This window comes from Eptesicus fuscus, chromosome 20 (genome assembly GCF_027574615.1).
Source record: "Eptesicus fuscus isolate TK198812 chromosome 20, DD_ASM_mEF_20220401, whole genome shotgun sequence".
Classification (NCBI taxonomy): Eukaryota; Metazoa; Chordata; class Mammalia; order Chiroptera; family Vespertilionidae; genus Eptesicus; species Eptesicus fuscus.
In genome coordinates, this window is record NC_072492.1 from 50,701,595 (window position 1) to 50,970,587 (window position 268,993).

General features: G+C 67.6%; 9 protein-coding genes, 1 long non-coding RNA gene and 1 other non-coding gene across 21 annotated transcripts; 5 read left to right on the forward strand and 6 right to left on the reverse strand.

Annotated features, from left to right (window-relative positions):
- Positions 1–2,440: 2,440 nt before the first annotated feature.
- On the forward strand, positions 2,441–81,943 carry RPTOR (regulatory associated protein of MTOR complex 1). 2 transcript variants are annotated; one of them, XM_054708839.1, is made up of 35 exons: positions 2,441–2,731; positions 26,718–26,820; positions 29,835–29,917; positions 38,891–39,049; positions 40,282–40,428; positions 40,806–40,981; positions 43,716–43,775; positions 53,472–53,572; positions 53,929–54,073; positions 55,229–55,304; positions 56,993–57,094; positions 59,069–59,152; positions 61,262–61,372; positions 61,693–61,767; positions 64,261–64,326; positions 64,509–64,700; positions 64,938–65,078; positions 65,249–65,366; positions 66,082–66,222; positions 66,435–66,593; positions 66,805–66,923; positions 67,403–67,506; positions 67,946–68,129; positions 68,621–68,728; positions 71,253–71,358; positions 71,545–71,659; positions 71,780–71,904; positions 72,642–72,746; positions 74,877–74,924; positions 77,497–77,603; positions 78,304–78,431; positions 78,843–78,929; positions 79,492–79,608; positions 79,694–79,823; positions 80,331–81,943. In XM_054708839.1, the coding sequence occupies exons 1-35, from the start codon at positions 2,570–2,572 to the stop codon at positions 80,397–80,399; spliced, it is 4,053 nt and encodes a 1,350-aa protein (XP_054564814.1). In that variant the 5' UTR covers positions 2,441–2,569; the 3' UTR covers positions 80,400–81,943. The 2 variants fall into 2 exon arrangements, with proteins under 2 accessions (XP_054564814.1, XP_054564815.1); XM_054708840.1 differs by lacking the exon at positions 74,877–74,924.
- Positions 81,944–83,574: 1,631 nt separating this feature from the next.
- CHMP6 (charged multivesicular body protein 6) lies at positions 83,575–88,693 on the forward strand. The gene is made up of 8 exons (XM_008154994.3): positions 83,575–83,691; positions 85,299–85,408; positions 85,488–85,575; positions 86,032–86,118; positions 86,941–87,006; positions 87,218–87,298; positions 87,393–87,444; positions 87,967–88,693. Exons 1-8 carry the CDS (start codon positions 83,629–83,631, stop codon positions 88,020–88,022), a joined length of 603 nt encoding a protein of 200 aa, XP_008153216.1. The 5' UTR covers positions 83,575–83,628; the 3' UTR covers positions 88,023–88,693.
- A 9,859-nt stretch (positions 88,694–98,552) lies between these two features.
- Positions 98,553–137,873, forward strand: BAIAP2 (BAR/IMD domain containing adaptor protein 2). Of its 7 annotated transcripts, XM_054708855.1 has the most exons (15): positions 98,553–98,683; positions 107,679–107,754; positions 108,745–108,831; positions 117,581–117,642; positions 117,919–117,990; positions 118,313–118,450; positions 127,800–127,952; positions 129,095–129,319; positions 129,417–129,618; positions 130,025–130,226; positions 130,544–130,612; positions 131,245–131,407; positions 132,108–132,142; positions 134,185–134,229; positions 137,704–137,771. In XM_054708855.1, exons 1-14 carry the CDS (start codon positions 98,630–98,632, stop codon positions 134,210–134,212), a joined length of 1,566 nt encoding a protein of 521 aa, XP_054564830.1. In that variant the 5' UTR covers positions 98,553–98,629; the 3' UTR covers positions 134,213–134,229; positions 137,704–137,771. The 7 variants fall into 7 exon arrangements, with proteins under 7 accessions (XP_054564830.1, XP_054564827.1, XP_054564829.1 ...); XM_054708852.1 differs by lacking the exon at positions 134,185–134,229 and having other exon boundaries at positions 137,704–137,873; XM_054708854.1 differs by lacking the exons at positions 134,185–134,229; positions 137,704–137,771 and adding an exon at positions 132,641–134,032.
- A 2,464-nt stretch (positions 137,874–140,337) lies between these two features.
- Positions 140,338–161,062, reverse strand: AATK (apoptosis associated tyrosine kinase). The gene is made up of 14 exons (XM_054708841.1): positions 161,008–161,062; positions 152,795–152,928; positions 150,528–150,675; positions 148,685–148,764; positions 148,201–148,319; positions 147,934–148,021; positions 147,197–147,330; positions 146,021–146,105; positions 145,722–145,843; positions 144,999–145,148; positions 142,114–144,628; positions 141,866–142,013; positions 141,272–141,475; positions 140,338–140,380 (listed from the first exon to the last, which is right to left on the reverse strand). Exons 1-14 carry the CDS (start codon positions 161,060–161,062, stop codon positions 140,340–140,342), a joined length of 4,023 nt encoding a protein of 1,340 aa, XP_054564816.1. The 3' UTR covers positions 140,338–140,339.
- MIR338 (microRNA mir-338) lies at positions 146,763–146,843 on the reverse strand. Its single transcript, NR_129171.2, has one exon. It is a non-coding gene; the product is annotated as a microRNA mir-338 (primary transcript).
- A 4,385-nt stretch (positions 161,063–165,447) lies between the features above and the next one.
- PVALEF (parvalbumin like EF-hand containing) lies at positions 165,448–168,387 on the forward strand. The gene is made up of 5 exons (XM_008155143.3): positions 165,448–165,456; positions 166,707–166,819; positions 166,902–167,037; positions 167,294–167,409; positions 168,272–168,387. Exons 2-5 carry the CDS (start codon positions 166,714–166,716, stop codon positions 168,316–168,318), a joined length of 405 nt encoding a protein of 134 aa, XP_008153365.2. The 5' UTR covers positions 165,448–165,456; positions 166,707–166,713; the 3' UTR covers positions 168,319–168,387.
- A 1,487-nt stretch (positions 168,388–169,874) lies between these two features.
- On the reverse strand, positions 169,875–183,833 carry CEP131 (centrosomal protein 131). 2 transcript variants are annotated; one of them, XM_054708842.1, is made up of 26 exons: positions 183,764–183,833; positions 182,374–182,575; positions 181,775–181,884; positions 181,281–181,395; positions 180,927–181,054; positions 180,420–180,527; positions 179,893–180,027; positions 178,072–178,189; positions 177,593–177,709; positions 177,318–177,447; positions 176,903–176,997; positions 176,258–176,437; positions 175,797–175,970; positions 175,349–175,474; positions 174,716–174,841; positions 173,676–173,792; positions 173,364–173,466; positions 172,824–173,025; positions 172,441–172,548; positions 172,260–172,356; positions 172,079–172,153; positions 171,320–171,462; positions 171,007–171,184; positions 170,703–170,899; positions 170,175–170,235; positions 169,875–170,085 (listed from the first exon to the last, which is right to left on the reverse strand). In XM_054708842.1, exons 2-26 carry the CDS (start codon positions 182,557–182,559, stop codon positions 170,011–170,013), a joined length of 3,204 nt encoding a protein of 1,067 aa, XP_054564817.1. In that variant the 5' UTR covers positions 182,560–182,575; positions 183,764–183,833; the 3' UTR covers positions 169,875–170,010. The 2 variants fall into 2 exon arrangements, with proteins under 2 accessions (XP_054564817.1, XP_054564818.1); XM_054708843.1 differs by lacking the exon at positions 173,676–173,792.
- A 1,938-nt stretch (positions 183,834–185,771) lies between these two features.
- On the reverse strand, positions 185,772–193,219 carry TEPSIN (TEPSIN adaptor related protein complex 4 accessory protein). Its single transcript, XM_008154993.3, has 13 exons — positions 193,138–193,219; positions 192,244–192,316; positions 191,921–192,012; positions 191,689–191,782; positions 190,214–190,281; positions 190,018–190,096; positions 189,851–189,922; positions 189,417–189,605; positions 188,618–188,792; positions 188,400–188,513; positions 188,206–188,284; positions 187,912–188,046; positions 185,772–187,079 (listed from the first exon to the last, which is right to left on the reverse strand). Exons 1-13 carry the CDS (start codon positions 193,183–193,185, stop codon positions 186,531–186,533), a joined length of 1,767 nt encoding a protein of 588 aa, XP_008153215.2. The 5' UTR covers positions 193,186–193,219; the 3' UTR covers positions 185,772–186,530.
- Positions 193,220–193,484: 265 nt separating this feature from the next.
- On the forward strand, positions 193,485–194,577 carry NDUFAF8 (NADH:ubiquinone oxidoreductase complex assembly factor 8). The gene is made up of 3 exons (XM_028130438.2): positions 193,485–193,617; positions 193,759–193,869; positions 194,267–194,577. Exons 1-3 carry the CDS (start codon positions 193,534–193,536, stop codon positions 194,294–194,296), a joined length of 225 nt encoding a protein of 74 aa, XP_027986239.1. The 5' UTR covers positions 193,485–193,533; the 3' UTR covers positions 194,297–194,577.
- A 1,736-nt stretch (positions 194,578–196,313) lies between these two features.
- SLC38A10 (solute carrier family 38 member 10) lies at positions 196,314–219,928 on the reverse strand. Of its 3 annotated transcripts, XM_028130431.2 has the most exons (17): positions 219,529–219,928; positions 216,489–216,606; positions 213,731–213,776; positions 213,049–213,142; positions 212,737–212,880; positions 211,564–211,688; positions 209,590–209,692; positions 208,684–208,866; positions 207,752–207,863; positions 207,172–207,278; positions 204,937–205,099; positions 201,359–201,526; positions 200,610–201,023; positions 200,009–200,131; positions 199,527–199,550; positions 197,988–198,149; positions 196,314–197,788 (listed from the first exon to the last, which is right to left on the reverse strand). In XM_028130431.2, exons 1-17 carry the CDS (start codon positions 219,625–219,627, stop codon positions 196,785–196,787), a joined length of 3,189 nt encoding a protein of 1,062 aa, XP_027986232.2. In that variant the 5' UTR covers positions 219,628–219,928; the 3' UTR covers positions 196,314–196,784. The 3 variants fall into 3 exon arrangements, with proteins under 3 accessions (XP_027986232.2, XP_008153363.2, XP_027986233.2); XM_008155141.3 differs by lacking the exon at positions 199,527–199,550; XM_028130432.2 differs by lacking the exons at positions 199,527–199,550; positions 200,009–200,131.
- Positions 219,929–230,272: 10,344 nt separating this feature from the next.
- On the reverse strand, positions 230,273–233,290 carry LOC129147309 (uncharacterized). The gene is made up of 3 exons (XR_008554671.1): positions 233,096–233,290; positions 230,774–230,959; positions 230,273–230,619 (listed from the first exon to the last, which is right to left on the reverse strand). It is a non-coding gene; the product is annotated as an uncharacterized LOC129147309 (long non-coding RNA).
- Positions 233,291–268,993: the final 35,703 nt, after the last annotated feature.

The window sequence follows — 268,993 nt, forward strand, 5'->3', positions numbered from 1 at the left end:
CTGATTTGTTGGAGGGACGGTCAGCGAATCGCCTCCGGGTTCTCACGTACTCGGTGCGGATCCTTCCTGAGGGCTAGGAGGGGAATACTGCCCGACATCCCCACGTCTGGCCGGCGCTGCTACATCAGGGTCTCCCCATTAAAGCACCAACCACCCCTGCTTCCCGCGCCCCGGATGTCCGGGGGGTCTGGGCACCTTTATTTCATAACAGCTTCCCCGGTGGTTCCGACAGCGGCCAGGGTGGGCCCTTTACTGTCTCCACTGAGACTGACAGACAGCGAGGCGCTCTGCAGGCGGGGGGGGCGGGGGGGGTGGCCGAGTGTCAGGCGGGGGGACACTCTGCAGGCACGGGACTGAGTGTTGGGGGGGGGGGCGCTCTGCAGGCACGGGGCGGGCCTCACCAGGTGAAGTGGGCTCTCCCAGGTCCCAGAGCTCGTGGGGACCGCACGGTCTGGCTGCCGCTCTCCTGTGGCGCTGCCTCCTGCGGTGCCCGGAGCAGAGCGACCTGCCCGGGGCCTGGCCTTCCCCGTCGCAGCAGGTGCGCAGCAGCGGGGGTTGTGCGGTTGCCCGAGGTGAGGATGAGGTCTGCCCGGGCCTGTCCCCACCAGAAGCCAGACCACGCGCCAACGCCCAGAGTGGGAGGACGGCCTCGCCTCCATCGGTGGCCCGGTGGCTCGGTGGCTCTGTCCTGGTGCTGCCGAGAGGACCAGGCTCACAGAGCCGTGGAACCCGAGTGCCTGGAATGACAGTGATTGAACCCAGGAACTTCTATCACGAGTGTTGCGTGCAAGGCGGGAGCGACGTGGGCTCGCACATCCCCTCGCTGCTGAGGGACACGGGGAGCTTGAGGCGGACCACGGCGGCCAGCGCCCGGAACCACGCTGAGAAGCGGGGTCTGCTCGGCGCCCAGCCTGAGGCTCCAGGTTAATGACACACCGGCTCTGCGCCAGTCCCGGGGCGCCGTGGGGGTTCAGTCTACCCTTCAGGGTGGGTCTGCTACCCCAGCTTTACAGCCGAGGACGCTAAGGCCACGGGATGGACAGCCCGACGGCCGAGACGCAGGTCCAGGTGAGCCGGACACCAAGCCCGACGGCACCGAGGGAGACAGCGTCTGGGCGCCCTGCCGCTCTGTCCAAGGTTCCCGTGAGCCCCAGGGGCACCAAGCGCATAGGGAGGCGCCGCTGGCTGGGCCCTGCCCGCTCCGGACCCAGGGCCTGGGCACACTGACCGTGAGCCGCGCCCGAGTCCAGGCAGAGAAACGAAGCGGCGCCCGCCCTGCCTCCGGCACAGGCGCCTGCAGCATGGCTCCCACACACGAAGCTGCCTCAGAATAAAGTGCCCAGCGAGGAAGATGGGTGAAACAAAACAAAACACCGCAGCCGTTGAAATTGTTTTTCCGCCAACAAAAAGGAAATCTGATTGATGCTGTGAGAGATACGACAGGCGCGGAAAATAAATAAATAAAAAAGACGGCTGTCTTCTCTTGGCATCTTATCCACGGTTCTTTCTGGAGCTTTCGCTGCGTTTTCAGAATCTGGGAGAAAACAAGAAAAGGGGTCGATTCCTTTAATCTCAGAAGCATGAAGGTCCATGTGTAATCACAAAAAGATTTTTTTTCAAAATCAATTAACACAGTTTCATTTGCAGGCTTGACTTTGATCTCCTGCAGCCAAGAACAGCGGCGATAAACCCTGGAAAGCAGAATTGTGGTAACCATGGTGACGGGGTGGGGGCGGGGACCGCTCTCGCCGCCTCCTCGGAAGCGCGGCCGGAACGCTCAGAGGTCGTTTGGCCCGTCGGCCACACCGTAGAGCGCGGTGCATGCTGGGTCTCGGCAATATGGCGTCCTCCTTGACGTGCTGATGAGAGGAGTTTCACTGTAGCTTCCAACCCGAGGACAAAACTCCGCCAACCCAATAAGCCCACGATACCCGTTTTGTGCGCGGCTCCGCCCGGCGCGTTTCTCGGGACTCGCTCTCGGGCAAGAGAGGGGCGCGGGCGCGGAGGTCAGGACCGGCCAGGTCGCGCGGGCCCGGCGTGAGCAGCCGGCTGCGGGCGAGCACGATGGGCCGGTCCTGGCTGCGGCTGCAGCAGCTGCGGCGAGTGCGGGACCCGCAGGGCTGAGCGCGGCTGGCGGAGCCCCAGCGCCCCGGGCCCCTTCCCTCCGGCGGGACACCTCCGCCCAGTCGGGAACCGGCGGCCGGAGCGGGCGGCCGGCCTGCGCTCGGAGGCCGAGAGCCGGGTCATCGTGAGGCCTCGGGTGGCGCCCGCCCGTGACAGCTCGGCTGGCGGCCTCGGGAGCGGCCCGCGGCCTGGGACCCGGGGGCGTTGTGCGTCCGTGCGGCGCCCGCCGGGCTGCCCCGTCCCCACCGGCGCCCCCCGCCCCGAGTGAGACAGAAGGGCCTCCGCAGACTCGGGGCCCGAGTGAGGGTCCCCGCGCACCCCACGCATTGCCTCCTCTACCCCCCGATTCTCTGCGGCCTCACCGGCCGCGGTGCACACGACGCTTGTAAGGCTGGAGGTGCTCGAGCGCCTGCTGCCCCGGACCCCCCCGCCCCCGCCCGCCCCGATGGAGGCCGAGCTGCTGCAGTCGCCTCTGCTGGGGCTCGGGGAGGAGGACGAGGCCGACCTGACCGACTGGAACCTGCCTTTGGCCTTCATGAAGAAGAGGCACTGTGAGAAAATCGAGGGCTCCAAGTCCTTGGCCCAGAGCTGGCGGATGAAGGACCGGGTAAGTGGGCTCCCCCTGCGCCCCTTGGGTCTTGGTCGTTCCCCCCAAAGCGCGCGTCCTTGGGAAAGCCGCGTTGCTTTTTTGTTGTTCCTCGTTCCCAGCCTCATGGCGCAAGTTAACTAAAAGCACACGCCGTGTCAGACCCCAGCTCCTGGCTGGCCGTGGGAAGGCGGTGTGGTCTTAGTCCCGAGTGTCCACTCAAACCAAGCTCTGATGGGGACGATCAAAGTTAAGCGGTTTCCCAGCGTCGGCGCCCCGGGCATCTGCACCCGCTTTGATGTACTTGGTGCTGCGAGCACCGAGGGGGACCCCGTGGGCTGCTCTCTGCGGAGCTCCCGCTCCTGCCGGTCCGGGAAGTGAAGCGGGGCGTCTCAGCTGGTGTGCCAGGGAACAAAGTTACCGGCAGGCGTTCAGCTGGGAACACACGGATACAAAGTTATTTCAGAGTTACCGTGAACTTCAGCACAGCCTTCTCATCCGAACGAGGGGTCTGGACCCCGACTTTCCTCCTTTTTGGGGTGCTCCGTCGCTATAGCCTGGAGGCAGACTTTCTCCAGGAGCGGAGTTAGAGTACGGTGGGCTGGAACTCGGGTCCAGGTTTTTAGGAGGGTCGCCAGGATGTTGGGGTGTGCACAGCACTCACAAGCCGGTGGCAGGAAAGAAAACAGCCAGTTGGGTTGACTCTGGCCTTAATCAACCACCGTCTGCTCCCTGGTCCCCGGAGCTAAGGTGTCATGGTGCACACTTAGCACTTGTCTGTTGTGATTTACTTTCTCCTTCAAGACCGTCTCTCTTTATATGAACGTTTCGGTGGCTTAAGAGGGGTAGCTGTGGTTAGAATTCCCTGTGACCGCTCGGGGCTTATGAACATCTTATAGAGGTTACTGTTTTGGGTGTACAATGTCAAACATAAACATACGTAAGGCTACTGTTACGTGATTCTAGGAAACCGCGATGCTTCATTGTTGATTTGGCTTACTTTTAACCAGTTAACTGCCACGCGTCTAAAACGGAAACCATCCCCACACGCCACGATACTTTGAATTTAATTTAAAAAATCAATTTGCAATGAACATCATAAAAATAAATATATTACAGTTTGGGTGTTCTTGAAGATTTTCAGCTGAAAATTCTCACGAAAAATGATTTTAAAGTTGGTCAGGGCTGCCACTTAGGGAAAACATTTTTTTTTAATAGACGCGCGTGGGGTGTGGGGAAGGTCCGCCGCCTGCGTCTACAGACGCTTACTAGTATGGCGTACAGTGGGTTAAAAAGTTAGGAACAGCCCTGAGCAGTGTGGCTCAGTGGATAGAGCCTCGGACTGAAGGGTCCCAGGTGCGATTCCGGTCAAGGGCATGTACCTTGGTTGCGGGCACATCCCCAGTAGGAGGTGTGCAGGAGGCAGCTGATCGATGTTTCTCTCTCATCGACATTTCTAACTCTATCCCTCTCCCTTCCTCTCTGTAAAAAATCAATAAAATATATATTTTTTAAAAAGTTAGGAACATTTGTTTCATCCAGAAGTAGTTTGAGAAGTAGAAGAGGCGGTCATGGGAAGAGACTGTATGAAGCCGCTGTTTAGCGTGAATCACATGGTTCAGAGCTGTGTGGTTGCTCGGCATATATGCAAAGACGTTTGTTTTCAAGTTACTGTCTAATCATTTTCCTTCTTTCTACTTGGGCATTTTTTTCTCTGTTGAAATGTGGTTTCCTCTGCTCCCCTAAGCACAAGCTCAAACTGTGCAGAGTGCTCCAGGGGCACATTTTCTGCCCTTTAATTAAAGCGTCAATCTGTGAACCGTCCATGGACCTATGAGAAGGGCTTGCTGGGGTCCTAGGAGAGAGCAAGCTCTGAGCTCGCTTAGGAGAGGGCGCGAGGACTGGCCGTCTCTGACCCTGGCAAGTCGCTAAGAAGAAGACAGCAGCCAACAGTTCAGTTAAGTTTGCGAAAACTGGTCACCTCAACAGTCCAGGCGGTGTCTTCCCTCTGGTCACAGCCTGAGGGCACTCAGCGCCCTGGGGCTGGCTCGGAGGGAGGAGCGGCCGCCGCAGGGGCTTGGGCGGGGCAGCTGGGCCCGGCAGGTCCCCTTCCCATTCTCTCTCTTTTCTTTTTCTTTGAGAAACCAGAACGCCTTTTTTCTTTTTTAATGTGCAATCTCCGATTTCTAAAATGTTGGCACGAATTCAGCTGTTCCAGAGCACGAAGCAGCGTTGGTGGCTGTGTCTGGACAGCGGTCTCCTCCCGCCGCTCTCACTGTCCCTGCGCTCGGGCCGCCAGCAGCCGCCGGGCCAGCGTCCCCACAGCGCGCAGGTGTGGGTCTAGTTGTCCTGTGCGCGCACTGCCGCTGGTGGGTTAGGGGGTGCTGCCAGCGGGTTCGGGGTGCCGCCAGCGGGTTCAGGGTGCCGCCAGCGGGTTCGGGGTGCCGCCAGCGGGTTCAGGGTGCCGCCAGTGGGTTCGGGGTGCCGCCAGACGGGTTCGGGGTGCCGCCAGCGGGTTCAGGGGTGCCGCAAGAATTCTTAAAACATGCAGAACCTGACTGTTTACTGGTAGTCAGGGGCTCTAACCCTTCCTCCCTCCCTCCCGTTAATCCTCACCTGAGGATATTTTTCCATTGGTTTTTAGAGAGAGTGGGAGGGAGGCAGAGAGACAGAGAGAGAAACATCGATGTGAGAGAGACACATCAATTGGTTGCCTCCCGCATGCGCCCCAGCCGTGGCCAGCAGTCAAGCCTGCAACCAAGGATGTGCCCTTGACCAGAACTGAACCCATGACCCTTCGTCCGTGGGCCGACACTCGATGACCCCTGAGCAAAACTGGCGGGGGTGCACTGACCCCGTTTCCCTCAGATTGTCCAATTAAAAAATTTGGCAACAGCCAATACAACAATAGCTGTTCGTTGTACATGAATCAAAATTATACCTAATTTTTTGATCAGATCGGCAAAAAGTCTGTTTGTTGGTGTGGCGCGGAACTAGTCATCAGTTCAGGTGCCTGAGATGAAGAGGCTGAGCATCGCTGGCCTCCGCCCCTTCCGACCGGCCGTCTCTGCTTCGTCCTGCGGTCAGCGCGCAAGGCCGCGCACTTGTATTTTGTGCACATTTAGTGGCTGCTTCCTGGTGTCCTACCTCCTGGCGCGGCTAAGGATCCCCAACGCTGACATCTTTACCGAAGTCCACTGGCCCTCCGCATCGCGCACTCTTACAGAGCCCGCCCCCCCCCCCCCTGCGTGCGCCCCTCTCAGCCGCCGCCGCCGCGGTCTTTGTTTGCGTCAGTCCTGGTTCCCAAGGCCTCCGTTGTCGCGTCCGGTTCCGTGCTGTTTTGCCAGGTTACTTTGTTGTTTGGTTAATTCTGTTGTGAGGACACTTACGCATCAACAGCATTTGTGGGTTGTCATCTTCAAGTCACAGGACTTCAGGGATTACCGTTCACAGTGAACCCTTCGTAGGCCGATGGCTGAAACAGACGCGTCTGGACCCCGTGGCGGTTCACGGGGACGCTTCGCGGTGACCGGCGTCCATCTTCCCGCCGGAAAGTGGGCATGGGGGGCCCGCTGGTCTCAGGTGACCTCTGTCCCGTGTCTGTGTGGCTGCGATGAAGCCATTTCCCAAACCCGCCTCTAGGCGGGCGGGCGGGCGGGCGGGGTTCTTGTGAGCCTGGCTTTGACTCCGTGGTGGAAGCGAGTAGATACATAAACTACTGCATGGACATGGAGGGTGCGTGGTGACACTTGGGGTACACGGTAACGCTGTACCCTTACCTCGCTCCACGCCCTCCCTGTCCAGCCGCCCCACGTGGCCCTCTTTCCTGGGTAAATCTGAAGGTCGCCCTGAGTCCTCACCCGTCTGACCTCGAAGATTCCACTGGCTCTGTCTTTCCAAACCCGGGTCTTGCTCTGAGCTCTCCAACTGCTCCTGCTCCGTCTCCTTTGCCGGTGACCCCTTAAGCGAGGGAGCGCCCCCCGACCGGATCCTGGACCCCTTTCTTGCTTACGGCTTTAAATGCCATCGACATACCACCGCCCGCCCCCCCCTCCCCCCCCCCCGTCCCTGATGTCCAGCTCTGACCTGCGCCTGGAACCCCATCCCAGGTGCCCGTTAGCCCGCTCCGCCTCAGTTCCCCCTCCCGGCACACCGCCACCACGCACCTTCAGGCTGCGAGTCCAGAATTGGCCGCAGTTCCCTCCTCGTCGCCCTGTAAGTTCAGAGAACCCGGCACGTTTGTCTCCAAAGCATGACCGTCAGTCGGACTTCCTCGTTTTGTCCCCACCGCTGTGAGCCCCGCCCAGGCAGCGCATCTTCTGTGCCGGCGCCAGCTGTGCCACGCCAGCACAGCCAAGAGTTCGGCGAGCCTGAGGGAGGTGGTGAAGGATGGAGAGATGATAGACAAAGAGAAAAAGCTGGTCTAGGTGGATCTTCTGTGCCTGGCTGAGGCCACAGAACCGATCCAGACTGCAAAGCTGAGGCTTTATTTATAGTCAGGGACAAACAAGGTAATCGACAATGTTGTTGTAAGTTTCACTGGTTTTGGCCGCACTTGCTGCCCCTCCCACAGCCCACTAGCTACCCAGGAAGGATCTAGGGAGCAGTCACAAGATCAGGTTTAATTATGCTAAGAGGACTGTGCCCTCCAAGCTGGGACTTGTTTGCGGCTTTGCCAGCAGGTCAGTCCGAGGCTTAACCCTATAGCCGCTCCCTACACCAGCTGCCCTGCCGGCCGGCCTGCTCCCCGCTTGCTGTGCAGTCGATCCTGCACGGAGAGGCCAGAGGGCTCTCTTCAAAGTGTGAGTCGGAGTCCATGGCGGCCGCGGCTCCCCGCCGGCTCCTGGGTGTCTGGAGCTCCTGTTGAAGTTCTTGCATCTGCCATGTTTTCTTCCCGCCCCTCACCTTGCAGAACTGCAGTTACGTTTCCTCTGGGTGCTCGGTGCTGTTCCCCGAGGCCCCTCCTGCCGGTTTGTCCGTCCCCGTGGTTCTGCAGCCTCTTCGTGTCCCCTCGTTTGCTCTGCGGTGACTAATAGGTTGCTAAGCCCCCCCATTGTGTTTTTCACTTCAGAGACTATATTTCTATTCTCTAGAAATGGTCTTTTTTAAAAATGTGTTTAAAAAATTTTTTTAAACATTTTTATTGATTTCAGAGAGGAAGGGAGAGGGAGAGAGATAGAAACATCAATGATGAGAGAGAATCATTGATCGGCTGCCTTCTGCATGCCCCCCACTGGGGATTGAGCCCACAACCCAGGCGTGTGCCCTTGACCGAAATCGAACCTGGGACCCTTCAGTCCACAGGTCGACGCTTTATCCACTGACCCAAACCGGCCAGGTCTAGAAATGGTCTTTTTATAGTTTATATTTCTCTCTTTTTGTTCATGTTTTCTTTTAAATACTTGAATAAATTCATAATGTCTTTTTTTTTTAAATCTTCATTCAAGGATATTTTTTCCATTGATCCTTAGAGCAGAAGTGGGGGGAGGAGCAAGAGAGAGAGAAAAATATCAATGAGAGACACATTGGTTCTTCCCACATGCACCCCGACTGGGGCTGGGGATCGAACCTGCAGCCCAGGTACGTGCTCTTGACTGAGAATCGAACCCGAGACCCTTCAGTGCGCAGGGCAACGCTCTAACCACTGGGCCACCGGCCAGGGCTGTCATATTTTAAAGCTCTTGCCTGTTATTTCCGTCATCACTGCCGATTCCGGTCTGCTTCTGTTGGCTGATTTTCTCTGTTCGCGGATCACATTCTCCTGCTGTCACTCACCTGCTGGTCGTGGGCCGGACGCCGGACGCAGGAGTGTGACGTCCGGGGGCCGTCGTTCCAGCAGGAGGGGTGTCGGGGCAGGAAGGCGTTCCCAGCCGACCAGCTTCATTCTCTGGAGGCTCCTTTCCCAGCTGCGCGAGCCGCCAGGCCCCGCCCTGTTTCTCCTGTGGACTCACTTGGAGCCGCGTCAGCCGCACCGCGTGTATTTCCTTTTGTGACATGTCTTTATTGATCTCAGAGAGGAAGGGAGAGATAGAAGCATCAATGATGAGAGAGAATCGCTGATTGGCTGCCTCCTGCACGCCCCCCACTGGGGATCGACCCACAACCCAGGATGTGCCCTTGGCCAGAATAAAACCCGGGACCCGTCAGTCCACAGGCGGACACTCTATCCACTGAGCCACACCAGCTAGGGCTCACCACATGTATTTTCTGTGTTGCTGTCATGCTACATAGAATGCTACGTGACTGCAACATAGAAAGTAGCGGAGACGGGTGTGGCCAGAACGCCTGACATTGCTCCGGGCCTTGGCAGAAAAGGCGTGGCGGCCCTGCCCCAGAGAAGCCTTCGGGGTGGGGGTGAGGCCCCTTCACCTGGACTTGTTGGGCCGTGGGTGCTTCCCAGCCTCACCTGTGGTTGTGATCCCCGCCTCCTGGAGACTCACTCAGCGCCCCGCGCCCAGCACCCGGCCCAGGACGCGGGGACCCCGAGTCCCGAGCTCCCTCTGCAGCTCTCCTCTCCCCCCTCCGGTGCTCCGCCTCTCACTTCCAGCTGCGGCTCGCTGCCCTGGTCTCGCCTCCTGAGCTCGTGACCCCCTGTTGCTCTGCGTGGGGGCCCCTCTCCACACAGAAGGCTCGGCGGGCCCGGGGCTCCCCCACTTGCCGCTTCTCTCGGGACCACGCTCCACAGCGCCTGCTGTGTGATGGTGGCTCAGCTTTCTGGTTGTCTCGGTGGGAGGCGCAGTGGGTCATTGGGCGAGTGGGGGTCCCCCTGCGGGGGACGTGGAAGAGCCACGCGGGGAGACGGGACCGTGCGAAGCAGGTTGGAGGCGCTGAGGTCGCGTCTCGGCACTAAACTGCGCGTGTGGCCGCTCCCCCCGAGCGTCACGTTCCCGCTGGATGTGGCTTTGAGATGTGAGGTGGCAGCGTGTTGTGAATTAACAGACAGACGGGAGCCTGGAGACCTGGCTGCGCGGCCCCCCGGGCAGTCACGTGCCGTCCAGGGTCAGGCCTCTCTCCCCGACGGACACGTGTGCGTCTCACTGGGGTTCTACGAAGCCGGTGTGTCAGAGGTTGGTGCTGAGTGCTTGCTAAACGTGTCAGAGGACCTAAGCATAAACCCTGCCCGGCGGCGTTAGATCTAAACTGGCGCCTTGTCCCGCGGTCTCCGTGCCGGCCTTCGGGGTCAGGGTCACACAGAACCCTCGTGGGGTCAGTAGTCGTTAGAGCCGTGAAGAAGCGTCTGATTGCTCCGCTCACTCAGATACTTAGGAAGAAGTCTCGCTCCCGTCTTATTTGATGTTCTTTTGTTTTTAATCCTCACCCAAAGACAAGTTTTTTATTGGTTTTTTAGAGAGAGGGGAAGAGGGAGAGCGAGAGACATCGATGTGAGAGAGAAATATTGATCAATTGCCTCCCGTACACACACCGACTGGGAATTGAACCTGCAACCTAGGTATGTGTCCTGACCAGGAATCAAACCGGTGACCTTTTGGTGTACGGACGCTGCTCCAACCAACTGAGCCGCCGGCCAGGGCTGAATTTATTGGGGTGACACTGGTTAATACAATTATGCAGGTGGACGTCTTTAGATAACTCTCACACGACTGTGCGGGTCTAATCTCCTTGCAGCTCTGCCCTCATGCCGGGTCTACGTTTTGAGGCTGTGTGATTGTGTGGTGCACGTGTGACACCGTGTGTCCTCCTGGCGAATGGAGTCTGCACTGTGACGAGGTCACTGTCGTGTCCCTCGCGGCGTCTGTTGTCCACCAGCATCGCGCACCGTTCTCTCCCGGGCGGCACGTGCACTGTTTATGTTTCTGTCCCTTTACAGACCTCTCTGTGTCCGTCTGCTTCTCATATGTTTCTTGCAAACAGCTTGTAGATGGAGTGAAAAAAACTAGTCCGACAATTTTTGTCTCTTAACGAGCATTTAGTGTGTTGACATTTATTTGGGCTTAAATCTGCCATCTTATTTGTGTTTTCTGTGCCTGTGCTTTTTCTTTTCTTATGCCTTTTTGTGGGTCGGAAATACTTATTATTTAATGTCTTCCTTCCCTGTTCCTAACGTGACACGCTGTTCCGCTCTCCTGCAGTCATTTCCTAGAAACAGCAGGGAGACGGGGAAGCAGGGCCAAGTTCAGCGGGACCTGGCCCCTTCCTGGGCGGCTTAGCCCTGGGCCAGCCCTGCAGCCTGTGTTCCCGGGTGTCAGTGTCGCCGCGCGTTTTATTTATTTAAAATATATTTTTATTGATTCCAGAGAGGAAGGGAGAGGGAGAGAGAGAGAGAGAAAACATCAGTGATGAGAGAGAATCATGGATCGCCTGCCCACTGCACGTGCCCTACTGGGGATCGAGCCTGCAACCCGGGCCTGTGCCCTTGACCAGAATCGACCCAGGGACCCTTCGGTCCGCAGCCGACGCTCCATCCACCGAGCCACGCGGCCAGGGCGGCCGTGCACGTTGTCTCTGGGTCAGCATCACCGCGCTCCTGTCCCTGCCCCTCCAGTCGGTGCTCTCCGTTCACACGTGTTTCTCGCTCCGCCCTCCGTGGGGCACTCGGGCGTGACTGGGGGCTTTGCGGCTCCCTCTCCGGAGGCCCTGCTGATCCGGGTTCTGTGTGCTCCTCTGACAAGACCTGGGCTTCGTCCTGGTGTCCGAGAAGGTGCTTCCCCGCCCCGAGCTCCAGCCCGTCACGCCCGCAGCACCGTGAGGCCCTCGCCGCCTGCGGGCCGTGCGCTCTGCGGCCTCCGTCTCCATCGGCTGTTAGTCCAGCAGCCCACGTCCGCCCGATGGCTCCAGATTTCTGTGGGGCTCGGCAGGGGTGATGGCCGGCGCGGGGAGGGAGGCGGCCTGTCCGATTCTACACGTGTGCGTAGTTTTTATCAGGGTCCTTCTAGAGATGGAGTTGATTTGGGGCAGAGGGAGTGGGGAGGGGTTGAGTGAGCCGATCACGTTGAGGTTAGAATTTCCCAGTGAGGACGACAGCCATTGCAGTGTCGTGTTCGGGGAGCATGATCCCCTGCTTGTCTCCCTCGAGCTTTCGCTAAGGTTGGGTTAAGCCTTTCGTGTGAGCTGCCCGTGGCTGTTTGCTTTCCGTGGCCAGGCCAGGGCGGCTGCGCGCAGGGCGCCAGCTGTGAGCAGCGGCAGGGCGGAAGACCTCGCGTGGGCACTAACAGTAAAGCATAGGACTCGCACTTCTGCTAAATTAAAAATACAGCAAGGCCATATTGACCGAGTTAGGGAACTAAAACGCGGCCAGTAAAATAGGAGTTCAAAATTTATAGCGCATTAACCTGCATATAAACAGTCATGATTTTAAAGAATGGCATCCTCTCCTTGTGTTGCCGTCTTTCCTTATTTCAGGCTTCCCACTACCCCCAGATGGATATTCCCGTGTGGCACCAGGTAATGGGGTTGGGAGTTATGGGGCTGCTGACACCCACGCGCACCTTTTCAAACTGCACAGCAGGGAGCGGCCATGGGAGCCGGTGCCGTCCTCCCTGCCCTGGACCCCCCCCCCCCCCCCCCGGAACCAGGCAGCATCGGGAGCCTCGGTGCCTGGACATAAATCACCTTCGTCCTGTGGCTGCAGTTTTATTACTTTTACCTTTTAAAAATTTATACTCGTAAGAAAGCCATTCCATAGAAGATTTGAAAAATGGAAGGAAATGGTAATAATAGTGAAATAATGCTGCGGGCGGCTTGAAGGAATTCTGGAGGCTCCTTCCTGCCATTCTCAAGTGCACAGATGATTACATGGTTGCCACGTGAGATGGATACAGTTTGTGCTGGGTTTTTTGTATTTACCTTTTTATATGCAGTTTTTTGGATTGTTAAATATTCCTGACGAGTTCTATGGCTCCTTGTGAGTCCCAGGGGGCGGTGCTGGCCTCTGTGGGTAGCCAGGTTCCGCGGTCCGCTCCCTGTGGTGAGTGCCTTCGTCAGTGGGGATCCCCGGAAGGCCGGCGGCTGGGCGGGGGGCCACGAAGGCCCTGCCCCTCCTGGCCGAGGCTCTGCTCCCAGCCTGTCCGGTCGCACCCCTTTCTCCAGAGGTGGGGCCCTCACTTAGCCAGACCCCAGGTGCGGGACAAGGCGCCGTGGGAGTTCGCAGGGAAAGGGTTTGTTGTCGCATGGCCGGATGGCGGCGTGCGGCGGGAGTGGACGCGGTGATGGCTCAGGGCCGCCCCGACCACCGACGAAATGAAGAGGGCGGCTGATGCCCGCCCGGAAGTTTCTGGACTTGTGTGTGCTCGCGGCGTGGTTTTCCGTGGAGGGCTTCCTGCCGGCGGGCGTGGGGCTGCTCAGGACACGGCCTGGCATGTGGGTGGTTTTGTGCCCTCTCCCCCTCTCCTCGCTCCGTCCTCGGGGAGGGGTGGCCTGGGAGGGCCGGCTGCCCATGTCGTGTGTGCGTCAGGGCCTCAGCGTTCACGTGTGAGCCAGGCCTGGCGTCTGCCTCGCGGGAGTGCGCGCAGCGGTTTGTTCCCGCGCCGGCTGCCGCTGCCGCTGGCCCACGCTCCCGGGGTTGGCAGGTGAAGAAGGCGGCTCCGAGGACGTGTGTCCGTCAGGTGTGCACGTCTCTGCGGGGCTGGGCAGGAGGGGCCTGGTGCTCAGCAGGGGCGGGGTGCAGGCTGGGGGCGGGGAGGGGGCATGGTGCTCAGGCTGGGGGCGGGGGAGGGGGCATGGTGCTCAGGCCGGGGGCGGGGGAGGGGGCATGGTGCTCAGGCCGGGGGCGGGGAGGGGGCATGGTGCTCAGGCTGGGGGCGGGGAGGGGGCATGGTGCTCAGGATCGGGGGCGGGGAGGGGGCCTGGTGCTCAGGATCGGGGGCGGGGAGGGGGCATGGTGCTCAGGCCGGGGGCGGGGTGGACTGTGCGGGCGTGGCGCTCAGGCTGGCCTTTACACACCTCTATCATGTCAATTCTTTTTTTTTAAATATATTTTTAAAATTTATTTCAGGGAGGAAGGGAGAGGGGGAGAAGGATGGAAACTTCACTGATGAGAGAGAAACATCCATCTGGTCGATGCTCAACCACTGAGCCACACTGGCCGGGCTATCATGTCAGTTCTGTATCAAGCAGGCTTGAGCTGTTTTCCTTTTGAAGCACAGATGAGAACCACAGGTCTGATCACTAAAATAAACGCATTCTCCGTCATACACTTGATATTTACACGCCATTGATTTTGCTGTAACCAGCGCCTGGGAAGATGAATTGAGGGGGGAAAATAACTTTTCCTCCTTAGAAACCAGGTTTTGATTTACTGTTGAAGACGGGAAAATGCTCACAGTGCGACTCAGTGAGGACACGGCCGGCGCTGCCTGTGTGTGTCGAGCACGAGCGCGCGAAGGCGGGGGTTCTGCGTGTTCTCCCGCAGCCGCGTTTCCTGTGAGACCGCCGTGCAGGGGACACGCCAGAGTGAGTGCCGCCGGCGTCGGCTGTGGCTTGGTGGTGAGGAGCGGTGGTGAGGAGCGTGAGGAGAAGGCCGTCCCTGGTCCCCACCCATGGGGGAGGCGGGTCCCGCCTTCCTCTCTAAAGGGGTGGCGGCCAGAGCCTTAGGCCCCGCCCCTGTGAGCCAGTGGGCTTGCCCGCAGCGGCTCTTTTCAGCTCAGCGCGGAAGTGAAGCGATTTCAGACGCCTGCAGTCAGCATCCTCCAGGTTGTGCCCCCCCACCTCCCCCCACACACACATACTCACACACTTACACACACGCACACTCACACACACACGCACACTCACACACACGCACACACACACACACGCACACTCATACACACACGCGCGCACACTCACATACACACACACGCACACGCACACTCACACACACACGCACACTCACATACACACACACGCACACTCACACACACGCACACTCACACACACACACACACACACACACACATACACACACACGCGCACACTCACATACACACACACACACACGCACACACACACACACACGCACACTCACATACACACACACGCACACTCACACACACACACGCACACTCACACACACACGCACACACACACACACACTCACATACACACACATGCACACACACCCCCGTCTGTGACCGGCCGTGCTGCTGCTTCGCAGTGCAGGTGTCTGAGGTTCCCAGGGGGCTGGCTCTTTATTTCCTTTCGAGGTTTTCATCCCGAGACGGGAGCGGGGAGAGGCCCACAGACCCACCCGTGTAACGGCGGGCTGCTTCGGAGTTCAGAGGGAGCCGGCGTGTTGAAGCCGTTGACTTTCAGGTGTTCAGAAAAGTGTTCCTCAGTGGACCTGGCTCCCTGGGAGCAGGTGGTTCCTGATTTGATGTCCCTTTTCCAGGAGAATTCCTTGGGAATCACACACCTGTGCCGCCTCCCCTTCATGAAACAAGGGCGGCGGCCTTAAGTGGGGGGCCCTTTGCGAGGAAGGCAGTGGAGCAGCTGAGCCGCAGGCCGGTCCTGAGGCGCCGGCGCGGAGGCGGCCTGTCACCCAGCTCGCAGGTCCGCCCGGGACAGAGGTTGGCGGGTGTGCTAGCCGCACTGGGGGGACAGTGACAGTGCCGGCGACAGGTCCTGGAAGAGGTCTTGGAGGGATGCCATGCTGGTGGAGGGTGGTCAGCAGGACAGGGCACGCTGACCATCCTGCCCTGGCTCCCACCTCCCTCCCTGCCTCCCCCATGGTTCCCTGCCCCCACCCTTGCCATATTCCTGTTTTTCCCGCAATTGCAGGAGCTCAGGTAAGCGCTTAGCAGTTCTCGGGTGGAGCCCTGGACTCGGGAGAGCTGAGTGTTTGACGCCTCGTTTCCCCGAGGCCCAGGCGTGCCTGGGGCATCTTAGCTAATCCTGCCGTTCTGTTTGGAGAGGCCTTCACACACCAGACCCAACCCCGCGTGGCCAGGGGCAGAGGCTCCTTGGCGAGGTGGGAATGGAGGGCCTTCAGGGGCTTGGCGGCTCCCCTCCAGCCGCTGGGACAGGCAGCCCTGTCGTGTCATCCTGGTGGACCCTCCAGGAGCGAGGGCGTGGCCGTCGCCGGGAGGTGAGCGTGTTGGCGTGGCCAGGGGCGTGCTTCAGGGTGGGAGAGGGGCAGCAGGCGGCCGGGACCCCATGCTGTGTGGCTCAGAGTGATGGGGTCTGTGGTGACTGAACTGGTTCCCTGTGAAGAGGGGCGTTGCCACCTGCCTCCCAGGTGCGTCCCAGCAAGGCACTTCCTGTCCGTGGAGGGTGGACGGTGGACGCAGAGCCCGAAACTCACCTGCCCGCAGAGGACGGACCAGCAGGTGCTTCTGCGCGCAGGCGCGTGCAGTGACGGACGGGTCCCAGAGCTGCAGGGGCGCCCGCAGGCGGCTGGGCGGGACCAGGGTCCCCGGCTGAAGGCTGTCTGTCTGCTGCAGGGCCGGGCGGGACCAGGGTCCCCGGCCGAGGGCTGTCTGTCTGCTGCAGGGCCGGGCGGGACCAGGGTCCCCGGCCGAGGGCTGTCTGTCTGCTGCAGGGCCGGGCGGGACCAGGATCCCCGGCCCAGGGCTGTCTGCTGCAGGGCCGGGCGGACCAGGGTCCCTGGCCGAGGGCTGTCTGCTGCAGGGCCGGGCGGACCAGGGTCCCTGGCCGAGGGCTGTCTGCTGCAGGGCTCCGTGCGGCCTGAGGAAGACCCCCCGGTTTCCTGGATGCGCCCACCGTGTAGGCAGTCGGACCCATCCCCGCACCAGCCCCGCCCAGCAGACACCAGTCACCGTCACGGGGCCTCGGGGGCCGTGCGGTCTGTGCGGGTAGGGCGCCTCGGCCCCTCTGTCCGCATGTGGCGTCTGTCTGGGCTGTAAGGGGAGCCGGTCAGCAGCCTGCACGGCCCTTGGTGGCGTTTACTCTGTGGCGCAGGTTCTAGAACTGGAGAGAAACGACGCCCGGGGCTCGGAGGAGGCCGGAGGGCGGGGCGGTCTGAGCTGTGAAGGTCAGAGCTCCTGGGACGAACAGAACTGCGAAAACGTAAACATTTGAACTTGACGGTGACTCCTGAACCACACAGCCTTTCAAGAGGAGCGGGATTCGCGGGGGAAGCGCTGTGGGGTTTCCTGCCCCGCGAGGCCCCGCAGGCCTGGTGACCCCGCAGGAGGGAAGCCCCGTGGGAGAGGGACCTGTCACTGTGCTGCCCCGGCCAGGGCCGCGTGGTGGGTCTCTGGGCCTCGCCCTCCATGTCCTCTGGCTGCCCTCCCCGGGCGGTGCCGCCGAGCCCTCACTCCTCGCCCGCTGCGCACGGCCTGCGGGGGCTCCTTGCCCTCATCCTTTTTAGAAACACGTGTTCTCCTGAGGAAATGGGAACTGTGTTCTCAGCTCGTAATTAGATCAAGGCTTTGGTAGCTGGTGAGTCAGGAAACGATTAAAATAATGATCTCAGGTGTGTTGGGACATTACCGGCAAGATGCTGCCCGAGCCCCGGCCGGTGTGGCTCAGTGGACAGCGCCGGCTGCGGACCGGGTTCGATTCTGGCCAAGGGCATGTTCCTTGGTTGCAGGCTCCTCCCCAGCCCGGGCCCTGGTCAGGGCTCCTGCAGGAGGCTACCAATCGATGTGTTTCTCTCACATTGATGTCTCTCTGTCTTTCCCTCTCTCTTCAGCTCTCTCTAAAATCAATGGAAAAATATCCTCGGTGAGGATTAAAAAATAAAAACGAGGAAAAACGATGCTGCCCGAGTTCAGACCCTTAGAGCAAGGCAGGTATTGACACCCTTTCAGCTGGGCAGGAGCAGCTGCCTGCGCCTGCGGCTTAGGGGGGGGGGGGCTTTGCTGTGAGGAGCCACTGGAAGCGCAAGTGGGGGGCCGGCTGGAGCGGGGTGGACCCTGCGCTGGGTGTGGAAGGTCCCGTCCTGTTCCAGACTCAGGGTCTGTCTGTTCTAGGATTCGGAGCGCAGGAGCTGCTGCAGCCTGGCCGGCCCTGCCCACACGCCAGGGGGTGCCATCGACAGCACGTGTCCTCATGTTACACCGGGTTTGGGTGCCTTAAACACTCATGCAGCTTAAGGACAGGTGTTTGCAAAGAGAATACGTGTGTGTGTGTGTGTGTGTGTGTGTGTAAAGAATAGTTTATTTTTAGAGAGGGAGGAAGGGAGAGGGAGAGAGGAACATCGATGTGAGAGAGCATCACTGATTGGCTACCTCCTGCACACCTTCCACTGGGGATGGAGCCCGAAACCCAGGCATGTGCCCTTGACCGGGAATCGAGCCAGTGACCTCTGGCGTATGGGACAATGCCCAGCCACTGAGCCACGCGCCCAGGGCCGGAGGGAATCGCACTGAGGGTGTTCGCTTGCAGCTTAGGAATGAGATGCTTTATAGCCCGCAGCTGTGAAGAGGCCCCGGAGACGGGGGTTTATTTATTTATTCAGAAAGGGTGCTTCCGTTATTTTACGTATTTATTGCGATTGGGTTTGTTGGGGCGGCGTTGTTGTAAGATTGCAGGTTCCAGGAGCCCAGTTCCATAACGCACCCTCCGTCTGCTGTGTTGTGTTCAGCACCCCACGTCCAGAGGCGGTTTTCCGATTGGGCGTAAGTAATTGGGCGCCCGTTAAGCACACACGTCAGTGACGAGAGGCTAGCACGCTGCAGTCGGAATGAAAAACGCTCACTGCGAACCTGCCTGCTCTACGCGGCGCGCGTATGCGCAGTCTGCTGAGCCCGACGCGGCACTAAATACTGTCCTGACGCGCGTTCCCTGTCCTCGGCCCGCGAGCTGGCGTTCCCGCAGACATCACGGCCGTGTGCAGTGTGGCGAGGAGCCGCGGCAGACGGAGGGCGCGGGCGGCGCGGAGGGCCTGCGAGGACGTCCGTCCTGGGCTCTGGCACAGGTTTACTGTGCGGCTCAGCGGGGAGGCCATACGTCAACTCCTGCCCGGCCCCTGCTGGTCTGCGGCGCCAGCTTCGCGCGGGGTCATTTTTCTCCGAGATGGAGCCCGAGAGACAGGTCACAGGCGTGGCTGGACTGAGGGCCTCGGGCCTGGCCGGTGCCCCCTTCCCGCCCCGGTGCTCCCCGCTGGCAGCCACTTCAGGATCCAGGTGACGTGTGTGGCCAGGATCCTGCCCCGCAGCCCCCTTTCTGAGGAAGAACTAAAAAGAGAAAACAGCTCCAGGTTTGGGCACCAGGTGCCCCTTTAGGTGTCTGAGGCGTGTTCTGGCCGCCCGCTTGCCCGCCCCGCACAGCTCCCCTTGGCCGCGGAGGCCCTGGCCGAGCTCCTGAGTGGCACCGGCGGCAGGGAGAGTGCGTCCTCGTGCCCAGGGGCGGCCTGGCCCAGCGCCGAGTCCCGTGCTCCTGAGAGGCGCGGCGGTGCCGGGGTCGCCTGCCTCCCGCTGACGGCTGGCGCTGTGTTGGGCTGACGTTGAGGCCTTTGCCGCAGGCGAAGCACAGTTTGGTTCTCTCGAACCCACACCGGCACCGACCACTCGGCGGCGCAGCAGAAACCTAAGGCCGCTGCGGAGGGGGGCGGGCACCCCTGGGCCTGAAGAAGCTGAGCGAAGGGGGTTCCAGGTGCAGGGAACATCGACCCTGATGCCCAGAAGAGGTGGACAGGGCGTTGGCCGCGTCCCCAGGGCGGGGGGGGGGCGGCCTGGGTACCATGGAGGGGGAACTCCAGGCCGCGGGGGACCAGGTGGAGCCTCACCTCGGAAAGGCAGGGCAGCTGTGAGCAGGTGGCAGCTGTTTCCGAAGACGACGGAGGGGCAGGTGGAGGTGGAGCGGGTGGAAGGGTCGGCCGGGGCGCCTGTGACAGGTGGTGGGCGTGCTGTGCGGACTCTGAGGGCGTCTCTGCGGGAGAAGAAATCAGCGCTGCGGCCGCTCGTTCAATACAGGGATGGCGGGAGCGCAGCACGGCCGGCCTCTAATTGCTTCTGGGCGCAGCGAGGGAGGAGGAACGGGTTCCTGGGCTGAGCTGTTGGTGCTGTGTCCTCCGCGGCCCGCGCCTGCGCCTCCTCCCGGAGAGAACCGCCAGGAGTCTCTCACCCCGGGCCCGGGGTGTCGAGGGCGGCCTGCACCCTCCTTAGTGCTCAGGTCTGAGGTCCTGTCACATCCCGAGCTCAGCAAGCAAGCTCCCTGGCAGAGCAGGCTCCTCCCGCGTGTGGCATTTGTGTGTCCCCGCGTGGACCGGGGCTGGGAGGCCACGCCGGTGGTCACGGCAGAGGCCCGGAAGGCGGCCTCCCCGCTGGACATGGGCCCAGGAAGACCCGGTGCTGCGCACTGACCGTGCACGTGGGGCTGCCTTCCTTGGGGGTCAGTGAGGAGCAGCAGCCACCCAGCAGGTGCGCTGGGGAGGAGAGGAGGGTCCCCCCCGCCCTGCACCGGCCGGAGGAGAGGAGGGTCCCCCCCCCCCCCCCGCCCCCTCCGCGCCTCGGGAGCTGGCCGCGGTGCTGCCCGCACGGCCTGGTCCCTGGCGTGCTCCGAGCCTTCCCAGCTCTGCCGGCAGGCGAGCGCCGAGCCTTTCTTCCGGGCCTTTCTGGGAGCATCTCCTTCCCTGGAGGGGAACTTACTCCTTGGGGGTCCCCCAAACCCGGATGCCTCTGGCGCCCGCGGCGCTGGGGGAGGCGGGAAGTGAGTGTGCGAGTCTGTCCGGTGGCTGCTGCTTCCCCTGCAGGTGCACTTCGCACGCACCTTCAGGAGCAGCGGGCGCAGCTGGCTGGCTGCTCGGGGAAGCTGATCGGGACGGCCGCGCACGCACTCGGTGCCGGGGCCGGGTGAAGTGGTGCGAGGCCCCTCAGTCCTCCCTGCGCCGGCCGCGGGGCTTCCTGCCGCAGGGCCGAGGACAGCCACTTCCTCTGGTCTTTGCAGAGGCCCCGGACCTGCTGCTGGAGTCGGAGGGGAGGGGGGGGGGGCTTGACCCTGGTCTGGAGACATCCCCTCTTTCCCTCGTCCACCCAGGGCCTCCTTGGTACCCGCAGGGCCCAGGGCCCGGCCTCAGAGGTGACAAGGCCCAGGCCGGGAGGCCACCCCAGAGCAGGTTCTCGCCGGCCGGGCCTCGGTGGCTGCAGGGCAGAGCGGAGGCCTGAGGAGGGACCTGCTCCCCGGCAGCTCCTGCCTTGAGTCGTGATTGAAATGCTTCCTGAAGGATGTCAGTTTTGAAATTGGTTTTGTTTTTAAAGAGAAGAAAAAACCAATCTAAACGTGTTTATGAGGCCCAGATTGGATTTTTCTTTAAAATCACTGCATCAAGAGGGGATTTTTTTTTTTTTTTTTTTTGCCACAGCACTAACTCTAGTTTGCTTCCCTCCCTTTTCTTTTAAATAGTAAGTTTTTCTGGGCTTAGTGATTTCCATGGCCCCTCCGGGATGTGGGATGCTGTGCTTGGCTGCCTTGGCAGAAAAACCCATCACGCGTGCAGACCTGCGTTTTCAGATGAGGCCTTGCTCCGTCCCATCGCAGCGCCACTGGGGTGTTGGTGAAATGTGGGGCGGTCGGAGCAGACGGGGCGCTGAAGGGAAAACAGTGTCAGCACCAGTTGCCAGACTGTCGGGAGGAGAGGTGCACGGGGCAGGCAGGCTGCGGACACCACTTGCGGGTCTGAATGGCCCCACCCAGGAGGCTGGGGCTGCTGGTGGGCTGTGCGGGAGGCCGGGGGGGGGGGGGGGGGGATGGTGGGCTGTGCGGGAGGCCGGGGGCGGATGGTGGGCTGTGCGGGAGGCCGGGGGCGGATGGTGGGCTGTGTGGGAGGCCGGGGGCGGATGGTGGGCTGTGTGGGAGGCTGGGGGCGGATGGTGGGCTGTGTGGGAGGCCGGGGGCGGATGGTGGGCTGGAGGGAGGCCGGGGGCGGATGGTGGGCTGGAGGGAGGCTGGGGGCGGATGGTGGGCTGTGTGGGAGGCTGGGGGCGGATGGCGGGCTGTGTGGGAGGCTGGGGGCGGATGGTGGGCTGGTGGGAGGCTGGGGGCGGATGGTGGGCTGTGTGGGAGGCTGGGGGCAGATGGTGGGCTGTGTGGGAGGCTGGGGGCGGATGGTGGGCTGGAGGGAGGCTGGGGGCGGATGGTGGGCTGGAGGGAGGCTGGGGGCGGATGGTGGGCTGTGTGCTGTCCGCGTCCTGTGAGATGCTGGGCCGTGGGCGGTTCAGGCGGCGATAACGCTCGGAGGAGACTGGTGCCTGCAGACACCTTTAATGAATGGGATGTTGCCCTTTGTTACTTCCTGTCTGTAAGCTTGCCACCTTTGGCCCCGGCCGGCCTCGGCAGTCTCTCATTAGAATGGCTCTGAGTGATTGGGCCGTGGGGAGGCCGCTGGGCCTGCATTCTCCGTGGGTGGCTGAGAGGCCTGCTGGTCCCCAGCTGCTGCGTGCATCTGGGCCTGCTGCGGGCTCTCGAGGCCACACCTGGCCCTCCTGGGGGGACCCTGAGCCGCCTCCGCTCCAGACCTGCCGCCCAGGAGGAAAGGCAGCGCCAGCACCAGCTGTAAATCCACGGACCGCGGCCAAGACGCTGCTGTGGGTGCTTCGGACGGAGTGTGCTCGGGGCCAGGTGCTTCCTGAACGTGACGGTCAGCGCTGTGAGCTCTCGGCTCCTCCTCCCTCCCTTTGTGAGCCTGGAGGTAAAAGCCACTGGGCTCCCAGCGCCTTGAGGCCGTGGTGTCCTGAGTCCCTGGGGGGAGGCGGGGGGCTTCTGGAGTTGCTGAGCAGCGGGGCCTGGCGGGGAGCCGGAAGCCCTGCGCCGTCCAGGCCTCTGCCCCTCGGCTCCGGCCTGTGGAGCGGGGCCCACGGGGCTCAGAACCGGCTCCCGGGGGCACCCGCCGGGAGGAGCACAGGCCCGTGTGGCCCCGCCGCTGGAGGAGAGCCACGACACGTGGCCTCCGTCTCCCACGGGGAGGGCCACGTGTAGGAAGTCACCGAGTGGCGGGGGCAGTGCTGTGGACACAGACAGCGGGTGACTGCGGTCCCGTGGGCGCGTGGCAGGACCCGGGATGGGCTGTGCTGCCCGCTGAGCACCGCTGTCACCGTGGCTGGAGCAGCGGGTTCTTCCTTTCTCCGCCGCTCCTGTCCCTTCCCCGTGGCCACGCCCCGCGCAGGCCGCGGTTTCACTCTCAGCTTCCTGGCTCATTGCCCTCCCTCCACCTCACTGTCCACCTGGCATGGCCCCACCCAGAGGCCGGAGGGAGAGGAGGAAAACGCGCCCTCGGCGACCTCGGACCGCCACCTCGGACCGCCACGCCGTGCATGCCCATCCCCACACGGCCCAGCCAGCTCGGGCGCTTCCCCGCCGGGCGCTCTGCGTGCCGTCTGCCTGGGGACGGTGCTGGTGCAGCCGGCACGGCTGACATTGCTGCTCGTGAGGACGGAGAGGTCTTCCTGAGCACGGCTCAGCCCGCGGTGATGCTGGCACTCTGATTTGCACGGGGAGCCGGGACGCAGCCGCCCGTGGCCGAGCAAATGGAAGAACTCTGAGCGGCCTTGAGTCCTCCCGTTGGACGGCCTCGCGCAGGGCGGGTCCGGTGTCCTCCGGGCAGGAGCCGGGAGGGGTCCAGGTGGCTTCGCCTGCTTTGCCAGGACACGTGCTCGCGGGACCGAGGGGACTGGGTTGGGGGCAGCGCTGTCCGCAGGGACGCCATCTGCCTCCACGCCTGCGTGCGCTCCCCTGCATCCCTCTCCTCGCCATCCGCTCGCTGTTGCCTTGGATACTGGCCTGAGCTTCAGCGAACCGAGCAGGCCTTCTCTCTCTTCAGAGGTAATAAAATTACGTATACGTGCACGCACACACATAAAGCCTCCCTGACGGTGTGATAACACTTTTATCACTTTCCCCGTGCTCGTAGAAATCACACGTGTTTATTATAGAAATTTGAAAACACACAAGAGGCCAGTGCGGGGAGGAGGAGGCAGCCGCGTTCCCTCCTCGGGGCGGCCACGCGCGTGCCCGTGTGGTCAGCCGGGGCCTTCGCGTGTGCTCCACATCTGGAGCAATAGCCGCATAGCCTCGCACCCTCCTCTTCGCCCAGGCTCTGCGGGCGGCGTCCAGGCCCGGCACCCCGAGAAGGTGCCCCGTCTCAGGGCTGCTTGGAGGCCCAGGTCCCTGCCGCTCGGCTCACCTTCTACCAGCAGAGGCCCCCAGGCCGTGCGCGCAGACGCTGCTCCGCCCAGCTCCGCCTGGGCTCCAAGGAATAACGTTGGCCACGTTTAGGCTTTGTCTTGCCCAGTTACCTAGGTTGACGCGTCCGTGTGTGCTTGTCCGAGGCAGACACGTATTCTTCTGTTTTCTCTACCCCTTTGCGACAGTATGGGTTCTTTTTTTTTTTTTAAATATATTTTATTGATTTTTTACAGAGAGGAAGGGAGAGGGATAGAGAGCCAGAAACATTGATGAGAGAGAAACATCGATCAGCTGCCTCCTGCACACCACCTACTGGGGATGTGCCCGCAACCAAGGTACATGCCCTTGACCGGAATCGAACCCGGGACCCTTCAGTCCACAGGTCAACGCTCTATCCACTGAGCCACACTGGTTAGGGCGCGACAGTATGGGTTCTTTTCCCTTTCTAGGGAAGGGGCTGAGTGGTCAGTCGGGTGTGTGTGTGTGTGTGTGTGTGTGTGTGTGTGTGTGTGTGAGTGTGTGTGTGTGTGTGTGTGTGTGTGTGTGTGAGTGAGTGTGTGTGTGTGTGAGTGTGAGTGTGTGTGAGTGTGTGTGTGTGTGTGAGTGTGTGTGAGTGTGTGTGTGTGTGAGAGTGTGTGTGTATGAGTGTGTGTGTGTGAATTGCACCCGGAGGCCTCACAGGAAAAGGCAGACGCCATCGTGCTGCTCACCCAGCTTCCAGGTCACAGCTGGGCTGTGGGCGGCACCGGGACACCTTTAGTTTCCCGCGGGTCTCGGTCCCTGGGAACCCTGAGAGGTCCGCCGCTGAGAGCCATCTGGGGAGGGGATTGTCCCGGAGAGACGGCGACTACCGGCGTGCCCGAGGCCGCACCCGTCAGCCGCCACTTCACGTTCTGCCGTCTACAACGATGCTCTTGCAGATTTAAAATAAACTTCTGGGAACATAACTGTCATCGCCAATCACACTGCTCTGGAAAGGAAATGTGTTCGAGCCCAAATGGTTATTTTATGTATTATTATGCCATTTTTGGCAATTAAGTGGATAGCCCTTACATTTTCTTAATGCTTAACTGTATTATTAAAAAACATTAATCTAGAGTTTTTGCAATGAGGTTACCACAGGAATGAAAATAAAATACGGAAAAGACACTTCAGGGTACAGCGAAGGATTTAAAGCTCCCCACGCCTGGAAGCCGGCTGACGCCGCCAGCATTCGCAGGGGAGCGGCCGCGGGACACGCGTGGCTGCTCCAGGCTGCGTGCTGGTCATGTCTGTTGCCGATCGTGGCATCACATCGGTAGCTAAGTGTGTGGGACTTTTCCTAGTTTTCCTAGTTCATGTGTCGTCGTATTTCTGACGTTGTTTCTTGTTTCCTTAAAGGTGCAGTACAGGGTGTCGAGCGAGGTGTGTGTGTAAGCGCACCCTCTGTGGAGGTGGAGGGACTGTACTTTGTCTGGAGAGAGGCCGCGTGGGGGCCCTGAGCAGTGGCTGCGGGCAGGCCCAGGAGGGGGAGCGGGCAGGCCCAGGAAGGGGAGCGGGCAGGCCCAGGAAGGGGAGCGGGCAGGCCCAGGAGGGGGAGCGGGCAGGCCCAGGAAGGGGAGCGGGCAGGCCCAGGGGGGGGAGCGGGCAGGCCCAGGAGGGGGAGCGGGCAGGCCCAGGAGGGGGGAGCGGGCAGGCCCAGGAGGGGGAGCGGGCAGGCCCAGGAGGGGGAGCGGGCAGGCCCAGGAGGGGGAGCGGGCAGGCCCAGGAGGGGGGAGCGGGCAGGCCCAGGAGGGGGGAGCGGGCAGGCCCAGGAGGGGGGAGCGGGCAGGCCCAGGAAGGGGAGCGGGCAGGCCCAGGAGGGGGGAGCGGGCAGGCCCAGGAGGGGGGAGCGGGCAGGCCCAGGAGGGGGGAGCGGGCAGGCCCAGGAGGGGGGAGCGGGCAGGCCCAGGAGGGGGAGCGGGCAGGCCCAGGAGGGGGGAGCGGGCAGGCCCAGGAGGGGGGAGCGGGCAGGCCCAGGAGGGGGGAGCGGCTCATGCGGGCCGGGCAGGAGTGGGGGCTCACGGGCTGCAAGGCCCCTGCTTGAGATGCTGTCTCCCTCCCACGGGTGTTTTCCTCTTCGAGTGACGGATGTACCTAAGGGCGCGCCTGGTCTTCGCTCAGTGGACGTTCGTTCGCCGAGGGAGGGGTGGTGAGGGAGGAGGACCAGGTCTCTGCCTGCGCTCCGGCCTGGCCCCTGGTCCCCGCACGCTGGGGAGGGGGCAGGTGCGGGAGGTGTCGGCCGCCTCAGTGACGGACTCGACGTACGTCGTCTCGTGGTTACGTCGCCATCTCCCATTCATTTATTAAAAAGTTCCGTCATTTCGACGCCTGCACACGTGTGCTTTATGTTTTTATTATCTATTTACCACAAGTGAAGGTCGGGATGGTTATCTTTCTTTTAAATTCGTTCCTGTGTCACGTCATCACTGCTGTGTCTGTGTCTGTGCTCCATGTGAGGGACGGAGGTGGGTTCCGACTGACGGCGACAATCGCGTCACGTGGCGCCGTAGGCACGGGTAACCCGAGGACCTACTGTGCTTGCAACAGCCACGCGGGCGAGCCTCTAATGCGGAGGGAGGCGTGAGGACGGGCGGCAGCCCCGGGGCGGTGAGCGCACGCAGGAAACCCGCCGAGGGGCGAGAGGGCCCGCGCCCGTGCGCCTTCTCTCGCTGTGAGTCTGCGCGGGGCGGTGCGGAGGAGGTGGCAGGACGTTGGTTACACGTGCCCTGACGTGTCGATGCTTTTGGTCACGTAGTTCTTTCTGGAAACGTGTCCCGGGGAAGCCTCGCCTGCCATCTGCCCGCTTTCCTCCGAGCCTAACCCTCTCCCAGAGCTGCTCCAGAGAGCGCCTGGCGTGCAGGCGAGGGCGAGGGGCGAGGGCGAGGGGCCGGAGCTGGACGCCACGGCTTCCGGGAACATGTAAAACGGCCTCAGACTGAAACGTCGGCTCTTCCTGTTGTTGCAGATGAAGACGGTCAGCGTGGCCTTGGTGTTGTGCCTGAACGTTGGGGTGGACCCTCCGGATGTGGTGAAGACCACGCCCTGTGCGCGCCTGGAGTGCTGGATCGGTGAGTCCTGGAGGTCACGGGCGGGCTCCGGGCCGGCGGGCGTCCCTCCTGCCCTGGTCCCGAGGGGCTGGCGCCCATTTCTGTAAAGCGAGGACCCGGCTCTTCAGGAACCTGGACCTGCACGTGGGCCGCACGCACCTGTGGCCCGTGGGGGAGGGTGTCGGGGAAAGCCAGAGAATCACGGCCGCTGGGTCGTCCCTCCTCCTTTACGCGGCCCTGCGTCCGGCCCGGAGCAGGAATGGTCACCGGTCAGCAACGACTGGCTGACCCTGCACGCAGGGCCTCCCTCCCCAGGGAGCGGGAGCCTCGGCTCTCCGTTAGGGGATGTCAGCCGAGGTTTCGAGGGCAGGAGTGCCGTCCTCCGCGTCCTGCCGGGTGCAGCTGACTGATCCCGTTGCCGCTGACAGCCGCCCCGTCACCGGCCGGGCAGGTGCCCGCGGGCCCCGCGGCGAGGTCCCGCTCCCTCCGTCATCTGAGACCGCGCCGGCCCTGCCTCTTCCTCACGCCTCAGCTCCCTCCCCGCGAGCTCACGGTGTCCTCTCACCCAGTGGCTGACGATCGGGCGTTGGTCATCCCCGCGGCCGCTGAGGCCTCGGCCTCGCTCTGTCGTCCTTGGAGGACGTCCTCACCGCCGGCCCCTCGCGCTCTCCCGCGCGTTGCGGGCACCAGCCGTTTCCCCGCATTCGGGTCGCGGGAAAGGCAGGGACAAGGAAGCACCGAAGAGAGAGAAACATCAGAGACCGCGGCCGCCTGCCCGCCCTCCACCGCCCGGTCCTGCCCGGCTGCAGACACGCCTCCCCAGACATGTGTTCGTGTCTGTGGACCGCGTGCGCATGGCCCACACGTGGGGCGGCGGCTCCTGGTGAAGGGGCACTTCAGGCTTTCAGGGCGACAAGAGCCGCCCGCCAGGATACACAGCAGACAGTGCCGTGGCCCCCGGGGCGCCCGCGCCTCCCGCTCCGGCTGCCCTGCCCAGGGAGGCGCGGGCCGTGAATCGCAGCCACGGGCCCTGAGCAGCGGCTGGGCACTGAGCAGGAGGCGGCGGGCGAGGGCTGCACGGAAGTGGTGGTGGCCGGGGCGCGCTGGGCCTTACGGGGCACCGGCAAAGGCTTCCCACGGCGGACGTGGGGCTGGCAGCTCCCAGCGGGGGACAGTCATGTTTACGTGGAAACCCGGGGGGTGAGCTCAGCGGTGCCCAGGGACCCGGGAGCCGTTCTGCGCAGGCGCTCGGGCGTGGCCAGGAGGTGAGACTCGCACCAGGAACAGGCCCTCAAGTGGCGAGGAGCTCAGAGTGCAGGAAGCAGCGCCAGCACCGTGGCAGCCGGGGCGGGCTGGTGCCGGCCTCTGCGCCGAGCTGTGTGGCCCCTGGTGACCCCGAGCCAAGAGGAAGGTGCTGCCGGGCCCTGGCACACCCTCCGTGCCTGCAGCTGGAACCTTTGTTCTCGGGGCCTCGCCTGGTGTGTCCTCCCCACCTCCCTGCAGTGACGTCTGTGGACAGGACGAGGCTGAACTGTAACAGGGCGTCCCAGCCAGCCCCTCCGCCCTGCCCAGCAGTCACCTGCTCCTGGTGTCTGCACTGTCCTGCAGGTGGGGTTGCTCAGTGGTTAGCGCTGCTGGAGCGTGGAGAAAGCTCTGAGCCAGAGCTGCTGGCCCGGGCAGTGCAGCCGGAGCTCCCGGCTCTGCCTCGGGCCAGGAAGGCGCAGTGCCTCTCACTGTACCCGCTGCTAATGACCAGTGCGTGCAGGTGACGTGGTGATGAGACGGGGCCGTTAAAAGCCATTGCTGGTTTCAAAGTGGCCCTTTGCCATTGCGTGTTTCCTCAATTAAAGTCCTCCTCAAGGTGACTCAGCTAATTAGTGGCAGAGCCCTTCAAAGTCCTGCGGAGAAGCCCGCCCGCCTGTCTCGTCACTAAGGCAATTAGCACATGCTTGTGGGAGGGCCGCTCCGCGCAGAGCAGTGGCCGCGTGTGGCCTTTAGACGGCGGGGAAGACGGAGGTCAGGCCCAGGTCAAGAAGCGCGGCCCGTGGCCAGGGGCCCAGTCCAGCCAGGGCCCAGTCGTGTCTCTCGCCACCTTCCATCCCCCCGCCCCCCCCTCGGCAGCTCCTGTTTGATTATGTTTTGCTGATTTTCAGAAGGCCCCAGAGGCTTTGTTGTTGCTGTTAATCTTCACACGGGGATATTTTCCATTGATCTTCCTAGAGAGTGGAGGGAGGGAGGGGGGAGAGGGGAAAACACGGCTGGCTGCCTCCCGGCGGGGACGGCGGGGAGCACAGCGGAGCACAGGCGGGCTGCGGGCCCGCGGCACCTGTCGAAGCAGGTGTGGCAGAACGTAAAACGGTGCTGGTCTCATTTTTTCAGTCATTTTTCATAATAAATGTTTATGTTCAAACGTAATGGGTTCTTATTTTAAATGAATGAATAAATAAACTTTTTAAAAATTTCTCACCCGAATTTTGAACACACAAGGCTCATAGACACAACAGACTTCAAGTGTGCGGAGAGCCCCCGGGCCCAGGCCGGGCGGGATTGCTGGCTCGCAGCGTCTTGCTCTAGATCCGCCCCTGAGAGATGTGGGCAAACCCCGAGGCTCGCTGTGTGGGCGGTGTTCCCAGGAGGGCGCCCTTGCCCCCGTGTGCCCCCCAGCCCCGTTCCTGTGTGGGCGGGGGGAGGGGGGCTGTGGGCGGCTGCGGGCCCTCCCCGCACGGTGTCGGAGGACAGGCGCACACTGAGCCTTCGCACCGGGGCCGGACCGAGCACCAGAGGGGGCTGGGCAGGGGGCTGGCCACCGGCACCGAGAGGCTGGGAGGGTGAAGCAGGCCCGGTGCCGCTGATGAGCCAGTTTCCTCTGCAGGCGGGAACCCACGTGGGCGCTCCGCCACCTGCTCAGCACAGATGCGCCCCGGCCCTGCGTGTGGTCCCTGGTCGGGTGACCTGGAAGTGAGCTGTGTGCGGGGACTCTGAGGAGGTTTGCCGGGGACACGCGCCTGTAAAGACCTCTCTCCTTGCTTCCTCAGATCCTCTGTCGATGGGCCCCCAGAAGGCCCTGGAAACCATCGGGGCCAACCTGCAGAAGCAGTACGAGAACTGGCAGCCCCGGGTAAGGCTCTGCGCTTTCCTTCTCGGGGAGGGCGGCCCCTGATGTCGTGTGAGCCCAGGCGAGAGCTGTCGGCGCCATCACCGCGCGGCTCCAGCAGCATTCCCCTCCCGTGCGTCCCGAACTGGCCCGTCTGCTGTTTATTTCGCCCAAGTATGTCCCGTGTTGCATGAACGCATGGCGTGCCTTTCGCACAGGAAATGCGACCTCAGTCACTGCAGCTCCACTAGTGAGCGCCCGTCCTCCGAGACCCAGGCCCGGCCTCGAAGGTGACACCTCGGCCTCCTCTGGGATGGCTGCCTTCGGCTGCCTCCTTACGCGCCGTGTACGAGAGGAGGGGCATGGAGTGTGGGAACTGTGTCAAGTTGCCTTTAAGATCCTAAGTTATTTGTAACTCCCCCCCCCCCCGCCCCCGACCTATTTCCCTTCGGCTTTCTCGTCAGCTGTGTGAGGATTTTAACCGGCGATGAGAAATGGTGGGTGTCTAGAGGTGCCTTTCCCTCCGTCCTGGGGACGGGCTGGCTCTGGCGCCACCTGGGGGTGCGATGAGGAGGGCAGCGGCCCTGCCCGCGCCTCCCGAGGCTCTGCTCCCCGGGGTCAGCCTCCTAGCACCCGGGAGGGCTCCCTTTGTGAACATTTACCCCTGGCACCAGGATTCCTTGTCCATCCCTTACCTGGGAGGGAGGCGAGGACCGGAAGCGAGCGGGTTCCTGCCGGAGAGGCCCGCGGTCCCTGCTGCTCACAGCGCTGGTGACCTGTGGCGACGCATCCGCGTCCTCGAGGGCCACTGGTGCCTCACGTTTCTCACTCAGTCAGCCATCGGGGCTCTCGCTCCCCGGAAGGCCGCTCGCTGCACGGAGACCCACAGGCCGGGCCTGGACAGAAGGAGCTGCTGACCCTCGGAAGCCCTCGCAGGCCCCGTGGCGCCCTGGGTGGGGACGGGCGGGCGTCTGCCATCTCAGTCCCCTCCCAGAGGGAAGTCCGCCCTGGGACACGCCAGCATCGCCACAGCCCGCCCTTCCCTCCCCCCTCCTCTCCTTCCTTTCAGCCCTTCCTCCTCCCTCCTCTCCTTCCTTTCAGCCCTTCCCTCCTCCCTCCTCTCCTTCCTTTCAGCCCTTCCCTCCCCCCTCCTCTCCTTCCTTTCAGCCCTTCCCTCCTCCCTCCTCTCCTTCCTTTCAGCCCTTCCTCCTCCCTCTTCTCCTTCCTTTCAGCCCTTCCCTCCCCCCTCCTCTCCTTCCTTTCAGCCCTTCCCTCCTCCCTCTTCTCCTTCCTTTCAGCCCTTCCCTCCTCCCTCCTCTCCTTCCTTTCAGCCTTCCTCTTCCCTCTTCTCCTTCCTTTCAGCCCTTCCTTCCTCCCTCTTCTCCTTCCTTTCAGCCCTTCCTCCCCCCTCTTCTCCTTCCTTTCAGCCCTTCCCTCCTCCCTCCTCTCCTTCCTTTCAGCCTTCCCTCCTCCCTCCTCTCCTTCCTTTCAGCCCTTCCCTCCTCCCTCCTCTCCTTCCTTTCAGCCCTTCCCTCCTCCCTCTTCTCCTTCCTTTCAGCTCTTCCCTCCCCCCTCCTCTCCTTCCTTTCAGCCCTTCCCTCCTCCCTCCTCTCCTTCCTTTCAGCCCTTCCCTCCTCCCTCCTCTCCTTCCTTTCAGCCCTTCCCTCCTCCCTCCTCTCCTTCCTTTCAGCCCTTCCCTCCTCCCTCCTGTCCTTCCTTTCAGCCCTTCCTCCTCCCTCTTCTCCTTCCTTTCAGCCCTTCCTCCACCCCCCTCCTCTCCTTCCTTTCAGCCCTTCCCTCCTCCCTCCTCTCCTTCCTTTCAGCCCTTCCCTCCTCCCTCCTCTCCTTCCTTTCAGCCCTTCCCTCCCCCCTCCTCTCCTTCCTTTCAGTGACACAAAACCTCTGGTGACGGTGACTTGGGTCGGGAAGGAGTTGGAGAAACCGCGAGGCACCAAGCTGTCAGGCCCAGGTTTCCCTGCCAGGCGGCCGGGGCCCTTTCTACACAATTGACCCGCGTGCCGCTGGGGAAATAGTTCCTCTGGCTCAGTGGTCGGCAAACTCATTGGCCAACAGAGCCAAGTATCAACAGTACAACGATTGAAATTTCTTTTGAGAGCCTAATTTTTTAAACTTAAACTTCTTCTAACGCCACTTCTTCAAAATAGACTCACCCAGGCCGTGGTGTTTTGTGGAAGAGCCACACTCAAGGGGCCAAAGAGCCACATGTGGCTCGCGAGCCGCAGTTTGCCGACCACGGCTCTGGCTGACTGTCAGGCTTTGCACACATCAGTCTCCGTGGGAGATGGAGAGGGGGTGCCAGCCGCGTTTCCGCTGAGACTCGCAGGGAGGAGGCCGCCCTCAGCTCACGTGTCTTCCCTGTGGGAGCAGAGACCATGAAGCCGAGCATGTGGGGGAATCTCGCTGGACGTTTCCGACAAACTGGGGCTCGGGCAGGGCTGGGCAGGGCAGGGCTGGAGCCCCTGGGAGACGCAGCCTGCGGCTCCTCTGCTCTCCCCAGAGGGTGCTCCCACCAGAGGCGGGGCGGCAGGCCCTCGGGCGTTTGAAACTTGCTGGGAGGTGAGGGAATCGGTGACCCCTTCCCTGCGGCAGGTGTCTGCAGTGGCCGCAGTGGCCTGCCCGAGCCCGTTGCGTCGCCTGCGGCTGCACGGGGACCAGAAAGTGCCCACACGCGGGTCCTGCTCCCGTCTGCGCCTCCCACTGGCCTTTCCTGGGCTGCGGGCTCCACCCTCCTCGTTGTGTGTCTGTGACAAACTGCAAACGAGCTCACGGCACGGCTGCTGTGGTGCTGGTGACTCGCGTGGCGGTGCTGCGTGGCGGTGCTGCGTGGCGCTCGCCTGCTTTCTGCGGAGCGCTGACGTCCCGCGGCAGCGTTTTATTTACCTTCCTGCTCCGGCCTCAATCATGTTCCCACTCCATCTTCCCGCCTCGTCACCGCTCCCCTGACAGCCTCCGTGCAGACTCGGACGTGCCTGGCAGCCCGGCTCCTGCTCAGCCGCCCCCGCCTCCTGCCGCCCCGTCTCCAGAGGCCCTGGGCCCGCCCGCCCCCGGATGTGGAGTGCGGATTCTGCACCAGCTCCTGCCCGACTCCACGCGGGGGGGGGGGGTGCGGGGGCGGGGGGGTGGGGGGGCTGCCCCCCACTGTGCTCAGTCCTTCGCAAGAACAGCACTGTGGTCCCTCTGCCTCCCTCGGCGGAGACCTGACTGTAGGTGACAGGCAGGGGGTGTCAGCCCAGCGCCGTGAGTGGGGCTCGGCCGGGTCTGGTCTCGGACTGCCCACACCGATGTGCTCCAGGGGCTGGTCGCGTCTGCTCTCCACACGCCGCTCCCTCCCCTTGTGCCCCAGGGTCCTGGGCAGGCAGCCCCTGGCATCTGTGCAGATGCCCCCCGTCCCCCGCAGGGAGCGCTCCAGGGGGCCTGGTGCGGGGAGGGCGAGGCCAGGGCCTGGCGGCCACAGAGGGGCTGGACTTGTTGAGTTCTGGCTTTGCTCCCTAGAGAAGTAACGGAGGTGACCGCTAACCCTGGACGTGGGGTTTGAGCAGAGGAGAACGCGAGCAAGTGTTCGCACAGCCTGGGGCAGCCGCCCTCCGTCTCCCACGGGTGCCGGCGAAGGCCCTGGGTCCTGCCCGTCCTCCGCTCCCGGCTGGCTGCTCCCGGCTCCCCTGCACTGACCTACTTGCAGGGCGTATTTTTAGAGGAACAAGGCCTGGCTCCGTCCCTCACCAGCCTCAAGGATAGCGCCGCTCCCGTCCCTCTCCCGGGAGAGTCCGTTCTGTGTGCGACAGACTGCACAGGGGACCAGACGTCCGTGTGAGGCCTGAAGCGGCAGCGCCGCCGCCCGGCGGGCCCAGACTCCCCGTGCGGGGCGGTTTCCCCAGCCGCCCCGGAGCCGGCGCAGAGCTCTGGGGGGCGTGCGGGTGGCAGTGGTGTCGAGCAAGTGCTGTGCTGTCAGAAGCGGGATCTGGTGCACGGAGAGCGGCCGTGGAAGTGGAGGTGCCGGAGCCTGCCGTCTGCTCGCCATCTGTGACGGGAAGAGGTGTCAGATGACACCCAGCCGAGCGAGAAGGTGCCATCGAGGGGGCAGGTGCCGGGTTGGAGGGACGGCGCTTCTGCTTCCCTGCACCTCCTCTTCCAGGACGTCATGCGCCTCCGCGGCCAGCACCCCTCCTGAACGATAGGGTGACACACGGTGGAGATTTTTAAGAAATGGAGATAAAATTCTTGTGACAAAATTATAAATGGAATCTTACAGCACGGGGCCGCGTGTGTCTGACTTCCCCACTGAGCAGTGTTTTCCTAGTTCGTCCATGGGCAGGCATGTTGTTACGTGTTTCAGTAACTCAGTCCTTTTTGTTTTGGAGCCGAGGAGTATCCCCACGGGCGGTGCGCGCGCACCGCTCGCCCACCTGACCCCCTGATGGTGGGCGGCTGCCCCGCCTCCCGGCTGTGCACCGTGTGCGTGGGTTTCTCGTGGACGGTTCCGTCCTCTCGGGTCTGGGCCCCGGAGCGGAATTGCTGGGTCAGACGTAGCTCTGCGCTCCTTGGTGGGGCCTGCACGCCTTCCGTTCCTGCGTCTGTCCCCGTGTCTTTCTAGCCTCGCCAACGCTTGTTGTTTTGTGAGTTTTAAACGATTGTCATTATCACAGCCGTCCTGTGGGTGTTGCTATGGCTTTAAGTTGCGTTTCCTCAGTGACGAAGTATGTCGGACAGCTTTCCGTGCTCACTGCCATTTGTCCGCCTTCTTCGGGAAAATAGTCTATTCCTGCTTGTCAGGTCGTGTGCAGGTGTGCACGACCCGTAAGTGGAAGGGCGGGCGTAGAGGGTAGGCCGGTAGGTAGGTGGACAGACGACAGATCTGCCATCTCCCCACCCCTTCCAACCCGGCCTTGAGGCTGTGGCTTCCTCAGTCCTGGGCTCCTGCCCCTCCCCCCCTCCCCCGCCCCCTCCGCCCATCTCCCCTGCTCCCGCCCTCCCAGCTGGCCTCTGAAGAAGCACTTAGCTGTGCTGAGCCCTTGACCTTGCGGTTAGGGGAGAGCCGGCTAATGAGACATGCGAGGGGGAGCCGTGTCTCTGCAGGACCCGCCTGTGGGGAGTCTGACTACACGGTGGAGCGTGTATGTCCATGGGTTGCTCACGTGAAGTGCCCGCGGTCAATTCGTGGCGCCCACCTGCCTCCCCGGGACCTGCACCTGCCCGCAGGGGACGCGCTCTCCCGGGCGCTAGACCAGCGCGCAGTCGGGTGACGGCACCGCTCCGCGAAGGAGCAGAGCTTTGTTCCTCCTGCGCTTGGGAGGCCGCCCGGCTTCTGTCCTTTCCTCCTCTCCCCGCCCTCCCGCCCCCCGTTCTCTGTCAATTATCGTGTTTGAAAGGAAACTTCTGCTGTGGGCGGGAGCGCACACTCTTGGATGGGGCCGCCTTTCGGGGTGCCGGTCACCCGTTAAGTGGTTGGCCGGCTGCTCCCCATCAGGCTCCAGCTCCCAGGGAGAGCCGTGGGCAGGAGCTGCTGAGCGCGCCCTGACCCGGCTCCTCTCCCGAGTGAGGAGTCACCGTGAAGGTGACACGAGCGTTCACTGCAGGGACCTTCCCGGTGAGCGCGGGGGCGGCTGGTCGGCGCCCTCAGGCCCCGCGTCTGTCGTCTTAGCGTGGCCACCGCTCGTGGGCCGTGGAGTCCCAGTGGCTCCCTCCAGGAAGAGCTGTATTTGTTGCCTTTCAGTGTGAAATGTTAGAAGCAGAGCCACTTGCTGTTACCTAAAACTACCTTTCCCCAAACTTGTGAAAACAGTATTTTTACGGCTCCTTCTCCCCGGTCTAACCTTGAGAAGACCTTGTTCCCTCGCCCTCCATCCAGCCGGCTGGAGACATTAAAGATGGGGATCTGCCCGGCTGGCGTGGCTCCGTGGTTGAGCGACGACCTATGAACCAGGAGGTCACGGTTCGGTTCCCAGCCGGGCACGTGCCTGGGTTGTGGGCTCATCCCCGGCGGGCAGAGTGCGGGAGGAGCCGGTCCGTGACTCATCACTGACGTGCCTCTCGGAGATCGTAAGAAACACGTGTGTTTTAAAAGGCGGGAGCAGAACGCCCTCGTCCCCTCCGCTGCTGAGCCGCTGAAGGCGGATTAGGGGAGGGCCTCGGGCGAGTCACTGGTGTCCGGGTCCGGCGCAGGGCGTGCCGAGTGTGAGCGAGGCGGCCGCTCCAGTCCCCCGCTGGCCACGCTGTGCCGGAGGCGGGAGCGGGAAGCCACTTCTGCGAGGCTCAGTGCGGCAGGCGCGATGGAGCTTTCTGTTCAGGAAGCGCTTTGCTGGCTGCCGAGGATGAAAGCAGGTGCTTCCTGCCTGCGGAGCCCGGAGCCCTGCAGGGCGGGGTGTGGATGGAGCGTTGGCTCGGGCGCTCCTCGCAGTTTCCCGGAACTGTGCTGAGCCAGACGCCGAGGGAAGCCAAGCAGGTCCTGCCCTTGTGGAGGCAGGGCCCAGACCCGCCTCGGCCAGCACGGCCGGTCCCTGTCCCCGGCGGAGGCTAAGGCCCAGGTCACCTCCAGCCCTCCCAGCTCCCGTTCCGACCACCTGCTCGCCTTGTGAGCGGAGGGAGCCCCGCCTCGCTGTGAGCGGAGGAGAGTTCCAGCTCCCCTGGGGCTCGAGGGCGGCTGTGGCCTTCGGGTGGAGGTGGCTGTGGCTCCGCAGGCTCTGTCCCCAGGGACCTGGCGTCCCTGCAGCCATCACCCCTCATGTTGCTGGAACAGGACTCACAAGGGGGCAGCACCGAGGAGAACCAGGGCACAGCGCCAGCAAAGACGCACCCTCCCTCACCCCCTCTGCCGCACGCCGGGCAGCCGGGCCGTGCGCCTGCACTGAGCGCCCTGCACTGCTGGTGGCGGGGCGGTTGGAGGCTGAAGCTTCCTCGTGCACGTGAAGGTGAGACGGTGAGGGGCTCCGTGCTCCCCAGACGGTTCTGTTTCTCTCCTGTCCCACCCCCGGGCAGCCTCCCCCTGGCACCCATTTCCCTGGCCCTTTCTGTCGACGTTCCGTGTGCCGAGCGGCCGCCGGGGGACTGTGGGGAGCAGGTGCTGTGGTCCGAGGACCGCGGCTTCTCTGTATTTCGGCCAGAGCCTCGACGTGCTGAGCAGCTCAGACAGTGTTTGAAGCGTCAGATGTCACTTCCTGCCCCTGTTTGTGAAGGGCGGGCTGGTGTCGATGACGGGAAGAGGTTCTGCAGCCCGGAGTGTGCTGGCGGCTCTACTCAGCGTCTGTGTCTCTGCACACCCCACTGGGCGCTGGAGCCAGAGCCCCCTCCCAGACTCCCTTGCAGCTAGGCCCCGCTGACCAGCGCTTATGCAGACGGCGTCTGTAGCAGGTTCCTGCAGAGCGCGACCTGCCCAGGGCTCTGACTCCTGGTCCTGGGGCGGGAGGACGCCGGGCAGCAGGGCAGACGTCCTCGCTCCTTCTCTGCCGCCGGCTCCCTGCTCGTTCCTTTCTTGTCCTCTGCTGCCTCCCCTGAGACTCCGGGCGCAGATTTCATGACGTTTGGGCTCTGGACCCCGAGGAGCGATGCCCGGCACAACAGGCAGCATCTTAGCGACTCGCCGTGTCGTTTCCGCGCCCGCTCACATGGTCATAAATCCCCAGACAGGTCGCGGCTCCTGCCCACTCCGTCCCTCAGCCCTCAGCTGCGGGGCCATTACCCGGGCCTCCTCACTCCCACGCAGCCTCAGCGGTGTGCTGACGTTTAATTTACTGCTGCTCATTTCAGAGCCCTTAAAAATATTAATTAATTCCCATGAAGCCCCAGGAGGCACATTCCTGATATCCGCAGTGCCTCTCGCGCCAGCCCGTTACCGCGTCCTTGCGGGGCGGGGCACTCAGTGAGGAAACAAGGCTGTCATCTCAGCAGCCCCACAGCGGAGACCTTAATGGAGCCAAGGTCAGAAGCAGCGACCCCCAGGCTCACTGCCGTCTGAGTGATGTGGCCCGGGGCCCGGGGAGCCGCACTCCTGGTCAGGATGTGCCTCGGGAGGCCATGCCCGGCAGGGGGGCTGCACTTCCCCGCAGGGAGCCTGGCGCGAGCGGGCACTGTCATTCTCAGGCCGAGCGCCAGCGGCGTGTGGGCCGGGAAGTGGACTCAGATCCCAGGAGCTGCAGCCGGGGGAGCCAGCCGGCCCTCTGGGTTCTGTTTGGGCCCTTTTCCCTGCTGCCCCTTCTCGGGCTCTGGAAGCTTCTCCCGCAGCCCTCCCTGCTCCTGGTCGAGGCCGCAGGGGAGACTTCTTCGTGGGTGGCTTAGACTCGCGTCCGCACCGTCCGGCTGTTCTCACACCTGGGGCAGGGCCTTGGTTTGGGGCGGCTCTGCTCAGCGGCAGCAGTGTTTCCGAGGTCACAGCCGCGCTCCTAGCCCGGGCCAGGCCTGCCGCCGCCGCCGGCCCTCGGGGGTTGCTGAGAGCCACCGGGTCCACGGACTGGGCTCCCCTCCAGGGTGATCCCGGTTGCGTTCTTGGTAGTAATGAGAATGCTGGTGGCTCTCTTGTTCCCACCGGGAAGTTAATGGGAATTCAGATCCTTTCTGCCCCGTTAGCGTTACTCTGTGACTCGGTCTCCATCTCCCTGTCCCTCCAGGAGCCACCCGTTTGCTGGCCCTTCACGCGGGGCCAGCGCAGCCAGAGCCGCTCAGCGGGCGCCCTCCCCGGCCCACGGTGCGGCTGGCGGTGCTGGCGTGCTCCTCTGCCCCTCTGAGTCGGCGCTTTTAACAAGCGCTCCGTCCCCACGCACGGTGTTTACTTTCCAAGTGGCTGCCGCGCGGGAGGGGGGCTTGCCGCGTTGTCGGGGGGCTTGCCGCGTTGTCTGGCAACATCTAAATCCTGGGTGGGCGCCGGCCATGCGCAGTGGCTGGGGTTTGGCTGAAACTGACTCGGGCCACCTTCAGTGCAGGCTCGGAGTGGGGGAGGCTGGGTGTCCCGCAAACCCGAGGAAGTTTCTAAATGTTCTCCCGCGACAGGCGCGGTACAAGCAGAGCCTCGACCCCACCGTCGACGAGGTGAAGAAGCTGTGCACGTCGCTGCGCCGCAACGCCAAGGAGGAGCGGGTCCTCTTCCACTACAACGGCCACGGGGTGCCCCGGCCCACGGTGAACGGCGAGATCTGGGTCTTCAACAAGGTGAGCGCAGCAGGGCGCCGGGCGCCTGGGGAGCCCGCTGGGGGGACACTCCTGGGAACTGGCGTGTCCCCGACACAAGGCCCAGCCCCGCCCCGGGGCCGGCTCCTGGCTGGGCACTGATCTCCGTGAGGGCCCAGGGCTGCTCAGGCTCCTGTTTCTCTCCGCGTCACTTCCCAGAGTGAGGAAGGCATTTTCCCTCTAATTTGACTTGTTAAATTTATTGGCACAAAGGGTTGCTGTTTCCTTCTCTCTCCGGTGCCTGAAGGGCCGGTGGTGAGCGCTCCCTCCCTTCCTTCGTGTTGACGGAAACGTGTTTTATTCTCACTCTCTCTAGCTAGAGACTTGTCCGCCTTACCGATCTTTTAAAAACACAACGAATTTTAGCGACGTTAACTTTCTCTACCAGCTGTTCTCTCTCACCGCTCCGTCCTGTTTCTTCCCTTCGGTTTACTTTGGGCTTACCCGCTCGCTGTCGGGCTTCTTAAGGCAGGAATTCAGATCTTAGCTTCAGCCTCCTGCCTCCTCAGGAGGGCCCCGCTGGGCCTTCTCCTCCAGCACAGCCCATTGCGCTCTCACTTGGTGCTGGCGGAACTGGTTGGCTCTCCCTGGATATCTTTGTTGACACGCATGTTAGTTTCCAAACCTTGGGGGACGCCCCGCTATCCTGTAATTCACATCCCGCCATCAGAGACTGCTCCGAGGCTCTGGGACGCCTCCTGCCCCCGCGGATGAGGCTCTGCCCGGCCAGTGAGGGCATGTGTGTGGCTCAGCCCCAGCGATGGTGGGCCCAGTCTTGGTTGTTAGCATGACCTTTTTATTAGAAAACACGTCACTGCGTGTGGAGTTTGCTCTGTGGGGAGGTGCTTACCTCTGGGCACTGCCCAGAGGCTGTTCAGACCTGGGACCAGGACTGTGGGTGTGGCCCCGCGGTCTCGCTGCGAGCTGAGCGCCGGTGTCCAGCGCGTGCGCATTCAGGGTGCTCGGTGCCTCACACCGCTTGTCCGTTCTCCCCACACACTGGCTCCCAGGACAGGCGCGGCCGAGACTCGCACGTTTGAAGCACAACAGCCCCCGACACCGTTCCGGTCTGTGCCGCCCGGGGTCCTGTGACCCTACGAGGGCTCCCGCTCTGCTAGCGATGCCCTCCTGGGGTGCCCTGGGCCAGGACCGGCCGCGGCAGCCCGCGTGGCCGTCCGGCCGTGCGTCACACATGTGCTGTGTTTTGTTTCCAGAACTACACGCAGTACATCCCGCTGTCGATCTACGACTTGCAGACGTGGATGGGCAGCCCGTCGATATTCGTCTATGACTGCTCCAACGCCGGCCTCATCGTCAAGTCCTTCCGGCAGTTCGCCCTGCAGCGGGAGCAGGAGCTGGAAGTGAGGCCGCGTGCCGGGGCGGGGCTGTGTGCCTAAGACAGTCCTGCACGCTGGGGGCGGGGCTGCACGCTGGGGGCGGGGCTGTGTGCCATAGTCCTGCACGCTGGGGGCGGGGCTGCACGCCGGGGGCGGGGCTGTGTGCCATAGTCCTGCACGCTGGGGGCGGGGCTGCACGCTGGGGGCGGGGCTGCACGCCGGGGGCGGGGCTGAATACCGGGGGCGGGGCTGGACGATGGGCTGCATGCTGGAGGCGGGGTAAGGTGGACGGTCGGCAGGTGGCGTGGGGGGGGGGGGGCTTCTGTAATAGGGAACTACGTTAAGAGACTCCCCAGTGGGACACAACGTCACGTCACAGTCTTCCTTCATGTTCTCCTCAGGTCGCGGCGATCAACCCCAACCACCCTCTGGCCCAGGTGCCCCTGCCCCCGTCCATGAAGAACTGCATCCAGCTGGCGGCCTGCGAGGCCAGCGAGCTCCTGCCCATGATCCCTGACCTCCCGGCAGACCTGTTCACCTCCTGCCTCACCACCCCCATCAAAATCGCCCTGCGCTGGTAAGTGGGCTCCCGCTCTGCCTCTGCCAGGGCCTTCCCCGTCCAACCGAGGCTCACGAGGGCCAATGTTTTCTGATTTTTTTCATTTTTGCCTCCATCTTTCTAATGATCAGAAAGTGAAACCTTCAGTAATTCCGGAACGAGCACATGCTTGCTCTTCCCATAATGCCCCTCTCCCCACGAGTGTCTGTGGTGTGAGAAGCACAGTGCACCCCCCTGGGTTTCTCTTGGTCTCGGACGGAGGGGCAGGATTCCACTTGACGTGTACATGGTGCACTGTGCTTCCGGGAGTAACCCTGGTCCCCAGCAGGAGGGCAGCATGGCGGGCGACGCCTCTCGGCCCAGGCACACAGCGGCGTTGTCTGCCAGGCACACGATGGGTGAACCGAGTCACCCTGAGGAATTGAAAGCGTTTAAATATCGACGGCCCAGTGTTGCCGTATCCCGTCAGCGTGGAAAGTGGTCCTGGGTTCGCCCAGCAAGAGGTGGCAGCGTGAGACCCCGCAGGGCAGGGGTGCGGGCCCTGCCCGCGTGGTGTCTGTGCTCTCAGCTCAGACCCTCGCCCGACGTTTGCTTTGTGTGTTTTCTTGAAGACGCACCGAGAATCAGAATGACCTTGGGGAACGTAAACCCTGGCTGCTCTCAGTGTGGGGCTGATGGTCTGTTCCCCAGCGTTTTCTAAGATGCAGTGTCTCTGTGGGAGGGCACGCTCTGCGCACCCCCTCCCTCGCCCCCCACTCTGCGCTGTGACCCCTCCTGCCTCGGCCTTGCCGTGTCTGAGGAAGGAGAGGTCTGGGCCTCGGCGGGAGCAGTGCAGACGGTTGGAGAACAAAGTTGTCCTAGGTTTTCCCTGTGGTGACGTCATAGCTCGGGCTCCGGCCGCAGGGGCGGGGCGATGGGCTAACGGAAGCCAGTGAAATGGTTTTCGCTGGAGGTCTCCACTGGTGGCCCAGCCGTGGCCTGGCCCTTCTGCTGGACCCCAAGATGGCTCCCGGTGGCCAGAGTCTGTCGGGTTCTGTACCTGCCCACACCCACCTTGAGGAAAGTCGTTTTTCTCCCGAACCAGGCGGTGTGCGCTCGGTCCCGGCTCCCGGCGCGCACGCAGCTAAGATGAATGGGCGTGTCGCCGCGCTCGCTCCTTTGGAAAGCGGGCGTGCAGACCTGACGCACGGCGCTGCGGAAGGATGGCAGCGGCGGCCCGGCCTGGGGAGCCACAGGGAGCGCAGGGCTGATGGTCCTGCGGGGAGTCCCCCCACAACGTCAGAAACCCGGGGAACTTGGGAGGGCTGTAGCCACTCGGAGGGGGCAGCAAGGGAGGCGGGGGAGGGGGAGGCAGGCCTAGGGCACAGCGCAGGAGGGAGGGCGGAGGGAAGGAGAGAAAGAGGGTCCTTTATGGGACAGCAGAAGCACCGCCCACAGCCAGCCCTGTGCAAACACACACACACACAGTGGACAGATACACAGACACACAAATAGAGGTAGACACACCGGCACACACATTACACACACACACACACAGTGGACAGATACACAGACACACAAATAGAGGTAGACACACCGGCACACACATTACACACACACACACACAGTGGACAGATACACAGACACACAAATAGAGGTAGACACACCGGCACACACATTACACACACACACACACACACACACACACACACACACACACACACACTGCAGATGGGTTCAGAATGAAGCATCGGCAGGGAGCCTGCAGCACAGCGAGAACAATTCACTCCGCGCCGGAGCGTCATTCCAGAGGCGTGATGGCTTTCTATTAGGCTGCCGATTAACATAGTTCATCATCTTAATAGGAGAATGGAGGACAGTTATTTGATAAAATTGAAAATGAATTTTAATAAAAACCTACGAGAATAGAAGCAAACTCCCTTTGCGAGAGGGAGGATTTCTCTAGGCCGCCCCCCCTCCCCCGCGCCTGATGCGGTGGGAGCTTCACCAGCGTGCTGGCCAACTTGGCTCAGTCCCCCGCTCCTCGGAGTGTCGTCAGTCTAGCAGTTGGATGAGCAGCGGGATGGAAGGTGCGTTCATTCTGAAGAGAAGGCCAATTTGTAGTGTTTATGCGTGGTCTGGATTTCAGCTTCGGAAAAGCCAGTAAAATGCGCTGGAAAGCTGTTAGCAGAAACACGAGTGCTCCGCACGGTGGCCTTCAGGCCGTGGCCTTGTGTGCAGGCCCACATGGCAGTCAGAGGGCTGCCTCCGGAGGCGGGGCGTCCCCGGCGAGGAGCTGAGAAACTTCCAGAAGCTGTGTGTGAGAGCCGTTGCTTAGAAAAGGAAGGCATTACTCAACACTTAGGATGTGGGGCACCTGGCTAACGATTAGAAATGTAAAACCCTCCTGGTGCCTCATGAGATAAATTCCCAATAAGGAAGCTCACAGGGAGTGGGCCGGGGGAATGGCGCCTGAGAGCCAGGGTTGGGGGTGGCCAGGAGCCGCCCTGCGAGGCCTGCGGAGGGCCCTGCGACCCGCTACGCACCGAGAGCCGCCCGGTACCTCCTTTCCACGAGGCTTGCTCGGGCCACCAGGCAGGGGACCGCTGGGAGAGGGGCAGGGAGGGCCGCAAGCTTGGGCACAGACGCTTCTGGAAGACATGAGATGCCGGGGTTGGCCCAGGGCTGTGGCTCTCCCCGTGAGGACATTCGGGGCAGCGGCATTTTCCCGTCGAGCGTCCGTCCGCGTGTGACCGGCTGTTCTCTCCCGCAGGTTCTGCATGCAGAAGTGCGTCAGCCTGGTGCCCGGAGTCACGCTGGACCTGATCGAGAAGTGAGTGAGGCGTCAGGGCCTGCGCCTGGGTCGGGGTTCTCCCCTCCCTTCTCAGGGCACTTTCTGTGGGCGCGACCCGTTCTCTGGTTGAGGCTGCGTGTGGATGGCACATCAGCGCTAGCCTAGGACACGCTCAGGTGGGGCCACTTGAAAGAAAAAGAATAAAAAGCCAAATCCTTTTGATCGTTTAAAGTCCTCCAGCGCTGAGAAAGGCTCCGCCACGTGCAGCCCGTCTGCTCCCTGCGGCACCAGGTCCGAGCGGGGTCGCCCCCCCCCCCCCGTTCTGCCTCAGGCAGATGCCAGGTGCGGCAGGGGGTGAACTCGGGCGCGTTGGAGTTGCGTGGCCTCTGCCTGTCCTTCTGGTCAGTGGGCCGGCGCGTCCACTTCTGGTTGGGAACTGGTTTGGGTCTGACACGCCATCTCGTGACCCTGCACTTGACCTGGTTTCTGTGTGTGTGTTCGCTTCGTCTGTGGCGTCCCGAGTCGGGCAGGCGGTGGCTCTCAGCCCTGCTGCTCTGCCCGCTGCGTCTAGGTTAGCACGAGAGCTCACTTTCTAAGTCTGTAAATGCAAAATCGTGTGGTAAAACAGCCGAGGCTGAGGTTTTTTAATATTTTTTTTTATTGATTTCAGAGAGGAAGGGAGAGGGAGAGAGAGAAACATCCATGATGAGAGAGAATCATGGATCGGCTGCCTCCTGCACGACCTCTCCTGGGGATCGAACCCACAACCAGGGCCTGTGCCCTTGACCACAATCGAACCCAGGACCCTTCAGTCAGCAGGCCGACGCTCTATCCACTGAGCCACACCGGCCAGGGCCGAGGCTGAGTTTATTGAATGTGGTGGACCAGCACATCAGCCTCTGGGTCCCTCCCCTGGACAGCGCCTTGCCCGTGAGCCAGGGCCGCAGACCGGAACGCACGCCTAAGCGCCCTCCACGGGGACCCTCGCTCCATCGCGGTGCATTCCTCCGCGTGGCGTGCTGTGTGGCCCCCGCATGGGACATGGAATGGCCCGGCAGCCACGTGGCTGAGTGGGAAAATGAGACCAGTCCGCGCAGCAGGGTGCCGAGCAGCCTTCAGAGCAGGCGCTGCGAGGCCGCGGGGAGAGGCGGGAAGGGTGTGTCCTGGTCGGTGAGTGGGGAAGAGCCGTGTTAAGTGACTGATTTTTTCCACCTTCTTTAGTTTTTTACAAGAACGAGGGCGTGTAGAATGCATGTGCGAGTAAACGTAAAAGGGAGAACCAACAACATATAAGTGGAGACCTGCAAGCAGCGCGTTAAAGTAGAATTCTGTGCGTTCCAGGTGCATGCAGAGGCCGTGTGACAGCGTGTGACTCGCCCGCATCTGTGCTTCCGGCCTCTGTGCACACAGACGGGCCGTGGGGACGGGAAACAACCAGCCTGACACGGGCCGGGGCCAGCAGGCAGTGGGGACGGCAACCCTTGTGCTCGCATTGCCGTGGGCGGCGCAGAGCCGGCCGAGCTGACAGCGCCCCGCTCTGTGGGAAGGCGCCGTGGCCTCCGGGGTGCAGGGCCGCCTGTCGGCAGGGGCAGCTCCGCAGGCTGTGCCTGGACCGGCGGTAAAGCCGTGTCCGTCCTGCACCGACCCAGTCACTTGACAGGAGCGGGGCCTGCGGACCGTCCGCAGTGGTCGCGGGCGGCTCCCCCGGGCGTGCAGAGCCGCGCGCCCCGTCGCCCCGCTTCCTTCTCAGGAGCGTCTGCCGTGACGCGCGGCGCCTGCCAGCTCCGAGTCGTGAGCGGTGCGAGGCTGGTGACAGATGGCCCACGCAGCTTCCACACGCTCAGGTGCTGAGCACACAGCGTGTTCTCGGGAACTTCACGTGGAGGGAGTTTTGGGAAATGAGGAAACACCAGGTCTGCCTGCTCGGCCGTCTGGCTGCTGGTTTCTGAGATTTCTGGGTCCGGGAAGCCGCCGTTCCCCAGGCGTCGCTGGGCGCTGTCCTGGCTCTCCATCTCCCTCCATTTCTAAGTCCCGCCGCACCGATCCCAGCCCTGCATGTTCCTTACACGCGTGATTCCTCAACGAACCCGCGTCCAGGAGGTCCCGGCAGCACCTGGTCGTGCGAGGGTGCTCCTCACACGCAGCCTTCCTGGCCTCCCGACGACCTGGAGCGCGCAGAGCCGCGCGGCCCCTCCTCCGGTCTCCCGGCCGGGAGCCTGGCGGTCAGTGCCGTGGCCCTGGTGGCGTGTCCCCGGCCAGGCCCTGCCTTTGCCCAGCCCGTGGTCAGGACAGCCAGCTCCGTCCTGTCGCCTCCCGGGTTAAAATGGGAGCAGCTCCTTCCTCCCTGAACGTGCTCCACAAAAGGAAAAAGGGGTGAATTGCGCTTCATCAAAGCTTACAGTGTTCACATCTGAAGGACACATGAGCGCGTGGGCAGAGAGCCCCAGAGTTGGGGACGACGTGTCACCTCACACAGCTGACAACGGACCTGAATCCCGAACGCGTGACACTGAAGCCCCGAACGAGCCAAGCGCACCCGTCACCAAGCGGCAGAGGCCGGAGAGACGCCCCCAGAGGATGGGGCGGCCAGCACGCAGGTGAGAAGATGCTCCACGTCCTGCCGCGGAGGGCTCGGGGTGCGAGTTGAGGCCACAGCGACCCGCAGAGCAGACCCCAGCGTGCAGAGCGGGAGCCGACTCGGAGCCGCCACTGGCACTGCCCGTGGAGACGGGTGCGCGGCCCCCGGAGAGCGGCGTGGGGCTCGGGGCCCAGCGGTCCACGCCTGGGGGCTCCCAGCAGCCGGGCAGGGGTTAGCCTGAACGCCAGCGGGTGGGGCATGTATTTTTTACGCCGGGACCAATTCCAGACTCTAGAACTCTGTGGAAATCCCACATAACACGCCGCGGGCAGCCGGGCAGGCGCCGGCACGCGCTCCAGCTGCTCCAGGGAGTGTCGGTCTTCGTTCGGCGCTGCCAGCTTCTCCTGGGAAAGGAAATGCTGCTGCTCGTTTCTGTGACGTGGGTTTGTCCGGGGCCCTGCCGGCTCAGACCACGCCCGGAGCAGGTGTGACTGCAGGCCCAGCGCGGCCCGGCCGCCTAACGGGCCTCCGACAGTCCCGGGGAAACCTCGCATCATTTCACCACTTCACTCGCATTTTCCGGAGATTCTTCTCGAAATGTGCAGCTCTTAGCCCCGGCTTCGCCCCCTGGGAGGTCGGGCTGCACCCACTGCGTCAGGGCCGCCAGGGCCATCAGGCGCGTAACCGACTCCTGGCAACGGCATCCTGAGCCAGTCCCGAGCCGCTCTGCCCCGCCCCTCGGAGGGCCAGGGAGCATGAGTAGCTGGTGTTTGGAGAAGCCATGGGATATTTCAAAATATATAAATGTTAATAGTTTGAGCGACTAAATGAAGTGATTGCGCAGTACTGACAAAGCTGTCAGAGTGGTGCGGGTGAGCTCTCAGCCCGGGGTTAGCCCATGACGCTCCCACGTGTTCCCACTCACTGTGACGGTGCGTGTGCGTGCGTGCGTGTGAGGTAGTCACTTAGCAATCTTCAAAGCTGTTTTCTAATTAAGCTGCGGAGTCTGGAGTACGTTACAGCTCACCTCCTTGAGCACCGATTCTAATTATCTCCCCGAGCCTCACAGAGAGTGGCAGCAAGACCCACGCGTGGAAATTAAGGGGCGTTTTTCAGCTCTGAAACGAAGCAATGAAACACTTAGCCGCGCTGGAAATATGGGGGTGCTCAGACAGCTCCCGGGAACCCAAGCGCAGAGCGTTCTGGCTGCAGGCGCAGGGCCAGCAGGAATCATTCATAATCGCCATCTATTGTGTAAACAGCACCTCTGCAGTGGCTCAGGGCACACTTCACAGCCCAGGGCCTGGAGGCAGCGAGCGTGGCCCGCGCCCTCCGGAGCTCCGGGCCAGAGCGGCAGGGCCTGGGCCTGGTGGGGCTGCCTGTGGAGCTGGTGCTGCGAGGGGAGAGCAGTCACCGTGGTTCCTGTGGCGCAGACGCAGGGGGAATAGTCCCAGCTCAGGACGGGCACCTGCCTGGCACTGCCAGGCTTGGCCCTGGAGCTCTCCTCGTCCTGGTGGGGCCTTTGCAAGGAGGCTCCGCACGAAAACGGGGACCCGGGCCGGTCCCCTCGAGGGCGGTGAGCAGGGCTGGGCCCGGGCCTGTGCGCCCAGCCCAGCGTCGTCGTCCCCGGGAACGGCCCGTCCCGTCCTCGCAGGCACAGCGGAGGTGAGGGGCCGCGGGCGGGCGGCTCAGTCGCTGAGATTGGAATTCTCTCTGCTGTCAAGTCGGCGTCGTGCACGTGCGTTACGTTTGAAAGGAAAACTGAAAAGATACCTGTCTTCCCTCAACAAGAGCCTTTCTTTCCAACGTAAACATCAGTCGGCGGGGGAGGCGGGAAGTCAGGAGTTCGTTAGTGCCGCCCCGCACTGGGGGATGAGTGATGAGCAGGGAGCTGATTTAGTCGGAAGTGGGAAAGCACAGCCCAGAGGCGGCGGGGAGGGCGGGTGATGGCGCGAGTGCGCTGCAGGGATGGAACAGCCACGGCCCCTCCCTCAGCCACCTCCGTCTGCCAGCTTAGCGCCTGGCTGTCCCAGGACCAGGGTGCTGGGCGAGGGCTGGACCGGAGGGCGCACCGTCCCCATTGTGCTGGACACACCCCCCATTGCCAGTGTGAGGGCTCAGCTCAGAGCTGGCCTTGTGGCCGAGGGGCTGCCGAGGGAGGGAGAGCCCGGGTTCGGGGCCTGGCGCCTGCGCACTGGCGCATTCTCTGCACAGGCCCATCCCGCCTTTGTCATCGGAACAAAGGCCACAGAGGCTGTTCCCACAGCTGCGACACCGGATGCTTTCCACCTCCTGGCGGATCTCTCCGGATCCCCCGGGTGCCGTTCCTGAGCGCGGGGCTCTGCCAGCTTCTCGGGGGCTCTGCGGGGGAGCTCCCTGCTGGGCCCCGGGACCGTGCTCCGGGAATGGTCTGACGCCAGGAGACCCCAGAAAACCCACAGGGCGAGGCTCCAGCCCCTGGGCGCGGACTGGCTGCTGAGGGTCCTGGAGTCCGCCCTGTCTAACAGTCTGTCTTCCTGCGTCAGACGCGGTGAACTCCTGATCCTGGTCTCCCTGGGAATCCGCTGCGCAGCCTCTGGCTCCGTCCCGCCTGGGGGTGTCTGGCTCGGGGACGGGCGCAGTCCATCATTCTGTAGGAACAGCAATAGGAGGCCGATGAGCTCCGGTGGCGATTTAACTCCTGCTCGCCAGTGAGCCATGGAAATCATCACTCCCTTTCCTTCCGAACTTAAACACGTTTTCCTACGTGTGCTCCGCAAGCGGAGGTGAGCGGTTTGCTCTGTGGGAGCAGCTGCAGGCAGAGAGCGGCCCGGCCGCAGCCCTGCACAGCGGTGGGGCCTAGGGACACCCGGGCGTGTCCGTCAGCAGGCGATGCGCGGCCTGCGTGGGCTGTGAACACCCGCCGGCTTCTGAGTGGGGTCATGCGATCCTGCCACTCGCCTCGGGCTGTGCTCGCCCCACGTCCTGCTGGCGGTGTCCGAGGGGCGCCCGGGGCTGCGTTCACGCTGAGCCTTTCAGACTGGGGGTCTGTGTGCACAGCCTCAGAGGACAGAACACGCCATGTTTCCCAGGAACACGGCTGCTCTCGGGTTCCGTGTCTGAATGTGTGTGTTGACATGTGGTTGTGTGTGTCACCAGGTGAAATGCGTTTCTTGCTCGGACTTCTGTCCACAGGAGCCGGACACACGCCCTGCGTGCGCATCCGTCAGTTGTCGTCGGTGCCCTGAGCACCTGGGTCGTCCTCTCCTGCGTGTGGTCCCGCCCCTCACGTGACAGCACAGCCGAGGGGGGAGACAGCTCGGCGAGAAGGCAGCCGTCGGCACGCTGGGCAGAGAGCCCTCAGCAGACCCTGACCTTGCCGGCACCTGACCTTGGCCTCTGGTCTCCAGAACTCTGAGAAGTACATCTCAGTCTGGGCATTGCGGTATGGCAGCTCGAGCTGCCCAGGCCCCGGTGCCTGGAGGGTTTTCATCGGCCACTGCACCCTGGACCAGTGCCCCCCCCCGCCCCCCGCCTTCGGGTCCTTTGGGACCTGCACTGCCTGTCCATGTCCCGCCTTCTCTCTCCTCGTGTTGAACTGCTGCATCCCTGACCCTCCCCTTCCTCTCCAGCGCTCTGTGCTGGTTTCTTAACACGCGGTATCAGAGGCTCTGAACTCCTGGGTTTGCAGACCTCGGAGCGCCAGCTCTCTGCCAGCGTCCCAGCCTCTTCTGTAATTCCGCGAGCATCTCCCGTGCAATTGCTGCCACAGCCCTGACCTCGCCGCTCCCATCCTCTCCCGCCGCTGTGTCTCCTGGCGTCGGTGCCGGGAGGGAAGGCCCGTTTGGCGTGGACCGAATGCTGCGAACTGAACGTGGACATCGTGCCGAGCCTCGGGGTGATGGGAGGCGTGAGGTCTGAGTTGTTTCCAGCTCACGCCCAGTCCTGGCTCAGAGCCCGTCTCCTCGGCAACCCCTCCTTCCCTGCCCTCCTGCCGGGAGCCGCTGGCCGCTGCTCCGCCTCTCAGTCCTGCGTCAGGACCGCCAGGTTCAAGGCTGGGCTTCCCTCTCCGGCCTGGCCGGCCCTGCCCTGACATCAAAAAGGTTCCCCACAGCCTGTCTGGTTGTCTCCGTGGGAGGAGGGTGAGTCACCTCACTGCCACCGCCAGGAGGGAGCCCAGGACACACCGGGTGCTGCTTACTCAGGCCCGGCCAGCAGCCCTGCGGGCGTCACCGCGCTGCACGGAGCGTCTGAGTCAGGGATGAGAACCTGAGCCGCTTTCCTGCTCACGCAGACGCGGCTGCATTTCCTGCCAGGCCCCTCGCCGCCTTCCTCCTGCCTTCTCCCACGCAGGCAGGAGAGGCCCCCTCCGTGCTGACAGCAGCGCCCACACCGGGTCGCACGTCACGCACTGAATGGACTCGACTGTCCTCCCCTGAGACCCGAGAGGCGGGCAGCGACGGCTCAGAGGACACGGGAGCCGGTTCTGCACCGTCTTGAGCAAAGGCCAGAGAAGCAGATACACGTGTGGCCGGGTTGGTCCCGAGAAGCCAGCCAATGAAGAGACGTCTCAGGAATGTGCTGGCGGCGGCGGTCCCAGCCCCCCTCGGGCTGCCTCACTGGACGTGAGGGCTGGTGCCGGAGAGCGCAGGCACGGTGCAGACACCTCCCGGGGCCCCTCGAGAAGCTGGCTCCCCCCGGCCGCTGCCCGCAGGGAGGACACGTGCTCGCCGTGCTCTGTCTACGATGACATGCCCGTCAGGTTCCGCTGGGAGAGCAGAGGTCATTTTAAAGAGACGGCGCCAGGTCCGCCCCCGCTCCCCAGCGTGGAGGCTCCCGTGAGCCGTTGGCATTCGTCAGGGCCCCCCAGGCTGCGCAGCCGCGGCATAAAGGCCCTGAAGCCACGCAGCGGGCGCGCCTTGTGCTTCCTGCGACCTGGGGGGAGCTGATGTGGGATTATAAAGTGAGGTCGTTTAAAAGAGCTTCCCTTTTCGGGAAAACTTGCTGTAGCCTCCCTCTCATCAAACAACCCGTTCCAGGTACGTGACTGAGTACAGAGAAGCCGTGGAATTGGTCACCGCATCCTCGCACGGCAAGCATCACGGTTGGTGCTGGGTGCAGCCCTTCGAGGCTTTTCTCAGTGTATTTGTGAGCTTTTGTTTTGGGGTCTTTTGCAGCTTTTTTTTTTAAATATACTTTTTATTGATTTCAGAGAGGAAGGGAGATGGAGAAATAGAAACATCAATGATGAGAGAATCATTGATCTGCTGCCTCCTGCACGCCCCACAGTGGGGATGGAGCCCACAACCCGGGCGTGTGCCCTGACCAGGAATCGAACCCTGACCTCCTGGGTCATAGGTTGACGCTCAGCCCTGAGCCAGCCGGCCGGGCTGTGAAGGCTTTAACAGGGACGCAGCACCCCCTGCACAGTGTTACGTTGACACATTTAAAATGACCTGCTTTGTGGTCGGTCGCCACGGGTTTCCGCCGTTCTTAGATGATGGCATTTGGGACGTTTGTCTTACCTTCTTTTCACTGGAGTCGTTGTAGGGAGTGTGTATTGTTTGCTTGGAAAGCGGCAGGCAGAGGTGCCGGAGCAGCCAGGCCCGCACAGCTGGACGAGACCGGCCGCTGTACCGCCCTGGGCCCTGTGTCCGGCAGTCCGCGCGGCCTGTTCCTGCGGCCTCAGCCTCGGGCGCGGCGGCTCCGGGCCCGGACGTTCCTCAGGCTCTGGTGCAGACGGGGGACAGACGCCACTGCTGGAGGGAGTTAACGTGCCGTGGCTGCGCAGTGGGAGCGGCCAGGTCTGCGAGGCGGCGGTGGCGGGCTGCCCACGCTTCCCCGGGGCTCAGGGAGGCCAGTGGCCCTTCACGAGGGGGTGGGGGGCTCGGTGTGCATTGATCCGCCGATGGTCACAGGCCAGAGCTTACAGCTCGCCTGAACGCACAGCGACCCTGACGTGGCCGGGGCCCCGGGGACGCCGGCCCCTCCCCCGGGTCAGGCCTGGGAGCAGCTCGGGCCGTGCTCCTGCCGGTCTGGAGTCAGACCTTGGCCAGGCGTCCGTCCTCAGGAGCCGTCCTGCCACCCGCCCGCCCCCTCCGCGGCCTCGGGGCTCCGCAGCAGGAGGCGAGGCCGAGCCGGGCTCACCGTGCAGACGGACAAGCGTCCCCTGAGCGTGACACTGAAGTCTTTCCTTCGATCTGTGTGACAGCGACAGTGTCGTGTTTGTCCTGCTTCTTTCCTTGCGTCGGAGAGCAGGCATGCCGTGCCATGAAAACGGTCACCCACGGCCGCCTAGGAGCCAGGGTTATTTCCTCGTGACTGTTCCCTCGGGACCGCTTTTCCCGTGTGGGTGACAGGCCGCTCCTGACGCGTCCCTGTTACGGCGTGTGTCTTGCTTCCTGTCGGGTTCAGGACGGACCCTGGAGGTCGCTGGCGGGCAGGATCTTAGTCTGTGAAACCTTATAAACAGAGAGTTCCACTCTCGCTCCGAGCCACTTCCTGGGACTCTCCTGTGGAGGAGGAGGGTTTTCTGAGATTGCAGGGCCGCAACGAGCTTGCTGTGCGGCGGGCGGGTACCCACGCCGCGGGCGGCCCGGCTGCCTCTGCCCACGTGCCCGCCCAGTCCCCTCCTCACAGGGAGCCCCGCCGCGTCCATGCCTTTGCTGCTGGCCGCCCTTGCCAGCAGCACGCGAGCCCCCAGCAGCCCTGTTGGTGCCGGGATGGCGCCGGGCGAGCTGCGGGCGCTCAGAGTATTTGTCGAGCGAACGGCAGGTAAGCGGACCTTAGAGGACCAGCGTCCTTGCTCGGCTCTGGCGTTAGTGCGCGTGCGCAGGCCGGAGCCACGGGCGGGGCAGGGACGCGGAATCGAATGTGGCACAGCTGCCCGTGGGGCCCAGTGCACGGCTCATCCCGACGTGGAAGCCACAGGGGCGGCCGTGTGGCCACTGGGTGTGGTCCCCACGTCAGGGGCGCGAAGAAACGGCTTTTGTTTAGACGTGGACGGGGAGAAAGCGGGAGGCGGGCGAGTTCTCGCTGTGAAGTTCGAGTCTCGGCAAGGCCAGGGGCTCCTCCCCGTGGGCGGCGCCCTGCCTGGGGCTGAAGCTGCCGGTCTCTGTCACCTGTGTCCGCAGCCGTGACTGTCCGCCGTCACTAACGGAAACGCCCGTGTCTCCTAGGATCCCCGGCCGGCTGAACGACCGGAGGACACCGCTGGGCGAGCTGAACTGGATCTTCACGGCCATCACCGACACCATCGCGTGGAACGTGCTCCCTCGGGGTGAGGCTGCTGCGGTCAGCGGCTGGGGCTGCTGAGCCGGGCCACGGCCTGGGCCACGAGAGGGGTCCGAGGGAAGAAATGGGTTCTCGCAGGCAGGAGAGCTGGCGGGGGGACAGCAGGGCAGGCGGCGGGGGTTCGGGGGGGGGGGTCAGGGCTGCACTGGTGAGGGAGCTGCGTGTGCCCCTGCTCCGACCGTCGCCCGTGTCCTCCCCGTCACTGGCCGTGTCCACGCGGCCTGACGCAGCTGCCAGAAGCCTCGCAGCGGCCGGGGCTCGGTCATGGCTCTCGTGGTGGAGGCAGGGGCCCTGGCTGGAGCGCTGCGCGTGGTCCCTGACGGGCCGCGTGTCTCCCCTCAGACCTCTTCCAGAAGCTCTTCCGGCAGGACCTGCTGGTGGCCAGCCTGTTCCGCAACTTCCTGCTGGCGGAGAGGATCATGCGCTCCTACAACTGCACCCCGGTCAGCAGCCCGCGCCTGCCCCCCACCTACATGCACGCCATGTGGTGAGTCTCCCGCTCCGCCTGTCCGGGGCCCCGGGGCTAACGGCGCCCTGACTCGGGGAGTCCAGGCGCTCAGCTGCGTCCAAGAGGGCCGTGCCCGCCTGTGCCGTTTTACCAGCTGCTGCCCCCAGGCCCGGGCGACTGGTGGGCTCTGCAGAGCTCGTGCCGTGACGGAACCTTCCAGCGTGCGGCCCCGGGGCTGGTGTCGGCGGGTGTGGTGCGAGGTGGGGCTTTAGCCGGAGGAAGGGAACCACGCGCAGCAAGCACGAGGCGGGCACGGAGTAACGTGTACACGTGGCGGGCGGCGCTAAGGATGGCGGCTCGCGCGGCTCCTGCTTCATTTTTGATGCGCAGCCATCAGAGTCCTTCCCCTCACGTCCAAGTTCAGCCCGCCCCGTCCGGAGCCCGTGCAGTTCTCGGCGGTCATGACCTGCGCCCTCCGAGCCCGGCCAGGGCGCCTTTCGCCGACTGCTCATTGTGGGCGGCTGCCACGCTGGCCTGTGTCCTGAAAGCCCAGCCCTGGTCTGGGTGGCACGTCTTCCAGGGGGTGGTCCCTCGGAGCACCCAGCTGCCCTGGGGGGACGGGGAGGGACCGAGATGGAGGGGAGCCTGAGGGCAGGGCCGAGCCGCATGGGCCGGGCTGTGGGGGAAGGGAGGTGGCGGGAGCTTCCCTCTGTCCCTCCGCCGGCGAGCCCCCTGCCATCTCGGCTCCCACGGGAGCCCGCGGGGAGGTGGAGCCAGGCGGCGAGGCCCGGAGTGGTTGCCTGGGGCCCGGGAGATGGGCCTGACCGTGTGGGCACCACGGCGGGCATTTGGGGCGGTGGGGGGCACAGCCTCACACGGGCCTGTTCCTAAGGAGGCGCGTGGCCTGGCCCGCGTTTCACGGTGCTGGTGTGACGCTGCCACTGCCCGGCCGCAGCCGCCCCTCGGTGGGCAGGCCGCGCCAGGACACTCGAGCCGGGCGGACACTGCTTTAGACGGGGCGGTCGCTCTGTGGTTCCCAGGCCTCTTTCGTTTCAGCTGGAGGAGAAAAGAGCTCACGGGCAACATGGCTTTAGCTCCTCTGCCTTCCCCGGGGCCCGGCCGCTGCCCTGCTCCGCCCTGGGTCCTGGCGGGAGCCGGTCGGTGACGCTCTGGTGTCCTGTGCTCTCTCCCCAGGCAAGCCTGGGACCTCGCCGTGGACATCTGCCTCTCGCAGCTGCCCACCATCATCGAGGAGGGCACGGCGTTCCGGGTGAGCCGCGGGGCCGCTCCCCTGACCTGGCCTCAGAGTGCCCGTGGGTGGTGACGGGACTCGCCGTGCCCCGCACCCGCCTGCACTTAGAGCTTCAAAGACGCGTGTCCGTCCCTGGCCAGTGCGGTCAGAGGATAGAGCGTGGGCCCCGCCCACCAGAGTCGGGCGTGTGCGTGCAGGAGGCGGCGTCCTGTCTCACATGGACGTGTCTCTCTGTCCTCCTCCTCCCTCCACTCTGAAATCCGGCGGGAAAACACCCTGGGTGAGGATTAACCAAGACATAAAGCTGTGTGTCCGCCGGGGTCGGCGTTAGACTGGGAGCGGTCAGCTCTGGGAGGCACCGTCGGCTGAGGCGTGCTGTCGTGTCTGCCTCCTCGCCGGCACCCCCGCCGGTGACTGGGGTTCCTGTGGAAGGGAATTCCTGAGCTGCCGTCCTGTGCGGCCCTGACCGTGGACATGGTCCAGGGCGTGTTCTCTGGCCCGGTGGGCCCTCTTCGTGAACTGCCTGGTGAAGTGCGGGCTTCCTCCTGCCCCCGTGTCTCTCTGACCGGAGCTGGTTCGGGAGGCGGCCGGCACGCACCTCCCTGTCACGCTGCCGACTCCTCCGGGGGGCAGCACAGGGCCCGATAGGCGCCGGCGTTTTGAAGTGACCGCCACGAGGCTAATTGTTTAAACTGGACGTTCGTCCCCTTGACCTCCTTCACGGCCACCTGCCCGCCCGTCCCTCTGCCGACGGCCTCAGGGGCACTCCAGCCCATCGTGTGGCTGTAAATAGTATCTTTTTACATTTCACTTCCTGTTTTCTTCCTTTTTCTATATGTCGGTCACAAGTGACCGTGTAGCACCTCTATTGAAGTCACTTCCTTATTCCAGTAACTTCGCTATCAATTGCTGGCCTCATAGCACTTACGCCCGTCGTCCGATGCACGCGGCCGCTCTCGGGAGCCTGAGCCGGTGCTGGGCGCCCGGAGTGCCAGCTCCTGCCCAGACGCATGCACGGCAGCCCCACGCACGCTCCCCGCGGGGCCTGGCCGCGCTGCCTGGCGGGACGGTCAGGAATGTTCGTGTCCCCGCGCGGAGCCACTTCTCTCGCGATGACGTGGGCTCCCTCAGGGAGCAGGGCCCGGAGGGCAGGAGAGACCCCACATTCCCCCTGCAGACCCCCTCCAGAGCCGGGCTCCCTGGGCCTGCGCTCTCCGCTGGGGGAGGCCGCTCTTAGCAAGGTCATCTTTTCAGCCCGCTGCTGAGTAATTCACACAAACAGGAAAGCACTCGGGGCTCCGCTCCAGCCCGGCCGCCCTCAGCTTCGATCGCGTGACTGCGCTGACGCTGCGGGAGCGTGAACCCTGAGGTGGCGGATTCTCCGCGAGCCTCACGGGACACACCCGCCCCGGGCCCGGTGCTCTGGGCGCAGGCCCTCCGTGGAGGCGTGGGGTCAGACATGTGAATCCCCCGTGCTTCCCCGCAGCGTCCGCCTCAGTTCACGGCCCCTCCCGGGCTCAGCGCCTCCCTGCCCGCATCCAGTCTGCACTAGGCCCCGGCCCCACCGCAGCGCCCAGGGCGGCCCGTCTCCCGCTCTGCTCCGGCCGCACCCCAGCTCTCCCGCGGGGCTGGCGGCGGCCCTGTGGCGCGGGGACTGAATTGAAGGGGGTGCGGGGCCTCACTGCTGTCCCTCTGCCTGACCACAGCACAGTCCGTTCTTCGCGGAGCAGCTGACCGCCTTCCAGGTGTGGCTGACGATGGGCGTGGAGAACAGGAGCCCCCCCGAGCAGCTCCCCATTGTTCTGCAGGTGAGGCCTCGGGCTCGGGCAGCCTCGGGAGGAGCTGGAGAGCCGCAGTCTCCTGGGACGGGGCCTCTCGGCCCTCTCACGGGGGCTGCGCCCGGCCCAGCGGGGCTGGGAAATGGTCTCACGGGCGTGTCAGGTCACGGCGTGTCAGACGTCGTGGGAGCTCAGTGAGCATCTGTTCCTTCCGGCTTTTCCCGCCTCCAGGGAGCACTGATGTGGGTTGCAGTCATCACCCCGTTGCTCCTTGCCTTCTCGGGGGCTGAGGGGACGCCAGCCCACTGTGGCCTCCGTGAAACGGGAGCGCGAGTGTCCTCCACCGGCCTGGGGCGTGGCGCACTTGCTTCCGAGATGCGCTTGCACTTCCTTCCTCCGGTGCTGGCCGGTGGTGAGGGACACCCACCTCCCTGCGCCCCATGCTCACTGTCACCCTGTGGACACGCCGCCCCCGGGCACGGCCTCTGCCCGTGTCGCCCGCGGGCCCTGAAGGCACCTGCAGCAGAGCCTCGGCCCCGGGACTGGATGGGGCCGAGTCCGCCCAAGCGGCAGGGAAGGGACGCGGGGAACCTGTCAGACGCAGCCCAGCAGCCGGGCGTGATGTCACCGAGGCGCCTGCGCGGCTCTGGGGTGGACGGCCTCTGCGACCGAGGCGAGAATGGGAGGGGGCCGCCCTCTCCTGTGTCGGGTTCGCTCGGGCCGACCGCATTCGCAGGGTGAGCTGTGACCACAGCGAGCAGAGCAGCAGCAGCAGACCAAGCAGGCCCCCCCCGCCCCCCGCAGGCCGGGCTTCCTGCTGGCGAGCTGCACGCGGCCGTGTGAATGCGCGACAGGCGGGCTTGGGCATGCGGTGGCGGGGGGAGCGGTGGCCCTCGCACTGGCCTCCCTGGCATGTCGGCAGCAGGGCCGGCGCCGCGCGGGCGTGTACAGCCGGTTCGTGAGCCTGGCCGGCAGCCTGTTGTGAATGGCCTGCTGTCGACGGGTCTGATGCTCCGTTTCCGTCCACTCCCGGGGGACGGAGGCCCACAGCCCTCGCTGACGCTGGAGGAGAGAGGGACTGCGACAGGGAAGCGGGGGCATCTGCGTGACCTTCCACAGCAATGGCCGGTCCTGCTCGCCCCGGGCCCAGGGGCCATGCGGGAACCCGGGCTCAGGAGACCGAGGAGCGGCGCCGAGAGCCTGCGTGACCGTGGGGCGCACGTCGTGGGATCGTCCCCCGCCCCCGTTCAGCTCCCCAACGGCTGCCTCTGCTTCCCGCAGGCCCAGGGCAGTCGGAACGGGAATTTTTCTTTAACACGTTAAGCGCCACGTCAGTCACCGGTGACGGACACTGTACTTTCCGTCTGGACCGGTTAGTGGTGCCGCCAGCATATCAGCGACACCGGATGTCGCAGGCCAAACGGGAAGGAAGACCAGACAGGCCTGGCGCTTCACGTGCTAAGTATCAGCACGAACAGAAGCCAGTCCTTTCCGTGAAAGTACCTCGTCCTGAGCTTCCGTGTTCTAAAGCCGCGAGTCCTCGTGTGGAAGGCACGGGCGCCTCCCTCGAGAGCAGGTTTCCAAGTGCCTCACGGAGCATCCCGGAACGCAGCTCCCGTGTTTGTTCCCGTGCCTCCTGGGCACCGTGTGACCCATGGGTGTGACCTGCGGCTGCGACCTGTGGGTATACCTGTGCGATCTGCAGGTGTACCTGTGTGGCCTGCGGGTGTGACCTATGGCTGTGACCTGTGGGTGTGACCTGTGGGTGTACCTGGGGTGTGACCTCTGGGTGTACCTGTGGGTGCACCTGTGGCTGTGACCTGTGGCTGTGACCTGTGGCTGTGGCCTGCGGGTAAAGAGCAGTGTCTCCTGGCCTCTGAGCGGAGCAGCAGGGACAGCAGCCCCGGCCTGGGCCACGGTGCAGGACGCAGGGCTGACCCGAGAGACCGGCCTCGTGCCTGCACGGCCTTGCAGGTGCCGCCATGACCCCTTCTCTCCCCGCAGGTGCTGCTGAGCCAGGTGCACCGGCTGAGAGCCCTGGACCTGCTGGGGCGGTTCCTGGACCTGGGCCCCTGGGCGGTGAGCCTGGTGCGTGTCTGCTGCGGGCACAGTCAGAAGTGACCTCCCTGTGGTTGAGGGTGACGTGGGCGTGGCCAGTGGCCCGTGAGGCCCTGGGAGGGCGAGGTGGGCCTGTTGCCGCCGTGTCGGGTTTGGTCCCGCCCTCTTGTCCCACCTGCTGTCATTGGGTGTCACTTGCAGCACGGAGAGTGCGCCAGCGTGCGGCTCTCCAGGAGCGGCTCAGCCCGCCCGCCCCGCCCCAGCCACACGGCCGTTTCCCAGGAGCCCTCATCCCCGCATCCCCTCTCCGCTCTGAGCCTCTCCCCGCTGCCCTGCGGAGGAGGGGCACGGCCGGTTAGAACGGGAAAGACGGGCAAACACGGAACCAGGGAGCAGTCCGTGTTCCCAGCAGACCAGGAGGAGAGCTGCGGGGAGAGGAGCCGGGGCCTGCCTGTCAGGCCCAGTGCGGGGCCTCGTCTGCTTCTGTTTGCAAACGACAGGAGGGTGACAGTTTGCAACGTCACGGCTCCTGGAACCAGGGCAGCTGAGGGTTCTGGGCCACAGGCTGCTCGTGTCCGTAGGGCGGCGGGCCTGTGTCCGGGGGGCTGCCGGCCGAGGTAAACACCACGTTCACAGTGAAGTGGGGTGGCTGCACGCTCTCAGCCGGCTGAGGGGGCGGGGCGGCTGCCGCGTGGGCTCCGTGTTCTCTGATCTCCGTGTTGGCTATTTAAGTCTCCTCCTTACATAACGTCACCGCAGGAGGCTGAGCCATAGCCCCTCGAAGGCGAGGGGACGGGGAGGGACAGTCCGGCCCGCACAGGGTGGCCCCCAGGCGCCCGCTGCAGGGTCTGCGCACCTGTCAGCGCCGCGCGGTCACCGTGGGAAGCAGCGGGGAGACGGTGTGGTCGCATCTCAGAGTTCTCACTCCCGTGGCTCACTCCCCAGAACTAGCTCTGGCCTCGGGGACCGAGCGAGGCCAGGGGAGTGTGTGGGGCTGGAAAAGCGAGGCGCTGACCTGAGGCGAGGCCTGCGTGCCCGTCCTGTTAGACGTGGCCTTCAACGGGGGCACAGCCTGCTGCGGCCAATGCCAGTGTCCGCCCCAGGAGGGGGCACCTGTCCCGGGGGCACCTGTCCGGGAGGGGGCACCTGTCCGGGAGGGGGCGCCTGTCCGGGGGGCACCTGTCCGGGAGGGGACACCTGTCCGGGAGGGGGCGGGGGCACCTGTCCCGGGGGCACCTGTCCGGGAGGGGGCACCTGTCCCCGGGGGGCACCTGTCCGGGAGGGGGCACCTGTCCGGGAGGGGGCGCCTGTCCGGGAGGGGGCGCCTGTCCGGGAGGGGACACCTGTCCCGGGGGCACCTGTCCCGGGGGCACCTGTCCGGGAGGGGGCACCTGTCCCCGGGGGGCACCTGTCCGGGAGGGGGCGCCTGTCCGGGAGGGGACGCCTGTCCGGGAGGGGACGCCTGTCCGGGAGGGGGCGCCTGTCCCGGGGGGGGGACACCTGTCCGGGAGGGGGTGCCTGTCCCGGGGGGCGCCTGTCCCGGGGGGCACCTGTCCCGGGGGGGGGACACCTGTCCGGGAGGGGGTGCCTGTCCCGGGGGGCACCTGTCCCCGGGGGGGGGTGTCACCTGACTGGAGTCCCAGCACACTTGAGAAAAGTCAGCACAAAACTGATGGAACGGACACAGCCGGGCTCTGCCCCTTGTCCTGCTCACTAAGGGGCCGTCTTCTCCCTGACGTCCCCGCCTGAGAGCAGGAAGGACCCCTCCCCCAAAGGTACGGCCCGGAAGCCCCGACATTGCACCTTCGGGAGCCTTTGTCTGAAGGCCCCTCCGTGTCCGTGTGCCTGGGGCTGGCGGACGAGTCGTGGAGGGCCGGGCGCCGTCCACACCTGAGGGTCACGGGGCCTTGAGTCCTGTTGCGAGAGCAGGCAAGGCCCCGGGTGAGGACGGGGCCCCGGGACGGGCCGGCTGGCAGCTTCCAGACAGGAAGTCGGACCAGGAAATCGAGGGAGCCCCGTGCTGTGGGCGAGACACCGCCGTTCCCATCCCACGGCCCATCTGCCGAAGCCACGCCTCGGCTCTGCCCCAGCGGCGCCCCGCTCCCGGCCGCCGGCCCCCCTGACACGGACTCCCCGCAGGCCCTGTCCGTGGGCATCTTCCCCTACGTGCTCAAGCTGCTGCAGAGCTCGGCGCGCGAGCTGCGGCCCCTGCTCGTCTTCATCTGGGCCAAGATTCTGGCCGTGGACAGTGTGAGTCCCGTCCTCCCCGTGGGCGTGAGCCATCACGGAGTGTCTCTGGGTGCCAGCCCCGAGGGCGTGGCTGCTGAGAGTGGGCAGGGCCTCCGCGGGAGGACATGGGGGGGTGGCTGGGGCGGGGGGGACCTATAAAGGAGCTGGTCCTGCAGCCAGGCCCCCCCGACCCTCAGGTACCAGGAGGAGCTTCCTGAGAGCGTGTGAGGGTGGCCCTCTCCCCGCCGCCCCGGGAAGCTTGTGCGAGCAGCGTCTGCCCTTCCCACCTCGAGCGCGGAGAACCCTCCAGCGTCTCGCTCACCCTCGTCTTCTCTCCGCAGTCCTGCCAGGCCGACCTGGTGAAGGACAGTGGCCACAAGTACTTCCTCTCGGTCCTGGCCGACCCCTACATGCCGGTAAGGCCCCCGTGCTGCACGGGGAGATGTGCGGGTCGCTCTCGCCTGTTGTGCTGCGGGGCACCTGGTAGAGGGCTCAGGAGAAGGAGCCCCCCGCCCGCCATCGCCACCCCAGCTGTGGGCCACGCTCTGGGAGCCGCGCTTATGCGGCAGCCTCCGCTTTACTCCCAGCGCCCTGGACGTCGGCGCGTTCATTCGTAGCTGCCCAGCTCCTCCTGGGAGGGCGTGGTTGGCCTTGGCGTGCAGGGTGGTGTGGTTGGCCTCTGTTAGTGTCCTGGGCAGGCCTCTGCCATGTGGGACCCGCTCTCCCTCATGCCTGTGAGCTGTTAGCTCGGTGACAGCACACACCTGTGCTGACGGCTCACCTGTCAATCCGGGAGGGAGCGAAGCTGAAGTTCTAAGTGGGCTTTATTGCGTTGAATCGTTTCGCCCGGTAGCATGTGAGCAGCGTGTGTGACTCCTGTGAACACACGGGGTCTGTCCCCACGCAGCCCAGGGCTTCGCTGTGGGAGGGGTTGTGCGCAGTCTCACCCTCTGGCCGGTCTCCTAAAGGAAGGAGACGTGAGACGCCCGAGCACGGCAGGCGGGCCTGCGAGAGGCAGGCGGTGCGTGTTTTCAGCGGCGTTGAGGCGGCTCATGGGCCTTGGCAGCCTCTGAGTTCGGAGACGACTCCCTGTTGCTCAGGCCCCGTAAGGACAGCAGCGAGGGTCTGCAGAAGGGGCCCAGCGGGCAACGCGGAGTGTGGCGGCCCCGCAGAGAGGACGTCACGGGCCCGGCATCCCTGAGATGGCAGAGGGCGTGGGCCTGAGCTGGTGACGTCTCAGAAACGGACACCCCGTGGGGAGCCCCCGCCCCACTCCTCATCGCTCCCTGCTGGGCAGCGTTAGGCCCTGAGAGACCAGCAGGAGGAGCGCGGGTGGGGCTGCATTTCCGCTCCCAGGGGAGTGGGGCCACGGCCCAGGCCTGACCGGAAGCCCTTGGGCCATTGAAATCTCCGGGGCCTGGGACTCGCAGGCAGACCCGCCCGCGCCCTCCCGCCGGCCGGGGATCCGCCAGAAACGCCGCTGCGACCGCAGCCCACGGCCCAGGCAGGGGCGCATTCACCGGAACCGACAGCGCAGGCTGTCACCCGGGCAAGTGCGCTCTCGGCGGTCGGGACGCAGCGGTGCGTGTCCAAAAGCCACCGCGTGGCTCTGGGGAACTTGGTTCCTGTGTGAGGAGCCACGTGCTCCGTCCTTGCTCTCGCCCGCCGGCTGACGCGAGGCCCTCGTGATGAGCAGGCGGTCCGGGGCAGGACCTGTCGTTCAGGCTGCACAGCGGCGCGGGGAGTGGTCGCGCAGGGGAGGCGGTGCAGCGCGAGCAGACAGCTGGGCGGGAAGCACGGGGGTGCGAGCCGGGTGGGAAGCCGCCGGCGCGCCGGGGATGGCGCCGTTTCTGCTGAGGAAGCGAGTTTTCAGGCCGGAAAGGCCCTGACGCTGGAGGTTAACCCGACGAGTCTGCACGGCACGGCCACCGAGGAAAGTGCAGGCTGTCTGTCGGGGCGGAAGGACGGGCGGAGGGAAGAGGGTGCGCAGGAGCGAGCACGACGCCGCGGCGGCCCACGGTCCACGGCAGGCGGGGCCACGTGCTGAAGGAGGGGCGTCTCCCCAACCTCTGTCCCGCTAAGGCGTCACCAGAGTGAGGGTGAATCCGGCGCGTCTTCAAAGATGGGTGCGGCCCCCACCGAAGACCCTCTGGGCCTCGGGTCAGGAGGAAGTGGACCCAGGGGGGAGTCGGTGGCAGGAGGCGGCAGGAGGCGAGGACGCGTCAAACACGGTGGCTGTGAAAGTGACGGGCGGTCGCTGGCCACCCGAGGGCCGGGCAGGAGGCAGGGCTCGGAGCCAAGTGCCTGTGGCAGCCTCCGGCCCCGCTGCACATCGGTAGTCAGGCCGTCCTGCGTCAGCACCGAGGGAGGACGGGAGAGTTTTATTTTAAATATGTTTTTACTGACTTCAGAGAGGACGGGAGAGAGAGAGAAACATCCACGACGAGAGAGAACCATGGACCGGCTGCCTCCTGCAAGCCCCTCACTGGGGCTCGGGCCCACAACCCGGGCCTGTGCCCTGACCACGACCTCCTGGTTCATAAGTCAGCGCTCAACCCCTGAGCTCTGCGGCGGGGACAGAGTGTCAGGTTGATCTGTCCAGCAGACGCCCAGGGAGAGAGGGAGAGGCAGGAACGAAGCAGAGCCAGGCCGCCTTTACTCCTGGGCCTGACGCGGGCAGCGGGGCCGTGGGTGAGCAGAAAGCGCGGGCTGCGCCCGTCCTGTGGCTGCGCCGCGGGGAGCAGCTGTGCTCTGCGGGAGGCCCTGTGGCCGGCAGACCCTCCGGAGGGCTGTTCGGCGCCGCAGGCTCAGAGGCAGGAACGCCGGCCGCTCGTGGTCTGAGCGGCATCTGCGGGCGCGTGACGTGAGCTCCGGGAAGGTGCACGGCTGGGGTGGCCTCTGTTTTCCAGGCCGAGCACAGGACCATGACGGCCTTCATCCTCGCCGTGATCGTCAACAACTACAACACGGGCCAGGTGGGTGTCCGGGCCGCCGCGGGGGGTGGAGGTGGAGCCCCACAATCCGCCGGCCATCCGCGGGGGGCACTGAAACGGGTGGGACTTAGAAAGGGGGACGGACCGAGACTTCTGAGGAAGGTGAGGGCCGCACCCCTCCGGGCGCCCTGGGCGTGAGGCCCACGCTGTCCCTGCCGCCACAGGAAGCCTGCCTGCAGGGAAACCTGATCGCCATCTGCCTGGAGCAGCTCAACGACCCCCACCCCCTGCTGCGCCAGTGGGTGGCCATCTGCCTGGGCCGCATCTGGCAGAACTTCGACTCGGCCCGGTGGTGTGGGGTGCGGGACAGCGCCCAGGAGAAGCTCTGCAGCCTCCTCTCCGACCCCGTCCCCGAGGTGGGTCCGCGGGGCCCGTGGCGCTGGTGGTCCTGCCGGACGTGTGGGGGAAGGGGCGCCACGGGGACAGCACCTCCAACGGGGCTGCTCCCACCAGGGTGCGCCTGGCGTCCGGAAGCTGCGCCCCCACGGCCCGGCCCCCCACGGCTGTCTCCCCACAGCCCATCCCCTGAACCCCGGGCCACGAGGCCCCTCCCTTCCCCGCAGGGCGGGGGCGGTGACCTGTGCCTCCCGCAGGTGCGCTGCGCGGCCGTCTTCGCCCTCGGCACCTTCGTGGGCAACTCTGCCGAGAGGACCGACCACTCCACCACCATCGACCACAACGTGGCCATGATGCTGGCCCAGCTGATCAGCGACGGGAGCCCCGTGGTGCGGAAGGTGCGTGCCCGCAGCCGTGAGCGCCCAGCTCCGCGTCTGATCCTCCAGAGCCCGCTGCCCCCGCCCGGCCCGAGCGCAGGGCCCTGCCTTCGCCCCTTCTCCACGCGACGCGCCGCCAGCCCGCGGTCGGGGCCGCTGCCGCTCGGGCTGTGACGGTGCCTCCCTCCCAGGAGCTGGTGGTGGCGCTGACGCACCTGGTGGTTCAGTACGAGAGCAACTTCTGCTCCGTGGCCCTGCAGTTCATGGAGGAGGAGAAGAACTACCCGCTGCCCTCGCCCGCCACCGCAGGTACGCCCGCCCACGCCCGCTGCCGGCGGCCCTGTCCGAACCGTGAGCCCTCAGTTCTGCCAGGAGCTGGCGCAGGCGTCACGTCCTCGCCACCGGACGCCCGCTCTGCGTGGCCGGTTCCCCTTCCCGGCGCTGAGCAGGCAGAAAGGGCGAAGGGCTGCTCCGACCCTCCGCCTCGTCCTTCCCTCCCCTTTGGAACGAGATTCGTGGGAACGGCGGAGGCCGGGGGCTCGGCGCACGCGCCCCCGCGGTGACGCTGCCGTCACGGTGACGGGTCCCGGCTCTGAGGCACGTTAGGCAGCGCCTCCTCTCCTATCGGCCTTTTACCAAGTTTGTCTCATTGTCCGGCCGCCCCCCCCCCCGCCCCCCCCCCCGCCCCCCGCCCCTGGAGCTCCGCCGTCCCTGCCTGCCGGGAAGAGGGCTCGTGATCCGTAGCGAAGCGTCAGGGAGGGGCCCGAGGGGTGCACGTGCCCCGTGGGAACAGCCGTGCGCCACCAGAGGGCACGGGGGTCCTGCCAGCGCCACCTCGCAGGGCACCTGGTGCGGCCACAGGGCCCGCTCACCAAACCACACGCGTGGGTCCCCGCTCCTCCCCGCGTGACTTTGGGCAGCTGCCTGGCTGCCTGTGTCAGACCCTCACTGCACGCGTGGGCCCGGGGGGCTTTCGCACGGCTCCCCCGACGCCCGTGGTGAACGCGGTCTCCCCTTCCCCCAGAGAGCGGGAGCCTGACCCCCGTGCGCGACAGCCCCTGTGCCCCCCGGCTACGCTCGGTGAGCTCCTACGGCAACATCCGCGCCGTCACCACCGCCCGGAGCCTGAACAAGTCCTTGCAGAACCTGAGCCTCACGGAGGAATGTGAGAGGCGGAGCCGGGCACTGGGGGGGGGGGGGGGGGGGCGCCGAGGAATCAGGTGCCGCCCCTCCTCTGCCACAGACGTGTGGCCTGCAGTGGCGCCTTAGCACCGAGCCCCCTCCCCGGCCCGGGTCCCACAGCTGGGTCTCCTTGGGAGGGCAGTGGGACCGAAAGGGGGTCTGGGCGCCCGGACCGATGGCCTCCGTGTGCCGCAGCGGGTGGCGCCGTGGCCTTCTCCCCCGGGAACCTGAGCGCCAGCAGCAGCGCCAGCAGCACGCTGGGCAGCCCTGAGAACGAGGAGTCCATCCTGTCCTTCGAGACCATCGACAAGATGCGCAGGGTCAGCTCCTACTCGGCGCTCAACTCCCTCATAGGTGAGGCCCCGCAGCCCAGAGGGCCCGGCCGCCCGGCCGGACGTGAGAAAGTGCCGTCACCCAGCTTGGAGCTGGTGACACGAGTCGCTTCATCGCGAGGGAGGCTGCCGGAACCTTCCGTCGCTCCATCACAGCCCGGAGCAGCGGTCTCGCCGTGGCCCTGCCCCCAGGAGACAGCCCCTTGCTCCTGACCCGTCTCCCCTCCCCCCAGGCGTCTCCTTCAACAGCGTGTACACGCAGATATGGCGCGTGCTGCTGCACCTGGCAGCTGACCCCTACCCCGACGTGTCGGACCTGGCCATGAAGGTGCTCAACAGCATCGCCTACAAGGTGCGTGTGCCCCCGGCCCCCCCGCCCGGCCCCCGCTCCGCCCCGTGCCTGACCTCCTCCCGCCCTCCTGCTGGAGCGGAACCTAAAGCCCTTCTAGTTCCCTCTCCGCTCCCAGCTGGTTGGCACCTCCATCTTTGGTTTCTTCGGCTCCCTCTCCCGAGAGCCGGGACCAGGAGGGCACAGCCCTCTCGCTGGCGCAGTGCCAGACCCGCAGGTGCTGCGGCCCTCGGCCCCCAGCTCACGGCTTCCTCCCCCTCAGCCCTGCTGCCCACATGGCAAGGAGGCCAGCTCCGGGCCCCGCTGCCCTCCAGGGAATAGTTTCTGGAAAAGCAGGAGGGGTCATCTTACCCGCAAGGTGACGGCGGGCGTTCCCACTGGCACCTGCCATCGGTGCGGCGTCTCCTTGCTAAAGGCCCGCTCTGCCTGAGGCCCCAGCTCATCCCCGCTGACGGTGCACACCTGGTCCCTTTGCTCTCCAGGCCACCATGAACGCCCGGCCTCAGCGCATCCTCAGCGCGTCCTCCCTCACCCAGTCGGCGCCCGCCAGCCCCACCAACAAGGGCGTGCACATCCAGCACGCGGGGTGAGTGCCGGCTCCGCGCGTCCTCAGGGCTCCGCTCCGCCCACGGCTGCCTCCTGTCCTCCCTCCCTCCCCGCTCCTCTCCCGCCTGCACGGCTCCGATCCGGCCCTTCCTGGATCCTTCCCGCCTTCGCGCACAAACCGCAGCGGAGCTGGGCCTGGCCTCTGTGCCCCTCGCTCCGCGGCTTGTGGGAGCTTCTGCGTCCCCTCGTGGCCAGCAGGCGGCGGAGCTCACCTGAGGGAGGAGCGCCGGCCCGCCTCCCGCTGGCTCCAGTGGGTCCCCAGGACCTGCTGGTCCCCCCCCCTCCCAGCCCCCCGCGCAGCATCGCAGCTGATGGAGCCGCTGATGGGGGGGCAGGGGGAGGAGGGTCCGGCAGAAGCGGCTGGTGTTGGGCGTCCCTGGTGGGTCTAGGTGACGCCGGTTTCTTCTCCCCAACGGCAGGGGCTCCCCTCCAACATCCAGCGCCAGCAGCTCCAGCCCCACCAACGATGTGGCCAAGCAGCCAGGCAGCCGTGAGCTGCCTGCGGGCCGGCTGGGCACCGCCGGGCCCACGGGGGCACAGTACACGCCCCACTCCCACCAGTTCCCCCGCACACGGAAGATGTTCGACAAGGGCCCTGACCAGGTGCGCGCCTGCACGTGGCACGTGGCTTACGCACTCAGACTCCTGATGGGTTCACGCCCCGGGGACGCGGGGGCCGGTCTGAGCGCAGCCCCGCACCATGTGGCCGAGGCCTGTGGGCATCGGTGACCGGGTGACCAGGGGCCTATCCAACCACTCAGGACAGGGACAGCCAGGCCACCCCACCGGCCCCCGGGCGACACGGTTCCTGGAGCACAGACCCAGGTGGCCCCCCTGATGCTGGCTCCTACAGCTCGGCCCCATCCCCCACTCGGCCCCATCCCCCACTCGGCCCCATCCCCCACTCGGTCCCGGCCCCCACTCGGCCCCATCCCCCACTCGGTCCCGGCCCCCACTCGGCCCCATCCCCCACTCGGCCCCAGGCGTACGGGACGCAGCAGCCAGACCTGCCTCTGTCTGGTCTGAGCGGCTCCGAGGCGCAGAGAAACGGAGGGCACGGGCTCACTTGTCTCTCTTCCCCCCGCGCCTGGAAGCCCGCCGACGACCCGGACGACACCGGCCACAAGAGCTTCATCTCGGCCGCGATGCAGACGGGCTTCTGCGACTGGAGCGCCCGGTACTTCGCGCAGCCCGTCATGAAGGTGCGCGGGCCGTCGTCCTGTCTGTGCCGAGCGGGTCTGGTCCCCGCGGGCGGGGTGGGCCTGAGTCAGGCAGGAAGCGTCCTCAGTGCCGGCCCTCGGGGGCAGCGGGTGTCACGTGCACACAGACGGTCCCGTGGCTGCCACGCCCGTGGAAACAGCCCGCTGCCGGGGCTTCGGGGGCGCAGCGTTGGCATGAGAGGGCGAGGTACGACGCTACGTCTGCAGTTCCGGGGGCGGCGGACCTGGGAGCCTCAGGACTTGGCGGGCTTCCTGTTGCGTTCACTGGGATCTGTGCTAAGAGCGTGTTCTTCGTCTGTGTTCAGTCTCCTGCTTGCCCAGGTGTACGCACAGGCGTGTGTGCTTCCGTGGCTTCACTAGCTGTCTGATGGCACGTGTGTGCGGGGACATGCCCGGGGGACTTTTCCATTAGCCTGTGTCACGTGGGAACTGGAAATAGCTCAAGGCTGGGATTGCCCCTCAGAAATGAAGACCCCCCCCCCCCCACGGCCTCGGTCTAAGGACCTGCGCGCTCACCAGGCAGAGCTGTCTGCAGCTCCGTCACGGGACACTGGTTAGCGAGGCCGAGTCCCCAGGCACATGGCGGGAGCGACCGCGTTTGCTGGAGCTTCTTCACGTCTCAGGGCCTCCTCCCAGGTCCGAGTGCCGAGAAGAGCTGTGTCAGACAGGGCCCCCCTCGATGGATGAGACCAACACCCCCCCACGCGCCTCCCAGAGCTCACACCTCCCCCCACGCGCCTCCCAGAGCTCACACCTCCCCCCACGCGGCTCCAGAGCTCACACCTCCCCCCACGCCTCCCAGAGCTCACACCTCCCCCCACGCGGCTCCAGAGCTCACACCTCCCCCCCACGCACCTCCCAGAGCTCACACCTCCCCCCCCCACGCGCCTCCCAGAGCTCACACCTCCCCCCACGCGGCTCCAGAGCTCACACCTCCCCCCCCACGCGGCTCCAGAGCTCACACCTGCTTCAGAAAGAACAGGCACGGCCTGTCGTGTGCTTTAAAGCAGACGCATTGAACTTTGTTCCGATTGCGAAGGCACAGGGTTTGTGCTCAGCCCCCCGTGCTGCGGGCCTTGCCCCTGGGCAGTGCCGGCCTCACGCCCTGTCCCACGCTGGAGCCTCCCCTGGGACTCACCTGTCAAGGGCGTAGCGAGAGTACATCGCTGCGAGCCAGGGTCCCTCCTAGCGTGGGTCCCGAGTCCGCACGTAATTAGCAGAGCAGCCACAATCAGGACACGGTCCACGCCGGTGACAGGGCTCTGTCCGGGAAGGCAGGTGGGCCAGCGTTCAGTGCTCCTGTGCCACCAGCAGAGCAGAGGGAGCAGGGGCGCCTCCTAGCGGCAGAGCGGGGAGGGGCAGGACTCGGCGTCCGTTCCCAGTAACCGCGCTGGGCAGGCGGGTGGCGGGGCCCCTCGCAGGGCGCCTGGGGCCTGTCCCGGTTTCCTCGAGAAGAGCAGGTGGCCACGGCGGCGGCCACACCCTGCAACCAGGCGGGAGCCGCGGAGGGCTGGTGGCGGGGGAGGCAGGCCCGTGCAGGTGGCACTGTCGTGTGCCCGTACGGACCCCAGGTACCCGGCAACGTGCTGCTCAGGAAGGGAGTGTCCCAAGGGGCAGGCGCCGCGTCGTCACACAGAAGTCGTGCTTCTGTGTGAAATCACACCGTTCCCCGTGGCGCCCGCTGAAACACGAAATATTTAGATACAAACCCCAGAGAACAGCGCGTGCCAGATCCCAATGCTGAAAGCACGGAACACCGGTAAGAAGTCCGCCCTGAATCGATGGAGGCCCTGCTCGTGGTTGAGAGACTCAGCAATGTTTTCCCTGAGTTGATGTAAATCAATACGGTCTCAATCGAAGTCCCAGAGGCTTTTAGAAACCGACAGCCTAGTCTCAGGTGCGAGGGGGAAGCAGAGACCAGAATAACCCAGACAGGTGCCGCGGGTCGTGGTTGGGACTCACGGTCTCGTGGCGAGGCTCGCTGCGCAGCCCAGGCGATCAGGACACGTGGCGTGGTGGCAGGCGACACCGGCCAGGGGGACACGGAGCCGGGAGTCGGTCTGGAGCAGTGGGCTGTTCGGGGGCCGGGGGGCCGCAGCCCCTCACACCTGCGGGAACGAGCCAGAGCGCGTCAGCCCTGAATGGGGACCGTGAAACGTCGGGAAGGAAACCTCGGTGGCCCGGGCGAGGCGCCGGTTCCTTCACAAGAGGATAAAGTACAAGAAGCAGGAGCCACAGGCTAGAGACGCGGCTGCGGAGCGAGTTTGGGCTGGCTGCCGGCCCTCCTGACTCTGCCACGGCGGCGCTCCCTCGAAGGACCAGCGCCCCGGGGCCCGGCTGCCTCCCGAGGGGTGCCCGGGGCCCGGCTCCGGTCACGCTCCTCGGTCGCCTCTAACCAGAGAAGGAGCCTGGGCTGGGCCAAGGGCCGCAGGGGCCGGCCCAGCCTCTGCGTGAGAGCGGGCCGTGTTCGGCCATCGGTGTTGGACGGCGGGTGTTGCACTTGCAGATCCCGGAGGAGCACGACCTGGAGAGTCAGATCCGCAAGGAGCGCGAGTGGCGGTTTCTGCGCAACAGCCGCGTGCGGAGGCAGGCGCAGCAGCTTATCCAGAGGGGTGAGGCGGCCGACGCCGCAGGAGGGGTAGGGCAGGGGCCCAGCCCGAGCCCACGCAGCCTGGGGTTCCCGCCCCCACGAGCGCGGCTCCTGCATTTGAGGTTTCAGAGCGGGAGCGGCCTGCCCCGGGCCCGGGTGCAGCCCCGCGTCTGGCTGTGGCTGAGGCCGCCGTGCGTCCCTTGCGCAGGCATCACGCGGCTGGACGACCAGATCTTCCTGAACAGGAACCCCGGGGTCCCCTCCGTGGTCAAGTTCCACCCCTTCACGCCCTGCGTGGCCGTCGCGGACAAGGACAGCATCTGGTGAGTGTGTGCACACGGCACCAGTGCGGGGGCCGGGGGGCGCGGTGTGGCCGTGACGGCCGTCCTGGCGGGCGTGAGGCGGCGCCCGGCCTCATCGCTGTCCCTCTCTTGCCCCTGGAGCTTCTGGGACTGGGAGAAAGGGGAGAAGCTGGACTACTTCCACAACGGGAACCCTCGGTACACGCGGGTCACCGCCATGGAGTACCTTAACGGCCAGGACTGCTCGCTGCTGCTCACGGCCACAGGTGAGCGTGTGCCGGGCCGGGCCGGGCCGGGCATTGGCAGCTTCCTTGGACCGGCGTTCCCACGGGCAGAGGCACAGGAAGGCACTGCCGTCAGGAGGTGGGAGGGTCTGAGGGAGAGGGCTCCTCACAGGCAGCGGGGAGCCGTGACCAGGGCCGGCAGGGCCTCGGGACGGTGTCCGCCTCGGGGACCCGCTCGTCCCTGCCAGGAAAGGCGCCGGAGCCGCTGTCCACGCAGCCTCAGCGAAGCCTGTGAGGCGAGGTGGAGGGAGACGGGTCGCCGGGGGCCCTCTGCCTGGCGGTGACCCTCACGGTCCCTCCAGCCACAGCCCACACCTGCGGCGGGTCCCACTCTCCCGTTTGCTCTGAAGTGCCGGCACTTCGGCCTCACCCTGGCACCCTGGTTTGCCCACTGAGCCACCTGGCGAACCATCACCTCCCGCAGCACTTCAGACGCAGCTCTGCTTCTGGCTTAGAAGCCGCTGCCCGTCTCCCGGCACCTCCATCCCCGACGACAGAGGTCGTGGGGGAGCCGCGGAGGGCGCCGAGCCCTGAGACAGGGCTGGTCACTGACTGAGCGCTCTTTCCAAAGTCCCGGGCCCCTCGGGAGGGCGCGCCCACAGGGACAGCCTGCTGGTGGCCGCCGCCCCCACCAGGCCTCCGCGAGGCGAGGGGCATCTTCGTGGCTCCTCGGGCCAGGGAGCACCTGCGTGCTGACTGCCTTCTCTCCTGTCCCCAAGATGACGGCGCCATCAGAGTCTGGAAGAATTTTGCTGATTTGGAGAAGAATCCAGAAATGGTGACCGCGTGGCAGGGGCTCTCTGACATGCTGCCGACAAACCGAGGTCAGTGTCAAGGCCAATCCTGGAATCGTGAGCCGGCCGCTTCCCCCGTCTCCACAAAAGCGCTTCTACCTGGGAGAGGCGGCTGTGCAGAGGCCGTCGGGCATGACCTGGGGCATCCCTGGCCTGCACGCCCCTGTCCTCAGCCTCGTCCCTGGCTGGCAGGGGTGTTGCTGGGAAAAGAGATGCTGCTGACGGGGCTGGGGGACTGCGTTCTGTGCTCTTTGCACCCAAATTAAACCCCTTTGTGGGATGAGTGCGCAGGGAGCGCCAGCGTGTGCTTCTGTCTGGGCTGGAGCCATGCGCTCGCCTGACCCGCCTGCGCTGGCCTGGCCTGGCCCCGTGCTGAGGGCGCGCTGGCCTGGCCTGGCCCCCGTGCTGAGGGTGCGCTGGCCTGGCCCCCTGTGCTGAGGGCGCGCTGGCCTGGCCCCCTGTGCTGAGGGTGCGCTGGCCTGGCCTGGCCCCCTGTGCTGAGGGTGCGCTGGCCTGGCCTGGCCCCCTGTGCTGAGGGCGCGCTGGCCTGGCCCCCGTGCTGAGGGCGCGCTGGCCTGGCCCCCGTGCTGAGGGTGCGCTGGCCTGGCCCCCTGTGCTGAGGGTGCGCTGGCCTGGCCTGGCCCCTTGTGCTGAGGGCGCGCTGGCCTGGCCCCCGTGCTGAGGGCGCGCTGGCCTGGCCCCCGTGCTGAGGGTGCGCTGGCCTGGCCCCCTGTGCTGAGGGTGCGCTGGCCTGGCCCCCGTGCTGAGGGTGCGCTGGCCTGGCCTGGCCCCCTGTGCTGAGGGTGCGCTGGCCTGGCCCCCGTGCTGAGGGTGCGCTGGCCTGGCCTGGCCCCTTGTGCTGAGGGCGCGCTGGCCTGGCCCCCGTGCTGAGGGCGCGCTGGCCTGGCCCCCGTGCTGAGGGTGCGCTGGCCTGGCCCCCTGTGCTGAGGGTGCGCTGGCCTGGCCCCCCGTGCTGAGGGTGCGCTGGCCTGGCCCCCGTGCTGAGGGTGCGCTGGCCTGGCCCCCTGTGCTGAGGGTGCGCTGGCCTGGCCCCCGTGCTGAGGGCGCGCTGGCCTGGCCCCCGTGCTGAGGGCGCGCTGGCCTGGCCCCCTGTGCTGAGGGCGCGCTGGCCTGGCCCCCGTGCTGAGGGTGCGCTGGCCTGGCCCCCTGTGCTGAGGGTGCGCTGGCCTGGCCTGGCCCCCGTGCTGAGGGTGCGCTGGCCGTGACCCTGCAGGCACAGCTCTGCACGCTGCCTTCAGGTGGGGGAGCCGGCCGCGTGCGCAGTGGGTGACAGGCCCCTGCCTGCTGTCCTCCAGGAGCCAGGTCAGGGATCGCAGGGCCCCGAGGCCTCAGCTCACGGCTCGCTGTGCCCGCAGCAGTGACGGCTCAGGTTGGGGTCAGGCTGTCAGGGTCTGGGTTCCCGGGGCCCTAGTCTCCCTCCCTTGCCCGGTGCTGCTGCTGCCAGAGGCTTCTCTGCTCCCCCACCCGGTCTGAGCGCCTTAATCGGCTCAGGAGGGAGGGGCCTGGCTGCCAGGGGGCCAGCTCCAGGCGGGCGGGGCTGGCGTGTGTGTAAAACGAAGCCATGCTCTTCAGAAACAGACTGTCAGCCGGCACCCCACCACCACACAGCCGTTTCCCTGTCGCCGGGGCCCCTGCAGGCCTGGCGGGAGCTGGGGTGACGGGCAGCATCGCAGGCCCTGTCTCAGCCTCGCCTTGTTCCTAAGACCACCCAGCGCCGCCTCCAGGTGCCCGCCGCCCCCCTCTGCCTCCTGGCGCAGCCGCGGGGCAGCTCCTGCCGCTTTGGCCACTCACCTCCCCGAAACGTTCCCACGTCTCCCCACCTCTGGACCCCCCCGCCCCCGGCCACCCGCCCGCACGTAGGCATTTCCAAGCCCCGAGCACACGGGCGTGCGGTGCCGTGTTAGGTCCCGTCTCTCGGCCACAGCACCTCCGACCTCCCGTCCAGACAGGCCGTTTGGAGGCAAACCCTGCCGACCGCGTGGGCGTTTGTCAGGTGAATGCTCTCGCAGTCAGCAGGTGCCCGCCAGCACCTCCCCTCACCTCCCTGCTGCCCGGGTGTTCTGAGCCGTCGTCAGTCTGGTTGGGTCAGTGCACCCGGCCGCTCGCCTTCCATCAGACCACGTCCCTGTCTCCTCGCAGGTCTGGCCCGAAAGGTCTCCATCTATCTTGACCACAGTAAGCAGGGAGGTGAGTGCCCTCTGCCCCCGGGGCCGCCGCCCTCTCCTGCTGGCGCGGTCCCCACGCTGCGGTGCCCTCCAGGGCAGCAGAGGGTCAGGGCTGGTTCTCCCTCGCTCCGTCCGCACAGATCCGTCTAACAAGGACGCCAGCCAGAGAGCACCGCCCTGGGTGCAGAGCCCGGGCCCTGGCCGAACCCCCAGCCGCGGAGGGAGCCGCCCGAGGGCCGCCCTCCGGCGCCTCCTCCCTCCATGGGTGGGCGCTCCAGCCCGGCGGCTCCGAATCTCACCCCCCTTTGCGCTGCCCACTCTGGGCTCACCCTGCGCTCTGGAGGGTCCGCATTCTCCCCTCTCCAAGCCACGCCCACCGGCCCAGGACCGAGAAGGGCATCCGGCCGCCTCCCTGGTCCTCAGGCCGCAGGCCCAGGCGGGTTTCCCACCCAGGAGGCCTCTGGCAGCACCTGTTTCCGTCGGAGACGTGCGCACGGCCGCTTGCTGAGCGCCAGGTGCAGGCAGCAGCGGGGCTGAGGGCAGAGGATAGCCGGGGGCGGGGGGGGGGGGGGGGGGGGCGGCGCTGGCTCGGGCGGAAGCCACATCAAACGGTATCCCGCGGAGGAGACAGGCGAGGGGCGCTGTGGACCAGGGCGGGGACAGCGACTCCCACAGGCAGCGCTGCTGTCGGCAGGTCCCGTTGGGAAACTGGCTCTCGTGGTGGTGCCGTGCCGCCCTGTCGGTTACGGTTCACCAAACAGGCGCGCTCCTCTGGGGTCTCACCACGCAGGTGACTGAAGAGGCGGAGCCTCACCGAGCCAGGCGCCCAGTGGGTCCTTTTCCGGGTGCGTCTGTGTTGGTTCTTAGAGGGAACGGCCTGGTTGCCCACGTGCCCCGGCCAGGGATTGGGCGGCGACCTCTTGGTGCACAGGCGACGCTCCATCCAACGGAGCCCCCCGCCCCCCCCCCCCGGGTGACACGTGATCCCTGTCCAGGGCCAGAGCCTGACCAGCCTCCCAGCGACTGTTTGTCCTTGTCTGTTTAGTGGCTCATTCTCCACGGGCAGGCAGCACAGCGTGGGGCTGGCCGGTCCGCGTGGGGCTGGCCGGTCCGCGTGGGGCTGGCGGGTCCGCGTGGGGCCCCGCGTGTCCCTGGAAGAGAGAACAATCACCTGCAGACCCTAGGACTCACCGTGTTGGGTCTGTGAGAAGCTCTTACGGTGAAACAGCTGAGGGAGGGAGGAGACTGCAGGTGGCAGGGCCTCTGCTGCCAGCCCCGGAGGAAAGCGGGGCGCTGGGACCGCTCAGGGGAAGGACAGGGTCCCGTCAGGGGAGACTCTCCGCCCATCACGTCTGGAAGGCAGGACGCAGGACTGGGGGTCTCGGCGGGCAGGCCAGCGGCTGCGTCCCGTCTGGGCGGCAGGACCCGCCGACGGCAGCCTGGGAGGGGAGCGGCAGGACCGCCCTCGGCGGCTGTGTCTGAGGGGCTCTCCGCAGGCGGGGCCGGTCTCGGCGACATCGGGAGGTGACACCCGGGAGGTGCCCGCCTGAGGGAGGTTCGTCCCAGGACGGAGCAGCCACGGGAGGCTTCCCTGCGTCTAAAACGTCACTTCTCCAAAATAAAGCAAAAATGGCAAAACGTTAGCGACTGTGAGATCTGGGCGGCGGGTACAAGGATTTCTCCCATGTCCTTCTCTCTGCGCTTAAAACATTTGCAACTAAACATTTAAAGTAAATCTTATTCTGCCCCCAGTGTGGCCACGTGGTTAGAGTGTCAGCCCGGGCCACAGGGTCGAGGGGTCGATCCCCGTCAAGGGCACGTACCTCGGTCGCAAGTTCGATCCCGGCCCTCTCAGGGCGCTGCTGGAGACACCTGGTCAGAGTGTCTCTCTCCCTCTCCCTCTCTCCCTCTCTCTCTCTCCCTCTCTCTCCCTCTCTCTCCCTCTCTCTCCCTCTCTCTCCCTCTCCCTCTTCCTCTCTCTCCCTCTCTCTCTCTCTTTCCCTCTCCCTCTCTCTCCCTCCCTCTTCCTCTCCCTCTCCCTTTCCCTCTCCCTCTCTCTCCCTCTCTCCCTCTCTCTCCCTCCCTCTCTCTCTCTCTCCCTCTCTCTCCCTCTCCCTCTCTCTCTCTCCCTCTCCTCTCTCCCTCTCCCTCTCTCTCCCTGTCTCTCCCTCCCTCTCCCTCTCCCTCTCTCCCTCCCTCTCCCTCTCCCTCCCTCTCCCTCTCCCTCCCTCTCTCTGAGTCAATGGGGAAAATCCCCTTGGGTGAGGCTTGACGACAGCACGTTAGATCTTGTCCTAAGCCGCGTCCTCCCGGAGGTCCGGTGCTGCAGCCGCTGGTCCGCTGTCCCGTCGCGCGTGGGGAAGGGGGCTCCCGGCCTCGGGAAGCACTGCAGCCCCGAGCACCCACCGGCCGAGCCCAGGGTTCGGACAGAGTCCGCGGAGGCCCTGCCCCCCGCAGTGCCTGGGCCGCACTGTTGCCCCGCCCGGGACTCGTGCACCCGGAGCCCGGCTCCAGCTTGCGTGGGTCTGGGTCCTGGGTGCGGGGTGGCGTGTGCCCAGAGCAGGCTCCCAGGTGAGGCGTGCCGTCTCTCGCAGGCGCCGGGATGGTGGTGGACTGGGAGCAGGAGACCGGCCTCCTCATGAGCTCAGGGGACGTGCGGATCGTGCGCATCTGGGACACGGACCGCGAGATGAAGGTGCAGGTAACCGCTCGGGGTCGCTGAGCCGCTGTGACATGTCAGTGAGGGGGGGGCGCGGGGGGAGGGAGGGGGCCTGGGCCCTGGGAGCCTCAGACCCGCTGGCGTCTGGATCGGGTCACGTGGCGGCGCCCTGCCCGGCGTGACAGCCTGGGCTGACCCTGCTCGTCCCAGACGCCGATGACCGCGCAGGCCAGGGAGGTCAGCGCAGGGCGACGCTCCTAGCTGTGACTGGTTGCTGGGTCCTGTGCTTCCTGAAGTGCCTTTTGCTGTCCCTCTTCACACAGGGACAGGAGCCGTGGGATTGCCTGACCCCCGGGCTGAGGCCCCGCCCCTCCCCGGGCCACGCTTTCTCTCTGCTCTTCCGCCCTTACAGCCGCCAGGGGCCGTGTGGGCTGGGCGCTCCCCTAGACCCTCCCGGACAGCAGACAGCGGAGCAATGGCTCCTGCTGCCCCGAGGGCTCGTCTTCTTTCCAGGACAGAGGGGTTTAATTGGCTCAGAAAGCGGTCGATACCAGCCTATTTGCCCACTGCGGCCTGGGGACCAGGTCTCGGCGTGGCTCCCGGCTGGGCCCTGGTGCGCCCCGGCCTGTCATTCGGCCCCAGTGGCCTGACTCAATTCCCAGCGGCCTGCAGGTGCCCCGGGCTCCGCGGGCCTCCCTCTCGTCCCTGGCCGGGTGGCTCAGGTCTCTGTGCTCGGCCCTAGGACATCCCCACGGGCGCCGACAGCTGCGTGACCAGCCTGTCCTGCGACTCCCAGCGGTCCCTCATCGTGGCCGGCCTAGGGGACGGCTCCGTCCGCGTCTACGACCGGAGGATGGCCCTCAGCGAATGGTAATGCGGCTGCGCCCGCCCACCCAGTGCCCCTGGGCCCGTGGTCACATCTCTGCCAGGCTGCTGGGCCCTCCACAGAGGCCTCACGCCCCGTGAGCGTGGACGGGCCACGGGAAGGTGGGGCCGGGTCCAGGCCAGGCGCTGCCTCCCGAGCTCAGGTCCCCGGGGAGGCTGCTGCCCACCCCTCTGGGTTGCACGTGAGCAGCTGTGGCGTCGGGACCACGTGCATGGGTGCGGGTGAGGCAGGCGGGCAGGTGAGGGCACCTGTGTGGGTGCTGAGGAGCTGGTGTCCGCCGTCCGCCACCGTCCCGAGGCTGGGGCTGGTAGGTGACAGCACACGTTGCACCCCTGTCCCGCGTCCCCCGCTCTGCCTGCCTGGGGCTCTCACCGCGTCCCCCGCTCTGCCCGCAGCCGCGTCATGACATTCCGGGAGCACACGGCCTGGGTGGTGAAGGCCTGCCTGCAGAAGCGCCCCGAGGGCCACATCGTGAGCGTCAGGTAGGGCTGGGCAGCTGTGAGACAGTTCCCGCTGGGGAACGTCCTGGGCGTCCCCCCGCCGTGGGGCCCTCCGGGGCGGGCTGGCTCGGTCCTCCCACTGGAGCCTCGCCTCGGGCAGCGAGAGCCTGCGGGGAGGAGGCGTGCCCCTCAGTGGGCACAGGGCCGCCGGTGCCTCCTGCACTGAGCAGCGAACGCTCATTTGCCCTTAAAGGGGCAGCAGGTGTGACTTACTGTCACAGCCGCCGCTCTTTCCTTAGGGAGCCGCCGTCTCCCCTGTGATGGCAAACACAGAGCGTGGCTCTTGGAGTGACAGCGCGGGGCCGGGCGGGCGGGCGGGGAGCGGCCGCCCGTGTCCCTGCAGCACAGTCCCTTCTCGGGGCAGAAACGAAGCAAGTGTCCGCTCCCACACTCTGTCCTGCGGCGGCCTTGCTGCTCCCGTGGGGGTCCTGGCGGCCGGGGTCGTGGGTGGGCCTCACGGGGCCGAGGAGGCTCCAGATGGCCTCTGCGTGCCCGTCCCAGGGCCGGCGGGCCGGCCTCCCTCACCGCGACCCCCTCTCGGCAGCGTGAACGGGGACGTGCGCTTCTTCGACCCGCGGATGCCGGAGTCTGTGAGCGTGCTGCAGATCGTGAAGGGGCTCACGGCCCTCGACATCCACCCCCAGGCCAACCTCATCGCCTGGTAGGTGCCCGGCCCCACAGGCTGGACCCCCGCCCTCCCGGCCCCGCCCCCGGAGCAGGCGCTGACAGCCCCTCTGCCCCTGCAGCGGCTCTGTGAACCAGTTCACCGCCGTCTACAGCGGGACCGGGGAGCTCATCAACAGCATCAAGTACTACGACGGCTTCATGGGCCAGCGCGTCGGCGCCATCAGCTGCTTGGCCTTCCACCCACACTGGGTCTGTCCCCACGCCCGGCGGGGCGGGCACCGGGCACCTGAGGGCCAGCAGCGAGCGGGTGGCTGCAGCCACGCCCCCACCTTCCTGGGCCCCCCACCGCCCTCCCCGAGGCAGCACCCCGTCCTCGGGGAAGGCCCAGCTGCAATAACGTGAGCCACCCGCCTTCCTGTCACCTCTGACCTGCACTAATGTCACCCCTGGAGGAATTCCCCGAGGAGTCTTCTGGGCAGCACATGCATGCACACACACACACACGTGACCCAGTGCATGTCCTGTGCACAGGCATCCGCAGTCACAGGCTAGCACGCGGCTCTGCCGAAGGCACGCCATTGGATCCCCAGAGCATCCCTGAGGCAACCCCGAGAGGTTCGGGGACCAGGCCTTTTCGGGTTCCAGCGGGGGGCGGGGCATGGCTCTGCGGGAAGCCCCAGCCCGGCCCCATCAGCTCTCACCTGCTGCCCCTGGGCCCGCTCACCACTCACCACTCACCCGCCCCTCTCCCCGCAGCCTCACCTGGCCGTGGGCAGCAACGACTACTACATGTCCGTGTACTCCGTGGAGAAGCGTGTCAGATAGCGGCGCCCGCGGGCCAGGCCACATGTACCGAGGGGCCGCTGCCCGGGACTGGTCCTGACCCGGCTGCCGAGGCTCCAGCTGCGCTGCCTGCCCGTCTGCCCTCGCTGTCGCGTGTGGCCCGTGAAGTCCCTCCCGCGGCGTGACGGCATGATGTCATGGGCCCGGCGCTGCCCTCCCGCACCTCCGTTTCCTCCCGAGAGTTTTGAAGCGGAAACACTCGTGTTATTTCCCACGGGACCCGAGCCTGAGCTCCACGCTCCGGACGGACGGCTCCTCCGGCTCGGCCACCTGGCGGTCCCTGGGCCGGCACCGCCCGCCACGCGCCAGCAGGAGGTGCCCGCCAGCCGCGGCCTCCGCTGTGCACAGGGCCGGCTCCGAGCCGCGGGAGGGCTGGGGTTCGAGACGGCACCGAGGAGATGGAGGAGCTGGCACCGGGCCTCCCGCCAACCCCCCGGGCTCAATCCACCCCACCACGCAGCCACCCTCCAGCACAGGCGCGGCCTTGGGTTCGAGCTCGGCCCCTTACCAAGGTCCTGGAGAGAGAGGGCCTGCGGCCTCGGGCGGGAGGCAGGTCTTGGGTGACTCAGCCACTGCCTGAGGCCACGGGCTGTTTCCCCGAAGGCCAGGCCCAGGTCCATGATCTTCCTGCCTGTTCGCACGCGTGTCACACGTGCACACAGGGAGGCACAGCTGGAGGCCTGGGAGTGTCCGGTTAGACAACATCTTGTCTGCAGTCCCTGTCCCCACGCTGCAGCCACACGCACACGAGCTCCTCGCTGCTCACGTCATCGCGTCTGTGTGTGCGAGCACAGGCCTGTGTGGACACGTGTGGACAAGTGCACAGTCATGTGCAGACGTGCGAGTGCACAGGCGTGTGCAGACATGCGTGTGTGAGCGCATGGCAGGGAGTGGTGGCCGCGGCCGATGGCGGGCCCGGAGGGTGCGCTGAGGCAGCACCGGGAACTCAGAACCGCCTCAGTGATGATGTTTGAAACGCACTTGGGAATCAGGGTTATTCAGAGGAGTGAGGTGGCTTCATTTATTCTGCCAGCAAGAGGCCAATAATCGTGTGAATGTGCGTGAGCGCCCGGCTCGCGGAGGTCTCCTGGCTGCAGGCGTGGGCTCGGCCTCCGCCCAGGGCGTGCTGGCCGGGTCCGCACGGGCTGGAGGGGCTGGTGCAGGAGGGGCCTGCCGCGGCCCTGCGCGGCGTCCGTCCGCGGGGCGCTCCAGTGCGGACCCCCAACCTCCCGGAGGCCGAGCTCCACCCAGACGCGGAGGGAGTGTCTGATTCGTGGAGCGGGTCCCCTCCAGGTTCCGGCTCGTGTGCGGTTCTGTGTGTTTTGAGACAAAACCACGAGCTGCCCCACGCGAGGCTGTCTTCGCAGATCTGACGCGAGAACTCAATCATGAGGCCCACAGGCACGGGAGCCTGCCCTAAAGGCTGCTCACCTATTTATTTTATCGGAATAAATCGAAGACGGACGAGACAGGATTGCCATGTGGCCGGGAGCTCGGTGACGGACAATAAACGTGATGAAATCGTGCGGACGGCAGCTCGTCCTTGGGGAAGCAGCATGTGGGCCACGTGGGCGTGAGCAGTTCTGGGGGGCGGGGCGGGGGCCTGAAGACGGGGCGCCAGCCTGCAGGGCGGGTCCTGGGTCGCTGCCCACCTCAGGCAGTGGTTTCTTGAGGAGGCCTGGGGATAGGCTCTGTCACCCTGTGACAGGAAATGGGGGATCCTGGCCCAGGGGGCTGGGCAGCCCCCAGGAAATATCTATGCTACCTGTCGTGGGCGGGGATGTGAGAGGGCGTAGGGTTTGGATGCCCTGGCTGTGGTGCTGGGGCGCACCCATCACACAAGTGACCCCCAGGCAGGAGTCACCCATCACTCTGCTGTGCCAACTGGAAGGCCCCTCAGTCTCCTGGGGGAGCCCCCTCCCCCACCCCCCGTGCCTGGTTGGTGCTGCTGAGGCGAGGGGTCCTTGGGGTGGGCAGGAGCTGTCCCGGCTGAGGGACGAGGGGCCGCCAATGGCAGGGCAGTGGGGGCCAGAGGGGCCAGGCAGGCTGGGACCAGGGCTCTCGGGAGGAAGGGCGGGACTGGAGCCACATGCAGCCCTGGGCTCCCCAATCCCCGGCCTGCGCTGGCCCGCACCTCCAGGGTCAGGGTCGTCTGGAGGCCCCGGGGCTGACACCCAGGGCAGGGAGCTCCCTCCAGCAGCTCAGGGAGCGGGCTTTGCGCCCTCCGGCCTCCGGATCGCCCCACGCCTCCCGGCAGCAGTGACAGCCATCGCATCCCCACTCCCCGGCACTCGGCCCCGAGGCCGCTGTGGTGACCCCGAGCCCCAGGCCTCCAGGCCGCTCCACACGGCTGCCCGGGGGTGGCCATCCTGGGGCTTAGATGCCCTCCAGGCAGAACCCAGACGCCCCCGGGCCTCAGCCAGGAGGAGCTGGGGTGGCAAGGGGCCGCCTGTCCCATGGGGAGGGGCGTCCGTCAGGCCCTGCCCCGAGCTGCCTCTGGAGGGAGCGGCTGCGCCTCGGGGGCCTGGCCTCAGGGTCAGGATGGGCTGCGGAGAGTCCGGGTGCCCGTCCTGCTGGGGAGGGTCCCCGGCTGGTCAGCCTGGTGACCACTGGCCCTGCGTTTGGGGCGGGTCGTGGCCGCTCAGCCACAGACCGCCCCTCCGTGTCTGCCATCCGGCCCTGCAGCGCCACCGCGTGGCCACTTTGGGGGCCGCCACAGCCCGGCCTGGCGTCCAGCGGAGGGGAGGGGAGAAGGGGACCCGGTGGCTCTAGGTGTGAGGTCCCCCCAAGTGCCTCAACCGTGGCGGCGTCACCTGCTGAGGAAGGAGCCGCAGTGAGCAGAGTGGCCCCCGTGACGCGAGCTGGTGGCCCGGCCGCCGGGCGGGCAGGGGTGCTGGGCGGCGCGCCCTCCGGTGGGTGGCTGTGGCCTTCCGTGCGCCCGTTCACCGGAGGACCCCGCCTGCCGGGACCCGCCGGAGGAGCCGGGTCAGGCCCGTCCGCACAGCTGGGGACGCACCTGCAACCTCGCGGCCCGCGGCGGGTCAGCGCGCCGCTCCCCGTGCGGGCGGCAGGGGGCGCTGTCGCGCTCCGCTGCGCTGGCCCCGCGCGGCCGCCGTCGGGGGCGGGGCTGGGACGCGTCCGCGGGGCGAAGGGGCGACGGAGCGACGGGCTCGGTTGCGGGCGGGAGGGAGGCGGGGGCGCGGCCGGCGCGATGGGCAACCTGTTCGGCCGCAAGAAGCAGAGCCGCGTCACGGAGCAGGACAAGGCCATCCTGGTGAGCCGGGCGCGCGGGGCCGGGGCCGGCGGGGAGGGCCTCGGTGCGCGGTCGCGCCCTGTCCCAGAGTCCACGCTCGTGGGGCGGCTCCCCTCGCGGGCGCCAGGCGGGGGGAGCCGGCGGGGAGGCCTGGCCTGCGCCCGGGACCAGCGCGCGAGGCGCCCGAGGCCACCGGGTCGGGACGGGCTCGCCCCGCGGGGCCCTCGCTCCGGTGCGGAGGCCGGCGCCGTCCCCCAGGCACTGGGACGCGAGCGCGTCCTGGGGATCTGCTTCCGGGGCCTCCCGTTGCCATGGGGACGGCGATGCGCTCCGGCTTCCGGGGCGCTCGGGGTGGAAGGTGTGTCCGTGGGAAGAACCCTGCGATGCGGCCCGGGGACGTGGGCGCCGAACCGGGTCTCCGGGCCGAGCACGGGGGTCCGTCCTGGCGGGAGCAGCGCGGCTCGCGCTTTCCTGAGCTTCCTGCCCCGAAGAGGCGGTGTTTGTTCCAAGGGACAGTGGGCTCCAGGGACGCGGTTCTTCTTCCGGGGCTTCCGGAACCGCGAGGTACAAACGGTTCTTACCGGAAGCCCCGGCGGCCGCGGGTGTGGTTGTCGCGGAGAAACGGGCCGCCGAGCGGAGGTCGGGGCCTGGAGGACCGCGAGGCCGCCCGCCCCGCCCGCAGGTCGCCGCCTCCGCCTTGGCTTCCCGCGGGAGAAGGACCGGCTCTGGGCTGCTCGAGGCCTGTCACCGCCAGGCGTCACCTGGTGGGGGTCCCCCGGGCACCATGGGGTCTGCACAGTTTGCTCGTCGTTGCCTGGTGTTTTCCTAGGATGGAAAGGCAGTGAGTGAGGAACTTCCGCCGAGACCCCTTGTTTCACACAGCGCCCCGCTTTGGCGACCCTGCCAGCCCGGGTCACGGCCGGGTTCGGGGCGGGTCCCTGCGGCCTGGGCGGGGGGCGGCCGGAGCTGGGAAGAGCCAGCCCCTGTCCTGGTAGCCGGTCACCGCCCACAGGCCCTAAAGAGACGGGAGGGAGCCCCTTCGGACAGCGCTGAGGGCCCTGCGGGCGGGCGTTCCCCACCGTGTGAGCCTGGGAGACGGGCACCCCCGGCTCACCGGCCAGGGCGATGCCCCGACACGCAGGCTGCAGGTGCGACACCGTGTCTGCGGTGACCGCAGGCGCCCCCGGCGATGGCCTCGGGCGGGGAACGGCCGTCCGGGTGCACCAGTGACCGAGCCTCCTTCCCAGCTGCGCAGGGGCCCTCGCTCGGCAAGGTGACGTGTGGTCCACTCGGACGCCTCAGTGACCGGAGCAGGGAACCTCAGCCCGCGGTGGGGGGGGGGGGGGGCACCATCAGCCTTCGAGGCCCTGCAGCCCCCTGACCCGACCCAGAGCCCCGCTCTCCCCGCAGTTGGCATTCGGTGCCCGCGGTGGTGGCTCAGAGCAGCACGTGGGCACGGCCGGCAGGTGGGGGCCGCCTCCCCACTAGGCTCCCGGGCCACCCGTCCTGACGGCCAGGAGTGTCGCCGGACACTGCCCTGGGCCCCCGGGAGGCAGAGGGTGCGCCTTGGGGGCCGCGGGCAGGGAGCCTGGCGAGGGCCGGCGTTCACGCAGACCCGCCCTCGGCAGCAACTGAAGCAGCAGCGGGACAAGCTGAGGCAGTACCAGCGGAGGGTCACGCAGCAGCTGGAGCGCGAGCGCGAGGTGGCCCGGCAGCTCCTGCGGGAGGGCCGGAAGGAGTGAGTGCCCGGCCAGCGGGGGGCGGCGGGGCCCCGAGGGGGCCGAGGGGGCGCTGGGTCACCGCCGGCTCCTCTGCAGACGCGCCAAGCTGCTGCTCAGGAAGAAGCGGTACCGGGAGCAGCTGCTGGACAAGACGGAGAACCAGATCGCCAGCCTGGAGACCATGGTGGGCCGGGGCCGGCGGGGCCTGGGGGCTGGGAGGCAGCTGGGGGGCCGGCGGGCTGCGGGAGTACCCCTTTGGGGCCGACACGCGCCTTCCCTTTCTCCGAGGGCTCAGCCCCGGCTCAGGAGTCAGGCCGGGGCCTGGAAGGGACCTCTCACGGGAGCCTGATGGGCTTGAGGGCGGGGTGGGGGCTGGTGGCTCTCGCAGGGCAGTGGTTGGGGGCTGGGCCACTCTGGTGTCTAGGGGGGTCTCGGGGGCCGGTGTCCCTGGCAGTAGGCGCTGAGCATTGTGTTCCGTCTGCGGCCAGAGCTGCTGGTGAGGGGGGGCGGCCCCTCAGCCGCTGCAGCCCCGGAGCTGGGAGGGCAGGAAAGGGGGGGCACAGCCTGCCAGAGGGGTGCTTCGCCCTGATCCTGTCGCGGGGGCGGAGGCGCTGACCGGGCCTGGGCGGGGGTCCTTCAGGTCCAGAGCATCGAGTTCACTCAGATCGAGATGAAGGTGATCGAGGGGCTGAAGTTCGGAAACGAGTGTCTGAATAAGATGCACCAGGTGGGTCCCCGGGCCGAGCGGAGCGGTCGGTGGAGGGGCCTGGCCCCACGCAGCGCCGAGGCCACGCCTGCGCCAGGCCAGCCGCCAGGTGTTGGTGCTGCGGGAGGGAGTCTGGCAAGACGGGCAGACTCGGGTGTCCACTGAGGGCGGTGAGCACACACTGGGGCCACGGTGCTCATGTGACCAGGGGAGAGTCAGGGGCGGGGTGAGCTAACAGGAGGGCTTCCTGCCCTCCCTCCTGGGGAGCGGACAGGGGGGGGTGCTGGGGGGAGAGCCAGGTTATGCTGCTTTTTTTTAAAAAAAAAAGTGTATCTTTACTGATTTCAGAGAGGGGGAGAGAGAGATAGAAACATCAGTGATGAGAGAGAAACATGGACCGGCTGCCTCCTGCACGCCCCACACTGGGGATCAAGCCCACATCCCAGGCATGTGCCCTGACCAGAATCGAACCCAGGACCCTTCAGTCCAAAGGCCGACGCTCTATCCACTGAGCCACCTGGCCAGGCTGGTGCTTTTCTGGGCAGGTGTGGCCAAGTGCCCGCCAGCCAGGCCAAGGTGCTGCTTTGAAGCCGCTGCCCAGAGGAAACGCTCTGCACTTTCACTTGTTTTCACTGAAACTGCTCGGGGGGCTGTGGGTGCCGGGTCTAGTGAGAAGGGCCGGCGGGGTCGGCACAGGTGGGGATTCTGGGAAGGCGTGTGTCCTCTGGGCCGGCTCCATTTGAACAGGAACGGGGGGCGGGGTGGGTCGGAGCCCTGAGGACCAGGCGGCCTTCCTGCCGGAGGCTCTAAGGGCTCAGGACGCCCCTCCCGCCGTCCCTCCAGGTGATGTCCATCGAGGAGGTGGAGCGGGTGCTGGACGAGACGCAGGAGGCCGTGGAGTACCAGCGGGTAGGTGTCGGGTCCGTGGGGCCCGCGTCCCCCCTCCCACAGCCCCGAGGACAGCTGCCAACTCGGTGACTGTCCGAGGGCCACCCTGGGGCCCCGCCGCCCCTGCCTGTGGCGGCCCCTCTTCTGGGTGAGGGTCTGAGTCGGGCTGCCCCCCACGGGCGGCTTCCCCGCCCGGCCAGCCCCCGCTCCACCTCGGCCCCTCCTCCTGCAGCAAATCGACGAGCTGCTGGCCGGGAGCTTCACGCAGGAGGACGAGGCTGCCGTCCTGGAGGAGCTGGACGCCATCACGCAGGTAACGGCCCGTCAGCACGCGGCGCCGGGACCCTCCCTCCCGAGGGGCGGAGGCAGCCCTGGGCTGGTCTCAGCCCGTCCCTCGTCTCCCGCAGGAACAGATCGAGCTCCCAGAGGTCCCCTCGGAGCCCCTTCCGGAGAAGCCAGGTACCTGCTCCCTGTTCGGTCCGCGGGGCACAGCTCTGAGCCGAGCAGGGGCTCTGGCCGCAGGGCCGCTCCCCGGCTCCCTGGGCGCCGGCCTCACCCTGGCCCTGGCGGGGGACCGGGAGAGCTGACCCCGTGGGAGAGGCGGGTCCTGAGGGAGGAGCCGAAGCGGCCGGCTCAGCGGAGCAGGCTCCGGGCCAGCGTGCTCTGAGTGTCGGGCCTCGGCCGGCCCGGGCATCAGCCAACAGCCGTCCGTATTCTCTGCCGGCCCCGCGTCTGCTCCTTCACCCGGCGCCCGGGAGCTCTGTCCTCTGGGCTGCGGGAGGGCCGCCCGCCCGGTGCCTGCTCCCCTCGTCGCCCCGCTGGCTTCTCTGTGACGCGCCGTAGTCGCCGTCCTCGTCCCCGTCCTGGGAGCTGTGCGGGCTCTCGCAGGAGCTCCAGCCCTGGGACCTGGCTCCTCTGGCCTCCGGGCGTGTCCGCCGGGGAGTCCTCTCCCCGTGACAAACGTCTCTGTTTCCTCCACAGAGAAAACCGCCATCAGGGCCAGGCCCCGGCAGGCGGACCTGGTGGCCGCCTCCTAACAGCCTCCGGGTGGCTGCAGGGACCCGGGACTGGACCCACAGGGCGTCTGGGCGCGTGGCCAGCCCTGACCGGCCGGGCGCGGTGCTGACGGCGGGTGCACGCGGCCTCGCTGTCCGGGAGCCTCCACGCGCCTCTCCAGGCAGGAGGTGCTGCCTCGTGCTCGTTTCTGGATGAAGTGGCCACAGTCCAACGTCCGGCCAAACGCGGCTTCTGCAGCTGTGGCTCCAGGGCCGGGCCGGCCAACCCGCCTGGCGCTGGTCCCGCCTGGCCCTGCCCGTCACTCCTGCTCCGTTCCCTGGCGGGGGCTTCGGCGAGGAGCAGACACCTGGCCAGGCCTCCCGGCCGCCGCTGCCTGTGGGCTCGGGGGAAGCACGCGTCTGGGTCTGCGTTTGGGGGAGGGAGGCCGGGGGCGTCCCTGCTGGACCGATGGCCCCGCGTCCCCTCGGGCCTGCTGAGAAAGGACACGACAGCAGGTGCAGCGGACAGCCCGCTGGGTTCCCGGGTGCTGACGGGGTGTGTGCCCGTGGGACCCTGGGGCTGGGAACCTGCCGAGACCCGGGGCTGCCCGCCCTCCACTCCGCGCTGTTGGACTCCCCTCCCTGTGGAGCGACAGTCTCGCTGGGTCACGCCCAGCCCCACACGCGGCACCCATTAAAGTTGGTCCTGCACACCTGCCGCCTCGTGGCCTGGGGTCTGGGGGCGCCAGGGCGGGCTAGAGCTGCCCACCCGCCCGGTGTCCCTCGCCCCTCGGCACTCACTGTGGGCAGCGCCGCGGCGGGGCTGGGACTGGGCAGGTGGAAGGTGGTTCTCGGGCGCCGGGCCGAAGGCAGGCTGGGCTCCGTCTCCCTCAGGAGTGACGGGCAGCCTCACCCGAGAGGTGCTGTGTGGCTCCCGGCTGGTGGCCGGCCTCAGACGGTCCTGGCGAGGGAGGGTGGGCAGTGCCGGGCCCCAGCCGGGCTGTGTGCAGTCCTGATGTGCGGGCAGGACGCCCGAGGCCCGGAGAGCAGGCCGGCAGCGGTGAGGAGCAGGAGGGGCACCCACCGAGGGGCCCGTGTGGACGCCAGGGCTGGGCACGCAGGTGCTTGTGTGAAGGGACCCGCAGGTGCAGTGCACGCCTCTGCCAGCAGGGGGCTCTGCCTGCTGGCTCGGGGTTTGCAGGACCCGCATCGCCAGTGCCCGGCTGGGCCCCCTGCTCGTGGTGGCAGCGGCCACCCGTCCCCAGGACTCGGAGGGCGTCCCCACCGAGAAGGAGCAGCCCCCGGGCCTGTCCCTCTGCAGCCTGGGTCCTGGAGGCCAGGAGGGGTTGGCTGGCCTGCGGGGCACAGGACATGGCCCCAGCCCCTGACCCCACCTTGCCCTCTGCCTCCCGGGACCCGGGCGCGGCTGCCCGAGTGCCGCGGCTCCTGTGAAAAGGGACGAGGGTGGGCGTGAGGGGCTCGCAGCCCCAGCGTGCTCCCCGCTCCTGTCGCCCGGCCACGCGTGTGCCCGCGGTGCCTGTCCGAGCTGTCCGGCCCTCGCCACCTTGCCCGCCCCTCTGACTCGGAGCCCGCCCAGTGTCTGGGTTCCGAGTCGGCATTCAGCCTGAGCTCCGCGGTGGTCTGAGGGCTCCGTGAGCACACGTCTGCCTGCACGGGTCGTGGGCCCCGTGTTTCGAGGGCGGTGTGCAGAGGGACCCCTGCTCCCCACTAAGAGGCTGCCGGCCCCCGGGTGTGGCCCAGCCTGTGCCCTCGGCCCCTGCGGCCTGTGTGGGTGAAGGCCTGCGGCGTGCGGGTCATCCGTGGCCCAGCCCTCGGTGCCCGGGGGGCAGACAGTTCACGCAGCTCAGCAGGCATGCAGCCCCACGGCGCTGGGGGAGCTGCACCCCCGGGGGGCCCTCTGGTGTTACCACGACGTGAGCTGCACCCCCACCCGCCTGGCTGACAGGGACAGCGGCTGCGGGTGAGTGGGCGCCCCCCACCACGGGGAAGACCTGGGCGCAGCGCCGGGCCGGACTCTGATCCAGCCGTCTGCCCAGCGAGAGGAACTCCACTCTGCGAGGGGGCGGGTGGGGGGGGCAGAGAACTGCGGGACGGGACCTGGCTCTGCGGGACGGCACAGGCGGCGGCCATGAACCGGGCCGAACCCGAGTCCAAACTGACGGTGCGCAGCCAACAGGGACACATCGCTCCCCAGAGTCACCAAAGTCTGTCGCGTTCACAGCCCCAAGTCGAGGCCCAAGGATGGTGACGAGGGGACCAGTTTCCCAGGGAGGCGGGTGGGGACGGGGCGCCCTGCGGTCTCCAGGGCGATGGGTGGGGTGTCGCAGTCACCCAGTGGGTGCCACACGCGGGAAGGAAACATCTCGGCTGCGGAGCAGAAGCCGCACAGAACGAGGCGCCGTGTCGGGCCTGGACGTGTCCTACGGCGGGAGCGCCTCCCGGGGCAGGAGGGAGACACCCAGGCGGCGGACGGTCCAGCTGGTGCCAGAGCCCCAGGGCGTGGAGGTGGGAGCAGAGCAAAGCGCGCAAAGGATCAGTGGCTGAAATTCCCCAAATTTGGTGAAACGTCGATGTAAGAGTCGAGCTCGGCGATCCCCCCGCCGGCTGCATTCTAAGACGGGGCCTGCGCCAGCCTGGGTTCCACTGCTGGAAGTCGGCAAAGGAAACGGGTTCAGCGATGAGGTGGCGCCCACAGCGCTCGGCGGGACCCACAGGCCACGGGGCGCGCGTTTTGAGGCGTGAGATGGATGTCGGGCCTTTGATACCGGCAGCCCTGGGCGGGGGCCACAGGCTCCTTGGTGAGGGGCCTCCAGGAGTTTCCAGTCTAGAACCCTCTGCAGGAGCCCTCAGCACTGGGGATCCCTCCCGGGTCTGCCCAGGGCAGAGGGAGGCTGGGCTTCAGCGGGGCCCTCGGAGCAGGGACGGGGGGGCGGGGGGGGGGCGGTGGCAGCAGCGGCCCCAGGGCCCAGTGCAGGCAGCAGCGGCCTGAGGATGGGACGGGTGGCCCCGGCCGGCAGGTGCAGCGCCCCCCAGGGGAAGAGGTCTGAGTGGGTGAGACTCTGCCCCAGAGCCTCCTGCGTGGGGTCCGCCCCCGTCCTGTGGGCAGGTTGCTGAGCCGGCTCCCTGGCTCCGGGCCACCACCTGGCCCCGCGCCCACCCAGAGCGTCTGGGCAGCAGGTCAGCCCTCCACTCCGTCCAGGGCGTCCGCCCAGTCTCACCGCCGGGCCAGGCAAGGAGGGTCCCGGCTCCCCAGGCGCCTCCCCCGTCAGGCCGCTCCTGGGCGCCGAGGCCTCGCTGCTTCTGGGGCCGGCCGGGCAGACAGGCGGGAGAGGACGCTGATGGGGGGGCTGTTCTCCTTCCCACCGGCCCCATCGCAGTGCAGCTGGGAGCCTGGTCCCCGGGGAGCGGTCTTACTTCCTGGGGCAGTGAAGGCGCTGGGCTCCCCTGGGCCTCGCGGCCACAGGAGGGGGCGCTGCCGGCAGAGGTCGGCCACGGGGCTGGGAGGGAGGTGCCCGTCTGCCCAGCACCTGTTTCCCACAAGGACCTTCCCTGCACTTGGACGCCATGAGGGGAGTGCGGGGGGGGGGGGGGGCAGCTGGAGTTTCCCACAAACCTCCTGGATGCGGCTGCTCCCAGCTCCCGAGCAGAGACGAGCTGATGGGCTGACATTTCTAGGCTTGACGCTGAAATCCTCACTTTCAGGGGGACGTGCAGGATGGGGAGTGGGGCGCGCTGCGTGGGAATTCCGCTCCCCGCTGCCTGCCTCACCCCCTGGGCGGGAGCCCACACCCAGGCCCTGCACACACACCCCCAGGGCTGCTCGGGGCCTCACTGCTGCCCCACAGGCCCGGCCCTGGGGTTCCCCACCGCACGCCCCAGGATGTCCCCCAGCCTGGCCTCAGCCAGCGGCACCTCCCCCTGTGCAGCCTCACCAGCCCTTCTAGCACATTCTGGGGAAGCGCGGGAAGGGGAGAGGCAGGTGGGTGCTGGGCCCCATGTGTCCTGAGCCCCCACCCCCCACCCCCCTGCCAGGAGGTGCATGTGGTCACAGGCGGACGCCCAGCAGAGCCAAGCGTGAGAACTTGAGGCCCTGGGAGACCTGAGCCCTCGCCAGGTGGGCACTGCCCCGTCTTGCCTCCAGGGGGCACACCTGGACCCGGAGGGGCCCCTGCATTAGACCCCACCCCGGTCAGGGTGGGGGCCCCGACTCGCCTTCCACGTGTGGCATGGGCACAGGGACTGGGCCCCCATGGCGCTGGCCCCGGGAGGGTGGGCGCAGACCCAGACCCGGGGACCTTGTGGAGCTAGGGGCTCCCCCGCGTGGGGAGCTAGGGGCTCCCAGTGGGGCTTTGGGATCTGCAGCAAGAAAGTGCGATTTCAGGGCTGAAGCCGACACTTGGAGACGTGCTTTAAATAAACACGGAATAAAAAGAGACGGCGGGGCCTCCGCACTGAATTAGCAGCAGCGCCGGCCGAGACCATCTGTGCCGGGCGCGGCGCTCGGCGGCGTCTGGAGCGAAGGCTGGCGGCGGCCACGGTCTGTGGTCCCGCGTGTCCTGCCGGGGGACCCCAACGGCGGAAGGCCCGGTGGCACCCCGTGCTGGGGTGTCTGTCCCCCAGGTTCAGGTTCCAGGGAACAGATTTCCTTTCGGCTCCAAAACTCGCAGACCCCATAGAGGGCGGCGGGAGCCGTGAGGGGCCGCGATAGGAACACCCGGGGGCGTTGAAGGGCAGGAGACGCGGAAGGCAGCCTGGGAGCCGGGCGCTGGCCTCCGGGGGGGGGGGGGCGGTCACGCTGGGCACACAGCTCGCCACCCGCACCTGACCTTGGGCACGCTCACCCCTCGGCTCCTCACCTCCAGTCCTGGGTGCCTCGCCTGCCTTCAGCTCCCATCCCCCAAATTTGGCCTTGGCCCCTGAGCTTGGCCCAAACACCTAGCCTGCCCTCCAGCCCCTCTCAGCCCACCCAGCCCGGCAGCCCAAGGTCGGACGGCCAGGCCCTCCCAGCCCCCCCGGGGCCAGCGGAGGCCCAGGCCACTCGCACCTGCCCGGCGATTTAAATCTGCTGTCGGGCCGGCCTCTCTCAGCAGGTGGGGGAGCCGGCAGCCGCAGGTGACACTGAGAAGTAATCGGGGAGAAACACAGAGGCTCCGAGGCTGGTTCGCGCCCCTGCTCCCCCCACGCCGCCTCCCACGGCCCTGCAGGCTCTGGAGGCGGGTTATGTAAGGGACTGTTGCTGGGAACCTCTCCCTGCTGCTGGGCGATGGGCCCCCCACCTAGGAAGCCCCCTGCAGCCCCTCCCAGCCTGGCCAGGAGGGAAGTTCTAGAACTTTCTAGGCCACCTCCTAAGAGGGGGAGGCCGGTCCACAGCCCGGAAAGGCCTGAGGGAGGCCAGGCCTTCACCCCTCTCCTCCCTCCACCTTCCTGTGCGGCAGCCTCCGAGTCCTGCTCAGCACCACTCCCACGGCCTCGGATTCTCCTGGCTCGGCCGGCTCAGCCCCCGCAGTCACGCCCCCGCCCCCCGTGAGGGCGGGACATGGCGCCGGGCACTGGAGGCACAGGGCTGAATCATCCTGGGGCCAACGTTTTGTTTTTAATGTGTTCTTGGTGATTTCAGAGAGGAAGGAAGAGGGAGGGAGGGAGAGAGAAACATCAATGATGAGAGAACCACAGATCGGCCACCTCCTGCACGCCCCACACTGGGGATCCAGCCCGCAACCCGGGCCTGTGCCCCGACGGGAATCACCACGGACCTCCTGGTTCAGAGGTCGACGCTCAACCCCTGAGCCCCGCGGCCGGGCACCAACATTTTTTAAGAGAATGTTTGTTTAGAACGTCACAGGCGTCCAGAAAGGGCCCCTGGGGCGGAGGAGAGTGAAGGGAGGGGACCTGGCGGGGGGGGGGGGGGGGGAGCAGGTGTGGACAGAACAGGGAGGGAAGAGAAGAGCCTGGATCGGGGTGGGCAGCCCTTCCCCTGGGAACCCACAGGCCCGCAGCGCGCGGCAGCGCGGCAGGCAGAGCAGGCAGAGCAGGCCCTGTGCTGCTGGTGGGACCCGTCTGGGGTGAGGACAGCCACCGGCCTTCAGACCTCTAGGCCGAGGAGCGGCTTGTGTCCAAGGCTCCAGCGCCCGCTTTTAATAAACTTCCCACTTAGGGCGGTTTTCAATGCACCAGGCCCGGCACCAGCTCCGGGGTTGGTACCATCTTTCCTTGGCTTCCCCTCTGGTGACGTCTGCCGGCACCTGCTCGCACGGTGGTAACATTGTTACAGGAGCCGGTCCCCAGCGGATACATTGTTTCAGCTCCGGGTCCCACAGGACATCACACCTCCTTCCGCGGGCTCCTCTGGGCCGTGAGGGTCTCGAGTCCCTTGTTTTGGGGTGACCTTGTGCTGGGCATCCCTCTGTTGGGACCTGCTCGGCAGGGTTAGGCTGGGGTGATGGTTTTGGGGGGAACCCATGGAGGGAGGTGCCGTCTCTACACGGAGGCTGCTGCTCACTCGGCTCACGCTGTTCACGTGACCTGGCTCCCCTGGCGGAGGCGTTCTTGTCAGCGGCCCCCTCCCCCGTCTCCCTGGAAGAATTCTCCACGCAAAGCCCACACGTAAGGGCAGGGTCTCCGTGTGCTTTTCTTTTTTAAGCATATTTTTGTTGGTTTCAGAGAGGAAGGGAGAGGGAGAGAGACATCAATGATGAGAGAATCATGGATCAGCCGCCTCCTGCACGCCCCCCACTGGGGATGGAGCCCGCAACCTTGGCCTCTGCCCTGACCGGGAATCACACCTGGTTCACAGATCGACGCTCAACCACTGAGCCGCGCCGGCCAGGCCCGTGTGCCTTTCCACGCAGCGTCCGGCGCTCTGTAGGGGCCGCTGGCACCGCTGAGATACCAAGGCCCCCCGCCAGCGCCAGGAAGTTCTTGGGGCCTTTCCTGCCGTTTGCACCTGGGTCCTCCCTGCGCTCGGAGGCCCCGAGCGAGCGGCCAGAAACCTGCCCAAGCCCCGGTGTCCCAGTGACCGGCTCCTGGGAACGGCAACCCCCCCGTTCTGCACCCACTCTCCTGAACCCCCCCCCCCCCAGCCTTTCACGTGGGACAAAGCGGCAGCTGCTGGGGGCCGAGGTGACCCGCCGGCCCGCCCAGGCGCCTCTGCGCTGGCGATAACCCGCTGATAAGAGGCGAGGAATGTGGGCCTGGGAGGGAAACCACTCACACAATCGGACGGTTTTCCCAGGTGCCCTGGCCGGCTGGCTGCCCGGAACGCCTGGCCTGGAGGGAGGACGCGGCGAGGCGGCCGGGCTTCTGGTGACGAGGACCAGTGCCCCAACCAGGAGGCCGGAGGAAGAGCTCGATTGGGCGGCTCCTGCCCTGGAAGGGCGGCTGCCAGGAGGGAGGCCCTGTTCACAGGCACAGAGCTCCCCGGGCTCAGCCAGGCGGGGGCAGAGGGCAGAGGGCAGAGGGCAGAGGGCGCGGGGGAGGAGCCGGCCCAAGGCCTGGCTGCGCGGTCGCCTGCCGCTTCTCAGCAGAAATTCACAAACGCCGCGCCCGCCCGCGCCCACCTCCCGGGAACAGCTTGTGGGGACGCCAGGCTGTCATCCTGCAATTACACCCGAGACCCCTCCCTGCGTGACGCTGAGACGGAGCCGCTTACATAACTCGTTCGGCTAAAAATACGCCTCGGAGCTGCGTTCACCCCTCCAGCCTCGCCTGGTGCCCCCCACCCCACCCCACAGCCACAGGGTCACGGAGGGCGGCTCCTGACACTGAGACTCCTGCTCCCGACACCCCCACCCCCCACCCGCTCAGCACACTGCCTGTGCGAGGGCCGGCCAGCCCCCGGGGCAGGGGGCCCTCTGGCTGGGAGCTGGGTGCTGACCATCCTCCCCGGCAACACCCCTCCTGGGCGGCGGCCTGGCAACCAGAAGTGACAGGGGAGCCAGCGTGCGGGCCCACTGCCCGCTTCTCAGGGGCTCTGGACCCGCGGCTCCTCCACCCCACCCCACCCCCCACCCAGGGCGCAGGAGGCACCCCCTGGGAGGACAGGGCGGGTCCTTTGTGGGGGAGGCCACACCCCGTGGTGAGGTGCCTTCCTCAGCGAGGGGTGGCCAGACCCCAAGGCCGGGCGATGGTTTCTCGGCCGCTCCCACCGCCGACCTCAGGCCCATCGCTACATTCCCACGGCCCCCAACACACGCCGAGGCGAGGCGAGGTGACAACGTGGGCGCCTCCCAGGTAAAACGGTGCCAGGACCAGCGTGCCCTCCTGACCCCTGGGAGCCGCGAGGGCGGCGGCCACCCCCATCCCTTTACCTGACCCTGACCCTTGGTGCTTGCTGGGCCCCACTCCAGGCACAGCACCCCCTGCAGGGGCTTCCAGGGACGGGGTGGTCTCCTGGCCGGCTCAGACCCCTCCTCCCGCCTGGAGGCACCGGCTCAGGAGGCACCGGCTCAGGAGGCCGGCGGGCAGGCCTGTGGCGCTCAGCCTGGTCCACGCGGGGTCCTGCCCTGTGCCTGCTGGCAGCCCCGCAGCTCCTGCTCGGGCGCCATGCTCCTCACGTCCGCGGATGCTCTCTGGCGGATGGCTTCCCTCGCAGCTGAGCCCTCCCAGCCCCGTGGAGGGCGGGCCCAGGCCCGGGACAGGCCGCTGAGCCGCTGGCCCACCTGGCGGGCCGGCTGGGCCTTCCAGGTCTCTACCTCCGCTGGGCGAAGGAGGTGTCAGAGCAGGGCCTTCTCGCCCAGCTGGCTTAGGGGTTGAGCATCGACCTAGGAACCAGGAGGTCACGGTTTGATTCCCGGTCAGGGCACAGGCCCGGGTTGTGGGCTGGATCCCCAGCGGGGGGCGTGCAGGAGGCAGCACATCCATGACTCTCTCATCATTGATGTTTCTCCCTCTCCCTCTCCCTTCCTCTCTGAAATCAGTAAAAACATGTTTTTAAAAAAGAGGTTGGACCTTCGAGAGGGTGGCCCAGGGCTGGGAGGGCCCCTCTCCTCCCTCTCCTGTCCCGAGGCCGACGCCCCTCCCAGTGACCAGCCCCCCATTTCACGCTGGGCCAGGTGCCCCCGCTTGCCCCACCTCAGCCCGCCACCCCTTGCAGGTCCAGGAGCCGCCCAGGGTGGCTCGGATGGAAGTGGGTGCAGACTGTGCCACTGGCCGGGGAGGGGAGAGAGGCCAGCGACCCAATCACACTCAGAACTCAGAACCGGCGTGTCCCTCACCCGGCAGAACCCAGCGCTGTGGACACCGATCCACCTTAAACCTCGGGAGCAATGAAGACGGAGGAGACGGAGAAGCCGGCCTGGCCGCAGCTGGAAGGAAATTTAACGCGGGGAGACTCAGGCGGGGGGGGGGGGGGGGGGGGTGGTCCCCTGAGCCCCGAGGCCTTTCCTGTGTCCGTCCGCCCGCCCGCCCTTAGGAAGCTCAGCGAGGTCCCTTCGGCCACAGACGCTGTGGCTCGGGGCCTGTCTCAGCCCCTCGCTGTCCTGCTGCCGACGGGATGAACGGGCCGCCCAGGGACGGTGCTGGCCGGACGGGGCACACGCGGACCTTGTGTTTCACAACTGAAGCGAGCAGCCGCTGCGCTGGTCTAACTGCAGACGGTCCTGCAGACTCGTCCTGGGCCCAGCAGGGCCGCTGCTCCCGGGCTCCTTCAGGCCCGGCGGCTCTGACCCGACCCGTCCAGGAAGGTCCCCTCTCCCAGGTTCCTCTTCGTCTACCGCCCCGACCCCCTCCGCAGGGGAAGCCCCCAGACGAGGACCCTCCGCCGCCTGCAGGGTCCCCCTCCCCCCCCGCCGGATCCTCTCCCCCTTCCCCCCCTCCGGCCCCCGCACCCCCTCCAAAACCTCAGACGCAAGTCTTCCTCCGCCGGGTCCGCCCTTCCTCGGGGCCCCCGCTCCCCAGAAGGGCCGCCCGGGAATCGCCGCCGCCTCGCGGACCTACCTACGGAGGTGCCGGTCGGGACGGACCCGCGGGCAGCGCGCCCCCCCATCCTTCACCCGCCCGCACGGCGGCGTCCGAGCGGCCAGGGACCGTGCCCTGCCGGCCGCCCCGACTCGCCACTTCGCGAAGTACCGCCCCCACGCTCCTCGGCCGCGGCGCCCCCCGCACCCCCACCTTCTGCTCCCTTCTTCCTGCGCCCCCCGCCCCCGCCCCCCGCCTCCCCCGCCCCCAGCCAGGCTGTTGCCCGGCCCCCCCAGGCTGTTCCCAGGGCCCCAGCCCGCGCCGCGCCTCCGCCTCCTCCCCCGCGATCGACAGTGCCTCCGGCCAATCGCTGCCCGACGCCGGTCCTCCCTCTCATGCCCCGCCCCTTCTCCCGCCCCCTTCCCCCGGCTCCGGAGCCCACCAATGGGAAGGGCGCGCGGGGGCGGGGCCTGCCGGTTGCCTAGCAGCGGCGGGCTGGCCGGGGGCGGACGGCCGGGGGTGGTGTTCTGGGTGCGGCGGGGGCGGGCGCCGGGGGGCGGAAGGGGGCGGGGCCTGCGCGCCTATAAGAGCGGCCGCCGGCTGCTCGCCGCGCTCCCGCTCAGGATTCGCGCGCTGCCTGCCTCTGCCCGTCCCGCCCGGGTCGCCGCCCCCGCCGCCCCCGCCGCCGTCCCCTGCGCCCCCGCTCGGGTCCGCGGTGCAGCCGGACCAGCACCATGTCGCTGTCGCGCTCGGAGGAGATGCACCGGCTGACGGAAAATGTCTACAAGGTGAGACCCCCGCCGCCCGCGCGCTTGGGCCCGACCCGGCGGCCCGGGCCATCGGGGGTCTTCCCGGCGCAGCCGCAGGCACCCGGCGCCGGCCGGTCACAGGTGTGCGCGGGCGCCCCCTCGCCAGCCCGCGCTGCCCCGCGCTGCCCCCGCGCGCCCAGGACGGAGTGGAGAGGGGCGCGGGCCGGGGCTGCGGCAGCCGGGGGCGGCCGGGTTCCCGGAGCTGCGGTGCCCACGGCCGCGCTGCTAGGCGCCCTGCCCGGCGGCGCGGTGGCCCTCCCGGCGCGGTTACAAAGGCCGCTGGGCACTTTCCTCAACAGGCTTTCCCTCCCGCAACTCCGGCCGGGGCCCGGGGGGTGGCAGGGGCCGGTTGGAGGGTGCAGATACCCCGTCGTCTTATGTAACCGCGGGGAGGACTGACGGTGTGGGAGGCTGGCGCCCGCCTCTGCTCGGGTGTGTGTGTGTGGAGTCCATTCGGATCCGCATCCTCCCCGGGAAGTCGCCGGGAAGCCCGGGCCCCCCTCCCGCCCGTGTGTGCCCCGGGGCTCCTGCCCCTGCAGCACCCTCTTCCTCGGCTCGGACCCCCGCCGGTGGGCTCAGACCGCGGAGGGGGCGCGGGCCGGGCAGGGGGGCCGGGTGGCCGCGGTCTGGCCGCCTCGCGCAGGAGAGGGTGCCCGGGGCGGCGCGGCCCTGACCGAGCTGCGCTCCCTTCGGAAACTGTGCGGAGGTGAAGTGCGGGCCCAGGACGGGCTGGTGTGTGCGCGGCGGCCGAGCAACAGTTTTTGTTTGTATCCAGCGACCGCGGCTTCGGCCAGGCCTGCGAGCCGGCTCCTTCCCTCCGGTCGGGCCCTGGACACGGGGGTGGGGTGGGGGGGGGGGGGCCTTCGCCTGCAGCTGGAGCCCAGCGGGCCCACCGCTCAGGCAGCGTCCGAAGTTGCAGTGAGGCCGCGGGGCAGGGTCCTGGGCCGCGGGGACTGGCCCGGCGCGGGCTGCGGGGCAGCGGCGGGCGGAGCGGCCTTGGGGTGCTGTCTGCTCTGCAGATCTGTCGGGAGGAGGTTTGTTCCCTCGTTGCTGTCAGTTCCCTGACGGCTGGCGCCTAGTGCAGGGGTGGAGGGAAGTGCGGGCGGAGCTCCCCACCCCCACGCACTTTCCCGGCTTCTGCATGGAAACCGGGAAGTGGGAACTCGCGTGGCGAGGGTGACGGGGGTGGGGGGTGGCATGGCTTTGCCCTGGGGAGTCCCCACGGTGGTCCCCAATGAAAGGTGCCAGGGCGGGGGACGGGCGGGCAGGCGGCGGGCTCAGCAGCTGCCCACGGGCTGAGTTGGTCTGGAGTCTGAAGTGAACTCTGTCGGCAGAAAACCATCAGGACGGAGCGTAAGGGACGGGGAGCCCTCCGGGGCAGCCCGAGGGCTCGGGGCCCACATGCCACAGGCACCGTGTTCGGCCAGTGGGCCCGGAGCCCGTGGGCAGGCGGGGTTTGTGCCGGTGTGCCGTGGGCTGGTGCGGTTCTGCTGTCGCTGGGGAATGCCAGGTCTCCGGCAGAACCGGTACAGGCTGGGCAGCTCTGGTAGAAACCAGCCCACGTGGAGGCACAGCCGGGACAGCCAGAGCCACGTGCCTGCGGCCGGGCCGGTCCTGCGGGTCCTCCGTCCTGCCCGCCGTGGCCCGGCTCGGCGGCCCCTCGAGCTGCTGCCCCGCCGTTGGCTTTGGCCCCGGCGTCCCCTCGCCTGCAGCCCGAGTGGCGTTTGCCTGGGCACGGAGGGCAGGGGCGCTCACCCTTGGCCTTGCTGGTTAACAGCCGGGAACGAAGGGTACGGCGTGTTCCTCCCGGAAGAGTCTGGAGCTGCAGAGGCTGCCCCCGCTCCGTGCCCAGCTCCCGCGGCCGCGTCCTGGGGGTTCACGGAAGGCGAGGGGGGAGGGGCAGCCTGCCCTCCCCCTCCCCTGAGAACTGGCCTCAGCCCCCCAGGGACAGGGTGCAGGCAGCCGCACACCTGGTCTCAGGGCAGCCCCGGGGGATTGCCTGGGCCCGGGACAGAGCGGGGGAGGGAGTTGGGGTGTCTGCTGCTCAGAATGAGGCGCAGTCCTGCATGAGGGAGGGGCCTGGGCAGCTGATCTCGGCTCCGGGAGGTCTGGGGCGGGCCCGGCAGGTGAGGGTCCTGCTCATGGTCCCCGTCCCAGGAGAGGCCCTGGCTCCCAGCCCCCTGGTGACCGGAGGGGGCGGCTCTGGGTGTCCTCTCAGCCGGGAGGCAGCTGGGGCAGCTGGAGGAGGAGGGGAGTCCCTAGGGAAGCCTGGGGTGCCGCCCAGGTGTCCGGCTGCTCAGCAGAGGTTGTCCTCACTCCGGCTTCGGTGGGGAGCTGGCCTGGCCGCGGCCCCTCGAGAAGGAGAAGGTGCCAGCGCGTCTCTGCGGCCGGGAGTCGGGCTGCCCCCTCCCCGCCCCGTGCAGCTGGGAAGGGCTGGTGCTCGGTGGTGTGGGGCCTGGCAGCAGCAGGGAGCCCACCGCTGGTCCCGGATCAGGGCCTGCTGCCCAGCCGCCCGCTCTCCCGCCTCACCCCACCCACTCCTCCAGCGGGTGTTTGAGGGAGAGGTGGGGAGCATGGGGCCTCCAGGGCCTCTGCGGCTGACCTCTGACCCCTCCGCCCTCCCCATGCCCACGTAGTCACTTCAGACTGTTGGCAGCCGTCAGAAGCCTGGCGTCGGGGCGGACAGGGTTGGACGTGGTGAACCGACTCTGATAGGCACTTCCTTGGCAGCGGAAATGCCTGCCGGGCGGAGCCGCCGGTGCCTGCGGCTGAGGAGGGGAGAAGTCAAAGCGCTGCGCCCCCTCTGAGTGCACGTGGGCGCGTGTGTGCATGTGTGTGAGCACGTGTGTGCATGTGTGTGAGTACGTGCTTATGTGTGAGTGCGTGTGCATGAGTATGCATCAGCTGGTCACATACATGTGTGCGCATGAGCACGCGTGCATTTGTGAGTGTGTGTGGGTGGTGCTGTGTTTGCTTTTTGAAAACATCCTTGTATTGGTTTCAGGGAGAGGGAGAGAGAGACATCAGTGATGAGAGAATCGTGGGTCGGCTGCCTCCTGCCCGCCCCCCACTGGGTGGGAATCGAGCCCGCAGCCCGGGCCTGTGCCCTGACCGGGCATCGAACCGGCACCTCCTGGTTCGTAGGTCGGTGCTCAACCCTGAGCCACGCGGCCGGGCACTTTGCTTTGCTTTGCTGCACAGGTATTTCCGGGGTGCCCCCCCCCCCGATTGGGGGACCGTCTCCCCATAGACGTGGGGCCTGCCGTCCCTGCGTGGGCTGCCCGCGTCCCTTCTCTCGAGCGGCTGCGTGGTGGCCCTTCCCGCCACAGAGTGTCCGCGGCCGGCCGCTCCCTCCTCGCGGTTTCCCGCTGCCCTGAGCCCCGAGCTGCCCGGCTTCAGCAGCTCCTGCCCAGCCGCTTCCCCGAGCGCGGGCCCACGTGCGGCCGGCGCGGTGCTTGCTGCTCAAGGGGACGGCGGCGGGCGCTGGGCCTGGAGGCCTGGCCTGCACCGCGTGCCGGTGGGTCCCGCCTGGAGCGCGTGCGCAGAGCTGGGGCTTCCGTCGGCTCCGGTGACTGACCGCGGGCACCTGAGGCTCGAGGTCGGAGCCGTGCCCGCCGGCCCAGGGCTGGTGGGCGTGCGGGGGGGGGGGGCTGTCGCTGCCGCCTTGTTCGCACGGAAGCCCCTGAGGACCGCACAGTCCCCCTGCGCCACCCGGCGTGGCCGTGCGGGGGGGCTGCCCCGGACGGGAGGACCGGCTGCGGGGCAGGAGGGCCCCCCCTCCCCAACGGGCAAGGCAGCCGCAGGGAGCCCACGGCCCGGCTGACGCTCCCCCCGTGTGCGGGTCTGGGTCCTGCGCTGGGAGCCCGGGACCGTCTCCGGGGCCGGGCCGGGGCAGGCGGCGCTGGCCTTGCCACTCACTGTCCCCACCGGCCGCCTGTGAGGAGAGTGGCTGGGGGGCGGGGCCTGGGGGGAGACTGAGTCCGTCCCCGAGAGGTGACCTGGGAAACCTCGGGGGTGGGGGGCGGGGTGCAGGGTGCCCAGGGGACAGGTGCGGCCTTGGGGCCTCCACTTGGCTCCGGCCCTTGCCCCTGCCTTTGGTTCCTCCTGCTCCTCGTACTCCGGAGCCAACTGGTGGAGCCAGCCCCCCGTCCTGAGCGCCCTGGGAGACGGCACCGCGGCCCTGCACCTCCTTGGGGGCAGCGAGTGTGACCTGGGGTGGGTGCCTGACCCCGTGCTCCCTGAGACGCCGGGACACGGCCCTGGGAGGAAACGCGGCTGCTCCGAGCGGGTGCTTCCCGTCGGCTGAGTACCTGCTGCCGGCGCGGTCCGTGGCCTCCCTCGGCGGGTTCGTCACGTGGGAGACACGCGTGAGCCAGTGGGCAGGGTTTCCCCAAACTGGTCTGCGTGCAGAGCCCGGCTCCCTGAGCTCTGCCGGCTCCCGCTGCCCGGCCAGGTGCCCGCCGTCGCTTTCGAGCCCCTGGATGCCTGCCCCGCCCTTTCTGTGCCGGCGCCTTCTTGTTTCTCGACGGGAGAAGGTCTTCCGACCACAGCCCCGACCCCGGCCCCCCGAGCGGCTAAGGGGTGTGTGGCCCTGACCTGCAGGCTTTCCCCGCCCGCATGCGGGGGGCGGGGGCCGTCACCAGGGGGGCCTGTGCGGGGCCGTCGCAACACACCCTGGGGTTTCCTGGGCGTCGGTGCTGTGGCCGGAACAGGCATCGTGACGGTGGAATGGGGGTGCCGGCCCCGGAGCTAGAGTTCCGTCCAGCGGGCTGTCTGCGTCCCCCGGAGCCAAGTGAGGTCGGGTCTGACCCGCCAGGCAGGTGGCCTTGCTGCTTCCGCCGCGGCGCCGTGGAGACGTGCCCCTGGGCCCCTCCCCGGGCTGCCCCTCCGTCTGTGCCCTCCTGTCCCCTCCCACAGAGGCAGGTCCTTTGTGGTGCAGGGACCCACGGCGCTCGGGCCGTGGCCTGTCCTGCCCTGGGCGTCCAGGCCTCGCTGGCTGTGGGCCGAGAGGTGCCGGGGACAGGCCTGCCTACCGGGCTGTGGTCAGCCGGCGGGAGGAGCCTCAACCAAAGCACGTGCCCTTGACCGGAATCAAACCTGGGACCCTGTGGTCCGCAGGCCGACGCGCTATCCCCTGAGCCACACCGGCCAGGGCCGGGCACATGCTTTCGCCGCGGCTTCTCTAAGGCTGAGCGGGAGGGGAGTGCCCCGGGGTGAGGGTGGCGGTGGGAGTGGAAGGCTCTTTGGGACCGAGGGCGGGGCCGACGGTGGGAGGCCCAGGCTGAGGCCGTGTAACTGCCGTGCCGTGGCCTGCGCTGCCATCCGTGGCGCCGGCCCAGCGGGCGGGTGTGGCGTGGGGCCGGCCGGGGCTGCGGGCCCAGCTTGCTCAGCGGGCGTTGCTCATCCAGCGGGAGCCCAGCCCTGAAACTCAGGCCGGAGCCGCCGGGGACGGCACGGGTCAGTGGCCTGGGAACGCCCTGCCCAGTTGGTCGGGCGGTAACAGGGCTGGTTTGTCAGTGGTGAGAGCGGGGCCAGGGGTCAGGCTCTGCGCTCCAGGAGGGACGGCCGGGGCCGGTCAGCGCGCGTCCCCGGCGGGCCTGGGTGGCCGGGACACAGGTGGCCGCTCGCTGGAAGGCGGCTGTGGTCCCGCAGGGGCTGCCCCGAAGCTCAGGATGCGCAGGGCCGGCCCCGGACAGGAAGGAAGTGGCCGGCTGGCGGGGCCGAGTTTGGACCCTGCTGCTCTTGGCGTCTGGTCCGATGGTGTTTGTCCGGTTCCTGTGGGCGTGGCTCCCGGTGGGCAGGCCCCGCCCCCAGCAGGAGCTTCCTGCCCCAGAACCTCTCTCGGGGGATCAGACTGGGGGGCCTGAGAGAAAGCCGGGGCGGGTGGGCCCCATTTCGTTCCGTCTTTGGTCCTGACGTCCACCCCGCCCACCCTCAGCCCTTCTCCCAGGCGTCCCGGGCCCTGGCGCGGCCGGCACGGTGACCGGAAGGGGTGCCCGCCTCCGCTCCTCCCTGTGGGACTCGGGGCGCCGGGCACCGAGGCAGAGGCGCAGGCTGCCCCTTGGTCGTGATGCTGGCCGCTTCTTGGGAAGCTGAGGCGGAGCCCACGCCCCCTCCCGCCCGCCCGGGGCATCCCGGTCTCGTCCGGAGCCTGGGCCCCTGTGGGAGCTTCTCCACGCCCCCTCCCCGGAGGCTGCGGCCTTGGCCTCCCTCGAGCTCGGTGGCCTTGGCCCTTGGCCCCGCTGGAGGCCGCCCGGCTGCCATGAGAGTGGGGGGAGGGGTCCTTGTGGCCCCAGCGGGCCTGTGGGGCTCGTGGCCCTGGGGGGTCTCGTGGGGAGTGGGGGGGGGAGCCTGGTGTTTCAGCCTCTTGGTGTGTCCCCGGCTCTCACCTAGAGGTCGTGTTCCCCCCCCCCCCAGCTCCTGGAGGCGGACCCATCCCCTCAGGCGGGTGCCCACGTTTTGTTTGTTTATTTAGTTCTTATTGACGTCCCAGAGGAAGGGAGGGGAGAGGGAAACATCAGGATGAGAGAACCACTGACCGCCGCCTCCTGCGCGCCTCCCACTGGGGACCGAGCCCGCAGTGTGGGCCTGTGCCCTGACCGACCGGAATCGAACCGTGACCTCCTGGCTCATAGGTCAACGCTCAACCACTGAGCCAGGCGGCCGGGCAGACGTCCCAGGTTTTAGGGCGGGTCAGACCGCCCTCTGCCCAGAGCCCCAGCTGGTTCCTGCTCGTGTGGGGGCTGCCGTGGGAGGCCCCCGGGGGAAGGCTCCCACCTCCCAGGCACCACAGAGGGGGGAGGGGGAGGGGCAGCTGGGCACCAGGACCCTTGGAGTGAGCAGTGGGGCAGGGGTCGGCCTCCTGGAGCCGCCTCCGCACACCCGGCTGCTGGGGCTGGAAGGTGGCTCCTCGGGAGCCTGGGCCGGTGAGCGGCCGTTGGCCCCTGGCCCTGTGTGCCAGCCCTGTGCCCGGCGGTGCTGCGGGAGCCGCGTGGTGAGGCCCCGGGGAGGCCCTCAGCCGCCCTCTGTCCATGGGGGACGGGGGCCGAGACGCCGCTGAGAGCGGGAGGATCGGCGGGTGTGGAGGGCGCTCCGCCTGCCTGGGCTGAGGGGGGCTGGGGCGGCCCTCCTTCCTGCCGGCGGGCAGCACCTTTGTTCTCTGTTTGCGGAGGAAGTGGCTGGAGAGGGGCCCTCGCTGGAACCCAGCTGAGGAGTAAACAAGCCGGCCGGGCCGGGAGAGGCGAGGCCGCCGAGCTGCCCTCTGCCCTCTGCCCTCTGCCCTCGCGGTCCAGGCGGACCCCTGGCGTCCAGGGAGCAGCTGGAGCCGGCAGGCGGCCAGGCCTGTGGGGCCGGGACACGGGGCCGGGCCGATCGGGTGCAGCCCCAGGGCGAGGCTGTGGCTCACGCAGGACCGGGTCCTGGCCGCGGGCTAGTGCAGAGCGGGTCCCCGTGGTCCTCCAGGGCCCCCGAGTCTCATGACGGGCACGAGGCCGGCACCTCGAGGCCCTGGGCGGTGCCCGGCCTGCGGTGGGGGGTCCTGACCGGCCGGCTGCACAGGGGCTCCCCCTGGGCCGTGTCCCTGGCGCCCCCAACCCTGCTTTTATTTGCGTCCGCCCTTCAGTGTCAGTAACGAGAGACTCCCTTTCCCGTCGCCGGTGAACAGCGGCCTCGTGCGGGGAGGGGGTTTGCACACCGGATCTTGGCTCCCTCTGAGCAGGGGTCCCTGAAAAGACACGCTGCCCCATCACTGGGAGAAGGCAGTGTGGTGACGGGGGCCCCTCCGCGTGACGGCGGGGAGCTGGTTCCTGCCCTCGCTGGGCGGCTGCAGGGCCCGGTGCTGGGAGGGGCCGTGGGTCAGGGGCGGCAGGCACCCCCTCGCGGCCTCTGAGGGGGTTTGGGCCCAGCTTGAGTGCAAATGCCTCTGCGTGAACCCTCAAATAGCTAGGGATTGGGCTCGGAGAGGACCTGCCAGAGAGCACCCCCTCACTGGAGGGGCTCAGCCTTCCTGGGCCACCAGGTCTCCCCCAAGCACGTAGCCGTGGACCCAGGAAATGCGCAGGCGGGAGGTGGCCACCCACTGCCCCGCCCGCCCCCGGCCTGGGAGCAGGGACCCCTCGGGCGTCAGCCCCCGGAGACAGGGGCACAGGTGCCCGCCGGGTCCTGGCCCCCTTCTCAGCGGAGTGGGCCCTGCCTGCCCAGGTGGCCTGGCTGGCACCCCAGTGCCCATCCCGCCCGCCCGCTCCCACATTCATGGTGCGTGAGCTCAGCGCTGAGCTGAGGAAGTGAAACCGGCTCTGTCCCCAGGTGTCACGGGGAGGGTGTGGGCGGGCCGCCTGGTGACCTCCTGGGCTGGCCTGGCCGCCGTCACTGGGACCCGCGTCACCGGCTGGGGCCTGCGTCCCCTCCCCGTGTGGACACCGCAGCCCGGCGGTGCCTCTGGAAGTTCCTGCCGCCGCGCTGGGGGGCTGTCAGTCGGCGAGGACTCCCCGGAGAACCCGCTTGGCTGTGTGCGCGCCTGTTGTTATGCCTCGTAAGGAAAACACCGATCGGCCTTCGAGGGGAAACCTCCTTCCCCCGGTCGGAGAACCGCGGGTGTTGGCACCGAGACGCCGTCTGCAGGCGCGCAGGCCTGCTCCTCGCGGGGCGGTGTGAGTCAGGCCGGGGTAATTGACGGGGAGTGGAGACCGCGGTGGGAGGGGGCCCGGGCGCTGAGCATCTGCGGCCGCGGAGAGGCCTTGCTCGCTGACTCAGCCCTGCCAGGCCCCCTCTGAGCCTATCCACTTGCCACAAGGCTGTGGTTCGGTCCCCGTTGTACGGATGCAGAAAAGCTATTTGCCCAAGGGCGTTCAAGGGCACTGCAGGGGGGGGGGGGGCCTGGACGGGGAAGCCTGGCTGTGGCCCTGGGAGGTGAGGCAGCCCCCATTCCGCCCCGTGGCGGTCCAGGCCCTGACGCGCTCTCTCTCTCTCTCCCCAGACCATCATGGAGCAGTTCAACCCCAGCCTGCGCAACTTCATCGCCATGGGCAAGAACTACGAGAAGGCGCTGGCAGGTGAGGCGGCGGCGGGCGGCGGGTGGGCGTGTCCAGGTCCCGACTGGTCCGTGGCGCGTGTCCAGGTCCCGACTGGTCCGTGGCGCGTGTCCAGGTCCCGACTGGTCTGTGGTGCTGGGACAGGCCCGTGAGGTCTGTCTGGGAGTCAGGATGGGGCTCAGACGAAGGGGTGCCCCCCCCTCCGGCCTGCTCCGGCCCTTGGATGTGAGACGGTTTCCCTCCGGCCCTCCCGCCCCCGCTGGGCCCGAGGCTCCCAGGCCCTGTTTCCTGGGCTGGCCCAAAGCAGAGCTCCACTGGCCCGGGCCCACCGGCACCTCGGCTGCCGCCGCCTTCCGGTGCCAGCCTGTGCCCAGCTCGGCCTGTTATCATCGGTGCTAAGGAGCCCCGCCTCCCGCAGCAGCTGACCCGTGGCGGCCTGCGGGGTGCGATCCGGCACGGCACCCGGCTGTGGGGCATGGCCGCCTGGTTGACGAGCACCTGATGACGTTGAGGGGGTTCCGTGGGAGACGGGTTGGGGATGTGGTTGTGCCGCTGGCAGCCTGGCCTGGGCCCTGGGCCGGCGCCTCCGCTGAGGGGCACCCAGGCCTCCAAGGGGCCCCAGGAGGGAGCGGGCCGGACAGCAGGCGCTGGGCGTGGCCTCGGCGCCGAGCTTCCCGCCTAGAAGTCTGGCCCACGGCGACCCCTCCCGCAGCCGCTTGGAGAGCCTGAGGCACTTCAGCTGCAAGGCCGGCTCCAGCCCAGGGGCTGGGCTCCCCGAGCCTGTCTCAGGAGCCCCCCACGCCCTCCCCGCCAGGTTCCCCTGCTGGAGTGGCCCCAGCGCTGGGACTCCGGGCTCTGCGCCTGGACGTACCTGTGTTACAGGGGACCCTCAAGGGGGGGCATCACTCAGAAGCGGGGGTCCAGCCTGGACTGAAGTGTCTTGGGGGCCTGGCCGTGGGTCCGCTTGTCCCAGAGGGAACTCACCGCCCTCTCCCCGCTTCCCCCCCCCAGGTGTGACCTACGCCGCCAAGGGCTATTTCGACGCCCTCGTGAAGATGGGGGAGCTCGCCAGCGAGAGCCAGGGCTCCAAGGAACTCGGTAAGCCCCACGCCGCAGGCTGTGAGCCGCGCGCCCCTGGAGGGGGTCACCAGGCAGCGGGGGGCTGTGGGCACTCACACGGGGGCTCTGTCCCAACAAAGCTGGGCCCAGGGCGGGGGCCGGACGGGGTGAGGCCCACGGGCAGGCGGGCCGGTCTGTGGCGGTTTGCTGCGGCGAGCACGTCCGGAGATGCGCCGGAGGCTCCCAGAGGGGTTCTCTCCGCTCCTGCGCCGTGTTGTGCAGGTTCTCTGTGAAGAGCTCGCGTCACTTTTATGGTCGGGGCGCACGGGGGGAGGCGTGGGTGCCCAGGGGTCGGCAGGGGCCTCGGCCACTCCCTTGTTCGGGGGGCGCGGAGGCCAGGGGCGCCGTGTCCTGTGGTTGTCGCCTGGCCAAGCCGTGGCGGCGCCCCGATCCCATCACCAGCGTGCTGACAGACGCGGGGGACCTGCCGCGGGGCCGCAGGAGGCCATGGGGGCCGCGGCGGGCAGAGCGATGCCAGGGCAGGCTCCTCACGCGGCCGGGGCTGCTCGTGGGATGGCGGCCTTCCTTCCTCCGGGCTTGGGGGGTGGGTGCGGCTCTGGCCTCTGTGGGCGCAGCGCTGCCCGCCCGGAGCCCCGGAGGGCGTGGAGGGGCCGAGGGGGTCAGGCTGGGTGGGGCGGGCCTGGCTCCTTGGGCTGTGGACCAGCTGCTCCACAGGCCTCTGGCCTCCCGCCCGCTCCTGCCCCAGGGCCTGGCCCCGCCCCCCGGCGAGTCGGTGCGGGGAAGTCCCCGTGTGTCTGTGAAAGGGGTTCATCCCGTGCAGCGAGGGACGTGGGCAGCCCCAGGCACGTCCCTCCCCGTGGCCACGGCGCACCGAGGGGCCACGTTGGCAGGCGTGTCTGGAAGGTGGTGAGGTCCCACAACCTCCTGGCGGTGGCCTCCTGGGGGGCAGGGTGTCGGCCTGAAATCCCTCCGGCTCGGGGGGCCGTCCCCCAGGGGCCCGCTGTGCTGTGCGTCAGAGGCGGCTGACCCTGTCGTGCGGTGACCTCCGTCCCTGGGGCGTCCTCGTCCGTGTTGTCCCGTCCCCTCCTGCCTCCCGCCTGTGGCCCTGGGAGCAGCTCCTTCCTGTTCACTTCCTCCTACGGGACGGGAGTGAGGGGCGCGTCCCTGCCCTCGGGTGACCGGGGCTCGGAGTGGCCGGGCGGCGCCCGGAGGTGGGGGCATCCTCCCGACACTGACCGTGTCCCCGGCGGCCAGGCCTTCTGGGCAGAGGTGGTTTTCCCGACAGCCTGATGCCAGCCACGCGCCCCCGTCCCCGCCCACCTGGGCCCTGGGGGGGCCCCTCGGGCACGGGGCAGGCTCCCTGGCCGCTGCGTTCACCCTCCTTTCTGCCCTGACCCCTCCCCTTCCCGTTACTTGGGTCCTTCCTGCCTTTTCCTTCCTGTTCAGGGTGGAAGCTGCCTTAGCGGCGGCTCCTGCCCGTGCCCTGGTCTCAGCCCTGGTCTGGCCACCAGGACACGCGCCGGCCCGCGGTCCTCCGAGCCCGCCCTCCCCACGCTGAGGCTGTGGCGCTCGGGGCCCCCGCCGCAGAGAGAGAGACTCCAGTGTGCAGTTCCCCGTGGAGCTCAGAGCCGGCGTGCGCTGTGGCCGCTGCCCGGCCGCCCTCCCGTGGAGCAGCGAGTGGCTGGCTGCCTTTGGTCTCCGCCGCCTGCGCCGCGGCCTCGCGGAAGGGCCTCCTCCCGCCTCTGTTCCCTGCGGTGCGTGGGCCACGCTGGGGCGGCCCGTGCGGCTCAGCCTCACTTTGATGTGCAGGCGGCTTAGTTAGGAGCGTGGACTGCCCGAGTTCCGAGTTCTGGAACCTTCCGCAGCCCCGCTGACCCCGCCAGCAGCTGCCAGCCCCTGAGTTCAGTCTCAGACCCGTCCCGCGACCTGCGATCTACGTGGAGGCGCCTGCGGCCGCGCCCCCACTGCTCCCCTGCCTGCGGCTCTGCCAGCCCGTCCTCGCCGTCCTCGCCGTCCTTCTTGTTCGGTCAGTGCCGTCCAGGCTCCAGGCCAGTCCCCACCCGGTGCGGACACGCTGCCCCGGGCGCAGAGCAGAGCAGGATGGACAGGCTCGCGGCGGGTCTGCGCGTGGTCCAGGCGCCTGCGGGCTGCGTCCCCTGAGGGACCCGGGCGGCCTCTGCGCTGGGCAGGCGGCGAGGCCGGGCCTGGAGGCTGCAGGGCGGAGGCGGAGGGCAGTGCCCTCACCCCAGTCCTCCTGACCCCAGGCCCTCAGAAATGCCATCGGCTGGCGGGAGCGTGGCGCGGAGCTGAGGGTGTTCCGGAATGGTCTGAGATGGGGGGGGGGGCCCTCTTTCTGCCCTGAGGGGGGCAGAGTCCTGGCGGCAGAGGCTGCCCTGCACAGGGTGGGGGTTCGTGTCCGTCTCCCCGGGGTGCTCTGCAGTGGCCAGGCCCCCAGGCTCTCCTCCTGGTTTTTTTAAAAACATTTTTATTGATGTCAGAGAGGAAGGGGGAGAGAGAGAGAGAGAGAGGGAGAGAAACATCCACGATGAGAGAGAATCACGGACCGGCTGCCTCCTGCACGCCCCACGCTGGGGATGGAGCCCGCGACACGGGCCTGTGCCCTGACAGGGAACCGACCTGCGACCTCCTGGTTCCTAGGTTGACGCTCAACCGCTGAGCCACACCGGCCGGGCTGAGCTTTAAGTTTCTGGGCGATCGATTCAGGCAGAGACAGAGAACGGTGTGAGGCACTCGGGTGCCCGTCACCAAGGCGCCCAGAGCGGCTGCGTCCTCTCCCGCCTGCGCCTGCCACGTCGCCCGGCATCCCCGGCGTGCGGGTCCCTCCCCGTCCCGCCTCGGTCAGCAGGCCCGGGGTGCTGTGGGCTGGAAGCACACGTGTGCCCGTGCCCATCCCGGTCCCCGTCCGTGTGCCTGCTGGTGTCTCCCCGCGTTAGCTCCTGGGGGGCCCCTCCGGGGCTACTCCCTCCGGGGTGCCATCCGCGGACACCGGTGGCACAGGCGAGGACCTGTCCCGGCACCTGTGGTGCCCCCAGGCTGCACCCGGAGCCCGTGCCACGGCAGCCCGTCCCGGGCTCCTCCCAGGACTGCGGAGCCAGCGGGGCCGGGCGGGGGCGGGGGCAGAGGCCCGGCACACTGGCAAATGTGGGCGGCCGGGCGGCTGACTCGCGCTGCGGGCATCATGCGTCACGTGCAGGAGGAGGGTCCGTGCTGTCCCTGGCCGACCCTGGCTTCGCAGGGAGCCTTCTGGAACGTTCTGGGCTTTGCAGGAAGGCAGCACGGTCGTGGCAGTGAGCGGGCACAGCCTTCCCTGCACCCTCTGCCTCTTCCGCGCGTGGCCCACTGTCCCGGGAGCCTCGGTGGGGCCTTGCCCTGGGGTCTGCCCGTCCGGGCGGCTACGGGTCGCCCTCCCGGCTCCCACGCTCTGCTGTGCGCTCGGCCTTTGAAGAGGCCGCTGTGTGAGCGGGCGTGTGCGAGCTCGCAGGGCTGGCGCCTGCACGGAGGGCGCGGGAGCTCCTGCTGGGCCGGCCTCCGGGCGGGGCATGCGCCGGCGGGAGGGCTCCCCGGAGCTGAAACCGGCCGGGCTTAGCGCTGAGTCACTGGGTGAAGGTGTGGCCCCACCAGCCCCTGGCGTTTGGCTGCCGTCCACCTGGGTCCCCGAGCGAGGAAAGGCCAGCGTCCCCTCAGCCACAGCCTGGCCGCCCTGGGCCCCGGGGCAGCGAGCTGAGGTGTGCGGTTAGACCCGCGCAGGGGAGCCGTGCCGAGGTCACCCCCGGGCCCTGACTCGGCCTCCACGTCCCCAACCCCGAGGTCCCATAACGGCCACCGGCCTCGGTGGAGATGGCGCCGTGGCCGGCCTCGAGCAGGGCTCCTCGCCTGTGGCCTGCTTGACCTTCACGCCCTTCCCCGCTGTTCCCCGCCCCCCAATCCAGGACACCCTGCCCCCTGGACCCCCACCATGAGTGGCCAGTGCAGGGTGGTCACTGGACCCCAGGAATAGACCACGCTCCCTGCCGCCCCGGGATGGCCGTCTGTCAGGGCGAGGCTCTGTCCTCAGGCTCGGCGTGGGGGCACCAAGGTCGCGGGCGGCCTCATCCGTCCCGGCTGCACCCTCCCCCGAGCACAGGGAGGGAGGGGCGGCGGCCCGGGCAGGGTGTCCCCCTGAGGCCTCCCCAGCGCCCACCCTGCCGCCCTGACCAGCGCTCTCCGGATGGAGCCTGTGCCCGGGGACCAGTCAGCACCCTCCCTGGGTCGCGTGTTCCCGCGGTGGCTCCGTGGCATCAGCCGTGGCTCAGCGGGTCCGCAGGTCCCGGGCGTCTAGGGGCTGCTGGGGAGGATGGTCGGTGGGGACAGCGAGGTGTGGCTGGCCGCTGCCGGGTGACGGGCTTCCTGCCGGGGGGGGGGGGGGGGGGGGGGGGGGGAGGTGGGGAGGAGCCGTCAGCCTGGGCTCCAAGCTGAGCCCCTTCCTGCCGGGGGCTCTGTGGGGCCCGTCCCCTGTGCTGGCGTGGAGCAGGGCTGAGGGGGCCCCTTACGTATTTGTTAGTCTTCGCCCGAGGACGGTCCCCAGGGACATTAGCGAGCGCGGGGAGGAGGGGAGGAGGGGAGGAGGGGAGAGAGACATCGGCGAAAGGGAGACGTCGGTTGGTTGCCTCCTCGTGAGCCCTGCCGGCCAGGGACCAACCTGCACCCGGGTACGCGGCCTCCGTGGGAAAGCGAACCGGAAACCCTGTGGTGCACGGGCAGCGCCGGCCGTGCGCGGGGACGCCTTGACCCCCCGTGGCCGGACGCCCCGCCACGTGCGGCTGCCTGGCGCCTGGGCCCTTGACCCCTTCCCAGTCCCGCAGGTCCGCCGGGCGGAGGAGGACGCACGTGGGAGCGGCCCCTTCGCGCTCGTCCGCGCCGTCCGTCGCCCCGCGGTGCGCCCCACGGCGCGTGCAGCTCGGCTCTGGCCCGACCCCTCGGGCCGTGCTCGCTGGCAGGAACGCGCTCTGTTTAAAGCCCAGTCGGTCTTAACTTGGACCCAAGAGGTGCGGCCCCTGCTCCCTCGGGACTCGGGGTCCAGCCTGAGGGCCTCCGGGGCCGCCGGGGCCGCCGCTCCGCCCCCGCCTTCACGTGCAGACGAGCGCCCCACCCCCAGGGCTGTATCCCCGTCTCCGGTTCGCGCCCCCTCGGCTGAGTGCAGGTGTAGAGCACATGGCCCGGCCGGTGGCTCAGCGGTTAGAGCATCGGCTCGGGCACCAAAGGGCCACGGGTTCGATTCCTGGTCAGGGGCACCGACCTGGGTGTGGGCTCACTCCCCGCCCTAGGTTGGGGCACGTGCAGGAGGCAGCCAATCAATGTGTCTCTCTCACATCCCTCCCTCCCTCCCCCTCCTCCCTCCCTCCCTCCCTTCCTCCTCCCTCCCTCACCCTCCCTCCCTCCCTCATCCCTCCTCCCTCCCTCCCTCCCTCACCCTCCTCCCTCCCTCACCCTCCTCCCTCCCTCCCTCATCCCTCCTCTCCCCTCTCCCCCTCCTCCCTCCCCCCCCCTCCACTTTCTGAGAAGCAGTGAAAAAGCGTCCTTGCTGAGGATTAACAAACAAAGCAAAACCAAACCAGAACATGTTGTCTTTTCTGGAGAAAGTCCGCTGGGTCTCCAGACGCGTCAGTGCCGAGCGCACAGCGTGGGGCTCTCAGAGGGTCAGGTCCCGGCCGGGGCACATGTCCGGGTTGGGGACTCGCTCCCCAGTGGGGGGCGTGCAGGTAGCAGCCGGCCCACGATTCTCTCCCATCGCGATGGTTCTCCCCCCCTCCCTCCCTCTCTGAAGCCAACACGGACACGTTCTAGAACACAAGCAGAGGCTGAGGGCCGGCTCCCAGAGGTCGCCAAAGGTGGCCCCCTGTCTCAGGGTGCGGGGGCGTCCGCAGAGAGGCGGGTGCGGGGGGGGGGCTGGGACCTGGTGGGGCTGAGGGGTGAGGGCTCAGCCCGCTCACCCAGGGGCGGGTGCTGTGCGGAGGGGGCACGGGGTCCCTGCACGCGGCCGGACGAACAGGGAAGTGTGTGCACGTGCGTCTTCAGGAGGCAGCAGGGGTGGCCGGCCCGGGAGGCAGGCCGGAGGCAGGTGGGCGGCGGGCCGGGGCCGGGTGGGGCCACGGGCTCCGGAGGCTGAGCTGGGAGGAGGCCGTTCTGTCCCTTTAAGCCCCAGAGCAGGGCCTGGGTGACTCAGCCTCTGATCCCGGGGCCTTTGACGGACCGGGTGTGGCTGGGGCGGCCTCACACCCACCCGGAGCCTCTGCCCGCGCGGGGGAGGGGGCGGGCTCCCTGGGGGGGCTCCCCGGGGCCTGTGGAGCTCCGGTGGGAGGGGGGTCAGCACCCAGCGGGCCCGGGGCTCAGGGAGCCACAGAAGGGTCCCTGCCTCCTTGCCTGCCGCGCCCGCCCCCGGGGGCAGCCGTCCCCCTGACCGGGCCTGGCCCACGCCTGTTTTTGTGTGTTTTTCTGGCGTTCTAGCCCTGGGTTTATGCAACACAATTCTCTTACTCTACACGGCAAAGTATAAACACATTATCCCAAACGCTGCAAAGTTCTCCCAGCCTCCGAGCAGAAATGTCACCGAACGGCGGCACCCGCAGCCAAAACAGTGCGTGCGCGTTGCCAAGGGAACCCGAGGGGGGAGCCCGCTTGCTCACTGCTTCCGAGAAAGATGTGGGGGGTGGGGGGTGGAGGGGGAGGTGTAGAACAGAACCGCCCACCGCACTGACGCGGGGGCTCGGCCGGGAGGTCAGGACTCCGCGGGAGCGGCTGTGAAAGAGGACGTGCCGGGCGGCGGCCTCCCCCCGGCCCCTCTGCCCGCTGGCGGCGCCGCTTGGCTCCCAGGGACTGGAAACCTGGGCGCTTCCTGCCAGGAAATGGGGCCCCTCAGCGGCTCAGCGGACCCTCCGCTCCCTCCACTCCCCGCTCAGCCTCGCTGCCCGCCCGCCCTCCTCCTCCTCCCTCTCCCGGGAGAGTGTAAGCTGCCAACAGGCAGGGCCCAGCACGGGGCACGGGGCACGAGCCCGACTTGGGCGCAGGAGGCGGTCCGTGAGCCGAGGCCGGGCTGCGAGCGGTCGCCTCTGTCTGGACCGGGTCCCGTCAGAGCGCCCGCCTCTCGACCTCGTCCCTGCGCCCGGCTCGCAGCTCCGGAGCCTTCCCTCCTCCCAGAGCCTGGGGCGGCGTGACCTGCACCCCGAGCACGGGACCGCCTCTGCGACGCCCCCGTGTTTCTGACACGGTTTGTCCCCCGGGTGCTCTGGGGCCCTGGTGTCACCAATCCTGGAGCTGCAGCCCCGAGAGCGGGGGTGGGGGGTCGGGCCGGCACAGGGAGACCTGTGTCCCGGACACAGGGACACAGGACAGACGTGTGCAGGCGCTTCCTGGTCCCGGGGCCGCCCCCGGGGCTCGGGGAGGAGCGGGACCCGCAGAGCTGCCCCTTGGGCTCGGATCTGACCTGAGTGGCTGGGTTGTGTGCCACCCACCCCACGTGCGCACAGCCGCTCGGAGCTGCAGCACGCTAAGCCCTGGGCAGTGCCCGGGGCTCGGTCCCCCAGGGGAGCTGACGGAAGCGGAACCCTCCCCGCAGGGTGCAGGGCGGGCATGAGAGCGGCAGCCAGGCTCCTGGCGCCCCCTCCCTGGCCGGTTCCCTGGCAGCACGAACCTCTGGTTCAGGCCGGGGGGCGGGGGGCGCGGGGAGGCTGGCGTCCTCTCCTGCGGGCAGGTCAGCCCCGGCCCGGCCCCTCGGTGTGCGGCTGCCACACGTGGTTAGGGCCCCGGCCCAGCTGCCGGGACGGTCCGAGCTCCTCACAGGCCCCTCGCCCCCTCCTCGCCTCCCTCAGCTGAAGTCTGTGCGTCTGTCACGGAGCCAGACTCAGGCCCCAACAGCGGGGCAGGCGGGGGGGGGGGGGGGGGCCTGGATGGCTGGGGCCGATCTCGGTGCCCAGGAGGCAGAGCTGGGCCCCGCAGGGTGGGCGCCGGTCCTGCTGCTGGGGTGGCGGCGGGCCGGGTGGCAGGGGCCCCTCCACGGTGCTGTGTGCCCGTGGCCGGCAGGGCGGCGTGTCCGCAGCCAGTGGCAGGGCAGGTGACCGGAGCAGCTGGCCCCCAGGCCCAGCCCTACTTCCGGGAGGGCCCATCGAGGTGGCGTGGGCCTGGGAGGGCAGTGCCAGCCCACAGGGCTCCTGCAGGGCCGGGAGCGTCGCCTCGAGGGGCTGGAGATGGTCCTCGTGGCTGCCCCAGAGGACCGAGTCGTGGCCTCAGATGGCCCGGCCACGAGCAGGGAGGACATGGGCGCAGGCAGCGCTCGGGGCCGGGGCGTGGCGCCCTCAGGCCGGGTGGCCGCCGGCTCCGTGTCCACAGCACGTGCGGCGCCGGCCACCGGAAAGGTCCTCGGCAAGTTCCTGCCGATCCAATGAGCGCGGCCTCGCCCGCGCCCGTGCCTCCCTCTGCGCCATGGGGTCCTTCCTGCCCGACCCCGACGGCCAGGCCGGATGGCCTCCAAGGACAGTGGCCCCTCGTGTGACACCCCGTGTCCCCACTGCTCCCACAAGAGCACTGAGGGGCGCCAGGCCCCGCCCGGCGCCTCGCTGTCCTGGGGAATGCTGGGAGACAGCGGGTGCACCCATCGCTGCCTGCCCGCCAGCCGGTGGCCCTGGGGTCTGGCGCCCCACTTCTCAGCCCCGTGGGGGTGACGGGACGGTGACTGAGAATCCTGACCCGCTTTCCTCTCCGCCTTCCTGTGCAGGCGACGTTCTCTTCCAGATGGCCGAGGTGCACCGGCAGATCCAGAACCAGCTGGAGGAGACGGTGAGCCTCAGCCCCGCGCCGGGCCGGGCCGTGCCGCGGCCTGTAGACGGCCAGACCGTCCCACACCGGCTCCTGTCCCGCTCGCCCGGAGCCTCCTGGCTCCGCGGGGCCTGCCTGTCCCTGCGGGGCCGTCAGCTCTGGGATCAGGTGGCTCCTCTTTCCCGTGGGGTCACCTCCGCCTGTCCCCGCCCTACTGTGCGCTCCCCGCCTCCTCCCCGCCCTACTGTGTGCTCCCCGCCTGCAGCCTGAGCTGACTCGGTGCCGCTCTCTCTCCAGCTGAAGTCCTTTCACAACGAGCTGCTCACGCAGCTGGAGCAGAAGGTGGAGCTGGACTCCAGGTACCTGAGTGTAAGTAGCCCCGCCCACACCTCCCCCCTCCTGCACCGAGAGGTCCCTCTGCGCGCCCCATCCAGTGGCTCCCCCGACATTCCTGCCCATCGAGACGTCACGGGGTGCCAGGGTGAACCCCGCCGCCCGGCTCCCCTGTGCCCACTTGGGGGCTGTGAGTAAAGACGGTGGCGTGATGGCGCCGCTTCCTGGAACCCCCACCCACTCCCTCTCACCCGCGGTGACCGAGTCCCGGGGCTCGTGCCTGCCCAGCCCGACCTTGGTCCCCGGGAGCCGGGAGCCGAGGGAGGGCGGTCACGGCCAGGGTGTCGGTCGCCGGCAGGCCGCGCTGAAGAAGTACCAGACGGAGCAGCGGGGCCGCGGGGACGCGCTGGACAAGTGCCAGGCCGAGCTGAAGAAGCTGCGCAAGAAGAGCCAGGGCAGCAAGAACCCCCAGAAGTACTCGGACAAGGAGCTGCAGGTGGGCGGGCGCCGGGCCGGGAGGGAGGGCCGCGGGCGCCGGGCCGGAGGGAGGGCCGGGAGGGAGGGCCGCGGGCGCCGGGCCGGAGGGAGGGAGGGCCGCGGGCGGGCGCCGGGCCGGAGGGAGGGCCGCGGGCGCCGGGCCGGGAGGGAGGGCCGCGGGCGGGCGCCGGGCCGGGAGGGAGGGCCGCGGGCGGGCGCCGGGCCGGAGGGAGGGAGGGCCGCGGGCGCCGAGCGGGAGGGAGGGCCGCGGGCGCCGGGCGGGAGGGAGGGCCGCGGGCGCCGGGCCGGGAGGGAGGGCCGCGGGCGCCGGGCGGGAGGGCCGCGGGCGCCGGGCGGGAGGGAGGGCCGCGGGCGCCGGGCCGGGAGGGAGGGCCGCGGGCGCCGGGCCGGGAGGGAGGGCCGCGGGCGCCGGGCCGGGAGGGAGGGCCGCGGGCGCGCCAGGAGCTGCAGGTGGGCGCCGGGCCGGGAGGGAGGGCCGCGGGCGCGCCAGGAGCTGCAGGTGGGCGCCGGGCGGGAGGGAGGGCCGCGGGCGCGCCAGGAGCTGCAGGTGGGCGCCGGGCGGGAGGGAGGGCCGCGGGCGCCGGGCCCGGAGGGAGAGGGAGGGCCGCGGGCGCCGGGCCGGGAGGGAGGGCCGCGGGCGCCGGGCCGGGAGGGAGGGCCGCGGGCGCCGGGCCGGGAGGGAGGGCCGCGGGCGCCGGGCGGGAGGGAGGGCCGCGGGCGCCGGGCCGGGAGGGAGGGCCGCGGGCGCCGGGCGGGAGGGAGGGCCGCGGGCGCCGGGCGGGAGGGAGGGCCGCGGGCGCCGGGCCGGGAGGGAGGGCCGCGGGCGCCGGGCCGGGAGGGAGGGCCGCGGGCGCGCCAGGAGCTGCAGGTGGGCGCCGGGCCGGGAGGGAGGGCCGCGGGCGCGCCAGGAGCTGCAGGTGGGCGCCGGGCGGGAGGGAGGGCCGCGGGCGCGCCAGGAGCTGCAGGTGGGCGCCGGGCGGGAGGGAGGGCCGCAGGCGCCGGGCCCGGAGGGAGAGGGAGGGCCGCGGGCGCCGGGCCGGGAGGGAGGGCCGCGGGCGCCGGGCCGGGAGGGAGGGCCGCGGGCGCCGGGCCGGGAGGGAGGCTCCCCGCCGCAGCACGCACAGGTTTCGGGTTGGGGTGCGCGTGTCTGTCCTGAGCCAGTGGGTGGCCGGTGGCCCTGCTCTCGGCCCCGCGGGAGCCTGAGCAGCGGCTCTCATGTCGGCCTGTCTGCACTCGGCGCGGAGCGCGACCCCGGCTGTTACTCCAGTCAGTGCGCACTCGCCCACCGGGCGGGCTCTGGGCACGCGGCCGCCCTGCAGGGTGAGGCAGATGGCACTGGCGGGCGGGGGCGGGGCAGCCTGTCCTGTCACTCAGCCTCTCGCCAGGTCGCAGCCTGAGTGCTGAGCGGGCCAGGATGTAGGGCAGCAGGACCCGGAGGGGCCCGGCCCCAATTCCCTGATTCTACACCCCGGCCACTCCGCGCACACAGCCCGCCACCTGCTCTCCAAGGTCACACGTGACCCAGATGAGGGGGGGCTGGAAAACTGGACCCCACTTGTTTGTAAAGGAAATGTCCCGAAGGTGCTCCCCGCCAGTCAGCGTGGGGGGCACCTGGGCGGGCAGGGGGGCGGCACTCGGGTCGCCCTCAGCTCAGAGCCCACCTTCCTGCCTGCATCGGGCCGACTGCATACACCCCACTGCTGACTGGGCACATGCACATGTGTGTGCCCGTGTGTGCGCGTGTGTCTGCGCGCACACGTGTGTGCACGTGTCTGTGTGTGTGGCAACAGCAGCTGAGGGTCAGCCCCCTGTGGGAAGCAGCTGAGCGCTGGTGGGGCAGTGATCCCGTCACCCAGCACCCGCCCCCGTCCGCCACAGCCGCAGCCTCTCCCGCGTCCTGTGTGTGTGAGTGGCAAGGACACAGCCCTGCCCTCTGAGCGCACCTTCCCGTTTCCCGCGTCCACGGTCTGTGGACCATCGTGACCCGTCACGCCTGAGGCCTGGCCACGCGGCCGTGAGGTGTCCCACCCACCCCCCGGGACGGTTTGCCACGTTGCTTCCTGGAAGCCTGGGCCCGGGAACAGCGCCCCCCACTGTCCAGGAGGAAAACAGCACCCCAGCCGGGCTGCCCTGGGCGCCCTGAGGACTGAGGACAGGCCAGGGGCAGCGCCTGTGCCGTCTCCCGAGGTGCTGCTTCTGGGGCAGCCGTGACCTAGTGCTGTGGGGTGCGCACCGTGGAGGCCCCCCCCCCCGTAAAGCGCACACAGCCCCCCTCTCACCCACCCGGGTAAAGCGCACACAGCCCCCCCCCGTAAAGCGCACACAGCCCCCCCGTAAAGCGCACAGCCCACTCCAGCGCCAGCAGGCCCAGGCTCGGCTGTGGCTCCCCTTCTGGTGGCGCCGTGGCCCTGCGTCCGGCTTCTCGCATCAGCACACGTGCTTTGGGCTCGTCCCGGCTGGAGCGCGTGGCCCCAAACATGGAGGCTCCATCTGGAGCCCGGCCCCCTCCCTGGACCCGCTGGCCCTGCAGTGACCGGCGATCTGAGAGCCGTCAGAGGGTAGAGGTCACGGCCAGTGTCCCTGTGTGGCCAAGCACCCGCAGGCTCCCCTTGGTGAAGGCGGAGGCACCCCCATGTCTGACCACACAGGGTGGTGCCACGGCGGGGGCTGGGGCACGTGGCCGTGGGCGTGGCTTGCTCAAGCTCAGCAGAGGTGGTGGTCTCTCACGAGAGCCCAGCGTTGGGGTCACCTGGTGTGTCTGGAGCCCTGGCCCACCTGCCCCCCCTGAGCCCTGGCCCCCCTGCCCCCCCTGAGCCCTGGCCCACCTGCCCCCCAGCCCCCCTGCCCACCCTGAGCCCTGGCCCACCTGCCCCCCAGCCCCCCTGAGCCCTGGCCCCCCTGCCCCCCCTGAGCCCTGGCCCACCTGCCCCCCCCGAGCCCTGGCCCCCCAGCCCCCCCTGAGCCCTGGCCCCCCTGCCCCCCCTGAGCCCTGGCCCCCCTGCCCGCCCTGAGCCCTGGCCCACCTGCCCCCCAGCCCCCCTGAGCCCTGGCCCCCCTGCCCCCTCCCCGAGCTTTGTGAGTGTGAGACTCGGGGAGGGTGGCGAGGCCACCTCAGAACCCATGAGGTGCCTAGAACCCCAACGCCAGGCAGCACAGGCCCCGCCCGCTCTGCCCTCCAGGCCCTGGGACTCCTGGGCAGACTCGTGCTCTGGGGCCAGTGGCCAGCCCGGCGGCCCGAGCGGCAGAGGGCAGGCCGTACCCAGAGAGACGGCCGCTGCCGTGAGGGGGCAGAGGGGGTGGGGAAGAGCAGGACCAGGGTGTCCGTCTGTCCGTCAGCACGGCTCCCGGGAGCGGGGCTGGGTCAGAGCCGGCCGCTGTCGCGGCTGCTGGTGACGGGCTGTGCTGAGGGGCCTCCACGGACAGAACTGGCTCATTGTAGGTCGGGGACGGGCACGCAGAGGCTCCCGGGCGCTAACTGGGACGCGGGTTCTCTCGGGAAGGGGGTGTGCTCCCCGCCCAGGGCTGCCCACCCTCCGGGCAGCACAGAGGAGACCACAGAGGACGTCCGTGAGCCACAAGCCTTGGCCGGTGACCCTGTCCTTTTGGTCCTGGGGTCTCAGCCTCGCGGGGGTCCCTTCGATGGTGGGGTGCTGTGCTGCAGCCTGACTGGGGTCCCTGTTAGGGTTGCCGGCAGCCCAGCCCCTGGAGCTGCTGGTGGAGGCAGAGTCCTGCTGGGGACGGGGGGGGGGGGGGCAGGGGGGGCTGCCAGGGGCCCGGAGCGGCCAGCGGGGGCACGGCCAGGCCTGGGTCCCCATCCCTCTCTGAGAGGAGGGCTGCTGGGGGCGGGGGGCCGTGACAGGCACCCGGCTGGTCCTGGTCTGAGATCCTGGGGTCGGGGTGCCTGCCACGGGGCTGCCCGACCGGCCCTGGGCAGCTTGCAGCGGCCACGCGAGCCCGTTGGCCTCGGCTCCCCGGCTCGTGGGCTCTGGCAGGCGCGTGCGTCCCGGGCGACCTGCGGGGCGGGGCGCTTCTATTTCAGGGGTGTGTAATTAGCCAGCAGAAGCAGAATAACCGTAATTTAGATCGTCAAGGAGGATAACGGCAGAGGCTGGTCCCGTTACCACGTGGCTGTGGACGAGGCGCTGGTGGCGGGGCCTGCGGGGCGCAGGCTGGGGACGCGTCCGGTGCTGCAGGCCCTCTGGGCACGGGCCGGGCAGGGGCCTCGGTGGGCACGGAGTGCGAGAAACCAGAGGCCTCGGACCGTGCCGGGCGTCCGTGCCCAGAGGGCCTCTGCCTGTGGGACTCGGCCCCTTTGTGCCCCAGGACCGAGCTGCGGCCATCTCCCCCCCCCCCGCCGCCACCCCCCGCGGGGGCGGGAGTGGCCCGGTGCCGCCTTCCCTGGCGCTGGAGTAGCCTGGAGCCTCTTGGGCCTTTAGAGCCGCGACAGGCCTCCCTGCAGGGGCCCCGGGAGCTCGGGCAGGAACGGGAAGCTGGCTTAGGGAAGTGCTTGCTTAGCTGAACGTTCCGGTGGTTTCCCAGCACGTGACGTGGCAGGAATGTGCAGGGAACATTTAAGTCTTTGAAGTCGGGTGTGGCTTTGGCACCTGCCGAACCGCCGTGGCCACGGGGGGCGGGGCTGCCCGGCAGGCGGGGCCTCCGCTTCCACGAGGAGCCGAGACCCGTGGGTTCAGCACCCACAGAGGCCGCCCGGCCGAGCAGGCGTGAGCGTGACCTCCGACCTTCTCCAGGTCTCGGAGCAGACCCCAGGCCTGGACAGTGGGGATCCTCGAGGGGTGACCCGCTCCCTGGCAGCTCCCCAGGGCGGGGGCTCAGGTGCCTGTGGTCCCCGAGTCCCCTGGCTTCGGGGGGGGGGGGTTGATCTGTGGGCTTCCTCTGGCCTCTGTGCAGCGCTGGGCGTGGGGCGCGGGCACACACTGGCCAGCACCCGGAGGGGGCGTGGGCAGCTGGTCTGATGGTCCCGGGTCCCTTGCCAGCCTGTGACGGCTTCGGGCCCTTCCCCAGGACGCCGAACCCGGGCTCGTGGGTCCCCGAAGCCGCCGGGGAGACCCCCACTTCTCCCCGAGCAACACGTCCTCCTTCAGCCAGGTGGCCGCCCTGCTCCGTCCCCGCCGCCTCTTGCCCTGAGCTCTTGTGTTTAAATGAGACTCTTCAGGGCCTTCACCCACGGAACCACGGCCTGGTCCGGCCACACGCAGGCTCCCGCGGCTCGGGGCTTCCCCCGCTGACCCCGGCCGCTTCCCCTTCGTGGTGGGAGCGCCAGGCCCGTCAGAGCCGGGAGGGGCACGGCCTGGCCCAGGCTCCAGGGACCAAGGAGGCCCGGGCAGCCGCTGACCCTCCCTCGCTGTCCCCGGAGCCCCCCGGCGGCAGCGGCGGGATTCCGTGCGTTCACGAGCTGCCGGGTCGGCAGGGGCGGCGTGCGGTTTCTGAGAACCGTGGGAGCGCGGCTGCCGCAGGGGCTGAGGTGGACGGCGCGGGCAGGCACTCGTTCGGGGCGCCCCTCCCCCCTGCGTCACCCCGGCTTTGGAGGAAAAGCCCGGGTTCTGATCGCTTTGTCTTCTCGGATTACAGCTGCTCAGCCCGAGTGACTCAGTGGGAGCAGCCGTGGGTCTTAAACGCTGTCAGCTGGGTGTTTCTACAGCGCCGTCGCCATAGCACCCGCTGAGCCGGGAACGGGCACAGCCGGGAGGGGCCCGGAGGGGCAGGGCCAGGCCTCGCTCTCCTGTGGACGCTGCTTGTGGGGTGTCCTGCCCTCAGCGGGCCGCCGTGGCCTGGAGCCCGCGGGGCACGTGCCCTGGTGTCCCGGGGGAGGCTCCACGCGTGGCCTCGATCCCAGGAGCCGCCGGGAAGCCCTGGTCTCTCCCTGCGAGCCTCGGCGTCCAGGAAAGGAGGCCAGGGCAGCCGCTGTTCCTCGACAGCCCGGCGGCCACGTGGCCTTGCCCAGGGCTCTGCCCCGGCCAGACTGTCGGTGCTCCGGCCGCTGGACACCCAGGGCCCTGGGGGAAGGTGGCGGCTCCCCGTCCTCACGCCCCAGCTGGGTGGCCGCACCGCAGGCCCGTGGGGGGGCAGTATTTCTCCCGCCTGTGCCCCAGGAGACGTCCCTGGCCCCGGGCCTCTGCCTGAGCTGCCCTCCCGCCAAGCTCCTGGTTCCCCTGGAGACGTGCCTTTGAATAAGTGGAAACTTAAAAATAAGACGCAGCCCCGCCCCCGCCCTGGGGGCTGCCAGCCCGCTAATGAGGCCAGCCCTGTGCCTGGGCCAGCGCAGGCTGCTCTGCTCGGGGAGGGAGGCGAGCGCAGCCTGGAAACCCAGAAACCGGCCCAGCCTCGGCCTCGGCCGGGAGGAGCTGTTCTCAGCAGCACTCCGCCATGCACCCAGGGGGCCCGCGTCCCCGTTACGCCGCGTCCTGGGTGACGGTCAAGGCTGCCTTTGCTGCTCCGAGGCCCCACCCAGATGGCCCTGCCTCCGCCCGAGCTGGGGTGGCCGCCTTCCCGCACACGCTCTCTGAGCGAGCCCTTCCCCCGACCCTCTGCCCAGAGCTGCTCCCAGCCCCTGCCCGCTGCCCTGTCCTCCCCGCCCTCGTGGGCCTCGTCGGGGCTTCGGGGAGTGGACAGTCCCCTCGGTGGGCGCCCCCTCCGCCGCGGAGCCAGGTGCCGTCTAAGGAGCCCCCCCCCCCCCCGCATGCCTTGCCCATTGTGCCTGGCACAGGCCTCCAGAGCCCGGATCTGCAGGCTCCCGTCTCCCTGGAGGAGCCTGTGCAGGGGAGCTTTGGGGGGCAGGGCGGGGGCACTGGTAGGAGGCCTGGGGGGAGGGCGGGGGGGGCACACACTTCGTAACCAGAGGAAAAGTACTTTGAGCTGAGCTGCTTGGGATGAGGAGGAGGAGGAGGAGGAGGAGGAGGAGGTGGAGGAGCGGGGATGGGAGGGGGGAGGGAGGGGGGAGGGGGTGCAGGGCGCCCCTGCTGGAGGCCTGGAGCCTGTGTGCAGACCTTTCTCCCAGGTGCCATCCTGGGGCCCCTCGGGTGCATTTGTGGAGGGGCCAGGCCTGACTCCCAGAGGCGGCGGCCTTGGTCTGGGGGTGGGTAGCTATTTTGAGCCCCATTTAAGCTGCCCTCCCCGGGGAGTTTAGTGTGGAAAGCTGGGTGGTCTGCAGGGCAGTGGGGGGGTCCCAAGTTCCGGTGAGGGCTGGGCAGGGCCTGCCTTGCGGGGTGCGGCTCACTGGCGCTGGCAGAGGGTCGGCCAGGCCCACTCCGGAGGCCGGGCCTCGCCCCCCAGCTGAGCGCTGCTGCGGCAGGAACAGCCTGATCCTGATCCTTCTCCCGCTCACTCCGTCGCCCACCTGGGCTCGCACCGCCTACCCGCGCTGAGTCAGCTGGCGGAAGGTGCTGGATCGGGCGGGGGAGGCTGCCCCCTGGTGGCCGGCTTGCACCTGCCGGAGGGCTGGGCTGCTGGGGAAGAGCCCGTTCTGCAGAAGCCGCTCCGGGCAGTTCCGGCAAGTTCCGGCAGCCCAGGCGTGCAGGTCAGCCTCGCACATGCACCTGGGGGGCGGGGGGCCTGCAGACCCCACAGGTGTGCATGGCTGCTCTGCCTCCCAGCACCCCCCCACACAGCCGTGCGGCTCGTTAGTTTCCAGCCTGCAAGCCAGAACCTTGGGGCCCAGCACCCAGCGCGGCTCCTGTGCCGCCCCCTCGGCTGGGTGTGAATTAGTCACGCGCCCGCCCCGCTGGCGGAGCTTCAGGTGCTGGGAATCAGGATCCGCAGGCGGTGCCCACCCCCGCCCTGCCGCCCGGTCCCCAGCAGTCCGCCAGCATGACCCGCGAGTGTGGCTGCCGGGTTCAGAGGGGACAGTGGGGTTCAGAGGGGACAGGAGGGGGGTGCTCCCAGGGCACAGAGGCCCCCTGGCCTTGGGGCTGCCAGACTATAACCTGTACTCAAACCCCATTGGCCAAAACAAGTCACATGGCCAAGGCCTGCACCAATGTGCTGGCCAGGAGCTGTGTCCCACTGCCAGTGGGCGGGGCCCGCGCTCACCCCTGTGGGCGGGCCCTGTGACCTCGGCCCGCACTTTCCGACCAGGCCCCGTCCGTCCGCTTCCTGCCTGTCACTCCTCACAAAGCGCTGGGCCCTCTGTCCATGGCCTCGTGGGCAGGGCTTGCTGGTGCCATTTTTTTATGACTTTATACTTTTTGTTAAAAGACTCAATATGTAGCTTACCATTTTTAAGTTCAGAATTTATCTCCCCAAACTGACGCCCTGTCCCCTCTGGATGTCAGCTCGCCGCCTCCCACGCCCGTCCCTGAGCCCCCCACTCACCCAGCCTCGGGCCGTCGACCCGCTCGGGCCTGGTGGTTCTGGACGTCGGTAGTTGGGTCTGAGGACTCGGTCCGGTTGAGGCGTCTCGTGTGGGGTTTCGGTCGTGGCACGTGGGCGTCCATCAGGCAGCCCAGAGGGGCCGCCCCGACCGCATCCAGGAGGGAGCCAGAGCTGGGGGTCAGGCCGCAGAGTGGACCCACCCCAGGATCTGGGGGGTGGGGGCTGGGGCTCGGGTCCAACGGGGCTTGGCGAGGCCGCCGTGTTCGTCCCGGCAGCTTCTCAGCCGCTCAGGCGGCCCTGGGGTTGGCACGGGGGAAGGTCTGTGGCCGGTCACTTTCAGTCCTCACCCTGCGCAGGGCTCCTCGGCCCCTCCCCCTCCCCAGGGCTTCCTCCTCCCGCACCACCACCCGCACCCGCTGGGCTCCCTGCTCCCACCTCGTTCCATCCCCTCCACGAGCTGACACCCCGGGCCCTCACCTCAGCCTTCGGTCCTCTGAGGCGGAGCTGCCAGCCGGACAGGGTGGCCCAGTGGTGGAGCAGTGACCTAGGAGGTCACGGTTCCTGGTCAGGGCCAGGTTGTGAGTTTGGTCCCCAGTCGGGGGCGTGCAGGAGGCAGCCAATCAATGGTTCTCTCTCATCGTTGATGTTTCTATCTCCCTCCCTTTCTCTGTGAAATCAACAAAAACACGTTTTAAAAAAGAGGCGCTGCCACGGGGCTTTGCCCGCCCGAGTGCCTCCCGTTGGAGCTGAGACAGGTTCTGGAAACATCCGCACGCACGGGCCCGGGTGCCCCGCGAGCCGGGAGGACGGGGCAGCGGCATGGACATTCGGGGAGGGGCTGGCCAGACACCAGGTCTGGGCACACGGTGCCCCCCCTCTTGCTTGGGAAGAGGCCCCCAGAGGTCGGCGTGGGCAGAGGCGCGGGGCAGGCGGCTGTGTGTGCCCCAGGCCTGTGGGTGCCCACACGGGGAGTCACGGACGTCCTGCCCGGCTTACGGGGCCCCGCCCTCTCTCCCCAGTACATCGACGCCATCAGCAGCAAGCAGGGCGACCTGGAGAACTACGTGTCCGACGGCTACAAGACGGCGCTGACGGAGGAGCGGCGCCGGTTCTGCTTCCTGGTGGAGAAGCAGTGCGCCGTGGCCAAGAACTCGGCCGCCTACCACTCCAAGGTGAGCTGCCCGCCCGCCTGGGCTTTCGGCCGCCGCGCCTTCAGGGGCACTTCCGGGCCCCGAGGGGGGCTCCGGGGACAGCCGCCTCCTGAGGACGGTGTCGCTGACAGGCTGGGAGGGGCCAGCTCCTGGGAGGGGCCACACGGCCGGGAGCCGCTGTGGAGCCCGGCTTAGCCCCCAGGGTCCCCGGCTCCCCTGAAGGGCCCAGTTCCCCAGAGTGCACAGGCAGGAGCTGGAACCTTCTGGAACCCTCAGGGAGCTTAGAGCTGGCCGGTAGGGTCCGGGCACACACACTCACACGTGTGCTCGGTCTGAGACTCGGCTTCGGCCCCCTGGCCTGGCCTCCAAGGAGACGTGCCCTCCCCAACGGAGAGGCCGCGGCGGCCTCCACCACACCGTGAGGGCTCTGCCCGCGGGGCTCCAGGCGGCACCTGCGCCCTCTGGTGGCGGCCGGCCCTGTGGCGGATCAGGGAGCGCCATCGTCCCTGTGGGGCACCCGTTTCCCAGAGGTGACACCTGCCGTCCCAGGCGCTGACCCGGCCCCCCTCCGGCGGGTTCGAGAGCACAGGCTGTGCCCTGGGCCTGGCCTCTGACCCCGTAGCAACGGGGCTCCATCGCCCGGGGCGGCGCTGGCCTTCCCCCACTGCAGCTGCTCAGGGGAGTGCCCTGACCTGGGGCGTCCATGGTGCCAAGTCCCCGCTGGCCTGTCTCCCCAGCACCCCAGACCGTCAGCCGTGCGTCTCTTCCCGTTTCAGCCACTGCTCGTGGGCGTGGCCCTCGGTCGGGTGTAAACAAACCTCTTTGCCAGCGGGCAGCCTGGCCTCAGGGCCGGCTGGGGGGCCCCACGGCTCCGCACCCCCCGGCCCCCCCGTAGCCCTGCCCTGCGGGGCTTCCAGGCTCAGGCCTGTGGGGGCGGCCCCTCCGAGCATCTGGCGGTTTGTCCATGAGGGGGGTCCCCATTCCGTGGCCCCGTGTGGGCCACTGTCCACGCGCAGCCCAGCCAGGTGGCCCCTGGGGTGGGGCGTTGGTGGGGCCTCCCGGTGCCCCGTGGGGCTGGGCCGCATGCGAGGTGAGCGCAGGGCGGAGGCTCCCGGGACGCCGGAGCCCGCGTCGCCCTGACCCGCCCCCCGCTCCCACTTCAGGGCAAAGAGCTGCTGGCGCAGAAGCTGCCGCTTTGGCAACAGGCCTGCGCGGACCCCAACAAGATCCCGGACCGCGCGGTGCAGCTGCTGCAGCAGCTGGCGAGCAGCAACGGCGCCGTCCTGCCCGGCGCCCTGTCGGCCTCCAAGTCCAGCCTGGTCATCTCGGACCCCATCCCGGGGGCCAAGCCCCTGCCGGTGCCCCCCGAGCTGGCCCCGTTTGTGGGGGTGAGTGCCCAGCGCCCGGAGGCCTGTGGGTGTCGGGTGGCGCCCCCCGCTCGGCCCGGCCCCCCTGCAACCCCGCCCCTGCCGCCTCTCCCCACAGCGGCTGTCCGCCCAGGAGAACGCGCCCGTCATGAATGGCGTCTCGGGCCCCGACAGCGAGGACTACAGCCCCTGGGCTGACCGCAAGGGGGCCCAGCCCAAGTCCTCGTCTTCTTCGCAGCCTCAGACCAAGATGAGCGACTCCTACTCCAACACGCTGCCCGTGCGCAAGAGCGTGGCGCCCAAGAACAGCTACGCCGCCAGTAAGGCCCCGGGCGGCCGCAGCGGGGGCGGGGGGCCCAGGCTCACACGCGTGTGCATGCGTGTGCTGCACCTGGGGCCCTTGGAGACTCCATCCTGAGGGGTTTCTCAGGGCGCCCCGTTCCGTCCAGCGAGTGGGGGTGCCCAGAGCAGGGGGTGCTAAGGCCCCGTGGACAGCTCCCGCCCTGGGGCCGGGGGGGGGGGGGGGGGGCTGAGGCCCAGCCCGCGATGGTGGCAGCTCTGAGCCGCCGCGTCCCCGCGCCCAGGCCCTTCCAGACCCGAGTCCACCCGCTCTGGCCGGGCGGGGTACCGGACGGAGGTCCGTTCCAGGCCCACTGGGGCCGAGCTGACGGGAGGTGACAGCCTTGGCCTCCTCGGCCGCGCCCCTCACACCCCCTGTCGCCGCAGCGGAGAACAAGACGCTGCCCCGCTCCAGCTCCATGGCGGCCGGCCTGGAGCGCAACGGCCGCACGCGAGTGAAGGCCATCTTCTCACACGCGGCGGGCGACAACAGCACCCTGCTGAGCTTCAAGGAGGGCGACCTCATCACCCTGCTGGTGCCCGAGGCCCGCGACGGCTGGCACTACGGCGAGAGCGAGAAGACCAAGATGTGAGCCTGGGCGGCAGGCGGCGAGCGGGCCCTGCCCTTGGGGGGGGTCGTCCCTGACCCTGGGCCGCCCCCTTCTCCTGGCCCCCCTCCCCTGGCGCCCCCCCTTCCTCTGGGCCCCCCCTCTCCCCGGGCCCCCCTTTCTCTGGGCCCCCCCTCTCACCTGGGTCCCCCCTCTTACCTGGGCCCTCCCTTCCTCTGGGCCCCCCCCCTCCCCTGGGCCCCCCCTCTCCCCTGGGCCCCCCCTCCCCTGGGCCCCCCCTCCCCTGGGCCCCCCCTCTCACCTGGGTCCCCCCTCTTACCTGGGCCTTCTGTTGCAGGCGGGGCTGGTTCCCCTTCTCCTACACGCGGGTGCTGGACAGCGATGGGGGCGACAGGGTGCACGCGAGGTGAGCGCACTGGCCAGGCTGCGGGAGGGGGTGCTGGTGACAGCAGCTGGCGGCGGCCCAGGCCCTCGCGGCACAGAGCTGGGCTGGCTTCCCTGGGTCCTGGGTGCGTGCGCGGAGGCGCTTCGTGGGCGGGCGGCCGTGTGTGGGCGGCCTGTGTGCTGACCCGTCGGGCGGGCCTCGTGCCCTGCTGGACCCCGGGCGCCCCTGCTGCCATGTCCCGCAGCGTCGGCCCCGGCATCTTCCTTCCCTTTTCACTCACCTTTTAATGCGTCTTGACTGGTTTTAGAGAAAGAGGGAGGGAGAGGGATAGAGAGAAACATCAATGATGGGAGCATCGCCCATCGGCTGCCTCCTGCATGCCCCCTACCAGGGATCAGCCCTCACCCCGGGCCTGCGCCCCCCCTCCCCGCCTGGCATGGAATCTTCTGGCTCCTGGGTTCACACTCACACCAGCTTCCTCCTGGCACACCTTTGTGCCCAGTTCCGAGGGAGGGGTCCAGGGGTCCGGGCAGCTGCCACCAGCCCGCCGAGAGCAGCCCCTGGTCACCGCCTCTCCGAGGGCAGAGCCGGTGTGGGGGTGGGGCCAGGCCAGGCCCAGGGCCCACGTCCCTGAGCACCGTCCGTGCCCGCAGCCTGCAGCCGGGCAAGAGCAGCAGCACCGGCAACCTCCTGGACAAGGACGACCTGGCCCTCCCGCCGCCCGACTACGGCCCGTCCTCCCGGGGCTTCCCCACCCAGACGGCCAGCACCTTCAAGCAGAGGCCCTACAGCATGGCCGTGCCCGCCTTCTCTCAGGTGAGTGCGAGGGCGGGCGCGGGGCTGGGGGGGAGGGTCAGGGCTGGGGGGCCGCCTGGGCCGCGGCCCCTGTGGGCTCCTCCGCGGAAGGCCTGGCGCTCGATCACAGGCCGGGCGTGGGGGTGGGACCCTGAGCCTGTCCAGACGCGGCCTCGGGACAGGGAGGGCGTCAGGGAGGACCGGAGTCCGGAGCCCTGCCCGAGAGAGAGGGACTTCCGGTCGTGTCCACGTGCAGGCGTGGCTCCGGCTGCTCCTGGGCCGGACGGGCCTTCGGGGAGGCTGCTGGGTTGGTGGCGGTCGGAAGCTGTGGCTCAGGGCTGGGACCAGGCTTGCTGGAGGCGGGCCTGATCCGCTCAGCCCCTCCCTCTCCAGCCTGTGGGCCCTGGGTCCCCCCCGCACCTCACTGGTCCCGAGCCGGGATCCTGGGGAGGCTGACGGGTCCCCAACCCCACCTGCTCAGCTGCTCCTGCCACGGGATTCGGGTGCACGGGGTCATCGGTGACGGGGTGGTGTGTGCCGTGAGTCGGCCGCTGGAGAAGGGGGGGGCCTCGCTGTGACTGCTGGTAGGGGGGCCTTCTGCGCCCTCTGCATCCTCAGCTATAGGCAGCACCCCCCGCCCCGGGTCAGGAGGGCGCCAGCCCAGCCAGCCCTGCTCGCAGCCGTGCCCGGGACCCAGCCTGACTGTCTCTTTCCTCCCCAGGGTCTGGACGACTACGGGGCGCGGGCCGTGAGCAGGTGAGGGGCTCTGAGCTGTGCTGGGGAAGGGGGGCGGGGGGGAGCCGGGGGGCCGGCCCCTCCCTGGGCGCCCGGCTGGAGACCATGGGGCCTCTCGGGTCAGGGAAGCAGGGCCCGGGGGCCCATGTTCTGTGCCCATCAGACCCTTAGGCAGGACGCCCTGCCGAGGCATCGCCGAGCCCGGGGATCGCCGCGTGGGCGGGCCCCCAGAGCTGCCTCTGCCTGTGGGGGCGGGGGAGCCGGTGTCTGCGGCCCAGCCTGGCCCTGACCACGCCGACCGGCCCGCAGCCCCTCGCGCTCCTGCGGGCCCCGCCCTTCCTCCCCGGCCTGCCTGGTCCACTCTCGGCACCGGCGCTGGGGCGCTGCCTCACGCCTTCTGCCCGGCTCTGCCCGCGTCCCAGCTCCGGGCGCCCCGGCACCCCCGGCCAGGCAGCGGCGCTGAGCTGCGGGGAGGCGGCGGGGAGGCGCGGCCGGCAGCTGTGCTTGCTCTGTTCGCAGCGGCAGCGGCACGCTGGTGTCCACGGTGTGAGGACGCTGACCCGGCACTGCCGCCGAGGAGCCCGCCCGCTCTGTCTGCCTCCACGTTCCTCTCCGCTCTCGTCGGTTTGTTTTTGGGTCGTTTTTCTTCCCCACCTGCCCCTCTTGCCTTTTTGGTTGGTGACCCCAGACTCTGAGATCCCCAAGTCCATGGTGCTGCCCACCTCTGCTCCCCGTGGACACGCCACGTGTGGCCCGCCCGCTGGCAGCGTGCGCGTGTCCTGGCCGCTGCCCCATCTGCCGAGGCCACAACTCGCTGCTCTTTCAAAGGCTCGCCGTGAGCCAGCTCTGACGTTTGAAGAAAAAGAAAAACCTTAAAAAAAAAAACACAAAAAAAACAACTGAAAACAGGAAAAGGACTTTTTTTCCCTGAAAACAAAACCAGAAAAAGATATGCATGGACTCCGGTGTACTACTGTTACTTCTGCATCTGGCCCCGCGCACGGGGCACCTGCCAGACGGGGAGGGGCGGGCTCCCGGGCGCCGTCCCGGGCCACCCAGGGAGGGCCACCCGCCGGCCTCCGAGGACGCCGGCGCCCGTGAGGGAGGCTGTGGCCACGCGAGCCGGGCCTGAGGGCTCCCTTCTCTCGGACTCTGCGGGACGGCGTACAGAGCCCAGAGCGCGGCGTCCCTCTCAGGCGTGGCACCCTCACCCAGCGCCCTGGCGGGAGGGGTCGGGAGCAGGCGCCGCCTGGCCGCACGCGGACATGCCAAAGACCTCCAGGACCACCCCACCCCGCGTCCCGGACACCGGTCCCTGACCGGCCTGGTGAGGGCGTCTCGGCCACCCGGCGGCACAGGGCAGAGGCCCCGAGGGCGGCTCCGGGCGCTCGCCCGCACGCCTGCCACCCCCGCGGAAGCGGGCGCCCCTGCCCCGTCCTCCCTAAACGCTCTCGTCTTTTTGTGTGTCTTGCTGGCTTCAGAAAGAGACACGCTGGACTCGGTGGCTACTGGTATTGCCTCCTCACACGCTGAAGCCGGGGAGCAAGCGAGGGCCGGCCCCGGCCCCGGCCCTTCCCGCCGCGCAGCCCGGGAGCCGCGGACGCTCCTTTCACGGCGGCATGACTTAGCAGGAGCCTCCCGCGGACTAGGACGTGGCCGGTAGCATTGGCGACAGAAGCCACCCAAGACACAGACCGTTTTATATTTAAGGAAAATGCAAAAAAGCCAGACCGTGAGCCTGTAAAACCTGTGCCAGCAGCTCTCCAATCCGGGGACTCGCGCTTGGATGAATGCAGACTCCGCCAGCTTGTGTGAGACGTGAAGTGCTCCAGATGTCCCCCGTCTTTTTTTTTATCTGAATTGTGCCCTGTACTGCAGTGGTTTGAATAAAAGTTTTATTTATTGCATCGAGTTGGGTGTGGCACCTCCTTGCAGCCCCACAGGGTCCCACGCCGCCTCCCGGGAGCCCGGGGCCGAGGGGCCGGCCCCGTGCGCCCGCCCGGGTGCCCGCTCTGCCCGGACCCCCACCTGCACCTGCAGCCACAGCCTGTGTTCCCTTGCAGCCCCGACGTGGAAGTGGCCCGATTCTGAGCCGCCGTCTCGAGTTAGTAAGTGTCCGGTTTCCTCGCGCTGGTCTGCGTCCGCAGTGACCGGCAGCCCCTCCGGCCTCTGCCTGGCGGTCGGGGCGGGGCCGTGGGGTGGCCAGCATGCTCGCTCAGGGCTCCAGGCCTTCGCTTCCCTGCGGCCGCTCCTGGGCTCAAGGATTTCCTGTCGGGGCTCCTCTGCCCTGGGCACCCCCACTGCCGGGCGCGGCGGGCTGCCCTCTGTCTGTCTGGGTTTCTCCTGCCTCTGCTGCTGCTTCAGCCACAATCGGGGTCTCCCTGGTGATCAGATGGGGCTCTGGCTGAGGGTTCCCTCGGGCCTGTGGGCGTGGGTCTGGGCCTGCCCGAGACCCCCAGGCTGGTGAGTATTGCAGCCCCGAGGGGGTGGGAGGCCAGGGTGGGACCCGGGGCAGAGCTCCCAGGCGTGTGCCAGGCGAGTGCCCCAGGCAGGGGGAAGCAGGAGCCGCTGTAGGCCCCCCCAACACACACCACACACCACGCACACACACACACACACCACACACACACCACACACCACACACCCCCACCACACACACACACACACACGCACACACACACACACGCACACACACACACACACACCACACACACACACACACACACACACACCACACACACACACACCACACGCACCACACACACACCACACACACACACACACCACACACACACACACACCGCACACACACACACACATACACACCACACACACCATGGCCCGGCCTGGCCACGCCCACCTGCCCCTGCCCCGCCCACCTGGCCCCACCCCCACCCCAATACACTGAGGGGGGCCCTGTGGGCACATCCTGGTCCTTTATCAAGGATGGCGGTCGCCTGGCCCCACGGGCGTCCTGGCACTGCCATCCCATGGGCAGCCAGACCCCAGCGGATCTGGGCTCCCTCTCGGCCGCCGCCCTTCTGTGGGTGAGCTGCAGCCCGATTTCTGGAAAGTTCTGGAGACAGATGCTCCTGAAGTTTGGGAAATGGTGGAAATGCCTCTGACGGCTCCGAGTGGTCGCCCTGGGCCTCCACCTCCTTTCCGGCCTCTGGTGCCGTGTCCGGCCCCCGGAGTGGCCCGCCTGTCCCGCCGGAGCTGTGCTGCCTGGGGTCCCTCCAAGCTGGTGGGGCCGAGCACCCTTGCCTCTGGGGGCCCCGGGAGTCTGGGGCTGGGGGACCCCGCCCCTGGGTGCAGGCAGACCCCGGGCCCAGTGGGCTCGGGGTGAAGTGGGTGCAACTGGCACGGGCCACCAGCACCGTCACCCGGCTCCCGAGTCCCTGGGGGGGTGCCTAGCGCCACTTCTGGTCGGATGAGGAACCTCCCAGCTCAGCTGAGGTCCGGGCGGAGGGGCGGGAAGATTCCAGAAGGCCCAGATCCTGCCGCTCTGGAGAGCCGAGACAGGAGACGAGACAGGTCGGGAGGACGTGGAGGTTCCCCACCAGAGGGGACGCTGCCTTGTCAGGACCGGGCTGTCCTCAGACGGCCACTGCCGGTCCCCGTGGGTTCAGAGCACGATTAATTCCAGGGGGTCCCCAACAGCCCGGCTCGTCCGGTTCCTGAGACTGCAGTTGGGGTTGGAGGGGCCGGCACTGTGGTGTGGGGACCCCTCAGGGCCGCCCCTGGGCACCGGGCCCTTGTGCTCTGAGCCTGTCCTGCCATGGCCCTCGGGGCCCGGGGCCTGCTCTGCGCCCGAGCGGGAACCCTTTCTCCGGGGAAAAGGGGCGCCGGCCGCGCCGTGTCCAGCTCAGGATGCCCGCGCGGCAGCTCGGCGAGGGCCAGTGTGCCCCGGAGCCCCGCCGGGGTCAGCCTGGACGGTTCCCTGTGCAGGCCGCCGTCTGCCCGCGTGCTGGCGCTGCCCGGGCCGTGACCAGCCCTGCAGGACCGGGGTAGCTCGCGAGCAGGTTCTTTCCCCGGAAGGAAGAACCTTCCAGAAAGTGACAGGTGCCTGGGGGCTGTGTGCTCCCTCTGTGCTGAGAGGTGGGGGTGTCGTCCGCCTGGGGTCTTTGCGGGGCGGAGGGGGGGGGCTGGGAGTGTTTGCGACGGCGCCTGCGGCGTGGACAGGCATGTGGGCCACGGCCACACTGCGGGGAGCGGGTCAGGGACGCGGGGTCGGAGGCCAGATGCCCTCGGCGGTGGGCCTTTCTGGCCCTATAACCCGCCGCCACGGCCGCGGTGAGGAGGGGTCGGGGAGAGTGCTGTGCGCCCACGCCCTCCTGGCCGCTGCCCACAGCTCTGGCCCCACGGGAGCCGCCCTCCCTCCGCTGCTCGGCCGAGACTGTCGGACAGACCGGCCCCAATTCCAGGCCCAGGACCCCCACCCTGACCTTGGGGCCAGCAAAGGTGGGGAGCCCTCCTGGGAACCCGGCTAGCGGAGGGGCGGCCGGGCGCGGGCCACCTGTGCCCTGCGCCCAGGGGCAGACACCTCGGGAGCCAGCACGCGGCCCCTGCCCGTGGCCAGCGCCACCGCAGCTCGCGGGCACGGGGCGGCACCGGAGAGGCCGAGTGCGGAGCGCGAGGCCCCACGTGGGGAGGCGGCCCCGTGGGCGCCCCCGGAACCGGAAGTCTCACGCGCGGAGGCCGTGGGCGGGCCCTCCGGTAGAGGCAGCCCCGGGCGTAGTTGTTCAGAAGACACGAGTCCCCAGGGGAGCGCAGGGGTGCCCCTCCTGCTGGCGCCCGGCATCCTGGACAGCGCCCGCCACGCCCACCGCCCCACGGCGCGGACGCCCAGGTAACGGCCGCGGAGCCGAGCGCTTCGCCGAGTGTGGTCCTGTCCGTCCAGCCTGTGTCCCATCGTCTGTCGCCGCCGCCTGCGTCCGAGCCTCCGTGGGCGCCAAGCACAGGGTCCTGAGGACCGGGCGGCGCCGGCCCCTGCTCATCCGCTCCATCTCAGCCTCTTGTCTGGCCAGCCCATCTGTCCGTCAGCTGTGGCCTCGGCATGCGGGGAGGGTGCGCCCCGCGTGACGGGGCTGCCGCCTCGCTGCGAGGTGGTGTCTCTGGGAGCCGTGTGCGTGCGCCTCGTGTCCGTCCGCTCAGCGTGGGGCCGTCGCAGGCCACCCTGGGGCCCGGATGCATGGCCGGGCGTGTGGGCTGCTGGGCTGTGTGTGTGTCTTCGGACAGGGGCTGGGCCGCTGGGCCTGTGGGCACCTCCCGACTCGGGGGGGGGGGGCGGGGGGGCGGGCCCACGGGGGACTGAGAAGGAACTGGGTCCGGCCCCAGGGCAGGAGTGGAGGGCAAGGTGGCTCCCAACCCGCCCTGCCCAGGGGGCTGGCCGCTCCGTGGGGGAGAGGAAAGGGGTGCCCTGGGTTAGCCGGCCTGCGGGCGGCACCCTCCCTGGCTCTGAGCCCCCCGAGTCCTCCTCTTACAGGTGGGGAGACTGAGGCCTCGGGGTCCAGTCGGTGCCATTTGTCCCAGGCGCCCCGGCTCACGGCACCCCCACACTAACACCGTCCTCTCCTCCACAGGAACCCCTTTGCCAGTGTCCAGCTGAAGCCGACAGTGACCAACGACAGGTCTGCCCCCCTCCTCAGCTGACACCCCTCAGCACAGGCCGCCGGGCCCTCCCCGCCCACCTGGGAGCCTTGTTCCGAATTCCCTGGCCGCCTCCAGAGAGACTTCCTCACGCCTCTCCTGTGACCGGGCGCCTGTGACCGGGCGCTGACCGGGCTGAGGGGCTGGCTGAGCCGGGCCTGCTGGCAGGGCCGTGGGTCCAGAGCCCAGGGCGAGGGAAGGACAGTCCACCAGCTATGGCTGCGGGGAGCCCAGCCCCTGCCTGCTTCTCAGTGTCCGATCAATAAATAACTGATCAATAAATAACTGATCAGTGTCCGATCAATAAATAACTGATCCACCTGTGCCCGCTGTGATCTGTCGCCTGGCGGGCAGGGCGCCTGGGGACGGGGCCTGGGGCGGGGGGGCGGGGCGGGGGAGGCCTGGGGGCGGGGCCTGGGCTGGGGGCGGGGCCGGGGCTGGGAGGCCGGGGGGCGGGGCCTGGGCTGGGGGGCGGGGCCTGGGCTGGGAGGCCTGGGGGCGGGGCCTGGGTGGGGGGCGGGGCCTGGGTGGGGGGCGGGGCCTGGGGTGGGAGGCCTGGGGGCGGGGCCTGGGTGGGGGGCGGGGCCTGGGGTGGGGGGCGGGGCCTGGGCTGGGAGGCCTGGGGGCGGGGCCTGGGTGGGGGGCGGGGCCTGGGGTGGGGGGCGGGGCCTGGGCTGGGAGGCCTGGGGGCGGGGCCTGGGTGGGGGCGGGGCCTGGGAGGCCTGGGGGTGGGGCCTGGGCTGGGAGGCCTTCCTCCTCTGGTGGGGACTCTGTCACCGGCACCAACCTTCCTGGCAGGCCCTTGGCTGGGGCTCTGCTGGGCCCCCACCCCAGTCCCTCCCTGCCCAGCCCCCTTCCCACCTCTCTCCTCCCTGTCCCCGAGGGCGAGGGGGGAGGGTAGGCGCCGTGGCCTGGGTCCCCGAGCTGGGTGCCATTGGGGGGTCCTGCACAGGAATCCTGGGTGGGGTGGGGGTGTGAGGGTGGGGGTGGGGTGTGGGGGTGGGGTGGAGGGGTGGGGGTGGGGGTGGGGGGGGGGGTGGGGTGGGGTGGGGGGGTGGGCCCTGCCTGCCCCCGCCCCCATCCCTGCCCCCATCCCTGCCCAGCTACTTCCGTATTTCAGCTGCAGTACCAGGCTTTAGAAACTTTATTAGACATTTGTGGCTGAAGTACAGCATGGTGGCCGGGGCTGTGACAGCCGTCCTGCCGGTGTCCTCAACTCTCCGGGCGGAGCCGCTCCACCCAGGCCCTCAAGGCAGGAGCCCCAGCCACCTGCAGCCTCCCGGGCCCAGGCCAGGAGCGGAGGGCGGGGCCGGGCCAGGAGGCAGGGGCAGGGGCAGGGCTGGAGAGAGGTGGGGCTGCCTCCCAGCTCGCACTGCCCTTGTGCTGAGGGAGGGCTCCCCTGACGGTGGGGGGGGGGGGGGCAGTGGGAAGAGCCTCCTGGGGGGTCTGTGCCCATCCTCTTTAGGCAGGGCCCAGTGGGGGGCAGGACAAGAGGGCGGAGGGGCCAGCCCCCACCTGGTCAGGAGGGACTGTGTCCTGAGAGATGCCCTCCCGCCCGAGGCTTGATCTGCAAACCCCCCAAGAAACACACGGCGCCTGAAGGCTTTTCCTGGCTCGATTTCCCGTAAAAACAAACAGGGAACCGGTCATTGCACCAGCACCTCCGCCTCCAACTAGTGACAACAAACCGAAACGGGCCGCCCACACTCCCCACCCACCGTAACCTGTCTCTTTGGCAACGACACCTGCAGGGCCTCCCTCCGCTCCCTCGCTGACCGGCAGGTACAAAAATAGCCCGTGCTGCCCCCCCAGCTGCACCCCAGTCCCTTCCCTGCCGGCAGGGCCCCGACGGACGCGGGGGAGCCCCACTGTCTTTTGGCAGCTGGGCCGGGCGGGGCTGTGCCCTCAGAGGGTACTGCCCACAGCAGCCAGTGGAGGGCACCTCTAGAGGGGCCGAGGGCAGGGGTGGGGCCAGAAGTCCCCCATCGTTCAAGCTGCCCCCTTGGCTCCAGCAGGCGGACCCCGAGGCGGGCGTCAGCCCAGACCCTGCTGGGAGGGAGAGCCAGGGGTCTAGCCGGGTCGGTGAGGGGGAAATACGGCCACAGCCTGAGGGGAGGGTGGCGGCCCCGAGCCCGGGCTCCCCTCTGCACTGAGCAAGCCCAGAAGCCGGCAGAAGGGGCCAAGGGGACGGGGAGAGGCTGTCCCAGCGGCTGTGCCGCTCCCTCGCCTGGCGTGGGGCCCAGCATCCTGCAACGCCCTTCAGGGGTCAGTGGGCAGGGCGTCAGCCCCTGACCCCCTCCCCCCCCGCAGCCGCCAGCAGGTCCCCTGCACTCGGAGGCCAAGCAGTCCGACCGCGGCAGCCGGGACAGAGGGGCAGGGGCTGTGGGGCTTCCCTGGGGCAGCACCGGCTGGCACGCTCGGCCGCCCCGCTGTCCAGGGTGCTGCGGGCACGGAGGTGCTGGAAGCTGCTGCCGACCATCGCCGTCCCGCGTGGTCCCATCCTCCATCCTCGCTGCTGCGTCCCATCCTCGCCGCTGCCCAGAGCAGGGCCAGCAGGGGCTCCAGGGCCTCATGCGTCCTCACAGCTGACGCCAGCACGTCCCGCAGGGCCTGGAACAGGGCCCGAGGTCAGAGGTGCTGAGGACCGCCCCCCCGACTTCCCCTCCTGGCCTGGGGCCACTGCCCAGCCCCCTCACTGCCTGCCCGTCTAGGTGGGAGCCACGCCCATTTCTCCTCCCACTGAATCACCAGCTCCCAGGCCAGGGCCTATCCCCCGGAGGGGAAACTGAGGCCTGGGCTGGCAAGCGTTACGCACGGCTCCGGTGACCCGCTCGCTTGCTCAGAGGCCCATCAGGACCGTGTGTGTCCAGGGACAGCGATGCGCCGAGGCCGCGGGGAGCGGGCCGGTCTGCTGGGGTTCAAGGTGCCCCGGGGTGTGAGTGGAGGTGGTGGGCCTTCAGGGGAACGGGCACACGTGGCGGGGAGGCACCGGGCAGGGATGAGCCCTCAGGGCTGAGGCTGGCGGGGCGTGCCGCACGAGGGAGGGGTGGGCCCCACCAGGCCCTGAGCCACCACCCTGGGCGCTGGGCAGTGGCCGTCAGACCTGAGACGCGCCAGGCCCTGAGCCGCAGGGGCAGTGGGTGCGGCCGGCCGGCAGGGTTCTGTGGGAGAGGCTGCCGCAGGTCTGGGGGGTCTAAGAGGGCAGGGCGGGGGCACTCAGTGTCCAGCCTGTCCCTTCGGAAAAGTGAGAAGGCAGCGAGGCCTGCGGGCCAGGCAGCGTCCAGGCTCAGGCCAGAGGACAGGGCGGCGAGGCCTGCCAAGGGGCCAAGACAGACACACCTGCGCGCCACCCGGCCCTCGGAGCCTCAGTTTCCCCGCCTGAACACTGAGCTTGCACAAAAGGATGAGTGCACAGCCCGGCACCCAGCAGGTGCCCCTCCTGATCGCCCACTTCACTGTCCCGGTCCGGCGTCCCGTCCCGCCGCCCCGCCGCAGCCTCACCTCCCACGGAGCCGGCGTCCGAGTCGGAGACGTGCGTGATGGAGAAGCGGGAGGCGGGCGCGGGCGTGGGCGAGACCGTGGGTGAGACAGTGAAGCGCGAGAAGGGGCCGGGCGCGGCCGGCTTGGGGGGGGCGGCGGGGGCGGCCGGGGCGGGCTCCCGGACGGGCGTCAGCAGGAAGCCGTCATCCCAGGGGAGCGCCCCGCCTGCAAAACGCCCGCTGTCACTGACGTCACTGCCAGTGACGTCACAGGCCTCGCTCCGCCACAACACCTCACCCACCCGTGAAGTCGCAGGCCCCTGGCCCCGCCCTGCAGGCCCCGCCCACTACACCACGCCATCCCCATAGGCCCCGCCCCTCAGACCACGCCCTCTACACGACGCCATCCCCATAGGCCCCGCCCCTCAGACCACGCCCACCACACCACGCCATCCCCATAGGCCCCGCCCTGTAGGCCCCGCCCACTACACCACGCCATCCCCATAGGCCCCGCCCTGTAGGCCCCGCCCACTACACCACGCCATCCCCATAGGCCCTGCCCTCAGACCACGCCCACGACACAAGCCCCGCCCCGCAGGCCCCGCCCCCAGCTCACCCTCCGGGCCTGTCAGGCGGATGGGGGAGCCTTCGGGCGGCCGCAGCCGGCTGGGGGCGCCGGGGGCGCTGGGACTGCCCGGCAGGAAGGCGGCGGGCGACTCCTTGGCTCCGGGGAAGGGCTCCCCGAGCTCCCGGGTGGGGCTCTCCTGCGGGGTCAGGGCAGCCGGTGACGGTGACGGGGCCGCCCGCAGCGGGCCCTCCCTCCGCCCCGGCCGGCGCCCACCCTGGCGCAGCCCCGCCGCCCACCTGGTCGAAGAGGTAGACGGTGACGTCGTCGAAGAAGGACACGGCCTTCTTCTTGCGCTCCAGGTCCTCGCGGACGGCGGCGGGCAGCAGGCCGGGCATCTTGAGCAGGCTGCGCAGGCGGCGCGCGCTCTGGCTCTCGGCCACCACCACGGGCACCGGCGCCTCCTCCTCGCTGTCCTCGCCCGGCTCCTGGACGCTGTAGCAGCGGAGCTCCTCGGCCGACTCGTCGCTGTCCTCGCTGTCCTCGTCCTCGTCCTCCAGCCGGCCCTCCGGGGCCGCGGGGAGTCCCGCCAGGGCCAGGCAGAGCGGGGCTCTGGGGGCGCCCCGGCCCCCCGTCCTTTCCTGCGGCGCGGGCGGCAGCCCGCGGGCCTCCGGGAGCTCGGGGCGGTGGCTCTCGGAGCTCCGCGGGACCGGGGTCAGCAGGAAGACCTTGGACCGCCCAGGACCGGGCACGGGCGGCACCTGGGCTGGGCCTTGGGGCCAGGCCGCCTCCTGCCTGGGGCCAGGGGGGCAGGCGCTTGGCCCAGGGGAAGAGTCCCCCCGAAGTGGCAGTGGTGACGCCGCTCTGGGGCCAGGGCTCCGCGCCTCCCCGGGCACCCAGGGCTCCGACGGCTGTGCGGGCCGCGGCCCCGGGCTCTGGGCACGCCCCAGGTCCGGCTCTGGCCCAGGGGCCGGGACACCGCCGGCCCCCTTCTCAGACCCCGGTGGGGGCTCCGGCTCCGTGTCCAGGTCCGAGAAGTAGGCCGAGTCGCGGTAGGGGGTCTTCTCGCTGAGGGCGGCCGGGAGCGCAGTCTCCAGCCCGGGGCTCTCACCCTCCGGGCCCAGCCCCCCGAAAGCCTCGGGCTCCCCCGGCTCGAGGGCCTCCTTGAGCACGAACTCGGGGGACTCGTAGTTCTCCGTGTCGTAGCCGCTGTCCAGGGCCCGGGGCTGCCCCCCAGAGCTGCCCTCGGCCGGCGGGCTGCACGCCTCACAGCCGCCGTCGCTGGCCGAGGACGGGATGTCCAGCGAGTCCAGCGAGTCGGGCGTGCCCACCTGCCTCTGCAGGGAGCGGAGGGCCGGCGCCGAGTCCAGCCTCTCGGCCGGAGGGCCGTCGCTGGACAAGTCGGTGAAAACGCCGGACGTGGCCTCCGTGGTGTCCTCGTCCTCGCTGCCCGGGGCCTCCAGCTCCAGGGAGCTGCTGCCTCCGTCCCACGTGGGGGCTGGCTCCGTGGCAGCGGCCTGGCTGCTGGCAGGCGTGGGGGAAGCAGGCGGGGCCGTGGGGGCGCTGGCCTCCTCCGTGGGAAGCAGGGCTCCCTCTAGGGATGGGGTCGGGATGGACGGAAGGGGCAACTGGGGTGCAGCAGGGCCCTCGGCCTCCTCTGCACACCTCGGCTCTGTCGGGGGGCTGTGGCTCCCCCTCACCGCTGCCTCTGTCCAGGGGTGTGTGACCAGGCTCCTGGCAGGTGCCGGGCCCTCGGCAGGACACAGACGGGGGAGGTCCAGGCCGCGGCCTGGCTCCCGGCCATAGCAGGCCCCCTCTGGCCCCAGGAGAGGCTCTCGGGGGGTCGCTGGGGCCAGGGGGTGGCCCAGCTCAGGGACAGCCTGGAGGGCACACTTCCGGCCAGGACAGCCGTCCACGTGGCTGCCGTCCATGCGGCCCCCCGTGCAGCCCGGGACCCAGGACGCGGGGGCTCCCCTGCTGTTGGGCAGCCAGGGTCCTGCCGTTCCAGAGGTGGATGCCCCCAGGGGGTCCCCAAAGACGGGCGGGCAGAGAATGCCCACACCCCAGTCAGCATCCTCCACTCTGGCCTCCACCTGCATCAGGCCCCCAGGCGAGGGCGAGGGCGAGGGCGAGGGGCAGGGCGGGTCCTGGGAGGGGCTCCTGCGTGGGTGGTGGTCAGAGTGGCCCCAGGGGCCGTCGGTGGAAAGCGTCTGGCCCAGGGGCGGCTCCGTAGCCAGCGCGGCGGCCACGCCGTCCGAATCCTCGTGATCTGGGCCCGGGGAGCTCGGGGCGCAGCCCGCGCAGTCGGGGTCGTGGCCGGCGGTGGGCGTGGGCTCCTCCAGGCGAATGAAGTACTCGCTGCCCACCGAGGGGCTGTGCGCGCTGAGAACGGGCACCACGCCCGGGGGCGCGCCCTCGGGGGCACAGGGCTCCTGGAGGCGCGGGGGGCAGCCCGGGCTCAGCGCGCCCCCTGGCGGCGAGAAGGCGGCGGCGCCGCGGCCTGCCTCCCACTTGTACTCGAAGTTGAGGCCGCAGCTGGTCTCGGTCACGGTCAGCACGTCGTCGCCCGAGAACTGCTCCAGCAGCGGGAAGGACGAGGCCGTGGTCAGCTCGCCCGCGCCCCCCAGCGCCGGGCCCGGCCCCGGCCCGCCCGCGCCGCCCCCGCGGGGCCGCAGGGAGCGCCAGCGCTGCTCGAACTCTTCCTCCTCGGCCTCCGGGGCGGCCCTGGCGCTCAGGTAGGACAGCAGCAGGTGCACCTCCTCGGCCGTGGGCCGCTGCTCGGGCTGCAGCCAGCAGAACTGCATCACCTCGTACCTGAGGGGGGAGCCCGCTCAGCCCTGCCCCCCCCCCCGGACTCCCAGCAGTGAGCCCACCTGCCCTCGGGGTCAGGGTCTGGGGCCCCCTCCTCACACTTGCGGGCAGTTAAAGGACACCCCCCCCCCCCCCCCCGTTTAAGTGGAACCAGCAACGGGCAGGCACGTTCCCGGGCAGCCACCCTCCGGCGGGCGAGCTGTGCTTTGCGTAGACGGGCCGTTGCCCTTGGGCCCAGGGTGGGACGCAGAGGTCCCTGCCGGCCAGAGGGGAGCCGGGGGAGCTGGAAACCCAGGGGGTCAGGACCTACACCCCCTGAGTGTCCGACCTCCTGCTGGGGACGCCTCCTCCCAGCCGGCTCCCGGGTGCTCACCAGCGGTCGGACAGCGCCAGCGGCAGCTGGGGCTTGGGCAGCTTGAGCTGCTGCTCGCGGACGGCGTAGGCCAGCACCTGCCGGTCTGAGTGCTGCGGGTAGGGCTGCGTGCCCAGCTCGAAGAGCTCCCAGATGGTCACGCCCAGGGACCTGCGGAGGGACGGCCGTCAGCGGACGCTGCGCGGTGGGCAGTCGGTCATCACCGGGCGCTCGGGCGCCCTCCGGAGGGTTCCCCCTCAGCAAGCGGCAGGGTCTGCGGGCCGGGCCCACGCCCGGGCCCAGGGCCAATACAAGCCAGTGTCGCCCTGAACGAGCCCAGTCCATCGTGTGTTCGTTCGTTCGTTCCCTTTCCAGGCCCAAGGCCAGACATGCCCGCACGGGAGCTGCCCTGGCAAAGCCCCGGTCCTGCCGGCCACTGGCAGAGGCTGAGGGAGGGGCGTCTGGGGACCCTCTGCTCAGCATGGGGTGGGGGCGGGGGGCGGGGCATGCAGGCCTGGGAGAAGGCCACGGGTCCTTCGGGGCAGTGGCTTCACCCGCTCCGGGGACGGGCTGCCCAGAGGCTGAGGGACAACGCAGATTTGGCAACAGAGAAGCCACGGCCACGGCCACCATCCGGGTGGCAGGTGGGATCGGTCCTGCGTCCTCCCCAGACACCGGGCACCGGGCAGAGCAGAGCAGCCGTGAGTCTGATGGCGGGGGGGGGGGGGGGGGGGCGGCACGCACCACACGTTGCTGGCCTTGGTCTGGTCCACCACCAGCAGGTTGCCATGCACCTCGTCCACCAGCTCAGGGGCGATCCAGCGCAGCGGCACCCACAGCTGGTCCGCGGTCACAAAGTAGTCCTCCTGCCGGCGGAGGGCAGTCACCGCCCGCAGGCGCCGGCCCCGCCCCGCGGCCCCCCCAGCCCCTGGGCCCCACCCCGCGGCCCCCCAGCCCCTGGGCCCCGCCCTGCAGCCCCCCCAGCCCCTGGGCCCCGCCCCGCGGCCCCCCCAGCCCCCGGGCCCGCCCAGCCGGCCGCTCACTCTGTATTTGCCGTGGGACAGGCCGTAGTCTCCGATCTTCACTGTCAGGTCGGCGGTGAGCAGGCAGTTCCTCAGAGCCAGGTCGCTGGGGGGGAAGGCAGGGTCAGCCTGCCGTGCCCAGCGGGGCTTCCAGGCCACCGAGGGGGCTGTGTCCTGGCTGCTCCGTGATGGGCAGGGAGGGTGTCCAAGAGGCGGCGCCTTCCCCTGCCCGGAGCCCCGCCCCTGCCCAGCACCGGGCATTTCGGGGGGTCCACAGGGACCCGGCCACGAGCTGCCACGTGGACGAGGACCATGAGGCCCAGGGAGATGGAGAACAGGCCGGCGTTCAATGCAGGCATGGCCAGCGGTCACTCCCCTTACCTCATCCTGCACCCCCACTTCTTCGGGGTCAACAGCCTGCTGGCCCTTCCATCCCTCGTCTCTCGGGGGCCAGCCAGCCGGGACTCTGTGGTCTGTCCTCCCGCCCACCACGCGTGGCCCTCAGCTCATCGCTGGGGAGGCTGAGGTCCTAAGTGTCCCGGGGCCCTGCCCTGCCCACACGGGGCCTGGGGGGGCGGGGGGCGGGGTGCCTGCCTGCAGCAACGGGGTTCCACCTCCAGCCCAGCAGCGGCCTCGGCTGCCGCGCCTCCCCTGCCTGCCTGCCTGCCTGCGGGGTGTCTGGGCGCAGGGCCGTGGGGAGTTCGTGGGTGGGGCCACGTCCAGGGGGCATGCGGGCGAGTGGGCGCGGCAGGCGGGAGGCGGGAGGCTGCCCTCTTCAACAAAATCACTGATGCTGGAGTTGCGAGTCATCACTCAGCACCAGGATCTTGTTGGGGAGGACGGCCCGTCTCGTCCAGGCCACGTCATCGCCACTTCTTCAGGCGCGTCCCCTGCGCTGGGCACCCCGGCCCGTCTGTCCCCCCTCAGGGGCCAGGAAGCAGGACTGAGCCCCCCTCCCCCGGCCTGAGGGCGACGGGAGAGCGGGGGGCCGGCGGGGACCCGGGGGCACTGCCCGCCTCTGGGGCAGAGGACAAGCTCGGGACAGCACTTCGGCCGCCCCGCCGGCAGGGGCACGTCACCTCGCCGTCCGCAGAGCAGGGGTCTGGCCCCGGCCTGTGCTTTCTGCTCAATAGAACGACCGCCCGGGGTCCCTGGACGCCGCCTAGACGCTGCCCCCCCGGGCCCGGGGCCCCTCACCTGTGCACGTAGTTGCTGCGATGCAGGTGCAGGAGGCCGCAGGCTACCTCGCAGGCCAGGCGCTGCAGCGTCAGCGGGTCCGGCGCCAGGGGCTCCGCCAGCCGGCAGCTCCGCAGGTAGCCCTTGAGGTCCCCCTGCCGAGAGGGGCCGCGCCGTCACCGGCGGGATGGGTGCCTGAAGCCCCCCCCCCCCCGCAGGGCCGCTGGGCGAACCCGCAGGCAGGCCCTTCTCCAGACCAGCCCCCCGGCCCGTGGGCCCCCAAGGCCACCTTCTGAGTCCGGACCACTGGACCCCGGGCGGACGGGCCACGGGAGCAGGATGTGGGCCGGGACAGAACCAGGCAGGTGGCCCGCGTGTCGGGGCAACTCCGACCTGCTGGCATCACCCGCTGGGAGGCCACGCTACCCCGGGCAGGGCTGCGGCCAGAAGCCCGGAGGGCAGACGGCGGGGCTGCGTGCCTCGGGCCTGTGTCTGCCCAGGGCACCGCGGGGTGGCTCGGAGGGGTGCCTGCGGGGAGGGGCTTCGGGGAGGGGCCTGGGCACAGTCGGCCGTCGCCTCTGGGAGGTGGGGCGGGCCCCTTGCTTTTGGGGAGATGGGAGGCCCACAGAGTGGGGAGAGGGGTCCCCGGCTCAGCAGTCCTCTCTGCGGGGATACGGGGCCCACCCTCCTTCCTGGAGAGGAGCTGGGGAGGGGGTCAGACGGGAGGGGGGGACAGGCGGGGCGGGGGGGGCACTCACCATGGGGCAGAACTCCATCACCAGCAGGTAGGGCGTCACCTCCGCGCACTGGGCCAGGCACTGGAGCAGGTTGCTGTGCTGCAGGGCCCTGTGGAGCCGACAGGCTGACCGGGCTCCCACGCGGGCGCGGGCGGGCGGGCGGGGGGCGGGGCGGGAGGGCGGGGAGGGGGGAGGAGGGGCAGAGCACAGAGCTTGCCTTGCCTGACAGGGTCCCGGCGCCCAGTGCAGCCCCCGCCTCCAGCCCCCGGCCCGCCCGGCGCCACCCACCGGTAGGGCTGCGCCTCCTCCAGGAAGTGCATCTGCTCGTGCACGCTGGCGCTGGCCTTCAGCTCCTTCACCACCACCTGCGCGCCGCTCAGCCCCGAGTGCACCTCGCCCAGGAACACCTGTGGGCCGAGCGTCACCACCGCCCTGCGGCCGCCCTCCCGCCTCGCTGCACACGGGAACCGGGTCTGGGCCCTCCCAGGGCACCCTCCCGGCGGCCGTGCGGGGAGGAGGGGGCCTGCCTGCCCCGCCCAGGCTGGGGGTCAGGGAGAGGCTGGCCTCTCGGGGCACCTCCCGGGCAGCACACACCTCCCAGGCTGCAGACCCCAGCTCCCCAGGAAGGGGCCCAGCAGGGGGGACCGAGAGAGAGGGGACCCCAGGGCTGGGGCAGCTCCCAGGAAAGGCAGTCTCCACCTGCCCCCTCCGCCCGCCCCGCCTGCCCACCCACCCGAGATGCCGACCCCTCCCCACCCAGCCCGCAGCTCACCTTCCCGAACCAGCCATGGCCGATCTCCTCCAGGTACAGCAGGCTGTGCCGGCCCAGGGCCGGGGACTGGAGCAGCTGCACTGTAACAGGCGGCGAGGGCTCAGGGACCCCAGTTCCGCCTGTGCCACGGCCACCGCCCGTCTCCCTCACCTCGCCTCTCGAGGGGCTGCCCTGCGGGCTGGTGCTGGGGAGCCGCCCTGGGGGCTGCCCTCAGGAGCCGGGCAGTCGTGGGCCGCAGGATGCACTGGGCATCTTTCTGGGTGGGTCTGGGAAGGCTGTGCCCCGGCCACAGGGCGGCTCAGGCCGGGGACAGCAGTGCCTGGAGCGGCCCGGGGCCGAGCCCACGGGAAGGAGGACGCGGACCGACCGGTCCCCTCGCCCCCGCCGCAGGCTGGCATTCCAGCGCCAGGCTCGCCAAAGGCTCCTTTGTTGGGGCGACTTGGCACGGCCGGCCGGGGACACAGGGGCTCATTCTCCCGCGGGCCAGCCGGCGAGGTCAGCGGGGGCGGCGGGGAGGGGCCGGGCTGTGGGGGCCACTCACGCCCTCCGGGCCCAGGGGATTCCCCGAATTCCGCTCCCACGCCAACTGCCCCGAGGCCGGGGGAATGCTGACCTTGGTGCTGAGCCCGCGAGGGGCTCCGAGTCCCAGGGCTCCACCCCTCGCCCCAGCCTGCTGGCCCCTCGGGCTGGGGTCTCCCCAGCAGAGCGCCCGGCCCCCCGAGGCGCTGGTTCAGGAGAGGCCTCGGCGGCTCCCGATGACCGGCCATTTGGGCCGTGGGGTTCCCCGTCGCCGCGCTTTTCCCCGCGAGGAAGGACGCCCACCCTCCTCCGCAGGGAAGCGGCGGGCCGGGCGGCCTCTCCCGGACGTGACCTCGCCGCGGCCCAGGCGCTCAGCAATAAACCTGCGTCTGTTCCGCGTTCCCAAAGGGCGAAGGGCGTCCTGCCACCTTGTGGGACCCACAGGGCCCGCGGCCCCAAGGGGCGCGGAGGGAGGGGGTCCGGGAAGCTCCCGGGCAGGTGGGGCCCCAGCCAGGGCATCACTATGACGACGGCAGGAAACACTGGGCCTCAAAGCGTCTCAGAGTCAGGCACACAGTCACGGGGTGACAGGCCGAGGCCGGGGCGTGTCCCAGGGTGGCCCCCGGCGCCCCCCAGCTGCCCAGGCCAGCACCTGACCCGGGGTCATTGGGGGGCTGGGCAGACCGCGGGCGTGTGAGGCGGCCCTTTGCACGGACGCCCTGGTCCCTGCCCGCCTGGGGCCGTGGAGACGTGGCCGGGAGGCTGGGGTGCAGGGGACGCCTCTGGGCTGGGCCCTGGGGCTGGCAGCTCCTCTACTCTAGGATCAGACCAGGGCCTCGGGGCCCCCAGCCCACGGCGAAGGCGGGCTCCAGGGGCAGCATCTGTCAGGGCCCCGCAGGGCCGGGAACAGAAGCAGGGGGGCGAGCCTGCCCCCACCCCGCGCCTGAGTGAAAGGCCCATTCACGGGGGAGCGCGGAGAGCACCTCCGCCCTGAGGGGTGTGCCCTGCCCCGGGCACCACGGAGCCCATGTCCCGCGTGGCCGCTGGCGCCAGGGGGTCTGGGTCAGGCACCTGGGACGCTAACCCTAACCCCTCCCCCGGCACACGGTGGCCCATCCCAGGCCCTGCCCCCAGCACAGCAGCCCCAGGTGGGGCTGAGACCCGTTGGGCCGAGGGCAGTCCCCAGCCTGCTCTCAGCGCCCCTGGTCCCCCCAGAAGGGGGCACACCCCACCCCTCCCCCCTCCCCAGGATCACGGCTCCTGAGCCCCAAGCCTCATCCTGCGGCACCGCCAGCCCCCCCCCCCCCCCCCCCGGCTCACTCACCTGATCGCCCCGGCTGCTTGGCCATGGGCAGCGAGACCTCGGTGAGCGGGAGGACGTACACGTCGGGCCCGTTCTGAGCGGCGGCCGCCGGGGAGCCCTGTGCCGAGAAGTCGGCGGCGAACTCTTCCCCCTCGGCATTCTCAAACTCCTGGCGTGGGGGGGGGCGGGGGTACAGGGGACATGGGGGCCACGGTGAGCTCCAGGGCAGGGGCAGGGGCAGGGGGAAGGGGAAGGAGAAGGGGAGGGGGAGGGGAGGGGCAGGCTCTGAAAAGCCTCTTCCCAGCCGAGCTCCCACCTCCCCTGAGCTGGGGGTGAAGCCCCGAGGGCCCCCCCCCCCGGCTGGCATCCCTCACCCATCTCCTGGCTCCTGGGCGGACAGACCCACAGACCCTCCGCCCGGGACACCAGCTGCCCAGGAGGCAGGTGTCTGTTCTGTCGGTCAAGGGTGGGCCTTGAGCCCCATCACCCACGCTGCCCCGTGGACGAGCCCCTAAACGCCCCACCCTGCCTCCCGGACAAGGAGCCTTCCTGACTTTCGGGGGCAGGGACCCCACCCAGCTTCCCCCAGGCCCGCACCCGCCTCCCACCCAGCCCTCGGCCGGCGCCCGCCCGACCTTCAGCCCGCCGGCCTCCTTAGGAGCTGGGGCGCAGGGGCAGCCCCGCCTGCTTGGCTGGGGTTTGAAGGCGCGGCCACACCTGTCTGTCTGGGGAACGCGCCCTCCCCGGGGCCCGGGCGCAGCCTGAAGGCAAAGTCTGCTGAAGCCGCAGCCAGAGCTGCTGCCGGACAACCCCTGCCGCCGGGGAAACCGAGGCGGAGGCTGCTGGGACTCCTGAGCGGACGGGCGTGGGAGGGGGGGCAGGAGGCCCGAGTCCCCACCGGCCGCCCGGTCTGCGCCAGGGGAAGAGCTCAGGGCCCTTTACCTGCCGGGGCCCCCCGGAGGCCCCCCGGATGGCGCCAGCCCAGCGGGCGAGCAGGTAGGGCAGTGTGAGCATCCTGCCCGGCCCCTTCCCCCGGCACCGCTCCCCGCGGGACCGCGTGCGGGCAGCCCGCCCCCCGGAGCGCGGGCGCTGGAATGTCCTGGCGCCATGGTCCCGGGACGTGAGGGGGCGCCTGGAGGAGGGGCCACAGCTGGCCCTCGTTTGGGGCCCGGTTCTCACCGCGAACAGGAGGGGTGACTTATACGATGGCCCTCGAGTCCCACCCCTGGCCCCGCCCCAGCCCTGGCCCCCAGAATCTCCTCGCTCTGGCCCCAGGGTCTTCCAGGAAACCCCAGCAATGCCTGGCGGTCGGGGACTGCCCTGCTGCTCGGGGCCCGGCAGAGGGGCCCGGCTCCGAGGGGTCGGGGAGGGTGGCAAACTGCCCGCCGTCCACCGTGGCTTTGTGACAGGCGAGTCCTTGTCCATTGTCCTCACCGGGTGGGCGCCCGCACCCCCCCCCACCCATGAGGTGACAGGGGCGGGGGGGGGGGAAACACTGTTCCTCTGAAATGGCCGGGGTGTGGGCATTGGCATGGAGACCCACAGGGTGCTGCGCTGGGCATGGGGTGCCCCCCCGGGACCCCGCAGGCCAGGAATCTGACCCTCGGCCGGGGCGGGCGGCCGTGGGCGGCGGCCGTTTGCTGGGTCAGCAGGAACCGGCCCGCAGGCCGCTGGTTGGGGTTCTCGGCTCCCAGTTCGAGCTGCTGCTGCTCGGGGGCCGCTGTGGGCAGCCATGGGCAGCCATGGGCTTGCGAGCTGGGGGACCGCACCCCAAGGGGCGCCCTCGGCCACTGTTCTTAGGAGGCTCAGCCTAGGAAGCAGCCCAGGGGCCGGCTGGGAACTCGCCCTGCAGGGCCCTGGGGAGGGGGCAGTCCACGCTGGTACCGCTCCCCTCAGCCCCCACCTTGGCCCTGATGTCGGCCGCACAGCCCTTTCCTAAGCCCAATGCCGGGCCCTCCAGCCCGTGAGGGGGTCCCCTGCTCCCGCTGCCCTGGGAGGCAGGCGAGCCCCTCCCAGCCAGCCCAGGAGCCCCCGCGCCCCAGGCCCGCTCCCCGTCCAGAGGGCCGCCCTGTGCCCAGCCCCCGAGGCCTGGCCCTGAGCTGGGGGGGCAGCCTGAGGCCCGGACCCGCGAGGGACCCTGGGGAGGGAGGCGGGGGTCCTGAGGGCCGGGCCCCTGGCAGCAGCCCCAGGGGAGGCACCGTGGCCTCCGCCCGCCCGGGCTCAGAGGGCCCCCCGGTGGCCAGGAGACCCGGGATCCGGGCCACAGCCCCGGGGACCCCCGGCCTCACCTTGAACCCGATGCCGCCCTTCTTACAGCACAGACAGGCCAGCATGAGGGCGACGACGGTGAGGAGCCCCGACAGGGACACGGCCACCACGGCCAGGGAGGACGGCCAGGAGAGCTCGCCGGGCGGGGCGCCGTCTGCAAGGGAGGGAGCGTCAGGCGGCCTCTGCGGCCGGACCCCGGCCCCCTCTCCCCACCGGCCCCCACTCCCCACCCCCCCGGCCCCCACTCCCCCCACCACCCCCCAGCCCCCTCCCCCACTCCCCCCCGGCCCCCACTCCCCCCCACTCCCCCCGACCCCCTCTCCCCACCGGCCCCCACTCCCCCCACTCCCCACCCCCTCTCCCCACCGGCCCCCACTCCCCCCCCCTCTCCCCACCCCCACTCCCACCGGCCCCCACTCTCCCCCACCCCCCCGGCCCCCACTCCCCCCACTCCCCCCGACCCCCTCTCCCCACCGGCCCCCACTACCCACCCTGGCCCTCACTCCCCCCAGACCCCCACTCCCCCCCGACCCCCACTCCCCCCCCCCCCCGACCCCCACTCTCCCCTCCCCCAGCCCCCTCTCCCCACCGGCCCCCACTCCCCCCCCCCCCCCCCGCCCCCTCTCCCCAGGCCCCCAGGCCCCCAGCCCCCTCTCCCCACCGGCCCCCACTCCCCCCCTCTCCCCACCGGCCCCCAACCCCCAGACCCCCACTCCCCCCCGACCCCCACTCCCCCTAGATGCGCTCAGGGGCCAGCCACGCCCCTGCCCAAGGCTCCCCAGCCCCCAACTCAGCACCCCCACCCCTGCTCCAGGACCCCCGACCCGGACACAACAGGCAGCCGCAAGGGCCCGAGCCTGCAGTCCCTCCGCCAGCCACTGGGGGCCACTCTGGCCTCACCCGGGCACACTTCCCCATTGAGGGGGTTCGCAGACACCCCTCCACGAGGTCAGGGTCCAGGGCTGTGGGGGACCCCTCCACGTCTCTCTCAGACTCTGGTCACCCCACCTCCCCCTCGGAGCCTTCCCGGGGGGATCATTACCAAAGCTCTAGGGGTGTCACTGGGAAAGGCTGAGATCCCAAGGGGTGGGGGGCCTGGCCCCCCTAAGTGGGGCCACTGTAGTGCTGGCCGCTGGCCACTTGTCAGGCTCTGGGCAGCTGGAGCACAAGGCCTGTCCGGCTCTGAGGCAGGGGGACCCCGCTGTCCCCAGAAGGTGGCACTGTGTGGGCGGGGCGCTTCCAGTCGCCCCCTTGCTGAACCAACCACCAAGGGCACCCCGCAGACAGTGGGGCCCCTCCCGCAGTCCCTGGTCCACGGGAGCCCCCTCGTGGCTCGCCATCACTGGGTGGGGAAACCGAGGTGCCCAGGACAGGACGACAGGCCCCCCAACACCAGCATGGCCCCCCAATTAGGGCTGCAAGCTGAGCCTGGGCCTCGGGGAAGCCCGGCCCTCTGCGGCGAGGCGTCCCCCAGACAGAGGAGGGCCGGCGCCCCTGTGCGCCCCACCCGCGGCTCCCTCTGCCTGCGGCCCCCGGCTCTGCCCACGAGACCCCAACCTCTCAGCTGCCGCGCTGATCCCCCCCGGCCCCGTCTCAGACCCAGCACGGAGGAGGCCGGAGGATAAGACGGGAAGGATGCTATCGCCGAGCAGGGCTTGACCCTCCTGCTCCTGGGGCTGCGGCCGGTGCGGCGGCGGCGGGAAGCCGAGTGGAGGCTCCCGAGAAAATGAAAATAGAGGCGCCCCGTCCCCCAGCAAGTCCGCTTCCGGGCGCTGCTCAGGAGAGGCCCCGCGTGTCGGAAAGGACCCGTGCACCCCACGGTCACGGCGCGCCCTGTGACACTGCCAAGACCTGGGCGCAGCCCACGCCCGTCGGGGACGCGCGGCGAGGAAGGCCTGGCCGCCCACCGGGGCGCCGCCCGGCCACGCGGAGGGGGGACTCGCCACCTGCCACGGCGGAGGGCCCAGGGGTCGTCCTGGCGAATGAGTCCGAGGACACCCCACACGCCCCGCTCACACGTGGAACCTGAAGACCCAGCCCCGAGGACACCCAGCCCAGAACAGACGTGCGGCCAGCGGGGAGGCCGCGAGGAGGGAGGAGGGCGGGCCACTCAGCCCCTCCAGCCTCACCCCCGCGCCTCGGTTTCCCGGTCTCCTGGCCGGGCCACAGCCTGCAGAGCATGAGCCATCGGCCGAGTGCGGGGGAGGGTGCGGAGACACAGCCTGACAGCGGCCGGCGGGAAGCGTGGGGAGGGCAACGGCTCCTCGCGGGACACTGCGTGACGCCATTGTGAGGCGCGCCCAGAACCGGCAGGTGCACAGAGGCCGCAGGCAGGCGTAGGGCCCGGGTGGGGTGACTGCGAGGGCCCCGTGTGGCTTTCTGGGGCGCCGAGCACGTTCCGGAGCTGGAGCGTGCTGGTGGCGGCACGAGGTGCCATCGCGCAGATCAGGTCCAAGCGCTCACGTCCACACTACACAGACTCCACCTGGATTTCAAAACGCTTCCCGCAGCCCGGCCGGCGCGGCTCAGGGGTTGAGCGTCGCCCTATGAACCAGGTCACAGTTGGATTCCGCTCAGGGCACAGGCCGGGGTTGTGGGCTCCATCCCCAGTGCGGGGCGAGCAGGAGGCAGCTGGTCCATGAGTCTCTCTCATCAGTGGTGTTTCTCTCTCTCCCTCTCCCTTCCTCTCTGAAATCAATAAAGACATCTACACTAATGAAAGAGAAACATGCAAATTACCGTCACTCAGCTATGCTACCAGCCAATCAGAGTAAGTATGCAAATTAACCTGAAACCATGGTGGCAGCCCCGCCCCCCCGCCGCTCTGGGCCTGTGGGGGTCGGAGAAGTCTGGCGCCAGTGCCTGAGGCTGGCTGCAGCCCGGGGGACGAAGAAGCCGCCTGCCCCCTGACCCCAGGCCGCAGCCAGCGGAGAAGCCGCCCACCCCGCGGTCCCGGGCACAAGTACCTGCGGCTGGCTGTGGCCCAGGGAAGACGGAGAAGCCGCCCGCCTGCAGTCCCAGGCGCCAGCACTTGCGGCTGCAGCCCAGGTGAAGCCACCTGCCCACCATCCCCTGCGGCTGCAGCCGGCCTGGGTGCCTATGGCTGACCAGAGGGAGGGAAGCCTGGATGCTGGGTGCCTGTGGTCGGCTAGAGGAGGGAATCCTGGGTCCCGGGTGCGGGGCCGAGGCAGAGGTGGTTAGGGGCAATCAAGCCAGCAGGGGAGCAGTTAGGGACAATCAGGCAGGCAGGAGAGCGGTTAGGAGCCAGCAGTTCTGGATTGTGAGAGGGATGTCCGACTGCCGTTATCCCCTGAGGGGTCCCAGATTGGAGAGGGTGCAGGCCGGGCTAAGAGGACCCCACCCCCTGAGTGCTCGAAGTTCGTGCACTGGGCCACTAGTATAATAAAATAATAAAAGCGTAATATAAATAATAATAATAGTGTAATATGCTAATTAGACTGGACAGCTGTACGACCTTCCGGACGCCCTTCCAGACGACCTTCTGGACAAAGCCAGGGCTGCGAGGGCCGAGCCCCTTGCACGAATTCTGCGCATCGGGCCTCTAGTGTCATCTATGTTTATAAAAGCCAAGCGACTGGAATGACAGAACGACCGGAACAACCAGAATGACTGATCGCTGTGATGCCCACTGTGGCGGCCAACCAGGCTTATCAGGGTCATGATCGGCACCCCCCAATGGCCCACAGCCCCTCCCCCAACCCCCCAGTGGGGGCTGGGGTGGCGGCCAACCTCCCGCGGCCCTTCACCCCCACCAGCCCATCCCCAATCGGCCCCATCAGGGCTGGCCGAAGGGACCCCACCCATGCGCGAATTCGTGCACCCAGCCTCTAGTAAATAATAAATAAAGTGCTGTCAGTCAGACCCTCGTCGAGGCCCTTGAATTTCACAGGACGCTCTTTCCTGCAGGTCAGGGCAGCCCATGGGCCAGGCCCCGTCCGCACGCAGTTCCCCCGCACACACGGCCTGTGCCCACCGCCCCCGGGCTCAGCACCCACCCCCATGCAGGGCTCAGAATGCCCCCACGGGGTCCGCACTGGCCCACCCAGTCTGCACCCAGCTGAACCCCCAGCTCTGCCCTCTGGGTGCCCAGCACCCACCCTGGGCCCCCACCTTCTAACGCACCTGGTCCCAGGCTGGCCACAGGCTCTGCGGCCCGGAGGCTGTCACCTCCTCCCAGCCCTGGGCCCCGGGGAGGTACTCACACGACACCACGCACTGTGCCACCTTCGGGAAAGACACGGGGCCCGCCCAGCCCCACGCCTGTGGGTCCAGCGAGAGCAGCCGGGACACGGTAGGGGCCCCACCCCGGCCCAGTCAGGGAGCTGGGCCGCCCCGCACTGGGGTCCAGCACAGCCTGCGGGGCTCGGGGTCACCACAGGCCTGGCCGGGCCTCTGAAGACATCCTGGCCCCGCCCCCCGCCCCCCCCCCCCCCGCCCGTGCCCGGGTGGCGCAAACAGGATCTCGTGCAGGAAGGAACTGTGCAACCGCGGCGAGCGGAGTGAGTGCCCGGCGCCAGGAGAGCCGGAGCCCAGCGTCTGTCCCTGACACCCAGTGAAGCAAGTGGCAGGATTTGGGGGGCATGGGGAGGCAGGAGGGGTGCCCACGCCCCCCATGAGCCACCCACAGGGCAGACCCAGCGCCAGGGGCCTGTGGGGCAGAGTTTCTTGGCAAAGGGTTGCCCGAGGGAGGAACAGAGTCCCCAGCAGGGCCAGGGCGCCCCCTGCCGGCAGAGACGGGGTGGGCACTGGGCGCCTCCCGGCAGGACCAGGCTCAGCCCGTCTCCTCCCCTCTCCCTGGACGGCAGGCGGCGTGGGGACTCATCAGCCCTGGCTGTCTGCGAGCAGGCGCCTGGCGGGGGCAGGAGCGCGGCCGAGGGCACGTGCCCACACGCGTGTGCTCAGACACCCCGGCCTCCCCCGGGCCTCCCAGGACGAAGGCCACATCTGCAGGACGCCCCCACCCAGGGGCTGGACCGCGGCAGCCCCAGTGCCCGCTGACCCCACGCCTCTGCCCTGACCTCAGCCAGTGGGGAGCCAAGGCCCCCCTCCCTGTCAGAACCCCGCTCTGGGCAGAGGTGCGGCCAGACCCCCCCCCCCGCCCAGCCTCCACCCCAGCAGGTGAGAGGGGCCTGGGGGGCACCTGTGTGGGAGACTGCACCACGGCCCCCACCGCAGGCCCTCCAAACCTCCTCACCCCTGCTGGGGCGCTGGGGGACGGGGGCGGCACTGGGGGGACGGGGAGCACTGGGGGGACGGGGAGTGCTGGGGGGATGAGGCTGGGGGTGCTGTGAGGACGAGGACGGGGGGTGCTGTGAGGACGGGGGGTGCTGTGAGGACGAGGACCGGGGGGGGGTGCTGTGAGGACGAGGACGGGGGTGCTGTGAGGACGGGGGGCACTGGGGGGACGAGGCAGGGGGCGCAGGGTTCTGCTGGAAGGGCGCAGGCTCAGTCCCAGGCCAGGGCTGGCCTCAGCCGCGGCAGCAACGTGCCCGTCCGAGAGCCTGGGCGGAGGGGACCTGGCCCTGCCCACGGAGCCCCAGTGCCGCCCCGGGGCCAGGAACTGCCTCTCGGGGACGCCTGCCTCCTGCCAAAGGGCCAGGCAGCTCCCGGTGACGAGATGGACCCCTCCGGCCGCAGGGCTCCCCCCGCCCCCGCCCCCGGCAGCAAACGCAGGCGGGACGCTCCTGACCAAGTCCCCGCGTCCCTGCACCAGGGGCCTGCCCGGTGCCCGGTGCCCGGTGCCCGGCTGGGCCCGGAGGCGGGACAGTGGCCCCAGCAGGACGGTGGGCCCTCGTTCACACTCGTTAAGAATTCCGAGTTGGTGGGAGCAGCGTGCGGGCCCAACGGGACCCTCCCAGGGGCTCCCCACCCCCAGCGGACCCCCCGAGGCAGGGTGGTGACTGCAGAGCCCAGGTCCGGGCCCCGGCCGCCCTCCCCCGGCCGCACCCAGGGATGAGCGGGCCCTCTCCGCCGAGGCCCGCGGGCAGGGCTGCCGGATGCCAAGTGCCCGGAGCTGGTGGTGGGAGCCGCCCTGTCCCCGGGGCCAGAGGAGGCACCGCACCCTCACCTGGAGGAGCAGGGCCAGGCCGGCCACAGCCGAGTGAGGGTCACCCTGTGGCCGCTGACCCCAGGCTGCCCAGAACGCTGCCTGGCCCTGCAGCACTGAGGCCGGGCCGGGGCTGCGCCCTGGGGGAGGGCCGGGCCCCGAGGAGGCCGCCCCCGATGCTCCCCTGCACGGCCCCCATGCCCCCGGCCCCCCGGCCTCCCAGTCCCCACTTGGTCGAGGGCCAGAGTCTCTGAGTCAGCCCCCTTCACTCAGTGTAACGCCGCCATTGCCGCCGCCTCTCCGGGGCCGCCAGGGAGTCCACGGTGGGTGGGCAGCCCGTGGGCAGGTGACTGCGAGGACCCCCACCCCACCCCCACCCCCCGCCTGGGGCCGCCCCTCTGCCTACCCCTGACTATTGAGCAACCACAGAAACAAACTCAGCCACACACCCTGCCCTCGGAGTGGGGTGGACCCCCAGCAGGGACCCCACAGACGCGGGCAGACCTCCCAAGAGCCATTGCTCCCTGCCGTGGGGATGGGGAAGCCCCGGAGCCACTGGGCCTTGTCCCTAAGCACCGCCCCCTCGAAACAGCCGTCTCTGTTGACTGAGCGTCAAGTCTCCACCAGGCACTGACCCGCCCGCCCCAGGACTGGGGGTCGGCACTGCCCTCCCATTTCACAGATGAGAAAACCGAGGCTCCGGGAGGTAAGATTGGGCTGTGGGACTCCAGGGGGTGGCGGGCTGGGGACCCCACCTCTCCTCCACCCCAAGGCCCACGTGGGAGCCCCCAGGAGCCCTGCATCCCCCACCGGTCACACAGCTCCCCACCCAGACAGCCCCCCCCCCCCGCAAAGTGGCTGACCTGCAGAGAGGAGAGGCCCTGGCCCCCCAGCTGTTCCCTGAACATCACCCACCATCACCCCCACACCGCCCACAGCTGTGCACCCCCACGTGCGAGAGGCAGGGCTGAGGTCTCCGCGATGGGGGAGGGGCTCGAGCCCCACACGCCGGTGTGGGGAGGGGGTAACCGTTTCCTACAGGGCAGGGCCTGGGGGGGCCCAGGTCCCGCGGTCAGGCTGGCACCCCCACCTGAGGCGGCACCCTCCTGCCTGGAGCAGCCTGGCCCGTCCCTAAGGGCTGGCTGGGCCCCTCCACCAGCTGCCGCCGGGCCAGCCAGGGCTCCCGCCTGGGCCATGGGCGGGGACACTGTTCTCCAAGCCTGAGCCCCTGGGAAAGTCCCAGAGCATGCCACCACCCCGAGCCCCGCAGACCCCCCGCCGCCAGCGCCCCGGCGGGGCCAGTGCCTCCAGGGGCCGTGCCCAGGGGACGCCGGCATCACCACAGGCCTGGCCCCACTCCAGGAGGGCCCGTCCCTGCTGCCCAGCCTTGTTCTGGCTGAACGAGCTGGTGCCACGGCCCCAGGGACCTGTGGGTGGGACGTGGGCCCCCCCCCCCCGGGGCAGGTTCATCTCCCCCCAGGGAAGGGCTGCAGCTGGCGGGAAGGCTCCGGCGCCGCTGCCCACCCAGCCGCCCACCGCTGCCAGGCCAGGCATCCCCGGTAAACACACAGCCAGGGCACCGGCCTGGCCGGGAGGGGGCCTGGCCCAAGGTCCCGGCAGCTCGCTGACAGCGCCCCCCGCCCCCCCACAGCCTCCCCACTGCCCCGGCACCCCCTGAGGCCCCTCTCTTCCGAGCCTCGGCCCGGAGGGCTGTCCCACGGATGTGCCCACGGCGCCCACCTCCGCACACAGCTGCGTGGCGCGCAGAGCTCCAGGCCGCTCCTACCCTGGGCGGGAGCCTCCAGCCAGGACCCTGGGCCAGGAAGGGGCACTCCCACGCCTCCCAGGAGGCCTGGCCGGGCCCTGGCGCCCTCTCCTCGGGACACCGGGGGCCAGTGCAGGCCTCCTGCCCGTTACCTGAGCCAGCACCGGCCGCAGAGACAAGGGAGGGGGCACCTCTGCCGCCCACCCCCTGCGGGGCCCGGCCCTGCCGGTGTCAGCCCGAGGCCGGCCCTCAGGCCTGCAGGGGTCCTGCCCGGAGCCGGTCCTGCCCGCGCCGCCGGCGGGGAAGGGGTTAATTCCGTGCAAAACAGGAGCCGGCCGGGAGCGCCGTGTCCGCAGTGGGGGCCGCGGGCAGCCGGCCGGGCGGAGGGTGCGGGCACTCACCGGGGTCGAAGTGCGAGCTGAAGGCGAAGCTGGGGTTGAAGAAGGAGGACGACATGGCCAGGGCTGCCGGCTCCGGTCAGCGCGCCCGCCGCCCCGGCCCGCTCCGCGCCATCGCCCGGCGCCCACGGCCGCAGGTGCCGCGCGCGCAGCCCGCCGAGCGCCCCAGCGCAGCCGCGGCTCACGGGGTGCGGGGCGCCGGGTGCGGGGCGCCGGGTGCGGTGGGAGCCGCGGCGACAGCAGGCACCTCCGTCCGGGCCGCCGCGCGCCGGGCTCGGGGTGGTGCGGCCCGAAAACACCGGCGGGAGCGCGCGCGCTGGGGTGGGGGGGCTCCTCTCGGGCTGGGGGGGCACGAGCCGCGCGGAGGGGGACCCGCGGGCTGAGGGGGGCGCGGAGATGGGGGGACGGGCGGCGGTGCGGGGGTGCAGGTCAGAGATGCGCGCAGGGGGGCCCGCAGGCTGGGGGGCACTGAGCGGGGAGCCGGGGGGCAGAGATGGAGGACGGGCGAGCCGGGGTCGGGGTGGGGCCGAGAAGGCGTGGGGTCACGGAGACGCCGCCGGATGAGCGTGGGACACGGAGGGGGCCTCCCCCCAGGACGGCGGCACTCGCGGGAGGGCCCGGGGCAGGAACGTGAGAGCGCGCGCAAGGTGCGGGGCCGCGCCGGGCCCACGCGCGGGGTCAGGCCGGCGTGGGGCCCGCACGCAGGTCTGGAGGCCGCGTGGGTCTGGCCCGGGCCCTCTGGGCGGCGCCGCGCCGGTGCCGGTGCCGGTTCCGCTGCGACCACCAGGGAAGGGGCCGCCCCGCCCCCCGCCCCGCGGGCACCGGCTGGGGCAGGGCAGGCGCCGCGCGGGGCACCGAGCACCGAGGGGCCGCCCCCGCCCCCGCCCCGCGCGCCCGGCCCCGCCGCGCCATCTTGCCCGGAGCGGGCGGCCTGCGGCCGGACCGAGGCCCCTCCCACCGCGGGAGCTGGGGTGACGGCGTCCAGGTTTAAGTTGGCTGTTCCTCGGCTCCCCCCGCACCCATCCCTCCATTCATTCCTGGCCAGACGAGCGGCGCTTTGGCAGGCCCGGCTGGGGGCGGGGGAGGGGAGGCCTCCGAGGACAGGGATCAAGGTCATTGGCAGGGGCTGGGCAGGCCCTGAGAGAGGGCATCCTTTTCCTCCAGACATTAGGGTCCCCTGCTGCGGGTGCCCCCCCAGGCCTGCGGAGGAGGGGGACCCAGGGTCCTTGCGGGCGCGTGTGGCTGCTGCCAGAGGGCGGTCCTGGCGGGGCTGTGGCCCAGGAGCACCCGTGGGCGGGCTGGAAGGCCCCTCCGGCCCAGGCTGAAGCCCGGCCCACAGGGAGCCGCCTCAGGAAGGGCCCTCAGCTGTGCGGCCCCGCTCACTCGGCAGGGTGCGCAGGGAGAGCACAGGGCCTGTGAGCAGGGCATGCAGGCCTGAGGGTGGGCAGGAGGGACCTGCCAGTCTGGGGGTGACCACTGCCAGCTCACCTTGGGGATCCCACTGTGCTGGCCTCTGCTGATTCCAGGGTAGTAAGAGGTCCCTGGCGATGTGTCCCTCCCCTTGAACAGGGGGGCAGGCCGGACACCCCAGAGCCCTCCACAGGCCCCCCAGGGGCCCAGCCCAACAGTGGGGGTCAGGGCGCCACACACCTGTGTCACCACGACCCTAGGGGTGCTCACTGGAGCGGCATCTACAGAGGGGGTCACTGGGCCGAGAGACCCAGGGACAGGCCTCCCACTGCAGGGCGTGTGGGGCGGGGTGGGGGCACCCTGGACTTAGGTGACGTGTGAGGCACCAGAACCTCAGACCCACACATGGAATATTCCCGGTCCATAGGACACGCTCCGGACACGAGGTTACCCGTGTAGGATTCCACGGATGTGAGGGTCCGGGGCCATTTGAACCCCACACGGAAAGTAGATTGCCCCCCAGGGAGGGGCGCAGGGCCTCTGTGGGGTGAGGAATTAGAGGCTGTGGTTGTACAATCAACTCTGAAAACAGCCACTTGCCCGGCTGGGATGCTCAGTGGTCAGCGCATCCTGTGCACCGAAAGGTTGCCGATTGGATTCCTGGTCAGGGCGTGTGTGGGAGGCAGGGATGGGTGTTTCTCACGTCAATGTTTCCCCCCCCCCCCAAGCGTGGCCTCAGGTGAAGATTAATAAATAAGAAAATAAAAAAGCAACTTGAACGAACACCACCGCGGCGACTCCAGAACGTGAGCTGTATGGGGGGATCAGTGACGCTGCGGACAGTCTGGGGGCCGCGGCCATTTTAACACCACGGGTTCTACTTGAACGCAGTGTCTCAGGCCAGAGATCCTGGGGAGCAGCCGGCGCCCGAGGGAACCCAGGCTGCGCGGGAGCACGGAGCCACGGGAGCCTGGACCTCTCCTCGGGGGGACCAGCGTCGGCTTTAGGGCCACCGTAACGCAGTCCAGTTTGGCCTCATCTTAACTTGGTCCCGTCAGCAAAACAAGGCCCATCCACAGGACAGCGGGAGTAGGGACATAGACATACATGTCTTTTGGGGTCACCATTCACCCCACTCCACGTGGACACGGGCAGGCCGTGGGGAGGGGAGCAGCACCTATGTGGTCCCTCCTGTAACCCCAGGTCCAGCCACACCCACGTACCGGGCACCCCAGTGGGCGTCACGGGGCCCAGGGACCCCTCCTGCTGGCCAGGACTCGCCCCACAGGTGCCCTGTGTAGGCACATCCCCCCCCACTGTGTGTGTGGGGGTGGGGTGCTGGGAGGGGAAGGCTGTTCCGGACCCCAACTGGCCTGAGGCAGCCCCTCCCGGACAAGCCCTCTGGAAAAGCCGGCCATCACAGCTGTGCCCCCCAGGGTAGGGGTCAGGGGCCACCCACACTTGCCAAGGAGACCTCAGAAGGTGGGGTAGAGCCTCCCCAGGAGAGGGAAGGTGTCAGGGCTCCAAGCTGGCCTGGCCGGGGCCCCTAGCCCCCCAGGGACACCCCATGATCTGGGGGTGGGGTGGGTGGCCTGGGGGAGCTTCGTCCTTGAGTGGAAATGGCTGTGGGAAGAGAAGCGAGTTCCCTGTCTGTGCTCTGGCTGGGCAGGACTGGGCTGCCTCTGCTGGGGTGCCGGCTGAACCGGGGTGGGGGTGGGGGGCCCAGGAGAGCCGCCCCCTGCCGTCCGCCCAGTGCCCCACCCCGAGGGCCGCACCTGAGCCTCCTGGACGGGACTCTGGCGGTCCGTGGCCCCTGCAGCCAGCTCAGCCCGGCGCAGGGGCCGGTGGCCGGGGCCAGGGCTGCGGGCGAGGAGGGGCTGCCGCTGTGGACAGAGCTGGAACGCAGGGGCACCCCAGGGACGGCCGTCTGTCATCTCGGGGCAGGTGCTGGCTCTAGGCGCCTGCGGCGCTCCCCCCTCCCCCCTCCCGGGGCCGGAGGACAGGACAGCCGCCCTCCCTCACCGGCCGGGCGGGGCGGGCGCAGCGTCCCCCTGCAGACCCTCCCGTGCCGCTGGCCTTTGTGATCGGGTTTAATTCACGCTTTATTAAAAGCGCCATTTCTCACTGCGCATTTGTCTTTCTGTGACATCACGTGGAAACCGCGGTACGGCCGGTAGAGAGGCCGGTGGCCTTTCACGCATTCAGTGCAGCCGCACGGCCGTGTCCTCCGGGTGTCTCCGTCGCCCCAGATCAAGCCTGCTCTGCGCCCACAAAGCCCAGCGCCCCGGGGCCCACGCTCCAGCCCGGCGGGCACCAGCTGTCGCCTCTCCCGGACGCTTCGCGGCGGAGCGGGGCCTCTGTAACTGTTGTCCTCCACGCAGCACGAGGGGTGCACGCGGGCGGCACGCACACGCCGAGAACGTCCCCCGTGGGGCACACACGTGGGCGTCCGTGCTGCCAGGACGAGGCCGCCGTGTGAGGCGTGCAGGGGGGTGGCACCCTGCCGGCTGGGGCACCGCGGGGCTGGGCGCTTTGGGGTGACCCTCTGGGAGAAGGAGGTGCAGGCACATGGACTCTTCTGAGGCTCGTCCTGGTCACCCCTCTTGGGAGGCAGACACACATCAGAGCGCCGTCTGCAGTGACACACACAGAACCTGCTGGGGGAGAGGCCCCCGGCCCCCAGTGACCCGGGCACAGGCCCCCTGCACCCCCCGTGACCTTGGTGGGCCCAGCCACCACCTCGGGGACCACGACCCCCCCCCACCCCACGAGGCCACAGGCAGGTGGACTTCTTGCGACAGACGGAAACCCTGTCTGCTCTCTCCCCCCACCCCAGGGTCCAGGAGGCCAGCACTGCCCATGGCCGGCCTGCCCAGCCGGTGTGGACGTGCAAGTGCCAGTGAGCTCTGGGGGCAGCCGGTGCCAGGCTGGAGTGCCGGGGGCGGGACAGCTGCAGCCCCAAGCTGTCAACAGGCCGGGCGGCCGCAGGTATAAAGGCCCCCGCTGACTCGCCTCCCAGAGCCGCGAGGGAAGCGGGCAGAGGTGAGCCCTGTGGGGAGTGGTGGCTGGGCCCACGCGGCTCACCATGATCTTGGGGCGCTGTCTTCCCACAGGACAAGGGGAGGCCCTGGGGTCTGCGGGGGCCCAGGGAGCCCAGAGAAGGCAGGAGGAGGAGGAGGAGGGGGCAGCCCCGCGGGAGCCCAGCCTGAAGGCAGCTGCGTGGCCGGGTCTGCAAGGGGTGGGCACGAGGCCGTGCGGGGAGGGAGCGTGGCTGTGAGTCGGGTCAGAGGGGAAGGTGGAGACCGGCTCACCGACCTCGGGACCCCAGGTGCTGAGTGGGGGGCGAGGACCAGGCAGGCCCAGGCCCCTCGGACCCGCAGGCCACAGGGCTGCCCCCGGGGCCGGAGCATGTTCCAGAAGGCTCCACGCCCGTGAACTTTCGAGAGGGCCAAGGAGCCTCTGAAATAGCTGCTTTGCCACGAGCCCCAGAACCCAACCCCCCCTGGGGACAGCAACCCGAGCGCCCAGCAGCTCACAGGGCTCCCCCGTGAGGGGCACAGGACAGCCTGGTCCCGGCTGCTGGCCCTGCCTGTGCCAGACCCCGCCCGCCGGCTGGGATTCCTGCCGGCCTTGGGGGGCTGCCTTGGTAGGGGGCTGCCTCGGTGACCCTGCATGAAGTGGGACAGGGACATGCACACCTCGCCAGAGGCTGTGGCAGGTGCACCCCCGGCCGGCCCTTCTGAGGGCCTGGACAGGGGGTGGGGTCACCCTGCTCGATGGGGAGTCTGGGCCTCCCTGAGTCCAGCTCCAGATGGGCCTGGGCCCAGCACACCCCACAGAGTCAGCGTCCAGCCAAGATGACCAGGACCCCCTGACCCAGGGTCTGGGCCTGAGCTTGGCTGGAGGAAGTGGGGCTTCAGGTCACCAGGGAGGCTCTGGAGGAGGCGGCTTGCTGGGCCTGGAAGGACAGCCCAGGAGCAAGGAGGGAGCAGACGTTGCCACGGCCACCCCTGAGCAGAGAGAAGGAACTGTATGCATCACCTACCACTCGGACCCTCCGTCTCTTCTTCTGTGAGATGGGGGAGCACCTCACTGTGGCCAGCAAGAGGCGGGGACACAGACGCGTCTTCCTCGGGGCCTGGCACGGGGGCCTCCACAAGGCCAGGGCCCCGAGGGCAGCTGGGGGTCTGGTCGGGCGCCTGGGGTCACTCGGGGGGCAGGAGCTGGCAGCAGCAGGGTCCCTGCGGAGCGCCCTCCCGCTGTGCCCGCGCCGAGCTGGCTCCTCCCTGCAGGGCCAGCATGGACGAGGACTTCTCCTCCCAGATGAAGAAGGTGGCCTTGGCCATGGGCACGTCCCTGTCGGACAAAGACATAGGCCTGCTGCCCACGGACGTGAGGCACCACGGTACGGCCCGCCCCCAGAACCCCGCCCGCCCGCCGGGTCCCCCTCCGGCGTGGAGACCCGCTGACCTTGCCCCGTCCCCCAGGAGCCTTCAACTACCTCAAGTTCTTCGAGCACATGCAGAAGTTCCAGGCCTCGGGGCAGCTGGAGGGCGCCATCCGCCAGGCCTTCCAGACGCTGGACAAGGACAAGAGCGGCTTCATCGAGTGGAACGAGATCAAGTAACAGCCCCCGAGCGGCTGGAGGGGGTGCCGTGGGTGCTGGGCCCTGGGCCCCTGCCTGTCCTGGCCACCACACCCGCCCAGCAGACCCGGCACCCTCCGTGGGCCCCACCCAACCTTTCGGGAGGCGGGGCCACAGGGACACACCAGACCCGGCTCCGGCTGGGCCTCAGTTTCCCCCCCTGTAAAGTGGGCACTTGGTAAACTGCCGGGCATGGCGGACGCCCCGGCTCTGACCGGAGCCCGCCCGGCCCAGGTACGTCCTGTCCACCATCCCCAGCAGTGGGCCCGCCGCCCCGCTGACGGACGAGGAGGCCGAGGCCATGATCCAGGCGGCCGACACCGACGGCGACGGGAGGATTGACTTCGAAGGTGGGCAGCGCGGGCCGTCTCTCGGGGCCTTCCTGCCCCGCCCCCTCCAGGCCCCACCCGGGTCCCTCGGTCCACCATCCTCTGAGGCAGAGTTGAGTGGCTCCCCGCTGCCAGGCGCTGACCCGTGCCCCCAAGCTCACAGCCATCTGTGATGGGCACCCCCCCACCCCAAATCACAGACGGGGAAACCGAGTCTCAGAGATGTTGGCTATGGGGAAGGTCACTGGGCCGCCTCAGGCCGAGGGTCAGTGGGAGATAAGGGGTGTGGGGTGGGGACATCAGAGGTTGACCCAGGAGGGAGGTGGACCGGGGAGGGCTGAGCCCTAGGCAGTGGGTGTGGGGTGGGGGCTGCCGTGTGAGAACTGACATTTGTGGGGCAGCAGGCCTTCCCGGAGGCTCCCGTGGTACCCCGAGGTCTGTCATCCTGCCCCCCCGCCCCCCCCGCCCCCCCCCAGGAGGGCAGGCAGCCAGGAGGCCCTGGTTAGGGGAGCACAGCCCAGAGCCGACCGATGGGCTTCCAGATGCCCTGCCAGCTGTGGGCCCACCCTCACCCCCAGGCCTCCAAGCCCCCAAACCCTGACTTGTGGGGTGACCGCAAGGCTTAACAGGCTGAGAGGTTTGCTCAGGACCTAGCCCCCAGCCCCTCTGTGCCTCAGTTTCCCCACTGAAGGCGGGTGGAGTCTAAGGGAATGTGGAGGATCCCCACAGAGACCCTCCATCGTGAGCCCCGGGTGGGCGGGTGGGCGCAGGGCACCCAGGACTGTGGGGTCCCTGCTCATAAGGGGGCACACCTCCTGGGGGCCTGCAGGGCTCTGGGGGCACGAGGCAGGGGTTACCTACAGAAATCCGTCTCCCGCTCTAGAATTCTCCGACCTGGTCAAAAAGGAGAAAATTCCGAAGAAGAAGTAGCCCCAGGCCCACCCGACCAGCGAGGGGCCCTGAGGGGCAGCGGGTCCGCGTGCCCGCGGAGAAGGCCGAGGGGGGAATAAACCAGCATTAAGTGAACGACTCGGGGCGTGGCCTGTGTGTGGGGCGCCTCGTGCACTGGGCAGGGTCTCGGGTAGGCGGGGAGCAGGGTCTCGGGTCGGGGGGGGGGCAGGGTCTCGGGTCGGGGGGGCAGGGTATCGGGTTGGGGGGGGCAGGGTCTCGGGTCGGGGGGGGGCAGGGCCTCGGGTCGGGGGGGAGGGCCTCGGGTCGGGGTCAGTTGGATGAGTGGCCCTGTCCTTCATCTGCCTCCTCGTCCCCACCTCCCTGCAGCTGCCATGGGGGGCTGCCCCGCCCCGCGCCCCCCTCCCAGCGGGGTTCTGCTCGGGGCTCGTGCCGGCCAGTCCCTGGGCCACCAGGGTCCACAGAGCGGCTGCGTGAGCACCCCTCGGGCACCTGCAGCCCCAGGGGTGGCCGAGGGGACCCCGGCGTGCGCCCTGGGCCATGCTCTGTGGGTTGGACACGTCCCTGCACCTCCTCCTGCTCCCCCTTCGCCCCAAGTTCTTCCTAAGGAAGAGCCCCACCCTCTGCCTCGGCCCCACCCCCACTCGCCACCTGCCAGCCGCCTCTGGGTGGCTAAGCCCCCCCCCACCCCGGAGGCCGCAGCCCCTCCCGGCCTCTCTCCTGTGCTGGGGCCCCTCCGCCCATTTTGTCTCCCTGACCCCTCGATGGCTGAGCCCAAGGCCGAGCTCGGACCCTCCCAGAGCCCCGCCAGCCCCGCCTGCCCATCACTGTGCGCAGAGGACACCAGGCCCCGAGACCCCAGGGGGCCCCAAGGAGCCCACTCGGCCCCACGTCCCGGTGGCAGCGGGCCTGAGGGCGACTTCTGAAAAAAACATATTCTTACTGATTCAGAGAGAGACAGAAACATCACGTCCCCACGGGGGACGGAGCCCGCAACCCGGCATTGCCCTGACCGGGACTCGAACGTGACCCACAGGCTCCTAGTTCCACACTCGACCACCGGCCACGCCGGCCGGGCCTGAGGGCGACTGGTGCCGGGACTCACACCAGCAAGAGCAGAGTCCCCAGGGCCCTTGACAGAGAGGGCGCGGCTCCCCCTCCACAGGCGGCCGCAGCCACCCCACAGCAGTGGGTCCCCCCACGGTGCGAGCAGGAGGGAGCTCCTGGCCAGCGGCCCGGGCCCCACGCCCGCGGCCGGGGCCGCGCGTCCAGACGGCCAGCAGAGAGGGAGCGGGAGCCTCCCGAGAGCCCCGTCCACTGCCCTCCCGCCCCTCCCGGCCGGCTCCCCTCCGTAAGGAGGCTCGGAGCTCCTTCGGGGCGGGGGGCGGGGGGTGAGGGCGTGCGTGTGCCAGTGCCGAGCCAGGGCCAGGCTGGGGAGGCGGATCTGAGCCAGGGCGGCAGGGCAGTTAGGGAACCTGGGCCCCCCCCGCCCCCGCCCGGCCCCAGACCGCTCTGCGGAGGGGCCTTGGGGGCCCGCAGCCCCAGGACCCAGGAGAGACAGGCAGGGACGCGGAGAATTAAGAAACAGCCCTTTACTGTCACAAGGCGGCCACGGCGCTCTCGCCGCAGGGCCCGCGGGCAGAGGGAAGGGGGGCGGGTCCACCTCCCCAGACCCGCCAGCTGCTGCTGCCCGTCCTGTCGGCCTCGGGGGCGTCACTTGGCGCTGGGCAGGGGCCGCCTGCGCTGCTCCAGCAGCTCCTCCAGGTGGTCGGCCCGCTTCACCGCGGCCTGCAACACGCACCGCGGTCAGGCCGGGCCGCCCCCGCCCCCCGCTTCCCGGCCCCCAGCCCCCCCCCCCCCCCCCCCCGCGGACCCACCTGGTGCTGCTTCCGGAGGCTGCTCACGGCCTCCTCCTTCTTGGCCAGGGCCGCCTTCACCCTGTGGACGCAAGGCGGGTTCAGGGGGTCTGCAGCCGAGTCCAGCTGGGGGGCTGGGGGGGCAGCTGTCCTGCTCTCCCCGCCCCGCCCCCGCCTGCTGACTGCGGGCGCTGGGCTGTCCGTAGGAGTTGGGAACAGGAGCTGTGACCCCGTAGAACCAGATCCTGCAGGTCAGAACCCACAGCAGGGACCTGGCTGTGCCACACTGCCTCTCAGGGTGCCCGTGGTGGGCAGACAGGAGGCAGATGATCCAGGGGGACCATGGGCCCCGGGCTGTGGGGTCTCACTCTTCACCTGGAGCCTCCGCCCTCCGCACAGCACCCGCCTCACCCAGGCGGGGCCGGAGTTCCCCGTGGAGACGCACGGGGGCGCCCGCCTGGCCCGGCCCCCACGGGTCGCCTGGCTTCTTCTTTGTCTGGAGCTGCGACCCCCACCCTGCGCCTCCCCGACGCTCGGGCCAGCACCCACCTGGCGTGCACGTCCTCCAGCTCCGCCTGCTTCTCCCGCCGGAGCTGCTCCAGCTCCAGCCGCTGCTGCGCCCGCAGCTCGGCCAGCTCAGCCCTGACCTGCCGGTTCTCCTCCTCGGAGGCGGCCAGCCGGTCGGCGAACTCCTGGCGGAGCACCTGGGCCAGGCCGCTCCGCTCGCCCGCCAGCTGCTCGTTCACCTGGTGGCGGGGGTGGCAGGGGCCGTGAGCCCGTGCCCGTGGACGGAGCCCGAGGTGGACAGGAGCCTGCGGAGGCAGAGGGCCAGGCCGCCCGCGCGCCCGCTCACCGCCTTCGCTTCGGCCAGGGCCTTGTCCTTCTGGCGCACCAGGCCTTGCAGGCGCGCGCTCTCGCCCTCAGCCTCCGCCAGCCGCCCCTTCAGCTCGGCGCACTGGTCCTGCAGCCTCCGCTGCGCCTGCTCCAGCGCCGCCAGCTCCGCCTCGTGCTGGTCTCGGAGGCGCTTGACGCTGCAGAGGAGGCGTGGCCGGTCAGGCCACCCACGCCCCGCACGGCCGGCACGGCACCCTCCGCCCAGGCCACCTCACCGGCTCTCGGTCAGGCCACCCACGCCCTGCACGGCGCCCTCCGCCCGGCCGGCTCACCGGCTCTCGGCGGCCCGCTCGCTCTCCTCCCGGGCCTGTGTCATGTCGGCCTCCAGCCGGCGGATGACCAGCTCGATGTCCTTGTCACGGCCTCTCCGGATCTCCTCCTTCAGCTCCCGCTCCCGGCTCAGCAGCCACGCTTCCTGGAGGGGGCAGGGCTCCGAGGGGACGGCCAGGGTGGCGGGAGGCGGCCCAGGCCGGATTTGTGGGGGCGGAGGGGGCCTCACCCCACCCCAGGCCCCATCCGTCCTCAGGGGAGGGGCCCGTCACTGGGACCCAGTGGGGGACCGAGGGGCGCAGCGGGTGCGGGCAGGGGGCCGGACACATGACAGGGCCTCGTCTGGGGCTGAGGGTGGCCGGGCGCCCCACAACTGGGGTGAGGGCATCAGGGGGGCGGCCTCTCAGACGAGGGCGGGCACTGGACATCTGGACACTCGGCAAGTTTAACACGGTGCCCTTTGACCCTGCTAGCTCCCAGGCTCAGGGAGCCCTCTGGGCGGCTGTGGGAGCAGGACCGGGGCTGCTTGGCCACCGGGGGTCACCAGGGCGGTGGGCAGTTGCACCCCGCAGCTGGCTGAGTGTGGCAGTTAACCTGGGGAGGGAGGAGAGGAGCGCTCCCCTCGGGGTCACCTGGACCTGCCGCCGCCCCGCTGGTGCTCCGGACACTCGGGGGAAGGGCTGGGGCGGCGCCGGGCAGAGCTCAGGGTGAAGCGCCAGGCGAGAACCAGGACCGGGCCCAGGGGAGGCCGCCCCGCCCACCTCCTTCTTGGCGCAGTTGGCCTCCCACAGCCGCCGCTCCACCTCCAGCTGCTCCTTCAGGGCCTGCAGCTCCATCTGCGGGCGGGCGGCCATGAGAGCAGCCCGCTGCCGCCCCCGTGCCCGGAGGGTCTCCCTTCGCCCCGAGCAGGGCTCCCAAGGGGCTGGCGCGGAGGAGACAGACCTGGTGCCGCTTCTCCAGCTCGGCCCGCAGGGCCCGGGCCCCGGCCGCGCTGCTCTCCTCCAGCTGCTGCCGCAGGTCCTCCAGCTCCGCCCGCTGCCTGCAGGCCCCGGAGGTCAGTGCGCGGGCGGGAGGGGGGCGAGCGGGGAGGGGAGGGGCAGGTGGACGGCGGGCACCCCAGCACCTGGCGGCCTGCTGGCCCAGCCGCTCCTTCTCCTCGGCCACCTCGCTGTACAGCCGCCGGCGCAGCTGCTGCAGGTCCCGCTGCTCCTGCTCCAGCTGCTCCTCGAAGCTGCGGAGGAAGGAACGGCTGGGGACGCGGCCGGGGCAGGGGAGCCCCGCTCCGCACCCACCGTCCCGGCCACCAGCTGCCGCCCAGGGCGTGGTCCCTCGGCACCGGCTGGTGTGGCTGCCGCCCTCCCGGCTCGTGTGCGGGGCCGCAGCTCAGCTCTGGGTCCCCATTTTCACTCTGGGGGTCCTGAACCCCCTCCAGGCTCCAGGCACACCCCAGCTCTGCTCGGACCATGGCCCCCGTGCCCTGTGGGGCGCCGGGAGGGGGACACCCACCGCTGCTGGGTGCGCGCGCGCTCCTGCTGGGCCAGCGCCTCCTTCTCCTGCTCCAGCTGCTCCCGCAGCGCCTCCGCCTGGCGCCCGTAGCGCTGGGCCGCCCGCTCGTCCGCCTGCAGCAGCTCGGCCGCGTGCAGGCTGCGCAGCTTCTTCACCTCCTGCTTGTGCTTGGCGATCAGCTTCTGGATCTCGGGCTCCAGGCCTGGGGGCGGGGCCAGGAGCACAGCACTGCAGGGACCCCGACCTTGGCCCTGCTCTCCCCATCAGCGCTGCAGGGACCCTCAGTCCTCACCCCTGTGACGCCAGGGCTAGTCCCGCCAGCACCCCCGTCACCCTGGCCAGTGGGGGGCCCTGGCAGTACCCCGGCTCCTGGGAGGAGGGAGCCCTGGGGAGAGGGTGCACTGGGACCTGCTCTCTAAGGGGAGGAGCCACGGGACAGGTGGCAGGAGACCTGACCCCAGCCGAGCGCCCGCACCGCCCGAGCCCGCGCCCCCTCCCCCAGCCGTGAACTGCCCCCTCGTCCTCTCAGCCGCCGCCCACCTCTGACCGTGATCTCCTTGATCTTCCGGGTCTTCTCGTTCATCCACTTCTCCCTGCGCGCCTTCTCAGTCGCGCTCATCAGCTCTTTGAGCTTCTTGATCTCCTACCGGCGAGAAGACGGGCGTGGGCAGGAGCTGCCGGAGGCGGGGACAGCCGCATGCCCGGCGCTGGGGCTTCAGTGCGGGCTCTCGGGGCGGGCACCGCACGCTCCTGCGATCCCAGCACCAGGTCCCGGCACCAGCCCGTGACTGGCTTTGAGGCCGGGCAGAGGCTCGGCGGTGTGGTCTGCAGGCGGGCGCCGCGGCCGCTCACCAGCGCGTGCTGCTCCCGCATCTGGGCCTCCCTCTCCTGGCGCCTCTGCTCCCCCTGCTTCAGCTCGGCCACCACGGCCCCGCACTTGTCCCCCAGCGCTTTCTTGTCTTCGATCAGCTGCATCGGGCGGGAGGTGCGCCAGGTGAGGCCCCACCGGCCGGACCCCGACACCTGATGGTGCCTCTCCCCCTGCCGGGGGCCAGCACACCAGCTGGGGCTGGGCCACCCCGCTGAGCCCCTGTGGTCAAGGTCAAGGTCAAGGGGCCACAGCTGTCACCGCCCTCCACGCCCCCAGCCACCATGGCCCCCGGAGCTGAGTGGAGTCTCCTGACGACGGCTGGAGCCACCGGGCTCCCTCCTCTCTGCACAGACCTTGCCTCTGCCCAGAACAGGACCCGGCAGAGGCAGAGGCGAGGCTGAGCGCAGGGGAGCTGGGAGCTCGCAGCCCTCATGGGCCTCCAGCTGCCACCAGGCGCAGCCGCCCAGGACTCAGCGGCCCAGAAAGCACGGGAGCGGCTCCGGAGCGGCGCGGTGGGCACTCGGGGTCATGTCTCCTGCGGACACCGCCCCCGTCGGTCCTGAGCAGCCCAGCTGGTGTGCCCTGCCCACCTGACCCTGTCACCGCCCGCCATGCTGGGCCAGAGGGCAGGGCTGTGAGCCTTGGACTAGCCCCGTGGTCGGCAAACGGCGGCTCGCGAGCCACATGCGGCAATTTGGCCCCTTGAGTGTGGCTCTTCCACAAAATACCACGGCCTGGGCGAGTCTATTTTGAAGAAGTGGCGTTAGAAGAAGTTTAAGTTTAAAAAATTTGGCTCTCTCAAAAGAAATTTCAATCGTTGTGCTGTTGGTATTTGGCTCTGTTGGCTGATGAGTTTGCCGACCACGGGCCTAGCCCATCGAGCGGGGGAGACACTGCCCGCCCGGGAGGCCGTGGGCCTAGAAGCTCCCTGAGGCCCTGTCCCTGACCGTCCCTGACCTTGACCCTGTCCCTGACCCCAGGGGCCCTGACCCCGCCCTGTGCCGGCTCCCGGCGGCCTCACCTGGTCGATGAAGGACAGGTGCCGCTGGATGGTGGCCTCGTAGTGCTCCCTCTGCTGCCGCAGCTGCCGGCCCAGCTCCTTCTCCGTCTCCCTGACCCGCCGGATGGTGAGGTCCCGCTGCTGCGCCTGGGGGTGCGGGGAGGGGGCCCCAGAAGATCAGGACCACTCAGGGGGCACTCAGACCACATCCAGAGGGCAGCCTGGGGCAGAGGCGGCGACGGCCCACGCAGGCGCCAGTGGAGATGGTGGTGACAAGTAACGGGCGGCGGGGGCGTGAGGGCGGTGGGGGCGTGGGGATGGGGGAGTGAGGATGGGGGGGCGTGAGGATGGGGGCGTGGAGGCGGTGGGGGCGTGAGGATGGGGGCGGTGGGGGTGTGTGGATGGAAGTGTGGGGGCGGTGGGGGAGTGAGGATGGGGGCGTGGGGGTGGTGGGGGAGTGAGGGCAGCGGGGGAGTGAGGGCAGTGGGGGCGTGGGGGCATGAGGATGGGGGAGTGAGGATGGGGGAGTGGAGGCGGTGGGGTCGTGGGGGCGTGAGGATGGGGGCGGTGGGGGTGTGAGGATGGGGGCGGTGGGGGTGTGAGGATGGGGGCGTGGGGGCGGTGAGGGCGTGGCGGGGGTGGCGGGGTGCTCACCAGCGCCCGCTGTAGCAGCGCCATCGCCTGCTTCTTCTCCTCCACCTCCAGCTTCAGCCGCATCACAGACGCGCTCACCTCGGACGCAGACTCCAGGCGCCGTGGCCCCTCCTCCAGCGCGAGCCCCTGAGGACGCGCTGTGTCAGGAGGTCCCGTCCTGGGGGATCTGCCGCCCGTCCTGCCTGGGCACCCGCACCCTGGGGACCCGCACCCTGGGGACCTGCACCCTGGGGACCCGCACCCTGGGGACCTGCACCCTGGGGACCCGCACCCTGGGGACCCGCACCCCTGGGGGGACCCGCACCCTGGGGGGACCCGCACCCTGGGGACCCGCACACCTGGGGACCCGCACCCTGGGGACCCGCACCCTGAGGACCCGCACCCCTGGGGACCCGCACCCTGGGGACCCGCACCCTGAGGACCCGCACCCCTGGGGGGACCCGCACACCTGGGGGTCCGTCGGCCGCTCCCGCCCCGACTGCTCCATCTCATCCAGGAAGCACATGATGCTCTGCAGCTTGGCCTCCGACAGCAGCGTCCCGTCCTCCGGGGGCCCGGCGGGCGCACTCAGCTTCCCCAACTTCTCCAGGTTGTCGGCCGTCAGGGAGCTGGCATCGTCCTCCTGGGGAGGGGCTCAGCTGGCCTTCCAGGAGCTCCTGGGCCCCGGCGCAGGGCATGGGGGGAGGGGAGGGGAAGGGAGGGCAGCTGGGCCTGGGTGGGAAGCAGGGGCCCTCGCAGGGCATGGCTGGGGAGACAGTGCCCGCCCACCCCCCCCAGGTCACTCGGGGGCCCTGAGCCGCAGATGCCCTGGGTGACGGGCTCGCCAAGGCCCACCTGGTCCTCATTAGGGACCAGGAGAGCAGGCGGGGCCCAGGGGTGAGGCGGCACCAGGGGAGGGCGCCCGGTCACCTCGTCGCTCCAGGCGTATCTGTCCTTGTGGTAGGCCCTGGGGCGGGGCAGCGGCTCCGGCGCCTCCTCCAGCAGCCGCAGCGTGTCCAGCAGCTCGTCCAGGGTCGCCCTGCACTGGGCCCTGCCCCCAGGGCCGCCCGTCTCCAGGGCCTCCCCAGCCGCGTCCTGGGTGCTGGCGTCCTGAGGCAGACGGTGGGCGGGAGAAGCTAGCGCGGCCCTAAGAGGCCGACAGCACCCGAGAACCGTGGGTGAGGCTGGGCACCCACTCAGCCACGAGGACCGGGCGTGCCAGACCCACCTCCAGGGAGACAGACGGGCGGCCGAGCGGGGGGTGTGGGGGCCTGGCCACCACCTAACCTCTGAGCTTCCAGCTTTGTGGGCCCCACCCCAGGGCATCGGTGCCCACCCCGTAGGACCCCAAGCCACCAGGGACCCCATCCCTGCGGTGGAGTAGCCGTTCCTGGCTGAGCAACCAAAGCTGTAGAGGGGCAGGGCAGGGGAGGGGAGGGGCATGGGAGGGGAGGGGCAGGGGGAGGGGTGGGGAGGGAGAGGAACAGAGGTAGGGCAGGGCAGGGGGAGGGGCAGAGCAGGGGAGGGGAGGGGCGGGGCAGGGCGGGCGGGCTGGTGGAAGGGCTGTGACCACACCTGCGGCTTGCCGTCCGGGAGCCTCTGGGCCTCTGGAGAGGTGTCGGGGACAGGCGGGCAGGGGTCCTCGGGGCCCGGGGTCTGGAAGCTGGCCCCTGCGAAGCAGAACAGGGCGTCGGCACCCCGGGGGGGGGGGGTCCCGGGAAGAGGCAGGCGTGGAGGCCTCATGGAGCAGAGGGGACACGGGGCCTGGCCTCTGCTCTGTGGGTCCCATGTGTCCGGCTCGAGAAGGTGGGGCAGGAGGGAGGGGCAGAGCCTGGGTGCCGTACAGCGAGGCCCTCCTCCACGGGGAGGGAGGGGTTGAGGGGGGGGGCCCCACCCTGGGCAGCAGGGGCCCCAGCTCACTCAGAGACCGGAGCCCGGGGACAGAGCAGGAGGGGGGGGGGGGGGGCAGGGCTGCGGGCTCTCCGCTCACCCGTGTTGTTGGCCTTGGGGGTCTGCTGAGCGCGGTCTCCTGGCCGCAGGGGCGGCTCCTGGGCCGACCGGGGCTTCCCCGCATCCTGGGTCCCGTGGCCGGACTTCTGGGCTCGCCGCTGCTGCAGCTCCTGCGGGCGGCCCGTGAGCAGCCCGCCCCCCACCCCCGCCCCATGAGCAGCCCGCCCACCCCCGCCCCGTGAGCAGCCCGCCCACAGGACCGCCCTCGCCCTCCGCACCCCCCCCCCATGCCTCGCTCAGGCCCTCGGCCCGCACCTGGATGGCCGCCCGGCGGGCCTGGCGCGCCTTCTCCTCGCGGGCCTTCCTCCGGGCCGCCTCCCTCTGCTGGCGCAGGCCCAGCAGGTCGCCCTCCGCCTGCCGCCTCTGCTGGCCCTGGGAGAGGCGTCGCCGGCCGGGGGTGAGCTCCCACGGCACCCCGACCCCCGCAGACGCCCGCCTGGGTTTCTGCAGCCGCAGGAGACAATCCTACCCTCTCGGTGGCTCTTTCGGGCGAGGGGACGGCTCTGCGTCACGGAGCAGGGGCCCAAAACCAGAAACCGATTTGGACCTCTCAGCCGGGATGGACCCGGCCGGCATTTCCCGACACCCAGGCCCTGCCGACCGAGGGGCCGAGGGAGCGGCTCAGGGCGGGGGGAGGGGGCCCCGACAGGTGTGGGCCCCAGAAACCCCGTCGCTTACGTCGCTGAGGCCCCAGGTTCCCGCCCGCCCCCGGCACGGCTCACACCCACACGGACCTCCAGCTTGGATGCCAGCAGGTGTCCCAGGCTGGCGGCTTGGGCTCGGCGCCGCTGGGCCTGGTGCCGGTACCAGCGCTGGATGGTGATGGCGGCCTGGTTCACCTGGTGGATAAACCTGGCGGAGAGCGGACTCAGGACCCCGAGGGCAGGCGGCTGAGCAACAGCCTCCCGGGCCCCCAAGGCCCAGTGGGGCCCCCAAGCGGCGGCCTCTGCTCAGGTGGCCGAGGGCCCCGCCCACACAGGCTCCACTCACAACCCCAGGTCTACGTGGCGTGGGCATTACTACGTGGACATTACTACGTGGCGTGGACATTACTACGTGGCGTGGACATTACTACGTGGACATTACTACGTGGCGTGGACATTACTACGTGGACATTACTACGTGGCGTGGACATTACTACGTGGCGTGGACATTACTACGTGGCGTGGACATTACTACGTGGACATTACTACGTGGCGTGGACATTACTACGTGGACATTACTATGTGGCGTGGACATTACTACGTGGCGTGGACATTACTACGTGGACATTACTACGTGGCGTGGACATTACTACGTGGCGTGGACATTACTACGTGGCGTGGACATTACTCAGTGGACGTTACTTCGTGGCGTGGACATTACTCAGTGGACATTACTACGTGGAGCTGATTAAACAAGCCTCAGCCTCGGTGCTCGGCCAGGGCACAAGCAAAGCGCCAGGATGGGCACTCACCTGCGGGGACGTGCACACAGGGGTCCCCACGTGCTAAGGTGGGGGAGGGGAGCCTTCCTGCCCAGAGCTGTTTGGATGTTTGTAACATCACTCACTTCACACAGGTTAATGCTGCTGAAAACGCTCCCAGGGGCGGGGGCAGGACAGGGGCAGGGGCAGGGCAGGGGTAGGGGCAGGGCAGGGGCAGGGGCAGGGGCAGGGGCAGGGCAGGGGCAGGGGCAGGGGCAGGGCAGGGGCAGGGGCAGGGGCAGGGCAGGGGCGGGGGCAGGGCAGGGGCAGGGGCAGGGGCAGGGGTAGGGGTAGGGCAGGGGCAGGGGCAGGACAGGGGTAGGGCAGGGGCAGGACAGGGGCGGGGGCAGGGCAGGGGCAGGGGCAGGGGCAGGGCAGGGGCGGGGGCAGGGCAGGGGCAGGGGCAGGGGCAGGGGCAGGGCAGGGGCAGGGGCAGGGGCAGGACAGGGGTAGGGCAGGGGCAGGACAGGGGCAGGGGCAGGGCAGGGGCAGGGGCAGGGCAGGGGCAGGGGCAGGGGCAGGGCAGGGGCAGGGGCAGGGCAGGGGCAGGGGCAGGGGCAGGGGCAGGGGCAGGGGCAGGGCAGGGGCAGGCGCTCTGAGTTTGGACTCCCACCCGGGGCTGCCTCGGCAGGGCGAGGCCGAATGATTTCGAGGCCCTTGTGCGGCCCGTGGGCCGGGCGTCCCCACCCCTGCTCTAGGGGACGGCAGGCGGTGACGGCCCAGCCAGGGAGGTTCCGTCACTGAGCGGTTCCTGACCCAGAGGGACGCACGGCCGGGCCCCAGCAGGAGCCCCCGCCCCCCCCCCCCCCCCGCCCCCGCCCGGCCCAGCACTCGCCACAGGTCCCTGGCTGCCCAGAGGTGCTTGCTGGGTTTCCGTTCTCGTCTCATTCCCACTCGACTGTAACTGCCTCCTGAAGTTTGCTTCAGGCGCCAGGAAGCCTGAGCTTTGCTACAACGTCTCTGCCCCAGGACCCTCGGCCGCGGCCCGGCCCTCCTGATCTGCCTTTTCCGGACGCCTCGGGAGAACGCAACAGGACCGTGTGTCTTTCCAGCCACGACGCGGGAAGGCCCATCGCCGGAGCCTGGTTACCTCTCGGCCTCCTCCTCCGTCACCTCCCGCCGCCTGAGCAGGCCCCCGGCGGCCCCCGCGCTGCTCCGGGCCGCGTTCTGGGGCTTCCCGCAGCCGCTGCCCTCGCCCTCGCGGGTGGCCGCCTTGACGAGGTTGCTGACAGGAGGCAGAGGAAGAAAGGCTCGTGGCGCCGACCCAGCCCACTCACCGCCCGGGGCCCTCCGCCCGCCCCGGCCCTGGGCCTGCAAGGAGGCGCCACCGCCAAGGGGAGCCCGCGGGCCTGCCCCGTCCCACAGCCACCGGCCTCCCGAGTGCCCGTCTGGCGGCACCCAGTTCACTGAAAAGGCAAAAGGGCCTCAGAAGTCACCGATCCCAGAGCAGGAAGGTGCGTGAGGACCCACGGCCGACCCTGAGCACACGGGGTGGCTGCGGCGTCCTCAGAGGGACCCCACCCGTGAGCGTGAGCCCACCAGGCCCGGCCCGCGTCCCCCTCCGGCGCTCTGGGGGACGCGGCAGCAGGCGGCTCCCCGGGCCGGGCCGGGCCTCACTTGAGGGCGGGCGCCGCGCGGTTGGAGCTCTTGGGCGCGGTGTCCGCGGGGGCGTGGTTGTTGTGCACCATGGTGGTGACGCAGTTGCCCACGGCCGCCTTGTTGCTCCTGCAGGAGGCGGAGGCGGGTCAGGTCCCCAGTCCCTCCGGCCGCGTGTGCCCCTCCCTCCCCGGCCTGGCCTCTTCAGGACGGAAGCCCCAGCCGGGGCCGCGCAGAGCCTGCCTGTGAAGACACGCCCTTGCAGCCCCTCCTGGGGGCCCTCGGGGAGAGAGCCAGTCACTCACTCATTCATTCACTCACTCACTCATTCATTCACTCCTTCACTCCCTCCCTCACTCGTTCACGCGCGCTCTCTCTCTCTCTCTCTCTCTCTCTCTCTCCCTCCTTCACTCACTCACGCACTCACTCCCTCCTTCGCGCGCTCCAGAGCGCTCTGGTCTGGCCACAAACAAGACGAAGCACCTGCCCCATGTGGGTGGGCCACGGGGGCCCCTGCGGAGGGCGCACCTGTTGTTGGCAGTGAAGTTGGGTGCCAGGGACACGGTGCCCTCTCTCCTCCGTGGGCCCGCCGGCGCGTCCAGGGCACAGGGACTCCGGGCGTCGGGCGGCGAGGGGAGGGCCCGGGGCTGGTCGTCCTGGCGGTGAACGCAGACGCGCTTCAGCCGAGAAGAGACGCAGCCACGCGCGGCTGACGCCCGGCCCTTCCCTGCCCCACGGCCTCACTCACAGCCCGGCGGGCTGGCCCCGCTCCAGAAGGAAAGTTGTGGTCAGGGCTGCGCACCCCCTTGCCCCCCGACAGGGGCAGCAGAACAGAGCGGGAGCCAGGCGACTCCTGGGGCCCCTCAGCCGCCCGGCTCTCACCAGGATGTTCCACGTGGCCCCCTTCTCGCTGGAGGCACTGCTCACGCTGGCCGGCCTCCGGTTCCCACCGGGGCTGCTCTCGAAGAGCGTCAGGAAGTCGGGGGGCCCCGCCGGCCTGGGTCAGACAGGAGGCAGGGACAGTCAGGAGCACAGCGGGGACGGCTTGGGTGACGTTTCCGGCTCCTGATCCGACAGCCGAGCCTGGAAGGGGCGAGGCCCTGCCCGTGGCCACGACCCCCCGGAACAGCGCCGCCGGAAGAGGGGCGAGTAGGCAGGGGACGTCGGCCCTGAGCCCACACTCCACGCGCAGGGACGACAGGTCCAGACGCGACCTGCCTGCCCCCAGGACTGGCCCGAATGAAGGGCACCTCAGGCCCCACTGCCCGGCCAGTGCCCACCCTGGTGAGGCCGGAGGAAGGGCTGACAGAGGCAGGACAGAAGCAAGTGGGGGTGACCAGAGGGGGTCAGAGGTCGCCTGAGGGGTCAGAGGTTACCTGAGGGGGCCGGCCCACGCCTGCTTGGCTTGTGGCTGGTGGACCTGCGTGGTGCTGCTGGATCTGCGAAGGTTGTTGATGGCCCTGGCGCTCCCGGGCCCCGTGGCCTCCTGCAAAGGGACACCACCGACGTGGCCCCGGCTCCCCGCTCACACCGTGGGGGCCGCGCAGAGCAGATTCAGGGGGAGAGGTGGGGGGGGCGGCAGGAGCAGCAGGGCCGCCATCAGCCTCCCTTCTGGAAAGAAGGGGACCCCCCCACCCTCCCCACCCCCCGCAGGCGCCTGGAGCTCACAGCCAGCGAGCCTGTCCCCGGCCCGCCGGCCAGCCCGCTGCGTGCGCATTTCAACAAACCCCAGCGCTGATGGAGGAAGGGAACTTGGCACGAGCTAGGCCCCGGCAGGCCTAGGGCCTGGCCTCACTCTCTGTAAGTTCACGCCCTGGTCCTTCCTGCTCTCCAGGAGGCCACGGGGCTGGGTGAGGCAACGGGCGTGAGGTGCTGCTGAGGTGCGGAGCTCACCCGGAGTCAGAGGCCCCCCTGATGGCCACTCCCCGTGAGGTGCGAGGCCCGGGACCCCGGCAGCCCCAGCTCTAGCACTCACCCGCGCCTTCCTCTCCGGCTCGCTGCCTGTGGCCACGGAGATGGAGCGGGCGATAGGCTTGGCGGCAGAGGCGCTGTTGGGGCGTCGGGACATGGGTGGAGGGAGCCCCGTCAGACTCAGGTCCAAGCCTTCCAGGCTGCCCTCGGGGGGCCTTGGGGGGCTGCTGGTGGCCCGGGAGCCTTTCATGGTGGACGAGAGGGCCCTGGGCAGGTGAGGAGAAGTGCAATGAGCCCCCCACAGAACCGGGTCCGTGCACGCCGCCTCTGGCCAGGCCCCAGGGGGCCTGGGGCATTGGCCTGCTGCCCCCAAGCTCCCTGGGAAGGCGGCGGGCCCCTCCTCCCCCAAACCAGGCCCAGAGCAGGACCGCGAGCGATGAACAGCCCAGACACGGCCTCCGGGGACAGGGCCACCTCTGGCCTTAAAAACCGCTGGGCCCGGCCGGCGCGGCTGGCTCCGTGGATGAGCGTCAGCCTAGGAACCAGGAGGTCACAGTTCGATTCCCGGTCAGGGCACGTGCTTGGGTTGCGGGCTCCATCCCCAGGTTGGGGGCCTGCAGGAGGCAGCCGATCCGTGATTCTCTCTCATCATGGATGTTTCTCTCTCACTCCCTCTCCCTTCCTCTCTGACATCAATAAAAATACATTAAAAAAAAAAAACCCTCTGATGGCCCCCAGGCACAGAGAACAGAGTCCAAACGCCTCCCGCTCAGAGCTGACCCCGAGCGCGTGGCCTCCTCACGCCCCCTCTGCCCCTCCCTCTGCCCCAGCCACCAGCCTCCCTGCGGCCGGAGGACAGGGACTCGGGGACCTCGGCCAGCAGCCCTCGGCCTGGGGCCCCTCCCCGGGGTCACAGGCCCTCCACCTGGCCCCGGTCACGGCCACCTGGCCCCGCGGGCACCAGGGAGGCCCCAGGGCAGTGAGCCCAGCCCTCCGGGCCCGAGGGCTCTGGCGGGCACGCACCCACGGTCCCCACGGTCAGGGCTGCAGCCCCGGCCCCGCCATCACCAGGCCCGCCGCCCCAGGTCTGCGGTTCCGGTCGTGCGGGTGAAACGCCCCCTCTCCCCGGGCCGGACCGGCCTCGCCCGCTGGACGCGGCGGCCCCCGGCCCGGCCACTCGGCGGCGGCGAGCGGGCCTCCCCTCCCCGCGGGACCCCCAGGCCGGACCTCGCCTGCCCCCGAAGCGGGGCCTCGCGTGGAGCGGGGGTCGGGGTCTGGGGCCTCCGCCGGCCGCTCGGGCCGGGCTGACCCAGGGCCCCGCCAGCCTCTCACCCAGCGGCTCCCCGTCGCCCTGGGGTTGGGCTCACGGGGGCGGGCCGGAGCCTGCGGACCGGGAGGCCGAAAGCGGCCCCGGGCCCTGGGTCGGGCCCCCTCGCCGTGCAGGGGCCTCTCACCTGCACGTTCCTCCCCTGCGCGAGCCGGCCCGGGCGCGGGGCCTGCGGGGCCCGAGGCGAGGGGTGCGCGGGCCCGCCTGGCTGGGACGCGCGGGGCCCGGGCTTTGGGCCGCCGACTCGCGCCCCCCGCCCCGGCGCCGGCACCGAGGCCCGAGGTGACAATGGAGCAGCCGAGGGTGGACGAGCGGCGGCAGCTAGCAACCAGCAAACAGCCCGCACCTCCTCCGGGGCCTCACCAAGTCCCGCCTCTCCTGCCCGCGCCGCTCCCGGATTGGCCCCCCAGCGGGCCGCTCCGGCCGTCGTGAGAGTTCATTGGGCCGCTCGGCTGTCTTTCGGGAAGTTCAAGCCTGGGAGGAGCCGCAGAGACCCGCGGGGGGGCGCTCCGCCGTGGCAGCGGGCTGCCCATTGGACGCGGCCGGCGTGGGCGGGGCCTCGAATGGTGTGGGCGGGACCTGGGCAGGAACGAGGGGCAGGGGCGGAGCAAAGGGCGGGCGGCGTGGTCGGGGGCCCCGCCCGCCTGTGGGGCACCCACGCCGGCCCCGGGTACCCCGGCACCCACGCCGGCCCTGGCCCCCACGCAACCCCGGAGATTTTTATATTTCTACTTTTGCTGAGTTTCTCCTCATGAATGGCTGTGGGATTCTGTCCCGCTCTTTTTTGCGTTTTTCATTAGTGTGCGAATATGGAGAATTACACTGATTTTCGGGTGTTAAACCAGCCTTCCACACCCACGATAAATGCCACTTACCGTGATGTATTACCCACTTATACTCTTTTTGTATATTGCTGGGTTCTTTTTGATAATTTTTTTTTTTTTTTTTTTTTGCTTTTTGCTCGTGTTTTGTTAAGGATTTTTTTCATCTATGTTCTAGATCAAGTGCACATGGACCATTCCCCAACACAGGCTTATAGTCTGGGCCATAAAACACACATTAGCAAAAATCTGAAATTTTTTACAGTAAAATGTAAGTCATACAAAATGCTAAATTACTGTATCAATTAACAGCAGGCAAACATACCTTTAAATAACCCATTGGACAAAAAGGAGGTCTCAAGGTGAGCTAGAAACTATTCCGAACTGAATAAAAATAAATCAGAGTTCCTGGGATGCAAAGCAGCAGAGAAGAAAATTTACAGCATTAAAATGCTTTATATTAGAACATAATAAAGTTCTCAAAAAATCATCTGCACTTCCACCTTGAAGAACTAGAATATAAATACCACTGAAGGTAGTAAGAGCAGAAATCAATGAAGCAGAAGCACAAAAGCTAAAGAATAATAAAAGCAGAAGTCAGTTCTTTGAAAAGTTTGATCTTAATAAACTTCTAATCAGACTAAGAAAAAGAGAGGAAAACTGTCAATATCAGAAAGGAAGGATGGAACATAAAAGGGCAATTTGACAACTTTCATGAAATGGACTGATCCCTTAAGACACAAATAACTGAAATTCACAAAGAAACGTATGACCCAAATAGTCCTATATCTTCTTAAGAAATTGAATTTCAAAGTTAAAAACTTTGCAATTAAGAAAATTATAGGACCAGATAGTTCTACTGAGGAATTCTTCAAAACATTTAAGAAATAATGGCTGGCCGAAACCGGTTTGGCTCAGTGGATAGAGCGTCGGCCTGCGGACTGAAAGGTCCCAGGTTCGATTCCGGTCAAGAGCATGTACCTTGGTTGCGGGCACATCCCCGGTAGGGGTTGTGCAGGAGGCAGCTGGTCGATGTTTCTCTCTCATCAATGTTTCTAACTCCTCTCTATCCCTCTCCCTTCCTCTCTGTAAAAAAAAAAAGAAAGAAAGAAAGAAATAATGGCTGTCCCTAACTTGAGAAGTCCTCAGAGTGTGCCCCTTAGTAAGGCTATTGCATTAAAGCGTGCGTACGCGCGCACACACACACACACACACGCACGCGCACACACACACACACACGCACGCGCACACACACACACGCACGCACGCGCACACACACACACGCGCGCGCGCGCGCGCAAGAAAGAAAAGCACTCAGTGAGACGACCGGTTTATTTAGGAAGCTCCCCGAGGCCGCCCTGCACACTCTGCAGGAAGCAGCCACGGCAGAGGGCGCCCGCGGTCACACGGGGGGCTGGCCCCAGGCAGGGCCCGGGGTGTGGCTGCCCATGGCCTCCTGCAGAGGGAGGGCTCTGAGCTCAAACAGAGATCCAAGCAGCGGTTCAAATCCACACAAACTTCTTTCCGAGAGCAAGGCAGGTGAGGCTCCAAGGGACCCGAGGCCCTGCCGCCCGCCTCCCTGCGCCACAGGAGTCCCAGGCCGGAGAGCCAGCCTCTGGGAGGAGGGGGAGCACCGAGGCAGCCCAGGGTGGCCGGGCTGTCTGCACCTGGCCCCTCCGGACACGTCCCCCATGAGACAGCTCGACAGCGTCTGGCCTCCGAGCTCAATCACCAGCCCCCCTCCTTCCCCGCCCTCCAGGGAGACCGCGGGGCCCCTCTGCCGCGGACAAACAGTGCTCAGGTCGCCAGACCAGATGGCGGTGAGGCAGGAGCTCAGCCCCTGGGCCTGCAGACACTGGGGGGCTCTGCACCCCACCCACTCCACGAGTCCTGCCAGCTGCTCCCCGCCTCCACGTGGTTCTGGCGAGCTCGTGGCTCCTGCTCATTCCTGGACGGCTTGTCCACGCCGTGCTCACCTGGCTGGGCTGCTCCCCGCACTGAGGCCTCAGGGTGAGGGAGAGGCCGACGCAGAGCCGGGCTGAGGGCGGAGGGGACCGTGCGCAGTCAGCCGGGTCATGAGTTCAAGAAGGCGAAAGCCGACGGCTCTGAGCCAGGAGGCTCTGGGGCTGCCACCCTGTGTGACAAGGTCCACGGGGGCTGTGGGGGCTCCTGGGCACCAGTCCCAGCCTCCACCAGGCGGGGGCAGGCCACCAGCTCCATGCCAGCAAACAAGGACGTGTGGCCGCTGCTGGCCCCCGGGCCCCTCAGGCAGCCGCTGGGGCCTGGGCCCGATGCCGGTCCTCCATTTAGAGCGTCCGAGCCCGACCGGCCCTGCTCGGGTCTGGCCTCCTGGTCTCTGGAACCTGCTAGTCTGGGCTCGGCCTTCCTGGTGCCCCCGAGGGCTGGGATGGGGCGCCCACCCAGGGCGGGAGGGGCTGCAGGGCCCCTGGGGGAGGGCAGGGCTGAACTCAGAGGCTGGAGGAACTCGGGGCCCTCGGCGAGAGGCACAGCGTCCGTCAGCAGGTCAGCCGGACCCACACGCGGGGCGGCGGGGCGGGGCTCGGCCAGTGGCTTCCGGGCAGCGGCCTGCTGTCGGCAGGAGGCTTCTAAATGCCTCAGGATCTGGGCGCGGGAGGAAGAGACCTGGTGAGGGCCCAGGGGTCCTGGGGGCCCTGGAGGGCACACCGCCCTCTGTGCCTTCCTCCAGCGCTGCCCAGGGCAGGCGGAGCGGCTCCAGGTCGGTCCTCTGCGAGCAGTCTCTGCGCTGCCTTCCCACCCTGGAGGGCTGCCGGGCCTCGAGCTGCTGACACACCAGGCACACCAGGTGCCGGACGCCTGCGACCTCCCCTCTGCTGCCTCGTGAACAGCTTCCCTGCCGTCGGACCCGCCGCATGACCGCGGCACAGGCAGAGGCGCCCGGGGAACAGCGTGCCTTCAGCCAGCGCAGCCTCGCCGACGCTTGGATGAAGGACAATTCAGGGACCGGAGACTAAGGGTCTGAATTTCCAATGGCCACGGAGGAAGCGGGACGAAGTGGAGGGATGCCAACAGGCAGGGGAGGTGCGGGCCCGGCTGAGGGGGGGTGGGGGGGCCAGTGAGAGCCCAGGCGGCCTCCCAGTTCGGCGCTAGCAGGGAGGGGCTGCCCATTGGGGAGCCGATCACAGACCCGTGAGCTGTGACACGAGGTGGAGAAAGGGGAATAGACCCACCCGAGCAAACAAGGAGGGCTTCCTACAGGAGGCGGCACATGAGCTGAACCACGGGGGAGAGGAAGCCACCCACAGGGCAGAGCTGCTGGGCAGTAAGGCGGGTGAGCAAGGACAGGGAGGCCCCGAGCTGTTCCAGGGCACGGCCTGTCCAGGGCAGCAAGCGGCAGGGAAGAGGGGGCCTGTCTGGAAAGGACCGGAGGGATGGGGGTCCCCGCACCCACTCCTCTGGGCCCGGCGCTGCCCACCTTGGTGGCCTTGCTGGTCACGGGCCCGGGGCTGCCGGCGCTGAGCTCCTGCAGGCACGGCCGGGCGAGGAGCAGCATGTGCTCCTGGGAGAGCAGGTCCGTGCACCCCAGGGCGGCGATGGCACCCAGGGCTCTCTGTGGACACGGGAGGGGGTCAGCAGGCTCCACCCAGAAGGCCGAGTCCCCAGGACCTCCTGGCAGCCCCACTGCCCCCTGTGCTCACCCCCCACCCCTCTCCCAGGCAGACCCAGGAAGGGGGTCACCGCGCCCGCCCGCCCGCCCACCCCTCCTCACCATCTGCGCATGCTCGCCGGGCCTGCCCAGGCGGCGGGTCAGCAGCTCCAGCACCGCCTCGCAGTTGAGCAGCCCACACCTGCGGGAGGGGCACCGGGCAGGACAGGTGGGCAGGCAGGCGGCCAGGCCCTGCCCTCAGGGGGGAGCGGGGAGGGAGGGGACGGGGGCGGGGGGAGCCTTGGTCAGGGGCTCACTCTTTGATGAAGCGCTGAGCCTCCTCTGGGCTCAGGGAGGGGTGTGGCCCCTGTGTCACCGTCTGGACCAGGCTCAGCTCCTGCTGGCAGTCGCTCAGGGCCATGGCCTCCACCCTGCAGGGGCACAGCGGGTATGCAAAGGGCCGGGCCCTTCCAGACCACGCCCCACTGGGCGGGACCCCGACAGTGAATGCCCGGAGGGGCCGAGGCTGGCTCACCTCTCAGCCTGCTCGCTGGGCGCCCCGCTGGCCCCCGAGGGGCTGTCACTGCCCGACCAGGTGCCCGAGCCCGAGGCCCTGCCCCGGCCGTTCTCCTGGCAAGAACCCTGAGAGCCGGGGCTGCTGTCCTGCTCGTCCCAGCCCCCGCCCGCCTGTCCCGGCTGGTGTCTCGCGGCTGGAAGAAAGGAGATCTCGGTTGAGACCCGGGGCCTGACTGGCCTCACACCCACCTCCCGGGGACCCCAAGACTGGGGGACCTAGGGGACCCGAGAGGGCGCCCCAAAATGTGGACAGGGTGCTCCCTCACACAGAGGTAGGGGGGACACACCGGCCTGGGGCTCAGGTCAGGGAGACCCTCATCACTCGGGGACACCCCCCTCCCGTCTCACAGCACGTTTCTTCAGTCAACGTGTGCCACTGCCCAGCCCCCGGACGCATGGGCCAGAGGCCAGCCCTTGCTGAGGGCCGTCGGGCAGAGCCACCCAGACGGGGCACAAGGGCACAGGGCCACCCGCCGCGCGGGGATGAAAGGGCTTCTGGCCAAGCCCACGTCTGGGCCTGCACCTGGGAGCTGGGGCCTCGGCCTCAGCCAGCCCCGCCCACCCACTGAGCCCACGCCGGGCAGCACCGCCTGTGTGAAGCCACCAGGGGGCGCGGGTGGCCTTGGTGGCTGGCGGAGCCACGCAGTGTCAGGTGGGACGGGCTGCCCTCCCCTCGCCTCCCTCAGCTGGAGCCCGGCTCCGCTCAGCCCCGCAGGTGGAGGAAGGAGCCCGCGGACGGGGAGAGTCAGACCCGATACCTCGGGCACCCGGGAGGGCTCCAGGGGCGAGGTGGCCATGGCTGGCGCAAGGCGTCACAGCAGGCTGGTAGGCGTCCCCCTGCAGCTGGGGCCCCTGGGAGCCGGGGCCGCCGGGCCCAGGGCGCACGGCGCTGGCCACCGCCTCTGCGGCCTTCTGGAGGGTGGTGAGGAAGGCGCCCCCCGTGGAACCTGCAGAGCAACGGGAGATGGCGCCGGCCCCGCGGCCCTCCCCCTCCAGGGACCGAGCCTCAGAGGCCGAGCTGTGACCACCGGGCAGCACAGCGGCCGGACTCAGCTGAGCCCCGCGCTCCTGTGCCCCCTGCGACCTCCCGCCCACGCCGCGTCTGCGTGCCCATTTGTCGGCACCGGCCCTTCCTGCCCCGAGTCCCCGTCCCGGCCGCCCCGCCCACGCCCAGAGCCCAGGCAGCACTCACCCGTGGGACCGGGCTCCTTGCTGTAGCCGAAGCCCTGGAGGGCGCTCTGGGGCCGGGACTGGGAGCCCATGCCTGCGGGGGGACCCGAGTCACCCTGATACTTGGAGAGGAGGCCCCTGGGCCCCACCCCAGGGGAACCCCGTGACGGGCTGGACAAGGCTGCGTACCTGCGGGAGGCAGGGCCCTGGGAGGCTGGGAGGGGGGAGGAGGGGACAGGGTGTCCGAGAACAAGGTGCTCCCCAAGTCCTAGACAGGAGTGAGGGCGCTCAGTGTAGCCACACATCCGACTGTGCCCCCGCCCCCCCCCCGAGGGCCACCCAGCAGGGAGCCGCTGGGTCCCCGGGGAGCTGGTCCCGGGCTCACCTGGGCGGCCGCCCGCACCTTCTGGTACAAGCTGTTCCCATGGAGAGGGTCCGGGGGCCCCGTGAACCCTGCAGGGCAGGAGGGCGGGCTGAGCGGGCGCTGCCCCAGACCCCGGGCTGGACCCCGCGGCGGGTGAGCGCACGTCCTGCCCAGCCCCGACCAGGTGAGTTTCTCAAACAGGTCTGACCTCCAGCCCCCGTGTGACTTCATTTCCAGGTCAAAGTCGCTCCTGCACCCTGGAGCCTGGCGAAGGCCCGCTCCCCGTCAGGGCCCGCCGCCCGCCCACGCGGCTCACAGAGACGCCCCCGCGGCCCCTCGGCCCTCCCCACCCACCACAGCAAGGCCTCCACCGCCTCCCCCTGCGCTCCTCACCTGCCACCTAAGCGCCCCCTCAACCCGCTCCCCCTCCCGAGGTGACAGGAACGGGTTCTTGTCCAGTTCAAACCCTTCAGCGATGCCCAGGGACTTTAGGGTGAAACCCAAAGGCCCCGCCCCAACCCGGACCCGCCGCCGCCAGGCGCCGGCTCTCCCTGCTGTGAGCTCGCCGTCCTCGCCGAGGGTCCCTCCCATCCCAGCACCACCATATCCCCGTCCCCGAGGGCGACAGCCCCACACAAACCTCTCGGCACCATCACCCTGGGGGCCGAGCGCAGAGCACACAGGCCACAGTGGCAACGGGGATGGGGGTGCCCACAGGCCGTGGTAGCTGAGGGTCTCCCACAAGCACATGGGAGCCAAGAGCAGCTCGGCCCGTCTGGTGCTGCCCTCTGGGGGCGGCCTGGTGAGGTGGTTCTTGCCTGAAAGGCAGGCCCTTCCAAAGACTCCTTCAGGGCCCACAGGGATCTGGGGGCGGTGCACCCCGAGACTGACCTGGGCCAGGACTCCCACCCACTGAGGGGAAGATCTCAGGCCACGTGCCCACAGTCCTTGTTAGGGAGACGCACAACCACCCCAGCTGGGGGGTGAGGGGTGGTGAGGGTGGGCTCCACCCAGACCCACCTGGCGCCGGATCAGGCCAGGCCAGGCCAGGCCAGGCCCGGCTGGGGAAGCCTCAGAGGTCCCTCCCCCGCTCCCCGCCCCCCAAGGCTTCCTATGCTGCCGGCCTCGGCCTCGGCCCCCGAACTGCCCTGGGGAGGAGGAGCCTGTGGCTGGGCCGGAGCTGTGCGCTGGGGAGGAGGAGCCTGTGGCTGGGCCGGAGCTGTGCGCTGGGGAGGAGGAGCCTGTGGCTGGGCCGGAGCTGTGCGCTGGCCGAGCACCGAGTGTGCCTGCCGGGCACTGGGACAGGCAGCGGACAGTCCGTCCTAGCAGGGCACCGACAGGAACAGTCGTTAATTAGCACGAGTGCGGCCGCGGGCCCGGCGGCACGGACGCTGGAGACGAGGACCCCACAGGTGGAGGAAGCAGATGCTGGGGGCAGAGGGCCCAGAGAGCAAGGGTGAGGGGGGTCCGGGGGTGGAGGCCGCCCGGGCTGGTACCTGCCGCTTCCTGGATGAAGGCTGGGTTGCGCTTGAGGATGAGCAGGAAGGAGGAGGAGCCGTGGCCACACAGGTGCAGCATGATCTTCAGCACCTGGGGGGACGGTCACGTGGGGCAGGGCCAAGGCCAGGGGCACCCCCGGCTGCCTCCCGCCCCTCCCGCCTCACCACCCACGGTGAGAGCTCAGGCCCTGACCTGACCCCCAGGGTCTGCGGCCGCTCCCGGCCTCACCTTGAGCTTCACGCGGCCAGAGCCGCTGTGTAGACGGTTCAGCAGGTACTCCAGGAGGCACTGGCTGCTGCCCAGCGACTCGTGGGAGATTTCTGGAAGGCGCTCGGGTTAGGGAAGGAGCGAGCTGACCGGGGCCTCACTGTCCCCGAACCTCTTAGGGTGCCCTCCCTGCAGGGACCCCCCAGGCCCGGGTTTCAGGAGCATCGGGCACCTGGGGCCTCCGGGGCTCCCAGGCCCCGCCCACACCTCGTTGCTCTGGTGAAAGGGCCCTGGACGCGCAGGGCGGACGCCCAGGGCCCTGCGCGGGGACACGGGGAGGATACTGGCGATCTCCTCGTACAGGTAGCCCGGACACGGCACGTCGTCGTCGGACGTTCCCTTCAGGAGGATCGGGAGCTGAAAGGCAGTGAGAGCCCCGCCATGAGTGGGTGGTGCACGGGGGAGCCCACGGGGCCACCAGAGGGGCCAGCCATCCCCGAGGGGCTCCTGGGGGCACCGGCTTCCACGCATCTCGTTGTTGGCGCGCTGCCCGGTGAGGGACCGAGGGGACAGCGATGGTCCCACAGGCGGCTGGCGGGAGACCTGGCGAGGCGCCCTTCTGCTCAGGTCGGGCAGGGACAGCCCCCAGGCCTCTCCGCTGACAGCCGGGCAAGGGCCCCTTTCACACCTGCGTATCGACTGGCAAAGCCGAGAGCAGAGGGGAGCCCTTTCCCAGCGGAGGGCGGGCGCGGTCCGTCGTCCCGGAGCAGATGGGCAGCGTGGCACGGCCCCCAAGCCGGACGCACCCACGGCGGGACTTCAGGGAACAGCCCACGGGGTGAGCCGCAGGAGAAGCGCTGCCCGCGCCGTGTCGATGTGTCAGCGCAGCCAAACGAGCGCACGTGACGCGCTGCCTCCCCAGCGCGGGGTGGGCACCGGAACCCCGTTCCCAACGCGCCTCGCCGGGAGGCGGCACAAGGCCTCGGGGACACTCGGGACAGCGCGGACCGCACTCCACAGCGCGAAGGCAGCTGCCTAGTGTCACACGTGCCCGACTGTCACGCCAGGCTGTGTGCACCCACCGCCGACACCAGGGGGCGAGGGAGGGGGGCCGGCGGGGGGGCGCGGAGCCCGGGAGGGGCCGGGGCGCGGGGACCCCGGCCGGGAGGCGGATGGCTGTGGCCCAGGGCGAGGCGGGGGAGGCGGCGCGCAGCGGGGTCGGGCCCCCCCGCACTCACCCGGTGCAGGAAGCTCAGCCGGTCTCGCAGCAGCGGCGCGGCGGCCATGATGCAGGTCACCTTCCGGCCCTGCCCCGACCCCAGCCCCTCCAATCACCGCGCGGGTCTGGCCCGTTGGCCAATCGCTCGCGTGGGGCGGGCCCTGAGGCGGACTTAGGTCAACAAGTTGAGCCTTAGCCAATCCGAAGTCCCAGGTCAATGACAGACAGCCTACCAGCCAATTATAGAGTTCCTGGAGACCGCGGTTCCGGAGAGACAGAGGCGAGGGCTGAAACCTGACCTATTAGAAAGCAGAAGAAAGGTGATGGACGGAAGCGTCAACCTATCAAGGGGTGGTTTCCCGGAAGGGGACGGACCCAAAATGGCGGCGCCCACAGGTACCAGGAAGAGGTGCTCATGTCGGGGAACGGAGCGGTGTGGGGGCGCGTGCGATGCCGCCTCCGCGCCTTCCCCGAGCGCCTGGCGGCCTGTGGGGCTGAGGTGAGGAGCCGTGGGTCGGGGCAGCACCTGCGGGACGGGGCGGGGGGCGGGGCGCTGGCTGGGGGGGGGCGGGCGGGGGCTGCGCCGGGACCCACGGGCCCCGAGGCCGAGGCGACCCTGTCCCGCGCCACCCGTCCCCAGGCCGCCGCCTACGGCCGCTGCGTGCAGGCGTCCACGGCCCCGGGCGGCCGCCTGAGGAAGGACCTCTGCGCGCAGGAGTTCGAGGCCCTGCGGCGCTGCTTCGCCGCCGCGGTAGGTGGACGCGCCCCCTCCCGGCCCCGCGCCCTCCCCGCCTCGGGGAGTGTCCCGCTGGCCTCCCTCCCTCTCCCGCGTAGTGAGACCCGGGGCCTGACTGGCCTCACACCCACCCTGGCACAGGCTGGTGCTGCCGACGCTGCAGGCCGACCCTGCCCGCGCGACCCCGCCGCCACGAGCCCGTGTGCCGGCAGGTGGGGAGCGTGGCGGGGTGTGTGAAAGCGCCTTGTGAGCCCCGTGGTGCCGCCCCACACCCCGCGGCCCAGCCCCGCCGCGTGCAGCCGGGCCCCCTTCTCTGTGAGGCACTCGCGGGAAGGCGGCGTTTCCCCGGTGGTGCTTTGGAGCCACGTCTGACTTGGGACAACGCGTTCAGACAAAACACTTCGTCTTCCAGGCCAAGGACACCCTGAAGGGAGGCCCCTAGGCCGGACGAGGGCGCAGAGCCAGCGCCTGGAACACCCAAAGCCTCGGGGCGAAGGGACTGGGCCCGCCCCGCCGGAGGAGCCGTGGGCGGGGGGCTAGAACGGGCGCGGGGAACCAGCCCGAGGCCCATCGGGTCCGGCCCGTCTTGGTGCTGCGCGCAGCGGTGCGTGGGGCCCGGCCTCGCCCCCAGGAACCCGCCGGCGACGTGGGCTGCGGGACGCGCTGCCTCCGGGGTCTCGTTTTTTAGAGAATTCCCACCAATAAAATGTCACCTGAACCTCACGACGCCGCTGGACGTTACCTGTGGGTTTACAGGGGGAACCAAAGCTGCGAGACGGACAGCGGGAGGGGGAGCCCGGCAGCCCCACGGCCTGGCCTTGGCGGGGACCGGAGCGGGGCTGGGGGTCTTCGTGGGGGGCAGGAAGGCCGCGCCGAGGGCGGGTGTCGGAGCCCAGAAGCTTCTAGACCAGCGAGCCTGCAGGCCCCCTCCCCCCTCCCCCGCGTGTGGGCCGTCCCGCCCAGCGCGGTCTCCATGGGATGCGAGCCGGGCCCTGTCCTGAGAACCACACACACAGGCCCCCAAGGGCCTCAGCCCGCAGCTCCTGGGCGCCCCCCGCTGGGAGCGTGGGCTGCTCTGAGCGCCCCCTCCAGGGGCACGGAGGTCACACGGTCCTTGGGCTCCACCGCCCTGGCGCCCCTGAGCCCCAGAACCGGGGCCTGCGCTTCTGTCTCCTCTTAAAACTCCAGAATTAGCCCGACTCCCCGAGTGGCGAAACCTCCAGGTCTCAGACGCGAGTGTCCATCTCAGTGAGACGGTCCCTGGCAGCTTCGTGGGGCGCCGCCCTCGTCCTGAGCTGGGGCTGCTGGGCAGTCAGGTTTCTCAGCAACCACTGGATCTCAGGACTAAAACCGGTGCCCCCCGGCCCCCCTCCCCCCTCCGCCCGCCCCGCCGGGGTGAGGGAGACATTCCTGCTGGGAGGGCGGGCCTGTCTGATGCTGCCCAGACCTCAGCCCAGCTAGTAGGGGAGGGGGTGTCCAGCCCGGGGCATGGACTTCTCCCTGACCCTTCCCCCCTCCACTCTGACCTCTGACGGCTTTTGGCATCTCCACTGGGCACACCGGTCCCACCTGGTGCTCCCTCCTGCCGCCCTTTCCAGCTCCCCTCCCGCGGCAGAGGAAGCTCCCACCCCTGGGCCTCATCCCCAGGCCACTGCGGGCTGCTCTGCTGCCCAGCCAGGTGCACCTCAAGCACCCAGGAACCTCACAAGATGTCCAGAGGCGCTTCCCCAGGCACCCAGGCTCCCCCAGACCAGGGCTCAGGAGGCAGCTCGGCCTCGGGAAATTCCATTCCTCTTGCTCATTGTAGTCGCCAAGCTGCCCAGTGCATAGAACTATAAACATTTAAAAATGGCCCTGGCTGGTGTGGCTCTGTGGTTAGAGCGTCTGCCCGTGCACCAAAGGGTCAGGGGTTCGAGTCCCAGGCAAAAGCATGTATCTGGGTGGCAGTTCATTCCCTGCCCCCGTTGGGCACAACCGACCAATGTGTCTTTGATGTCTCTCCCTCTCTCCCCCCCCCTCCCCCCAGCCCTCCTTTCCACGTTCCAAGATCCTCATGTGAGGACAAAACACACACATTCCTGAGGCCAGGGCGGCCGGGTCCCTCTCAGCAGGCTCGAGCTGGAGCACCCCCGCCCCAGAGGGGGAGCCGGATGCCCACACCCCACAAAGCAGTGAGGGCCCTGGGCTCATGGGACAGCTGGTCCACCTGCTGGCGGCTCCAGGGGCTTTTCTGCTCCTTGGAAACCCGACAGGTGAGCGGGCTCCAGCGGGGACGGCCGAGCCTGGCGGCCCCACCCTGGGCGGTGTGTGCGACCGCACGCCTGGCACTGGGCCCCTGGGCTCCGGCAGCACCCCGACTGCCACGGCCCCGGGTGCAGGTCCGGTCCGTCTCCCTTCACGACCCCGTGAGGGCCGTTCACAGTCCCGCACACCTTCCTCCGGTAACACCTCAACACGCTTCACCCCCAGACTGGGATGGTTTTATTCTTAAAGCCCGGGCACTTGGGGGACAGGAGCGCGGAGCAGAGCCGTGTGCGGGCGGGGTACACGCGGCTGCTCTCGGGCCCCTCAGGCAGCAGCGCTCGTGGTCAAGGAAGAACGTTAGGATTTTCTACAACTCGGGACGTGAGACCAAATTCTGAGGCGCGATCGGGGGCCAGGGCTGGGCCGGCAGCTGGGCCTGGGACAGGTCAGCACCGGACGGCACCGGCCCTCGGACCCACAGCTGCACGGACCCCGGCTCAGAACACGGAGGGGGCCGCAGTGAGCTCGGTCACCTGACAAGTTCAGGTTGCGTGGTGATGGCAGAGGCCGCTCGGAGAGGACGCAGGTCGGGTGGAGCCTTCAGACCGCCCTCAGCATGGCCTCCGACCGGCTCCCGGCTCCCCGGCGGCCTGGCCGCGGCGGGAGAGGCCAGCAGACCGGGAGCTTCAGGCCTCCTCCGGGGCCCCGGGCAGTTCTTTGAGCTGGCGGCTGTGGCCCACCCGCAGGGCGCCCCCCGCGGCCCGGTGGAGCTGGGCGTCCAGGGCGCTGCGGAGGTCGCCGACCCGCACATCAGGCAAGGGGTCAAAGTGGATGACGACCCCCTCGTTGGGGACCAGTCCCTCGTCTACAGGAGCCACGTCCCGCCGTCTCCTCCTGAGGTCGGCGCCAACCTGAACTTTCAGGTCTCGGTTGGGTTTGACATTGTCCAGCTTCTGAGCCCCGGGCACGGCCTGCTGGGGCCTGAGCTCAGGGTCTGGCTTCTGCTCGGGCGCCTGGATGGCGGCGTCCTGCCTGGGGGCAGGCACGTGGTCCCCGCCCAGGGCCTCCTTTTTTGCCTCTGGGTGACCTCCCTGGGCCCTGGCGGAGACAGCTCGGCGTTCCGGCTGATGTAACCCAGCCGGGGCCCCGGGGGCTGCTCCCTCCGACCTGCTGGGCGGGCCTGCAGCTCCCCGGTCCTGGCTCACTTGCTGGGGCTGCACTGGAGGGTCCCCAGCTCCCAGGGCGCCGGCCGCTTCCGGAACATGGGCACCAGCGGCTGCCGCCTCCTTGTGGGATTTGTTCCTCTCCTGAGAGCCTCCACCAAGAATGTCCGGACCCTGTCCGGGGGCGTCCCCGGCATCAGGCTTCTCTGGGCTCCTGGGAGCCCCAGTGAGATGGGGCTCTGGGGCCCCCTCCTGCACACCTGCCACATGGGGCTCAGCGCCAAGCTGGTCTTTCCTCGGCTCTGTGTCCACACCGCCCGGAGGACCGGCGGGGGCTCTGCCTGCAGCCCCCTTGGGCTCCTGCAGGGAACGCTGGCTGTGTCCCTGGGGCGGAGCAGGGGGCTGCCCGGGAGCCCTGAGCTCAGGTTCCACAGGCTGCAGGGCGGGGTGCGCCACTGTCCCCCCGTCATGGGCCTCCTGCTCCTTACTCCTGGGTGCGGCCACCCCAGGCTCGGCCGGTGCGTCCCCTGTAAGTGAAGGGACTGGTTTAGCCAAGGAACGAGCAGAAGCCACTGATGCTGGGACTGAAAGAACAGAACTCGCCACACACAGACACGTGCCCAGCAGGACTCGGGCCACCGGCCCCAGAAGCAGGAGACGCTCGTGCGTGCCGCAGCCCCGCCCCAGCAGCCCTCCCTCAGGACCCCCCCCGACCCCCCCACTTGCCGTCCTCGCCGTCCGGCCGCTGCTGGTGCATCTCCTTGTGCTGCTCCTCGATCACCGCCAGCAGCTTCTCCTGCTGGTCCAGGAGGCGCTTCTGCTGCACCTGCTGCTCCTTGATCACCTGCAGCAGGACCTCGTGGTCCAGCCTCTCCACGCGGCCGGCGTCTGGGGGGACACACCGTCAGAGCCTGCGCTGCGGGGCCCTCCCAGGATGCCCTCGGGCACGCCGTCCCCCGCTGGCCCAGGAGGCGCAGGGGCAGAGGGGCTGCCAGGGCCGTTCCGGGGCTCAGACCTGGCGGCGCCCAGGCACCCCAACTTGTCCACGGGGCCCCGGCCCGGCGGCACCGTGTCACCTGGGCTAGGTTACTGGAGACAACTTTGGGGAAGAATGCTGGGGCCTGCAGGACAGCTCCTCCAGGAGGGAACTTGGAAAACAGACAGAACTGCTCTCTGTGGGACAGGCCACCACGCAGAGTCCCCGCTGCCTGGGCCACACCCCGGCACAGGCACAGGCACAGGTGCCGCCAGGAGCTTGGCCAGCTGCGGGGCCACGCGCCAGGTGTGTCCCGGGGAGGCCTGAGGCTGGGCACCTGCAACTGTGGCCCCCACGGGGATGGGAGCCCCTCCCCTCCGACCTCCAGCACGGGCGGGGCGAGCGGCTTCCTGAGCGCCCCGTGTGCGGCGCGGTCACGGCCCGTGTGGCTTTAGACGCTCGGCAGACGTGACCGGGCGGGGCTGCCCGGTGGGCAAGCTCACGTGAAGGAAGAAGCATGTTTGCAGTGGGAGGGCTAACACCCAGCCGTGCCCGCCTGCCGTGCGGGTCACCTGCTCCAGGGACGCGGGTCTCCCGCTGGAGGGGGCGCAGGGCTGTGCGGGCCGCGGCCTGAGAGGAACAGGCTAAGGCTGCCCACGGGGAGGACGGACCCTCAGCAGTGCCCACCCAGAAACCCTAGGGCACCGGGACACCTGCCTAATCAAAGCCACGGCCCTGGGTGGGGTCAGGAACCCACACTCCCTTTGGGTGCGGGAAACAAGGACCCACGGGCCCCCGTCACTCGGCACCCAGGGCTCATGACCGTGTGCTGCTTGGTGGTACAGGCTGGCCCCACGGGGTCCCAGGGAACCAGCCCTGCACCAACGCCGGAGGGCACACACGGGACAGACATGAGGCAGAGTGGAGGTGACATGCTGTGCCCCAGCCCGAGCCCACAGGGACCACCCTGCAGGTGGGTGAGAGCTGCCGATGCGAACACACATGCAGAACATATGAACACAGGCCATGCACACGGCACAAGTTACACAACCCCCTCCCCCCCGGGGCAGGGCCTCTCAGACTGGGGAGCCATCTCAGGGCATTTGAGCGAGAAGGGGGTAAGTTGGGGCATCGGGGACCCCAACTAGGCCTGGAGGTTGGTTGTGTGTGCAGCTTCCGGGCTCTGCCCACGTGCTCTGTGCCCGGCCGTCAGGGGACCGCGTGCCCGTGCAGCCCTGGGCGCGCCCCGACCCTCGCGCCTTCGCTGGGACACACGTCTGCACCCGTACCTGCCACTAGCTTTTTGATCTCAGCTGCTCGTCCCGTTGAGAGGCAGAGGGAGAGAGGCAGAGAGGAGCCGTGAGGAGTCTCCTCGGAGGGAAAGTCCGAGAACACAGCGGAGGCGGTGCCGAGGCGCCAGGACGCAGGGAGACTGAACCCAGAGGCCCAGCAGCGCGGGCGGGAAGGTCACCCGTGAGCCAGCCCCGCGTGTGGACTCAGGTCACAGCAGGGGTCCCGAGAGCCACACGCCAGGCGCTGGCTTTGAGGGGAGGAAGGGACAGAGTGGTCCCAGGGCGGTGGCGGTGGCGGTGCCAGAGAGAGAGCGGGGCGGGCGGCGGCTCAGCCTGCGGTCGGCAGGACACAGAGGCACCGAGGCCGAGGCCGCTGCAAAGACCCCAGACAACCCCGGCTTCTCGCGCCGCTCGGGGTCTGCAAGGAAGGGCAGGTGTCCCTGGGCCGGGAGGACGCGGTGAGGAAGTCAGGCCCTTACCCTCCAGCTTGCTGCCGGCGGGGTCCCCGGCCGGGCCCTCCGCGTGCTCCCCAGGCTGGCCCTCCGAGCTCCTCTGCCCTCGAGGCTCCGCCGGCTGCCCGGCCCGGGGGGCTGGCTTCCCACCTGCACGCACAGTGGAGACGCTCGGAAGGAGGGGGACACGGAGGAAAGTGGAGGAGGGACAGAAGGTGGCAGATGTCCCCTAAAAGCACCCTGCACCGCCCCCCAGCACAGTTTACGTTCGACCGCGGCTACCAGGGAAGTCATAAAACACATTCAACAATCTCCTGCCGGGGCTGCGAGCCGCGCTGACCGCCTGACCATGAACAAGCGTGAGCTGCCAGGCTGCTCTGAGCTGGTGCGTGACCACCTGGCACCGCCAAGCACTCGCGCACCCCGTGCACAGGACGCAGGAGCAGCGCGGGCCTGGCGTGGTGGCCTGGCGAACACGTGACAGTGTCCCAGTGGCTGCCAGGCCGCCAGGCTCCCCGCACACCTGCCTCGCGAGGAGGGAACCGGACAGGACAGGCTGGCCATTCCCACGCCCACGCCTGGGCCCTTCCAGGCCAGCCCGCTCCCTCCGGGCTCGCTCTCGGCTTACCTGCGGTGTGGTCCGGTACGGGGACGCCGTCCGCTCTGTCCGCGGCCCCTGCCCCCAGGGCGTCCTGCCCCTCGGGGGGCCCTGCCTGGGGCCCTGGGTGCAGATCCCTGACCACCGGCTCCTGGTCTTCCTTCACGGGCTCCACAGCCCGCGGACCATTCCCTTCTGGAACCTTCTGGGGACCTTTAGGAAGATCCCCCTTGGGCTCCACGACCGGGGCCCCTCGCTCTCTTCCTGAATCCGGCAGAGGTGGTGCCCCCGGGCCCTTGCCCCCGGGAACCTCGTCGTCCACGTGCTGGGACGCACGTTCCTCCGCCGCCGCTCCTCCTCGGTCTTGACCTTCGTCCACCACCACCTTGTCATGCGGGACCGGGGGCTCGTGGCGATGGGCCTCCCCCATGGGCACCGCCACGCCTGGGGAGACACGGAGGGCACGTCGGAGTGGGGGGAGGAAGGGGAAGAGGGGGAGGAGGAGCCCCGCCCCAGGGCTGTGGGTTGAGGGCTGGTGCCGATGGCGGGCCAGGCCAGCGAGGCCGCCTCAGCTCTGGCTGCTGAGGGGACAGGCCGTTTCCAGAAGATGACAGGCGGGTAGTGGCCAACCAGCTGCTCTGGGCGGGCAGAGCAGGCACCTGACCCAGAGGAGGAAGGGGGCAGGAAGGGCGAGGCGTGGGCAGGGCTGAGGGGAAGACCCGAGGCCCTGGGAGTCCCTTCCCCCTGGCACCCTGCGCCCGCCTGCCTGCCAGGCCCACCTTGCCCGGGCCGATCCAGCTGCGCCTCCTCCTGCTTCTCCTTGGCGCCCTCCCTCGGCGGCACGTCCACGGGGCCCTTAATCTGGGCCTGCTCCAGCTCGTCTTTCTCCCGCGGCGGCTTCGGCTTGTCTCGGGTGTCTGCGGCCACGGCCACAGCCGGGTCCTGGCCTGTAGGCACAGAGTGGCTTGCTGAGTGGCGTGTCCACGTGGCTGCCTCCCAGTCGGCACAAGCCAGAGGGAGTGGAGTCACATGCCCCAGCGCAGTGGCAGGGCCTGAGCAGTCCTGTTGTCCTGTCCAGTCACTGGCAGGGAAGCAGCACGGAAAACTGTCCTTGTCCATGTGTCTTCCTAACAAAAACAGTCAATGAAATTCACACCTGACTGGGCGCAGAAGAGCAACGCTCCATGTAGTACTGGCCGCGACCACCAGGTGGCAGCACGGACCCGCCAGCTGAGGGGCTGGGGGCTGGGCTGCCACAGAACAAGGGGCCTCTGCCCTGGGGAGGTGACTTGCAGCCCTGCTGGCTGGGACTACTGACGGGGAGAGGCGGAGGCGGGGCAGAGCCAGGCCCACAGCGGGGAGCAGCTCTGCCCCCTCCCACAGTGCGTCCCGCAGCCACCACCCTCCTCCCGGGCAGCTGGGTGGTGGCCCCTGGGGAGGTGACCTCAGAGCTGAGAATTAAAGTGTGGCCGCAGCGGAGGGCTGGGAGGAAGGCCTTGAGGGCTGGGGGGAGCGGGGGCAGCTAGGCCCGGGCTGGCACCCAGCTGAACCTGAGGCTGAGGCCCAACGAGGGTGGCAGGGGAGGGGGATGGGGATGGGGCTGGGGCTGGGGACAGCGAGGGGGACAGCGAGGGTGGTGGCGGCGTCCGTGCTCCCGATGGATGACCTGCTGCGCCCCCTCCGCACACCACCCCGGGCCCCTCACCCCGGGCCCCTCACCCTGGGGCTCCTCACCCCAAGCCCCTCACCCCGGGGCCCCTCACCCCGGGGCCCACAGAGCTGGGCCAGAGGGAGCCTAGTAGGAAACCATCTGCATTTCAAACGAACAAACACTTCTCTGTGTCAGGCAGTCGTACCACGGAGGGTGGGGGGCGGGGGCTTCGGGACATTTCACCCCGAGCCAGCAGCCGCCTCAGCTCCCTCTGGAAGGGGAGACCAAGGCCCGAGGCCCGAGCGGGGCTGCGGGGGGAGCACCCTGCTCGGACGGGTCCTGCCTCCACGCGTCCCTGGCTGCCACGTGGTTACCCCCTGCAGATGCCCCACGTGCCCACGAGCGCCCGTAAATGAGGGGTCGCCCAGCGACTGCAAGTCAGGAAATGGGGTACAACAACCCAGGAGAAAGCCCCCACTCAGTCGCGGCCACATCGCCACTGGGCGGTGGCTTCTCAGAGGGAACAAAACCGGGAGCCACCGGTGGGGCAGAGGCGAGCTCCGTGCGGCCGCCCAGCCGGCCGGGCGGAGACCGCAGCGTGGACGGCCCCGGAGCCTGCGCGACCTCCCCAGGCCTGGACTCCACGCTCCCAGGCTGTCCTTGGCCAGAACCTCGCTGGGGACGGTGCCAGCGGCGCCTGTGGCCGGGAAAACGGACATAACACTCAGACAAGGAGCTGCAAACAGCCGCGCTCCGCCTGGCCGGGTTCCGACGTGGCCGCCGGCTGCAAAAGACAGGAAGTGCCCTGTGTGGCTGGCGGCTGCCGCCGGGGAACAGGGACAATGGTGTGGACAGGCTGCAGGGGAGCGCTCAAGAGCAGCCAGCAGGGGGTGCCCCCGCACCGGCACAAAACCCGGCCTCCCAAAGGTCACTGGTTCTCAAGGTCACTGCCCGTCACTCATCCTCAAGGTCATGACTTCCAAGTACCAAAGCGAGACTCATCAGCAAGCACAGGCCAGGACAGCCGGTCCTCGGAGATCCCGAGCTTATGCCTCGTTGGGCCAGGCGGTGGGGTCAGCCGCCTCCTGCACACTGAGATCCTGGTGACAGGGACGCACTCGCCCCCTGAGGTGCTCCAGGCCGGAGCTCCCGAGACAGCAGGCCGTGGCCGGGTACCCGCAGACACTTCCTGGCGAGCGGGAGCAGGCCTGTCTCCCCACCCACACCCACCCCTGCTGCGGGAAGGGGACGAGGTGTGCAGGGCTGTAGGCCAAGGCTGCTCCCCAACACTGCATATGGGGTGCAGGCGCTGGGGAAAGAGAGGGGCACGCTGTGTTTCAAAGCCTGCGCCTGCCTGCAGCCCCCAGGGTGCTCCCAACATCCAGTGAATGGCCCAGCGAGCCCTTTCCAAGTGGGTGGAGCCTCAGGAGCCTCGCAGGCTGGGCCCCTCCCCCACCCGCTCCCACACCACGGGCACAGGCTGCTCCCCAAGTGCTGGGCCCCGTGCAAGTCTTTGTCGCAGGGCAGGCCCCCTCGCCACCTCAGGGCCCGCGAGGGCTCTCGGGAAGTCGGGACCCGTTTGCCACGGAGACGGCAGGACCAGTGAGCGGCGCACAGCCCGCGGCACAGCCCCGCAGGCCCGCCGGCTCGGGCGAGGCAGCCCATCAATTACGGGGAGGACGGGCGAGAAAACGGAGAACGCGCTAAACACCGGCATGTGGTTCGAGGGCCATGTGTTTCGCTGCGGCCTCGAGGAGCAAATGGGAACCAGATGTGGCGCTGGCTCCAGGTGAGGCAGCGCCCACCCCGACCGGACGCAGCTGCTCGCGGCTGCCCTGCTGACTCACGCCCAGAAACTCGCCCGGGCACGCGCACAGCTCCGGAACCAGTGCCCGCGGCCAGGTCTACCGCGGCGTCCCCAGCTGTCAGGGAGCAAGGGACGCCCCAGGGCAAGGGACCCCGAGGGCGCCCACAGGGTGGGCCTGACACCCCTCCCTCCTCAAACCACCGACTCCGTGCAGCGGCCACGGGCGCCCGCAGCTCCTGCACTCGCTGTTTCTGCCGTGAGCCTCACCCCCAGGGTCGTCTCTGCAGGAAACCCCCCGAGGGGGGTCCTCTGGCGGAAGGGCGCTCGCCGCCCCTCAAGGCCCAGAGCCCTCCCCTCCCGCAGGGGCCTTTCCAAGCCCAGGCAGGTCCCCAACGGAGGCAGCCAGTCCGCGGCCACCGTGCCTCCCACCGGCCTCTCCAGCCACCTTCCCTTCTGTCAATCACGGCGGGTGGGGAGGCCCTGAAGGAGGTCAGAACCACCCTTCCTGCCACGGTGCCGGGCCTACACGGTGGCCTCCGCAGGGGGAGGCGTGAGGTCATCGTCCACCAGCAGGCGGCTGACCAGGACAGCGGGTGAACAGGACAGCAGCACAGGAGCTGCCGCCACTGCTGACCCGGTGAAACCCGGCTGAAATTCACAGCCTCAGAACCAACCAACGTGAGCGACACCCACGAACCATCACCGGTGAGCGCCCGAGCGGGGCCTGGAGGTCACGGCCCTGCTGTCCCACCTGCCACCTGTCCCTGCACACAGGGCTGCCCGCCCTCCCGGGCACCCGCCCTCCCCACACACCCGCATTCTCAGGGCCCACGGTGTCCCGCAGGGGCACCTCCCAGGGGCTGGGGGGCTGGAGCCAGGGTGGACCGAGGGACGCGTACCTGGGAGCTGGGCCACCTCCGCCTTCACCGCACCGTCAGGCTCCCCAAGCCGACCGCCGGGGGCTTCCTTCGCCGGGCCCACGTCCACAGGGGCCTCCTCGCTCACGGACAAGGTGGTGAGAGTGCTGACCACCAGGATGCCCAGGCCGACCCAGAGCACCACCTGGAGGAGACAGAGGCCCTGGAGCAAGAGCGGTCGGCAATAGGGGCGCGAGGGGAAGAGAGAGGGGCCTGCAGCGCTGAGACCAAGGTCTGCAGCTAAGGCTGGGAACCAGGCAGGGCCCGCAGGCAGCCCCAGCAGGCAGTCACGCAGCCCCGCCCACGGTGGAGCCCCGCCCACGGTGGAGCCCCGCCCACTCCGGCAGGGGCCTCTGGCTCTGCACGCGCTGGCAGAGAGGTCAGTGCGGCTCTGCGTGCACGCTTGCGGGCTTGCGAGGCACACAGCCGTCAGTGCACCAAGCTGGAAGCTGGCGTCAGGCTCAACCGGCAAAGACTAGACACTGTCCCTCCGGGTCAGGAGGAAGAGGCTCGCACCACAGAGCCAGCGCCAGGGACGGAGCTGAGATGAGCTAACACTGGAAAGGCAGACCTCCCGGCCTACAAACCACCGCCAGGGAAGACCAGGCCCAAAGTCACAGTCGTGCCCGCGGGCGCACTCAGACAGGGGCCTGCGGAGGCGGAGGCCACCCCGTCCCTGCCCCGGGCGTCCTGAGGCCACGCCAGGTCGGGGAGGGCTTACAGACATTGACTCCAAATCCATCCCCTGCGCCAGCGAAGTCCAACCGCACCAAAGCGCGCACAGCGCCGTCCCGTCCAGTCCGCCGCGTGGGAGCCCCCTCCCAGCCCCGGCGGTGCTTGCGGGCAGCGCCCACACACCAGCAGGCCGGCGGGAGGCAGCGCCAACGATGGAAACCAGGAAACCGCAAGGATCGTGGGAGTCAATATTGACTCCCTGGAACCACGCTGTCCCGAGGAGTCCGAAGCACATGTAAAATTACAGTACACAGCAGCACCAGGCAGAGGCAGGCACGTGGAGGCAAGACGCCTGGGTCCGTGCCGGGTCTGGGAAGAAGTAAACAACTCTTTTGCCATCCACTCCAATGAGCCAAGGCCTCCCGTTAAACAGCCTCGTGGACGGGAGAGCAGCGTGCACGTACCAGCCGGCAGGCGAATGAGGAGCACACACCAGAGCCCGGCCAGTGTGGCTCAGGGGACAGAGCATCAGCCCGTGGACTGAGGGGTCCCGGGTTCAACTCCGGTCAAGGGCAGGTATCTGGTTGCAGGCTCATCCCCGGCCCCAGGCTGGGACACATGTGGGAGGCAACCAATCGATGTGTCTCTCTCACATCGATGTCTCTCTCTCTCTGTTTCTCCCCCTCCCTTCCACTCCCTCTAAAAATCAATAAAGAAATATCATCAGGTGAGGATTAAAAAATAAAAAAACGAACAAATACTTAAAATGCTTGATTTATCCAGAAGATAGCAAAGAGAGAAACAAACAAGAACAGATGGACAAATGAAAAACAAAGAGCGAGACGGAAGCGTTAATGCCCCCAAAACCAGTAACCACATCAACTGTGAGTAGTCTTAAACACGCCTATTAACAGACCGGATAGAACAAAATCAGACAAAAGCCAGCCGTATGCTGTCGTAAGAGACACCTTCTAGGGAGAGACCGAGAGCCCGGGAGGAATGGGCCGAGAAAAGCGCACCGCCAGAACAGACCCACGCCAAGCTGGGCCGGCTACACGGCACCGGCAAGGCCGCCCGCCTCCCACGAGAGAAGCGTTTCCATAGAAGGGGGCACCCAGCACACAAAAACGGTCCCTTTAACAAGATATAACCCCCCCCACCTGTCCGTCCCTCGTAACAGCCGCAGATAAAGGCAGGACTGGGAGAGTCTCCCACCACAGGGGGAGCACTCCTTCCCCGGGAGGAGAGACGAGATGGAAAGTCAGCAGAACGTGTGAACCTGAGCATGGCAGCGCCAGCCTGACCACGCGGCTTCCAGCGAGTGCTGACCACACAGCAAGGAGCGCCCCCGGGGACCTCGCGGGCCACAGAGTCGCCGCCGAGCACCCAGGGCTGAGGCTGTGTGTGCCCTCCACCGCCGTGCTGGGTGGCCCCACCCCCTGGCCCACCCCAGGCCTCGGGACCGCGGGGCCCGGCACGTGTGCCCTGAGCAGCAGCAGCTCCGCGGGGCCCTCCCCTCCGCCCGCGGCGCAGGCGGCTCACCTGGGAGAAGAGCGAGTTCCGGTGCACCTTCCTGTAGATGAGCGCCGGGCAGATGAAGCAGATGAGGCTCCCCATGGTGGCGCCCGTGAGGCCCAGGATCGTCTCCACTGGGGACAGAGGGACGGGACGGGGTGACGACGGGCTCCGGGAGGGACCGAACGGGAGCTTCCGGCCGCACCGCGCCCCGGCCAGCCTGGCACAGGGGCCTCGCCAGGCCTCCCCCTCTGCCCACAGGCCACTCGGGACCACGCGGGCACCTGCGTCGCATCTCGGGCGGCTCCCTGCTCTGCGCCTCGTTCCCTCCCTAACACACTCCGTCCCCTGGGTTCTGACGACACCAGCTTGTCTGTCCGCAGGGGCGGGTCCTGACGCAGGGCCCAGCTCAGGGCCTCCCTTCCCCTGGGGAGGCGCCACCTGAACCGGGCGACAGGGAGGAGCTGCTTTCAAGACACAAGTGGGGACCCCGAGACGGGGCAGAGACCCTGAGACGCGGTGCCACCGAGTGCCCAGGGGTCACGGCAGGATGAGGACGGGACAGGGCCGTGTGGATGGAGGGGGACCAGAGCAGCCCCCCACTTACCGTTGGGGATCATGATCCCACCAACCATGGTCCCAAACACAACAGATAGGGTGAGCGCTTTGAACCGCAGGGGCGGCATGTAGCCTCCGGCGGCGAAGGTCCCGTCTTTTTGCTGCGAGGGAGGGAACACAGGAAAAGGTCTGAGGCGCTTTCCCACCGCCATCCTGGGGGCGAGCACTCAGGGCACGGAGGCCCCTCCACTGCGGCCGAGCAGCTGCGACGGGAACCGGGAGACACCGGCAGCCGCGGTCAGGCGTGGCTGTCAAAGCTACAGCTGCGGGGTGAAAGGTCAGTGGCAAGGCCTGGTTTCCCTTTAGAGCAGCCTCGGCAGGCCAGACAGAGCCCCACTTCCAGGGAGGAGGACACAGACGCGGCCCCATGACGCCCCGCAGGCTCAGCTCAGGACCAGCACCTCGTGGCGCCCGGCAGCAGCGCGACTCACAGGAAGAAAGGAGGCGGCGTCCCCCACCCCAGCGCCCCTGCACCCCGTGCCGCGTTTCCTCGTGTGTGAGCACAGGGTCCGAGGGTGCTGACGGCTCAGGCATCTTTTGTCAAACTGTGAAATGCCCAGGACACAAGCGCAGAGGCCACGGAGCAGCCCAGGGCCCACCCGGCCCGCCCCCCCAGGTGCACGGACTCGAGCCCGCCCCCCACCGCTGCTCTGGGGCGACAGGGGGCTGGAGAGAGTGCGACAGGCGGCCCTGGGCCGGACTCCACAGCGTCAGCCCCTGGTGGGGTGGCGCCGTCTCTTTTCTCCAAAGCTGGTTTTCAATCCCCACTAAATACCTCACCTTAACGGAAGCTTTTTAGGCGTAGCCAGGAAAACACAAAGCGCCGCCACCACCAGGACAGACGCAACTAAGAAGGACCACCTCCCCGCCCCACACACACACACACACCCCGTTCCCAGCACGCGCCGGAGGGCGGCTCACCTGCTGCTCGAACAGCAGCGTGTTCAGGGCCTGTCTGCAGGGCAGGATCATCATGGGGAAGCCCACGGCCACCGACATCATGAAGCCGGCGCGGACCATCTGGGTCACCAGGTTGGAGGGGAAGTGCATCAGCACGTTGCCGGCGATGGCCTCGGCGAAGCTCACGTAGCCGAAGAAGCCCACCTGCGGGGACAGAGGGCAGCTGGGCGCCTCCCTGAGGGCCTGGGCGCCTCGCAGCAGCCTCGGCCAGACCCCCGCCCCGCCAGCCGCGAGCGGAAAGGCCTCCTCAGTAGGAAGGCAGACACGGCAGTGAGTGACCCTCCCGCCCTTTCCCGCGGACAACAGGGCGCCGAGGAAAGGAGCTCTTGCGTGGAAGGCAGGGCCAGGGCCACGCCCCTGCACGCGGAGGCAGCTCCCCGGGGTTGGGAAGCCCAGCCGGGCACCGCGGGGTAAGCCGTGTCCCAGGCGGAGACGCGCGGTGGGCGGCGCCCGCACGGACCATTTGTAAACACGACAAGAATGCCGAAACCACCAAGTGCAGGGCATCAGGCCAGAACTCGGCGCGTTTACAGCTCTCTGCGACGTAACGGAACCACGGGGCACCGCGGGGGCGGGTCACTGACTGAGGTGCAGCCCCTGCTGCCCACACCCCTTCTGTGGGGACGGCGAGCCCCGCGGCACCATCCACGCCCCTGGGCGGGAGCGCCAAGGCTGCCGCGAGCGGCTCTGGGGGGGGGGGGGGGCCGGGGGAGCTGAGGAGCAGCTCTGCCCGCGGCCTCTGGGCTCTGGGACCTCCACGGGGTCCACAGCCGTCCCTGCCAGGGGCCTGCGAGGAGCTGGAGGGCGGGGCGTCCCGCCAGCACTGCCACCGCCTGGGACACGGGCGGGTGGGCGTGCAGACCCTACCATGACGTAGAAGGCGGTGACCACGTGGAGGGAGGAGGCGAAGATGGAGCTCATGGTCTTCACCGAGGGCTCGTCCAGGCTGTCGTAGGTGGGCAGGACCTGGCTGCGGGGACAGGCAGCTCCACACGCAGGTCCCAGGGACAGGCAGGCCTCCCGGGGCGCCACCCGGTCCCCGGCTCCGCCCTCCCACCCCCCTCGCCACCAGGGAACTCAGAGAACTCAGAGCCGAGACGCCGCAGCCCAGGGAGGGGCCTGGGCACGTGCTCGGGGCTCCCCACGCACTCCGGGGACCGGGGTAAGTGCCCGAGTGAAAGGCCGCGTGAGCCTGAGCGGGAGCGGGCAGGGGCCGCGTGTTTACAGGGGAAGCAGGAAGCGGGTCAGAGCGCTGCTGTCAAAAGACTGGGAAGTTAAACAAACACGAGCGCCTGGACGCCCGCCATCTCTGCGCCTCAGCCGCACTCGGAGCCGCGGGGCAGGAGGCGGGAGACAGGAGCGGTGCCTGTCCCGGCCGCCAGCCCGCAGTGCGCTGGGGGGAGGGCGCGTCCACCGGGCTCTCCTGGGAGTCAGAAAGGGGGGCGAGGGGAAGGTCTGGGGGCTGCCCGGAGGAGGAGCTGCGCTGGGGGCGACCAGACTAGAAAGCAAGAGGGAGGCTGTGCTGAGGGCCGGCGGCTCCAGTCCCGGCTGCTGGGGTCCCCGTGGGGCTCCCACCCGGCCAGGCCCTGCACGGTCACAGGCCCGAGGCGTGGGGCAGGGACGGGGGTGAGTCAGAACAGAACGTCCCTGGTGGTCAGTGGAGCCAAACCCCAGCTGCCTCACAAAGTGAGAGAACGCAGGGCTCAGTGCTTGAGCATCGACCTCTGACCAGGAGGTCAGGGTTCAAGTCCTGGTCAGGGCACATGCCCGGGGTGCAGGTTCAGCCCCCAGCTCCAGTCAGGGCAGCCGATCGATGTGTTTCTCTCACATCGATGTGTTTCTTTCTCTCTCCCCCTCCCCTTTCACTCTTTCTTAAAAAAAAAAAAAAAAACAATGGAAAAGTGTCCTCGGGTGAGGATTAACGCAACAAAACTGAAAAGCAACCAACACGGGACAGAGGGAGGACAGGTAACCGGGCACCGGCGGGCGTCACCGGCGGCTGCGGGGCCTGAGCAGCAGGTGGGGTGGGTGCTGGCGGGCGCAGCTGCCAGGAGCCGAGGCGGGAGGCGGGACGGGCTCGCGTGGGTGTGCGCACAGGAGCGCGTCTGTGGCACGCTGGTCTGCGATTGGCACAACCGCGCCCACGAGAGCGATGGGGGGCGCTCTGCCAGCGCTGCGCACCGATCGCCTTTTCCCGTCTACGCTGCGTTCACGCCTCTCTGAGGGGGTGACTGGCTCTCGCCATCGCTGGCGAAGGCAGTGCTGCTGGGGTTTGGGGAACAGCCCAGTCTGCACTCAGAGCTCTGCGCCAGGGGAGGGCACACGCTGGCGCAAACACATGCACACATGCCCACGTGTGTGCACATGCATGCACACACACACACATGCACGTGCTCACACACATACATGTGCATGCACACCAGCACACAGGCCGCTGGCAGCACAGCGCCCCAGAGGCAGCCTGCAGGCGATGTTGGTGCAGCTTCCTTTTAAATATTCTCACGCAAACAGCTAACTTCTGGCGAAGTGCTGGGACGCTGTGCATCAGAGGGCTGGCGGCTCCCGGCCCCACAGCCAGCTCTCCTCGGGGACTTGGCAAACGGTGCTCTCACCAGCCATGCTGGCAGCAGGAGGAACAAGCCAGCTTCCTCACGTAGGAGACGCAGAAAAATACAGCCACTCCCTTCCCTCAGGTGGGGGTGGGGGGTGGGGTAGGGGTGGGGGCGGCCAAAGGTCGCAACGGAACAGGACTGGACGCACACCCTGAGCCAGGCCGCCCAGCACCGACCCCCACCCGGACACACAGGACGCAGCCCGGGCCCTGGCGCAGGCGGCACTTACGACTGGCAGGCAAAGGACATGCCAAAGATGGGGATGCAGCGGAAGACGCCCTCCCAGCGCACGTAGCTGACCCGCCGCAGCCACTGCCCGCCGAAGAGGCCGTGCTTGAGCGAGGACAGCAGGATCTGCGGGAGCAGGAGAGAGAGGCGCAGGGACCAGTCAGTCCCCTCCGGTCTCCACCCGCGGGCGCCTGGGGCCACGAGGCCAGGGGAGCACCCGCTGCAGGGCCTGAGCCAGGCAGTGAGGCCTGAGGCTGCCGTGTGCCCACTCCACGGCCTCAGAGGCAGGATGCCCTGACCGGGCAGGCCCTTCCCCAGCCCCGGGGAGCAGTGGGTGCCGTCACGAGCGGGCGCTCACGGCCAAGGCCCGTGGGGAACGTGCACCAGGGCTCGGCCCTCTGAGGACACTGGCCACAGAGACCTCCAGGTCCTGCTCCCGGAGAGCCACCCTGACCCTGACTCTGACCTTGCCGGGGCACCCACCCAGCAAGAACCGATGTCCTGCATTCCCACTGCACGCGGGTTCTGCCATCCAGGCACTAGAAATGCCCACTTGGAACACATCCCTGTGACCCAACGCCAGACCTGGGCCCCTGGCCACACCCACCTGAAACCAGCCTCTGTGAGGCATAGCCTCCCCCTCACCTCTCCTCCCCTCCCAGCTGCGGGCCACGGGTTAGCCCTCACCTCCCCTCCCCTCCCCTCCCAGCTGCGGGCCACGGGTTAGCCCTCACCTCTCCTCCCCTCCCAGCTGCGGGCCACGGGTTAGCCCTCACCTCCCCTCTCCTCCCCTCCCAGCTGCGGGCCACGGGTTAGCCCTCACCTCCCCTCCCCTCCCCTCCCAGCTGCGGGCCACGTGTTAGCCCTCACCTCCCCTCCCCTCCCCTCCCAGCTGCGGGCCACGGGTTAGCCCTCACCTCCCCTCCCCTCCCCTCCCAGCTGCGGGCCACGGGTTAGCCCTCACCTCCCCTCCCCTCCCCTCCCAGCTGCGGGCCACGGGTTAGCCCTCACCTCCCCTCCCCTCCCCTCCCCTCCCAGCTGCGGGCCACGGGTTAGCCCTCACCTCCCCTCCCCTCCCCTCCCCTCCCAGCTGCAGGCCACGGGTTAGCCCTCCCCTCCCCTCCCCTCCCAGCTGCCTTCCCGCCATGTGGAGGAGCGGGCGCCCGGCGCTCACCACGAACATGAAGGCGGCGTAGAAGAGGAGCGCCATGGCGCTGAAGGACTGGATGGAGGCCATCATGTTGCGCTGCAGGCTCAGCGGCAGCACGATGCACAGCGACACCGTGAAGAGCAGCAGCGCGCGGAAGGAGCCGGTCACCTGCGGGCGGGCGCGACGCTGGGCAGGCGCCACCTGGGAAGCCCCGTGCTGCCCACCTGCCCGAGCCTAGGACCTGCGCCTCCCGTTCCCGCGGGTCGGGGGCCCGGGACGGGGGACTCCTGGGGTGTCGCACCAGCAGCCAAGTCGGCAGACCCCAAGAGGCCCTACCTGAAAGCCGAAGAGCCGGGCGAAGAAGGTGGAGCCCAGGTCGCCGATGACGACGTAGAAGGCGATGCAGGTGCCCAGCATCAGCCCGATCATGCTGCAAGAGGGACCTGGTTCGCCGGCGACGTCGGGGCGGAGCGCCCCGGCCGCGGCCACCCCGCCACCCCACGGCCGGGCTGCGTGGACGTGCGGGGCCCTGGCCCGTCTGTGCAGCCAGTGTTCCCCGGGCACACAGCCGCCGCGCCGCCGCCGCCACAGAAGCGCCCGCAGCCGGGCGAGCGGGGAACAGCGGCTCCGGAAGGGCTGCCCCGGCCGCGAGCCTGAAAGTGCGATCCCCCCGCAGCGTTTCCAAAGGGAGAAAACAGGACATTTCCCATTTCCTGCCACTCAGGCCGCCGTGCTCAGGGCCCGGACCACAGCGTGGGGAGCGGCCCGAGGCGTGACCCAGCCCGGGAGCGGCCCTGCACTATGTCCCGCGTTTTCCACTTTCTAATTTTCCTTCGTAAACAAGGCCTTCCACCCTGACGCGGCCCGTCCTCAGGTACAATAAGCGGAACTGTCAAATCCTTAGCAAGCAGCAGTTCAGAAACAGGAGGAGTCCCCGGCCACGCGGGCCTGAGCACGCACTTCTGCCCCGTCCGCCGCGGGGGAGGGAGGACAGAGCAGCCCGCGGAGGGGCGCCTACCTGGTCTCCACCAGCATCTTCCCGGCCTTCCCGTAGGCGTGAAACGCTGCGGAGAGAGAAGCGTGTCAGCCCCGCAGCCTGAGGGGCAGGTCAGGGGCGACACTCCAGGTACCAGCTGGGAGAGGAGTGTGGCCCGCCCGCTGGCCTGGCCTCTCCCGGGCGGGTGTACGGGGGACACGTTTCTATGTTGGTCCCACACCTTTGTCAGCTCTGTGATCGACAAACGGAAACCACGTGAACAAGAACAAAGCCGGGGAGATAAGCAGGTCGGTTTTTCATTCAAAAAAGAATGAGCGGTCCTGCGCCGTGACTGCCCCCGCCCGGCCGGCCGGCAGGAGGGAGGCCCGCCTGGAGGAGAAGCTGCGGGCAGAGAGAGGGGTGCCGAGGGCCCGGTCCCCCCGACCAGCACACCCAGCTCCCACAGCTCAAACCACAGGCGGGCTCCGGGCTTTCGTGGTCCCTGTCTGGTTTCTCCACTTCTGAGCGGGGGCCGTGACCGAGCCAGGACCACGGCCCGGGGGCTGCAGGACCCTCCCGCTTGGTACCCGGGACACACAGGAGGCCACTGGTGGGTTCCCACCTTCTCGCTCCTGGCGGTGGGAGCCAGGCAGCCGCGTGGAGGCCCACAGGCACCCGTGCCTTCCTGGGGCTTCCACATCTCGCCAAACCGGTCGGCCTTCTCGGGGCTTTCCAAGAATCACCGGGCAGCCGTCAAAGAGCTCGGCCTGCCCAGCCCAGGGTCACAGCCTCTTTCAGGCACGGCCAGGCACTCCCTGGGCACCGGCCACGGGAACCTGCTGCCCAGAGGCCCTCGGGGGGAGAAAGGGTCACCCTACAGGCCCTGGCCCTGCGGGGAAGGAAGGGCCGCCGGAGCACAGTTCGTCCCCGTGGGTCACGTGTAGCCGGTGAATTTCACGAGCTCAGTGACCCCGACAAGGAGGCTGACAGCTCCAGCCCCCTCAGAACGGAAGAGGAAGGGCCTCAGGCCGAGGTCAGAGCACACCAGCATCCGGTGCCCATGCTCAGCGGCAGACGGGAAGGAAACCAGAGGCTGGCCCGGGTCCCGCTGGTCACTGTCTGTCCCCTGGAACTCTGCACCACTTCCTCTCCACGGAGACAGCTGGGAGCCCAGGGCCAGGGCGGGCCTCCCGGGAGGGCCCAGCATTCTGGTCACACTGGGCCGGGGGGAGGAGGGGGAACCTAGGGCTTTCATCTGGAGGCCAGGAGTTTTCCCAGGCACACACAGGCCCAGCTCCCTCCGGGTTTCCCAGGCACAGAACGCAGAGCCGGAAGGTCTGAGGTGGGCGCAGAGAATGTGGCCTCAACTCGGTCCCCGAGCCGAACTACCAGCCAACATTCCAAACGGAAAGGAAGCAGAAAGGAAGGAAGCAGGAGTGCAGCTGGAAGCCAGGGAGGAAGGAAAGCACCAAAGGAAAGGGAACTGCAGCCGAAGCATCCGGAGCAGAGAGGCGGGTGCAGACGGGCACGTGGCCCCGCGACAGGCCTGTGCGGGAGCATGTCCCGGGCACTAGTGGAGCGGCAGGAGTGGGCGCTGTCGGGCAGCTCCGAGGACGCTCTGGACCAGGGCCGGCAGTGAGCAAGTCCACAGAGAGGTGGGGGCTGCCGGCTCTGCCTGAACTTGGTGGTTAGAGGGGAGACAGGAAAACCAGGGGGCGGGAGACTGTGCCCCAGACCCTTTCGTGTCACCTCAATTTCAAAGCATCCTATCTAATAAAGAGGTAATATGCAAATTGACCCTCACGCCCTCACAAGATGGCCGTCCCCACGTCATCACAAGATGGCCACCCCATGTCATCACAAGATGGCCGCCCTCACATTGTCACAAGATGGCCGGCAGGGGAGGGCAGTTGGGGGCAACCAGGCCAGCAGGGGAGCAGTTAGGTGTCAATCAGGCCAGCAGTGGAGCGGTTAGGGGGCAATCAGGCTGGCAGGCAGAAGTGGGTTAGGGACAATCAGACAGGCAGGCAGGCAAGTGGTTAGGAGCCAGCAGTCCCAGATTGTGAGAGGGATGTCCCAGATTGGAGAGGGTGCAGGCTGGGCTGAGGGACAACCCCACCCCCCCAGTGCACAAATTTCGTGCACCGGGCCTCTAGTATGACTATAATAACAGTTTTTAAAAACTGCAATAAATTAAAAAATAATTGCTGTTGAAGGCACGCTTTAACAATCAAGTGGAAGCCCTAGCTGCTTTGGCTCAGTGGATAGAGCGTTGGCCTGTGGACTGAAAGGTCTTGGATTCGATTCTGGTCAAGGGCACATGCCCGGGTTGTGAGCTCGATCCCCAGTAGGGGGTGTGCAGGGAGCATCCCATCCATGATTCTCTCTCATCATGGATGTCTCTATCTCTCCCTCTCCCTTCCGCCCAGAAATCAATACAAATATATAGATTACAAATGATCCAGTGGCAGGGCCCTGCCGGTTTGGCTCAGTGGAGAGAGCGTCGGCCCACAGACTGAAAAGCACCGGATTCGATTCCGGTCAAGGGCACGCACCTGAGATGCAGGCTCAATCCCTAGCCCCGGGCGCATGCAGAGACAACCAATCGATGTGTCTCTCACATCCATGTGTCTCTCTGTCTCCCCCCCCCCCTCCCCCCGGCCCCCTGCTCTCTCTAAATACCAATGGAAGACTATCCTTAGGTGAGGATTAACAAAACAAAGTGGAAGGAAAGTGAATACACGAAGGCATAAGGCCCGCCCCACTGAGCCCTGTGCCCTGAAGGAGGCGCTGCACTCACCCAGGCCCGCGTAGGTCCTCCGCTTGCTCAGGCTGGCGGCTTTCACCAGGAACATGCAGGACTGGTGCGTCATCCAGGCGCAGAACGCCAAGAGCAGGGCCCCCAGGACGATGCCGCACTGGAGGGGAAAGAGAGACGCTGACGAAAGGAAGCTGCCGCAGGCCTCAGGGCACACACTGCACCCCTCTCGGCGCCCGAAAGCCCCTCTGCGGGCCGCCCAGTCTGTGCCCGTGGGCGCAGGGCCTGCTCCGGTCCCTGCCCGGCCAGCGCTGAAAGAGCCAGTCCCTGGTGTGGGCGCCACACCGTGTCCAGGGACGTAAGTTCTGCTCGTGATCCTGAAAGAGCACCAGGGGCCACCCCCTCCCAGCCCCTCCGAGTTTGAACGCACGCCCCGCGCCTCTCAGTCCCGGGCCACCCTCCGCCACCAGATCAGCAGCTACGCGGTAAACGCACTCTAGAAGGAAGAGATTAGCGATGACATTTACGCCTTTCTTGTAGGTTAGACAGACACCCACCACCTGACCTAGCAACTGCGCTCCTAGGGATTCACCCAGGAGGAATGGAAACACGTGTTCATGCAACCACCCGTGTGCCCACGCTCACGGCAGGTTGTCTGAACTCCAAAGACCGGGGAAACACCCCGAATGTCCTCCTGGCGTCTCCTGGAGCCGAGCGCACACACAACCGACGCTCCGGCTCTTTCCTCAAAGGCGAATGCCCCGTGAACAGACACAGAGTCCGGCCTCGGTGTGTGCACCGAGCTCCGACAGGAAACGCCCGGCGTGCCCAGCAGCGGCAAAGGGATAAACAGACTGCGGTACATCCATACAGGGGAATGCTAGCCAGACAGCAAAACCAACACGTGACACAATTCTACTGCCACGGACTCGGAAACAGGCGACACTGACCTCTGGGGCCCGCGGGGGGTGGGGGGACCCTTCACAGGGAGGCAGTGGTTGGAGGGGTGCTGGCAAGGCCGTGCTCCCTAACTTGGGAGCTAGTGACATGTGCTTGTTCACTTTATGGAAATTCATCAAGACTGCATCTAAGCCCTGGCTGGTTTGGCTCAGAGGACAGAGCATTGGCCTGCAGACGGAGGGGTCCCAGGTTCAATTCCAGTCAAGGCCACATGCCCGGGTTGCGAGCTCGATCCTCAGTAGGGGGCATGCAAGAAGCAGCTGATCAGTGACTCTCTCTCATCGTTGATGTTTCTCTCTTTCCTTTTCCTTTCCTCTCTGAAATCAATAAAAATATATATATTTTTAAAAAAGACTGCATCTAAAGTTGTACACTTTTTGGTTTGCACAATATCTATATATATAAAAGCCTAAGCAACCGTTCAACAGTTCGACCAGTAGCTATGATGTGCACTGACCACCAGGGGGCAGATGCTCAATGCACAGGCATGGAAACGGAAACCAGTGGGGTCCCTTGGCCTGGCCTGCGGGGATCGGGCCGAAACCGGCCCAGTGCACGGATCCATGCACCAGTGGGGTCCCTCAGCCTGGTCTGTGCCCTCTCACAATCCGGGACCCCTCAGGGGATGTCGGAGAGTCGGTTTTGGCCCGATCCCCACAGGCCAGGCTGAGGGACCCCACCGGTGCACAAATCCTCTAGTATCTCAATAAAATGTTAATTTTTTTAAAAGTACCAAAATTCCTAAAATCAACCAAACCAAAAAAATAAACTTTATAAAAATGACATGGCTGTCACACACTAAAATTACACACCCCCAAACTGTCCACTTGCCTCCCACTATGCTCCAGCCAGGGGCTCTCTTGGGAGGAGACGCTGTTAACTTGGCCAGGCCCTCAGGACAGGTGACCCCAGGCCCTTGGGACAGGTGATGTCCTGTCTGTGGCTCCCAGGTAACCTCCACCACTAAGCGTTGGGCTCTTGCTGAGCAAGCCAGCCTCACTGTGTTTAAATGCTCTGCCAGGGGCCTTGTGCCCCCACACGGCCGACACGTACGTCCGTGGGCAGCCACGGTGGCATAAAGGCTGGCAGCGGCGACCTGCACATCCTGACCAGCCAACTACACCACCCAGGATGCAGTTCTGTGCCAGGCCAGTCGCAATGCACCCTGGGACATGTAGTCCTCCCAGAAACACCCAGCGCTGGCCAGCCACCAGGGATGCGCAACACCCAGATACAGATGTTGCCCCGGGGGTGCCAGGAGCCGCCAGCCGGGCTTCCCACGACTGCCCACACACCACCAGCTCCTGCCAACATGCCCGCCAGCCACATCAGACGTGCTCTCGCCCAGACGGGCTGGAGGGCTTGAAGTGGGGGATCCAAAGTCCCCAGATTTAAACTTTTCTTTTAATCTAAACGACACTAAGTATGAAACATGCAAAGTGTCTGTTACTCTAAAATTAAACAGCTGGGGCCCATTTCAATTCCATGATGTCCATCTTATTTAATTTTTCTACCACCTGTGTGATTTTATCACATAAGACCCCCCACCCCACCCGCAGGCCGTCTCCAGTGGGCAGGGGGGCAGCAACCCCGCACTCTCGGGCACACACCTCGGCCTGTTTATTTGGGGGTGATCTAAACAGCAGCTAAATGGAGCCACGGATCAGAAATGGTGACTTGCTCTCATGGGGTATTTAACATTGGCATGATACTGATTGTTTAATATTTCAGGGTTTTTCATTTGCCGACGGCGAGCTGCGCAGACCGGACGTGTTCCACCTGGCGAGCTTTGTAACCACCTGCAGCCGGCGCCCCGCCTCGTCCCACGGCCTCGGGGGGGCTTGACGAGCCCCCTTCTGCATGCAAGTGCGGGAGGGTCGGAGTTTTAACAAATAGCAACAAAAGTGGCACGGCCCCTTGGGCACGGTCCGTTCCGGACGATCCTTTTGCTTTGCTACACTTTGCGCTCGGGCTGGAGTTACTAAATGCGCGGAACTTGCTGCCGACGCCAATCCCGCGAGCTCCCCGCGGAGGGGACTCCCTGGGGTCCCGCCTCAGACCCCCACCGGGCCCGGGGCGCACGGCCGGGGCAGAGGGCGGCGACCACCGCCCGCGGACTCACCTGTTTGAAGCAGAAGGGCATGGTGAGGACGCTGACCCCGACTATGCTGTTCACTATGTTCATGATCAGCCCCCAGTTGGAGGCGGCGGCCGCGGTCATAGCGCGGGCTCGGGGGCCCGGGAGCCCGGGTGTGAGGCGCCGGGACCACCGCGGGGCGCGAGGCCCTGACAGGCACGGGCGGCTGCCTGGAGGAGGCGGCCTGGCGGGAAGGCGGCGGGGGCCGTCAGCCTGCAGACTCCGCCAGGCCCCGCGGCCGCCTCATGACAGCGTCTCTGGCTCACTCACTCCCGCCGACCGCCTCCGCGTCCCCGCGCCTGGACCCGGAAGAGACGCCAGCTGCCAACTCGGCACACCTCAGCCCGGCTTCGGGACTGCCCGCGGGCGCACACTTCCGCCTTCCGTAGACCCCTCCTCCCGGAAGTGACGACACGGAGCGAGGCCAAGCAGAGCAGGAATGGGCGGGGCCTGCAAGGGATAGCGGACTCTGCGGGGCGTGGCCTTTAAGGGCGGGGCTAGGGAACTACGAGCCAATGAGGGGCAGGCACTGTCACGGGGGCGGGGCTGAAGGCGGGGCCAGGCGGCCGTGGAGCTGAGCACCTCGGCTCGCCCCACGCTGGCCTCCCGCAGAGCTCGGCTGCTGAACCCCGCCTTGCGGCGGCTGGGGCACCCGGGACTCGCCCGCAGAGCCTCGGGAAGGAAAGCGGAGGGCAAGAGGAAAATGGCCGCCCCGCGCCTCCCGGGGAAAAGCTGGGTTTCAAGCGTTCAATTGAGCAATTACACCCTAGGACAGCAGGGGGTCTGGGCGCGCGGGCGGGGCCTTAACTGTCAGCTCTTGGTCCTTCGGGCACCGGCTGCTTTCTGGACGGATTTGCTGCTGCTTTTTGTTTGCATTTAAACATTTTTGATTGATTTCAGAGAGGGAGAGGGAGAGGGAGACAGAAACATCCATGATGAGAGAGAATCATGGATCCACCGCCTCCTGCACCTCCCACGCTGGGGATGGAGCCGCACCCCAGGCCTGTGCCCTGACTGGGAATCCAACCATGGCCCCCTGGTTCATAGGTGGACGCTCAGCCACTGAGCCATGCCGGCGGGCAGTCCTATTTGGTGACGTGCGTGTTCACACTTGCCCATGTTTCTAATTAGCAGTCTGTCTCCGCTCTTATGCATTCCATGTTGCGTGATAACTAACGGGGTGTCCCTCCGTCTGGGTTTGTCCGATGTCTCCCCGCGAGACTAGTTCTTCATTCTGTCCTAACAAATCACTGCAGAGTTAGCAGCTTCGCCAACACCCATCCGTCGTCACCGTTGGCAGCCCTCGGTCCCTTCGGGCAACGTTTTCTTGCCAGTTGTAAACTGCAGTCCCTTCCCGGCTTCTAGGGGCTGCCGTGTTCCCTGGCTCATGGCCCCCTTCCTGCAGCTTCAAAGCCAGCAGCAGGGATGGAGGATGGGGGGGGGGGCGCGGAGAGGGGGGAGGCGAGAGTGAACGCCTCGGCGACCAGGCCAGGAAAACTTTTCCCATTTTCAGGATTCGTGTGATTAGCTGAGCCCATGCGGATAATCCGGGATCATCTCCCCATCGCGAGGTCTGTACCTTAATCACATCTGCAAAGTCCCTTTTGCCACGTAAGGTAATATGCTCACAGGTTCCAGGAGTTGAGGGGGACACCCCTCTGGGGGGTGGCATTATTCTGCCAACCATACTCATGATGAGATTCAAATTATGTTCCTTTAGCACAGTGGTCGGCAAACTGCGGCTCGCGAGCCACATGCGGCTCTTTGGCCCCTTGAGTGTGGTTCTTCCACGAAATACCACGGCCTGGGCGAGTCTATGTTGAAGAAGTGGTGTTAGAAGAAGTTTAAGTTAAAAAAATTTGGCTCTCCAAAGAAATTCCAATCGTTGTCCTGTTGATGTTTGGCTCTGTGGACTAAGGAGTTTGCCGACCACGGGTTTAGCAGAAACACCGCGGAGGTGACCGTGTGTCGGCGAATGCCGGCAGCCACGAGGGCTCCCTGTCACTTGGGAGCCGGGCTCCCCCAGCCCCCCGGAAAGTTACATCTTTGTGGCGAATGACTGGTTAGCGGGGAGGTACTTCGAAATGAAACATCCTAGGCCTGCCCGGCCGGCGTGGCTCAGTGCTTGAGCATTGACCTATGAACCAGGAGGTCAGAGTTCGATTCCCAGTCGGGCACAGGCCTGTGTTGCGGGCTCGATCCCCAGTGTGGAGCGTGCAGGAGGCAGTCGATCAATGATTCTCTCTCATCATGGATGTTTCTCTCTCTCTCCCTCTCCCTTCCTCTCTGAAATCAATAAAAATGTATCTATAATAATAAAAGGGTAATATGCTAATTAGACCGGACTACCTTCTGGATGAAGCCAGGGCTGTGAGGGAAGCCCAGGTCCCGAGTCCCAGGTGCCTGCCGGCAGCCGGAGGGAAGGAAGGCCTACTCTTGCATGAATTCCGTGCACCGGGCCTCTAGTCTAAATATAAATAAAGACAGCAACTTCTCATTAGGTCCGTGGAGACCACAGCCATGGCACCGTCGGGGAGAGAAGGGGCTGGATGCTGGGGTCCTGTCTCTGGGAGCTGGACACAACGATCACTCTTACAGCACTCGGACCCAACCCCAGGCGGCCTGTGTGCGCGCCCTGGGGGCCTGGTGTGGCCTCCGCAGACCTGGTCCCCACCGGGGCGTCCCCTTTCCCTGGGCTGAGCGGGAGCCAGCAGCCAGGCCCTGCCCAGCAGCCACATGGGAAGCGTGTCCCCAGACCCATCAGAGAGGGACCCGGACGAGCTGCAGGGACGGTGCGACCTTCCCGGTGCCCCTGACCACCGTGGCCACCAGGAGGGAACGGCCCGCGTCTCGTTATCCTCCTGCGATTAGAAGGGGCTGAGCACACCTGCTGTCTGCGTCCCCGTCTCCACAGCCCCCAGCAGGAGGGCGAGCTGCGCCGACACAGAGCCGGGGACACAGAGCCGCACGGGCAGACACAGGGCCACGAGCACAGGCCCGGCCCCGCCCCTTCCCCACGGCCTCAGCGCAGGTCCCCAGGGCCTCGGAGGGCGTGGTCCCCACGGCAGGACCCGGACGTTCGCAGGAGCGATTGCTGAGCACCGCCCCGTCTGGCTTCGTCCTCCGGACGCACCGAGCCGGCCCGCGCTGGCCCTGGACCCCCTGGCACCCGACCCCAGCCATCGGGCCACACGGCTCCCGGCCTCCTCAGCCAGGACACTAGGCCCCGGCAGCCAGGCAGACCCAGGGCCGCCTCTGTCCAGCTCAGCCTGGCGGTTTGGGGTGAAGCCAGGCTGAGACCCTGGCCCGCACAGCCCGCCCTGCTCCCCGCCCCCACGGCCGGGAGAGCCCCCGGGACACAGAGGTGGCACTTGTCTCCCCTAAGAGCCGTGCCCCTAACAGGGCTGGTCCAGACACCGCGATCCCCACGGGCCCTGCCCAGGCTCCCCGGAGAGCTGTGACCCGCAGGGGACAGGGCGACCCTGGAGGTCAGAGGGTCCCCCCTCGGGAAGCCGTGCCCCTCCCTCACTCTCAGAGCCCCTGCAGGCGGCCCCAGCAGACCCCGAGGGAGCCTGTCACTGACTCCTGTCTGCCAGGTTTGGGGCCGGGGCTGCGCAGGTGGTGGAGGGGGGCAGACACAGCTGGGAGTCCCCGGGCGGGGGGAAGAGGGGCGCGCAGCTGGCGGGATCCAGGCTCCCCATCCAGCAGCTGCAGCCCTCGGGCCCCTGCGTCCTGGCCGCCCCACCCCGTGGGGGGCAGCAGCCGGCCTGGGGGAGGAATGCAGGAATGCGGTGGGCGGCAGGGGCGGGCATGCCTGGGCCGACAGATCCTCCCCAGCTGTGCAGAGGCCAGAGGCCCGGCAGAGGGAGCCTGGCAATTAGGGCCCCCGACAGCCACGTCGGGATGGAGCCGGGAGCACAGGTGGGAGGGGAGACGGCTCTCCCTGGGGACCCGGGCCTGTGTCCTGGGGAGGGGCCGGGGCCTCGTGGACACAAGAGCCTGCCCAGCAGGAAGGCCGCAAGGGGCCAGGGGCAGGGGCGGCAGCCTCAGTCTCCATCTCCCCATCCGAGGAGGAGCCTGTGAGAGGACCCCCCCCCCAACCCGAGAGCCGCACCAGCAGCTGCATCTGAGCTCGGTGGCCTCACCCCCTCGCAGCCCTGGAGGAAAATGAGACCCACCGAGGGCCTGGGGCACCGCGGGGCTGACCCACGGGACCCCCTTCCCGACCAGCACCGCCCACCTCCCCCCGCCGGTCAGGTGCTGGGCCCCGGGGCGGAGGAGCGGTCCCAGTCCCTGCGGAGAGGTGGACGGAAGGGAAGCGGCCGTGTGGGGAGCAGCAGGTGTGCGGGCGCGGGCTGGTGCTGTTATTGCTGTGGTTTGGGGGCTGAGACACAGGTGAAGTTTTCAGATGGCGCGGGAGGGGGCGTGGAATGCCGGGCTACGGGAATGCTGAGCCCCAGGCCCGGCCCCTATCAGGGCTCCCCCAGCTGTCACCACCCTCCTGGGGTAGAGGGGGGGGGGGCCCTACTGCCTGCACCTGACCCGGCTGTCGGAGGGGGCCCGCCTCGGTGAGGACACCTGAGGCTCCGGGGTCAGCCGTGCTGGAGAGCAGGGTCACCAGGCAGGGCGGCCAGGCCACCCGACTCCTGGCTCAGGGCTCGGTCCAGCCCGCCACACAGCCCCGTGGCCCTGCCCGTGCCGATGCCGCCGTCTGGGGGACGTGGCCAGGAGAAGAGGGCCCCTCCGCCTCCCTCCACGCCGGCAGGAGTGGGGCGGCCACTGGCCTGGCAGCGGGAGAGGGTTCAGAGTGCACGGCAGCCCAGCAGCGCGGCTCAGTGGTCAACCTATGAACCAGGAGGTGGCGGTTCGATTCCCGGTCGGGGCACGTGCCCGGGTTGTGGGCTCCATCCCCAGTGGGGGGCGTGCAGGAGGTAGCCAACCCATGGTTCTCTCTCATCATCGATGTTTCTCTCTCTCTCTCTCTCTCTCCCTTCCTCTCTGACATCAATAAAAATATATTAAAAAACAAAGTGCACAGCCTCAGCTCCACACCCTCCTCATGCCTCAGCCCAAACCCCAAAACACAGGCTCCGCGGCTCCCCCTCCCCTGCGGGCACAGGCGTTCTGCAGCCCCTGCAGCCCGGCCTCGGAGCCCCCTCCTGGAAGCCAGGCCTTTCCCACCTCTGTCCAGCAGCCTCCCCCCCCCCCCCACGCAGAGCCTGGGGGCACAGAGGAAGCCGCACGGTCCCAGGTTCCCAGAATGCTCCTTGGGAGGATGGGGGACAGCGCCCGGCAGAGGTGGGGACCAGGTGGCCTTGAGCTGAATTCCCGTGCCACGTCCTCTAAGTTCTCTAAGCATGTTCCAGGCCACGTCAGACCAGGAGAGCTGGCCGCTGCACGCAAAGGCTTTCCTTATTTCCGGAGGCGCCGCTGCGGCCCCACCTGCGCCCCCTCCGGAGACGGCGAGCAAGGCCCCTCCTGGCCCCAGGTGTGCGAGGAGGGCTCAGCCAGAACGTCAGGGGAGAAGGCAAAACAAAAGCCGGTAGCGCAGAAAAAAACAATTATTGCAGCAGCCCGCCCCCTCCCCCCGAGGGACAGGCCCTCCCCCAGGTGCCGCCCAGTCATCCTCCCCGCGGCCCAGGAGGCCGCTCCCCACCTGTGCAGGTGCCGGGGGGGGGGGGGGGGGGGGGCTGCGGCCAGGGGGCCCCTCGGCCGGCCGGGAAATTGGAATTACCCCTGGACTAGCCTTCCCAGGGAACACTGTGTCCGAGGCAGAGGCAAGCCTGGTCCCTGCCTGGAGGGGGACGGGGGCGGGGGGGGGGGGACTGGACACTGGACGGAGGGGCAGCCCTGCAGAGGCGGGCGGAGTGGGGCTGGGAACAAAGGCCAGGTGAAGACATCCATCAGCCAGCAGAGAGCACTTCCTGCTAGAAAGGTCCCGTAAACCCGGAGAAAATGGGCCTGTCAGGGGGATGGATGGCAGTGACAGCGGGGCCAGGCCCGCCCCCCGCCCTCGGGGTCCTACCCGCAAAGGGTGCCCCCCCGCCCCCCGCCAGGGGCTGGGCGCTCACCACCTGGGCAGCCGAGTGAGCGGAAGCCAGGCAGGGGGAGGAGTGGGGGGTCCAGGAGGCTGCCCTGGGGCTGGCTCTCGTGACCCCACACCCCCGCGCCCCCACACCCCCGCATCGGCAGGAAGAGGCCCAGCAGCCGAGCACTCCGTCCGTCAGGCTATAAAACGGACGGAGACCAGAGATGGTGTCAGCAGACAGCTCGAGTGCCTTTTAAAAATGTAATCTCTTTTTATTTCCCTCCTCCCTCCACACGTAACCTCCCGCTCACCCTCTCCCTTCCTGCAGCGAGGGCTGGCGGTGACCTTGGGCTTGGACCTCAGTGTCTGGCGGCCGGAGCCCTCAAGGAGGCCCTCCTGGCCGCGGGGAGCTGGTGCAGGGCTGAGCCAGCCGTGGGCTGAGGTGCGTGGGGCAGCCGGGCCCACACCCGCCACAGTGACCCCCCACCTGCAGGTCCTGCAGCCGCGGGCTGGGGCAGGGTGGCCTGGACACCCCCCTTGTGGCTGCTGCCCGAGAAGGGCCAGGCCCTGTGGCCGCTCCTCAGGATGATGGGGGGACCGACTGCCTGGCCCCGCTCAGGGCACCTCCCACCTCCCCACCTCTGGAGACCCTCTCATGGCTCCTGGGGACTCCCGGCCTTGGGCCGTCCATCTGGCCCCCTCTGGCCTCTAGGCCCTGGCCGCAGAGCCCCCGCCGCCTGAGGGTCCCCGCTCCCGCCCTTTGGGGGTCAGGCCTCTGTTCTCCAGGGAAAGCCCAGAGAAACGGAGGAGGGGCTGGTCCCAAGGCCCCGAACACCTCTTGGGACAGGATGGGGAGGAGGCGCCGGAGAACCGCCCGTGTCCGTGTGGGACCGACCGGAACAGGTGCGAGCAGGCCGGGCGCCTCGGAGCCAGGCGCCCACAGAGCCGTGGGCGGGACAGGGGCCTGGAATCGGGGGCCTGGGTGGTGAGGAGATGCAGAGCCTAGAGACTGAGGAGGCCAGCAGGCCGGGCGCTGCTCGGGGCCCCAGGATCCAGGCTGCCAGGACACAACCCACAGGGTCCGGGCCTCCGGGCAGCCTCTCCCTCCGGCAGACTGACCGCCGTGGAGGACAGGCTGGGGTCAGGTGAGAAGGGTGCAGAGATGGGAGATACCCACAGGCCGCGAGAGACGCGAGGGAGAGACCGAGGGAGGAAGGCCGGGCGAGCAGAGGGCGGAGGCCGGAGGCTGTGCGCAGAGCGGGCTGGACGGCTGGTCCCGGAGGGCCAGTTCCCGTGCCTGTCGCCTGCACCCAGCCGGTCCCCCACCCTCCCAGGAGCAGAGGCTGTGCTGCCCAGGCCCCTGGCCAGGTGCTCCCCGCCCTGCAGGCGACGGAGAGCGGCCGAGAGCGGGGCCCCAGGGACACCGGGCCCCCGGCTCCTCCCCAGGGGCCGAAGGAGGCGAGAGGCCGCCTGGACCAGCGCCGGGGAGGGGCGATGCCACCGCAGCCAATTCTGGGGTCAAAGGCAGCTGCACCTCCTTCCTGATCCCCAGGCCGAGCGGGGCTGAGGGGCTGAGAACGGGGAGGGGGCCCTGAATTCAGGCCTCACGCCAGGCCCTGCCCGGGCCGCTGGCTGCCCACACGCTGGCCCTGGGGGCCGCCCTTGGGCCTGAGCCGACCAACTGGCTGGCCCGGCGATGGGTGTCCGTGCCTCCTCCTCGTGGAACAATGCCGCTTTCAGCGCACGGGCGGGAGGCCACTTGCTGGCAGGGCAGGCCGGCTCGTGCGCCGACAGCAGGCAGGCAGGTGACTGATACGCGGCTGTCCTGGGGAGGCGGGTCCCTCCTTGCCCAGATCCCCTGGACCGTGGGCACCCAGGGGTGCAGGGCAGGGAGGGAGAGCGGGGCTCAGCCTCATCCACAGGGTTTGGAGGCAGGAGAGCCGCCTGGGGGTGGGAGCCCGAGGGTCTGGTGTGGGTGGGAGGTGAGGCTGGAGGCATTGGGGGGGGGCGGGGCAGGCTGGGTGCTCTCACAGCATCACGGGGCTCTCTTTGCACTGGGCAGTCCCTCACCCCCTTGCTCCCCCAAGCTGAGGCCTCTGGACCCCGCCCTGCCCAACTTCCCTCAGCCCCCAGCTGCCTTTCCAAACCCCCCTCCCCCGCCAAAGCTGTCCCCCTCTCCCAGGATCCCAGGCCTTGCTGGGCCCAGCCCTTGCACCCACTGCCCTGTCCTGGGATTGCCCCCCGCCCCCCCGTTGCCAAAGCCCCACGACCTCACCCTAAATGGGGGAGACGATGGGTTTGCAAGCAGCCCCACCACCACCTGTGCGCTCACACTTCAGGCCCGGGAGCTTTAGGCTCCCGAGGGCTTGGGGTCAGGCAGAGGGAGTTGGGGTATCCTGTCTCTCACGTGCACACACATGGTCCCCCCACCCTCCCCTCAGGGCCACCCCCACTGCTCAGCCTGAGCCTCTGCCGCCCACCTGCCCACACGGGCTGGGTTTAGATTCTCCCTCCGGCGACCTGGCTGACTGCCCCTCCGTGCCCAGCCTTCCTCCTCCTCCTCCTCTTCTCCACTCAAATCCTCGACACTCACCCCTCCCGGGAGCCGGGAGACTGGTTATGTAGGGCAGCTGGGCTCCCGGGCGCCGAGGAGGAAAAGCAGGTTACAGCCCCGGGGCCTCAGGCTGCGCAGTCTAAGAACCGGCGGAAGCCCAGGCACCTGCAGGCCCAGGCCGTGCACAAGCCTCAGGCGGCCCCAGGCCGAGCGCTTGCCAGGCGCTCAGGACCTGCCCACCGGCCCGGCCTGCACACCCCCACTCAGTCCCCAATGTTGCTGGTGGCATTTTTTAAAAATATGTGTTTATTGATTTCAGAGAGGAAGGGAGAGGAAGAAACATCCGTGATGAGAGAGATCGTTGATCGGCTGCCTCCTGCGCGCCCCACACTGGGGATCGAGCCCGCAACCTGGGCCTGTGCCCTGACCAGGTCGTACCATGACCTCCTGGTTCATAGGTCGACGCTCAGCCACTGAGCCACGACGGCCGGGAGGTGGTGGTATTTTCAGTGCAACTTAATTTCCCCACTTCTCCAGGAAATTAACTGTTTAACGAGACAAAGAGAAACTCAGGAAGCCAGCCAGGTTAGGTGCCCACCTGAGGGCTGGCAGGGACAAGGCCGCCCACGGGGGGTGCAGAGCAGGGAGCCGTCCGGGAATAAAAGTGCAGGGCACAGGGGTCCTGGGACCTGGGACAACCAGGCCAAGGGCGTGCAGACCCGGCTGCCTCTGGCGCAGCCACGTGGGGAGGGTCCCCGTCCCGGGTCCCCCCTCAGCCCGGGTTCCCCAGTGGGGCCGGACAAGACCGAGGCCCCCTCTTCCCAAACACACCTCTCTCTCCCACAAAATAATTTAATGCAACTAAATGGCTTGAAGTTGATGTAAAAATTACAGGCATGTTGGGGGGGGGCATGGAAGAAATCCTTTTGAAAATATAATTGAGTTAATGGAGCCATAACTGTGTCTCATTTTGGGGGTAATTGGCCTGCTTTTTGTCACTCTGTCCATTTACACACTCCTGTTTTCTTTTCGCTATTGATTTTTTCTTTATAAAGTGGGCCACTTTACTGCAATTTTAAAAGCCCCAGTGATGAATAAAAACCTCATCTTCCCACTCATTAAGACTCAGGAATTAGCCTGCGAGGGCCCCACTCATCAATTTGCGTAACAATCCCGGGCTGTTCGTTTTTTTAGGTTTCGGCAGAAAAGGGGGGCTGCCTGCTAATGGTGAGGGGTTCAGAGGCAGCCAGAGGGGCCGGGCAGGTTCCGAAGGCGGGTCCTGGGCGAGAGGCATCTTTGGAAAGGCCCACCTCCCGGGAAGGAGGAGGACTGACGGCCACTCAGACCCACTCAGACGTCCAGACGCACCTGCCCGGGGTCCATCCGGGTCTCCTAGACCATTGTCCGGAGACGCCCTCCAGGCCCGGTCCTCCTCCGCTACCCTGGGCCCCTCTACCAGCATCCGCCTCCTTGTGACCATAATGCAGGGTCCCCACCCCCCACCTGCCTTTGACTGCAGACCAAGGTCACATTTCCTTTAAGAAATACATATATTTTTTAAAAATATTTTTTATTGATTTCAGAGAGGAAGGGAGAGGGAGAGAGAGATAGAAACATTAGTGATGATGGGCCCTAGCCGGTTTGGCTCAGTGGATAGAGCGTCGGCCTGCGGACCAAAGGGTCCCGGGTTTGATTCCCATCAAGGGCACGTACCATGGTTGCAGGCTCCTCCCCGGCCTGGGCCCTAGTTGGGGCTCGTGCAAGAGGCAACCAATCGATGTGTTTCTCTCACATCCATGTTTCTCTATGTCTTTTCCTCGCTCTTCCACTCTCTCCAAAAAGATCAATGGAAAAATATCCCCGGGTGAGGATTAACAACAACAAAAAGAAATCATCCATCAGCCGCCTCCTGCACGCCCCCTACCAGGGGTGGAGCCCGCAACCCGGGCATGTGCCCTGACCGGGAATTGAACCTTGACCTCCTGGTTCATAGGTCAACACTCAACCATTGAGCCATGCTGGCTGGACTAGAAAACATACCTGTAATCCTAAAATCCATGCGCACACCACGTACGAGAATCCGATGGCACAGAGGGATAGAGCGACAGCAGCGCCCCCTCCCCGCCCCCGCCCCCCCCTCTACAGGCAGCAGCTGCGACTGGCTCCCTGCCACCGGCCCCGAGGGTGTGTGGTCTCCCTCCCTCCCTGAGGGGCGCCCTCCACGTGTGCCCCTTCTCCTGTCTCCCTCGCCCTCCCTGGCATGTCTGTGCCGTGTGTTCAGGGCAGCCGGCCATTAGGTCTGTGGGGCCTGGGGCTGTCCAAGTCCCACCCGGATTTCCAGTGCTGGTGCCGGGACCTTCCCGGGCCGCGGGGACGGTTGGTCAGTTTCCTCGCATCTAGCCAGGGTCCCGCCGGGGACAGGTGGCTCTTCCGGCTTCTCGCTCCGTGTGCCCGAGGCAAGCGTGCCTGGAGGACCAAGCTCCCACGAGAGGACCTGCCAGGTGAGAGGCACCACGTGCCAGGCTGTGCGTGCTATTGCCACGCTGCCCGCAAACGGTGCCAACACCGTCCCCGCCACGCGGAGCAGCGCCCGCTTCCCTGCGCACGCGGCCAGGCTGGAGGCTGCCGCTCATGCCGGCCTTTGTCACCTGATAAGTGACCAGAGCGTCGCGCAGGGTTCTGCTTAATCGGCGTTCGGACCGAGAGCCCTGGCCGGGCAGCTCCGTCGTCGGTTAGTCGTCCTGATGGGACGACAGTGGGTTCGGTCCCCGTCAGGGCACGTCCAAGGAGCACCAGTGAGGCCCGAGTGCCTGGAACCCTGAGTCCATGTCTCTCTGAAATCAAGAAACAGGAGGTGGTGAAATCTACTTTTTAAAGCTATGACTCAGCGACAGTAAAGCACCCATCTTTCCCGTGCAGGTCGCTGAGGTTCGGCATCGCCCCCTCGATGGAGACGCGGAACTCCCGGCACCGGGAAGCTCCGGCCCGCCCTCAGCCCCGCAGCCAGCCCCGCTGTCAGGTCCGTCCCTGCAGACCAGTTTGCCTCGTGAAGTTCCCAGACACCGAGTCACACGGGATGTGCCGGCTTCCTCGCTCAGACAGGACCCTGAGACGCACAGGGCCCGCTCTCCTCGTGCCGCCGGGCGTCTGCCGTCTGGGCGCCCTGCACGGACGCCCTGTGCTGGCGCATTCGGGCCGCCCCCGTCCGGGGCTGTTCAAGGAGAAAGCTGCAACGAGCCTTCACGTGTAAGGCTGTGTGTGAGCCGTGCCCAGGGGTGGCCCAGCTGGGTCCGGCGTGTTTCTCTGCCGCCAACGCTGCCACACGGCTCAGCGGCTAAGCCCCCCCCCCCCCCCCCCCCCGCCAATGGTTGCATCACAGTTTCCTTCTATACTGCTGTGAGGGCTCTGGTCCCCAGAAACTGGCCCTCGGGGGGCACCTCTTATTTTGTCGGTGTTTCTACAGCGACGGAGCCCACGTGGGGCTCACAAACCCCCACCCTCCCTCGGGCCACGTGCGGAAAGGCGGCGTAGAGACCAACTTCTCTGCCCGCCTGGGACACCGGCGCCCACGTCCGGGGCCTGGCCTGCCGTCTGGGCACCTCTGCCTGCTTCTGACTCACCCTCTGCCCACAGGGCTCACGCCAGGCCCGGGAGCCTGGACGTTACAAGGTAAACTGAGGCACCCACAGGTGAGCCCAAGGGCAGGTGGCTGGGGCCCAGAGAGAGGGAGCTGGAGGGGGGCCCCCACGGTGTCAGCCCTGACCAGGGAGCCCCAAATCCACTCCCGTTTCTCCCCAGCATCGGCTGTGTTCCCCAACACCCCCTGTGACCATGGTCACCTCCAGCCTTCACTCAGGGACGAGGGATGTGAGTGGCAGCGGAGGGGAAGGAACAGCGGGAGCCCCTGGGGGGTAGCCTGAGGCGCCAGGCTGGACCCGGGTGAGATGGACCTGGGCAGCTGGCTGGGGGGTGGGGTGGGGGGAGGCTGACCCAGAAGCCCTGCAGCGACCCCAGCTGAAAGGGAACGCAGACCACACCTTCCTATGGAAGAAGAGGCCTCCTGCCCGGCCGGCAGGGCTCAGTGGTTGAGCGTCCACCTGTGAACCAGGAGGTCAGGGTTCAATTCCAGGTCACGGCACATGCCGGGGTTGCTGGCTCCATCCCCAGGAGGGGGCGTGCAGGAGGCAGCCGATCAATGATTGAGGGGCATGCAGGAGGCAGCCGATCAATGATTCTCTCTCATCATTGATGCTTCTCTCTCTCTCTCTCTCTCTCTCTCTGCTCTCTCTCTCTCTCTCTCTGTCTTTTTAAAAAAATATATTTTATTGATTTCATAGAGAAATTAATAAAAACATATCTATCTATAATAATAAAAGGATAATATGCTAATTAGACCGGACGTCCTTCTGGACAACCTTCCGGATGAAGCCTGGGCTGAGGTCCGTGCATCGGGCCTCTAGTATTTTCTAAAAAGGGGTGGGTGGGTGGATGGGACGGGATCAGCCCAAGAACTTTGACGCATCTGTGGACACACAACAGGCGTGGAGGCCCGGGCGGGGCGGGCTGTGAGCTCGGGAGGATACAGGGGACACGCAGCAATAACGACTGAAAACAGGGAGGCCTCCGGGTGCTGCGGGGCAAGGGGCGGGGACCTCCCTCCCGCCGGGCACCCAGGGGGTGCGGGCGGCCCACCGCGCCCCGGGCGGCGGGTGCCTTCCCCGGACACCGCCATTAGCTTCCGTCCCGGCCTGCGCTTCGGGGAGGGCGGCCTGTGGGCCTCAGGGGTCCCCGCACCCCCTAGGGGTGGGGTGCCGGCTCCCGCTGCCTGGGTGCCCGGCGGGAGGGAGGTCCCCGCCCCTCCCAGGAGCGGTCCTTCCAGGTCTGCCCTCCGCAGCTTCACCCCGCGCTGGGCCCCGCCCCTCCAGGAGCCCCCTCCCTCGGCAGGTGGGGCGCCCCTCCGCCTTTCTCACCGGCGTCCAGGGTCTGGTGGGGTCCGCCCCGCTCCGGGCAGGTCCTCTCGTGCCGTCGGCAGCCTGGCGCCTCCTCTCTCCTGCGCGACGCCCCGAAACCCGCGGTGCAGAGGGGGGTCCAGGCTGGAGCGGGTCAGGCCCGGGGCCGGCGCCCCACCCCTCCGCGCCCCGCGCCCTCTGCCGGGGGCCCGAGTCCCTCCCAGCGAAGACCCGCGTCACGTGGTCCAACGTAGCCCGCTCTGATTGGCCAGCCTGGGCTCCGCGCCCGCCCCTGATTGGAGCAGGCACTGTGATTGACAGCCCGGCCGGGAGAGGGACCGGGGAGGCGAGCGGCCCCCCCAGCATCACTTTGGAATCGGAAGCCCTTTTCTACCTTCTACCAGGCCCTGTGGCCTCGACGCGATGGGGTTCTGGGTGGTGGATGAGGTTGGGGGTGGGGGGGTCGCCGGCCGAGCCTGGCCACCACCACGGCCCCCAGGTCCCCAGAGGGTGCCCCAGGTGCTGTGAGGCAGGGCTGATGCCTGAAGTGTGACCCCAGCTCCTCTGCAAAGCCCCTAAGGCTGCTACCCCAGCGGGCACCACCCCTGCACCCCGTTTTCCCATCCCCCACGAGCCCGACTCTCCGTGACCTCCCCAGGCTGCTGCTGGCTGTTCCTAGGGCGGGGGCGGGTCTTGGGTGCCATTGTGCACCCCGTTGTGCTCGGGCCTTGTCCACGACCCCCTTCTTGATCTGGGCCTGGGCCGAGGGCCCCCTCTCAGCCCCCAACCTTTACAGGATGGACCCTGAGCCCCATTTCCGGACGGAGCAGGGAGGGAGCGTGGCCCCTCAGTGCGGGGATGACCTGCATCCTGTCCCCTCTGCCCGTGAGGGGGTGGGGAGTGGAGGGGGGGGACCAGACCCTCCCACCCAGCAGCCAGGCCGACTGACCTTGGCTGTTTCCTCCCATCAGGGGTCACAGGTCTGGCCCCCTCTCCAGGAGAATGCAGCCTGGGGTGCTGTGGGCTGGGGCAGGATGGGGTGTTTAGTGAACTCCCTGCTGGGGAGGTGCAGAGATCCTGTTGGTGGGAATGGGTGGCCCTCCAGCCTGGCTCTCCCTCTCTGGGCCCCAGGACACCCCCCCCCCACACACCTGCCCGGGGAAGGCTCCCAGCACCTGTTTCTGGAAACAGCTGGAGGCTGAGGTCAGCAGGAGGCCAGCGGGGAGCCTGAGTGGGGGTGAGGCTGGGAGCCCCCTGCAGAAGGGGCCCCAGCCCCTTGCCTTTCAGGCCGGGCCGAGGAGGTGGGGTGGCCGGCCAGCCGGGAGCCGCAGGGGCACGCCGAGTGCAGGGCTGCGGCAAGCCGCCAGCAGCCTCGAACAATGTGGTTTCAATCTAATTGTCCCAAAATATTGTTACAACACAAACCACGTGCCATCCACTCACCTGCAACTAATCAGCGGCAAAGCTACCGAATAAATCGGTTCCACACCCGCGGGGCCGACGGGCCGGGAGCCCGGAGCTCGAACCCGGGTGCCCAGGCCGAGGCCGCCACCGCCAGACCTGTTTCCTGTTGGGGGTGAGAACCGTCAGGGCAAGTGGGGGACACGGTGGAAACTCCTCCTCTCTCTGCGGCCCCCACCCCACTCTGGGGGGCAGAGCTGGAAGGCACCAGCCCCTTGCGAGACGGTGCACCCAGGCCCCAGAGGGTCGGCCAGGGCACGGGGGCCGGAGCCGGGTCAGCAGAGGTCGGCCCAGGCCCGGGGGCCCGGGGAGCCCCCATCCTCCCTGCGCCCTGACCATCCATCCCGTGGCCCTGGGCCTTCGCTCCTTCAGGAAGTGTTTGCCCGCAGGAATGATGACAACACGACGGCCTCACAGCCACCCAGGCCTCCTGGCAAACGAGCCGAGGGATTCCTCCAACCCTCAGGGGAGCGAAGGGTGTCCCCACTTAGTCGGCAGGGAGACTGACGCCCACAGAGTCCCCCAGACATGCCGGGGCCCCTGGCTAAGGGGCTGGGATATCCAACCCCTGGCTCGGCCCGGGGTCCCCGCTGGCACCGTGCACACGGCTGGCCGGTCGGACGGACACAGCCCTCAGAAGGAAGCCCGCAGCTCGGGGGGAGGGGACAAAGCCGACGACCAGTGTGAACTCTGACCCTCCGGAGCCTGGTGGCCCCTGAGCTAGGCCGTGAGGGCAGTGATGTGTCCACGGCAGGCCACGTTCACAGCTTCCAGGGGGACCTGCCTTTTGGGGGGGGCGAGGTGCCATTCAACCCACTACAGAGACACCTCACCTGCAACCACCCTTTTTTTTAAAAAAAAGAAATTTTTTTAAATCAGTTTTGAGAGCGAGAGGAAGGAAGAGGGAGAGAAACATGGATGTGAGAGTGAATCACGGGCGGCTGCCTCCAGGGCTGAGCCTGCAACCCCGGCGGGTGCCCTGACCAGGAACGGAGCCGGCAGCCTCGGGGTGCAGGGGCGACACCCCCACAGCTGACCGCACCGGCCGGGCCACCTGGGACCCCGAGAGAGCGTATGGGCATTAGGCGCCCCGCTAACAGGGCGCCCCCACACTCACGCTCACCGCCCTCCTGGGAGCCACTGCTGCTCCTGCCTTAGGGAGCAGGACAGCCAGGCTCGGGGACGAGGCAGCCCCGGAGGCAGAGCAGCTTGGAAACGGCGGACGGTTCGGGTTCAAGCGAGGCCTTTGCTCTGCCCCCAGGACCAGCACGGAGCCCTGGGACAGAGCAGAGCCAGCGACACAGGCTCGCACTGAGGGCCAGGCCTGGGGAGGACCGCGGGGGGCCGCTGTCCAGCAGCCCCGAGAGCCGGTGCGCGTCCCCCGCCGCTCACACACACTGCGGCGGCCACGGCCACGGCCACGGCCACGGCCACGGCCAGCCCCACAGGTTCCCCGTGGGGGAAAGAGAGACGCCATCAGGCCGAGCTCGGAGAGGAGGGCGCAGCCCCGGAACTCGGCAGGTGACACGCAACCCCACGGCCCCCTGGCGGGGACTCGTGCAAAACCCCGCAGAGGACCCCGAGCCTTACCGTGTCCGGGCCTCCCCGCCTCCCCACCCAGAAGGGGGACCGAGTCGCTGTTTATCTCCTGTCAGGCTGGGCCTGCCGAGCAGGGGAGCCGCCGAGGGGGTGGGGTGGGGACGCCCCGGGCCCCGCCCCCCCCACACAGCCCCTTCCATTGTTCAGGTCATTTTTTCGAGTAAAATATACATCACAGAAACCAGCTGCTGAACCGCGCGTAAGTGTGAAATTCAGTGGCTTTAGTCCTTGCATTGTTGTGCAACCACCACCACCACCACCAAAATTTCCGCCGCCCAGAACAGAAACTCTGTCCCCATTGGGCAATAACCGCCCGCCCCCCCCCACCCCAGGCCGCACTGACCTCTCGGCTACTTTCCGTCTCCAGGATCTGCCTATTCTGGGTATTTCATGAGACTGAGATAAATCACTCTTTTTCTGGGCTGCATTCTTTCACTGAGCACAGTAACCTCACGTTCATCCGCGTCCTTCCAGACATAGTGTCAGAATGCCCTTCCTTTTTTTTGGTCAATCCTCACCCCAAATCCTCACCCCGGGGTACTGACGCCGTGCCCGCGGCTCTGGGCGCCCTCGGGAGAGCCCCTCCCAGCCGGCCCCCGGGCCGTGTTTCCGAGGAGGGGCTGCCGTGCCTCAGGCTGCTGGGCTTGGCAGGAGCCACGGAGGGCCCGGCACACTTTGCCAAAGGCATGGTTTCCTTCAGCGTGGGTTCGGAAAACTACACAGAGCCCGGCGCAGTGGCTCAGGGGCTGAGCGTCGACCTAGGAACCAGGAGGTCACGGTTCGATTCCAGGTCGGGGCACAGGCCCGGGTTGTGGGCTCCATCCTCAGCGTGGGCCGTGCAGGAGGCAGCCGGTCCATGATTCTCTCTCATCACGGATGTTTCTCTCTCTCTCTCCCTCTCCCTTCCTCTCTGAAATCAATAAAAATATACTTTTAAAATAAAAGAAAAACTAAATGGACACACGGCACCTGTGACTCCGCAGACATTAACGCTTGGACCAGATCGGGGGCAGGAGCCGGGGCTGACAGGACGGGCCGAGTGAATGAAGGGCCGGCTCTGGGGCGGGTCAGGCCCCTCCGACAGCTCGGGCTCGGGAAGCGCCCTCCCCCGTCTGCCTTCCCACCTCACGGGGCCCGAGGGCCTGGGCCGCTGGACCTGCACGAGGGGGAGAAGGCGCTGAGGGGTGGGCGCTGCCTCTGCCCCCAGCCCAGCCAGGTGCTCCCGGCCTGGTCCCTTCCCGCCGCCGGGAGCCTGCAGGCCGGGTGGTGATTCACGCTGGCCCACGAGGTGAGAACGCTGACCCGGCTCCAGCGCCCACGGGAAACCCCACCCCAGGGCCCAGGCCTCCCTCCCACGCCCACACAGGCCTCGGGCCCGGGCGTCGGAGCCGGCCTGGCCCTGTCCCAGGTTGGCACAGCAGCTGGCTCCCCCAGGCCTGGAACCCGGATCCCGGTCCTCCACAGAGCTGGGCGGGGAGCACCTGCTCTGAGGGCGGGGCGGAGGCCTTGGGGTTCCCTCAGACTCTGCCTCATGAGCTGGGCCTCAGCGTCACCCTGTGGGCGCAAGCAGCGAAATGCATGATGCCCTCAGGTGGAGCTTCCCCATCGCCTGCCGGGCCAACCCAGAGCCGAGCCTGGGAAGCAGGGCCAGCTGCCTGGCGCAGGCCACGGGGAGGGGCCTGTCCTGTGAGCTGCGGGAGGACTAGGTCCTGTCCCGGACGGAGACAGGCTTCCCGGTCAGCAGACCTGGTTCGCATCCTGCTGTGTGGCCTTGGCCAAGTTACTCGACTTCTCTGTGCCTCCGTCTTCACCGAGGGGACCCCACGTGCTAACGCGGGACCGGCGCCACCAGAGCCAGGGCGTTCCCTTCCTTCTCCCCTCCCTTCCTGCCCACGTCCCCGCAGCCCTGGGACAAAGCACCAGGCAGGCCCTGATGCTGGGACGCGGGCCCACACAGCCACCAAGGCCGGAGCGGTCAGCGCCGCTCTGGGTGGACAGAGGGTGGCCAGGTGCCGGGGTGCAGAGGCCGTGTCCAGTGGTGGCTGCCATCTGGGAGTCTGTCCCCCAGGACACGGGCCTGCCCTCCTCCCACAGCCCCGTCTTCACCCACGGCCCCCCTCCCCCCGCAGACCCAGCCCCCAGCTTCATTCTGGTCACATTTGACCTCCTGGAGATGCGGGGTCGGCTGAATTGGGGGGGGGGTGCGTCCCTGGGCCCCCTACATGTCCCTGCCCTCGTTGGGGGAGGGGTCTTTCTCGTGTCCCTTGTGAGCTTGGTCACTGCAGGAGGAGGCCAGGGAGCCCTGTCTCCCCTCCCCAGCCCTCTTCTGTCCCCCTCGGGGTGGGCTCTGGCCTCTGGCTCTCCAAGGACAATGTCTGGGCGGGGCCTGTGAGGCCAGCGGCCAACCGGCAGCCAGGAGCATCCATGGGCCTAGGAAACCACCTTTGCTCCTAGGAAACCTCGTCATCCATCCATCCATCCATCCATCCACCATCCATTCACCATCCATCCATCCATCCATCCATCCATCCACCATCCATCCACCATCCACCATCCACCATCCACCATCCACCATCCACCATCCACCATCCATCCATCCATCCATCCACCCACCATCCACCATCCATCCACCATCCATCCACCATCCACCATCCACCATCCACCATCCACCATCCATCCATCCATCCATCCATCCACCATCCCTTCATCCATCCACCATCCATCCACCCACCATCCACCATCCACCATCCATCCACCCACCATCCACCATCCACCATCCACCATCCACCATCCATCCATCCATCCATCCACCATCCACCATCCATCCATCCACCATCCACCATCCATCCATCCATCCATCCATCCATCCACCATCCACCATCCATCCATCCATCCATCCACCATCCACCATCCACCATCCACCATCCACCATACACCATCCATCCACCCACCATCCACCATCCACCATCCACCATCCATCCATCCATCCATCCATCCATCCACCATCCATCCATCCATCCATCCATCCATCCATCCATCCATCCATCCATCCATCCACCCACCCACCACACGCCCCTGGGGGAAGAGCACCCCCTGCCTCCCTGCAGCCCAGCCCGGCCTCAGGGTGGAAGTCGGGCTGCCTGGGTCAGAGCCATCTGGCCACACCCACACCCCCGGCCACTCTGCGTGGAGGGGGGCGGGGCTGGGTTCCCACCAGGGCCCCTGAGAACCCTGCCCGGCTGTGTCTCTCACAAGGTGCCCAAGGCCCAGCCGAGGAGCCAGGAGCCGCAGAGCTGCCTGCGGCCGAGGGCTGCTGGGGGCCCCGCCTCCTGCTCCTGGCGGGGGGTGGGGGGGGGGGTGCAGCGTCCTGAGCGGAGGCCTGCTCTGCCCAACGCTGAGCCTCCGCAGCCCAACGGGGGCCCCAGACCCCAAGACCTTGTTCCTGCTGAGGTGCAGGGGTCCTCTGCCCAGACCCCCTCCCAGCTGGCGTGCTCAGTAATGAGTGCACGGCCGGGGAAATTATTAATTTCCATCCACGTTTACTTCTGGGAAAGTTTGCCAATTAACTCAGCACGCGGAGGCACCAGGAGGGAGAGGGGAGCGGAGGCTGGGAGGGCAGGGAGACCCCACGGTGCTCAGGAGGCTAGAGGAGAGGACAGAGGAATGAGGACGCCCCCCCCCCCACCCCTGGCAGCAGGCAAGTGGCAGGAGGGGGCAATGCGCACCAGCCCTGTCCTCCTGGCGCCGCAGCATCTCCTAAGTGTGTGTGTGTGTATGTGTGTGCATGTGTGTGTATGCATGTATGTGTGTATGTATGAGTGTGCATGTGTGTGATTGTGAGTGTACGCATGTGAATGTGTAATTGTGTGTGAGTGTGTGTATGTATGTGTGTGCATGTGTGTAATTGTGTGTGGCGGGGGGGGTGACAGGCTGGAGCCCTGGTTCTGAGTGTCGAGGGTGGACCTCGGAGCGGAGGGTCTGGCTCAGGCTCTGGGTGTCGGGAGCTGGTGGGGGAGGCCCGGGGCCGCCTCAGGCCCCCACCCTGGTCCTCGGCCCAGTTTCATTCCCCCTTTTGTGCGAAGCCAGGCCCACCCCTTCCCGTGGGCTCAAGGTGCCCAGGCCTTCGGGAGGCCGGGCTCGGCTCTGCCCTCATCTGCCAGGGCGGCCCTTCGGCCTTGGTCCTGGTTAGGTGAACAGCACAGGACAGGATGTGTGCCCCCCGCCCCCCGCGGGAGAATCCATGCGTGCGGGCAGGAGAGGGGCCTGCCGGGCCGGCCTCCTGGCACTGGGGGTCCGAGGCAGCAGGCAGGCTGCTCATGGGCCCGAGGAACCGCCCGCTGCCCGGGAAGTGGGCTGGGAGAGCCACTGGGCCCAAGGTCCCCAGCCCCGGGGCGGCTGGCTCAGGCTCCAGGGCCAGACCGGAGACTTTCCACCCTCTTACAGGGCAGCGGGAGCCCTCTCTGCCAGCCAGGCCGAGCCTGCTCCTCCGCGCCCCTGCTGTCCTGGTCCGGTTGCACGTCGGCCCTTCCCGCTCCCTCCTTCCAGGGATGCCCGGCTGCCCCCCATCCAGCCCCACAAGCACTTAGCAACGTAAATTAAAATAAATTGCATTTTCAAATCGCAAATAGGGGCCATTTTATCGTTTTTATTGCATAACAACCATTAATGAAGTACAGTCCCAGCCGCCTTAATTGCCTGGGGACCAAAGTTCAATTCCTGTCATCCGTGCGGCCGGCCGGCGTGGCAGCCACATCCACGCACCTGGCACCGCTTACATGCAAATACCTCACGGGCAGGACAGGGGCGTCGGCAAGGTCCTGCGGGCTGCCCCGCGGAGCCGCCTCCTGAGTGATGGATGGGCGAGGTCCTTCTTCCTGCCCCCTCCCCTCCTGACCACGAGGGGACTCCGAGGGCTGAGGCCCACACCCGCCGAAGGTTGCTGGGGGCGCTGGGACCACGGGGGGAGGGGAGGGAGGGCCCGGGGGCCAGAGTCCCCTCATCTCCCTGGGCCTGCAGGAGGCCTGGTCCCCGCTGCCCACAGCAACCCCAGCTCCCACCTCCTCTCTGGCCAACAGGTGAGCCCACAGCTGCTGTCCCCTCGAGCCCGAGGCTCAGCCCAGTGGGTGGGGCAGACGGGACAAAGGACCCAACGGAGACAGTGCAGAGGCCACGGGGGACCCAAAACTGGAAAACCAGCAGACACCACTTGGGCCGGACTCCCTCCCAGCCCCCAGGCCATTAATCTTTAACTGCCTCTGGGCTAGCCTGACCCCAAAAGCAAACAGGGACCGAATTCCCGGGGAAGGGACCCTGTGGTGACGGCTCGGGGTGGCCTGGGGGTGCAGGCGGGGTGGAGGGAAGGCCCCGTCTCCCTGGCCCCCAGGACGCGGGGCCAACTACTGACTTCCCTGGAGTTCGGAACGCTGCGCCCCTCCAGAAGTAACTGGGACAAGACCCCAGGCGGAGGTGGATTTCCGGGGTACCCCCCCCTCCCTGCAGCAGCCTGGGGCAGAGGCGCCCCAGGAGGAGCAGGGGAGGGGCGCTGCCTCCAGGAACCGCTGCGCCATTGTTACTTCCCAAGGCCACGGGATTCTTCCAGGAGGCGGTGGCGACGACAAAATGCTCACCCTCCCCCGCAGCAGGCATCCTGGAAAAAACCCTGCCACGGGGGTGCGCGGCCGGCGGTCAGTCCCCTCGGCCCGGCAGGATGGGGCGCGCCCTGGCTCCCGGGTCTCCGCCAAGGCCCTGCCCCGCCACCTCGTCCCAACCGACAGGGAAGGGGTGGGCCCAGCGAGGGTTGCCTTCGGCCCCAGGATCCTCTGGGAGGGGCTGGGGCGAAATCCGGCTTCAGCAAACCGTCTAATAATTGGGGGGCAGACAGAGGACGCCCCGCCGTCTGGAGAAGGCGGCGGCTCTTAATGAGAAGTGACAGGATGGGCCGCGGGCAGTAGCGCGAGGTCAGCGTTGGGCCATCAAGGCCTCCATCCTCCGAGGGTGGGACGCCGGGAGGGAGGCGCAGGGGCCGCTCAGAGGCTGGGTCTGGAAAGCTCTGCGCCCCGACGCCCACTCCCCCGGGCAGCGGTGGGTGAAGGAGACAGCGGCCCCGGAGAGAGCTCTTGCGCCCTGGGAGCCCTCGTCCGAGGCGTGGGGCAGGCCCCGTGGGCGCAGCGGTCAGCCCTTCCCATGCGGGTGCCACGCGGTGGGCCCGCCGGGCCCTGGCCGCGCCCTTCTCCTGCCAGGCGCGCTGCCAGGGGAGGCTGCCGGGCGCCACGGGGCAGGCAGAGTCGCCAGCCCCTCCGGGTGTTTCCAGAGCCGGTGCTGGGAGGAACGTGGACGTTTTCAGGATCTGGGGAAGCAGGGAGCGGCCCCAAGCCTTCGGGGGTACACGGCCCGCGTGCAGGCGGCCTGAGCGGCTTGGGGAGGGCGGTACCTGGCGATGAAGGACGGGACCCGGGAGATGGGGGCGGGGAGGTGGGCGCTCCCCTGGCCGCCCCCTCCCGGGTGTGAGTTCCTGTCTCTCCGACAGAAATCAACAAATAATTCTCCGTCTTTCCCCAAACCGGGGAACCGGGTGTGGAGGAGGGATGGAGAAAGGAGGGTGGCGGTCGAACCCGCTGGTTTTTTACTTTAAAAATTATATATTTTATGTCACCATCGCTTTTCGTTAAGACCACAAACATCCAATTGGGCTGGGCCTAATAAAATCAGCCGGGGCGTCCTTAAACGGAGCCATTCCGGGGAACTGCGCTGTGAAATCCAATCCATCATCTCCATCAAGGGGCGCTCGCTGTAAATTCGGGGGACACAGGAACTACTGGGCCTCGGCCTCCCTCCCGAGCTGCTACTTGGAGGCATCGGGTTACTCCCCGGCGCCGGGGACCCTCTCCCTCCCCCGGCAACCAGCTCCACGTGGCCGCTCCGTCCCGGCCGCCGGGCCAGGGTTCTTCCCGAGCCGCCCGCACGCACCTCTTCGCTGCGCTCCAAAGCGGGGACCGTCCTCTCCACGGACGCGCGTTTTTAAAACGACCCGCACGGCAGGTCCCTCCGACCGTCTGTCCCCGCGGGCGGCTGGGCGCAGCTCCCGGGTGCGGCGCACGTGGGCCCCGGTCTTCCCAGCGCGCGGCCTCCGGTCCACGGCGCGGGGACAGCGGGGCTCAGCCCATCCGGCCCGAGGTCCCGGTCCCGGCCGCGGCCTTTGCACCCGGGCGGGGCCGGGGCGGGGAAGCCGAGGTCCCCTCTGGCCTCAGGGCCGGGCGCCCAGGCCCAGGCGCGCAGCCGGGCCAGACAAAGGAGTCGCCCGCGTAGGGGTTCGCCCGCCCCCCAGCCTCCTGGGCCCTCCCCATCACCCCCTCCGGGGCAGCCTGAAGCAGGGGAAATGCTGCACCCCGATATTTATTTGGTTCACAAGGGGGTGGGGGTACTTGCTCCCCTTCCTCCGACAGGGGTCTTGGCCCCCCCAACCCCCGTCACTCACTGTCCAGATCCCCCCACGACAGTATTTACTGCTGAGAATTAACTGGCTCCAGGCTTGGACCTGGGGCATCGTGCGCTGGCCAGAAGTGAGGGGGGGTACCCCAATAACACTCTGCCCTCGCTCCGAATAGCGGTGTTGGGGAGACAGCGAGGTCACCCAGTAGCTCCGAAATCCCCAGGTACCCCGGGGCCATGGCCTTTGTCAGGCCCCTGAGATTTACGAGGCGCCGGTGGAGTGTCGGCCAGGCCTGGCCAGGCGGCCAGCGCACCCCGTTTTATCTTTGATTTCCATCTAATTATTTTTTTCCTGCCACTTTCCACTCCGCGTCCGGAGAGGCGCACAAAGGGAGGAGGGTGGGGGATGGGGCCGCCAGGCGGCGGCGAGCGGATGGGTGGGGGTTCCCCAGTGCAGCGGGGGGCCCTCGACGCCCCAGGCTGGTGCCCAGCGCTGCCCCCCCCGCCCCCAGGGCTCACTCTCCAGCTCGGCACCCCACAGCTGGGCGAGGGTAGGGGCGGCGACCCCAGTGGGTTTAGCCCCGCATAAGCCGCACGGACCCGGCGCGCCGCGGGCAAGCCCTCCGCCCACGCCCTTGGGCGGCGGGAGGAGGAGAAATTTCCCCTAAATCGCCGCGAAGGGAGCCGTGGAGGTGCGGGCCAGGCGGGGGGTGGGGGCGCCCCGCAGGGAGGGAGGCCGGTTCTATGCTCGCCGCCCGGAGGACCCCTTTCGAGCGGGCGGCGAGACAGAAGCGAGGCTGCCCTTCTCCGTGTGTTTTTAAATCCAAAATGGAAAACCGCTTTAGAGGCCGCCACCCACAGCCCCTAGAAACAGGGGAGCAGTCAGCATGCGGGGAGTCGGGAACCCGTAAGTCTTGGGCGCCTTTTCCACCGGAACCGGGGCCTCGGTGCGGGAGTTATTTCGGGAGAAGTGGGGTCCGGACCTTCGGTGGATGCGGGTCTGCGCCCGAGCGCCCCGCAGGCTGAGCGGGAGGCGCGCACCAGGGACCCCGCGCGCCCCTCGTCCTGTCCCCGGAAAGGGGAGGCCGAAGCCGCGCGCTTGGCCCGGGAAGGAAGGGCCCTGCTCCCCGGGCGCCCTCTCCCCCGGCCGGTTGACCTTGGAGCGGGTGGAGAGGGCCCCAGAGGCCGGGCGCCGGGACAGAGCCGCCTCTGGCCGGGCCTTCTTTCCTTTCCAGCCCAAACGCCACGGGGAACATTGGGGGGCTGCGCGGGAACCGGGGGGAGGCCCTTTCCCCCGCGCGCTCCGTTCCAGCCGCCTCCGCATTCAGCTCTTTCCCTCTCGGCTCTTTGTTCCAACCTCGGGGGGGGGGGGGGGACACACCATTCCTTCCCCTTAACTCTCAGGCCCCTCCGTGTTCAGTCTTCCCCTGGGCCAGGGGTCCGTTCACCCCAGGGGGGTCCTTCCCTCCCCCCCCCCACCGGAGGCCAGACCTCCCACCTCCCACACGAGGAGGCGCCTCATTTTCCGAAAAGTCTCCAAACACGACCGAGACCGAGCGTAAGGTTACCTGAGGCCCCTCCATGGGGAGAAAGCCCAAGTGCACCCGCTCTCCGAAAGGCCCCCCCAAAGTAAAAGCGCGCCCTTCCTCCCACCCCCTCCAATCCCCTTTGTTGTCCAGACTCAGTCCCGTCCTAGGGCGGGGGAAGGGGGAACCCTACAGGTTCACATTCCGAGTTCTCCCCCAAAAAGACTCCCCAAGGACTTCTTTTGTTCGAAGTGGGCATGGGGGAGGGGAGGGAGCCCGCCCCAGGCCGGCGGCCGGCCCTCCCCCTCCCCCCTCAAAAAGCAACCCCCTGGGCGCCCCCTCATCCCCAGGCCCCCAGTTCCTGGGGCTGCGAGGGGTTACTGCAGGGCAAGGAGAGCGGCAAGTCAGCACGGGGCCAAGGTGGGGTCTCCCCCTTCTGAGCTCCCTCCAACCCCCCAGACCGGTTTCCCTGGGGTTGGGGAGGGAGAGGCGGAGAGGAACGAAGCCCCACCGGCCGGCGGCGGGCCTGGGCAGGACGCACGGTCTCCGGAAGAAGTGAAAGCCCAGCCCCAGGGGAGTGGGACCGACCTCCCGCCGGGCCTGCGGGCTCCCTCCCGGCGCCCCGCGGACGGACACGTCGGCGGGGAAAGGCCCGTGCACAGCAGCCGGGTTTTATTTGCTCCCTAAGCCGAGTGCGCTCCGGGCGCGCGGGAAGCAGGGAAAACACGTACCTGGCGGCGCTCCGAGGGCGGCCTTGAGGGCCCTCCGCTGGCGTGGGGACCCCCAGAAGCCACTCCCGCCCGGCCGGTCGCCCCACGCTGCGTCCCCCCCTCCCCGGCGATGCACCCCGCCGAGCCAACTCTGCGGGGAGCGCGAGAAGCTTCCGGCCCCGGCGCCGCGACCTCGTTCCAGCGCCACGGCCCTCGCCTCCTCCCCGGGCGAGGGAGCGCGGGGGCTCCCCGCGGCCGCAGACCGGTCTGGGGGCTCCGACGCTGGAGAGCGGCGCGTCCGGACGCCCGGCTGCGGTACGGCTGCGGGTTCGGGCCCAGGAGCGTTCTTCGCGGGCCGGGCTCCCACCTCCCCACGTTCCCGCCGAGATGCGGAGACGGACCGGACGCGGAGCCCTCGGGGAAAACGAGGCGGCGGCCGCGGTCCGGGCTGGAGCCCCCGGGCGGGAGGGGTGTTGGGCGGAGGGGCTGGCGGGCTCCCCGCGCCCCGCGGCCACCGCCCTCCAGGGGCGCCGCGCCCGCCCCCGCGGAGGCGCTCCGCCCCGGCTCCGCCCCGCGCCCAAGTCCTTCCGCAGCTCACGCCGCGCCGCCCCCTCCCCCCCCGCCCCCCCCCCCCCCCCCCCCCCGACCTCGCGCCCCGAGGTTCTCCCGCCGGCGCCCCTGCCCGGGGTGCTGCGCTCCGCCTTCCCCGCGCTCCGCCCGCCTCCCTCCGCCCCGCCCTCGCCCCGCCCAATCGCCGCCGCTCCCTTTGTCTGGACCGCGGGAGCGGGCCAATGGGTGTGCGCGGAGACGCGGGCGGTGCGCCTCTCGGCCAATGGGCGGCCGCGCGGGCGGCGAGGGGCGGCGCCGCGCCCTGGGTGTCCGCGAGCAGCCCGGCCGCGATGGCTGTCAGCGCGGGACGTTGGGGTGTTTGTTATGCAGCATCTGGGGCAACAGCTGACTAATGCCCCCCCCCCCCAGCTCATACAGAAATGGGTGCCCGGGTGACAAAACCCCGGAATATGCAGCCTTGGCTTCGCGGTTGGCCTGCGGATGGCGGGAGCGGATGTGGTGAGCTGGAAAGAACAACATGCCGCCCTGGTTACGTGGAGGCAAAACGTTTGGGGAACCAGGAGGTGATGGCGCCCGCCCATCCGCGCGTTTCCCACGCGTCCCGGAAGCGAGGGCCGCCTGCAGTCAGGGAGCCAGGCCGGGGACCGCAGGCCGGCTTGGCCTTCCTCCTCCTGAGTGTCTGTACCCTACACATTCTCACAAGGACGGTCTTTACACATTCGGGGGAAAACAACAAAATTAAATTTAAAAACTGTCCAAGAGCCCTAGTCGGTGTGGCTCAGTGGACAGAGCCCGGGCCTGTGGACTGAAGGGTCCGGGTTCGATTCCCCGTCAGGGCACGCGCCCGGGTTGGGCGTGCAGGAGGCTCTCTCATCATGGATGTTTCTCTCTCCCTGAAATCAATAAAAATGTATTTGGGGGGAAACACTTTCCAAAAGTCACTAGATGTTTTGGGGATAAAACATTTGGACACAGAAACAGAAAATACCCCACAGGTGGCCGAGGAGCACAGACTCAGCGAGCGTTGGCCGGGCCAGCGGGGTGTCGCACAGAACCCTCTGGAACGCGGCGTGGACTAAGGCGTTCCCACGCTGGAAGGGACGTGAAGCCACGTGGGAACAAGCCCATCGTTCTCTGAGTCGCGTTATTTAAAAGGACCCCGAGGTCAAAGGCCACAAGGCAAAGGCCGTAGGAAAACGGCCGCCGAAGACCGTGACATTGCATCATTTTTGTGATAAGTTTTTAAATGTTGTCATTGATTTTAGAGAGAAGAGAGAGAGAGAGAGAGAGAAACATTGATGTGAACGGACCCACAACCTGGGCCACAGCAGCACCCCCGGCTGTGACGACGTTTAGAACAGAAAAGGATCAGACACATCCTCCCCGGGGAAACCGGGTGACAGCCAAGAACAGAGCCAGGAAGACAGGGCTGGGCTCCCAGCCGCAGCGTCAGGGTCTGGAGGAAGGTGAGGGAGTCTGCCGGGCGGGCGGGCGTGCAGCCACCCCGTTGGGAGGAAAACCCACCCCGTCCTCGGGCCACGCCCCGTGCTGGGAGAGTCCCTCCAACAAGCACCCTCTGAAGTGACAGCTGATTGTCCGTCCCCCGAGAGAGCGAGGACGGATCCGGAGGAGGCCTGGGCGCAGGAGCCCAACGGCTTTCTACCGGGGACACAGGCCGCAAAGGCTCGCCAGTCAGGGAGGGCCCGTGACCCCACCCGGTTCTGTGTGTGTGTGTGTGTGTGTGTGTGTGTGTGTGTGTGTGTGTGTGTGCGTGTGTGTGTGTGTGTGTGTGTGAGGGGGTGTGTGTGGGGGGTGAGGGTGTGTGTGTGTGTGTGTGTGAGGGTGTGTGCGTGTGTGTGTGTGTGTGTGTGTGAGGGGTGTGTGTGTGGGGGGTGAGGGTGTGTGTGTGTGAGGGTGTGTGTGAGTGTGGGGGGGGAATGGGTGTGTGAGTGTGTGTGTGGGTGTGTGTGTGTGTGTGAGGGTGAATGGGTGTGTGGGGGTGTGTGTGAGTGTGGGGGGGGAATGCGTGTGGGGGGGATATGTGTGGGGGGATGTGGAGGGGTGTGGGGGGGTCAGTGGGGAGAGCTCGAGGGAAATAGAACTGGGAAGCCCTGTGTCTTCGTGACGGGAACCGTTTGGATGATGGTTTGTTGTGAATCCTCACTCTGCGGTGTTTTCCATGGGTTTATAGGGTGGAAGGAGGGGGAGAGACAGAGAGAAACATCGATGTGAGAGACACACACGGATGGGTTGTATCCCACACGCACCCAGACCAGAGCCAGGGATCTAGTCTGCAACCCAGGCACATGCCCTTGCCCGGAATCGAACCCGGGACCCTTCAGTCCACAGCCCCACGCTCTATCCACTGAGCCACACCGGCCAGGGCTGGATGCTGATTCCCTGGTGACCGGGGTCGGGGGAGATGAGGTCAGATACGCTCATCAGACGTTAAAGTCGCCCTCGGAGAACGGAAAGATCATGGAAGATCTCCCAGCCTGGGAAGAAGCAGGATCGGGACAGAGACAGCGGCCGTGTCCCCCAGAGGCAGGAAACGGGCGGAGGGCGCGGGGGCACAGGACACAGCGAGGAAACGGAAGCCGGGCCGGCCGGCACTCACGGCCGCACTCAGGACAGACGGTCGGACGGACACAGAGACCACTGCCCGCACCTGCGCCCCGGCCGCCCCACGGCTGGGCTGGGCCAAGGCCCGCGCCGGGTGGGAGCTGCGGACAGCCAGGCCGGGGGCTGGGGTGGACAGGACCCACCCGCTGTTCTCTGACCTCCCAGCCCAGGCTCACGGCCTTCGGTCCTGAATCTGCGACTTGGCTGGCAGGACGGCGATTTTCTAATCAGGCTGCATCCTCGAGGCCCGTCCGGAGCCGGCGCTGGCCGCGCGGGGCGCAGGAGGCGAGGACGGGCTGTGCGTGGAGAAACAGCGAGGTGAGGGCGGGAGTGAGGCTCGGCTACAGAGTTTGCAGATGTGTCGGTGGTGATGGCTGCACCGCATTGGGGATGTTCTTTTTAAAAATATTTTTATTGATTTTAGAAGAAGGGAGAGGAAGAGAAACATTGATGTGAAATCAGAACATCCATCAGCTTCCTCCTGCCCCCCCCCCCCCCCCCTCCCCCCGGCCCCGCTGCCTGCCCCGGGGACTGAACCTGAAACCTGGCCCTATGGTCCCTGACCGCAACCTCGTGGTGCATGGACGCCGCCCAACCAGCTCAGCCGCCCCGGCCAGGGCGTGAGTGCCCTTCATTGTACCCTTAAAAGTCGTCAAAATGGCCCTGGCCATTGTGGCTCAATGTCAGAGCGCCGGCCCTGGGACCGAAGGGTCTCGGGTTCGACTCCCAGTCAAGGGCACATCCCTGGGTTGCAGGTTTGATCCCTGGCCCTGTTGGGGCGCCTGCAGGAGGCAGCCAATTGATGTGTCTCTCTCACATCGATGTTTCTCTCTCTCTCTCTCTCTCTCTCTCTCTCTTCCCTTCCCCCCTCCCTTACACTTTCTCTAAAAATCAACGGGAAGAAATACCCTGGGTGAGGATTAGCCCAAAAACATCAAGGAAAACACAGGTTTGAGCACGTCATCCGACAATCTACGCAACGGAAGGTGGCGATCAGCGCGCAGAGACTGCGGTTTGCTCCACGGGAGGAGCGGGCACGGCCGCCAAGGAAGTGGAGTCAATTCGCACGCGGAAACCGCACGTCCCCTTCCTGTGGCGCAACCAACGGGATGGCTCCGCAGTGAGGGGCAGGAGCCGGCAAAAATGCACCCCGCGGTCCCGGGACAGCCTGCCAGTGACTCCCGGCTGAAGGAGGAAATCCAAATAGGAATCGCAAACTATTTATAAATGAGGGAACCATGGGAACGCTGTCCCACAGCCCCGGGCGCCCCGAGGAGAGGCGGGCACTGTGACCCCGTTACTGGACAACAAGAAAGCTTGAACAGAAACCACCGGAGGTTCTACCGGAGACGTTCCATAGAACAGCCAGGAAACCCAGCCCCTGGGTTAGGGCTTCTCATGCGGGAAAATCTCCACAGGCCGAGGTGTTTTCCACGGATTTCTAGAGTGGAAGGGAGGGGAGAGACAGAGAGACATCGTCAGGAATCGGGGCCGCCAGTGCTTTTGTTTCTTCTGCTTTGGGTTCCCAGGCGGCGGGAGGCCTCCCTCCTTAACATGCTGGTCAAAGCTGCCGGCTGACCATCGGGGCCCGTGATGATATAGCTGATATAGATATAGATGATATAGATATAGATATAGATATAGATGATATAGATATAGATGATATAGATATAGATATAGATGATATAGATATAGATGATATAGATATAGATACAGATGATATAGATATAGATATAGATATAGATGATATAGATACAGATATAGATATAGATGATATAGATATAGATGATATAGATATAGATATAGATGATATAGATATAGATATAGATATAGATGATATAGATATAGATGATATAGATACAGATATAGATGATATAGATATAGATGATATAGATATAGATACAGATGATATAGATATAGATATAGATATAGATGATATAGATATAGATATAGATGATATAGATATAGATATAGATATAGATGATATAGATATAGATATAGATACAGATATAGATGATATAGATATAGATATAGATGATATAGATATAGATGATATAGATATAGGTGATATAGATACAGATATATAGATGATATAGATATAGATGATATAGATATAGGTGATATAGATACAGATATAGATATAGATTATATAGATATAGATGATATAGATACAGATATAGATATAGATGATATAGATATAGATATAGATGATATAGATATAGATGATATAGATATAGATACAGATGATATAGATATAGATATAGATATAGATGATATAGATATAGATGATATAGATATAGATGATATAGATATAGATATAGATGATATAGATATAGATATAGATATAGATGATATAGATATAGATGATATAGATATAGATATAGATGATATAGATATAGATATAGATATAGATGATATAGATATAGATGATATAGATATAGATACAGATGATATAGATATAGATATAGATATAGATGATATAGATATAGATGATATAGATACAGATATATAGATGATATAGATATAGATGATATAGATACAGATATAGATGATATAGATATAGATATAGATATAGATGATATAGATATAGATGATATAGATATAGATATAGATGATATAGATATAGATGATATAGATATAGATGATATATAGATATAGATATAGATATAGATGATATAGATATAGATGATATAGATATAGATATAGATATAGATGATATAGATATAGATGATATAGATACAGATATAGATATAGATTATATAGATATAGATGATATAGATATAGATATAGATATAGATGATATAGATATAGATATAGATGATATAGATATAGATATTTTTTAATCCTCACCCAAGCATTTTTTTTCATTGATTTTCAGAGAGGGAAAGACGGAGAGAAACACACTGATCGGTTGCCTCCTGCAGAGCCCTGACCAGGGCGGGGCCGGGGAGGAGCCTGCAACCAAGGAACATGCCCTTAGCCAGAATCGAACCGGGACCCTTGGGTCCACAGGCCGTCGCGCTAGTCACTGAGCCACACCAGCGAGGGCTGGTGACATCTTCAGGGGTAGATTCCTGACCCCTTCCCGCCTTCCGACCGTTACTTCTACTTCTTCTGGAGTCAAGTTTAGTGTTCACTTTTTTTCTAGAGAATCATCTAGGTTCCCTTTTATTTAGTTGGTGCGAAGGTGTAGCTAGCATCCTTGTGTGTTGTTGTTTTAATATCTCTTTTTATTTATTGATGTCAGAGAGGAAGGGAGAGAGAGAGAGAAACATCAATGGTGAGAGAGAATCATGGATCGGCTGCCTCCTGCTCGCCCCACACGGGGGATCCAGCCCACAACCCGGGCCTGTGCCCTGACCAGGAATCAAACCGTGGCCTCCTGGTTCATAGCTCGATGCTCAACCACTGAGCCACACTGGCCAGGCCCAAGGGCTTTTCTGAAAGAGCCAAACCAGTCGTGGAGACCAGCCCTGGTCCCGGGGGCGGGGACACAGACCTCCCCCAACGGGCAGAGGAGCCAACCATTGTGGCCATGATTTCCCCCCAAAACCGCCGCAGCCCGTCACTCGGCTCAGGGCCCGGGCTCGCGGGAGCTGGAGTCTGGCTGCGGAGACGTGTGTCCCACGCGGAACAGTCCCAGGACGCTGGCCGAGGATCCGGGTTCCCGGCCAGGAAATCGGGTTTCTCAACTGGGCGTGGGGTCCAGGAGCTCCCACCAATGGCTCCCTGAGTAATTCTGATGCAGGTTCCCTAGGGAACCCCACTTTGAGGGGCATCTCAAGTGTCTCAGTGAGGACTTTTTTTGGTTACGCTTTCTATTTTGAAATAATTACAGATCCACATGGAGCTGCTGGGGAAACCATCCACACACACACAGAGTCCCACAGACCCTTTCCCCAGTTCCCGCCCATGGGAACGGCTTGCAAAAGTCTGCCACAATGTCACAACCAGCGTTCCGCACCGCTGGCCACAGGACCCAGAACGTTCCTCACCAAGGTCTCTCACCCGGCTCTCCACAGCCACAGCCTGTCCCCTGCCCGCCTTGGGCCGGCCACCCCATCCTGTTCTCCGTGTGTCTAGCTCTGCCATTTCCAGACGCTGTGGCCTCCGGGATGGGCCTTCTCCCCTGGGGGGGGGGGGCAGGGGGGACACACCCAGGCTGCTGTGCGTAGCAACAGCGACTTCTCTCTCTCTCTCTCTCTATAAACATATATATATATTTTTATACATATATTTTATTGATTTTTTATAGAGAGGAAGGGAGAGGGATACAGCAACATCAATGATGAGAGAGAAACATCCATCAGCTGCCTCCTGCACACCCCCCCACTGGGGATGTGCCCGCAACCCAGGTACATGCCCCTGACGGGAATCGAACCCGGGACCCTTCAGTCCTCAGGCTGACGCTCTATCCACTGAGCCACACCGGTTAGGGCATCTTTAAATATATTCTTATTGATTTCAGAGAGGAAGGGAGAGGGAGAGGGAGACAGCAACATCAATGATAATGATAAGAGAGAATCATGGATTGGCTGCCTCCTGCACGCCCCCTACTGGGGGTCAAGCCCGCCACCTGGGGCAGGTACCCCTGACCAGAATCGAACCCGGGATCCTTCCGTCCTCAGGCCAGCGCTCTATCCACTGAGCCACACCGGCTGGGGCTGCCGTCTCTCTTTCTCGCTGACTGGTGTCCCCTGTGCAGCGCGGATGGACCACGGTTTCCTGCTCTGGAAGCGGCTCCGGACTCTGTGCCCCGGGCTCTGCGGGAGCCTGTCCGAGCACAGCCGCTCGCCAGGCGGTTTAGGGGCGCTCGTTTTCACAGAAACCGCCCGACTCCCCAGGAGGCCGCTGCGCCTCCTGTGCCCCAGCGACGCCTGAGCGCCTCGGGGGCTGCCGTCCCCCCCGGCCTGGCCCTCACTTGCCTTTTCCTGGCGAGCGCGGAGGGAGCACCTTCCCGTGGCGGATCCCAGAGCCGGTGCTGGGAGTGGGTCTTCGTGTCTTTTGCCCGTGTTCTCACCCCAGGGCTCCCTTCGTCTCTGCTGGGGCGGGGCTGGGTGGTTGAGCATCGACCCAGGAACCAGGAGGTCAGGGTTCAATTCCCGCTCAGGGCCCGGGCCCGGGTTTCAAGTTCGATCCCCAGGGGGGGCGTGCAGGAGGCGGCCGGTCCATGATTCTCTCTCATCATGGATGTTTCTCTCCCTCTCCCTTCCTCTCTGACATCAATAAAAACACACATATAAAAAAACACGTTTAAAAAAAAAAGAGTTCTTTGCCTGCCCCAGCCGGTGTGGCTCAGTGGATAGAGCGTCGGCCTGTGGACTCAAGGGTCCCGGGTTCGATTCCGGTCAAGGGCATGTACCTCGGTTGCGGGCACATCCCCGGTGGGGGGTGTGCAGGAGGCAGCTGATCGATGTTTCTCTCTCGTCAATGTTTCTAACTCTCTCCCTCTCCCTTCCTCTCTGTAAAAAGTCAATAAAATATATTTAACAACAAAAAAGGGTTCTCCGCTGGCGAGGTGGCGTCTCGGTGGGACTGGCTGTGGAGACCCTCCCGCCGGCCGCTGTCTGCGTCCTCCGTAGAGGGGGGTGTGTCGTTTTTTGTGGTTGCTTTGTTCTTTTTTAACCTTTTACTTGTGAACAATCCCCCGTTACAGAACAGCTGTCAGGACAGAGTCCCTGTCTACGGCCGCCCCGGTTCCGGGACCCACAGGCCACCCTACCTCCTGGCTCTCGGTGTTGAGTGTGAGTTGCCGGCACGGGGCCCAGATCCCTCTGCTGAGTGTGTCCTGGACCAGGGCCACGCCGCCTGGTCCGGGCGCCCGCGGCCACGCCTCGCTCGGCTGTGGCCCTTCCTCTCTCCTTCCATCTGGCTCAGGTCTGGCTGTCGCTCAGGCCTCGCAAAGCCTCAGTCCCAGCCCTGGTCCGAGCTGGTCCGTGCGCGGGAGGCGGGACAACAGGGGGCGGGGCTCGCTGGGGTCCCACAGCCAGCCACCGAGGGGCATCTGGGCCCAAGAGCCTGTCCCGCAGCCCACAGGCCCCGAGCTGGGGCTCTCGACACCTCCATCAACTGACAAGGTGACCAGAAGGCCCCAAAGCAAGAGGTCACTCCGAGACGCCTCCCTGTGACACGTAGGACTTCATCTGTAGGACCGTCTTTCTTTCTGTTTCAGGACCATGAATTTTTAAAAATATATTTTATTTATTTTTTACAGAGAGGAAGGGAGAGGGATAGAGAGTTGGAAACATTGATGAGAGAGAAACATCGATCAGCTGCCTCCTGCACACCCCCTACTGGGGATGTGCCCGCAACTAAGGTACATGCCCATGACCGGAATCGAACCTGGGACCCTTCAGTCCGCAGGCCGACGCTCTATCGACTGAGCCAAACCCGTTAGGGCATGACTATGAATTTTTAAAATATAATTTTATTGATTTCAGAGAGGGAGGGAGAGAGAGACATATCAGTGATGAGAGAGAATCACTGATCGGCTGCCTCCTGCCCACCCCGTACTGGGAATGGAACCTGCAACCCGGGCCTGTGCCCTTGACTGGGAATCGAATCATGACCTTCTGGTTCCTAGGTCGATGCTCAACCACTGAGCCACACAGGCTGGGCAATGATTTTTTTTTTTTTAAATCCTCATTTGAGGATATTGACTGGTCACTATGAGCGCACTGACCCCCAGGGGGCAGACGCTCAATGCAGGAGCTGCCGTGATGCACACTGGCCATTTACAGAGAAACGGCACCGCGGACCTGGCGCCCACAAAGCAGCACTCGGCTTCCCCGCCACCACCCTGGAGCGACAGCCCGCCAAATCGCAGCCGAAGCTGCTGAGACCCCATGGTGCAAAACGCGGCCCACAGCCCAGCCCAGAAACGGTGGCTGTGGGCGCTGGGTAATGATGTCACATAGCAACACCCAGCTTCCTCTCCCTAGCGACTAGCCTCCTTCCAGTTTCTTCAGCCCAGGAACACGACTTTGCTCTAGAGCCAGGTGCAAACATTTCACACTGTAACCAAATGTCTGTGAAGCGTTTTCCCGTGCCTCATCTCATTTGATCCTCACAGAAGTCCTGGAGTAGGTAGATAGGAGACTCAGGGGAATCCTATTTTCTTTTCATTAGCCAGAAAATGGAGATTTAGAAAGCTTAGAAACTTGACCCGAATGAAAAGAAGAAATGGTGGACCTTGAAAATGGCTTCAGGTTTTCTCACTGCGCAGAATATAGTCAAACACTGCTGCAGTTAAATATTTCACCCTTTGTTCTCCCTGCGTGATCTACAATAATAATCTGCTTCGTGTTGGTATTTACTGCTGTGTTGCTGACAATTACCTGGAAGAGAAATTGGGGTGCTTCACTGGGCTGGGAAAAGCTTAGCTACATCAGAAAGCAGGTCTAATTAAGCAGGTTCATTCTATATCTATAAAAGGCTAAGTTGACTCGAGAATGCGTGATACATAGAAAGCTCTCGATGGCGCCAATCGCATGCGTGTGTTTCAATCTGTCATGTCGATCGTGAATTTGGTTGACACTTCTGTTATAGAGAAAGGGCGAACAGCGACATTAAAACATTTCTTCCAATTAATTTCCTTTCCCTGTGCACGAATCCGTGCACTGGCCACTAGTTTCCATATAAAAAGCAGGAGTTGCCCAGCTGGCGTGGCTGAGTGTCCACCTATGAACCAGGAGGTCACAGTTTGATTCCCGGTCAGGGCACATGTTCCATCCCCAGTGGGGGGCGTGCAGGAGGCAGCGGATCCATGATTCTCATCACTGATGTTTCTCTCTCTCTCTTTCCCCCTTCCTCTCTGAAATCAGTAAAAATATTTCTTTAAGAAGCTCATCCTGGGCCTCAAACGCAAACGCTGGCCCGGCCCAGCGAGCAGCGCTGCGGGCACAGGTGCCGGGCCGCTGGGGCCCAGAGGCCGCGCGTCTGCAGGTCAGGCGGGCGCTCCCAGGGGCCCCGCTGAGCAGAGCCTGCTCTCACCGCGGGGGCAGGGCGGCGGGAGCCTGCTCAGGTGTTAGGGGCTGTGGGCCAAGTCTGGCACCTGGAGCTCCAGAGGGGGAGGCGGAGGATGGGGAGCCGCTCAGAGAGGGGGCCTCGCACCAGGGAGACGGGTGCACTGAGGCCCAGAGAGAGATCACACCCTGCCAGGACGGGCACCAGGGCCGGGCTCTGCCCAGCACGGTCTGTGGGGCGGGGAGGGAGGGCTGGGAAGGTCTGGAAGGCACTGGGTCCCTGAACGGAGCCATCTCCCAGCCGGGGGCCGGGCGGCCCGGGCGCTGCTCTCTGTGCTGCAGGCTCAGCTGGTCGATGACTTTGTCTTAACTTGAAAGGCCCTGGTTTACGCGCTCACTTCCTGTTCCCGTCCGGTTGCCAGCAAAACCGCAGGCAGGTTAATTGCACGTCCATCACCTGACGGGGGGGCCGGTTTGAGCTGAGCCCCTCCCGCCTCGCCTCATCCCAGTCTCAGTGTGGGGGGCCGGGCCAGCACCCCCTTTCCACACACCCCCCCAACATATCCCCCCACCCTGGTGTTAGCTCCTCTGGCCACACCTGCACCCCAAGGACTCCTCTCCACACCCCCCCCTGCGCGGCGGCCTGGGGCGGGGGAGCGGGAGGAGAGGCCCCGGAGCTTCCTGGAGTGAGAGTCAGGCTGCCTCTCCAGCTCCAAACCCACGTGAGCCACTTCCTTATGACGCGCTTCTTCCTCACGCCACACGGAACATACAACACACGGTATAAACACATAAGGGCTCGCTCACCAAAGGCAGGAACCGGAACGTGGGTAACGGCTTTCCTCAGAGCCCCGCGAGGTTTAAAACACGGAGTCGCACCCTCAGCCTGAGGCCGGGAGGCTGGAATCACGGTTGGTGGGTCCGTCCGCAGGGCTGGCTCCGCCTGGAGGCTCGGAGGGGGACTGCGGTCTCCGATCCTCTCCCGGTTCCCTTGGCTTGTGGCCACGCCACTCCGGCCTGTCTCCGCCAGCACAGGGCCGCCCCGTGTGCCTGTCTGACCTCCTGGGCATGTCCCCGACTCAGACTCCAACCAGCCACCTCCTGGTGTCTGGCTGATGCTCCACCACGGAGCCACACCGCCAGCCGGGCATGGGGAATCTGAGAGATACAGAGAAGTATGGAGACGAGAAAAATACCCAGGAGCGCTTCCGGACAGGCTTGGGCTGGGCCAGAGCCCCTGCCGCAGGGGCTCAGGGTCCCCAATGTCCTCCTGGCTGCCCCTCATCACCCCACCTTCACCGAGAGGGAGCACCGCCCACCCACAGGGAGGGCCCCACTTCTGCTTTGGAGGCCAGACCCACTGCGCAGCCCCCCCCCCTCAGGCCGGCAAATAAACCTCCCGACCCCCCACCGCCCTCCTCCCTCCGGCTCCAGGAAGCCCCGCCTGACCCCCCGCCCCACGTCCTCTGGGTCTGGAGGCTCTTCCCCGGCAGTGGCACCTGCTGGGTCTCCCTTTCGCCATTGGCGCTGAGACCCTGGCTGGCTGATGGGTGCCCAGTGCGGGGGGGCCCCCTTCTCTGTGTGTGTGACCAAGAACTCCTCCCGGGGCATGTACAGAGGCAACTGATTGATGTTGCTCTCTCTCTCTCACTCTCACTCTCACTCTCTCTCTAAAAATTAATACTAAAAATAAATCCTCAAAAAGTCCGGCCGGCAATGCTCAGGGGCTGGGCGTCCACCTATGAACTGGGAGGTCATGGTCCGATCGATTCCCGGTCAGGGCACAGGCCCAGGTTTCGGGCTCGATCCCCAGGGAGGGGCGTGCAGGAGGCAGCGGGTCCATGATCCTCTCTCCTCGTTGATGTTTGTATCTCTCCCTCTCCCTTCCTCTCTGACATCAATAAAGATAAAATAAAAAATAAAAAAAAGAACTCCCACCAATCAGGCGCATGCCGGAGCCAGACCGGGATGGGGCTCGTCACCCTGGGCTTCCGTTCCCAGCTGGGCCTGGCGTGGCCGGATGTCCCGGTTACCTCCCCCGTGACCCCCCCTCCCGCCCGGCCGCCCTCCCACCTCCCCCAGTGGCTCAGCCATTGAAACCCGAAGAAATCCCGTTGGACAAACACTGCTTCGAACCTCGGGGTCGATACCGATATCCCCTTCTTCTGCACGCCCCCCAGCCCCGGCGCAGAGCCCGGAGACACTGGGCCTCCAGCACCCACTCAAGGGTTAACCGGCGGCCTAGCAGCCCCTCCGTTGGGAAGCCCCAGGCGCTGATGCCCGGCTGGTCCCGTGGTCGCCACGGGAGCGTGGGGCAGACAAAGCCGTGTTCATCCGGCCCTGGGGTCGCTGATAGCAGCACAAGGACCCCATTCTCCGCCGTCCCCAGCTGCGTCCCCCCCCCCCCCCCAGGAGCCTGCCCCGGGGGGCCCGGAGGGCGCGGGCTCAGCTGCTGGGCCTCCGGAGCCGGTTCTGCCTGAGCGGTGCCGACAGCTGCAGTCAGCCAGCTCGGCACGCCGAGGCTGGAAGCCGCCTGCATCCCTACCACTGACTTCTGAGCCTAAAGGGGGGGTTCGCACGCAGCCCCTGACGGTACTCTTGTTGGGGCCTGGCTTTCAGACCCTGCGGCCCCGGAGCAGCCTGCCAGCTGCAGGGCGGTGGCCTGCCTGGCGCAGCCTTCATCAGGGGCTCCCACCTCAGGCTGGGCCCAGGGCCCAGGGCCCAGGGCGGCTTCCCGGGGTAACAGCCCCTGAGGAGTCCTCTGTGGGTGTTGTGGCCCCGAGGCCCACGCACTTCTGCTCTTGGGGAAGCCCTGCCACGGCCTGCCCCCTCCATGAGCGCTGGGGCTCCCCAGGACCCAAAGGCCAGCCACCCCATGGCCGGGTTTACAGCAGAGTCTGGGCCCAGGTCCCCAGCCCCTCGGTGAGAAGGCAGGCGCGCTGTCTCTGTCTCAGTCCGGCCATCCTGGCCCCAGGCTGCCCAGAGGCCTGGGGAGTGTGGCTCCTGGAGCCAGGAGGACGGTGAGGGTGTCCCCCGTGAGCACCTGGGCCTCCCTCCGTCACGTTCTCTCTCAGGAGCACCCTCTCCCCCACTTGTTGAGAGCCGGCTCCCAGGCCCGGCCACCCCAGCGCTACCCTGTGTCTGGCCCGGAGGGCTCGGAGCGCGGCGGGCAGGGCAGAGGCAGCCGGGAATCTAGTCCCGGGGGCGGAGGAGGGGGCGGGGGAGTGCGCTCTGCGCCGGGGTCTGGCCGCTGCCCTTGCGCCCCCGGGAATGACCTTCCAGCGGCCGGACAAAGGCCGGCGGGGCGGGCGGCGCCTTTAAGGATGCGGCGCGGCGGGGTCGGTGCCAGGAGGCGCCAAGCGCGCCCCGGGGGAGCCCCGCACGGGCAGAGGAGAGCGGCGCTCGCGGCCAGGGCAGCGCCGGCAGCCACCCCGGCCCGCCGCGTGCTCGCCGGCGCTCCCCCACTTGCTGGGAGTGGGGGCTGGGCCAGTCCTCCCCTGCGCTCCCCACGCGGTGGGCACCGGGGACTCTGCGCCGACGGAGACCCCGGAGTTGGGGAGTCGAGCGGGCGCCCGGGGCACGTAGGAGCCCCAGTCTGGGCCCGGGCCCTCCGAGAGGGGGCGGCTGGGGTGCGTAGCTCCGGGCCCCGCAGGGCCAGCCGGGGAGCGCGGAGAGCAGCCTCGCTTCTGCCCGAAATGCGGCGGGGAGTTGGCGGGTCGCGGAGGGTGGGACCCGGGCGAGGGTCGCGGTCCCTCCCCAGCCCGCGGCCGGGAGCCCGAATCCGGGGGGAAGCATCCGGCGCGGGGCTCGGAGCGCACAGCTCGCGGCGACCACACCTCTCCGTCCCCCGGCCTCTCCGGCCCGGGCCGCCCCGCAGACGCGCGGGGCCGGCGTGGAGCGGAGATGAGAGCTCGCTCCTCTCCCATCAATTTTCCGTTTAATGTCACCGGGCCCCGTTGTGGAGAGGGAAGCGCGTCGCCCAGGCCATAAATTTGCGATTATGGCGCCTCCGGCCGCCTCCCTGTTCTAGGGCGCAGGGCGGACCGGCGCGGGTCGGGCGGCCGCCGGGGAGCCCCGCCGCCGGGACGGAGGGAGCCGCCGCGGAGCCGCCCCGGTAGGTGCTGCGCGCGCTTCTCCCGACGCGGGTTTGGGGGCGCGCCCGCCGCCCGCCGTGCGGTTCCGTTTCCCAAAGGCCTTTGTTTCTGGCTGGGACGCAGGGGCTCCGAGTCCCCCTCCCCGCCCTCGGAGGCTGCCTGCCTGGCGAACGCCTGCTCTAAAAATACAAATCCGACCCCATCGTCCGTTCTGGAGAGAGGAGCGCCCCTGCTCCTGGGGAAGCGGGCGGGGATGGGGCAGGCAGCGGCGAGCTGGGCCGGCGTTTGCATGTGGAAAGGGACCCGGCCCAGGGCCGGCCAGTGAGCCCGGCCCAGTGGACCGAGCTGCAGAAGGTCCCGGGCACGTGTGCTGGGAGCTGGGCCGTCCTGCCCGGACCGTTGGAAGAGGGAGTTTTCTGGGGGTGTCTGTGGCACACTTCCCTGGACCCCCACCCCACTCCTTGGGGGTTATGGCTGCAGCCTTACTGCTGGGTGGCGGGTGGAGGTGGGACATGCATTTCTGCAGGCCAGAAAGAAAGGACCCACTGAATGATTGTTAATTAGACCATCGACTGTCCTATTAACAAAGGACGCGGCGGCCAGGCCCCTGGGTGGAGGGCTCGGCTGCTCTGTGGGCGTTTTGATGGGAATCATTGGAGCCTCCACGTGCCGCAGGGAACCAGGCCACGGACTCACCGCCACCACCACCCCGAACAGGAGGGAGGTGAGCCCGCCGGTCCGGAGCCCGCCAGCCAGGGGTGCGGCCTGGCTCTCTGCAGGCGGCTGGGTGGCTGTCACAGGAGGAAAGTTCTAGGGGCTGCCGGAGCTGGTGGTGGGGAGAGGCCTGGGAGGTGGGGGGCTGGGCCAGCAACTCCCCAGGCAGGAGGGGAGGCCAGGTGTGTGCCCCCAGGCCTCCTGCTTTGTGTCAGGAGCGTGTCTGCCTGGGCAGCGCCCTGCCCTCTGGGGCCCTCTGCTGGGGCCGCGGCGGGAGGGGCAGCGGCAGCTGGGGCTTGTCCGAGCCTGGGAACCCGAGGAAACCGGGGAAGCAGCCGCCAGGTTCCTGCCCCGGGGCGGGGCAAGGGCAGGTGCAGCCCCCCTGCACCTCCGGTGGCCGAGCTCTGCCTGGTGCTCAGGGGACCCTGCTGGGCCTGTGGGGGTGATGGGGGGGCTCTGCCGGGTCCCAGTCCTGTCCCTCAGCGTCTCCTGGACCCGCTGGCTTTCCTTGGAGGAGGCCCTGCCCTCCAGCCTTCACCCTCTCCCCTGCCCCCTCCGTGTGAGAGCAGGCCCCGGCCGCCTGGCCCCCCAGAGGCCTCGTCCGGACGCACCCTGACAGTGACACGTGTAAACACACCCAAACACGGCCCGGCTGCTTACTCGGCACTTTCCCGGCGGCTGGGCTGTGCCAGGCTGCGGGGAGGCCGGTGCCTTGAGGAGGACAGGAGCCAGGCTGGGGGGGGGGGGGGGCGGTGCCTGGAAGCCCCCGGCGACCATCCCCTCCTGAGGCCCCACTAGAGCTTCTGTCGCCAAGCGGGGCCGTTCCAGCCACTGAGCCACCTGCCCCGTCCCTACAGGCGGGCTCTGGGTCCCTCCTCAGGGGCAGGACGACAAGGCCCAGTGTGGGGTTGCCCTCAGCCAGGAGAACCATGGGGAACCCCCCCCCCCGCCCGTGTCTGCCTTAGAGGGTGCCATAGCTCCCCAGAGAGCAGGCTTCCTGGCCTCCTCCTCCTCCACCCAGACTGGGCAGGCCACCCCTCCCCCATTCCTTCCCAGACGTCCCTGGGGGGTCCCCGGCCTTCCTCCTGCCAAGATGGGACGAGGGCCTGGAGGCTTCCCTCGCCCCTGGGGGTCCGGGCACCTCCCCACCACCATGTCCCTCTAACAACAATAACGAGCACTCGCCGCTGATAAAGATGAGGGAGAAGCCTGGCCAGGGACACTCCGCCCGTTTATGAAAATCTCGTCGATCGAACCCAAACGGGCCTCCGGTCTGGTAACCTCACACGGCCGGCACCTGAATGGTCCTTCCCCTGAGAGCAGCCGCCGTACACTTAGCCTCCAATTACCGCTCTGTGTTTAACAGGCACCTTCGCCGCGGCGCCGTGGGGGCGGGGCGGCCTCCTGACCTGGTTGGACAACCAGCAACCACGGAACTGAAGCCCCTTCGAGGGCGGGGATGGAACTCTGTTCCTCTGACTTCAGTGTTCCTCCCCCCGCGGGTCTGGTTGCCTTTTAAAACTTACAGCCACATCCCCACGTCTCCTGCGCGCCCCCCGAGGCCTGCAGCGGGGAGCAGCTGCGCCCCGGCCTCGGAGGACGGATCCAGCCCGGTGCCCAGGGCCCGGCCACGCTGGGGAGAGGCGGCCTGGCCCGGCTCCTCACCAAGCTGCTTCCTCTGAGGGCGGCTTCCTCCCATCCTGGGCCTGGAGCGGCCGCCCCGCCCGGCCACCTGAGCCCTAATGGTGAAGGGGCCGGGCCTGGAGGCTGGTTGGGGGGGGGGGGCAGCCCCCTGCCCCTCAGGATGGGGTCTGGGAGGTGTCACCGTCCTCTCCCCTGAAAAACAGGCCTCCTCCCAGCAAAGCTCAAGCCCCCAAGACAGAGGTGTGGTCGAGAGAAGGCCACCCGCCAGGCTAGCCAGGTCCCAGGCAGCACCTGGGGTGGGGGGCTGGGACTGGCGATTCTGACCTTCCCCCCCCAACCCAGCTCCTGGGGGCACCAGCGAAGGCCCAGATGAAAGAAGCCACCCCCACATCTGGGGCAGAAGACCTCATTCAGAGAGTGGGGGGAGGGGGGCCTGCCTCCTGGAGGCTGCAGCGGGGCTGAGGCCGGCCTCTCTGGTGCTTCTGGCGTTGGGAGCTTTTTCCCACCTTCTTACTGAGAGAAGGGAGCCAGCGTCCAACTCCTGTGCTGCCGCCCTTGGGGACGGGCGGACACTGGGCAGCCACATGCCTGGTGGGGGGGGTTGAGCGTGGGGGGGGGTGCTGTGAACCCTCCAGCCCCTCCTGGGCCTCAGGCCGCCCTTTCCCGCCCTACACGTTCCCTACCCGCTGGGCAGGTGCACCCCAAGGTGCAGAGCCTCAGCCAGCCCGCACCTGGCCTGGCCTCTGGGTCTCGTCCCCCGAGCTCTGGTGGGAGGAATTAAGAGTCCATTTTTTGTCAAGAAATTGTTTCTAATTTGCCCGTTGACGAATGGCCCAGGGAACAATGGGAGACCGCAGCACGATGGCCTGGGCCCAGCCCGGCTGCTCGCGGCCCAGGCGGGTGTGTGGTTGGAGCGGTGACTAATTCACGGTTTTATGTAACCCGCCTGACACCCCCTCCTCGTGTTCAAACTGATTGTTTCAGGGGTTCAGGGGGCAGCAGCAGAGGCAATCTCGACCTGCCGCCGCGCTCAGGGCACAGGGTGTGGGCTCCAGGGCTGGGGAGAGGTCAGGGGGGACAAGGGCCCCCAGGCTGTGCACGGAAAGGCAGGTTCTCTGGAGAGCTGGTGTGTGGCTGGAAGGGTGTGCATGTATGTGTTGTGCACGTGTTTATGCATGTGTGCTCACACGAGACTGCACGCAAGCGTCATGCGTGTGCATGAGCACTGTGTGCGTGCCCGGGTGTCAGGGCACGGCTGGCTGCACGGGGTCTCCGTTGTCTTCTCCTCAGGCCAGGGGTGGGGTGCGCGGGGCCGTGGGGTGGAAGAGCGCCCTGGCTGCTCCCAGGCCGGCCCGAGGGGAGCCCATTCGTGTGTGCGACTCCGGGCGAGGGGCTTGCAGAGCCCGGACAGCCCGCGCCCTCAGCCCCGACCCGCGTGCTGTCCCCTCCTGTCTCCTCGGCCTCTCCCTTCCCCGTGGGAGGAGAGCCTGCCGATCCCACACCGTGTTTCTCAGAAATTGGAAACATTTGTCCGCAGGACAGCAGGGAGAGTGAAAGGGGAGAGCCGGAGGGCGGGCGGCGTGCTCAGCCAGACGTGCCCGGCCGGCCGCCTGCTTCCCGTCTTCGAGGGGAACACGGGAGCTTATTTTGGTACCACGGGAGCCGCGGAGCGCCGCCCGCCTGGGCAGCTGCCAGCCCCTGCCGCATCCAGCAGGCCCGTCTGCAGCTATTGCTGTAACAACTGTTTTGAAACAGCACTTAAAAAAAAAAAAAAAAAGCCCACGAGCTCTGCTGCAAGTGACGCTGGGGGGAGAAGGGAGAGGAGGCCGCAGGCAGGGAGCGGTGGCCTGGCCCAGGCCCACGCACCCCAGGCCGCCAGCACCCTCCCACCCCCACCCCCCAGCAGCTTCTCTCTGTGGCTAGGCAGGAGTCAGGGGCAGGGCCCAGGGTTTCTGGGAGCCAGTTCTCACCCCTAAATCAGGAATCAGGTGCCGGATGCAAGCAGCAGAGCTGGGGGGGGGGGGGGCAGGGCGGCCCTGACCCCTGAGGGCCTCTGCTGCCCCCTCTCCGGAGGAGGCTGGGGTGGGGCATCAGCCAGGCTCCAGGACCCTCAGGCAACCTTCTACCGAAGGGGGGGGGGTGTTGGGGTAGGATTTGGGGTCCTGGGGTGGGGCTTACCAGATCGGGGCCACACCCCCACACACTGGTGTAGAGTGGGGGCTGGACCCCCGCCCCTCCCCCACCGGGAGGGCGAGGCTGGAGCCCCCAGCCCCGGGGCAGGGCCTGCCAGGTCGCTGCGGGACGCCCTGGGTTGCGGGGAGCACCTGCAGGACCCCGCAGGTCGCTGGGGTGTTCTCTCTCTGGGAGGCAGGACGTGTCTCTTTTCTTATATTTAAAAAAATCCCAAATGGAACTTGGAAACAAAAAAGTACGGTTCCTCGGCCGGAAAACAAGGTCGTTGGAGAACTCGCTTCCAAAGAAGAGCAGGAAGCGGCGTCAGCGAGAGGCACCCTGCGGGGCCGGGCCTCCGGGGGCTGCGGGGAGCGCGGACCGGGCGGCCTCGCCGCCGTGCCAGGCCCCGGAGCCGGGAGGCAGCGGGAGGCCGCGGCGTGCGGGCGCGATTTCTCCGGAGCCGGGCCGGGCCCGGGCCGGCTGCCCTCGGGGTGCGCGGGAAGCGGGCCAGCTCCTCCGTAGCCGCGGGGTCGGGACCCGGAAGATCCCGTCTCCACGACACTCCCCCGCCCGGCCGCGCGGCCACTGCAGCCTCCGCAAGTCCCGGCCGAGCCCGGCGGCCGCGCCCCGCCCGCGCCGCCGCCTCACCCCACCCCCCGGCCCGGCCCGGCCCGCAGCGCCCGGGACCTAACTCAATCGCCGCCGGCCTAATGAATAGCCGCGCTAATCGGATCTCGGGCGCTTTACGGACTTCGGTGCCGCCGCTCCTCCCGGGCCGCGCGCGCCCCGCCGGGGCCGCTCCAGAAGGCGCAGTGCTCGGGCCAGGCCCGGGGCTCCGGCCACGCGGGGGATGGTCCCCGCCGCCGGGTCGCGACGTCGCCCGAGCCGGGACTCCAGTCCGCGCTCCAGGTCCTGCGCCCGGGCCTGGGCCCGCGGAGCCCTGGCGCTTACCTGCCAGCCCCGGGCTCTCCGGAGCCCCCACCCGCGGCCCGAGCCCCCACCCCGAGTCAGAGACGCCCGCGGGCGAAGGCCGGCCCGGGCCGAGCGCCCGCTTCCCCTTTTCCTCCGGATTCCTTTGATCCGAGGGCTCTCCGCGGCACCTCGGCTCCCGGGCGGCCGGGGTCGGCCCGCGGGGGTCCTGGAAACGGTCCCCAGCTTATCTCCTTTCATCCAGCGGCCTGGGGCCGCCTTGAAACCGCGGAGCCAGTAATTGCTTTTTTCAGGAGGCCTTGTGCCGACTGGACAACAGCCAATCAGCGCCTTGTTTACACTCGGTGATTGACAGCCTGCTGGCGGAGTGCCAACCAATCCCCGCGATCCCGGGGGAGCGGGCGGGGGAGCCGGGATGGAAGGAGACAACAGAAGGCCCCGGCTTAACCCCTTCGCGTCCCCGCCGGAGTGAGCCGCGCCGCATTTCTCAGGCCTGTGCCTACGCTGGCTGGCATGGAGGTTAAATATGCTTTTTTTTTTGGTCCCCCAGAGGGGGAGGCAGAGATTCACACGTAGAAAGAGGAGTAAAAATAATGTACCCATCGCCACTCAGACATCACCTTGACTCCCAAGAATAAATAGCATTTCGCTGGAGAATATTTTTATTTTTTGTGGGGTTTTTGTTGTTGTTGGAGAATATTTTTAAAAGTGGGTTGCCTGTGATTACGATGAAGATAATTGTTCAGTGGGCTCTTTTTTAACTGGGGCGATAATTTAGTGGAATTTCAGGAGTGGCATTGAGAATACGATGCCCGGTTTTCACTCCGTGCATATGAAGGTGGACATATTTGTCTCAGTCTGGTTGCAGATGAAAAAAAGGGCAATCTTTGTCTTGGCCATAAATCCTCGATTTACATTTTGATCGGTGTTCAGTTGCAAAGTGAAGTCGAGAGAGAGAAAAACGGAGAGTCCGCAGATAGATGACAGGACTCTTCCCTGGGGTCTGATTCCTGGGGCGCGGGGCGGTGGGGGGGGGGAGGAGGGGAGCAGACCGGGTCGGCGACTGTGGAGTCCGCGCTCCCCAGGCCGCAGGGCGGCGGGCGTGTCTGAGCTCTGTCCGAGCAGGCGGAGGTCTGAGTGGTGGCCGGGCCGGGCATCCCGAGGAATCCTCCGCGCTGGGAGTTGGGGCCTACCTGTGCCTGGATCCAGCCACCTGCCAAACGGATCCCAGGTATAAAAAAAGCATCTGCTTTAAAGGGTGTTGCTCTTTCTTCTCCTGGACTTTGTGCACCAGAAGCCAAACGTTAGACCTACTGGGTCATAGTAACACACACACACACACACACACACACACACACACACACACACACCCCACAAAAAAACAACCCCTCCCCCCCGCACGGACACGCGCTCCCACTCGCCCCTGCTCCCCCTCCCGCCCGCGCCACCACATTCCCATTCAGCAGCAACGATCTGCGCAGAGGGAGCTGCGCAGTCGCCCGGCTTGAATTAAGCGCCAACGGGCTCGGTAGTAGCCCTGCTGCTCCCTGATTGGCAGCTCCCTGGCCCGGCGCCAGCCTATTGGGAGGCCTGTTTACGCGGAATGAGTGGCACGAGCTCCCGGCCGCGGAGGGCCGCGCGGCCAATCAGCGCGCGGGCTGCTCGGGGCTGAGTGGCACGAGCTTATTAGTATGCAGGGCCTGTGGCCGGCCGCGCCGGGCTGCGGGGCTGAGAGCCGCTCTGGATGGGCTCGCTAGAGTCGAGGTGGAAGCGCTGCATTTCCAGCGCAAGTCAGCACATTGAAAATACCAATAGGAATACAAAACAAAGTCACACTCACTGGGGTCATTGTATTGCATTCAGTTGTATCCAGGAAACAGCCTCCAGTAAGTAACTGAAATTGCTTTCATTTTTTTGGTATTTTTATTATTGTTTTTTTTTTTTTTATTTTGGCTTTGGGGATTTACATTTTTAAGCAAGAGAGAATCAGGGTTGTGATGTTAAGAAATATATATCTCCTCCCTTTTAAAAAATCCGTTAGCATGTCGAGCAGGGTTTTTTTTTTTTTTTTTAAGATGGACAATCTATAAGGGCGATTTTTTTCCTCTGAAAAATTTTATCGATCGGTTTTAACCCCACCCCCCACCCCGTAACGCGTCCTTGCTTTGCTCTGAGCGCTTGTTGTCTCGATCGACACCCAGCATTAAAAATAAATAATCGCGACAGGACAGGGACCGGCAGGCTGGCTGCGTCCCACGCGAACCGCGCGGGCGGCCGCGGGCTGACAGTCGCCGAGGTCCCGGACGCCGCCAACGCGCGCCGGCTCCGGTGGCACCACAAGCGAACCCCGATTGTTTGCCCCCCCACACCCTGTTCCCCTCCCCAGAGCAGTCCCGGTCGGCCGCTCCCGGCCGCTCCGTGGCGCAGGGAACCGGCCAGCTGGTGGTGGCCCAGGCCGCTGACCAGGGGGGCTTTACGGCTCGGT

Bases quoted from the DNA above. Each gene is read 5' to 3' on its own strand.
- BAIAP2 (XM_054708852.1), top strand. From the start codon at position 98,630: ATGTCGCTGTCGCGCTCGGAGGAGATGCACCGGCTGACGGAAAATGTC. The intron at 117,643-117,918 runs GTGAGCCTCAGC...CTCTCTCTCCAG, and splicing joins AGAACCAGCTGGAGGAGACG to CTGAAGTCCTTTCACAACGA. The intron at 117,991-118,312 runs GTAAGTAGCCCC...GGTCGCCGGCAG, and splicing joins TGGACTCCAGGTACCTGAGT to GCCGCGCTGAAGAAGTACCA.
- SLC38A10 (XM_028130431.2), bottom strand. From the start codon at position 219,627: ATGACCGCGGCCGCCGCCTCCAACTGGGGGCTGATCATGAACATAGTG. The intron at 201,024-201,358 runs GTGGGCCTGGCA...GTGTCTCCCCAG, and splicing joins GCTGGATCGGCCCGGGCAAG to GCGTGGCGGTGCCCATGGGG. The intron at 200,132-200,609 runs GTAAGCCGAGAG...CTGTGCGTGCAG, and splicing joins CGTACCGGACCACACCGCAG to GTGGGAAGCCAGCCCCCCGG.
- RPTOR (XM_054708839.1), top strand. From the start codon at position 2,570: ATGGAGGCCGAGCTGCTGCAGTCGCCTCTGCTGGGGCTCGGGGAGGAG. The intron at 26,821-29,834 runs GTGAGTCCTGGA...TTGCTTCCTCAG, and splicing joins GCGCCTGGAGTGCTGGATCG to ATCCTCTGTCGATGGGCCCC. The intron at 64,701-64,937 runs GTGGGTCCGCGG...TGCCTCCCGCAG, and splicing joins TCTCCGACCCCGTCCCCGAG to GTGCGCTGCGCGGCCGTCTT.
- CHMP6 (XM_008154994.3), top strand. From the start codon at position 83,629: ATGGGCAACCTGTTCGGCCGCAAGAAGCAGAGCCGCGTCACGGAGCAG. The intron at 83,692-85,298 runs GTGAGCCGGGCG...CGCCCTCGGCAG, and splicing joins AGCAGGACAAGGCCATCCTG to CAACTGAAGCAGCAGCGGGA. The intron at 87,445-87,966 runs GTACCTGCTCCC...TTTCCTCCACAG, and splicing joins GCCCCTTCCGGAGAAGCCAG to AGAAAACCGCCATCAGGGCC.
- AATK (XM_054708841.1), bottom strand. From the start codon at position 161,062: ATGTCGTCCTCCTTCTTCAACCCCAGCTTCGCCTTCAGCTCGCACTTC. The intron at 148,765-150,527 runs GTGAGTGAGCCG...CGCCTGTTACAG, and splicing joins CAAGCAGCCGGGGCGATCAG to TGCAGCTGCTCCAGTCCCCG. The intron at 140,381-141,271 runs GTGAGGCTGCGG...GCCCTGTTCCAG, and splicing joins GGACGCCGGCTCCGTGGGAG to GCCCTGCGGGACGTGCTGGC.
- CEP131 (XM_054708842.1), bottom strand. From the start codon at position 182,559: ATGAAAGGCTCCCGGGCCACCAGCAGCCCCCCAAGGCCCCCCGAGGGC. The intron at 180,528-180,926 runs GTGCGCCCTCCG...CGCCTCCTGCAG, and splicing joins AACTTCACTGCCAACAACAG to GAGCAACAAGGCGGCCGTGG. The intron at 175,971-176,257 runs GTGACCGGGCGC...GCCCCTCCCCAG, and splicing joins GATACGCCTGGAGCGACGAG to GAGGACGATGCCAGCTCCCT.
- PVALEF (XM_008155143.3), top strand. From the start codon at position 166,714: ATGGACGAGGACTTCTCCTCCCAGATGAAGAAGGTGGCCTTGGCCATG. The intron at 167,038-167,293 runs GTAACAGCCCCC...CGCCCGGCCCAG, and splicing joins ATCGAGTGGAACGAGATCAA to GTACGTCCTGTCCACCATCC. The intron at 167,410-168,271 runs GTGGGCAGCGCG...CTCCCGCTCTAG, and splicing joins CGGGAGGATTGACTTCGAAG to AATTCTCCGACCTGGTCAAA.
- TEPSIN (XM_008154993.3), bottom strand. From the start codon at position 193,185: ATGGCCGCCGCGCCGCTGCTGCGAGACCGGCTGAGCTTCCTGCACCGG. The intron at 188,047-188,205 runs GTGAGGAGGGGT...CCGTGTCCACAG, and splicing joins CCGGCGAGCATGCGCAGATG to AGAGCCCTGGGTGCCATCGC. The intron at 187,080-187,911 runs GTGGGCAGCGCC...TCCCGCGCCCAG, and splicing joins TGACCAGCAAGGCCACCAAG to ATCCTGAGGCATTTAGAAGC.
- NDUFAF8 (XM_028130438.2), top strand. From the start codon at position 193,534: ATGTCGGGGAACGGAGCGGTGTGGGGGCGCGTGCGATGCCGCCTCCGC. The intron at 193,618-193,758 runs GTGAGGAGCCGT...ACCCGTCCCCAG, and splicing joins TGGCGGCCTGTGGGGCTGAG to GCCGCCGCCTACGGCCGCTG. The intron at 193,870-194,266 runs GTAGGTGGACGC...TTCGTCTTCCAG, and splicing joins GGCGCTGCTTCGCCGCCGCG to GCCAAGGACACCCTGAAGGG.